Genomic DNA, 247,410 nt, shown 5'->3' with positions numbered 1-247,410 from the left:
TTGACAGCAGTCTCCTTGGTGGTCATGATTTCTCGATTACACGTCCTATAGTGCTAACTAGCTCTCTGTATGTGCCAAGAACTAGGAAATATAGTTAGGAGCTTGAAATAATGATCGTGCCTATAGATTGCAGTGCAAGATTAACAGTGAAAAGGAGTTATATTTTGGTCTGCTTTAGAAGACATTGGTTAAACCACTGGAGTTGTATGGATTAATTTTGCCTTTATCTACTTTTTGGAACTTCAATGTTTTGGTCACCATTCACTTACATTGTGAGGACCTACAGAGCTGAAATATTCTTTTAAAAATCTTAATTTGTGTTCGGCAGAAAAAGAAAGTCATACACCTGGGATTGCATGAGGGTGATTAAAGTAGGAGATGGTTTTCATTTTTGGGTGAACTGTTCCTTTAAATAATTACTGTATTAGGCCCACTTTTATCCTTTTTCTTTATTCTTTGTCAGAAGAGGACATGTGATGAGATGTAATTTGACATTGTTACATTTGGAACAGACCACTGCTATAGACAGATATAAGACAAGATCATTTGAGACAGGCTGTCAATGTGTCTCATATGTTTATGCTGATAGTGGCTGGCTGGGCAAGCTTTGCTCTTACCATATTTATTCAGGTAATGAGTTGAAATATCAACTCAATTCACTTAAGTTTGGGGCTTACTCAGCAATTATTCAAATGTGTTGGACAAAAAATGCAAATTGCCATGTGCACGTCAAATATCCCCAGAAGAGTTTTAATGGATGCATAATTAATGTTAATTATAAAAAAGATAAAAGCCAATGTAGTATAAAGGATCAAAGCCGCTTAAAGGGCAAAAAGTGGAATAGATATTCATCACACCTTGCAGCTTTCAAATAAATACCAGAGTGCTTTCTCTTATTTTGGGACCTACTGCCCAGGCATCACTGAATAAGCAAAATTCACAAATAAGTTACTATTTTGTCATCCCAGTGCATTGTCTGTAATCGCTTTTATAGCAAATAATAACTCTTTAAATAGTTGAACATCTTCAGCAGACAGGTCATTACATCTGTGTCATATGTGCAGGTTAACTTCCTAATAATTTATGAGAAATGACCTAATGTTTCTCTGCTTATTGCCTTATTGTCTCAAGCCTATAACGCTTCAGGCTGTTTTAAATTATTCACTGATAATGTCATCTATTTTTTACTACATGGTTTTTACACACCTCATGTTCCTGAACAGCCTGAACAGGGTTATATTTCCTCATTCTGACCATAAATTGGTCATGCTAAAGAGAGGTTTTTTGTTTTGTTTCTAATATACAGTAATAGCTATTATATTGAGGTAACAGTATTTCTGTTACATTCCTTCTGACCACCAGAGACGTTATTGCAGTAATTGATGAAGGCATTGCCAGCCAGAAAATGAGCATACCAACGAAGTCACGTAGTGACGTAGCTGAGTTGATGGAATCAGAGGCTGGGTGCCTCTGCAGCTCGGCACCCAGCCTCTTTTGTGTTTTGGATTAGGTCATATAGTGTTCATCGCATCGACTCTGTCCTACTAAAAGCTCCTTCCTGATGATGGGTATGATCGCTGCCCATCATGCCTGGGATCCGTGGCCCACACTGTAGCTTGCTGCCTTTGTCTGAGAGATTGTTGCATTTGGCTGATCAGGATAGCAACAGGGAAGCTAATCTTGTAGAACCAGAACTGGTTTAACAGCAGAGACCTCAAAAGTGCCATGCCTCTGTGGTTGCTGGCACACCTCCGGCTAAGAAAGGATCCACTATTAAAGTCGTTTAGATGACCATCTGTTGTCAAAAAATTTTGCTGGCCTTTCTTCAGATATGGCGGAGATGAAGCTACTCCTGCAGTCCTTTCAGCAACTACAGGCTCCACTTAAGATGCTCAATCATGTTTATTAAATGAAGATGATACCACCTCTTTATCCTCCTCATAGCTTCCACCTTTACACTATGTCCATGTGTGCTTCTGATTGATACACAATTTCAGCAGCACCTTGTCTCTGAACCTGCCAGGTTTGATGATCCGCAGGACATGCCAGCTGGATCCAACTAGGGTCTGGAAGCTCACGCCTTTCTTCAGGGACTGTTTCACCTCTGGTGGATGACACATTGACAGTGCTTCAGATGGCAGTGGCTCGTCTTGAACTTGATGAGCACCCTGCCATCCTGTTCAGTCCAATGTGTTGTTTCACAAGTCTCTAACTACAGATACATTTACTTTGCCTGCATGTGGCAGACATTTTTAGAATTTTCAAAATTTAGGTACGGCCAAGAGGGGATCCAAAACTGCATGTACCTTAGCTTCTATAGCTAAGGCGGATTACATTGGGGTGAAAATGTGCCTGAAGGTGAACAGCAGGTTGGCACCTTGGTGGTGTCTCCGGATGAAGCATTGGGAGGGAACATCTGGTGCCATAATGCCCAGTGTGGCCGCACAGATCCTTTTCTCAAGAATGAATACGAGCCTGTTGCCTATATCACTTGTGCCGAAAACATTATCTGCCAACTGATTCTTGCTGCCACTAGCTCTTTAGAGTCTGTTGAAGTGGACTCCTCTGTCCCACAGTTCTTGCAGACAGCCTTGCTGGCCATGGGTCATGTGACAGGAGAACTGAGCTCTCTTACTGCAACGCTTCTAACAGCTCACTGGCAGATATTGCTTGCTCATGCCAGATTACCAAAGGACTTCAAAAAGACCTTGAGGGACCTATCCATCTGTCCTGGACATAATATTGGTCCTAACGTCTCTGAAGTTTTAGAAAAGCATATGAAGCTGTCCACGACCACCCAGCAACTGATACAGGTGCAATGTACCCCAAAATTTAGCTCATCATCGTTACACACCAACCGACCTCACGCAGCAAATATTTATATAGCCCCACTTCCCGCTGTACTCCAGGGGGACCATGTCAGTGTTACTGGAGAGATGTGTGAAAGCTGCCCTATTACCCCTGTGGTCTGAAGGGTGGCGGATTTGGCACTACCTGGATGATAGTTCAAGCTGTGCTCAACACTCCGCGGTTGCTGGATCATGTTGCTCTCAGTGAATAGAAAAAGAGCATTCTTTCTCCAGCACAGTCCATCACATTCATTGGTATGACAATAAATTCTGTCATGATGTGTGCCTCTCTTTCTCAGTCCCAGACAGTGGTCATACTGTCAATTTTGTGAGCCTTCAGTAAGGGGTATTACTGAGACTGATCGAGATGTTGACGGCAGCCACTTCCGTGATTCCCCTAATACCTCCTGCAGGTGTGGACAAACAGCCTTCGGCTGGACCCATCCCATCATCATCATCATCACTGACTGATTGTGGTGTCTCACCAGTGACCAAATGCCCTTTGGCAGTGGACTTCCCTGGACTTTTTGGTAGAGGGCATTTCATTAGGTTTCGTTCCATCCTGTCGGGAGGTGGTAACAACCGATGCATCCCTCACGGATACATCAGCGGGCGTAGTGGTTGGAAGCCCAGTCTATGGAACACATCAACCTTCTGGAGATGCATGCAATTTTTCTGACCTTGATGTATTTCTCTCCAGTGCTTGCGGGCCGCCATGTGCTTTCACGTTGGGTTGTGGAGATTTTAACCTTGGCATACAAGAAGGCTCAATTACTTTTGCCTGAGACAGTCACTTGCCCTCCTCTTCATGGACCGCCTTCAAGGGTGTTTCCCTCATTGACATCTGAGCTGCTGCCATCTGGTCCTCCCCATGCACTTTCGCAAGATTCTGCAACACACTGCTGTTCTCCGGTTATCCCCTGCTTCTGATGAGTCAATTCCTTGTGACATTGTTGGTATGGTCATCCATTACTGTAACACCACCTCTGGCGGTTAGGTGGAATGGAACAGAATGCTGATTACATATGTAACCGTGGTTCTGTAATTTCCGGATGACTGTCAGTGTTCCTGGACTCTCAGAATGCCCAACAATGTTACGAGGCTGGGTGCCAAGCTGCAGAGGCTTATATTTGCTCAGATCATCTTACATCACTACATTACTTTGTTGGTATTATCATTTTTTGACATATCTGGCTGGCGCAGTGATCATCCATTTCTGTCTTTGGTGGTCATCTTGAATTTACAGAACCACGGTTGCATAACCAGCGATCAGTCAATAGAACTGTCACATGGTTATTCATAATTGTTTTAGAACATAAAATATTTTCTTTTATAAAATATTATATTTTTTACATTCTGCAAAATAATGTGATATACTGAGGTACTGTATCATATTTATCATAAATAAAATACATTTTGATAAAACGCAACGCAACACAACATAAAATAAATAATTAGTGCTTGCAATAAATTTAACTATGAATGTTTTCTGAATGTTGTCATTGTTTGGCATACATTCATTCCAATTTTATAAAATTACACTAACAATTAATTTGTGCTGTAAATTACATCTGTATATGTCCTATAGCATTATGTGCGGCCCATCTCACCTTTTATTACTGTACTCGTCTCTCCTGAGGTAAAAAAGTCCCTTCCGCAATTTGAAAGTAAGAGTGTTGAGTCGTTTGCCTTAGGATGTGACCTATTAAGTTCCATTAGGTGCACAGGTCATTGCGACATCTCGTCTGACACACTCAATCATACACACCCTTTCAGCTTCCTTAACCTGCTTTTGACATTATTTATTCATATTCTGTTGTTGTCTTTTTAGTAGCTTAATCCCTACAGATTATGTAATTTATGTAATGTTTATGTTACATAAACATTACATACAACCATTATGTAATGTTTATTAGTTTTTGTCTGTGTAGGGAGGCTTTCAGAGAAGACAAAGAAAATAGATTGTCTTGTTTAATCTGCTAAATCACTGGTTCTAAGGACCAAATTTTACATTGGACATCAAGTGCAAAGCCAACACAATAGTGAAAGTGTTTGCCATACTAAAGTAAACAAAGTTGTTCTTCTAATCAAATGGTAATTGTTTGATATTAATAAATATTGTGCAGATAACATGCTAAATTATTAGCAAGACATGTCAACTGAATAGAAACATTTAGCAGCCAGTTATACACCACACAAAACATGTAGTTTTATTCATGGTTTTCAAGGATGAGTGGGAGTTGATGTCAGTTCCACATCAAGCTCCACATTGGCATCAGTCTAATTTTGTTAGTTTCTTTAACATCAACAACAAAAGATATGGGAAGCACATCGCTTCCATTTTAAATGTTGATAAGCAGAATTATAAAATGTTGCATTTTAAATTTTTTAGCATTAAATGTTTTTAATGTTTTTTTAAGCACTGATTAAGTTGATTACAAGACTAAGTCATTATATCATTTTTGTTTGAAGTGATTCTACTGCACAAGTAAGAATAGGTGAAAGGTCTCCGTCCAGCTTTGATTCTGCAACACCTTCCACCATGGACTGTTAGAATGTGATTCACACTCTCTAGACCTCTGCCACAGTCAGTGAAGGGAGTCAAGGTGAGAAACAGACAACCAGACAAGTGTAGGCCTGATTCTCTCTCTGCCTCGTCTTGCCCTCTGGAAACCACTTCTCTCTCTCTCTCTCTCAACACAATTTCTAATTTCTTCATCGCCACTTCTCTCCCCCAGATCGATCTTGGCATGCTGGTGCAGTCTGACATGGGTAGGGAAGCGAGTGGAGAGCCCTGGCCCTTCTTCTCACCCTCATCATCACAATCCCTCCTCTCCACTGAGCCCTGAGATGTGCCGTGCTGTGGATGCAATCAACAAATTTTACCTTAGATCTTAGCCAATTCAACCGGCTCTATAATCCATGATGTTTTTGGAGTAACCACATGTTTGTAGCACAAAGGTGAGACTTATCAATAGTTGCAAATGGTTTCTGCTCACAACCCTCTGGAAGCATTGCGGTATGAAGTTTCACCTAAACCTCATCATTGTGTATTCTATACACAGAATAAAACATCAAGACCCACAAGAGGAAACAAATTGCCATTCTTAACTGGTTCAATTATTTTGATAGCTAATTTAATTAGACCTATTTATTACTGTAGATGTACGGTATTTATTCATGAATTAAGTTCATGAAGTGCTTGCTACTTTCTAAGTGACAACCACCCTTTGTCTTATGCCACATGTTAAACTGCATGCTTGCTCTTTGATTAAGCTAGCTATTTTATATTCATGACCAAAGCATAAATCACAAACAAGCGTTGTCTTTACATCCGCGGGGATACTAATTTGCCCTAATATGGTACATAATTCTTGTTTAATGTGGGAACTGGGCCTGAACCACACAATTGACTCCCAGAGGAGAAAGACAATATCTTATTTCACTTCCCGAGCTATTCTGTATAATTAGGATGCACCCCTGCATCAGAGCTGGGCCAATGCCCTCAGTGGCAATTAGTATTTATTACACAGTTAATGACCATGACATGTAAAAGTCAGTGAAGTGGTAAATTTAGAGCAGTTAGCACTACTCAGTGGCTTGCTGCAAAATGTTGGGGAGTAGCTATTTGCCAAAGTGTCCTACCTGGTTGTGACTAAATTAATGAAAACATTTGTAGTTAAGTATCTTGCAAATGCACAAAGAACAAATCTAAATCAAAGGGCCTCATTTTATATCTCTTTTGCAATGTATTTCTCTTTGTCCCTCGCTCTTTTCCTAAGAAACTATTTTTCCCCCCATTTAAATGAAATCATCACTTATAGGCTTCTAAATACAAACATTTAAAGTTGCTCTCCATTGAGGGATGGACCTGGGGTCACCTGTTTGGCTCACTAATGAAAGACAGGGGGATTGTCTTGGGAAATATTTTTGAAAACGGTCATTATTTTTGCACATTTGTTCATTGACAACAGTGGAACAGAAATAACACACTTCACTTTTAAACGTTAAAGTGTGCAAATGAGGCATTCCTTTATGCTCTTAATTTTGAATTGGTTACAGCAGGTGTTAAAGAGGTGATGGTTTTTCATTTATTGAAACTGAACCCTCCCTCTTTGTCTTCATTTCTCATTGTAGCTTAACTAATGCACTGTCATCAAGCTCAGAATATACATTTTTTTTCTTTACAATCTACTTAGCAATGATTTATTGATTTTAGCCTCTTCCTTCATACTGAATTAGCATTCCTCCTTGGAATATCACATTTTCTCACCTCATATGTGGGTTTTGTGTGAACTCAATTGGGGATTGACTTTGTGAGTAGATATCCACAGGGTGCTTTTGGTTTTGGGTCCTTTATTGTAAGAACATGATATTTTGCTGGATACCACATTTGACATTTAATATATATATATTGTGAGTGGTGGTGGCGTAGTGGCTAAAGCACAGGGCTGTTAATCAGAAGGTTGCAGGTTCTAACCCCATGGCCACCACCATTGTGTCCTTGAGCAAGGCACTTAACTCCAGGTTGCTCCGGGGTGATTGTCCCTGTAATAGTTGTACTGTAAGTCGCTTTGGATAAAAGCGTCTGCCAAATGCATAAATGTAAATATATATATATATATATATATATATATATTATACAGTATCTCCCAAAAGTGAGTAGGCTACACCCCTCACATTTCTGTAAATATTTGATTATATCTTTTCATGTGGCAACATTGAAGAAATTACACTTTGCTACAATGTAAAGTAGTGAGTGTACAGCTTGTATAACAGTGTAAATTTGCTGTCCCCTCAAAATAACTCAACACACAGCCATTAATGTCTAAACTGCTGGCAACAAAAGTGAGTACACCCCTAAGTGAAAATGTCCAAATTGGGCACTGGGTCGGATGGGGGGTGTTTGGTTTCGGAATGTTCCTACCCTATGACCATTACGCTATTGCGCACTGTCTCCATGGTTACATACCTGGCCCCTTGGGCACATGCCCATAAAACCCATTGGATGATCTGCCTCTGGATTTTAGGGAGCTCTGGATAGTTACTTGGGTGTTTCTGTGTGGTTTCAAGAGTTTTATTGGTGGTTGTCCCCCAAGACTCCTAAATCTATATGATATTCTGGTTTATAGACATGGCGTAGGTCCATCCCTCAATCTAAGGCCATTTTTTTCACTTATTCTATCATCTGCAAGGTAAGGCTGGGCAATATATTGAATATTCACAATACAATTGCTTTAATTTTGCATATAATATAAAATTAAGCAATATTGTCAATATTGCAATGATGTTAGTTTGCCTTCAGTAAGAGCGCATCAGTAGACTACTTTCATGATCCTTCAGGGCTGCACAATTAATCAATATAACACCAAAATGGATATATGAACATATGTGATTTTTAAACTCCAAAAGGCTGCGATTAAAGATGGATTTGCATGGTCTGTGTGTGGTCTGAATAAACCACTGTTCTGTGCATGCGGGGGGCTCATGTTTTTAGTGTTTTCAACTTCCAACATGAGTAATCGCTACAAGTTATTAAACAAATCTACAAATAAGCCACAAAATAACTGAAAATGAGATGACAGTGTTTCACAAGTATCACATTGTAAACTACTTACAGCACTTTCAGTGTCAAAATAAAAGCTCCAGGTGAAGGTGAAGTAATTGAACAGAAAAAAACCCAGAAATGTATTACTTTTCTATAAAACAAATCTAATCCTCAAAATATGAATTCTTATTCAGTATTATATGAATAAACTTGACTGGATCCCACAGTAATAATTTAGTATTGTGCAATATTAAACTGGGTTCCAAAAGGTTTACAAAATAAGTGGAGTAGTTTTGCACACCTTGGTTATTCACAAAAAATGTTTCAGCAAAAATATATGATAATAAAATAATCCTTGTTATTAAGCTGCTATGTATCATATTATTTATATATATATATATATACACAATATAATTACAAAAATGCATATCAATGAAATTTTGTAAAGTATTTTGTATTTTTATTCAGTGTATTTATAATACAATGGCTGTTTGGATGAAATGATTAATCACTTTTGAGCCATTTCAGAGCAAATGCATCATTATTGAGATATATATTGAATAACATCAAAAATATATAGAGAGAATTGTTTTAGCCATATCGCTCAGCCTTACCGCCAGACAAAAAGTCTGATAGCTTATAAAAGCACACCTTTCCTAAACAAGCGTCATGATTTGTGGGATCATTCATGTCCATAGCACAAACCATACAGCAAACCAAAATATAATGCTTAGTGTTTGGGGTTTAGAAAGTACCCTAAGTAAAGCAATAGTCATAGGGATGCTTGTAAATTTACTAACCCTAATCCTTCCAAAACATCTCATGTATTGTTCTTGAAGGCCAAATAATACTTCAGTTTTCTTTTTGCTGCTACGTCTTGCACAGTTTTTCTCAACGCGTGGACAGTCTGCATCCGTGCACATAATCTTCATGTTTCAAAGCAGTCATAGTGCACATATGTTGAACACATTCATTTGGGCTTGCGTTCAAACAAGTATACTTTGAAAGATTAGAACGTGTAACCATGTTAATGATGTAATGAAGCAAGCTTTAGAGACAGATGACCTGCGATCGTGTCACCATACCACTAATTGATATGTGCATGTGTGTCTGGGTGTATTCGCACTCCCTGATATCTGTCGTCCAATATACATGCTGGGCAGGAGATGCTGAAATTCAAGGTATTAAAAACTATTTGTCAGTGTCAGACTACAGACAAACACTAAGACCTGCCCTGCCAAACAGCCAATAAAAATCCAGACAGTGTTACAGTCAGCGACTGACCAAGGAAACATGCTAATGATACTGATACTTGTTTTGTATTTACTCTTTCCCTACTTGTTCTTTTCAATCTCTTTCCCTAGCACACCTTTTTGTGCCATGACTTCCACTTCCTCCAGTTTCTCTGTGTTCTCTTACTCTTTCACCCCCCCAGTCTTGATCTCTATCACTCTGCACTCTGGTTGTATTACAGAGGCCAGATTAGCTCCTGTAGGCTTTGAAGCACCATAAGGTCAGATCTGAGATCGATGTACAGAATGAAAAAGAAACAAAAGAAAACATGCACACAAACTCAAACCTCCTGAACGATCAATGGCTTTTTATATTTACCAGAAGGGGGTCTGATACTGTCAGAAGCATCAGAGCTTTTTTCCAACAATCATCTTTGATAGGCAATGACACATATCCTCGCTCCTCTCTGATCTCAGTCAATTAATTACATTCTTCTTTGCCGCAGCATCACAGGGAGACTGGCTGTTGCTTTGACAATGGCACCATAAATTCAGTTGTGCATCAGTTTTCCTGCAAATAAAAATAAATGAAGAAATACTTGAAATATGAATACTTTATTGAACATGAAAATAATATGCAATATGTGACAATTATAGTAAGATATTTTTAATCGTTTATTTGGAAGTAAAGTCACAACAGAGAAAAGGTTACAATTTGAAACAAATTGAAATATAAGTGTCCTGTGTAATCGTTATAAACTAATATTATAAACCAATGTAGATGAGCATACAGTCATGGGGATCTATCTTGTACCTATAGTGGCTTTAGATCCATTTAAACAGGCAATCTACTAAAAGGAAACATTGGCAAGTGTCTGTACAGTGATTTATTGCTCCAAAAATGCTGTTTTGGCTTACACTTGCTTATAACATTTAGACCATTAGGTCTTCTACAAGCAAATAAACAAATCATCTATCATTTTTCTGCTATAAGGACAATGGAAAGTTACAACAACTTAGGCTATTTTTTTCTTTTTAACAGAAATGCACAAGACAACAGTGGTGCACACTCTTAGAGACACACAATTTGGGAATCTTGAAACTGCAGCAATGTTATAAAATACTCAGAAGTCATGAATATTATCAATATTAGATATTTCACCGTAAAAAAATTAAACGTGTAAACACATCGCGATGTATAGACATGAGTAATATTCGAATCATTAAGCATCACAACCAATATACAGTAAGCTTCAACAACCCTACCAGTAAAGCACATCCAAGCATTATAGCAAGTAAACAACTTTATCAAACAGTTAAATCCATTTTCACTGCGCTGATTTCTTGACTCCTGAAACCTTGACTCTGACTGTACAGTGAACCCCTGTCACACTCGCTTCATGGGCCACAGCCGGACCTCCTTTTTGAGGATACGGACATGACGTAAACTTGTAAGGAATAATTATGTATGGCTGCGATTTCGCGCCAAATCTGTCTCAACAGCTCAAAATTGTCATAAATAAAAATTGTCATTGTAGACTTACCGTAGTGAATCGGAGTAAGACAAGGACAGGGCTTTGAACATGAATATTTTATGTACTCGCTCAATAAACAACTTATGGTAATTGTAACCAAAAAAATCTTACATAATGCAGCTTTAAAGAGCAGTGTTAGGTAAGTTAATCTGAAGGAGTCCACTACAAATTACTTACTACTTCATTAAAATTGTAATCATATTACTGATTACTTCTGTGTGGCATGGTGGCTAAGTGGGTAGAACTGTCACCTCACAGCAAGAGGATCCCGGGTTCAATTGGGCCTTTCTGTGAGGAGTTTGAATGTTCTCCCCGTGTTTATGTAGAATTACTTCACTACTTTTAAGTTAGTTTCTAAAAAAACTTTTTTGTTTCTCCACACAACAAATTCAAAATAATGTCTATATTACCTTCTTGTTCATTGTTGCACACATTTAAGCTGTCACAGAAACGAGAATAGACGTACATATAGACATTTTAACTCATATTTTTTATATAATGTGGCAGGGCAGAGGGTGGGCCTGGTTGTGATTCCGCACACCCGGCCCCTAATCAGGCTAACAAAGCCTCAGAGAGGGATAAAGGCCGACTGGAAGCTGCAGTGTGACAGAGATTTACAGACAGCTGTCCGACACCTTTGTGTGTTTTGTTTCAGTTTTATATTAAACTATTATTTATATTGTCAAGCCGGTTCTCGCCTCCTCCTTTCCATTAATCCTTTTACATATATATTATACATTAATCATATTTTAGAAATGTGTATCCCAAGTTATGCACTTAAAAGGAATTACCTTAATTAAGAGTGAGTAACTTTCAACTGTGATCTGATTACAAGAATTTTAAATGTTGTGTGTTACTCAATGTTTTGACTTAAATGTAATTCCATTAAAGTAACGAATTACTTTGTAATCAGATTACACCCAACACTGTTAAAGACTGATTTAAATAAATCTGATTTCCCTGACATTCATAGAGTCTGTAAAATGTGCACGTAAAACGTATTGCTCTATTTGACAAGATGTTCTTCTAGGCTCTGAGGGACCCTCAGGCTTGTCCCTGAAGGTAGCTATTAGCTTGCAGAGGGAGGTGATGCATATCTAGCCCTATGGGGGAGACAGACCTTTAACACAACATCAAAAGCCACCACTGAACAGGGGCAGAGCTAGGGGGTGGCCAGTGGGGTGGCCACGGCCACCATGGAAATAATTGCGGCCACCCCACTGGCCACCCCGATCGTAATTACGATCTATTATAAAAAAGAAAGACTAAACAGAGCTCAAAGCTCCATGGATATGTTACAATGTCCCAACTAGCTGGCCGTTCTGAAAGTACTAAAGACACTTTTCGGACCAGTATATTCTACCCCGTGCTTGACAAGATGCTGAGTGAGTTAAACAGACGATTCTCAAAACCAAACTGTGAAATTATGATGGGAATCCAAGCTCTGAACCCAACTAGTGCAACATTTTGCCATGAGAAAGAACTTTTTCCATTTGCCTCTATCTACTCATGCAACATAGATGACCTAAGACATGAACTTCACCAAATGAAAAGAATTCTGGAGAGGAAAGTGCAAGCTGGCATACAGAAGCCCACTAGTGTTGTAGATTTGACTGTGCTCATTGAGCCATTTAAAGAGGTATTCCACGAGCTCTTTAGATTGTGCAAAATTGCAGTTGCCATTCCTGTGAGTACAGCTGCATGTGAACGCAGCTTCTCTACTCTCAAACTGGTAAAGAGTTACCTGCGCTCAACCATGCATGATAGACTGAGCAATCTAGGTGTCTTAAGTGTGGAGTCCACAAGAGCCAAGTCTCTGAACCTTGATGAATTTGTGAATTTCTTTGCTTTAAACCACAATAACCGTAGAATCCAACTAATGTAGGTTGTTTGTACTAGTGTAATTTGGAAACAGCTTGTAAGTTTGCTGAGTTTTCATAGTTTGCACTTACATAATTGACATGTACATAATCTTTTTTATTATAGATATTGATTGCTATTTGTTAAATAGGTTTGGTCAGCCTTTTGGCTGTTGTAATTGTGCTAAATAAAAAATAAATAAATAAAGTGATCTTGAACATGATTTTCTGGTCCTGTTTAAACTGTTTTTTTTTTTTCAGCATTGGGAAATATGTATTCTGTTTTCAAAGTGAATTTCCTAAGTTTTATTTGATTAAATAACTTGAGGGTGAGTAAAATTATGACACACAGTTATTTGGTGAACTTTAATAAAAATGTCATTGTAGGCTAGCTATTGTACATTATACATCATTGTGATTTTGGGCACCTACAATACTTTAAAAATTATTTTAAGGTTGGATGAGTGCCATGTTTGTTTGCAAAATTATGTTTTTTGTGCCACCCCAGAGTAAATGCTGGCCCCTGCCCGGCCACCCCTATGAAAAATTCCTGGCTCCGCCACTGCCACTGAAGGAAACTTTAGTTTAAATAGAACTCAGGCATTCCTGTCTGAAAAGAATGTATTTTATCTACATTAAAATAATTTAGTCAAAATTCAGAAGTATGAGTAATTATTCTGAAGCAAATACATTTTGTATCTGCTGCATATTGATCTGTTTCCCTTTTGATTCATTATCAATACGGTTTCATGTTTTATAAAAAAATAAAAATAAATGGTGCAATTTATGCTACAAAGCCATCAGTTTTAATTTTTCTTTTAGTTATTGGTGAAAATTGAAGGAGAGAACTTGACAATACAGAGAGATGAGAAAACATTGGTCAGCAAATGGCATGTGTCATCATCAGGGGTCTTTGGACCTTTTCGTGGCCCCAGGGGACAGCACAGACCCTTGCAGCTAAGGCCATTAGCAATTAGCATAGGTATCTTATGAGTAAAAAAAGGTCCAAAATGACCCTCAGAGTAGGCAAAAGAAGAACAGGAGGAGGCAAGAGTGCGTTTTCTTGTTTCTCCTCCTGCGTGACCATCATTGAGTAAGGTGATCCCAAACACACACACATACGCACTCATTGACACGTGCATTCACTCCCCAGGTTCCCTTACTTATGCTCTTTGGCATGAAAAACTGCCCTGGGAGTCCTTGTTTCATTAGTGTAATTAACTGTGTGTGAGAGAGAGTGAGAAATAAAGAGAGAAAGTAAGAGAGAGAGAGAAGGAGGGGCTTTGAGAGTGTAACCACAAACTTTCTTATATTATGATATTATAAAAAGTGCAGCAAAACCATTTTAGTTTGTTTACTTTTACTTGGTCTTAAGACTATAGCAAATAATGGACAAAAAAATGTAATTATTGGAATGCAATAGAATAATTAGAATAATAGAATAAGATTTTCATAAACATTTTCCTCGTTTTTCACAAATGATGCTTTCTAAGGGAAACATCACTTAAGTATAATGAAGGATTTGAACAAACCTGTATCGTATTAAGGTATTAGATTTCGGTAAGTAACTCAACTTGCAATGTTTGTTCTACAAAATTAATGATATTTTAAATTGTGCATCTTGTTGAAGAGAGTTGTGTTATTACTTTACTAAGCCATTAAACTGAATGGTTTTTTTCCTGGTGGACCATAATACGGACGAAGAAGTCCCATAGATTTACACTGAAGTAGGAACCATACAGTATTTACTGATCATAAAATCCAAGAGATTTTGACTTGGACCTAGCAACTCTCTGGTGACCACCCCCCCAAAAAGATGTCTGTCTCTGTGTCTGTCTGTCTGTCGTGCTTCATGTGGTCTAGATTAACTGGTTTGATTCAAGTTATTATTATTATTTATCATGTCTGAACCAAACTGAATACACAAGGTTATACCAGCAAAATATTTTTTAGCTCCTCAAGGTCAAACCTGCAAGTTTGACCTTGAGGAAACTCATAACTTCTTGGTAACCATATAGCGATGCCCTAGCAGCCACCCACAACACCGTAGTATTATGGCAACGTGTGTTGCACAGGCAAACACTATTAAAATTTTCTTGAAAAAAAGTAAAAATGTACTTTTAACTTATTGTGGGGAAAATAAAAATCGCATTCTTCCCTCATTCTTGTTCTAGTAATTTGTATTAATTACGTTTTATTGTGCCCTTCCTTTACCAGCAGCCTGTGGTGAAAATCTTTATCGCATTATATCGCCTCTCTCTCTCTCCACCCAAACCCCCCCCCTCCCCAGCCTCTCACAGCTCCCATTCAGTCAACAGACTGTAAAGAATAAATAATTAAAAAGTATTGATTATTTTGATGACTTCACAATTCAATTAGGTATTCATTTTGCCCTCCACTGGACCTACCAGGCAACTCAAAGTGGAGCGAAATGGGACGGGCGGAGGGATAGATGGATGGATGTGTGTTGGGGGAGCTTTTGAGCTGGTATTGCCTTAAATGAATGCAGAGTACATGGCTCCCTTATTTAACAGTGTTGGGGGGAGAGGCATTTTCCTCTCCGGACTGAGATAGAGGGGAATATTGATATGTCGCTGAGTTGCTTGTGCATAAGTGCACTGAGAAAAGAGAAAAAAAACTCCAGTGGTGCAATGACAAGGGACATTGTTGCAAAGCATTTGAGGAGTGACCAGCCATGGACGGCTCGGCGAATGACAGCTTAAACTATTCCAATTGATTAACATTTTCATAGATTATCAAGTGTCATATCAAAGTCTCATGCACTCTATCTGATGAACACATTCACAGAGGCCCCACGGCTGCCATGCATTGACTGCCCCAAGGGGGGGGGGGGTCAATTAAGGGCAATTGGCCCTGTGATGGGCCAATCCGCTCCTCCTCGATTTCCTCCTAGGCTTGATCCAAAACAATCACCTGTCCCCAATCTCAGGATTATTTTGCCAGAAACAACTCCATAAATAAAGGGGTGTAAAAACAGAAAAGAAGATTTTTGGCCCTCCCTGTGTGTACTTGTTTGTGTGTCTCGGCATCAGAAAGGGTGGGGAAGGTACTTCTGAAGCGAGAGAGAGAAGGAAAGAGAGAGAGGAGAGAAGGGGAGAGAGAGAGAGAGAGAGAGAGAGAGAGAGTGAGTGGAGGTGACATCTCGAGCAAGTCTCTAGAGGCAATCCCAGGCTTGCCGGCAGTGCTCACTTTATGTATCTGCGTTATCCACACTGGTTTTTGGGCTTTGTGACAAGCATGCACTGACTGATCTCACATCAGACTCTGTAATGCTATAACTGCTCTCTCTGCTTGTGGATTTGAGCTAATTACGATTTTTAGAGCATAGAAACTCATTTCTCTCTATTCTGGAATCACCTTTCTGGTAGGTTTGTTGTTGTTGTTAAAAACTTATTTGTGTTTTACTCATATATATATATATATATATATATATGTGTGTGTGTGTGTGTTATGGCTTTGATTTACATTTCATTACTTTGGGTGCTGGTGAACTTAATTATATGTAGATCGAAAGTAAAAGTGTAGAAAGTTGCACTGATATTTGTTTAAGACATTATGATTCAAACTTAAATCAATAGCACGATATGACAGCTCATTAAATTGCTTTAAAATGAAAAGATCTGATTGGATGAGGACACTCTTTTTTTACTATAGAGAATTATGAGAATCAAAGTTGAATGAAGTGGACCATACTGTAAAAAGTAACATTCAATTGTTCTTAATGAGCTTCTACTTTATCTAACCCTTAAAATGGCTTTTGGTGGTGTAACCATGTATTCAGGTTGATTCAGTAATGTTAAAAAATATTTGTGACTTGTCTAAAACCAGCTGATTTAAATGGCATCACATGAGGCACATTTTTTTGAGGTTAACATTTCAGTGCACTTTTTGGTATTGAACTAAAATTGATTTAAATGGAAAGTTGAAAGACACTATAATTTAAACTTGAATAAAAAGTGTTACCTCATAAATTGCACTTTGAATGACAAGATCAGATTGAGGACATTCTGTGTGAATAATGAGAATTAAATCAAAGTTAAATAATGTGGGCCATTAGATACTTAATGACATTTTTCAATGCTTATTTTTCAGTAATGTGATCTGTCATATGATTTAATGTCATGACAACCAATTTCAGATCAGGTTACATATATTCTCGGTTGCATCTGTATGGTTAAATTCACACTTTTTGTTAATTTAAACAGAATACATTCTTTCATTTAGCAAATGTGGAACATTCAAACATTGATATGTAACAACCAATTTCCGGTTACAAAATCAACATATTTCAATTCTCTTTTCTTTCTTCCTGTAACACTTTTTGTTAATTTAAATAGAATACACTTCTTTCTTTCTTTTTGCTTAACAAATGTGGCATATTCAAACATTCATATGTAACTTGAATATTCTATTTTAATGTTGATGGCTCTTTGGTTATACTCATACAAATGAGTCATTTGTCAAGTGGAACATCTTAAACAAAATTTTCTACATTTGTGCAGTCCACAAGAGCTCTTATCCACTATAGCCAGCACCAGTTTTGGTACAATGAGTAGAGAGAGAGAGAGAGAAAGAGAGAGAATGATAGAAGAGGTGGTGAGTTTCAGAAAGAAAAGGGAGGGAGAGAAAGAGAGAAACAGAGCGAGCACGTGTGTGTGAGGGAACCAGCGCATTCAAGCAAACATTACTACTTTTGCCTTTTTCTCCTTCTCAAAACCCGGTCCTTCCTCTGCTCGCCTCCAGGATCCGATGATCACAGGGCAGCTGAGCAAACCGCTGCTCCCCCTGCGTGCCGATATGGACGCCTGCGAGCTGCGGGATGACGACAAAGCGGCCAGCCCGGACAGCGAGCTCAACGACGAGCCCTTGCTGCAGTCAGCTGACACTGACTCGGACGAGAAGATGATGTATGGTGAGTCCAACATTCATCTTCCTCATTATTGTGAAGTCACACCCAGCACCAGGGTTATGCAATGGGGAACTTAACACCAGCATGTGTGTGTGTTTATGTATGTGAGCACTGTAGAAAGTGCTGGATCAGATCAGACGAAAGTTAGGGTCAAAGTGTAGGTGGAGAGAATACTGGTTATGGGTTCTTGTGGCTGGGATTCTGGGAAGGTGGGTGTCATATGGAGAGAGAGTTTTTGTTTATCACAAATACAATTAAAAGATTCTTGTATCTATTATTAGGTGTTAAATATGTTAGCCAACCTCAAATTATACCTTATATTAATATGTTTTGGTTTAATGAAGTTGTGGATTTCTGACTGTGTTGTACAGTACATCTGTGCGTCAAACTGTAAATCGTAACAGCTCAAAACTCAAATTAAACAGATTTGTTGAAATAACTTCAGCTTAATTTGTTGCTATTTTTACTAGTTGTAATCAAGTATACAATTATGCAATTCCTTGTCCTTTTTACTTTTACGTTTACGAAGTCATTCGGTTTGCACGTTTTTCTTTAAAACAGAGTCACCTACTGTAATTACATTTTACAGTTTAAAGTTTAAAGTCAAAGAGAAGATACTCTTTAAGTTTATGCTGTTGGTACATGTAAATAGATGCATATGTTACCTTTTTATTATGCATTTTACATGATAATATGTTGCATTTGTGGTATAATGCCCTTGCATTGAATTCTAGTGGTAGAAGTGTCCTTATGTTCTGACACTTTTGGGGTGATGCCATGCAGTATATGGGGACCAGTTTTTTGTTGGTGTCATAAAGCAGAAAAATGTGACAGAATCTGGGGCAAATAGGCAATAGGAGACATATAATGTACACACGCACACACACTCGCACACACACTCATCTGTCATACAGGGTGACATTTCTTCACATTTGAGATCTCCTCAGCTTAGGGTGAAGATAAAATGAGAGAAAGCGAAGAGGCCTGAGGGATAGAAATGTGATTGTTGTGAGAAGGGCTCATCTGCCTCATGAGGAGTTCACAGCTGAGCAGGCTGAATTCCTGTAAATTCCTGATGAACAGCAGTATATACCTTGACTCGCTACAACTGGGAAAAAAGGCTTCAACGCCCAAGTGATGAATGCAAAAATGCTAATTCACATTTTTAAATGTGTGATATTTTAATAATTTAATAATAAGAATTTAATAATACTTTATTTCCAGATAATAATATTATTATTATTATTAATAATAATAATATTTTTATTATTAATATTATTATTTAAAAGTAATGCTATTAGAGATTTTCTAATTGTTTATATGAACTATTAAATTGTTAATTTATTAAAAATTATTTTTAACATTAAATATATTCTTTAAATATGATTCATCTGAGTAATGAGCATACTTTATAAAGTTTTGCTTTTATGAACAGACAAAAAGGTATTAAAAGTCTTCAAATTTTAATCAACATCCTTAAATAGTCAGAATTGTTAAAATGTAATGCTCCTTACAGTCAGAATGATTTCTCAGACCTTGTTTAACATAAAAAAGCCTTAAAAAATTCTTCACTCTACTCTTCTGTGGTGTACTGTGTGAAAAAATACAAGTTTTCATCCCTTTGGATTCAATATGCATTGACTATTGCTATGGACATTGCATTTTTTCAATTTGATTGAAGTCTTACAGGTGAAATGCATAAACTACAATTCAGAATCAACCTGTAATTTTGTTTAGATCAAATACCAACTATTGAGTTCATAGACTTGTAACATCATATTAAACCTTTTTTTTTAAGAAAAAAAAACTAAACACATTCACCTTTTTTTGTATATTAGACATGCTCACACATACATTTCATAAGATTTTTTTATAATGTGTTTTCTCCATTATGTACTCTATGAAGACATTTTGCTTATATATATATATATATATATATATATATATATATATATATATATATATATATATATATATATTAAAAATACAATAAATAAATAACTAAATAAATATATATACATATATTATGTGCATAATAGTGAATTCAATACAAGGCTATTTTTTCTTATAGGAGATTTTTTGACTTTTTATTACAGGATAAACACGCATTCAAACATACACACCACAACCCTCAGATTGATATATTTCACTAATTTGTATTAATATTAAAAAGAAAAATATATTTATGGAAATTTCTTTGAAAAGTGTTTTCAAAGATCCACACAATATTTCAAAACAATTTGGAAATAGTACATGCATAAAAAAGGAGCGAATAGCTTCTTAATTTAATTCAATTGTGGTCTTGCACATCCTTGTAAAGTGACTTGAAGTGCTTGGCACCCTGAATGTGGAATGTGCACTAATGTTATATGCATTCATTTGTAATTTCCTGCAATTTATCACATAAATATTTCTAAAGCTTATTAACTGAGTTGGTACTTGGTGAAGGAAGGCAGTCAGGGTTGATTTTGTGCTTCAGGTTTGATATTCAGTAGCTATGATAATAATAGGACTGTCTCTTCCTCTTGTCTGTCTTCATAGTTAGACTGAATGATGGCTGTTGGGAGCTCATGCTCTGCGTGTTAGAACTAACATTATTACATTCATATTAATAGAGTTGGACCTCGTCTGCCACCTACCTGATCATAATCAACTTTTTAAACATTAAAGGACTTTTAAGGTGTACATTAAAACCTGAAGGTTAATTTGTTTGGCGGGTATATTATGCCTAAAAGCTATATGCTTCAACCAAATAAATATATATATGTTATGTGAGGAATATTATCATTCTGTGTATTATTACAGTTCATTTACCATATTTGTGATTGCATTATTTAAAAAATATGTACATCTGTTATAATAGTACTTTCATTTTTAATGATGCAAGCAATATATAACCTTTATGTGTTACGTTAAATAATGGCTCAAATTAACCAACTTACATATTTCATATTCACTGAATTTATCATGTTTTTTTTATTTTTTATTCTTCAATAAATTTGCTTTTGATAAACTGGCTCAGGTATTCCGTTCTCCTTACAGTCCAGTTTCAGCCATCACTGCTGCTCTGCTACATTAGACATTAAAAGAACAGTACCCTATAAAGAGTACTGCTTGGTGTTTTGGGATGAATTATACATCAAACATCAGCTAGCCCCCTTTTGTGCACCAAATGCACATAACTAGAGTTTATGTATGTGTATGTGCGGGGTGCATTGTGGTAGACAGAATTTTTGGTGAGAATGCATTTGGGACTGTGGGCGGGTGAGGTTCAGACTGTCACCATGGTGACGGTGTGTCAACACGGCAGGTCTCTTTGCTGATTTGATTTTGGGAGTTAGGGGGGTTTGGGGGGGCTGTGTCTGATCCCAGTCCGAATCTCTCTGTCAGGCCCTGATCTGTTTCCGCTGTCAGTCTGATGAATTTTTAAGAATATCCTAAGGCAAGAAAAGCCCAGTTACTGTTTTATAATGCCAGTGTTACAATTTGCTTTAATAAGCATCAAACCTGCTTATTTTTCTTATATATTTTGTTTTACAGCTTATTGTCTATCTGTCAGTTTATTCCTTTTGTAAAAATGCACTTTATTGCATGCTTACACAAACACAGGCACATTCTTTTTCAGATCTTTAGGTACTGTACAATAAATAAATACACAAAAATCAAGGCTTTATTTAATCAGTACATTTACATTTTTTAGTTTGCATGTGGTCAGCCCAGCATCAACATTAAAAAAAGATCTCCCTTTCTTTTTAAGGCCACCAAATGGAGTGTCTCTGCTCTTTTCATGCCCCATGAGAGGTGAAGCAGGCTGGGGCCGTGGGTAGTGACAGGGGGCTGCTCCAGGCAGACGGGCATGGTTGAATCTGTCCTTGGGCACTATTGCCCATCAGTGAAATACCTGAGAGGTCATTGTACTTTGGTTACAGAAAGAATTTAGAATGACAGAGAAGAAAGGAAATAGCAGGAAGGAATCAAAAAGAAAAGCACTGATTATGATATCCAATGCTGTTTTTCTTTAATATTTTGAACTTTGGTGCACAAAGGTGTATTGGTGTACACCTTTATATTTTGTTTTATTCATTTTCTCCTACTTTAAATACTAGCCGTCATATTTAAACTTTTGTTTTAAAACAAAGAAGCAAGGACGCAATGTTTTCAATCATGTTTTTATTCATTTCTTTACATACAGAATCAGTGGTACAAGCATGCATACAACCCCCCGCACAAGCCACCCGTATTTACATGATCTACATCTGCATGTAGATCATGTAAATCTCAGTTTTAAGCTTCACATAAAACATTCAGGAGCCATTTCATTTTCATCTCTATAGGACATTTATGCCAAAGTTTTATCTTTTCTTTGCTCTCGACATTCTTTTATTAAATGGTTTTCTGCTGCCCGCAAAGGAGTTTCTGTACGTTTAAAGGTCAGAGATGTGCAATACATATGTCTAGCAACTCAATTGATGATGAACACGGAGGCACTGGACGAGCTTTCGCATCTTAAGTTCAGAAAAAAATTATAAGGGTCCTTTTCAACATTTTCCTTGGTTGATTTCAAGACTGATTGAATTGCGTAGATGTTTTTCAAATGAAAGATTCAGCATAAAAGGCCACACCACCAAAGAATCACGTATGGACAAATGTGCAGTAATTTCCCCACAAACGTGTACGTGTTACGGCCAAGAAAAGAGCGGCCTTGACATTTGCTTTGAAAAGTTGAAAAGCTCCCATCTGTGGAGCTTTTGGGGGGTGGGTGCCGCTCTACAGGAGTATGAAAGGCTGCAGAGAGAGACTAATGATGGACCGCTTTGTGCGGCATGGATAGAACATTCGGTGGGTTTTGTCAATCTGTAGAGAAGATGTTAACTTTACAGATGTTTTAAAGATGCATGTGAGTTTGCTGTGTGGACAATGGTGAGAAATGACTAGATGATTCAACAAATGCTGTCACTTTTTGGTTTGTGTTGGAGCCTAGATTTGCACTAAATGCAACTGAATTACCTCTGAATTAACTGTACCATGATAAAGCTTAATTGTACAAATTTAAAAGGGTGTTGGAGAACATTGTTTTCAGCTGAGGAAAGAAAAGTGATTTATTCTGTTAAAACATTGTGTAATATTTGTACGTGCAGTGCTGTTATACCTTACGCTAAATGCCTTATTTTTCTCAACTCGCACAAGGAGTGTTTGAAATGGTTGTAAAAGGTTTAAGGCCCAGTTGCTCTGATTCAAAATGTGCTTGGAAATACCTTGACTGAATCATCGTGCCTGTTTGGGTGGCATTTTATGATAAAAAGTAATCGATTAGTTATTTACTGCTCAAGTTTGCACAAAAGCCTATGTGTCTGTATGCCTTAAACCCTTTTTGAGTTGTTCAGAACAGGATTATGACTAACCGTAAGGCCAAAGCAAAGCCTCTGACTCCAGAATAACACCTTTCTTCATCTCTCTCCATCTCCTCCTCACTTTCATCTCCTGATGCTTTTTTGACCTCCCCCGCCTTTTAAAAAGCTAAATTTTCCAGGTTTGACTCCATCTATCATGAACAAACATCTCCAACAACCCCCGCCTATTTATTGTCAGGTACATTAGCTGCAAAAGCAGTGGTTAGGAGGGCAGTTTTTTTTTCTGCTATTACTCACAGAATAGGATATGGTTTGTGCATCTCTGTGTGTGTGTGTGTGTGTGTGTGTGTGTGTGTACAGTGGCTGTGTACTCTTTTCTAAGGGACCCGCCTCCTCTCAGGCATCCCAAGACAAGATAATAAGGCACTTTGAGGCACAATCCGGCATTATATTCAGCCACCAAAGCCTCGTCTCTTGTCAGTTTGCATTTTATTCGGGCCTAGGATGTGACGCTTCTATCATCAGCCTGTCAGGAGGAGAGGACCAGAGAAAGACAGGGCCACTCATTTCATACACTTAACGTCCACGCCAAATGACCAGCACTTATACAATTCTGCCGAAATGGAGGACACATTCCAGCCCAGGGTCACCTTCAGCGGAGAGAACGAGAGCAAAAAGGCTTGAAAAGATAAAAGAAATGTGTATTGATTTGTGTAATTGTGTATGTGTTGTGGACAAAAGAAGGGGGAGAAGGTTTATACTGTAACTCAATACACTTTATATCATTCAAGTGGAATGCTTTATATATGCAACATTTTTGATAGCTTTTGACTTCAAAGATGGAAAAGAGATGGGATGTGCTTTGAAATAGTGGTTGACTGATATGGTTTTTTTAGAGCAGGGTGGCCATAATGCCAATTAATATATGCTAAAATTGAATTATTGTGAACAGTATACAAACAACTGCAGATTTTAAAAGAATATTTAGTTTATTTTAATAGTATTTACACAAAATGTACTAAAAAAATACAGTGGGATTCAGAAGTTGGGATTCAAAATCTAATTTAAAACAGGGCGCAATGTGAAAACGTTAGGGTTTTGAAAAATGAATAAATGATTCATTAAATGAATAAAACAATGCGTACGATTCTGAGCTATTTCTAGGTAATCAAATAAGCAAATTGACATCGACCATGTGAACTCCTTTATACAAATGTATATGTCCTTGCTTCCATTGAAACACACTTTATGCTCTTATTGAACATTTTCAAATCATGCTGGAATAATATGGATCATCAGGTTTTGTAAAAACATGGACATACCAAATACTATGAAATTCTGAAAGGTAGCTTTTTATTCAAACTGATAAGTTGATAATATAATTTGTAAATCAGCATTAAATGAGAAAAATGGTAAATAGAACCATTTTTACAATTGGCCTGGCCTTTGACTCCTCTGTATTTAAAAACAGCTGTTGTATTTTGTAACTGACACTAACCATTATGACCACCTCTGTTAATTGGCCAATCAGTACAGTAATCAGCTGAAGCGATAACTCAAATGACCCAAATATTGATAGATTAAGCGTCCTGGCCAATATATTGGTACGTATACCTTTGCTTTGTAAATGTATATTGAGCTGAGAAAACTTGCTTTGACAACCTATTGTCATTCAAAGTGATTCAAACGTAACATCGAACATCTAAAAGTCAACATTGAACTAAAAATGTGTGTTATTTTTAATGGCTAGCCACAAGCAAGACCCTGGTCCTTGTTTCAGCCTCACTCGTTACTCGTACTTACACCCCCTCTAAGGCCCCTAAATAAAAAAATACATGCACATTATGTTTGTGTAATCAGCTTAGCTGAAAATAGGGAGGAGGGGGTTCATTGCTAATACAAAACGGGCCTTGATTTGCCTCGCTCAGGTTAAGTAATAAAGTGACACAGACACAGTCTTTTAAATGAGGCCGGCCCTCTTTAAATAGAGCGCACTAGCCCCGAGTGCCTGTCCTCAGGAGTTAGATCTCATTATAGGGCAGACTCAGGCCTTAGTTGGCTTCTTTGAGCTGGGATCTGCCCCCATCTCCCTAATGCATACCTACCAAGCATGTGTAATCCACTCGCTAATGCGTCTGTACCGCCAGCGGCTACAGATAAGATGCTATTGAAGCAAGGGGAGATGGTGGGAGGGGGGTGGCATAAGGGTTGGGCTGGAGCGGTACAGGGTCTAGAAACATGCTGCTGGTAGGGTCAGCGAGGACAGGGGAAATTAATTGGCACTTCCATCTCAAGATTATAATGGATGGAGGAAGGCATTTTCTGCTCAATAGGACAGAGGACTGTTTTTGAAGATATTTATTTTCACAGGTATCCGCTGATTAAAGTGAATGTTCCTCATGTTGTTCTCTGAGTTCATCTTCAAAGTACCTCAGAGTCAGAGCTTTCATATACATACAGTTCCAGAGACTAGATAAAGGGATAGTTCATCCAAAAATGTATTTTCTGTCATTATTTACTCAACCTCATGTTGATTCTTGAATATTCTGAAAAGGAAGATATTTAGCAAAATGTCCAAGCCGCTCTTTCTGTACAATGAAAGTGCAACATGATCCCATCGAAGTTGACATGTTGATACCGAGTGTTCCGGTACTTTGACATCGACCCCATTCTACCGAATTACTGACAAGTGCCATCTGCCACCACACATTTTTGCCTCAATTCAAATGTGTTTTTTCTTTTTCTGTGGCGTGACCATGTTGTGCGAGCAGCCTCAGAGACTCAGGTTCTGGTCCCATGGACGCTAGGTCATGATTGTGTTCACAGTAAATGTTGAGCACAATATGGAGGTTGAATTTTTGCACTAAAGTTTTCTGCACTGACGATTAGGTTTAGAGTTTGGATTAGGGCGTATAAACATGCGTTCTTGTTTACAGTATTACATACTTTACAACTAAAAATACTACTCAAAACATCCTCGCTGTGGACATTTCACCCAGAAACTGGGGCTCACACATGCCCAGACGAACAACAACAATTCCAGCTTTGGCCACTGGGTTCAGCGGTTTCAAATTTCGGTAAGCAACTTCAGCAATTTTCGGTATCTGATTTCAGCTGAAGAATTTTTGACCTACTTTTGACAAATTCACAGTTCATTCTGGAAAGTGAATGGAGTCCCATGGCTAACCCTAGTCTCCATCTACTTTCATTGTATGGAAAAGAGCAGCTTTGACATTCTGCTAAATATCTCCTTTCGAGTTCCACAATTTGACTATATGGTAAAACATGTTCAATTCAGGTAGTCCAGGTTGAAATGATGTCCTTCCAACAAGTTTTATGGTCTCTATTTCTCTTTTAATTCACAAAGAAAAAAACAAACACGTCCTCTTAAAACAGTAGTTCTATCCTTTTTCTTTTAAAAGGAAACATGGTATTTACAAACAGTGAAGCACAACCCCATCTCCATTGGTGAGGTATTAAAGAAACCCAAACGTGCCCTCACCAACATTTCCCAAACAAACTCTTTGCCCATCGCTCTGTATGTTGCTTCCATTGCGTTGGATAATTGAAGCCGTCAGCTAATCATATGGGTAGAGAGGTTGGTCACTGCTGGATGAAAAATGACAATCTTGTGTTTGTCTGGTGTGAGGCGCAGTGCGTAGCCGGTAACTAGAGTCTGGATGTCCTTCACAAACCCTTTATTATTTATAATGGAGTCTCTTTGAGCACTGACCAGTACTAATGTATAACCCCCCTGTCCTTCTGCCTTATACGCTTCCTTTGAAACCAAAGATTGAGAAGATCCAAGAGTGACTGTGTGTGTACGGCTTGTGTTAATGTGTGTATATAAGGGGACAGTGAAATGCAAGTGTGTCTACACACACACACACACACACACACACACACACACACACACACACATATTGTTCCTCTCATATTTAAGGATGTGGAACAAAAACTGAAGGTGTCGCTCTTCTAATAGGACGCTCTTCAAAGCTACATACTTCTTCCACCACAACCTTCATTTTGTGGTAAGAGAGGCTGGAGGGTGACCTTGCATAGGGAGAGCTGGAGAGAAGTGGTGTTGCAGATTTTCTGCGCTCCTACGTGATTGCTTGAGTTTATGATGATGTCTTTTGATGCTGGCGAGTGACCTGAGAGAGAAAGAAATGACTGAGAGTGATAAGATGAGAGAATGTTGTACAGAACATTGAAATGAAAAGAACATAGTGCTGAAGGAAATGAGGAAATATGACACTGGAAGGAGCTGGAATAGGCAATTGAGGTTTACAATATGGAAATCTTGCTGAACGTAAATATATTTATTTAGATCCCATCTATATCTTTTAAAGGTTCACCTGAAAATGAAAATTCTTTGAAAACATAATGACAAAAATATCTACTCTCTCCAATTTTGTTACAAACTGTATTCTGACTTTTCTTTTCCCATGGAACATAAAATACGATTATTTTTAAGCATCTATTCTCCACACAGTGAAAGTTCAAAGTGGCCATGTCTGTCAAGATGTCTTCTGAAGGTGTACATTAGCTTTGTGGCCTTCAGAAGACTAGGAATACTGAGCTCAAGTTGTGTGGACTACTTTTATGTTTGGGGCTGGGTATCTAGGCAGATTTCCTGATTTGATTCTGATTCACAAGCTCTTGATTTGATTTGATGCTTATTCACTATTTAAAGGGGTCATGACATGGGTTTTTTTATTGTATTATTATGTTCCCTTAGGTGCAATTATAGTATTAATATATTTTTTTTTAAGAAAAACTTTTAAAATCTAGTGATTTATGACCTTTTCCCACCCTGTTTCTCATCCTCTGATTCAAACAGTCTGTTTTGGGGGCGTTTTCCATTTAAGACTTCAGTGTTAACGCCCACTGTTATGATTGGCTAACGTCAGTGCCTATGTATCAATTATTGACGCCCCCAGCCAGAACAATATGCAAGTAAACTAAGTAAAAACACTGTGATTATTCATAATGAATGAAATTGCGCTTTAAAAAGTAGATTAAAGTTTAAAATAGATTACTTACAGTTTGCGTCGTCGTTGTTCCCAGAATAGTCGGCACGGACTTATCTTTGAGCAACAGTTTTCTGGCAAAGCCAGCATCATATTGAGATTTGTTCTCAAAACAGTCATCCTTAAAATGTACAGAACAAACGCTTAAGTTAACACTGCCGTGACTGGGACGTCCGCAAAAAATAAACTGCATCCATTTTTCCCTGACGTCTGGATCTTTCGGCAGCTTATTCAGAGGTTTTGTTTGACCACAGCCAGGAACAGCACATCTGTGTGGCATCGTAATTTTCCTGTGCACAAGTAGTCTCTGTCAGAGCTCGCTGTCCATCGACTGAACACTTGTGAGGCGCACGGCGATACTGAAATGAGCGTAGTTGTCTTGCGCTTAAAGCGTAGTTATCTTGTGCTGGAGGCGGTCATATGCAAACGCTGGTACGTCACTTCTAACCGACACGTCACTTCTAACCATGAATCCAGAACGAGCTGTATTTTGAGCTTGATTAAATAAATGATTCGTTTAGAATGGGGAGGACGTCTTAAAATATTAAACTTGCAGGGCGTTTTAATGATACAAAGACCTCTTATATACCAAAAGATCAAGGCAAATTTGGTTTCTCATGTCATGACCCCTTTAAGTTTTTTTTTAAATTTATTTAGATTTTCTCCCCTTTTCTCCCCAATTTGAAACGGCCAATTCCAAATGTGCTCTAAGTCCTCGAACTTGCGACTCCAGGTGTGGTAGTCAGCGTCTTTACTTGCTGAGCTACCCAGGCCCCCCAATATGTAAGTTTTAAAGTCCACTTTTGCTTACATATGAAAGCAATTTGACGATTTTCATTAGCAATTTCAATGCCATAACAAAATACTAACTAATTTGAGTAAACATAGTTTCATGTTATCAAATCAGTATTCAAGACAAGTCGGTAATGAATTAAGAGCAAAGAAGCAAATAACAAGCAATAGAAAAAAAGAAAGAATAAAGATACAAATTAAGAAAACTTGCTTTTAGCAGCTCTATCTAGTATTCAAGTAAGTATTCAGAAAAATGTAATGAAATGTATCATAAAATACTTGAATTGCAGATCTTGACTGTACGATTGTAATAAATGAATACTTTGTAAAGCTACTAAAGTAATCCATCCAAGAGCAATGAGGGTTGAAATAAGAATATAAAAAGTGATCTTTGCGTTTCTCGTTATTTGTCTAGTTCTCTCACTACTCTCTTTTCTTTTTGGCCTGTTAACAAGATCAATCAGTGGTTGTCTTGTAATCAACATAATAAGCACCCCTGGCATATTCTAAGGATCAATATTGTGAGCATTTTATTTAGGAGTTTGACAGACATGGTCACTATGAACTGTCGTTGTATGAAAAAAAGCTGCATGAATAATGACATTTTTTCCTTAAAGCATTGGCGAATATTTTTGTGGACTTTACATTTGTATTTATAATAGACAGTAGTTTAATTTACTCAATGGCCCTTTTCTCCATTGTATTTGCAGTAGGCTGTGACATGTAGACACATTTGCAATGAGAGAAACTGGGTCTTTGGGGCGGTGGAGACAAGTGTGGCTGTATGGCCCTAGGGTCAGTGGGCGATGTGCTGGGTGTGACATTTGGGCGTCTGGCATGTCCTAACACCATCCTCACAGCTCTCACTGTCACCCCCACAGGCTCCTATAAGCCCCTTCTACATGTTTAAACACACTCTATGGACACTGACAGAAATTATATGTTTACATGTGTAAGAAAGTACAAAAACATGGAAAACTGTCAGTTGCTGAAACATATTGTGAATATTGCAGAGATGTAGACATTTTGAGGGTTATCACTGGTAGGGACATTTCAAAATCATGTAAACTATACAAATGCCCCATGTTTTCATCAACACAGTGAAATAGCCTGTTATAGTTCATAATTCATTCATCTTTTAGAAAGACTATTAATCTATTAAATTATTTGTCCACTACCTTTTGAACAATGAAAGAAAAAAAAGAAAAAAACACACCCAAGCTTTACCTCTTAAAGGGATAGTTCACCCAAAAATGAATGTTTTATTATTTACTCACCCTCATATAGTTCCACACCCTTATGAATTACTTTCCTGTGTGGAACACAAAAGGAGATGTTGAGCAGAATTATAGAGACTGACGGTATGGCAAGCCAATTTAACTTTTAATGCTCCCAGCATTACTTGTTGTATTGCATTTGAACTAGTAATATTTAAATTAGAGAGCTCTAAATTCCAATCACTGAGATCTGTAATGTCTTCTTTACTAGTAAGACTTCCCATTACAGTGCTATCTATTTACATTTTTACTTGTAAGAATGAAATTGCAGACCTTTGTAATTCAATTACAGAGGTCTGTAATTAAACACATATTTATTTCAATTTTGTTATTAGTAGCAATTACATTAGAGACCTCTCTGATCAGAATTCTTTCTAACTGAAATCCTTACTAGGAAAACTTCACTTTTAGAGCTCTGTAATTAAAAATGAACAATGGAAACATATGACAAGTAAAGATTCCATTGTAGAGCTCTCTAATTGGAATTCTTACTAGTAAAGTTCAGTTTGAAAGCTCCCTATTTGAAATTCTTGCTAGAAAACACAAATCAGTTATTGAGCTATGTAGTAGTAATTCTTTCTAGTAAAAATGGAACTATGACGAGTAACTGGGAACATTGACAGATTATTTGGCCTTCCTTTGGAATACAGAATAAGCCACTCTCAAGATGAATGAGCTATTACTTCAACATACAAAGACTTTTACACTGTAAACAAAACTATACTGTACAGGTGCTTCGCAAAAATTTGAATATCATGGAAAAGTATGTTCATTTATGCACTCAATAATTGGTTGGGGCTCCTTTTGCATGAATTACTGCAAATAATTATTACTCAGTGGTCCAAAGTCCTCTTTTCAGATGAAAGTAAAATCTGCATTTCATTTGGAAATCAGGGTCCCAGAGTCTGGAGGAAGAGTGGAGAGGCACCGAATCCAAGTTGCTTGAAGTCCAGTTTGAAGTTTCCACAATCAGTGATGATTTAGGGTGCCATGTCATTTGCTGGTGTTGGTCTACTGTGGTTTCTCAAGTGGAGAGTCAATGCAGCCATCTACCAGGAGATTTTAGAGCACTTCATGCTTCCATCTGCTGACAAGCTTTATGGAGATGCTGATTTCCTTTTCCAGCAGGACTTGGCACCTGCCCACAGTGCCAAAACTACTAGTAACTGGTTTGCTGACCATGGTATTACTGTGTTTGATTGGCCAGCCAACTCGCTTGGCCTGAACCCCATAGAGAATCGATGGGGTATTATCAAGAGGAAAATGAGAGATACCAGACCCAACAATACAGACGAGCTGAAGGCCGCTATCAAAGCAACCTGGGCTTCTGTAACACCTGCAGTGATGCAGTATTTTGTGCAAAAGAAGCGCCGACCAAGTATTGAGTGCATAAATTAACATACTTTTCAGAAGAATTCTATATTCTTATAAATTTTCCACGATATAATTTTTTTTTTAGATGCACCTGTATACTGTACTGTGAAGGATTCTGCTCCGATGAGTTGAAGATATGTACCTGATTTTCTTGCCCCCATTGTGAGTGAATAAATTAATTTCCTTATCTACCAAAAACCAGAGAGCACGTGTTGTATTGCCATATGAGAGCTACACAGAAAGCATATAGAAATAAAGTACAGGACACATTCAAAGAGACACCTCACAGAAATAAGGAGAGACCTTTCTCAGAAGAGGAACAATGTTGGAGGTCAGAAGGTGGAATCCTATTTGCTACAAATATGCTTAAGGTAATTTAGGAAGAGCTCAGCATCAGTGAAAAGCACGGCAACCCTGGCATTTTTAGGCAGGTTTGGCCTCAGATCCTGGCTTTGCAGGTGGGCCTAAAAGGATGAGGAGTCTTGTGGATAGATCTTTGTCTCTTTCAACCCTGCGGTAATCGAGTTGACATTGCCTGAGGATGAGAGAGGAGAGAGGCTCCTTCAACAGATGTGTCCGTTTGTGTGTTAATGTTCCGATCACGCAAAATCAACACCTCATCCTTCTTTTTCCAGGCCTTTTCTTTGCCTTTTTTTCTACGTCATCTCTCACAGATGGGTTCTGTGAGTTTCTATCACTCTTTTTAAAACATAAATGCCCTTTCCTCTGCCCCCTGCTTAAATTCTGCTTTCTTATTTCTGCTCCTTCCTCTACTTTTGTCTTCTTCCCCCTCTGGTGTACCATTGATCCATCATGTGTTTGTATAGTTTATTTTTATTTAAAAAAACAACAACAGCTTTGAAAGAAATTTGTTCTCCAGGCTTTCTGTTTCATCGATAGAGTCTATCTGTCCATGAGGAGGTTTGGAATAAGGAGCTGTATACTGTGATTGGGGGTTTTCATTTTATACAAATGTAGGATGTTTTATGGGAACAGACTTTTAGTGCTACTTATAGACACAAGTTAAATTTAAATTTTGTTGAAACAGTTCTCTACTGGAAATGCACTGAAAAAAGGTAACCTGCACTTGTTTTAAGGATCTCTTTTCTTGATGTTGATGTAACCCATTAAAAATGACTTTTGTTGGTGTAACTTAATTTTTTAAGTTATTTTAGATGTTATAATATGAAGCATATTTTTTAGGTTAACTGACAGAATTATGTTTACAGGTTGGATATATGAAATGTTTTATGTGTTTATCTAGTACATTTTAGAAAATTATTATGCATGTTTCATTGCAGTGCTTACAAGGCAACACTGTATATGCACTTTTTTCAATCTTGCTGCTTAGAGGTGTGTTTAAAACCTTAAAAGGAATACACAATTTAAGCTCAATCGACAGCATTTGTGGCATAATGTTGATTACAACAAATTTCATTTAATTTAAAAAAGCAAAAATCAAGGTTACAGTGAGGCACTTACAATGGAAGTGAATGTGGCCAATTGGTGGGTTTAAATGCAGAAATGTGAAGCTTATATTTTTATAAAAGCACTTACATTGATTCTTCTGTGAAAAATCATGTATAATTTGATCTTTAAAGTACTTTCAATTGTCATTTTTAGTCACTGTAGGGTTTTAGGGTTTGTTGACATTTTGTTAATGTGTTGACAAGTTGTAAAATTTACTGTAACTTTACAATAAAGGTTAATAAGTGATTTTATCATGCTAAAATTATGTTAACACACATATTGTTTATGTCTTGTGGTATTGTGGTAAAAGGGAGTATTTTAACGTAAAACAATTGGTGCAAGTCAACATAAATTTTGGTGGTAATCAATGTTATGCCTTAAATGCTGTCGATTGGGCTTAACCTGTATTGAACCAGTAATATTCATTTAAGCTTACCTAAAACCTTAACACTATTCTTTTGTTTGACATTTTCTTCAGAAAATGCAAATTTAGTTTATTGGTGACTTCTCTGTACCCCCCCCCCCCCCCACCACCACCACCACCACCACCTCTGTGTTTCCTAATGTAACCTTGGTTTTAAAAGCCACATTAACAAAATCAATAACCCAACAATCTGAGCACAATTGGTTGATTATTGACAGGATTTAAATTTGTGTTAAATGTGACCTGTCTGTCATGTGGCCAGGGCTTTAAACTTTAAAAACCATAAGCATTAACTTTTGATTGATTCTGAGGTCAATAAAACATCAGCTGTACCTAAAAATGAAAGTGTGTTCTGTGCCCTAAGCAAAATTATGAATCAAATCATACAGTCTGTGCCAATACAGTTAAATGTGTTTCAAAGAGGTCACTGCATCAGGCTTAATGATTTGTATTTACAGTGGCTTTTCTCGCAGTCATATTTTAGATAGGACTGGAGAAGATCAATACAGCACTAAACATGTCTTTCAGTTGGATTGGTTTGATCAATAGGTAATGCCGATAATATCATGTACTCAATATTGTTACAACTCAACACATTTGTAGCCTGTTTAATTTCACTGTGCATTTTAAAACAGCACAAAAGCAAGTGGCACACTTATCGAGTGCTTTGTAATTCCAAATGGATTTACCACGTGATTGTGAATGAGATGATAAATAGATGAAAGGGCACAGAGCAGACACACACACACACACACACACACACGCAGGGATGTTTAACATCAGGTTTGGTAGAGTAATGCGGGGGTCTTTCGATACTGAATAGCCTCAAAGAGCATCTCTCTCCATCACTAAAGTTATTAAATAATGCATTTCCTTTGAAACAGCCAAAGTGTTAAAGCGCCTCTTTTATGGAAGGAAAAATTGATTCATAAATGTCTGCAGGGGCCAAAGCCAACCCCTAACCAAGCCCTTAACAATGACTGTTTAATTCAGACACGTCGATTTAGTGAGGCTGTCTTGGCAGAAGAGGTGGTGTGTGGAATCGCTCGCCGATGATAACAAAAACATTGGTGTGGGTAATTTAGATGGTGCAATCATTTGCAGAGGGGCGAGCTGCTCCTTTTTGAAATGTAACATAGATGAGATCAATTAATGCCAATTCAGTGCCTAGCAGACCCATCACGTTAGGCCTATTCAATTCTGCTTCACAGTCGCCACTCAAATGATCAATGGGAGGAAGGTGTTTAAGTAATTTGATTTTGTGTGTGATTTGTTTGTTTAACATTTTATTATAGCTTTCATAAATAAGTCATTTTGGTAAAATAAATAATTAAATAGTCAAATATAACATTTGATGATCTTCTCAACATAATGGTATTTCTAACTATTTGAATGTGCAGTTGCCCCGAAAAGTATTTTGACAATTAAGCCACTCTTAAAAATGTATGAATTTTATTGCATTAGATAACAACATATCTTCTGAAATAGTACAGTATGTTTTGGTTTTAAATGGTCAAACAACAGTACTATTCAAAAGGAAGACAAAGTATTTGGACACTTTCTGGTTGTCAAACTTGATCCACATGTCCATAGTTATTGAATGTGATTAACTAAACCTGCTGAGCCACCTGTGTATGTACCTGAATTCATGCTCAAGGGTGTAGCATCCATGGGGGACGTTGGGGACACGTCCCCCGCACTCTTTAAAAAGGTGATTTTTTGTCCCCCGCATTTTTCCAAACAAAACCCATACCAAGTCCAAATGGTGGATTTATATACAGTATTTTTTGCGTTTTGTTTCTTTGGGCTGATTGAGCGACCATCCAGTCAATCACAGGTGAGTTTCATGAGCCGAAACAACCCTTAGGAAATAGGCCGCCAGTCAGTCTAATCAATGCGGATCAGTTCATTTCAACAAAGTTACTTTCAACAATGCTTATTTATCCATGTTTTTAATCTGCATCGATGTTGATGGAAATTAATAATCTAGAGATGAGGAACACACAAATGAGAGTTATTTATTGGCATGTATTTCTTGATTGAAGAATGCACTGCAGAAGCAGAAGCAAGTGCTCCACAAGATGCCCTTTATTTTTGCAGCTAATTTTGCAATAATTTTGCCATGCTTTTATCTTTAAAATGCTACAAAGTATATATATATTTATAAAAATATAAAACACATAATAATATATATACATATACTGTAATATATTAATACGGCAATGTAAATGTTAGGTCAACCAAACATCTGTAGGTGAGGTTTTCTACTCCCTTGCTATCAGTCTGGGTCTCTGCTGTGTATTACCTGCTGTAGATAGAGCCACATTGAGTAGATCACCAATGAGGACACCCTCAGATCAGCAGAGAGAAACATGGCCTCTTTGTATGTGCTAGCACAGTGATTCTCAACTGGTAGAGACTGGACAGCAGAGAATTCAATGCCTAATGCAAAAAATAACATGCGACTAACAATAAAACTGTGCATTAGTTGGATGGCATTATAAATTGGCTTGTCAACTTTTAAAAGAGAAGAGAAAAACCCTTCCCATATCTTTTGTTGTTGACGTCAAAGGTGTGAATTGAACTGTCACTTGGTAGAAAATAGTTGCTTGACATCCCCTCATCTTCAAAAAAAAGGTAAAAATAATAATAAATAAATAAATAAATAACGGAGACCACATTACATACATATTCACTTGCAGCGAGGATAATCATGTTTTGCATTTTGTTTTATGCAGTGAATTATTGACTGCCTTGAAGGTCAAACCATAGAAATTCAAGAGAAATTTGGAAACCTAAAGAAAGTGTCATGTAAATAAATTCTATTTTTAATTTTAAGGACATTTCAGTATGATAAACATTTCTGGTACTGTGTTGGGCCATAAAAACATTGTGCTAGTGCACTGCTCCTGGGAGGATGGGTGACATTTTCAAAATATGCTCAATTATCAATAACTTTATGAATTAGTGAGTGAGTCTGAGTATCTGTAATGGAGCTAAGTGGTTTGATAAGTGGTTTCCTTGGGATACTGAGCACTGCAAATCTGTCAATCATGAGAAGTGTGCGTGATTATTCTTACGGAATTGCACACATTGTCTGCGAGTTCATTAAAACACCCCCAGGTTTTTAAAAGCCAACAATCACTAGTACTAGCAGTTTGGTTGCTTGTGCCTGACATTTAATTTAGTAGAGCGAAGGGATCCATCCCTTGAAAAATTCTCTCCAACTAGCTGCCGCATCAATCTCTGTATAAATACATTAGACATAATATATCCTCAGTGCTCAAAGGTAATCCACTTAAAGCAAAGGCTGTTTAAATAAACAGGTTAAAAGAACAATGGTATTGGGTAATGGGAGTGAATCACTGTTGATAATCCCCCCTCCCTCCACTCCTCCTTTAGTTTTTTAATTTTGTTGCAGGTAGGGAAAAAAAACCTAGATGAGAGACCCGTGCATTTATTCATTATTGATCCCACCTCCTCCCTAACCCCCCATTCAACTAAAACGTGTTAACTTTACTGTTATTTGCAAAAGGATCAAGTGCTCCCCTCTCATCCAATGAAAGGCAGTGGTTCGATAGGCCAGGCTTTGCAGCTGCACTCATAAAGGTATTACATTATTCACAACAGGCCAAGTTACACCAAACGCATCAATGCGTAAATGAAGCGTTATTTATATTTTATATTATCATGTGCTCTGTCATGTGCTGAGTGATTCCTTTGATTAGAAGGGGAATCAGCCTTGTTTTTCATTTTTGATATTGAGCTCACATGATTATGGAGTGTGACACAAGAGATTTTACCTCTAATGTTAATAATTTGATGAACTTTGCGAAGAACGTATCATTGCAGATGCTTATTAGTGTTGTCACTCATCTGAATACAGCAGTAAATCAAATACGAACAGAAAACAAAACACATTATAAAACAAACATTGCATAACCCCTAATCATATAGTTATGCATGATAATGAAACAGCTGGGTCATTTCTCTTTGTTTTGATCTTCCAAGATAAGTGCATTGAGGCCCCGGCATACTTCCTATGACAACGAAGAATGGATGTGACATCATTTAGAACAAAATATGGCCAATGAGAAGGTGTTTTTGAGTTTGTTTCTGTAGTTTTTGTTACAGCTCGCTGGAGTGAACTTTCAGGAAAACTTCTTACCAGCTGCTAAACACCTACTTTGTCCACGTCATCAGTAGGTGTCCTGTAGCTCAACCTACTGGCGGCGGTGTTTTAGTGACATACAATGTGGAGCTGAGTGGGCCGCTCAAAATATAGACATCAGTGTTTTGAAAGTGCCTGGGATGCTCAGTGTTTCTACTTTTGGCAGACATAAATTTACGAATGGCTTAGGCCTACTTATAGAAAGTAGTACGTATTTTGTCATCAAAAAAGTTACAAACTTCAACTTTAAGTACTCTTAAGCGCCCATTCACTCTGTTTTTTTATATGCTTGACTCATGTGCCTTCTGCAGCCGAAAGCTGCTGAATGAAAATGACTGTTAGCACACTCAAGCCTTTACAATAAAAAAAAATGTGGCGCTAATCTACAAACAATTTTACCCATGTACGGTATGCGGCTCAGTGCACCTTTGAGCTGGTCTTCCTTCTGCATGAAGAAGAGGTACTTGTCAAGCAGATCGAAAAAGAAAAAAAAAGATTTCTCTACATGCTGCAGAAGTGATGAAGAGTTTGTTGTTGAGTTGCTCAACGAGAAAGAAAACATTTGAGACACTTCACAAACTATTTCAGTTCACCTATTGTATGAGTTGACTGGCAGTATTATCATTTGTACACAGTGATTAAAACATGTTATCATTTGAAATAAGAGTGATTATATGCCACTGCCATGCATGTATGTTAAGTTCATTTTTTTATTCACTGCGTAATGCACATGTTTAATGACTGTGACTCAACAGATGTTGTCAGTTTGAACTAAACTGACTGTATTTTATTGCAAGTGTAAATACATTTGCTCAAAACATGTTACTAAATAAACGTGACTGCATTTAAATGGCCAAAGATTCTTACAATGCAAGAAATACAACACTTCACCCAACAAACTATCATCAGTCGGGCCCATTATTATACACTAATACTTGCCAACGGCAGCTGTTAACAACTATTAACTATTGCACAGAGGAGACAATTCCACGTTTACGGCATACAAAGGCATTTTGATACAAAAACAAAGAGTTCATTGCATGTCACAGCATATTACTATTTGGTAAATATAAACAAGGTATACAAAGGAAAATATTCTGCGATATATGTTACATTTGAGATTTAAGTGAACTCTAAGTGAAATGCAGCAATATATGAAGACAATCCATGTAAAATCAGACATCTTTTTAAAGGGGATGCAAGGTAGTGATGCAGCAATATAATTTACGTGTTAAGAGAAAACCATCTCTGTTTTTAAGCCATTTGATGCACGAGAAACACGTCTTCAGTGCTTCAGCATTTAATGTTGTGGTCATAACAGCTCTCTGTGCTTTGGCGCAGCTGGTTTTGTGAACTGTAGCAGCTTCTGACATGTGATTCACTGCTTTTTTGGTTTAGGCGTTTCTTCGTGGTGCGGGAAAAAAAAAATTGCTCCGCTTTATTGGTGTGCGATTCTATGCAAACGTTCGTTCCAAGTGTGAAGAGCTCCTTAGGAATCCATTGTCACCGTAAAAAAAGTTAATTGCGGCGATAATGGGTATTCTACCCATTATCTCTCTTTTATACACCCATTTTTGCAGAATCACACATGTCCTAAACAGACGTGACGCCGCTACACGTGATAAAATATATATTTTCCATGCTTATCAGAGTTTTTGTCCTAACCAGCCACGACATTCAACAAGCGACAGGGATTTCTATTTTTGAATTGGTTTCTATTTCTGCGACGTCACGCCAGGCAGCGTAGTCAACAAATGTGTCTAAAATTATTCTTATTGCCGTATATTAAAGCTGGCATCTCACTAGCCGGTTCACAACAACTTGATTTTGGCAGAGGGTGTCACACAACTACCGAATGTTGTTCTTGAGGTCTCGCTCTCTTCAGCCGGAGCTGACACACACACACCCAGGTTCAGAATGGTAGTGGGGAGACGTACTGGTTCAATCTGGCTTTCTCTCTACTTTACTGTCATTGGCAAAATAACAACAGGAGTACCACGTGAACATAAACAATCATAACAGACTGAATAAGGATGTGATTCTTAATGTAACTTTGCCCCGTAAGTGTGCGTGTGATTGTGTATTTATCCCTCTGGGCTTTCCATGGAAAGCATTACAGAGCTTCAGTTAGAAAATTATTTGCATTCAATAAACCATTCTGTCTATATTTGCATTCAATATACTGTTCCGTCTATAATTGCTCTGTTTTGTACATTTTATTGTCAATTATCCATGCGTTGAGCCTGGCATGGACAAGATGTCAGTTTCATCATAAATTACAAAAACAGAGTGTAATTGCAGCATATTATGGCTGGATACAGTGTATTAACGCATTAACTTCATGAATGCACCAGGTAAACATTACAAATTACACATTATCTACTGCATATAGGGTGATGGCCAGAAGTCTGGAATAATGTACAGATTTTGCTTTTATGGAAATAAATTGGTTCTTTTATTCACCAAAGTGTCATTCATTTGATCACAGTATATACTCAGGACATAAATAATGTGAAAAATTAATATTACAGTTTGAAAAAATTTTAAACAACTTCAAAGAGTTCTCATAAAAAAAAAAAATCCACATTCAGCATTGACAGCTTTGCAGATCTTTGGCATTCTAGCTGACAATTTGTATATAATATATTTATATAGACTTTATTTCCCTAGTTCTATCCTTCTCTCAAGCTAAATGTATTCTTGTTTAGCCATACGGAGGCAAACTATCTAATCATGAGTTTCTGGTGTTTAAAAACACATATTCGAATGGCTGATGTTAACTAAACAACGGGGGGTTAATACTTTCCTCAGGTGACCAGTCATCGACAGATATCCTTCATCAAATGTGCTTTGTAGCCTGATTACAAACTCTTATATTAGGATTGATCAGTGAGTATTTGGAAAATTAGGGCTGGGTAGACAGGCCTTTACCCTCCTGTGATCTCTGGAATAATGAGGATATGTTACCATGGTGATTCTCAAAGAAGCCTTTTTCAAAGAAGAACCATTTTAAATCAGCTGCTTTGTTTATCTTTGTCAATAGCTGAATTCCTGTTGTTAAATTTACAAGTACAAAAACAGTGAAAGTTTAGAAACAGTGGAACAAACTCAATACCGGTTACAGCAAAAAATTGATGTAACGACGCAAGTTATTTCAAGTTAGTTTTGTCAGTATAGCTGTTTTAATGTACTCAGTTAAAAATGAGTTAACATGAACTAATAATGAACAATAATTTTACAGCATTTGTTAATCTTAATTAATGTTAATTTCAACATGCAGCCCACTAATATTTTTTTTAAATCAAAAGTTATATTTGTTAAAATGAATGTACATTGAATTAACACAAACTAACAATGAGCAATTGTGTTTTTATTAACTAACATTAACTAAGATTAATAAACGCTTTAAAAAATATATATTGTTTAATGTTTGTTCACGATACCCAATGCATTATCTGATGTTAACGAATGGAACCTTATTATAAATTGTTACCAGTTATGTGAGAAGAGTAAATATGTCATGTTTACTCTTAAACAATTTTAACTATAAAAGAATGTAAAAATGCTACTGTAAAAAAACCTTTGGCTAACGGGTAGTTATTTTAAACAGATAGTTCACCCAAAAATAAAAATTTTTATTTACTAATTTACTCACCTTCATGCCATCCCAGATGTGTATGATTTTCTGTCTTCTGCAGAACACAAATGAAGATTTTTAGAAGAATATTTCAGCTCTGTATGTCCATACAATGAAGTGAATTGTGATCAGACCTCATATCTCCAAATTGACTGGTTAAATAGACTATAAAGTTAGATTAATCATTTATACATAACTGATTTGAATAACATTGTACTTTTAAACCTGACACCAGGCCAACTCTTACAAAGCTATTGAAAGCGTCAACCAACCAGTTTCTTAAAGGGATAGTTCACCCAAAAATGAAAATTCTCTATCCCAGGTGTGTATGACTTTCTTTCTTCACCAGAACACATTTGAAGAAAAATAGAAAAATATCTTAGCTCAGTAGGTCCTTAAAATGCAAGTGAATGGAGATTTCTCATTTGAAGCTCCAAAAATCACAGACAGTCAGCATAAAAGTCATCCATACGACTCTTCTTAAAGTGAAGCGATCACTTTTGGTGTGAAAAAGAAAGATTTAGGTATTTTTTAAACTAAATCATGCTACCGGTCAGGAGGGGTACACGTGTATGACGTCATCACATTGGCATTTCAAACATGTGAGAACTGACGCATGTGTGTCATAGCCATAAGAGCAGCGCTGTTTACAAGTGAGAAGGAGGAACGCTGTACAGTACAGTAGCTTGGTTGGTTTTGGTTTGGATCTGTATTTATTTGTTTCTTTATTCACAATGGTGCATTTGTGTGCTTATCCTGGATGTCTCAACTGAGTAGAGAATGTGAGATTACATCTGTATCATGGCAATGCGAATACATCACACAAGAGACCACTTGGACTCCACCCTCTCCTGAAGTTTACAATCACGTTGGATAAATAAAGTACTTAAATATTTTTATTTTTTGTGCCAAAAGTGATCATATCACTATAGAAAATATAATTTAACAGCTGGAATCGTATGGATGCCATTTATGATAACTGTTTGTAGTTTTTGGAGCTTTAAAAAAACAAAAAATCACCATCCACTTCCATTTTAAGGACCTACTGAGCTAAGAATTTTTTCCATTTATATTCAAATGTGTTCTGGTGAAGAAAAAAAAGTCATACACATCTGGGATATCATTAGGGTGAGAAAAGAATTAGATATTTTTCATTTTTGGGTTAACTATCCCTTTAAGAGCTATTTAATGTTAATAAATATAGTAAAATATACAGTACATTGTCTTCTTAATAATATATTTAGAAAGCAAAGCAATCTCGATGCTCCACAATGAACACCGAACGACTTAAAGGAATGTTCCAGGTTCAATATGATAAGCTCTCTGGACACTATCTGTGACATGCTGTGAATGACCACAAAAAGATAATTTTGACTCATCCCTCAAAAATGGTGTTTACAGTAATGCACAACAGAAGTCTATAGGGCATGGCAATAAAATGGGTTAAATGTAAAAATACCTTTCAAATGTAAAACTACAAGATTAAGACATTATTCACACAGTATTAACATGAGACTAGAGGGATAAAAGCATGTAACTAAACTTAAGTTGTATATCCAATCTTTCATGACTTATCAGTCATGACCCGGTAGCTTTTGCATGATAAGTTCAAGATACCAGTAAGAAATAGAGAAATACCCACCCACAGGAATTACATTGGTAACATTTAACAAGAAGTTCCAAAAGAACACACATTTTGTAATGGAAAATGGAAGTGCTTTATTAATTAAAGCATAAAAAAATACTATAGATTTAAAACCTTCTGTAATGGCTTGCCCCTTAAAAAATGAGGGATGAGTTGCTCTTGTTGGATAACTTGTTAGAATCATTCTGCTTTACAAGATCAAAATAAAGTGGTTTTCTTGATCCGATCTTGCCCACAATTAATTTTGAGAAAGGAGCTTTGACTTTCTTTGATGTGGCTGACATGAGATCTTTGATATTAAAGCAATGTGTAATTTACTCACTAATGCTTTTCATATTTATTTGTTTATTTATTTTAATTTTAAGTTTTAAACACTTATTATATTGAAGAAATCATGTTCAGTTTTTTTGCTTGGCGTTTCTATCAGTCTATACTGTGTGTGTAGTGTACGTGTTGAGGCATGAGGTATCTCATGTCAGCCTTGTGTACTTGTTTGTGTGTGTGTGTTTACTTGTGTATGTTGACAGATCAGCAGAGAGCTCCGGCATGTAAATTGATGTGCGGTTTGAGTCACTGAATTACGGAGACGTTCTGATGTGTGTAACACTGCTGATGTGTGTTTAGCGCTGAATACATGGTGTGCAGGCTCTTTTATTGGTAAAACACTTTACTACTGCAGTTACAGAGCACCATACTGAGGGCTCACTGCCATCACAGCGTGACACGGCCTCTGAGTGTTTGTGCTTGTGATTATGGGAGGGATAAAATGGGAAATAGCTTGCAATGATGTGCAGCTTTTTGGAGAATCGTGGTGGATCTTTTTTTAAAATGACTATATGATTTAAGAATGGACAAATAATTCTCTCTCTCTTTCTCTCACTCTCAGGGGGGAGAGTTGGTTCGGTTCAGTCTGATACAAGCAGCAGCCCCACAGAACATGGTCATGTGGGCCAAACTCACCCTACGTACCCAGTAGGACCACAGGTGAGAAAACACACACGTGTACACACTGTTCACTATTCAACATGACTTTACATCCCAGAATGGAGTTGGGTGGATGAAGGGTTAAAGGTTGAAAAATAAGGGGCAAAATTAATTTCTGTGGTTGAGCAAGTTTTTGCTTTTTGATGAAAGATGAATCACGCACAGTAAGACCAGGAATGTGTGGAAGGTGTATAAGTAAATATGGTCAGTTTTAATTTCATGTTGACTTTAAAGCATCTAAGGCATCATACAGTATGCTGGTATAATCAAAATTCCCATCTCTATGCAAGGCAGTATATTTTATATACCATGAAAACCATAAAATAAAGTCTTTTTTTTTTTATTAAAGAACTACTCATTTCCCCGCCAGAATTTGTTGTAATACAGTTCAGTGTGTCACCTGTTCTTACGAGTTGTTTTTACCCATAGTACATGAAAATGAGATGTTATTTAATTGCTTTAAACAAACGTTGCAATTCTATTATTCTCGGTCTCTGACATTTTTATTTAAACCTTGTTTTTTGCAAACACGCATCCAGGTCTTTGCCCCAGTTAAAAATATTCTGTTTCACTAAGAAATACGTCACATTACACAAGCAAAATGGGTAGAGTTTTATGTTGACTTTGAATAGCATACAATTTAAGTCAACACCCAAAAAATTTTCGGAAAAACAAACAAATATTATTACACCGAACACAAAAGGACATATTCACTGAAAACCATCCAAGTTTTTTTTTTTTTTTTTATTAAATGAGGAGAACAAACAAACTCTTTAAAAAGAAGGAAAATGATGCCTATCCAGCCCAACATGCAGCAGCAATGTCCAGGCCCTTGTCTTCTCTGTTTCCTTGAGCTCTGCTTTAATAGATGAACCCTGTCAGGACAGTCCCACAGAAACAAACACTTTTCAGTCACACTACTCTCTCTCTCTATGCCATGGCCAATTCCCTTGCTTCTGGGTCAATATATTTTGATGGATTCTCACTCTAGAGATGGATATCGTGTGTACTGTCAAGTCAAGTCATTTTTATTTGTATAGCACTACGTTTCAAAGCAGCTTTACAGGAAATAAAAAAAAGTTACTGTAATATCTATAAAGTCTTAGTGATTATTGTGTAGTTTGATTAAATATGATTGTAAATTTTGTATAGAAATTAAATAATTATATAATAATTGTATTTATAACCCCTGTAAGAAAGGGAAGGCAACTGAGGCAAGGAACACAAAACTCATAAGATGTTTGTTAATGGAGAAAAATAACCTTGTGGGAAACCAGGCTCACTGTGGGGGCCAGTTCCCCTCTGGCTAAACAGCATGAATATAATGCCAATATTAATTATTTATGTGCAGTGCAAGTCATGGTTAGTAAATTAAGCGTTAAGGTCCAGTGTTTAAAAAATAAATAAATAAATAATATATATATATATATATATATATATATATATATATATATATATATATATATACACACATAATTTTTCTTTTTACTTAAAGTTTAATGACTAATGTCTTTGAAGTCCATCCTGGATAAACTACAGAAGTTTACACAGATGCATTGTCCTTTGTTAGTTGCCTGATGAAGGCTTTTTTTTGGGCAATTAAATGATAATCTGTGTATTCAATTTTGAGAGTGTAGACCATCAATAGACAAAGTTTATGCAGGCAGATATTAATGAGGTGAATCGCAGTTCAACCTGCAGGTCATTTCAGTGAGGTTCGGTGGTGTCCATGCAGTGGCATATTAAGTATTCTATGTCTTACAGTTGGAGTTGGCATCAGTTGGCACCCTCTGAAGTCTAAAGACTGAAGTGATGTCTGGCTGGCACTGGCTGTAGTTTGTTGTCATCTCTCAGCAAAACGTAGCAGTGGAATCGGAAACCAAGCAGGAACGGAGCTGGATCTGGCTGGCTCTGGTAACCTCAGGATATGAATCCCGAGGTTGAGACATGGAAACAAATAGAATAATATTAGCGTAGATGCCATAATATTTTAAGCAGAGTTATAGATCACGAAGGATATTTCTGGTTCCAGCAGACCTAACTAAAGCAGCATAATTGTGAGATAAAGGTTAAATTATGTGCATGCCAGGCTAAATAGATGAGTCTTTAGTCTAGACTTAAACTGAGTGAGTGTGTCCCCTAACCATGTTAGTGAGACTATTCCATAGTTTAGGAGCCAAGGATGAAAAGGATCTACCTCCTTTTGTGGATCTTGATATTCTTTAGAATTATTAACAAGCCAGAATTTTGTGATCATAATGAACGTGATGGAATATAGCATGTCAGAAGGTCACTTAAGTACTGTGGAGCTAGACCATTCAAAGTTTTGTATGTAGTTAAAATAATTGTTTATTTAATACAAAATTTAAAAGGTAGCCAATGTAACGATGATAAAATGTAGCTAATATAATCATATTTCTTGGTTCTAGTCAGCACTCTGGCAGCTGCATTTTGAACCAATTGAAGTTTATTTATTGGACTTACTGGACATCGTCCCAGTAATGCATTACAATAATCTAGTCTTGAGGTCATGAATGCATGAATTCGTTTTTCAGCATCAGCAGAGAGCATGTGTCATCATTTAGCAATATTTCTCAGGTGGAAGAATGCTGTTCTACAAACATTAGAAATTTTATTTTCAAAGGACAGATTGATATAAAATTTAACACCTAAGTTCTTTGCTGTAGAAGTCGAAGTAAAAGTACATCCATTGGGAGTCAAATACAATTTTTGCTGCTCATTTTTAGAGGTTTTTGGTCCAATAATTAATACCTCTGTTTTGTTGGAATTGAGTAGAAGAACATTTCTGGCCATCCAATTATTTATTTAATTGATAAACTTTGCAATTTGGAGATTTGTGAATTTTCATTGGGTTTAGAAGAAATATAAAGTTGGTATTGTCGGCATAACAGTGGAAACTTATTCCATGATTCCTGATAATATCTCCCAGGGTAAGCATGTATAAGGAGAAAAGCAGTGGTCCTAAAACTGATCCCTGTGGCACTCCATACTCATCTTTTCTTTGAGTTGACAATTCCTCGTTTGCACATACAAAGTGGTAGCGATCTACTAAATAGGACCTAAACCATGCTATTACAAGTCCACTATGCCAACATAATTCTCCAGCCTATTCAAGAGAATATCGTGATCTATCGTATCAAATGCAGCACTAAGATCTAAAAGCACTAGAAGAGAAATGCAGCTGCGATCAGATGATAAGTCATTTGTAACTCTGATAAGTGCAGTCTCTGTACTGTGATGAGGCCTAAATCCTGACTGAAATTCTTAATATATTCCATTTCTCTGTAGAAATGAACATAGTTGGGAGGACACCACATTTCTAGTATTTTCAAAATAAATGGTAGATTTGAAATCAGTCTGTAATTAGTCAATTCTCTTGGACCAAGCTGTGGCTTCTTAATAAGTGGTTTGATAACTGCCATTTTAAAGTTTCTTGGAATATGTCCTAAGGATAGTGAAGAGTTAATAATATTAAGAAGAGGTTCTGAGATTACTGGGAATACCTCTTTTAAGAGCTTATTTGGTATTGGATCTAACATGCATGTTGTGACTTTTTATGTTTTGATACGTTTTGCTAGCTCTTCATGACCTATGACAGCGAAGGATTGAAATTGCTCGTGAGCAAAATGATGAGACACTGTTTTCTGAGGTGATATGACAGTTGATTGCATAGTTCCAATTTTATTTCTGAACATTTCAATTTTATCAGTAAAGAAATTCATGAAGTCATTACTCTTGTGCTGCGACAGAATGTCTGGTTCAATTGATGCTTTATTCCTAACAAATTTAGACACTATCCTTCCAATCACCGCCAAATACCTCTAATTTTGTATTCTTCCATCTGCGCTCCGTTTTCTGAGCTGCTCTCTTGAGAGCATGAGTGTGATAATTTTACCATGGTGAGAGGCTTTTTTTCTTTAATTTTCTTTAATCGAAGGGGGTGATACTATCAATAGTGCTAGAGAAGACTGTATTTTATACTTTCTATTATTACATCAAGTTTTCTAGACATTTTTGGCTAACTGAGAATGAGACAATTCTGGAAGATTATTAGTGAAGCTATCTTTAGTGTTCGAAATAAAAGTTCTACCTGAACAATAGCGTGGTGTAGATTGAGTGACATTAGCTGATCACAATAAACAAGAGAAGAGGTAATGATCTGAGATGTTAGCGCTCTGCTGTAGAATTTCTATGGTATCATCATCAACTTCATAGGACAGAATGAAATCTATCATATGATTATGGTGATGAGTCCTGTCACATTTTGTTTGAATCCACGAGATTTGAGAATATAAAAAAATACTAATCCCAATGTGTCATTTTCATTATCTATGTGAATGTTGAAGTCTCCAGCAATTAAAACTCTAACAACATTAACTACTAGATCTGATAAAAAATGTGCAAATTCACCAAGGAAACATGAGGAAGGCCTGGGTGATCTTTATAATGTAGCAAGTGCAAAAGACAACAGAGATTTTGTATGTATATCTAACAGTGTCATATTAAGCATTATTAGTTCAAAAGACTTAAACTTATATCCTGTTCTCTGAGTAACACCAATAACTTCAGTGTAAATTGTAGCAACACCTCCTCCTCGACCCTTCAGATGTTTATAATAATAACCTGGGAGAGTTGATTCATTATCTGGTTTAAGCCAGGTTTCAGTCAAACAGAATGTATCCAAACTATGATCTGTAATAATTTCATTTACAATTCGTTTTTGGTAGAAAGAGATGTAATGTTAAGTAGCCCTATCTTTATGATGTTTATCTTCAATTGTTTTTTTATTTTTTTATTTTCGTGTTTGACCTTTCTTAACGATTTAGTGAGTGTTTTGTTTTTGGTAGTTCGGGGAACAGACACAGTCTATATATGATATCTAGGTGATACAGCCTCTGTGTTGCAGTTATGTGACCTGTGTGAAGTCTCAAGGCAGCTAGCAGACATTCGGATTAACCACTGTCATTACTGAACTGGATCAGTAAGAGGGCAGTTAGCTCTACATGGGTCCGGCTCTTTGTGGTGCCTCTGGCTTCATTCGTGCACACTGACAGAGGGCTGCTATTTGTCTGATTACTAGTAATCTTTCAGCATTTCCTTCACTGGGCTCCCTCTGTTCTTCCTATTAGAAAGAAGAATGGGGGTTTGGGGAAACGGAAAGATTGTTTAATCCCAAAAGCCATAGCAGGAAGGTACAGCATGCTGCATATCAGTCAAAGGTTCTTGAGAACATATACGTTCAGTATTGGCTTTTATAAAAACTAGTGTTGTGATTGTAAATAATGCCATGTTTTCTTTGAAGTACCTTGAAGTACCATGTAAATAATTTGATATATGAAGATGGTAATCATTCAGCACCTTGGTATTTACACTATATCAAAGTACCATGGTATAACCATCTGACACGATCACTGTCTCATTTTCTCTCTAACTGTAAGACCTTACAAATCCCTTAAATGGTGGTATACTCATTTAAAGGATATTACATTTTCTCCTTAAAGAAGATTTTCTGGCAACTACCTGTATATTTGACAGGGTTCCCATGGTCATGGGAAACCTGGAAATAACAGGGAATTTTTAAATTGTAAAATTTCCAGGCCTGGAATTATAATGGAATATTAAATATTGAAATACAATTTTAAAAAGGCATGGAAAGTCAACAATTCAGTCAGGTTGCTTGCATGTAATTATTAGGTTAGCTACTAAAACTCAAAATATGTCATTGAACCAATGAGATGTTTTTTGTAAACTTTTTTCCATTGGCTCAACATATAATTTCTAAATAAACCATAGTCTGCTACCACAATAGAAAATATTCAATTTACAGAACTTTTATTGAGCCAGTTGAAATATTTGGATGCAACAAGTCACTAGAAATCCTTAAGTTGGAGAGGTCTTTTTTTTTGTTCTGATCTTTTCTTTTTTTTTTTTTTACAATGAGTGGTGATTTTCTTGAATTTAACTTATTCTAGTTTCGCTCATCTGAAAAATATATCACCAGCTTGAAATGCATTCTCTTTTTGTATGCAATCTCTAAAATAATATATAATAATTTATTAAATGGTAAAATTATAATTTCATAAATAAATTAATAATTACAGTAAATAAAAAATGACTGGAAAGTGAAAGAAATGAATTGATCAATAGGTGTGGGAACACGGATTTGAGAGTAGATCGAAGTAACTGTTTCTTGCTCACTGGTGTTTACAAAGAAAATGAATATACAGTAACGGAATAAACTGAATTAAGTAGCTGCATAAAACAAACAGCAAATGCACAATAAGAAAAAAAAAAAGATCTTCTGCAACAATCTTTAAAACCATTAGTGTTTATGACAAATACTGTACACCATAATATCCTTGAAAAGCTTACTTATGTCTATGGAAATGGAAATTTAGGAGAAGTGAGGCTGTGGCGTGACATCAACAACCCAAGGGTATTTTGAGTGTAGAGTTGTTCAGCCATTTTAAAGTGTGTTTTGATCCTGGGGGATCCCATTTCACAGACACGCTGGGGTTCAGATCAGTTTGTTGGCTGCCTTGTCGCTTAGAGAGAAGGCTGATGGGAAAACGGTGTGAGCCATTAGTGAATCTAACATGAAAAGAGAGAGAGAGAGAGAGAGAGAGAGAGAGAGAGAGAGAGAGAGAGAAAAGAATGGGTTTTCATGCTGAGTCAAAGTGTGTATGGCCCTCCCATGATTCCTGACACAGAGGTTCTACTGGTCACAAACCGTTTAACCGTTTCTCCATTTTATGCTGCCAAAACTCAATAGCATGTATTCAATGGCAAAAGGCCATGGAAATTATACAAATTAAAGTTGCCTGCCAACACAGTTGGAATAAGACTGAGGGATTCTGTGATTCTAGATAGAGGATGCTGGGTAAAGAGAATATGATCAAGCACAATGGGATTCTGCAACATTTTTGTGAACTATTCGCATTCTAAAGGCAAGATTCCCAAGGAAAACAAAAAATTTATATGGCATAATTCTTATTTGCCATTTCACTGTGGAAAAAATACTGTAGTAAAATGCAAAATTGTGTAGAAATAGGAAAAACTAATATTAAAAATTAAAAGATATTCAAACATAATTATTTGATATATGTGTTCAAAGTTTTATCTTAATGCATTTATGCAAAAGTTTCTGTCTTTTTATTTTAATTGCATAAGCTGCATCCCTGCCTGTAATTATGAGGTTTCAAACTTGCTGATTCCAAGGACCCCCAAATATGATGATCCCCTTGTGAGGGTACCCCCTCCCTAAAATTTAATGGCAGCTATTTACAGTATTTTCAAGTCTAAAGGCACATTTATACTGTATGAGAAAAATGGAACATAAGTGCGATGTGATAAAGCTAACAATTTCAACAATAGATAAGTCACCAGACATGTGGGTTTCTGAATTGATTTATTCAAAAAGCAAAGGATTCTAGATTTAAAACAGAGAGGCAAACCAGGCAATGACATTCACTTTGAGATAGAGATGAGATGCTGGCAAACAATCTTTTAGTTTGAGCCTCAAAAAGTCCAACAATACACACACTTAAAACAGCAAGATTAAGCATATGTCACACTGCTTTGTCAGAGGAGTCTTTGTTGTCATTCTTTGAGTGGTTAATTGATTTTTTGTTTTTTTGTTCTTTCTTTTTTATGTCAATGTTCAAAGTGAAAGAAATAACAATTGGTATCTTCCAGTACATTCTGTTAAAATGATTGGGGTTTCAGTCTTTCAATGTGACAAATTCCTTTTGTCTGTTTGTTTTTCCACTTTCTGTTGATGAAATCTTTCTTCAGTGGGACACAGTCTGAGACATTTTAAAGAATGTTCACACTGCTCTTTTCCATACAAAGAAAGTGGATGGTGATTTATGCTGCCATGCTCTAAAAAGAACAAATGAAAGAATGAAAGCATTCTAAAAGTAGCATATATTACTTGAAAGCTATATTGCCATACTGTATGTACGCTATATGATAGCTTTGTGCAGGGCTGGACTGGGAAGAGAAATCGGCCCGATTTTACAATACAACTGGCCCAAAAATTATTGAGCGGGGGCTGTGAGGGGTTGGGGTTTGAATGTTGATCGATTTGTGGTCCATTCTGCATAACGCGGCGGCTCATTTTAGCTCAACGCCGCCCATTCGGCACGTTTTGCATCCAACCCTCTGGACCCCTCGGTTCTCCCAATGGCCAGTTCTCCCCTGATCGGCCCCAAAGAGCATCGGCCCGCTGGGAAAATGCCTGGTATGCCAGATCACCAGTCCAGCTCTGGCTTTGTGTAAGAAACAGACCAAATTGAATTAATTTAGTAATTCAAAAGTCATAATCCAATGGTGTTTGGCATCATTGACATCAAACGTGGAGTTTGGACATGCACAAGTGCAGGTGAGATTTGGCAGAGTACACCATTTTCAGTGAACAGTGTGTGACGGTGACAGAATGATAATTTTTGGGTGAACTATTCCAGTTATACAAGGTCCAAATGCAGCAGTCAGATATGGGGGCATAGAAGTGTCAGGTAAGAGTGAAATGTTAGACCCCTGGAGGGTAGAATCTCTACTGGAAAAGCCCTCCTTTGTGAATCCTCCAGTAGATTAGGTTGACTGTACAAGATCAGATCAGCCAAAAGGAACAGCACTAAATGTTAATGTGACTGATGATAATGTAGCCTGTGTGTATAAGAGTGAGTCAGACAGATAGAGAGAGACAAATAGCTGACTGGTAAGAAGGAGGGGAGAAATGTCTGGTAGTTCTCAGAGTTGTATCACAGATGGGTTCTTTGTATAGAGGTGTAAAGCAGTGCTAGGGTGAATTGAAAAGCAAAATGCACTGGTCCCCTACAAGAAAAGCTCTTGAATTGTCAGACTCAACGGTGTGTTCTGTCATCACACAAGAAACACATAGAGCAAATATTGTCCAATGTATCAGTCTCAATATTAAGTGTGGAAGATAAACATTTTAATGTTGAATTTTGGGTCAAATTTACCAAAATGAGCCAATTTAAAGGAAGATTGCACTTGCACTTTGTCATTGTCATTCCACGACATACCTTAAAATAATTTAAAAGTGCTATGAATAATTTTTGTAATTTGTTGTCTGGGACTTACACTGACACATAGGGCTGTGGATTGCAGCATGATTCAAACACAACAGTTTTCTGTTACAGATGCCATTGTAGAAATTAATTATGCGCAGTCAGCCACAATTAATTAAATCCATGAGTGAATGTGTCCAATAACAGGACGGTTACTGAGATTATGTGAGTAGTATTCAGCTGGTCATGTGATCCTAACATGGCAGCCCCCATGTGTGGACCCTCACCATATAGAATAAAACAAGTTTTATAATGTTACTGATTTGACTGGAGTCTTCATCTCATGTGAGTGCTCATGATTTTATATATATATATGTTTCTAAATTATAATTCATTGCTTTAGGAGCAAAACTTTTTAAATGAGGGGAAAAAAAAATTACTGAGTACACCTCTGAAGTTAAAACAAGAAAGTTATGTGGCACTAGCGTCACCAAAATTGCACATAAAAATTACAAATCTTTTTAAAAATCTTGTTTAAAACATGTGTCAAGATCATAGAAATGTAATCTATAGGTCAATGTTGGTTTCATATATATATATAAGTTAAGTTATCGAAGTTAACATGGAATAAACCATAGTTCGTGATAGTCTATAAAACGGCGCTTATGTCACATACCTGTTCCAAGCATTTGATCAATGTAGTACAGCAGTAGAACATGCCCGCATCACACAGATTGAGCTCGGAACTTTGTAACATGATTGCAGCGGCAAGAGAGCTGCCATTTGAACACCTGCCGTGCACTGGCGAGGAGTGGTGTGAGCGTGAAATGAAAGTGTCAGCGCGATTATGTCTGTCAAAACTCCATAAAAAAAAAAAATCATGTCATAACACACTTACAACTACCATATTTTGTGCATTATTTGAGTTGATAATTGAAATAATTGAATTATTTGTATTGTATTCATTTTCTGTTGTTCAACGTAGGGAGGGGGAGGTTTTGTGTGGATGACTGAAAAAATATTTATAATATAAGAATATATTGTCCAATATTTTGACATTTTAAAATATCATACATTTTTGAGGTACAAATATTAAGAAGTTTTTTTTTTTATTATTACTCCATTTGATGTGAACGAAACATGCCTTTTCATAAATATGTCAAATTATCGGATATTAAAAAAACTTCACACGCATTCATGAGGATATAAATGGGGTCTTCTCTGTTTTATGGCTTTCTTTTCACATGAAAACATAATGGCTACATGCATGGTGGGTGCACCACCTGACTTTTATGTGGTGGTTTTTCCAAATATTAATAATATTTTAAAAGAAAAATGTCACTGCCCTTTTTTTTTAAATGCATAGTAATAAAAGAGAATCCAAACTACTTATGCCAATACTACTTCTTCTTCTTCTTCTTCGTCATCTTTTTAATTTTGTTATTTAATGTAATTTTTTTTTTATTTTCTTTAATTTTCTTTGGACTGTAACGGTACACCACTTTTGACTTCGAGCCCCATAAAAAATGTCAAAATGACAGAACTCTGGAATTAAATCAATTACATTAGTAAAGGTGTATTCAAGTATTTGTTTTGTGTGAATGACATTTTTAATTTATTATTTAATTTAATAAAAACTTTTGTAAAAAAGTTGTGTAAATCAAATTGTGTAAAGTCATTGACACAGACAAAAAAAAAACATAGACATCACTGACAATCTACACATCATACATCTACAAAACTGGCTTTAAATGATGTTAATGTTCTCTCTTTCAGTCTCTACTGGTTGCCCAGCAGCTGGCATCGGCTGTTAGTGGAGTGATGTCTGGTGGTGCCCCGGGTCTGAACCAACCCATTCTGATCCCCTTTAATGCTGGTGGGCATCTGGGTGGGCAGCAGGGCCTGGTTCTGTCTCTGCCCACCGCTGCCAACATACAGGGCCTGGTGGCAGCTGCTGCTGCTGGAGGAATCATGACACTCCCCCTTCAGAACCTGCAAGGTAAGAGTCCTAACTCAAACAGTGTGTGAGGATCAAGCCTTTCTTATTGGCTCAGAAATTGGCTCAGAAATTCAAAAAAAAATTCTGTTCATTGGTCAAATGAAAGTTGAGAATGATTAATCAATGTAGTCCGGATGCTCATTCTAGGTCACAAAATGCAGATACTGAGCTAAATGTTTCAGACACAAAAGCCCAAAACCTTTAAGTTCACATTAATGAGAAATATTTCTATTTGTATAGACAGTGTATATACATATATGTATAAGAAGATGTTATGAAATCAGTTAATGATACGCACCACATTCAACATACCACAGTTGTTTTGTGTTTGGGATTCACCAAATTTGTACTATCTAGAAATACCATCACCCCACCCAAACGCATACCTGCACAAAGTGCTCGGAAAGGCCGATGAGAGGAGTATCAAAGTGAAGTAAGCATAGAAACTAGTTCAGCTTCATTACAGGTCAGCATTTTGCACTGGAGCGCAAAAGCACTTTATAGCTCTTTCTACTTTCAGTAGGAGTATTCGCTAGCATCTCGTGTCTTCTCCTCTTTACTTCTATCTTTCCCCTCCCTATTTCCTGTGTCTGCACATCCATACTTCTCCTTGCCTTTAAACTTTAATGCATGAATGTTCTCTTTTGATCATAGTTGTAAATGGTTTTCATTTTAATGTTTAAAACTTTGTCTCTTTTATACCATTAGATTGAGGGGTGGAAAGGGGAAACCGTCAGGCATAAATCTTTGATGAAGTGCCTTCTTTAATGCCTGACTAAAAAATGATAGTTTATAAAATTGAGTGCATGTAAAATAGCACATTTTCCTTTTTTGGGGGGTGGATGTGAGGAGATGAATGGATGGCTAAAATTGTGGGATGGAAAGAAGTCGTCTCTAATGGACACAAGCATACATAAATAACAACACGCATCAGTGTGCGGCTGGGCTTTTAATAAAGACTCACATGGGCAAAATAAATATCTAACAATTCCCTCAGTCATGATAATGTGCCTGTGGGGTTTGCCTCCCTTTTCTGGAACTCTCTAAAATGGCTCCTAGAAAGAGGTTCTACTTTTGACATGTTAATGCTCCATTAATTGTCTGTCTTGAACTTTTAGGATTTTTGCTGGCTGTAGACTTTTCATGCTTGCTCAGCAACAATGTTTGTCCAGTTCTTTTTCATTAAAGACTCACTTTGAAAGGAAATGTTAATGTACAGTGTAATCCAAAAGTCTGAGACCATAGTGAAGATGCATATAATTTTCTATTTTAATTACAAAATACAGTATATTTTAAGCATAACAAAATTTAAATCTGGATTTGAAATATGATCATTATTAATGTGAACAAATATTAATTTCCCAAATATACATTTGATAAATATTAATTTAAACATTTCTTGGTATTTGTTAGTTCCTCCTTTTGCTCTAATGACAGTAAGTTTTTTTTTTAATCCTGATGATCCATGTAATTCCAGAATTAGAACTAGCATCTTGTGTGCAAGTAAATCTGACTTAGTTAACATGGTCAATCTCACAATTATGTTACATTTAAAATTTTATTTTATTGTATTTTTTTTATGAGTGGCCTAGAAATGCAGAATATTTCTTGCTCATTCTACTTCATAACATTTCTGCATTTTATATTCTTTGCAAAATTCTGAAACTGTCTGTGATTTTCTAGGTTAAATTAGATTTTGAATCCCATATATTTAATGGGGTTTCAGACTTTTTGACCAGAATTTATTTCTGAATTACCTTAAGGATTTTTTTCTTTGACTGCTTTGCTCAAATTGTGAATATTCACATTATCTCATATATAAGGTGTAGGGTTGTCACAACACAATAGTTCATCAGTTGTTACCAATACATGTAAAATTATATGATTCTTGATACATATTACGATACCACAAAACAAAAACGTAATATGTTATTGAAAACACTCCTTTAGCTTATTTATCAAAGTTAAATCTATCAATGTAAATTAAAACATTTGAATGTTTTCATGTAGAGTTTCTCAATAAGTGAACAGTTTTAAAAGTTTTTTTAAATAGGACCCTGTGAAATCAGCTTTATTTATTTAGTTATTTTTTTCTAAATTCTGCCCCCAAAAAAATACAATTCTGTTTCCTGTTACATACATGTTTTAATATGTAATAAATATCATTATCAAAATAATGTCTAATCAAATAAATAAACAATACGTTGAATGGAATGATAATAGAACAATTACTTTTTAACATTAAATTAATTTTAAAATTAATTTTTTACCACATTAAGTGCTTCTGTAAAGATCCTCACAGCAATACTAAAACACAAAATTGATTTTATTTTTGCAAGTAAAGTGCTGCACAACAGAGAAATATAAATTATAAATTAAAACATTGATAAAAACTTCTATTCAGTACAACGGCACTCTTGCTTGTGAGTTGTTGCTTTAGAAAAATAATAATTATTATTATTACACTAAATACTTGTACTATACAGTAGTAATATACTTCTGTCATGATTTCTTCAATTCTCTCATCGAGCAATTTTTTGATAAAGCTTTTATTTTGATGCAAAGGCTTTTCCATTCTTTGTGTTTGAGGGTAGTTTCACACCTATGGTTAAGACGTTGGTTATGTGGCCCAATGCTATTATTAAAGTGCAAAATTTTTTGATTTAATTATCTAAATATATAGTCTACAGGCATTGTGCGCTTCACAGTAAATGTGTGCTCTCTTCTGTCATCTACTACAACAAGCACAGCGTGCAATGCTCAAATTAAGTTGATGCTTTTTACTACCGGTACTGCAGAAACACTGGTATCGTTACAACTTTTTTATTTTAGTATCAACTTGGTACCGAAGTACAGGTACTTTTGACATCACTACTAAGACGCAAGTGAAAACAGAAAAGTGCCTTGAAAAAACCCAGTCCAGCTGATTCTGTCTTGACCTTTCAGTTTTAGAATCAGAACCTCAGGCTACTCTTAGGGCATAGTGTCATGGGTGCCATGTGACATTAAGTGATTTGACTGTGTCTGCTGTCCCTACAGCCAGGCACACACTCCCACAATCCTCACAATCCTATCACATCATCCCCCATTGATGGAGAGCTGATGGCACAGCACTTCTCCCAGACAGCCTTAAGGCCTGATTAATCACAACCTAAAGAGAGTTCCTTCTCATGCACCAAAAAGACACATCAGTGTGTTGTAGTATGCTATAATTAACTATAGATCATACTTGGCTCTGTTGAAAGATAAGCTGGTGCAGACAGTCCAGTTTTAATATAAAAGTCACACTAATCAGGAGTTAATGAGGTCTAATAGCTTGTGTCAGGGCTAGACAGAATAAATAAAGAGACCAATTAAGTGGTGTCATAGACCTGGTCTCATTTAATTATATTACCATACCTAAATTTGTGCAAATATATATATATTATATATTACGTATAGCAGCAATTTCAGGGTAATATTAATACTAGAAGCACTAAAAACAATTACTTTTATTGTCTTTCACACAAATCACGAGTACAACAGCATTTTATCAGTTTATAAACACTATTTATAAACAGTATTTTTATGTCTTATGAAGCTATATATATTATACTATAGCGCATGACTTGTAAGACAATACATTTTAATGTTTGCATTAGATAATCATGCTTTTTCAAGTTGCACAGTAGCTCAACTAAAAGAATGTTGCAATGCAAAGTACAGAGTCTAAGAGAGCATGTAAATTGACACGTGAGCCACATATGTCATAGAAGCACCACAAAATTATGTGGTTGCTTCAGAAATGTTTTTTTTTCATTTAACATTTGCTTTTTATGACACTCTCAGCTAGGTTTCTGTTAAAGGTTTCAGGTATGGAGGTAGGTTTTTTTTCATTAGAGCATTAACCTTTAAAATCTGTTTGGGAGAAAATGTAACTTGCTTTTAGCACCTGTGAACATTTTACCTAGGAGCTGATGCGATACGCTAAGGACCCACATAATAAAATTTTGCAAAGGTATCGCCACAGTAACATCCTTTTCATGAGATCAGACTCTACATCAGACTGAATACTGAAATAAACAGACTGCCACAGAGTCACATTGTCACACTTTTGGTCAGAATTAACCAACGGATGGCTAAAAATGGCTTTGTTTTTTGGTCAAATTTGACCGAAGAGTACAGGTGTGATTCTAAAATGAAGAGTGCACAGTGCCATGCAAAGTGGTACACTGGGTCTCAAAACAGCTAGTACAGGAGAAATAAGAACCCAAGTTAGTCTCCATCTGGCTACGGAAGCGATTAAATTGCCAAGAGTGTCCATGTAATGGATATTGGCATTTTTAGAAACACCATGTCCCATGGCAGATTCTTCCAGCTCTGGTCACACTTGCATTTGGTCAACAGTATGGAGAAAATGCTACAGTGCACACAAGCATATACAGTATTTATCAAATCAACCAGCAAGTACACATACAGGTGAAACTCGAAAAATTAGAATATCGTGCAAAAGTTCATTAATTTCAGTAATTCAATTTAAAAGGTGAAACTAATATATTATATAGACTCATTACAAGCAAAGTAAGATATTTCAAGCCTTTATTTGATATAATTTTTATGATTATGGCTTACAGCTTATGAAAACCCCAAATTCAGAATCTCAGAAAATTAGAATATTACATGAAATCAATAAAAAAAGGATTTTAAATACAGAAATGTCGGCCCTCTGAAAAGTATAATCATGCATATGTACTCAGTACTTGGTTTGGGCCCCTTTTGCATTAATTACTGCCTCAATGCGGCGTGGCATGGATGCTATCAGCCTGTGGCACTGCTGAGGTGTTATGGAAGACCAAGATGCTTCAATAGCGGCCTTCAGCTCTTCTGCATTGTTTGGTCTCATGTCTCTCATCTTTCTCTTGGCAATGCCCCATAGATTCTCTATGGGGTTCAGGTCAGGCCAGTTTGCTGGCCAATCAAGCACAGTAATACCATGGTCATTGAACCAGGTTTTGGTACTTTTGGCAGTGTGGGCAGGTGCCAAGTCCTGCTGGAAAATGAAGTCAGCATCTCCATAAAGCTTGTCTGCTGAAGGAAGCATGAAGTGCTCTAAAATGTCCCGGTAGACGACTGCGTTGACTCTGGACTTAATAAAGCACAGTGGACCAACACCAGCCGATGACATGGCTCCCCAAACCAACACAGACTGTGGAAACTTCACACTGGACTTCAAGCATCTTGGATTGTGTGCCTCTCCATTCTTCCTCCAGACTCTGGGACCTTGGTTTCCAAATGAGATGCAAAATTTGCTCTCATCAGAAAAGAGGACTTTGGACCACTGAGCAACAGACCAGTTCTTTTTTTCTTTAGCCCAGGTAAGACGCTTCTGACGTTGTTTGTTGTTCAGGAGCGGGTTGACAAGAGGAATACGACATTTGAAGCCTCAGTCCACTCCTTGTGAAGCTCCCCACACATTTGAATGGCCTTTTCCTGACAATCCTCTCCAGGCTACGGTCATCCCTGCTGCTTGTGCACCTTTTTCTTCCACACTTTTCCCTTCCACTTAACTTTCTATTAATGTGCTTTGATACAGCACTTTGAGAACATCCAACTTCTTTTGCAATTACCTTTTGAGGCTTTCCCTCCTTGTGGAGGGTGTCAATGATGGTTTTCTGCACAACTGTCAGGTCAGCAGTCTTCCCCATGATTGTGAATTCAACTGAACCAGACTGAGAGACCATTTAAAGGCTCAGGAACCCTTTGCAGGTGTTTAGCTGATTAGAGTGTGACACTTTGAGCCTACAATACTGAACCTTTTCACAATATTCTAATTTTCTGAGATTCAGAATTTGGGGTTTTCATAAGCTGTAAGCCATAGTCATCAAAATTATATCAAATAAAGGCTTGAAATATCTTACTTTGCTTGTAATGAGTCTATATAATATATTAGTTTCACCTTTTAAGTTGAATTACTGAAATTAATGAACTTTTGCACGATATTCTAATTTTTCGAGTTTCACCTGTAAACACATCCACAAATTGCCCATTTAATTGAATGCAGCAATTTACGAAAGAACGGTTTTACGTACAGAAATGGGTTGTGCTTATATTTCATTATAAAGTCAATCACCTTTAAGGTAATTAGTCATGTGACTTTTTTATCTCTTATGAAATAAATGTGCAATTTTCTCTCCCAAATGAGGAAACACAAGGACAGCAGCATCGCTCTGACTGTCCATATGAGTATGGACTCTGTATGGACTCTGTGGTGTGGCTGTGCTCTGCCACTGTGCCTCTGCTCTGATGAATGGGTGTCACAGGAATGGGGTAGCTTTGTGAAGTTCGGCACAGTCGTCTAAATAAAAGCCTGTGCTTACATTACCCCATGCTCATTTTAAACCCTGGTGCTGCCGTAGCTTGTTATTTTGTCAGGAAGATTAATGTCTGGACATGTCAAGAAAAGAAAGAGAATTCCCTCTTGAACACTATGTATAGGATTCCAGCCATATTGAATAGAATAAGAATCAGCCTTATTTTTCTTTTTCCATCAGACTGTAAACATGGTGTTGAATAGAATTTGAAAATATAAAAAATAATTCTACTAAAAATTCTTAAGCAGATCCTGGATGCTGATTGATCAATTCAACATCCACCCAAACTAAAATTCCCCAAGTAAAGTAACAGCTATAACCTATAGAGGATCATTATTAAGCCAACAAATTTGGTTTATGTTTTTTTTTCAAAATCTCTAAAACAAAACAAAACATTTTAAAACTATGTCCTCCTACAGCTTTCAATCAACATACACCAAACTTGTTACAGACCTTCAAACTGTTCTGACTCAAGCCTGGTTTATACTTTGGAAGAAGCCAAACCTTTTTTCTCCTGGACAAACAAAAGAACCCTAGGCGAACGAAGATGCCATTTAGACTATGCGCAAGGTCATTTTAACATTTGTTAACTTAGGGTGATGTCACGGTATTTCACAGTTTATCAGTTTACAGCCACAATTAAAGCCCAAAATACATGTTCCCCTTTGTAGGAACTCAAGATGTGTAATCGCATTGGAACACACCCTGAGTTTCACGTGGTCTGATGCCTTTATACAATCATGGCAATTTATTGGCTGATAGCGTTTAAGCGACACCCTTAGGGAGCTATGTCACAGGCTCCATGTTAGATTTTCTGTTTGTCAGTGCACGATCTCATCTGGCCTGTGTTGTAACAACGACTGCAGTTCATCGTCAGTGAAGATTCCCACGACATGTGTATTGCCTGTCTGGGTTTTCGCCACGCAGAGGCCGCGTTGGAGAGTTCGGATTGTTTGACTCATGCGAGGCTGGCACGGATGCCAAGGAGATGGGAGTTGAGCTGCAGGCTGACCTATGGTTCTCTCTGTCAGCCCCCCACCAGGTCAGGCGGTTTTGGCTTTGCACACGCTGGCAGTTTTGCAGGCCTACCAGGCACATTTTATGAGAGATTTAGACAAGGGACATGGACTGGATGCTGAGGCTGTCATAGAGCTGCTCTGAGCTTCTGATTTAGTGCTAAGGGCTACCAAACATATTGCTCCTGCTGTTGGTCTGAATATGGCAGGCCTCGTGGCAGCAGAACGGTATCTGTGGCTTACACTTACAAATATTCTTGACAAGGTCTGTCTAATAAACACCCCTGTGTCAAAATTCGGAATGTTCGGTGATGAAGTCCAGTCGGCGTTGAAAAATTCCATACTGTGAAACAGCGCACTGCTGCGTTCCAGGAGATGCTTCCTCGTTAAGAGAGTAAAAAGCCAGCTGCAGCTCCAGTGTATTCACGTTCGGTATCTTAGCAATGTCCAATCAGAGAGCAGCAAAAGATGTCGGACACAAGCTTTGCACGCCCTCAGAAGAATTTGGGTCCTCGTTCATTCCCGCTATCATGGGCACGTCTGCGTAGACATTTGTATGTTGGACCGGCAGGACACCAGAAGCAAACCTGACAGACTTGCAGTGAAACGAAAGATGAGCCCCCATTCGGTGATAGACATCGGACCGTACAAACATATCTGTGTCATTCCTGTTTGCCCTTCGTACTGTATCGGGTTGAGTTTGCCGTTGTTTACACTTACCCGGCAGCCAGAATATAGTTCAGTGTCCCCCGCAGCTTGAATTCCAAATTCAGCCTCTGTCACCATGACCAAGGGTTATAACAGAATTCATTGTTCATCAAACACAAGTGTACACAAGACACACAGTGAACATACTGTAAGTACCACATGTTGTCCCCCATAAAAATGCTGGGGCCATTGTGGCAAATCAGTTTTCCAAAATAAACATTTCCCCCAATGTTCGTACATTTTCCCCATTCAGAAAACCAGGGAAAAGGTTTATTTTATTATCGTCCCTGCTGCAAAGGCATCTCATGGCGCTCATCCTTTATGCGTGAGTACAATAAAGTCAAAAACATGATCCAATTCCCTTCAACCAGCCTCAGTATTAGTTGAGTGAAGGCTTCCCTCTGCTGTGCTCTTGGTTCTGAGTAGTTGCCAAAAGTAAGCAAAGCATGCCATCTAGTGGTTACAGGTCGTGCTGCAGGCAAAAGCCATGCATTAATCCCTCTGTATGCCTGTCTAATGGCTTGGCAGCAGCTGAAGGGGGATTCAAACTGGGTACTTTGAACAATAAATCATGGTTGCATAATTAAATTCAGGTGAACTCCACCGGTGTTCAATGGGGTTGTTCCGATAGACGTTTCTGTTCGAGATGCCCCGTTTTTGATTTGGGAAATTCATTCTCTCTTAGAAAAAGGGGCAATAGAGGAGATTCCCCCTTCTCTTAAATTCCAAACCAATGAAATCTCAATTCAGAATGCTGACACAGCAGCAAATAATGTCAAAATTGTAGTCGGAGGACTGGTTTGTGACAAAAGATTTGAAGGATGCTTATTTCCATAGTCAGATTGCGCAGAAGGACAGGTGATTTGTCAGATTCGCTTTCGGGGGCAAAGCGTATAAATTTTGTGTCCTTCCGTTCAGACTTGCACTGGCACCACTCATTTTCTCAAAATGCTTGGTTGCGGATTTGATGCCCTTGAGGCTTCAGGGCATCCGCGTTTTGAATTATCTCAGTGATTGGTTGATGATAGCCCATTCGGAGTCTTTGGCTGCCCAACACCGAGATGTCATTCTCAGCCATCTGAGCAATCTAGGGCTGTGTGTAAACCTAGACAAGAGTGCCCTAGACAAGGCAACAGACTGTGTTTCTAGGGGTGGATCTAGATTCGCAGCCAATGCAAGGCACGTCTGCTCCAGCTTGCATTCTGTCATTCCGCAGATGTCTAGTGATGTTCAGAATCGGATGCGTTCTCCCTGTGAGAACATTTCACAGGCTTTTGGGGCTCATGATCGCGACTTCCTCTGTCATTCCCCTGGGCATGTTTTCAGACTCTTCAAAGTGATGCGTGGGTGCTACTGAACTCTGTTACCATGGTAACAGATCCGCCTTTTGATGTTGGGTGTTTCCGTTGGTACACGTGTGTTACCACAAAGTTATAGCTAGCGGAAATATTGCCACATAAACTGTCTGGAGATGTTTCCTCCCAGAGATTCAGTACACCATGTCCTTATCTGGTCGGACAACAGGATGGTGGAAGGATAGCATGGCGCATACTTCTCTTGGCGTGGGACAATGTGCGGTCTCTATAAGCCCTGCATGTTCTGGGCCAGTTGAATTTGGGGGCTTATCTCCTGTCCAGACAGGGCTTGATGCCTGGAGAGTGGACATTACATCCTCAGAATATGGAACAAATCTGGAGAAGGTTCGGCAGAGTGGAATTGGATCTGTCCACTTTGAGTGAAACGTCACACTGTCCCCTCTGGTTTTCCCTTTCGACCCCGGCACCACTGGGCATCTATGCGTTGATGCATCAGCGGCCAACAACACGTCTTTATGCTTTTCCACTAATCAGTCAGCTGCACGCAGTTCTGAAGGATTGGGTTCGGCTTCTGTTAGTGGTGCAGTTCTGGCCATCTCAAGTATGGTTTTCGACTCTGTCTCCTGGAGAAATAGCCTTTGGAGATTCCAGTTAGAACAGACATGTTGTCTCAGGCTCGGGGCAGGATTTGGCACCCCCGCCCAGAATTGTAGAAGTTATGGGTATGGCCCCTCAACTGGGCAGTCTTTTGAATGATGGGTTATCTCCCGCTGTGTTTGATAACATTCTGAATGCTAGAGCTCCATCAACTAGGAAGCTTTAAACGTCCAAGTGGCATATTTTTGCTTGTTGGTATACAGCACGAGGTGAAGATTCAGTTCACTGCCCTGTCGGTATAATGCTGGATTTTTTGTAAGAGTGTTTTTTGTATGTGGGCCAGGGTTGTCCTGGCAACGCATAAACACTCTATGTTGTCACTATAGCAGCTGAGCATAAGGTTATCAATGGATTCTCTGTTAGTAGACATTCTCTTGTCTCTCATTTTATGTGCAGGGTACGCAGGCTTATGCCTTTCGTCCTGTCAGTGTTCCTTTATGGGATTTGTCTGCTGTTTTGGAGGTGCTCCGTTTGAGCCCTTGGTAACAGTCACTGATAAGTTTCTGACTCTTAAAATGGCCCTGCTGGTGGCATTGGCGTTGTTTATGAAGGTTAGTGATTTGCATACCCTGTTGGTTAATCCCTTATGTATGGATATTGCACCAGTGTGTTCAAGGGTGGTGTTAAAGCCTTGCTACATAATTTTGCCACAGACTGTTAATTTCAGGCTTTCTATCATCCCCCATTTGAGTTGGCGGAGCATGAAAGATTGCATATGCTTTGCCCAGTTCGGGGACTACGAGTTTATGTTGACTGTACTAGCCAGTGGTGTAAATCAGAGCAATTTTTTGTGTGCTTTGGTGGCCGCAACAGGGGTGTTTCGGTGTCCAAGCAAAGACTGTCTTATTGGCTAGTTGATGAAATTTAAAGTGCTTACGAAGTGTGCAGATGACCGTCGCCTTCAGGTATTCAAGCTCATTTTACGAGGAGAATAGCATCCATATTGGCTTTGGCTAGAGGTGCATTTTTGGAAGACATTTGTATGGCAGCAGAATGGTCTTCTCTTCTTAAATTTGTTAGATTTTATAATCTGGGGAGGGTTTGACTTCTGCTTCTCAGGTTCTCTCTGTTGGAACAGGAATAAACTCATAATTTCCTGTTTTATTCAGATGCTTTAGCTCGCTTGTGCGCTGCTATATGCTTGCCACACGGTGTAGAGAGTTGGCAGCTACTGTTCGCATGGCGTGAATGTATATCATTCCCAATGTGACTACACAGTTCGAGTTCCTACGAAGGTAAAGTCTCGGTTACATGAAGCATATCCCTGGTTCCCTGAGTGGGAACGAGATGCTGCGTAAACTGTCCATACACTCTAGCAGCTGCATAGGCTTGTACCTTTGCTTGTGACTTGATGGTGCAAAGCAAGCGCCTTTATAGAGCCTTTATATGATGTAGGGGTGTCGCTTAAGTGCCATCAGCCAATAAATTGGCATGATTGTATAAGGGCTGCAGACCACGTGACACGCAGGACGTGTCCCAATGGGACTACGCAGAGTCTCATTTCCACTCAGAGAACCAGGGTTATGCTTCTCGTAACAATACGTTTTTCTCTCAGTGGACCACCGCTTTTAGCGCTGTGCCGCTTCTTTGGTTTAATAAATTTGTCACGGCCCCTTTCAATTTTAAAAACTAAAATCTTTCTCCACTCATTTGTCATGGCCGTGCTGTCTTTGTAGTTTGTGCTGCAAATCATGTAAAAATGTATACTTCCACACTGAGAGACGTGCTTCAAAGTTATCCATTTTAACAACTAGGTAACAACTCCTCAGCTGGCATGCATGATTGTAAATAAAAAACATCACGTCCAAACCACACCCATGAATAGTTTTAATGCTCTTTGATCAGCCGAGTTCTAGAATTAGTGTCAAGTATTAAATTATGTCTATATAAGTTTTCGAGCTATCCGAGCAGGACTGTGCGCAACAGAAAATTATGAACCGAAAACAATCCCATAGACTTACATTGATGGAATGCTCCAACAAGCCAATGGAATGCTTGTTAATTCAAACTCCTACTGTCAAAAAATTTAAATGTAAACAAACACACCTTTGTGCCTTTGTTCTGCCTTTGGTCTCTCTCTCTCTCAATTCAATTCAATTCAGTTCAATTCAATTCAATGGGCTTTATTGGCATGAAAGTTTCAAAAACAATGTTGCCAAAGCATCATATAGAATAAATAAAATAAAAGCAAAAAACATTTTGTCCAATAACTTGGACAGTATATAATATAATTATTAGAAAATACATAAAAAACAATAATATAAATTACTATTATTATTTATTTCACCACATCACATTGTGTGTGTGTGTTTGTCCAGATCTTTCAGTATCCCTCAGGTTGTGGCATGTTGATACATATTGGGCAGCAAGATGTGCCCTGTCTCCTCCTCCTAGGAGTATTTTTAATTTTGAGAGGTCATTTAGGTCTTTAAAGTCTGAAATTAAACTTGTTTAGTTAAACATTCCTTATTTCACTGAATGTTCACTCTCTCTCTCTCTCTCTCTCTCTCTCTCTCTCTCTCTCTCTCTCTCTCCCCCTCTCTCTCATTGATGGTATAGCTTTCTATGTGACAGTCTATCTGTCTGTCTGTCTGTATTGTCTGCATAACCAACTTTTAAAACTAGTTTAAATTTTTTAGACAAGGCTTTATCTAGCCAACATAAAAGTTTGTCTTAAAAACTTTACTTATGTTGTTTTTGTTGCAATGCTATGTTGGATATGATTTAGTGAGTTTGCTTAATAAAATTGGTGTCCTTAATATTATGTTTTTGGAGTACCCATTTTATAAAAGCAATAAGGCACCTGAGCACATAATGCATTGAAAATAAAATGAAATAGTACTGCAAATATGATTCACCAACACCTTTTAGCTGTGACTATGTTCACAATAGACCAAAGCCCTTTTCACCCTTTTGCTTAATTAAATTATAAGAAATATGGTGTTGTATTTATGGTGTTGGTTGTGTATTTTAATACATGGCAAATATTTAATGTGTTTACTTGCCACATTTCTTTATGCCACAAATAACAACATTTGATTGTATTTGAGTTGATATGATTTCGCTCTTTTGAAAATTAAATTGAAAAGTCCCACTGCATTCCTTCTATAGTCTGTCTCATAACATATCAAATTACAGAATCAACTTTTACTTTCATCAAAGTGTCTCTATAAAGTGCGGAATGAAAATAACACCTACGTGGTTGCTCATCAACTCTGAAAAACTCAAAACAGGCCTCTCACGAAAAGCATAAGTGTAACTCTTTTCATGTCTTTTCATGACCCATGTAAAGGCTTTTTGGAAACATCCTTGTAATATGCCAGATTTTCCCTAAAGAGATGTAAGGCAAATGAAAGATCAGTGCTACATTGTCAGCCTACTTTGAGTTAATGCAGAACAAATGTATACTTGGCTTCTTTCATATTCATGCCTGATGGGTGCACATCAGAACCTGCAGTGTAGCGTGTAGGGGGGAGGGTTGTGGGTAAGTCTACGATAGTGTGTGTTCTTCTTGCAGGAAAAATAAAATGGCATTTGGGGATGAGGAGTAATTGCCTGCATCTCTCTGCGCTCGCAGGCTAATGAGGAGCCATGTATGCTTTAATCACAACACTGCTCCTCTGTCTCAATGAAAGAACACTTGTAGTCTCACAGAGATCACACTCCTGTCATACTGGGGCATCACTTTAGACTGAGTACTGACACAGACTGGGAACTTGAAGCTGCTAACTCACTTAGTTTAGCTAAAAGTAGCCTCAAAGAGAAACTTGAAGCCTTTTGGGTGATAAAATCGAACACATAAAAAAGACAATGGAAAGCTCATAATTTGCTCACGACGTGTGTGTAAAGTAACAAGGGATGTTATTCTTGCGTCATTAATAAATATCGCAAGTGAAAGTTAATTTGAGACTTGTAGATAAAGAAAAGTTATTCTGCTTTAGCTAACATTACTTCTCTGGAAATAATAGAAATTATATAAGAAGAAATGTTAACTTTATAAACATTGGTTGTTGAGAGTGAGCTGTCCGTGGTGCTGAACTGAATTGGTTGATTCAGTGATGCTGTGTAGACAGAGAACTCAGAAATCATTAGGCTAAATTATATCCCATTACGAGATCATAAGAGGGAGAGAAAACACAGACAGTGAGATTTAAGTTTTCATGTAATATAAATTGTATGATTTTTTTTTTTGTGCGCTGCCACCTAAAAGAACATTTTGATTTTGACACCAAGAGTAATTACTAAGATTTAAAAGCTTAAATTATTAAAATGTTTGAAGCCAAGAAATACATTTGAGATTTGTTTTACAAACTGTCTGATTTAACCTTGACTGATTTTGTTCAGTCAAAGTACCCTGTAGTATTTTAACCTATAGTTAAAGGAATGTTGCAGGTTCAATGCAAGGTTCAAGTTCTATTGACAGCATCTCTGGCATGCTGTTGATTTCCACTGTCAAAAATAAATCATCAGTTTTTAAATGCAAACAAAAATTTTGTTTACTGTAATGTACGTATAATCGGTCTGTAATGAACACTTGATTAATGGAATAAATGTTAAAACACACACTGTTTCAAAAGTATAGTCTCAAAACGTATATTTAAAAATGACACGTTCATGTGAGAATAGTGTGATAAAATAATTTATTAAAATTTTCGGTGAAAAGTTATATCCAGTAACCCCTGTCATCACCATGTGGAGCCAGTAAACTCTTGCAACACAAAACTCTGAAGGACACTAGAGGACTTTTATAGAGAATAATCCAAACAGAGGTCATACAACAGTAATGCGTAAAATACCAGTTCATCCACTTAGAACACTATTCCCAACACTAAAAGGATTATTCAGACAACTGTAAGCACATTTTGTGCAGAATAATTAATATGAGATATAACAAAAATAACGATCCTCACATTTCTGCTTTTAGACCCTCCAGAATGTCTTGCCCTGCACACTTCCATAGTAAATGCCTTACTGTAACTACAATTTTTCTTTGTTTTTGAAAACTGACGGAAGATGCAAACTTAACGTCTCTGTTAATCGATCATGCTGGAACATTCTTATAATATAAAAATGTATCTGCAAAATCATCCCTTTTCTCCCCTTTATTCCTTGGTTTGGCTGTTCTGTGCTTTCCACGTTGTCCTTTAATGTTTAAAGTTTATGGCAGTTTTAAGATGACTCACAGGGGGAGAGTCGCATTAAATAAATAACAGTGATAAAATTGTTGGAGCATATATTTCAAAGTTAATGTGACTAGCAATGCACTAGCAGCACCTGCACACAGACCTGCAGTGGTAATTTGATTGATTTGTTGTGACAGCAGCCAAATAATTGAGAGTGAGAGGTGGTGTTAGTGTGTGGGTGTGTGTATGTTTGTGTTAATGTGTGTGTGTGTAAGGGGGGTGGGGGGTTACACCACATGTTCTCCAAGGCAATTCAGGAAGAAACAAAGATTCTCATCTCCTGTGCGCTTTGGATATTGTTCAGTTTTCTTTTATTTTCTTCTGACTGTGATGCCGGGTGACTGCATATGACAGTGGGTTAGCTACAAAAATAACACAAATTGTAGTGTACACATAACCACGCAGTGCGGTTGGCCCACACATATCCAGGGACGCAAACAGAAAACACTTCATGCCACAAATGTTAGACATCAACGCACAAGCACAAATACATTTTCCCACAATCAAAAAAAGCATCTGTACATCCACAAAACATTTATTCATGCCATAGTGCTTCATTGGTATTATATACATAATAATACCAACAGTTTCAATTAAAGCCAATTGTGCCAATCTTAAAACCAGTTAAGCGAAATAAACACTTTTTCAATAGGCTTAGACTGCTTATGTTTGGTTGCATTTTAAATGGCATTTTAAATGGTTAGTGAAGGGTTAGGTTCTGTTTTTATGCAGAAACTTACCCTAACTTGTATTACAGATCTGAGTTTTAACAAACTTAAAATGTATTACTGTAAAATAAGTAATTTACATTAGAGTCACTTTTTCAATCTGTAACAGTATAAGCATTTCAGCTTTACACATTCCATTTATTTCAGGTCTATGATTTTGTGGTTTGTTTCTAATTTTTGCCTAAGTGCAAACTTATTGATGAATCAGGAGCATTCGCATACAGGTTCTACACACAGATGGGTGTTTCCTTAAATTCGGGACATTTCATGTGCTAGGGGCTGATTTTGTATTAAAACAAACATATTATACCTTTTTTTCCTTTTGTTATATGAAGGTTATTGCAACTTGGAAACCTATTACCATTCCTTTTAGGTACCTTTTCAAATACCATTTATACAGTATATATGATTTTGTAACACTTTATTTTAGTGTCCTGTTACAGTGTTATTACTCAAGTAAGTACAGCGTACTAAATAATATAATAACATGAAACAACATTTGCTTAATGTGTAATGAATTATGGAACACCATATACTTGCACATTGGAATTATGTATGTGTAATGAACAAGTATTATTGCATATGTGTAACAGGCCAGTCTTGTTAAATACCTATTGTTGTAATAGGAAGATCTTGTTACATATAATAGCATTATAAATTCATTGAAATTACACATTATTACATAGTATTTAGCACACAAAATAAAGTGTATATAGACTGTACAAGTGTACTTCATGTGTAACTATATACTTTAACAAGCTGTGATTACATTTAAATTAACTCTAATTTAGTACACAGCTGAATACATGTAATAGCTTCATAATTACATTGCAATTACACAATATTACATAGAATTAATCATGTAAAATAAAGTGTATATAGACAGTAATTAAGTGTGCTTCATGTGTAAATATATACCTTAACAAGCTGTGTTTAAAGGTGCACTTCGTAATTTTAATGCATGCCGTCTTGGGCATACTTAGGGGCTTGGATGCAGCATTATTCAGAATCAATAGTTTTAAGTTACAGAAGGCATTGTAGGAATTCACTATTCAAAGTCGGTCATGATAAGTTTAATCTACCCCCACAAGCTGACCCTCTCCATGTAGAATAAAACAGGTTTTATATGTTTATAATATGATTGGAGTATTCATCTCATCTCATGTGAGTGCTCATTTATACATATGTTTCAAAATGACAATTCATTTCTTTAGGAGTACAACTATTTTATTGAGAAAAATATTGCTGACTGCACCATTAAGTTTAAATTGGCTCACTAGTACACAGCTGAATACATGAAATGAATTAGATTAGAATGACACAATATTACATAATATATATCTCAATAGATGCTAATACAATATTTAAGTGTACTTACACATCAACCTGCCAGGCATGACATGGACATTAAAGAATGAAATATGCATAAACATATACAAAAATATAAAACCTTTATTATAACATCACATTGACAGCAAAGGTTTCTCATTGACTACAGTGCTGCTGAAAGTTTAATGTTTTTTGCTAAATATGTTCATATTTGTCTGGTCATTTTAATGTAATTATGAAGCTATTACATGTATTCATCTGTGTACAAGTGAGTTAATTTAAACTCAAGAACAGCTTGTTAAGGTATGTAGTTACACATGAAGTACACTTAAGTACAATCTTGATCACATAACTTAGTGTATTTCTTTTTTATGCTGTGTTTCTTCAGATATAATTTCAATAAAAAAAATGTTGACAACCTGACTGATGCCCATACACACTAAAGACCAATGCTGCTTGAATAATTTGTGGAAATCACATGTAGATATGTTAATAATTGTAGTTTCTATACAGTTGTGATTATTTTCACCATGAAAAGCCCACACAAACACCAATGTTTTGTTACAAGATCTGTCTGTTCCACGCATGTAACAAGATCTTCCTATTACACAAATAGGTATGTAACAAGGACTGTTACACACATGTAATAATACATGTCTATTACACCTACATAATTACAATGTGTAAGTACATGCTGTTCCAAAACTGAATTACATATTGTTCCATGTTATTAAATGATTTATTACTCTGTTCTTACATAGGTAATTATACTGTAACAGCGATAACTAAAATAAAGCATTTCCACAGATTTGACGGTTTTAGCTTAGTCCCTGACACAGACTTTCAATAATAAACTATGAATATGCTTTATAAAAATGATAATTATTACATGTTTAAAACTGTTAATTTAAACAAAGAAAAAGGATAAATAATTTCACTATTTATTGGGTTTTCAAAATGTATGACAGTTGGGGATTCTTTCAACCACATCAAACAATTTGGTCCCTAGTAAAGTTCTCCTGTGCTGCATGTAAATACACACCTGGACAGTTTTAGTTGACAAATTATAAAACTAGTGAAAGTGAGAGCAATGTTTTAACAAGACTTGACTTGCTAGAAATCCACAGTACTAAAAGTGCGCAAAGTGAAGAATAGCTAAATATGTAATAACCATGCAAATGTTTTCTTATTCAGTAACGTTTGCATGGTTATCGAATAAGACCCATTGTATCTGGATAGAAATTAGACCGATAAAGAGCTAGGATGGATGTTCTGAAGTTAAGTTTGCATTTATTATTATTATTGTAGCACATTTAAAATGAGCATTATTGCACACTTCCAGGATTATTATTGATCATTTATAATTGATCTTGCTTTGATAAATAGCCGTGGCAACACCAATTCTGTGTGTGAAACTTTAAGGGCACGGAGTGTCCTTCGAGTGTCAGGTAAAATCGAGCTGTTAATGTTTGACATACTGGTTGCGTTTGTCATCTTGAAATGGCTTCACCAGCTGCCTGTCCTGCCACATGCTGTTCTGTCCTCCATGACTGGTGGCATTGTCACTCTGTTTAAACTGTGAAAAGAGGAAACAGAGAGAGAGCAAAGTGGGGGGAGGCGTGGGGTGAAGAAAGATTGGAAAAGACGAGTATAATGGTGATCGGATATGGCTTTGTCTGTTTCGATTGAGAAAGCCACATTGCTTCAGCTGTCCTGTAGTAAAACTGAAGGAGACACACTCTCTATATACTGAGATCTGGGACGTAGAATGGAACACATATACAGTATGGCTATTTCGGAACAGCATTCTACCATACTAGTATTTCTATTCCTGCAGAATGTAGTAGGTATATAGTTCCCAACTGTCCCGTACTAGACATACTGTCTTATAAGCATACTATTGTCATGCTTTTAAATGGCAACATGGTCAAAGACAGGATTTCTTTGGATCTGTTTCATGACTGATATTTAATTGGACATTTTTACAACATTTTGACATATGTGAAGACATTTTAAAATAACGGTTTTAGATGATAAATTGACACCACTCACTAAATTAAACTTGCAGTGTGATGAGATCATGTACAAATGTACACCATTACTGTTTAAAAGGTTTATTATGTAATAACACGGACTGCTACTCTTACTATTAAAAACAAATGTAGGCAGTATATGGTGTATACTGCACAGTATTCAGTTAGTATTCCATTCTGAACATTGCCTACAGTATGCCTCTGTGCCTCTGCCGGGATTTAGCCTCCCTCCACTCATCCATGTTTAAAATATATTTTATGGTAATTGCATCATTCTACAAATAATTGGGAAGTGCCATTAATGTTTTTTAAAAGAGTGAACTGGCAGTTTTCTCTCACGATGGAGAAGTGGTGCAGAGAGGCCTGAAATAACTTAAGCCTCTCAAACTGGCAGTAAATTAAACCTATCATTTAGAGCATATTCTTGCGCCCCCTCTTACCCCTACCCAGCTAGACTAGAGCTCTCTCGAGGTAGGACATCTGAAGCAAAGCCATGTGTAAGTCCAGCACGACACCCATGCTCACTCAGATATGTAATGAAAGGGTAGGTGGGTGTTGGAGTAAGGGATCTACATACATTCTGCACACTACTCAGGACACACTAGACATGGGATAAAATAGCAGAGGCTATAGTAGTAATAATGGAAGGAAGGAAGGAAATATTGTTGAAATGGAAACTATAAGAAACAATTGTAGAGTAGCCTACTTAGCTGTGCTGGTGAGATTATTGCAAGTGTCACAAACATTTCATACAACACTGGGTAAAATAAAAAATAAAAAAAGATTCTCTGAAGAAAATTCGAGGCATACTTGCCTAACGTCACCACCACAATGCAAGGGTATTGTAGGTGGTAGCCAGGGCGTTGCTATGCGGTTGCTAATGTGTTCTGAATGGTTTGTAGCACATTGCTATGTGGTTGCTAGGATGATCTGCGTGGTTGCTTTGGTGTTCTAGGTGTGTTCTAGGTGTGTGCTTATTGGCCAAGTCTAGGGTGACCAGATTCCTGCTTGTGGAAAATGGGACAGCCCTCTCCCAGCGAAAATGAAATTAACACATTCTTACCTAGGCGCAGATCAATGTAGAGGGTGCATTTGCATTTGTAACTGTGCCTTGTACTTTTCGCTGGCGCTTTTTGTGTTCACTTGTCTTTCAAGAGTTTATCATAAAATGCAGAGCAGTCCAGTCCAAACTTAAGATGTACGAAAAGCATTGCCTTCATGACTGTTACACTGAACTGAGATTTTTCCGGTTTCCATGCTGCGTTCATTAATGAGAACACACGCTCCACAGATGTAGATGTACCTGCAGGCAGAAAACAAACACCACGACCTTGGCCAAGACTCAGAAGTTGATGATCTTGCTCTCCAGCTCACAAAAAATATCTGTCCATCTCTCAGACACGGCCGTCTTGTTCATGTTCCACTCAGTGATGCGACGAGTGACAATGTTTTTCATGCAAGCTTACTCATCAAAGAGCATGTTTAATCTTCAATGTTCTTCAATGTTCAATGTTCATGTTCTTCAATCAAACTGAGAGCAGGGATTCTGGAGAAGTGTTCGAGGTTGCTCTGAATGTCTTTCCATTCTGGGATGTCTCTCAGTAGGGCCCGCTCAAGTTTTCCTGTGTTCTCCAATGAGCGGCTCCAGTTTTGGAGGTAATCCACCGATGCTAAATAAAAGTTTCTCACTGCACAAAATAAATCATCCACTCGCATGTCACCAGCTTCAACCAGGGCATCCAACTGCTTTTTAATGTCAGAGGGTGTGAATGATTCCTCCAGCCTGGCCTGCAAGACATTTCTATGTGCAAAGCCACTTCTGTGGCTGAAATGTGGGAATATGTTTGTATGAATGGGAATTGTAAGAAATTTAAGGATTTCAGTTCCTACAAAGGGAATATTTTGGGTTCAATACAAGTTAAGCTTAATTGACAGCATTTGTGGCATAATGTTGATTACTACCTACCTTACTACGTTTTAAAAAGAACAAAAATTGAGGTTACGGTGAGGCACTTACAATGGAAGTGAATGGGATGTCTTGCGGCTATACTTTTTAAAACAGTGAGTACTTGAACATTTATGGATTTACCCCACACACTTCCATTGTAAGTGCCTCAATATAACCCAGATTTTTGCTATATTTAAAGAAAAGGAGGGACTATTCATTTGTGTGGTTAACAACATTATGCCATGCTATCAAATGAGCTTAACTTGTATTGAACCCGGAATATTCCTTCAACAAATCCAATCCCTTAACTATTCCATTACTGATACTTATTTTTGAGGAACAAATATTTGGAAATAAGAAATGCATTTTTTTTATTGAATTTGCTGTTGTCGAGTTCTGGACATGGAAATTGATTAGTGATTTACATGGTCAGTGAGGGGGGCATGAACTGACAAAACATTGCAAATGAACTATAAGAGTCTGAGCAAGCGGAGGAAAGAGAGGGCGAGAATAAGAGATGGTAATCTGGGGGGGACGGTTATTCCTGTCTGGATGAACTGGGTAGCATTTTTTGCATTTATCTGTGTTCTGCATGACTCGTAATGCTAATGGTAATTTCATGGGAGTGAAACGAAATGAAAATGGGGTTATCACACTTCACTGACAATGTGCGATTGTGCTCTGTCACAGGACCATATTTCATTCTTTTGTGAGTGTGTTTGTGTGTTTGTGTGTGCGATGTGTATGTGTGTTTAAAATGAGTTATTGCTCAAACTCCCCAGCAATTTACTGTAAGAACTAGAGGTTTTATTTGAAACTATTAGACTGGCTGAGGGAGAGAGAGAGAGAGAGAGAGAGAGAGAGAGAGAGAGAGAGAGAGAGAGAGAGAGAGAGAGAGAGAGAGAGAGAGAGAGAAAACCAAGATTTGCTCTCAACATATATATATATATATATATATATAAGTTATATTGGAAATGTGAAGTGACATTTCTGGCAAGCAGTCAAATAGTCAATTTCAACATCAGAAAAATAATTCATTTTCACATGATAATCTGAGAGTAGCTTTCTAAATTTTCCTCCACACAAAGTGAAAAATATTATTACCATCATTCATTAGTAACATCACACACAATGTTAAAACAAATTCACACTATAACACAAAATCCAGTTGAAGTTTGATCAAGGCCATGTGAGCAATATTTTAACAAAGACGAAACAAAGCTTTCAATTTTAAAGAAGTTGCCAAAAGTGCCTCTTATTGAAGAATCCCCCATATATGCATTCTTGGGAGTAAATGCCATATTATAGTTGAATTACAGATTGAAATAAAATCAAGGAATGTTCATGCCTTTGACTGGCATGCATCCCTTTAATTGAGTAAAAAAAAATCACAGTTTAAAACGAGATTTTCCCCTTTCTGAAAAGTCTAAAAAAAGGGGTTTAGAGGGATTTTACTCTGGCCACTTACAACGTAATAGAAGAAGCATTTTGTCGATGAAGTACAGTTAAATCTCCAAATGAAAACAAGTGTATTGAATGTCCAGAAGAATCAATAGCAACCAAGCAGCTTATCATTGCCGACTTACAACGGAATCAATATAAAACCTACACAAATCTGGCTTCGTTATTACGACTGTGCCATTCGGTCAATATCTAAAGAATCAACCTATCAATACACATCACACATCTTTTAATACAGGTGCGTACTGTAGCTTGCTTTTCCTCTTTCGTTTGAATCAAATACGGGTGTATAAACTCAGCAAATGTATTATAATAAGGATCACTATCCAAGCTGACAGTTACTGACACATGATAAGTGTTTCATTTGTCATTTCATATCAGATGAAAAGCCTAAATATGAGAGGGTCTACAATTTGACCCTTCGGTCAGGTGAAGGTCTGGATCTCAGATAACACTGGTAGCCCTCCTCCCTTGGAAACACAAGATCCTGTGGTGATTTCTGACGTGGCAGATGGTGCTGAAACCAAGCCTTTATGGGAGCGTCAGGCAGCGGCTAAAAGCTATCTGCGGTTTCTAATTGCTGGCTCAGGCCCTAATTACCTTAATTAATAGATGTGCTTTCTGGGGAAGGGGTTCGGATTCAAGCGTATTCTGTAAGTGTTAAGGGCCCCTAAAAGGCCCCAGAGGAAGGGAGGGGGAGTGTAATGGTCCCTAGGGGCTCCTTGGTTAAAACACAGCAGGCACATCAGGGTTGGATCATGTAGCTGGAAAGTAGACCACAGACACGAGTGAAGAGGGGATATCGTTTTATTAAACTCTTACATCTTTCACAAACAGGGCCAAGTGTTGGGCACTGCTGGAAGAGGAGAGCTGGGTTGGGGGGGGTTGAGAGCGGAACAGACACACTGAATGTGTCATTTTGCCCTCAATAACATGGAAGTTCCTCTCAATCTATAATTAATCTATAAAGAATAATTTTTTCTACTTTCATTGGTTAAGGTTAGGGTTGAGGGGGGAGGTTTAGGGTTAGTACCTAGTAATTACTGTAGTCAATGTAATTATATAGTGCGTAAATGTAGAACAGCACATTAAGTAAAAAGTGCTAACACAATTTTAATGGCACAGCACCAAAAAATGTACATAATATTTTTTTTTTTTAAATGTATCATGGTCATAACATGATATTCTTTGAAGTAAGCATCATAATTCATATGGTAATCATTATATATTGGTATATATCTAAGTACCATGGTATTACCATTTGCTTCACATTACTTTATCACGATACCACCACAGTGTTTTTGTTAGGGGAAGACATAAAATGGTAAAGAATACTACAGTGTTACTGTAATGGTAGTTTGACAAAAATTTGTATTATTATATTTGTTTCGTGGTATATTTTTTTTATGGTTCCCTCACAAAAAGTATAGTATTACCATAAACATATATATATATATATATACATATATATATATATATATATATATATATATATATATATATATGTGTGTGTGTGTGTGTGTGAGAGTGTGTTTGTGTGTGTGTGTGTGTGTGTGTAATGTATTCTGTTAGATTACTCAAGCTCAGTAACGTATTCTAAATACTTTGGATTACTTCTTCAGCACTGGTAGATTTTTTTCACTTGTTTTGACTATAAAAACTCTGTCAGTACAGTAAGACAAAATACACGTGTTAAAAATACATTCTCTGAAAAAACAAAATATCTTATGCAGTGTTGTTTCTAAAACAAGATTAATCAAACTGATCTTGTTTTAAGGATTTTTAGATATTTTTACAGGAAAACAATAAAACATTTATTATCAAGAATAAAATTTTTGCCCTAATATCAAAGATCTTACTAGAAAAAATAAATTATGATCCAACATGAATTTTCTTGATAAAAAAAATATGATCGTGTCTGGTCACATATGGCTAGAAATAGCATTTTAGCTTAGCGTAAAGCTGACAATTTACACAAGGTTTATTTCTATATCTTCTGCTCCAAACTTACTTCTCTGTCTGCTCGTATGAATGTAACACATCATAAGAAAGTGTTTCACCGATGTTCAAATGCACTTTGGATCGCATCATTTCTATGTATAAATGTTTTCCATCTGTAAAGATTAAATATTAAATGAAACAAATGAGAATAAAATGCAAAGTAATCTCTTCAGTAATAAAAATACTTTTTGAATGTAACTGTAACTACCAATTATTTAAATTGTAACTCGTGGAATACAGTTACTTACTTTTTGTATTGTAAATACGTAATCCCATTACATGTATTCCGTTACTCTCCAACCCTGTATGTACACCGATCAGCCACAACATTAAAATCACCTGCCTAATATTGTGTTGGTCCCCCTCATGCTGCCAAAACAGTGCCAACCCGCATCTCATAACAGCATTCTGAGATGATATTCTTCTCACCACAGTTGTACAGAGCGGTTAACTGTGTTACTGTAGACTTTGTCCGTTCAAACCAGTCTGTCCATTCTCCGTTGATCATCAACAAGACATTTCCAGAACTGCAGCTCACTGGATGTTTTTTGTTTTTGGCACCATTCAGAGTAAATTCTAGAAACTGTTGCCTTTGAATATCCCAGGAGATCAGCATTAACAGAAATACTGCCTACACCAACAATCATGTCACGGTCCAAATCACTGAGATAATTTTTTTTCCCCATGCTGATGGTTGATGTGAACATTAACTGAAGCTCCTGACCTGTATCTGCATGATTTTATACACTGCACTGCTATAACATGATTGGCTAATTAGATAATTGCATGGATGATCGTTGGTGCCAGATGAGTATTTCTGTAACTGCTGATCTCCTGGGATTTTCACACATTATTAACATTCACACATTATTAACATACACGAGTAATATTTTGACATTTACATTTTGACATAATATTGACCAAGATTAATAAATGCTGTAAAATAATATATTGTTCATTGTTAGTTCAGTGTTAGTTCATAATGCATTAACTTATGTTACATTAACAGATACCACTTTTAATGTTAAAAATGATATGCATTAACTAATGTTAATGAATAGAACCTTACTGTAAAGTTTTACCAAATATTTATATAGTTATAATGTACTATTTTTATCATATTCTCAGAGAAATTGATGACCTTTCCTGACAAAGTCCCCTAGTGTTGTATCCACGTAATGTGTGAAAGGCCAATGTGAATTACAGCATTTCATCATGATAAATCTCCTTTCTATGAATCCTATGTGTAATATTAGCAATGGTAAGTTCTATTTACTTTCCCTGGCCTGGACAGTGTATGGAAAGAAGAAGAAACAAACTACGTCTATCAGCTAATAGGAAATGTGTTATGCTTCCACATATCTCTGGCCATATTTCTTTCCTCTCCCTCTCTCTTTTTACCCTCTACCTCCATCTTTTTTTTTCAATGTTATGCAAGCTCTTCTTCCCCCCTCCTTCTACCCATCACGGCCCTTGTCTGTGTCCTGTGTTGAGCGAGATGTGCGCGTGTACGTTTGTGCCGCATATATTTGCTCTGATGATGTATTGTCCTGCTGAGGAGTTTCATTTACTGCGGCTGGCCTCTGCTGAACCTGTTGCTAGTCAGTGAGTACGATAAGCGCATAAGTAGCATGCCACTTCATTCATCATATATCGCTCACACCACTCAAATACCACATAGTCCATGCAAGAGAGAAACTACTAAACTGGCAGAAAGGATCGCACTGCTTTTTTCAAAAAGCTGAGGTAGTATTAATCACTGTGTGGAACAAATGTACGAGAGATGTTGTTTTTTCCCCCAACGCATTTTTACAAGGAAATCTACCGTTTTTAACATTGTTGCAAAAGTGTTTGCTAGCTTTCACTTTGTAAAATGGTTCAATGCGTGTCAGGGACTTGAAGCTGTATTGTACGACTCACACAAATTTATACTTATTTGATATAGCTAGATCATTTCTTATTCATATCAGCAGGTGACTGTTCTCCTTTCATTTTCTTGCTGTATTGGGGTTTATTAAAATGCATTAAAAATCACAAGCGGTGTCATGTCACTTACACTTACTTTTCAACAAACAGGCAATGCACAAACTGCTCGTATGACGCTCCTCATCCCTCTATTCGGTACCATGCAACAGTGCTTACATGCTCCACGAGACAAGCAAAAGGTATAATTAAAGAGGTGCAAGGTAGTGCAAGAAGGATTGAGGGCAAATATATTGTTTTTGGTTGTTTCATTCCATTGATATCTCTTTTCTTTTTACCTTGCATTTTGCCTTGTTTTATTAGTTATTTATTTAATTTTTTTTGAAAGGCCAAAGCAAAGCACAATGCAGGCAGTGAACAAAAAATACCCTATGATGTATAAACATTGTCTTTAAATCACTTCATTTCAACAGCACTGCCTGCACAACCCTGTGCTTATCAGCTGCAGGTATATATATAGTAGTAGCATAATTATTTGTAATGCAGGCAGAATGGAAACTTAATCTGAAAAACCTTTACTTTTCTCTTATTTTCTATACTGTTCACCAAACGTTCTGTCATAATTTTTTTTTCCAGACAGCATGCTTGGCAGAATGTTAAGAACTGACAGCCTCAGTCACCATTCATTTTAATTGCATCTTTTTTTCTATGTATTGAAAGTGAAAAGTGACTGAAACTGTCAGTCTCTAACATTCTGCCTAACATATTCTTTTCTGTTCCACTGAAGAAAGAAAGAAAAAATTAGACAGATTTTAAACAAAGTAAGGGTATATTGGTATAATATAATATTATATAATATAAGAGTCAATTATGAGAGATTTTTCATTTTTGGTTAAACTTTCTCTTTAACCCTGTATGGTTGGGATTGCTATCGAAATATGCATTAAATATTAAATATGAAATATGCATTGCTGTAAGATGAGGTGGATGAGGCTTTCAGGCCAATTCAGTGCTTTCTTCACTTTTAAAGTGGCCCCTCAATCTCCCCCCGTGTTTTACTGTCAGTCAAAGAGCACTCTTTCTCCCTGGCGCATCAGGGCCCAACAGTATTGATTTTTCCACCAACTGAAACCACCTCGTGAGCATAAATTTTGCATTAGACACTAAGGGGAAAGAAGGCTGGGGATGGATGAGGGGGTTGCGGAAAGGACCTCAGGAAGCAGGCTTATGGGACAGTGAAGGCAGACAGGTATTGGCAAAAAGAGAAAGAGAGAGTTAGTGGGTGATGTGAGTGTGTTAAGAGTATGCAGTGGTGAGATGTTGTGAGGAACTCATATGCTGACAAAACAGTGAGCTTTGTAAAGATAACTTATGAAAACACTCTTTTGTCAAGGCTGACCATGGTTGTATTTCTTTTCTATTCTACACTGTAAAAAAAAGAAGAAACTTTTTTTTTTACCAAAAAAAAAAAACCACAAACAAAACTGGCTGCTGTGGTTGCCAGAATAATTATGTAAAAATTACAGTAAACATTGTAACATTTGCACAGAACAACCTGTACATTTTACAGTTTAAAACTGTTGTTTTTTTTTTTACAGTATATTTTACAGTGCATTACAGTCATTTATATTATTAAATGATAAACTTAATATATTAACATTCTGAAATTGTAAAAATCTACTTTTGACTTTATAATGTATTGTTATTCACTGTAGTAATTACAGGAAGGCACATGATGACATGATGTTCATCAATAGTGCCCCCCCACACCCCCGCAAGTGTCTCAAACTATAAACTGCCCTGTAATGTTTGAAGAAACAAAATATGAAAGGGATGAGATCTAAGTGCATGCTTTTAATTTAAACTTAACAAAAAACATGAGAACAGAAATAAAGCACTACAGCCATGAATTGATAAGAAATGACAATGAACAGAGGAAAACAAAGGGATTAAATACACAGAGACTAATGAGCAAACAAGGAACATCTGGGACTAATGAACACAAGAGCCAATGAACAAAGAACTACAAAACTCATAATAAAATTTAAGACACGAAGTGAACAATAAACAAACATAGCATGGGTGCCAGGGTAATCCTCACAGAGCCCCCATCTAAGAAGCGGCTCCTGAAGCTCCTTAATACATAAAAACCAAAAATTGTTAATGGGGGCGGAGTTGCAGGAGATGGAGGATCACGGGGTGGAGATGAAGGAGCCTCAGGGAATGGAGTCTCAGCGGTCGGTGCCACAGGAGGTTGAGCCACAGAGGCAGAGTCGCAGGAGGTGGAGGCTCAGGGGGGGAGTCGCAGGAGGTAAAGCCACCAGAGGCTCAGGAGATGGAGCTGCAGGAGGCAAGGGCTCAGAGGTAATGGCAGCAGTGGACTCAGAGGGCTCAGAGGTCAGAGGCTGCCTCCTTTCCGTTGTACCCTGTTACATTGGTGCCGAAGCCCGGGAAGGAGGAGGGATGTGACGTAGTATAGTCCACGCCACTACCGTCCACCCCAAAGGAGCAGCCGTCGCCATCTGCCGGGGACGTAGGAGCTCGGCCACCTGAACGCGAAGGAAGGACCGCGTTCTTCGGCACCAGTGTAAAGGTATTCAATGGAAAGGATGGGCAAGGAGGAGGCGAGATCCGGCTTTTCAATATAAATAATATTTTAATGAGAAACTTAAAAGACAACATAAACACACACGACGGACATGTCCGCTAACGATCTCTCTCTCCCGCACGGCCCTCTGCAGTCAGCCTTTAAACCTCACGGAGGCATAATTAGCCTAAATCCGGCCCCGCCCTCCGCCCTGCCACACCTACATTTACACACTCATTCCAGTGTGATAAACTTCTCCGGTAGAGTGTTGGACTTTGGACTCGGCCCATCCAAACTCACAAGATTACATATGAGACATTGGAACACTATTGGTTAGGTTTAGATTAAAGTTTTAGGTTTAGGAGGTATGTTTTACTCATTAAAACCTAAATCTAATGTTCATCTCAAAAACCTTGTCTGATTACAACACTATTTCACTCGCTTTTGGTGCCCCCACTGGACATTTCACTGGGAAACTGCAATGAAATGTGTAATAAGGCATGTCATTTTCACGTAATCTTCATGAGATCGAGCTGGTAAAATAGCTTGCAAATGCCATTTCATGTTTATTATAAAGTGCACTGAATATATTAACTCTTTGGCAACCAATAATACTTTTTGGAATGTCCCAAATCAAACTGAAGTACATCCATGAGGCTCAATACAAAAAAAAAATAATAAAACCCTCATCTTTAACACCTTATTTTCACTGCAAGACAGCCCAGAATTCCTTTAAATCCCCAGCTGAGACATTAGCTGTAATACACTTCGATCAGACATGAATGTCAGACAGGGGGTTTGTGTTGTGATCCTAACACAATGCTAGAAACACTCAGGACCTCTCAGCTACAGTTTGGACTTTCTGTCATTTAATATAGTCTGATCCCTATCCAAATCACAGTTTGGGAATGGTGTAGTAATGTCTGAGCTCCACTGTAAAGCACCGAAGCTGTGAATGATGTGTGTTTTCTTCCCCCTGTGTGTGTTCAAGGCTTATTATATGGTTTTACATTGATCCTCTTCGGTTTCTTCATATTGTCATCTGGCAAGTGAAATAGAGCAATTACTGGTCATTTTCTTAACCAATCTACCTTACAATTTTTTTGTCATACATAAGAATACACTCAAACAAAAACATCTCTTTCTCTCTCCCTTTTACTTGTTTTACCTCTTCTGGACCCTACCACACAAATTCCTTTTCCCACAGAATTAATTAACTCAGCATTACTCACTTTGCCCATGCAAATGGCCTTTAATTCACTGTGCAGCCTGTGTGCAGTGTGCATGAGTCTATGCTTCTTCATTTGGACCTTAATAGTATTTCAAAAGTGGCTTTCAACATGACAACATGTAGTATATTTGACATCAGTCATTTGCACTGACAGGTCATTAAGAGGACAATAGTGCTCTTCAACCAGTCAATGTTTCTGCTTGATAATTAGGTGCACTATGAATCTACGTAATATAATTTGCTGTGCATTCTCAGTTTTAATGTGTCCATGGACAACCTAGAAATATCAGGCAATTTTAAAACTGTGCCAGGATAATTCTTTAGTGAATACAATTCTATAGTGAATTCAGTTTATTTCTGTTTTCTAATTTGAAACAATTTGTGTGTCTGGAGTTTTAAATAGCTCACAGCTTATCAAAAGGCAAGCAGACTGACACAGATCAAACCCAGACGCACATTTTGTTGTGTTCGTAAGCTAGAGGACCCAGAGAAAAGGGTGTTTCATTGGGACAGACAGACAGACAGTGCACCATATTAATGAGACAGGTGGATTGTCTGCTTCGCCCTGTACACTCACTTTCATACTAGAAACAAAAATATTGCTATGACCCTGTGGTGACCTCAGGGGTGACCTCTGACAATCAGACATGCTGCACTTCACACACACCCACACACATGCACACACATGTACACACATGTACACACATCAAACACATGACAGGTGATTTCTACACTGGGAGTTTGACAGAGGCAAGAGCTTTAAGCCCAGAAAGAAAAACACGCACATGCTCACACAGGGTCACAGAGGTGAGGTGAATGTCTTACTGTTTAACAGAGGGGTCTCTGTGATCTGTTCTGGAGATTTCTCTAACCATCTCCTTTTGCTTGAGTTCAGAAATATCTCAAGAAAACAAAAGAAAGGAGAAATGTGCTAAATTGGAGTGGCTTCAGGGGCAGGGAGGCACAAAACTAGCATCCATACATCAGGCGGGTCACAGAAACTGTCAGGATGGGCCCTGGTTTCATTTGTGAGCTTACTGGTTAGATGGAGAAGAATATCAGGTGTTATTAATTGAGAGAATAACTATGGAGTTGTGTGGGTCTACAAGGTTTGTATGTCTCCTATTTACTTTTGTGTACGAAAAAAAAATTCAATTCACATATTAATACGACTTGAGTGTATTATGACCTTTAAAAGAAAAACAAATAAGAGCATGTAGAATACATTACAAATCTCTCTGTTTGGCTAGATGCAGTGTATTTATTAGGTTACTTACAATATGGTTCATGCAATTTGACTCTTGAGCACAGAAAATCCTGAGAATATTAGAACGTTTTCCTTTGGCGATACCCAATAAGAGTCATGATAGCATTGTTTGTTAATGCATATATACAGTAGATTTGACCTAAGAGTTTTATGAATCATTTTAACCAAAAAAGCATGCTGAATATTTGCAGTGAAATCATTTTATGAGATTAGATTCTATGTAGCAAAGAGGGATGCTGTAAGAGAGTACTTTCATTAAAGGTGCACTGCATTTTTTTTAAATATGGGCTTCATATGGTAACACCTAAATTAACTGGATTGGTACAAGGCCAAAACTATTTAATAATTGCGAAAATAACCTGATGATGTTTACACCAACAAAACTCATTTTAAGGGTTAAATAGCTGGTAACAATTACAGGTTACCATTTTTTATAGTGTAACTTTTCCAAGATTTGCCTTTTTGATATATACATTTAGTACAACATGAGGTGCTTGTTTTTTGTTTTTGCTTTTGCATTCTGCTGCATTCATGTAAATAGGGATTAGGATAAAGTCCCAGACCTTTACCATTAAGCCAGCAAAATATAAAGAAATAATTACTATGAGTGCATCTTTAATAACTACCAATTTCAATACCTTATATTAGACATTACTCTACTATTATTACATTCCACACAGAGGCTCATAAGAGGAGTTTACGCCAGAGACCTAATGATTATAGGCCATCCAAACATGCCACGTCTAATCAGAATTGCTGTTCCGATGTCCATACATTCCATGCATTTTTATCATTGTTGTCCTGTGTCCTTGAATTTTCTTCATTCTATAGACACCTGAAATAAATATTTACTGCTTTCAATAAGTCTTTTTGTATTCCAGTGTATAAACAAGTTTTCAGTGCTAGATTGAATATAACATTACCCAACATTACTATTATTACACGTGTTTCTTAAGGAAGCGAGCGTGTTCTGTTTTTCAGTACAATCAAGATGAAAATACACTCAGGTGAGAGTATGAATGAGATCCAGGCTTATAACCTTGAAACCTTGTTATGTGTTATGCTTCCACTTACAGTGGATCAGATTATCTTTGTTCAAGTGTTGCAAGAGGCTATAGATAGGTGATGTCATGACAGCCTATATATGAATTGTTCCAATTAGTTACCATGGACTTGAGGACTATCACTGTCATGCACACGAATAAAAGGTGTTTAACATCGCTTTTATAAAGGGGACATTAAACATGCACTGTTCCAATACAGCTTCATGCGGATCTCTAAAAGGCCGCATCTGTTCTCCATGTCCTTGATTTATTGAATGTGAGAGTAAAAAATATATTTTAAAAAAAGGAAATATAGCAAATCTACTCTATACATGTGTATACGGGAGAACGAGGCTAGTTGTCACACTTTTTTACTTGCTTTTTAACATTTCCACAATTATTGCGCAGGAAAAAAACTTTAAAAATGCGCTTCTGGATTTAATGTATTCAAGTAAAACTATTATCTAAGATCACTGAATCAATCTGACTATGTTACAGAGAAACATATAAGAAAGAAAAAATAGAAATAAGAAAAAATAGAAATCGCTCCTTAAAGAAACAATAGCAGGTTACCACTTTTTACAGTGCATGGGAAAAGTTGGTACAATGGAGCCAGCCATTAAATAGTCAAAAATAGGCAAATATATATATATATATATATATATATATATATATATATATATATATATATATATATATATATATACATTAAAAAAGAAAATCTTATCCAGAGAACACAATGCAACCTTTCAGTTATAATCATTATATAGTTGATCCCTCCCTTAATGCATGCTAATGTGGTTTTATTGTGTTCAATTATTTACCCAACAGCAAAGAATGTGACATTCACACATACAGTACTCACAACTAACTTTTTTATTTTATGTCTGTTTCACAAAAATATGATAAATAGAATTTTAGTTCCATTTATCATATGGAACACCCCCCTCAGTTCTGGTTTAACAATAAACATGCAGCTGGGGTGGTTCAAAAAAAAAAAAAAAAATAAATAAATAAAAATGTATATATATATATATATATATATATATATATATATATATATATATATATATACTGTATATAAATTTTTTTTTTAAAGATCTACAATAAAAATGCTTCAAGGCCTGCATTGAGTCTGCTCTCCTCTGCACAAGTCAGATTACAGCGAGCATGATAAACTCTCACAACCTGTTTAAAGGAGAATGAAAGGTTAGCGACGTTTTGTAATGGGATGAGTTTATAAAGCAGCCCCTCTCAACCACTGTTTTACCTGCTGCGCTGCCCATATAATAGGACCACATGGGGTTTCTCAACAATTCTCTCTCTCTCTCTCTCTCTCTCTCTTCCTCTCTCTCTGTCAATCCTTATTTCTCTCTTTTTTTTTTCTTTTTCTGTTCTTTTGTTCTCTCTTCTCTGGTCTCACGACTGCTGCAGGAGGACAACCAGCTCCCATCGCTTTTGATCTTGCCCCTGCTTTTGATAATATTTTTGACAGAATTCCTTTTTTTTCATTTTCTTTAACCCTTTTTTCCCTGTCCTCCTCTTTTCTTTTCACTTATTTTCTGCTTGTAGCGGCTCGCTCGGTTTCCTCTTTTGTTGTGCGTGGTCGAGCGCCACATGCGCGCGCCCTGTCAAGACCTACGAGACAACTTGCCCCAACATTTCAAGTGCAAATTGGACTCTTGGAATCTTCCCAGTTGCAGATGATATATATAATTCATGCTGGGGTGTGAGAGAAGTGTCAACGTGTCAGCCGATTGAAGAAATGTAAAAGTGGGCTGTTTACTGGTCGAGAGACACTTGCTTATTTCCCTTCTCCTTTTCTGTGATTCTCTTGCCTCTCCGAGTAAGGGAGAGAGGGCTTGTGGTGGATCAAAAATGTTCCTGTCTGTCCAGCTGTGATGCACGAGTAGCCATACTAATCAAAGGAACGTCAACACCAATGTATTTTCTTAGTTCTTGCCAGGAAAAAATCCCCTGGTTTTAATTATTCATCTGCATCAATTAATTATGGACACTTGCTTGTCTAGCATGCTGTGAACAAACACATGCTTGCCAATGCATTACAAATCTCGCTCTGTAGCTAAGCATTGATCCATTGTTTTGCATTGTTTGCGATGGCTTATAACTCAGTTTTGATTAAATACTCCTGCAAATCAAAATTAATTTTTCCTGATGTAAGCAACTTGCAACAGTACATACTGTTTATTTATTCATTTGAATAATTATTATTATTAGTAGTGGCTCTAAGGCAACTATAGATAATCACTTTTTGATTATAATTATTGCCCATGCTTAGAGCTTAGCTCACTTACAAAAAACGAGAGTTCTGGCAAACAACTGTGGCAGACTTGCCCCAAATTTGCCATTCATTATTTTCACATGCAAATTAGCTTTTTGGCAAACACTTCATTCTTGCTACAGGTCTGTTATAGAAGTGTTTGCCATTATCGGCAAATAGTCTATTGTTGCCAAAGTTTTGCTGCAGGTTCACCACTACCAGTAAAGAGTTGCAATCTTCTGGCAATAATTTGCATCAAATCACGTGCTCACATCCATGTGAAAATAATGGGTAGCACCTTATTTTACAGTACTGTTCTACATTTGCATACTATATAATTACAACAACTACTGTAATTACTAGATATTAACCCTAAACCTCTCTCCAACCCTAATCTTAACCCATATTAAGTACATGTAGTTACCTAAAATTACTCAAGTACACTGTAAGTAAACAGAAAGTACACATACTATAAAATAAAGTGCAACTAAATAATGATTGGCAAATTTGCCAGAAGAATTCAGCTATGAAACTCTGTGTGGAGCCTACTTATAGGTTCTTTGAGCTTGTTTCTATTAGCCGCTCATTGGTCCTTTGACATGTAATCAGGTAGCTAGTCACCTTGCATCTCTCTCTTTGTGTAACATTTACATGGATCAGTTTTGCTGATAAGCTGGTTTCTCTGCAGTGTGCTGCAAGAATTTTTTTTTCTTCCTGAAAATGCTATTTGCTCAGGTGGTTTGCAGTGGTATTTCTTCTATCAGCTTGTATGGTAGGGTCTGCTTTTGGCCATGACACATAGAAGCCCGTCTTAAAGTAAGCCATAGCCAAATCGGGCTGATACACATCACTATCGTAGGTCATTATATTAAATAAATCCATACTAGTCGCAAGTCACTAGTTAAATAAGCTCTGGGCTTTTCATGGTTCAGGTACATATTATGGTTGCATCTGAAACCAAAGGTAGCTGTCTTGCTGCCTCACTGCCCTATCAGTCAGTGACTCAACAGACAGCGTTTGTGTATGAAATTACCTCCAGAAACTGGTTTTGGACAGTCTGCTAAGGCAGCATAACATCACATCGTTACTAGGATCCCAGAAACTGGATGAAGCAGACACTTTAACTTTAGTGGACACCAGATGGCTATAAGTAGTCCAACCGAACTACAATGGTCTAATAATCTAGAACAAAATCAAGAGAGTTTCAGTGATAACCAAGTGTATATTTCATAACTACAATACTAATTTCTAGCTAGAAATGGAATAAAAAAGTGGGAAAAATTTACATTATACACAAATTGTTTATCAACCACCTCTTCGGCTGCTAATTAGTCTTTTCTTCTGCTCAACCGGCATAGATATGCACGCACAGTATTGTGGGATGTCATAGGCTGCAAAGGATACATTTATGCTGCCTTAAAAAATAGATCAGATTAAGGCATCTCAGTAGACATGAATATTTGGACGTGCCTTGATCCCTTCCTACCTCTGTATACAGCCTCTGCATTTTCCTGATTTTGGACGTAACTAATGAGTAAGGTCACTAGTAGTTGAATCCATTTAGCCAAATAGGCTGAGGCACACACAGAAATGTAGTTAATTAGCATTACAGCATTTTGACTAATGGCCAAGGCAAACCTAGCTAGCATACATTGCATATGGCTCTTCAGAGCAGTAGCAGTACACAAGTCTTGGCGATAGATTTTCTTGGTTGGGGGATTGTGCTTTGTGTATGTTCTGTGAGTTTTGTGCAGCTTTCCTGCTTTGTTGGGGGATTGTTTGCAAAGTTTTTGCGCAGCAGCATATTCACACATGCTCGATGCAGCATGTCCTGCATTTTGTCTAATTGTGCAGCAGTAGATCTATTCCTTCAAGACCAATATCATATCAAATGTCATACTAACATTACCATGCTAAATCTTTCCGTTGTCATGACTGAACTCTAGATTTAAACAAACCTCTCTCCCAAAATATTAAACTTGACTGTGTAACTGACAAATAATGATACCTCAAATTGTACTGCTTGTTGCTGTTACTTTTCTGAACAATAAATTGCTTTAAATTTACATTGAAGGAGAGAGCCAAGCCATATTGAGGACCATAATATCATAGACACTTGGGAATGCCCTTGCAACGACCCAGAACACCCTAACAACAAAATAAAAAATGGCAATCACCCACAACACCTGGCTGTGACTTTTGCATGCCAAGCACATCATAAAATCATGGTTATTTGTGAACGTATTTATTAGTAAGAGACCTCCTAACAACCACCCAGAACACCCTATTTTTTTTTTAATCTATTTTAATTTTTTTATTTATTTAATAGTAATCCCCCTCTAAATGGTTTGAGATATGTATGTGATATATCATTGCAGTGCAGTAAACTATAAGGAGAACATCTTGTGGCATTTTACTGTTGTAACTCCAAAATAATGGTTATCATAAAATTGTGTGACATTTTGGGTGTAAGTGCAGTACAGTGAAAAACATGTTTGATGAGCTCACAGTGAAGAGACTTCATTATCAGAACTCAGAGCAGAGATCACATGTTTGTCTGTCACACATCACTCCTGTTTCTACTGAGAAGAACCATATGTCAGAGTGATCCATTCTGATATATTAGCCATTTATTTTCCAATGTTTTCTTTTTAGAAAATATATAGATAATTTGACTTGACTTCTTTGGTATGTGAATCGACCTTCAGTGTGCGCTGAAATGAGGTTGATTCTGATGCGAGCATGTGAAAGGAAGAGGCTTGTTTAATAGTATAACTTGGGTCATCTTGTTCTGTCATGGTGAGTGAAAGCACGTTTTCAACCAAGGTCTTTTCTAACTGAACTTATTTCTTCAAAATCATTGGAGTCTTGAGTCAGAAGGCTGTACGGCTCTACTGTCTATTGCTTTCTTACAAAGAGGAAGTGTTTGACTTCATAGGAATCACAATAAAATGCATCTCGAGTCTTTATGTACCACAAACATAAAGACTTTCACATGTGCATTCAGAGTTTCTATAAAACATAATTGCTGTTCCTTGTATTCAGAGAAAAAATGTAGCAAATAAAGACTTTATGACATTCCTTCTGTAGTGACTTTTTAGTCGACTGTTCTTCTTCGATATTGCTACTGTCACTTTGATTAAAAATGTTGTTAAGTTAGTAGTGTCACTACTTTTACATTTACAATGAGCGGGTTAGAGTGCAAGTTTCTTTCAGTGTCATTTTGTGACATTCTCATACAAATCAAGGTCCTGCCAGGGGTAGAAGCTCCAAAAACAGCTTTTTAAAGAGAGAAGGTGCATTTAAGGAGTGCAGAGAATTACTTCAAATTATGTCTAAGAGTCCGCAAGACTGGAAATGGAGGCAGTTCATTGACTTCAACAGATCAGAACATCTTTTTTTAGTTGGATACTTCTTAACTTTAAAAATGATAAATATGAAATATACACAAAAAAATGTAAAACAATATTATCAGTTAATATAAAATTATAAAATGTATATATATATATTAAGTTTAATGTTTTAATTATTATTAATTATACATAATAATAATAAAACAATACAATAATTGGACATATAATAATTATTTGTATTTTTTAAAATGTCCAATTAATATTATTACAAATTTTTCATGTATCTCTCTCTCTCTCTCTCTCGCTCTCTCTCTCTGTTTCTCTTACCACAGCTACCTCATCCCTTAACTCACAGCTCCAGCATCTTCAACAGCTCCAGCAGCTTCAGCATCACCAGCAACAGCAACAGCATCATCATCACCATCAACAACAACAGCAGCGGGAACGAGAGCATCGTGAGCGAGAACGAGAACAACAACGAGAACGAGAGCAACAGCAACAGCTCTGTGGCCCAACGCATCTCCAGCCACCCAGTCATCATCAGCTCACTCCTCCGATCCAATCACAAGTGACTGGGCCTACGCCAAGCTCCACCTCCACCAATCATAACTCAGCTCAGTCTCCCCAGTCTCCACCCACTCACAGGCAAAACCAATCACCAGCTCGTAGCTTGCCCTCACCTGTCACACCTCCTCTGCCACTACAGGTAAGATTTGTTAAGTAAATAAAATGTTATTTTTGGAGCGAAGTAGACAATATTTTTTTACCATTTTCCTTCAATATACTGTATATACATTATATGAGATACAACTTCCGATTTCATTTTGCCTTGTTCTTACAACAATCCAACCATTTAATGTGTTTGATCTGAAAAAGTAAAAGAATATAAGGGTATACAAAAGCTTTCCCATGATATCAAAATAAATGCCTCATATTCTCAATCTGCCATAGCAAACATCCTTTCTTGCATTGCTCCTCACCCATCTCACCTCTTGTTTGCACAGTAAAAGTGAAGTTATTTGAAGCCATAATAAAAGTTGATGCACAATGGGAGCAGCTCTTCTAGAGTGCTGCATGGCACGGGGGCAGTCGAGACTGATAGACTCAATGTAATGACCCCTAAATATGATGTCGCCTCACTTAAAGAACTCATTCTTCTACATTATTCACAACATGTCTGAATGAATGGAGCTCTGGAGTGAGATGAGGTTAGGATGAATGTTAGAGAATAGGGCAGTAATTCAATTGAATGATTGAATCTGTCTAGGGAAATCTTGGATATTACAAAAATTGTTTCTGGGGGAGGTACCGGTTTGCCAAGCCTGTCCCTGAAAAAGAATGAAAATTGAAAGTTTATTGTTAAAGAGTTTATCTCGGGCATCATGCTAGCGACAGCAATAGACTATTATTGGAAATGAAGAGCTGCAGAATATTGAATTATGAGTAATGACGTTTTCAGTGTAACTTGATTTGAAACAATTTTATGATAATCATTTATTGACATGTTCTGAAAATGTGTAGTGTGTGCAGCGAATGTTGCAGGGAATTTAAGCAGATCTTTTTCAACATATATATTTAAAAAAATGTTTTGGTATAAAAGATTTTACTTTGGGAAGTAGAGTGGTAAATGGTAAATAAAAACTAGAATACTAGTTTTACCAGAATGTTTTAAACACAGAAACTAAACATTATAATGTATAATATGACATCTTTGAATTAGCATACCCCTTGTGTTTTGAATGGCAAACATAGGTGATCCATTCATTTGATTGCGTGGATAATTGCAGCCCCTGTCTGTCTATTTATCTGCTGCTCCTCTTACTCCTCTCGTCTGGCTGTCTCAGTCTTTCACTAATAACATGCCTTCCTCCCTACATGTCCCAGTGGTTTCATTTCAGTTTGAGAAAGGCAAGGGTCGCTTCGCTGTCCGTCCCCGCATTCATCAGCGTCACAGCCCTTATTGCAATGTGCTGGACCATAACCCCACTCCCCCTTCCCTCGTTTAATGGCTGCCATCAGTTTAGCCATTTATTTCACCTTCCATCCCTCCCCGGCCTGTATACTCACCAGCTGGACCTTTTGGGCCCTACACTTAATGGTCTCGAGAGAGCCCAGAACTAGTGGATTCAAAGGGATTCCTTAAGAATGGCCAGACATTCTATATATGTCTTCATTTATAGTTGAAGCTCACCTGATTCGATTTGTCAAGTAATCATCAAGCCCTCCTGATTTGTGATTCAGGTGTGTCAGAGGTAGAATGGAGTAAATTGGAGGAGGGACATCTCCGAAAGCTTGACCTGGACGTCTCATGCATGTTAATGCCAGCATAAGAAGATAGCTGCATTGCCAAGTCTAGATGTTAGTCTGGAAGTCTTAAATGAAAATGGATATGCATATCTGAGCATCTGTCTGACAGTGTGAGTGTGGAAAGCAGGGCGGAGCCGAGCTCCTTCTGGGCAGAGCGAGGCTGGGAATATAAGTGGCGAATGACTTAGACATGAGCGCTACACCGGCCTTGCGTTCCAGCTAGGGGAAAAGGGAGTATTTAAGGAGAAGAGACAGTGGCAGAAGGGAGAGATATGTATGAATCTTGTCTGCATGTTTGAGTGTTTTTATGATTTGATGCAGCTGGCTGAAAAGCACTGCTTGTTTTTGATTCTTTGTACGATGAAAAGTGTATATGTGTTTGTCAAGCCAGTCCCAGCTTCCTCCTTATCTTCTTAAGTGTTACAGTGATGTACTGTATATTTTGTGAAAATGACCATCTGTCTGCATCTACTTATTACATAACTACATTGTGCCAAATAATTAAATAGACATGAAATATAGATTTGATTTAAAATAATTGTATTAGCTTAAATGTAGAGATCACAGAGTGATATGAGAATTAGGAAAGATAACTCGCAATACACGGATTGTAATGAAACAAGTGGAGACCCTAGTTCAGAGCCAAAACTTTACCTGAGAATAAAGTAAATCTGAAAATCATAGACATGATTGGGGGGTGAGCAAGAGACAGACATAGTGGGCATGGCGTGGCATCAAGCCTCAAAGAGGCATTTATTAAAAATAATAATAAACATAAAATGTTCATAAATGGGGAAATGGTTTCCAAATTCGAGAGTGTCCAAAATAAAGGTGAATCTGGAATCCTCATGGTGAAAGGGGGTGTTGTGTAGGATGGGGAGTGTCCAGAGGAGGATCCAGGACATAGACGGGGTCCAGCGGCCACTCACACTCCCCTCATTGGTCTGTGGCGAGTGGGGCAGCGGCTTCCTTGGCAGCCTCTCTTCACAGGGTCGAGGCGTATGCAAGGGGAAAGCGGGCCAGCATCCATTCCCGTCAACCGCAATGCATGCTTCAATCCCCTGGCATCGCTTCTAATTCACGCCTGGGGTGCGGCTCCGGCATGCATCTAATTCGGCTGGAACCCTCCCCGCTCTGCTCCTAGATCTGTGGGGACACCAGTGTATAAGCCGGCTCCCTGAGAAGAGGCATGCTCTATCTTTATTTGGCAGCAGGGACAAGGCTAAACACATGTCAGGTGTGCCTCGTTCCCCACCGCCTAAACAAGGCTTATTAATTATGCGCCTGTTCTCTCTTCTGCCCACTCCCGTTGTGAGCCTGGCTGAAGTACTTCCCACAGAGGCAGGGTGACGATGATGACAGGGAGGGGAGCGGAGGGGAGGGGCAGGTCGTTTCTCCACAAACGTTACTAATGGACAACTGGGATGAGCTACAGGTGCAGTCAATAAGCCGGGGATGGTGAATGTTGACTGGTGTTACAGTGACTGGTGAAATATAATTTTATTTGTGTGTAACGGTAGCCAGCTGGTAGGTAGCTGTGCAGTGTGTATACCTCACTCCCCTGTCCTCAAGAGGCACACTAGAATCTGATGCTTTGGGTTGTAGCCTTTAGCCTCCTCGTTAGCACGCCTGCCTCCCACACCGGTTCGAATCCCGTTTGGAGGGGGTCAAGCAGGACCGGTTAAACATGGATGTGCTGTCATTATTCAAAAATGTCAGATCACTGGATGGTGCAATCGTCCAATCAGAATAGAGTTTTCCAGAGAACCGTGTTATAATTACATTTGTTGTATGTGACATCTTTCTGGTCTTGAGTCCGCTCACAAAGATGATCACAGTGCTAACTTGATATTTAAAGGAATGTTCAGGGTTTAATATGGGTCCAGCTCAATCGACAGCATTTGTGGCATAATGTTAATTACCACAAAAACAAATTTAGACTTGTCCCGCCTTTTCATAAAAAAAAAAAAAAAAAAAAAATATATATATATATATATATATATATATATATATATATATATATATATAAAAATCGATGTTATAGTGAGGCACTCATTAAGGAAGTGAATGAGGACATTTTTTGGAGGGTTTAAACAGAAATGTGAAACTTAAAATGTTATAAAATGTATTAATTAATTATTATATTTGAGATGTAAAGTTGTTTAAATCTTAATTTTTACAGTCGTTTTAGGGTTTGACATTACATCGCCATGGTAACAAAATTGTTGACACCCAAATTTTTGCTTTTTAAAGAAAATGACGGACGAGTCAAAATAAATTTTTGTGGTAATCAATTTTATGAAACGCTGTTGATTGAGATTAACTTGTATTGAACCCGGAATATTCCTCTAAATGATATTTGATGTATAACTTTCACAGTCAAATTAAGTGTTCTTTATTATATTAAAGCAATCTCAGAAAAATTTTTATAATTCTAGTTTTATCCATAGGAAAGAAAAATGGCAAATAAATTCTTATCTCAATATTCTCATTCTCCTAGACAGAAATGAGTTTAACTAAAGAACATGCCAACTACTGTCTCCTAAGACAAGAAAATAACTGAGAACTTTAGGAGAGCTTTTTAAAATTACAGCTTGTTATAAAAAAAAGAGTGGCACCAGAGACAACAGCATCATTACCTAACCCTTCACTGTGTTACTCGAGTGCTATGTGTGAGAGTGAGAAAAATAGAGTGATAAGTGTGCATGTGTGTCAGGAGGGGTTTGAAGTTCCCTCCTTGTAGGGGCCCGCATTTCCATTTAAGCAATTTGATTGCTTATGTGTGTGTAGCAGGGTTTGCAAGCTGTCTCTCCTGTGGGGCTTGAGCCCATAATTAGGCTTATGTCTACGTTTGACTGGGAAAGTTGCAGTATGATACACCAGAGTGCTGTTACTGGCCTTTAGGGACAGCTACTGTGAACACCTAGAGAGAATTTGAGCAATGCACATTTCATGGGTCTGTCATTATTATCCCTTCTGGTCACACAGGTACCACCCTAATCTCTCTATCTCTCTTTCCCCACATTCATTTCTTTTTGGGTGTGATCATTTTGGTAAGGGAGGGCAGACAGATCTATATAGACACCTAAAGGCCCAGATAGAGGCTTTCTGTAGCTGAACTGACAACATGACAACATGTTAGCATCCCACTCTGATAATACCACAGACAGTGTGTCCATTGTACAAAAGCTTAGTGCTTACTCTCTGCACTCTCTCTCTCTCTCTCTCTCTCTCTCTCTCTCTCTCTCTCTCTCTCTCTCTCGTTTTTGCTTGTTGTTTATTTCTTCAAAAATTCAGACAGGATTTTTGGTACTGTAAGTCCAGAGTTCCTGCAGATGAAGATGAATAAAATTTATATTTTTAAAAGGAAGTTAAGTCTGACAAAACTACTCCTACTAGTGGCAGCTGTCATTTTGAAACAAGTAGTAGCTACACTCCAAGTTAATTACAAGTACTTATTACATTAAAGATTTAAGGGTATATCTCTTATCTTTTACACATGATTAAAACAATATTATTTAATACAATAAAATTTTTATTTTAAAATGTATTTTATAATAAAAAAAATACAGCATATTCTTCTTGCTCAAAAACTGGGGATCTCAATTATAGTGAGAGCAATTACTCAACTGGGGAATGAGAATCTAAATACGTAAGGAATTTAATGATTCCGGTTCCATTTCCTCTTGATGGTTCCTTAACAGTTCCATTAACAATTCTTTTAGTGAGGAAGAAATATTTGGAAATAAGAAATGCAATTCTTTTTTCATTTACTACCCTAAGTAGTCTGTTACCAAATTATGAGATTGTTTCATATTTTAACAGTACAGAGTCATGCAAATTATGTGTTAGATTTTTTAAAGTAATGTATTTAATTCATGCATTAATTTTTATAAAATAGCACTTGTGGTGAGCAGGGGACATTGCTAAGCGATGAGGGACAGTTAGGAGAGAATGATCGCAATCAGCCGGGAGAGGGATAAGGTGGAGTCGGAGCCGCAGTTAAAGAGAGAGAAAGTGAAGGGGGAAAAAATGTGCTGAAAATATTAATCTGAAAACACAGCAACATAAACACACAAACACACAGTGTGGCCTCGTGTGTGTGTGTCTCTCTCTCTCTCTCTCTCTCTCTCTCTCTATGGTGTCCCTGGCTCTCCCCTTACCTCCCTCCCGCTGATTAGGCAACTCAGCGCCGGGTGTGCATCCTCACGGCCTGGTCATGCCCTCCTTCTCGTTCAGGCTGGGGCACCACTCTAGTTCACTGGATTTTTTTATTAATTTAATAGACGTTTGAATATTGTCTCAGCTTGCTGAATAGTAATACCTGTTTTACACCACAGTATGTTTTTTGTGTGATGCACTGCTTCAGTTTGGCCAGAGATGGGCCCAACTGTTAACGGATGTAGAAAGGAAGTCCCGACTTACAGTTAAAAGAGCCAAACGCCTTTTAGATACAGACATCACCTGTCAATAAACTCTAGAATGCGCATGCGTATTAGCTCAACAAGCGGGGAATTTTTTTTTTTTTTTTTTGCATAATATGAGGTAAAAAAATCACAATTTATGATTCCCGTATTGTCAGTTTTTATTGCTGATTTGAAATATGTTCTTTGATCATAATCTTGACCAACCGTTTTTGAGATTTTGGTCTTTCTCCATCCAAGTAGAGAGGAGCTGCACTGGCATGACTGGCCTTGCGAGACCATTCCAAAGATTGCCGACAGTGGAATGATTTGCTAGAAAGACTTTAGTTTGGTGTGAAGTGTGCACTATGTGTAAGTTGCTGAATACAATGTTGCAAAAAAAAAAAATGATATGCCATTTTGTCACCCTATATCTCAACTTTAAAAAAAAACTCAAAATAAATTGGCCTTCTTTTGAGATAGATAAGCTATTTTAAATACAGGTTAGCTACTGTCATGCTAGTGAAAACATTTTGTTAAGTAATTAGTGTTGCTACTTGCAAATAACAAATTAGTTAATGAATGCCACAACACTGTAAAAAAATATTGCAATCACAATCCTATAACACTAAAGTTTAAAACCTCTAAAAACCTGTGATTATTTTACCTGTTCTTGGAGAGCAACAGAGAATGGAGAGTGACACATAAGCATTAAAAAAGCAGGGGAGGATAGAGTCTGGGCTGTTGTGACGACAACCAGACGGTGGAGATTATGAAATTTGCCTAAGTGTGTTAATTGGCTGATTAGCGGGGTGGCTGGATTTGCAGGTGCTGATTGATTGGAGCAACGGGGGTTTCTCTACGCTGAGGGGACTCGGGGATTTGAAGAAGGGGAGGGGTAAGGGGCCTCGGTGGGCAAGCCGGTTACACCAGAATTGATCTTAATTAGATCTGAGAGACCTGCCACAGCAGAATGGCCACAGCGATTGAAATAAAAAACAGGAGAAATTACTGATCAAATTAATCATAATGTCAGCCTACAGCTGTAGGTCTGCTGTAATTTGCCACTCCACTGGCTTACATCAGCCTTGAGCAACACACATACATTGATCTGTGGCATAGAGAGAGAGAGAGAGAGAGAGAGAGAGAGAGGCCAGGGCAGACCATCCACACTACAACAGACACAGTCAGACACTTTTTTCACTGTGCCAGGTGCTTGGATATTTCCTATGAAGAAAAGGTGTAAAGGGCTCCGTACCTGCCACTTTGACCAGCTGGTCTTGAACAAGAAACGGCATGACAGGAATGGCTAACGTCCGAGTCCAGGGGGTGGGATAATGATCTCATCAAGTCAGTTTTTCAAAACAACTCCTGTGTCTCAATCAACTCCCTAGCTCCCTATGTCGTGAATCAGTACATCATGAACACTGATTCGGGCACAGGCAAGGGTGTTCATTTACTGAACACTGGGACACTAATTACTCAGTCACCTGCGACAGGATAACGAGCTCACGTTCTCAAGCAGAGCTGTGTTTAATGACACTATCATTCCTTTTTGTTGAAGATATTCAAACATGCAGTGTTATTATAACAGATAAATGCCATAAGTAAAAAAAATTATATATATAAGAGTGTATCTTAAACCTTCATTTAACAATTCAAATATTTACAAGATTGTTTCATGGTAATTATGAATGAAAGACATTAATATCCCTTTTAAAGAGGAAATAAGTCTTGGACTTCATCGTTTACACTGTGCTTGTCTTCTTACAACTTTAGAGACTTAAGAAGACATGACAACCTTTCCAGGAAGGGAACATAGTGAGCAACGATGCTTCCTGGTTTTTATGGTGCATTGTGGGATTTTGTTAGGGAGCAATCATTACAGCACACTGGAATGTTTTTGCGATTGAGATAGCCCTAAAAATGGCTGACTCCCTGATCAGTGCCCTGACTACTGAACCTGGGAGCTGATTGAGATGCACCCAACATGACTCAAGATGCAAAACAAAATTAAATGGTACAAAACTCCCATTATAGATAATCAACGTATCGGTTTACACTTCAAGCTCTTTCAATGTGACATGCATTCAGTTGACATCTGTCTACTGAGATACAGTACCTTCATCTTATCGATTTTTGAAGTTATTATAGATGTATCCTTTGCAACCTATAAAATCCCACAATACTGTGCGCGATGTTCCACAGTGGTTGAGCTGAAGGAAAAAAATGGTGGCTGAAAAGGCGGTTGATTTTTGGTGTATAAATATACGTTTTTATTAACTTTTTCCAACTTTTGATGTCTGTTGAGTTATTGACTGACAGGGCAGCGATGCAACAAGAAAGCTACCTATGTTTCGGATGCAGCAATGGGTTCTGGTCCTGTGGAAATCAAATCAAGTTGTGGCCAAAAATATTGGCACCCTTGGTAAATATGAACAAAGAAATCTGTGAAAATAAATATGCATAATTTATCCTTTTGATCTTTCATAAAAATAAATCACAAAAATCGAATCTTTTATTGAAGTAAAACAATTAAAATGGAGGAAATATCTAATTATTAAATACATATTTTCCTCCAAAAATCATTGGCCATAATTATTGGCACCCTTTTATTCAATACTTTTTGCAACCTCCCTTTGCCAAGACTACAGCTCTGAGTCTTCTCTTATAATGCCTAATGAGGTTAGAGAACACATAACAAGGGATCTGAGACCATTCCTCCATACAGAATCTCTCCAGATCCTTCAAATTCAGAGGACCATGTTGGTGGACTCTCCTCTTCAGTTCACCCCATAGGTGTTCTATGGGGTTAAGGTCAGGGGACTGAGATGGTCATGGCAGAACCTTGATTTTGTGGTCAGTGAACCATATTTGTGTTGATTTTGATGTATGTTTTGGATCATTGTCCTACTGGAAGATCCAACCACAGCCCATTGTAAGCTTTCTGGTAGAGGGAGCCAGGTTTAGATTTTTTATCTGTTGGTATTTGATAGAGTCCATGTATCCAAACAAGATGTCCAGGACCTCTGGCAGAAAAACAGCCCCACAACATTAAAGATCCAGCGCCACATTTAAACATGGGCATTGGGTACTTCTTCATCTCTGTGTGCGCCAAACCCATCTCTGGTGTTTGCTGCCAAAAAGCTTCATCTGACCATAGAACCCGGTCGCATTTGAAGTTTCAGTAGTGTCTGGCAAACTGAAGATGCTTGAGTTTGTTGTTGGATGAGAGCAGAGGCTTTTTTTCTTGAAACCCTCCCAAACAACTTGTGGTGATGTAGGTGATGTCTGATATATTTTATGAGACTTTCTGACCCCAAGACCCAATCAATTTCTGCAATTCTCCAGCTGTGATCCTTTGATCATTTTTGGCCACTTGAACCATCCTCCTCACTGTGTGCGGAGACAATATAGACACGTCCTTTTCCAGGCCAATTCTTAAGATCTCCAGTTGATTGGAACTTGTTAATTATTGCCCTGGTGGTGGAAATGGGCATTTTCAATGCTTTGGCAATTTTCTTTTAGCCACTTCCCATTTTGTGAAGCTCAACAACCTTTTGCTGCACATCAGAACTATATTCTTTAGACTAACCCACTGTGATGATTAAGGGAATTTGGCCTGTGTGTTACCTTATATTTATACCCCTTTGAAATAGGAAGTCATGGCTGAATAATTTCATGTTCCTAGTCACCCAATTGCACTAAAAAATTTAAAATATGAATGGGAATATATTTCAGATATATTTTAATTATAATAATTTCTTGTGGTGCCAGTAATTGTGGCCAACGTGTTTTGGAGAAAATATTTACTTAATAATGAGATATTTCCCCTCTTTCAATTGTTTTTCTTCAAGTAAAGGTTAGATTTTGTGAATATTTTGAATGAATGTTCAAAAGGATAAATTATGCAGATTTTTTTTCACAGCCTTCTTTTGTAACGAATGAAGCTAGGAAGCAAGTTGCAAGTGACAATAAGTTTATTAACAGTCAAAATGTGAAGATTGGGAAAAGTCCGGGGAGACGGTTTAGTGGCGCAGGAACTCCAATGGTCAGATGAATCCGGTGAGAAGCGTGGTGAGGAGTGCTGAACAAACACGATGAATCCACATAACATCCACACGAACACGAACAGGAACAACGAGGGAACAGGACTGGAGCTTAGAGGGATCAACACAACCGGACATCACAAAACAACGATCTGACAAAGAGATGAGAAAGTGGTGAGTATTTAAGGATGACAAAATGGGTTGCAGCTGGTGAAGGGAAGTGATTACAGCTGATTGCTGAACACGTAAATGAGCAGTCATGCCCACACTCATCCACACACACACACACACACACACACACACACACATATGTAAACAACAGAGCACGAGACGAGGAAGAGACAGGATTTATGAACCGTGACAGTACCCCCCAGGGACGCCTCCTGGCGTTCCCAGGCTCCCTTACCTGCCGATTGTAATCATCGATAAGGGAGTGATCCAGAATGTCCCTGGCCGGTACCCAACTTCTCTCCTCCGGACCGTAACCTTCCCAGTCCACCAGGTACTGAAATCCGCGTCCCCTCCGTCTTGAGTCCAGAATGCGATTGACCGAATAAGTAGGTTCCCCATCTACGAGTCACGGCGGGGTAACCGAACCGGGCGGATTAATGCGGAATAAAAACGGGTTTTATTTTGGATACATGAAAGACGGGTGAATTCTCCTGTACGCCGGAGGAAGGTTGAGGCGGACTGCCACCGGACTAACAATCTTGGTGACAGTGAATGGGCCGATGAATTTGGGTGCAAGTTTATTCGATACGGAGCGGAGAGGAATGTTCTTAGTAGAAAGCCACACTTTTTGACCAGCGACGTATACGGGAGGCCTAGACCGGTGGCGATCGGCTTTGGCCTTGGTGCGCGACCCCACTTGGAGTAGAGTCTCACGGGCCCTAGTCCAAGTGCGGTGACACCTCTGGACGAAGGCGTGAGCGGAGGGGACCGCGACCTCGGATTCCAGACTAGGAAAAATTGGTGGCTGGTAACCTACACTACACTCAAACGGAGATAGGCCCATGGATGACACTGGCAACGTGTTGTGGGTGTACTCCACCATAGAGAGTTGTTGACTCCACGAGGAAGGATTTTTGGATACCAAACATTGTAACGTTCTCTCCAAGTCCTGGTTGGCTCGCTCAGATTGACCATTGCTCTGGGGATGAAACCCTGAGGACAAACTGACAGTCGCTCCCAGTAGTTTGCAAAACTCTCGCCAAAATTTTGACACAAATTGGGGTCCTCTGTCAGAAACCACGTCTGTCGGGAGGCCATGTAATCGAAAGACGTGGTCAATGACGATCACCGCTGTCTCCTTGGCTGAGGGTAATTTGGGCAAGGGAATGAAATGAGCCGCCTTCGAGAATCGGTCCACCACGGTTAAAACTACCGTGTACCCCTGGGAGGGTGGGAGGGCAGTAATAAAATCTAGAGCGATATGGGACCAGGGTCTCGAAGGCACCGGCAGCGGTTGAAGTAACCCGTCTGGGGGTCGATTGGAAGTCTTACCAGTGGCACAAACTGAGCACGCCAAGACAAAACTGTGAACGTCGCGAGCCATCTGAGGCCACCAGAATCGTTGCTTGACTAAAAACTTAGTTCGATTAACTCCCGGATGACAAGCCACATTGGAACAATGTCCCCACTGAATAACGCTGGACCGTAACCCCTCCGGCACAAACAAACGATTCGGTGGGCACCGAGCCGGGGGCGTTACCCCTTCTAAGGCCGTCTTGACCTTCGATTTGATCTCCCATGTGAGTGAAGAGATGAATAGAGTCTCTGGTAAAATGCACTCGGGAGTGGACAGGCATTCGGAGCGATCAAAAATACGCGATAAAGAATCGGGTTTGATGTTCTTGGAACCCGGGCGGTACGAGAGAGTAAAATCAAAACGACCGAAAAAAAGAGCCCACCGAGCCTGCCTGGAGTTTAGTCTTTTAGCTGTGCGAATGTATTCCAAGTTCTTGTGATCGGTCCAGATGAATAAGGGTACCCCCGAACCCTCCAACCAGTGGCGCCATTCCTCCAAGGCTAACTTGACTGCCAACAACTCTCTGTTACCAATGTCATAATTACGTTCGGCCGAGGACAAGCGATGAGAAAAAATCGCGCAAGGATGCATCTTATCGTCTGAAGGAGAACGCTGGGATAACACTGCGCCTACCCCCCACCTCTGACGCATCGACCTCTACCACGAACTGACGTGATGGATCAGGGGATATCAGGAAGGGAGCTGAAACAAAGCAGCTTTTTAGTTTGTAGAACACAGCCTCGGCTGCGTCTGACCACCTGAACGTCGTTCTGGGAGAGGTCAAGGCGGTCAGAGGCGTGGCTAGTTGACTGAAATTGCGAATGAAACGCCGGTAGAAATTGGCGAACCCCAGAAACCTCAGTAGAGCCTTACGGGAATCTGGACTTGGCCAATCCACCACAGCCTTGATCTTCTCAGGATCCATGCGCATTCCCTCAACCGACACGATGTACCCTAGGAAAGGAACAGACTGTGCATGAAAAGCGCATTTCTCCGCCTTGACAAAAAGCCCATTCTCTAGGAACCTCTGAAGCACTTGCCGGACGTGCTGCACGTGTTCCTGGAGAGAAGAAGAAAAAATCAATATGTCATCCAGGTAGACATATATGAACTGGTCGACCATGTCTCGCAGCACGTCATTAACAAGTGCCTGGAAGACCGCTGGGGAGTTGGACAGGCCGAACGGCTTGACCAAGTATTCAAAGTGCCCCTTGGGGGTGTTAAAAGCGGTCTTCCATTCATCCCCCTCCCTGATGCGGACCAAATGATAAGCATTGCGTAAATCCAATTTCGTGAAGATAGATGCTCCCTGCAACCTCTCGAAAGCCGAAGACATCAACGACAAAGGATAAGTATTCTTTACCGTGATGCTGTTCAGCCCCCGGTAATCAATACAAGGTCGCAGAGATCCATCCCTCTTCCCCACAAAAAAGAACCCCGCCCCCGCCAGAGAAGAGGAAGGGCGGATGAACCCTGTTGCTAGAGCATCAGAAATATATTTCTCCATAGCCTCCCTCTCTGGAACCGAGAGTGAATATAACTTGCCCTTAGGCGGAGACGTACCTGGCAATAACTCTATGGCACAGTCATAGGGACGATGTGGAGGGAGAGAAGCAGCCCGAGACTTACTGAACACCTCCTTCAGGTCCAGGTACTCCGCGGGCACGTTAGATAAATCCACGGTCTCCTCCTGAAACACAGGGACAGAAACAGACGGACAGGCAGACATTAGACAAGACTTATGACATTGAGTGCTCCACGCAGACACCGACTTCAATTGCCAGTCCACTTTAGGGTTGTGGCGGGTGAGCCAGGGATGACCAAGGACGATGGGGGCGAGAGGAGTGTCCAGGATGTAGAAGGAGATGGTTTCGGTGTGATTGCCTGACGTGATGAGGGTGATGTCTTCAGTGGCTAGTGAAATGGTGGGAAGTTCCTGGCCATTGAGGGCGTGTACAGCAATCTGATGTGTGAGGGACCTGAGGGGAACTTGGTGGTTGCGTGCAAACGTGTAGTCCATGAAGTTACCTTCGCCCCAGAATCCAGGAGTGCTCGACAGTTGTGACGGTGGGTGGACCATTGGAGTCTTACCGGAAGGAGAGTAGATGTCGATGAGGTCTTCTCGTGGAGATACCACCCGATAGTAGCCTCATACTTACTATCGGGCTGGACCTTTTAAAGGACAGTTGTAGCTGAAGTGTCCAGCTCCTCCACAGTACATGCAGAGGCCCTGGGATCTCCGCCTTTCCTTCTCCTCCCGGGAAAGCCGGGCTCGACCCACCTGCATGGGCTCGGGATCGCAGATGGGGCTGACCGCGTCCCCGCCTCCAGAGCGTTGGCCCCCAAGTCCTCCCGAAGGACGGTTGGTCTGTGCTCGCTGTTCCACTCTGGACAGCCTAGCGTCCACTCTTAACGCTAGTGCAACGAGGTCGTTGAGCTTGGTGGGAAGATCCATGGCGTATATCTCACTTTGGACGCGGTCAGACAGCCCATGCAGGAACATGTCCCACTGCGCCTCCTCGTTCCATTGGCTCTCCACCGCTAGCGTCCGGAACTCGATAGAGAAATCCGATACGGATCTCTCTCCCTGACGCAAATCGGCCAGCACTCTGGCTGCTTCTCTACCGGCAGCGGCATGGTCAAAAACTTGCTTCATCTCGGCAGACAGGGCGTGGAACGAGGCGCAGCATTCGTCCTGGTTTTCCCACACCGCTGTTCCCCATAGCGCCGCTCTCCCAGTCAGTAGTGTCAGGACAAAGGCGACCTTGGTTCTCTCATCCTGGAATGTTCTGGGCTGGAGAGAAAAATGCATTGAGCATCGTGTTAAGAAAGCTTGACAAAAATTGGGTTCACCTGAATACGGCTCTGGAACCGGTAGGCAGGGCTCCGAGTGGGAGGGATCCGCTGGTGGTGGTTGGGGAATCAGCAGTGCGGGCGACGCAGTGGGAGCTCGCAGAAGTTGGATTTGCTGGGTGAGTCCGGACACCTGCGCCACTAAAGCCTGAACAGCGCAAGCTGTGTTATTGAGATTCTTCTCTTGGTTCTCCATACGAAGTCTGCTGTTGTTCACGAATTCCTCCAGTCTCTCTGAACTGTTACTCGCTGCTTCCATCTTGGGTCAGATAGTTCTGTAACGAATGAAGCTAGGAAGCAAGTTGCAAATGACAATAAGTTTATTAACAGTCAAAATGTGAAGATTGGGAAAAGTCCGGGGAGACGGTTTAGTGGCGCAGGAACTCCAATGGTCAGATGAATCCGGTGAGAAGCGTGGTGAGGAGTGCTGAACAAACACGACGAATCCACATAACATCCACACGAACACGAACAGGAACAACGAGGGAACAGGACTGGAGCTTAGCGGGATCAACACAACCGGACATCACAAAACAACGATCTGACAAAGAGATGAGAAAGTGGTGAGTATTTAAGGATGACGAAATGGGTTGCAGCTGGTGAAGGGAAGTGATTACAGCTGATCGCTGAACACGTAAACGAGCAGTCATGCCCACACACATCCACACACACACACACACACACATATGTAAACAACAGAGCACGAGACGAGGAAGAGACAGGATTTATGAACCGTGACATCTTTGCTCATATTTACCAAGGGTGCCAATATTTTTGGCCACAACTGTAAGTAATTGCATTAATTTGGAGGTTCCATTTTCCCTATTTTATTACTTTTTACTCCACTGATGGATAGGTTATGAAAATGTGCATTCCTGTTTACTGTATTACATTATTTACATCAGCAAAAATGCTCAATTTACAAGACTCTTTTGGCAAAAAAAAATTACAGCATGTGCCCTATACCTAAAAAAACAAAAAACAAAAACAGCGTCGGACAGTGATTCGGTTTTCGGTTAGCACAGACTGATTTCATCTGAAAAACTTTCGATCTACTGAGGAATTCCCAGCGAGATCAGTCTGTTATAGCATAAAGATGGTGGATTAAATTACTTTGGATGTTAAAATAATATCTCAAACCATTATGGCAGAATATAAAGTACATTCAAATTGTGGTGATTTGTGTTGAAGCACCACACAAACATGCAGTGAAATACATTGCATCTATGCTTGTAATTTTGTGAGGGTCTGTATACACTGTAGTCAAGCCGTTATCTCCTGATGGTTCTCTCTCTCACAGCCTGTCATGCTACTATGTGCTGTGTGTTTAATAACAGCCCTTGACCTTGCCAATATGTCTGCTTCCATGGTTTCAGGGCTGACCGAAAAAAATAAATAAATAATAAATATTATTTATAATAATAATAATATATATATATATATATATATATATATATATATATATATATATATATATATATATATATATATATATATATGTATGTATATGTAGAGAGAGAGAGAGAGAGAGAGAGAGAGAGAAAAACAATGAAGTTGCATGAAGATCTCCTGTCTGGTGTTTGGTCCACCAGGTCTTAGCTGTCTATCTCTCCCTCTCTCTACCTGTCTCTCTCTCTTAGACAGAGTGGGTATATATGGTTCTGCCCTGACTCCCAACCCCGAGTCTTACAGAGTAATTACAGGCTGCTGCCCAGTATTCAGCCAACACCAATTTACTGCCTCACTGTATGGACGACTCATCTCTTTTTCCTCTGGCTATCTTTCTTTAACATATAAATGTCTGTCCAAAAAAGTTCCTCTAAATTAACAGTGACCAAGCACCAAATGTGAGTAAAAATGGGCTTTGGGGAGTTCATAAAATGGATTTACTTGTCAATGGCTGGTAATTTTATAAGGAACTGTAACATTATTGAAAACTGAATTGTAAGAATAATAACCTGACCCTTGCTGATATAAGTTATGTGAGCAACAACATCTTATGACATTTACAGTAAATCAATGCTACCTCAGTAACTTTTAAAAATGAACTCCATAGTACTATAGTCTATAGTGCTTAAGTATCCTCATTATATGCTATTAAAACAGCAGTTGTCATATGTTGTATTTAATTGATGTTGATAAAATATTTTGTATATTGATACGTTTAAATGTTTTTTTATTTTTTACATTTTTGAATATTCATTTAAATGTTGTTCTGTTTCCTTTTTTGTTCTTTTGCACATTGTAGTCATTATAAAAAATATATGTATTAAAAATTATATTCTAAATGATGTGGAATTTTATTCTTAGTCAATGTCATTTCAGTCAGAGTAAATTGACTTAATTGACTAATATTTATATTTTCTACATTTAATTTGTATTAAGGACATTTTAGTCAAAAAACTAAATCTATTACCCAAGCAATAAATTTGCAACATTAAAAAAAATTTGCAAAATAATTTCTATGTGGCTCTTATTACATATAGCAGCAGTTTCCAGGTAAAATAAACACTAGATGTGCTACAACAACAATGACTTGTATTGCCTTTCACATAAATAACAATGACATTTATTACCTTTCACTCAAATCACAAGTAAAAAGTCAAATTATCTTAAACTTAATTTCGCCCTGTTCCTTATTCAATGCTATCTTATGCTTAATGCTGTCTAAACACTTTTAATTTAGCGCTTGACTTGTCATTTAACTTCCGTGATACGTGTAAGGAGCCTAATAATATCATTTTGAAAAATGTCACCTCAGTCACGTAATTTTCACGAGATCAGGCTCAAAAAATAATAATGTTCATTGGCAGATGTTGCAAAATGTCTCTCATTCGCTCACCCTTGTTCTCTTCCTTACATTTTGCTCACCCTCTCAAGACTATTCTCTGCCCCTACATGTCCATCTTTTACCCCCACTTTCCTTTAACTTTAACTTCTCTCCTGCTGTCCCGTCGCTCTAAGACACATCCCTCCTGATGTACTGATGTGAGCCAAGGGTGACTCAGACCCACAAATGCTGCAATTACACAGGCCTCATCTCCTCCCTCCTTTTCTATCTCTCTACTCCTCTTTTCTGCCTCCCTCTCTCTCTCTCTCTCTCTCTCTCTCTCTCTCTCTCCTTTGTCAATTCTCCACCATTCCCCAGCAATCAGCCATCATTACAGTTCGCTTCTGAAACTCCATCCCTGCCAAGGTCAGGCACCCTTCCATCTCACATATGCTTAAAGATAGACACATGTACACACACTCCTGCTTCTTGTTTGCATGTTTTGATAGAAATTAGCTGCAAAGATGTTGCAGATGCCAGATTTGACCTGTTCTCCAATAATTCAACATTATGTGTAACTCTCAGCAGAACAGGCTGCTTAAAGAGTGTTTACTAACTGTGTTTTATTAATTATTCATGCTTAGAAAGATTTGTTTAACACAGCACTTTAACAAGAAGTTCGCTTTTCTTATGGCAAAGAAATATCTCACCTCTGTCCTGTCCCAGTCTCTCCTTATTTCTTCCTCTCTCTCTCTCTCTCTCTCTCTCTCTCTCTCCTCTCTCTCTCTCTCTCTAACTCTCTCTTTCACTCTCACTCTCATTAATTCAGTCCAATAGACAGTCCTTCTTAAGAAGGCAGAAAATTGCCTACTTTATGAAAATACAAATGTGCACTGGTGACTGAAGCAGAAAATAAGACTATTGCCCATCAACAGCAGCACAGCATTCGTATGAATAATTATAAAGCATGTGATGCAGCAAGTGAGGAAAATCTGGGCGATGAAAGCAAAGCAACTTTTTATTTACTCTAAACGAGGGATTATTTTTTTTTTTTTTAGAAAAAATAGACAATGGGCACTAGGGCCTGCAATAAAATGCATAGTAAGAAATTAAAGTTTTGATGTTGACTTTTGATGAAATATAATGGGTCAATATTTGACTTAATACAATTTATATATTTGTATATTTGACTTACAATTAATTAATCTACAATAAATTAAAACTTCTTGTTTGGAGAAAACAATTTCAGAATTTCATTTTAACATAAAGAGTGTAAACATAGATGGAGAGAGCCCGACTAGCTTACATTTCTGATTACCGCAGAAAACTGTAAGATCTTTTAAAGGGGACTTTAAATTCAGTTCTGCGGCCATATTGGGTTTTGGATGCTATATCCAGTCAAGTACAGTTCCTATCTGCTTCGATGGGAAAATACCAAAATCTCCAAAATAGTTTTTCAAAATTATTAAACAAATGTTTTTTTCAGAAATCAATTCTGACAACAATGGCATCATAAATTGTGCATCATTGGCTCAAAGCATGCAAAAATAAATAAATTAATGAATAAATAAAACCCAGATTGGTTCACCAGATGCACATGCAGTAAATTAACAAAAACGGTGATGCCTGTATCAAAAAGGTGATTGGCTCTTATAAATGTAAGTTTTGAGCATTGCTATTCCTCCTATTCATATTTATATGATAGATTTGCCTCAGTGACCCTTATGATGCCTCTGTTGTCTCTCTCCCAGTCTCTCAAACCTAAGGGTGTTCCACAAGGCTCAGTCCTAGGTCCAATCTTATTTTTATTTTTTTATTTTTATTTTTTTTTACATATAGTTGATATTCCTTACATGATTTCTCCTTTTTTTCCTAACTAGTTATCTCTCCACCCCCCACTCCTCCACACACAAGCCCACACATGAACAAACACTGTAGAAATAATAAATGTGCCATGTTAGCACAAGATAATGGCACTGTTGCAGAAAACAGATGTCCAATAACACGCAACACTTGTTAAGTTTCTTGTGACCCCTGTAATCTGCCCAGAGAAACACAAGGAAGAGCCTGATCAATGCTGTATCCGAATGTTTTCCATTCATCACACTACTTTGGGATGATGCTGAGTATGCCCATATGTGTTAAGGTTTGCTTGTGTATATTTGCATGTGTGCTCAAGAGTGTGTGTGTGTGTGTGTGTGTGTGTGTGTGTGTGTGTGTGTGTGTGTGTGTGTGTGTGTGTGAGAGAGAGAGGATATATATAGATGTGTGAGTGTGTGTGTGTTATCGATCAGACCTTTGAACACATCATAGCCACAGAGCCCTTCTCAGTCATCATTAATCTCTGTGCTGTGAGTTCTCAAATGGCAGCTGGCAGCCCCAGCACCAAACCCAACCATTTCTCTTCATTAGCCCCACTCACTCCGAGACGCCATACGGAGGAGTAATCATTTACCATTTTTCTAGTTATGAAACTCACACACAGATGACATTGGGCTTTATTGAATAGAGGCCATCAAAAGATCACCAGCCATTGATTATGCCAATATTAAAGTCATTCAAATGCTGGATTTGTATGTCAAACAACAAGAAGTGAAAAGAGATGGCATTCTGTTCAAATGCCGGAAAGAGGAGAATTTGACATGATGAATTAAAGTAGTTTATTCTTTTTTTCTTTCTTTTTTTTTATTTAAATAGCGACATGCTCTTCCGTACCTTCACTTAGATCATTTTGCATTGGGCATTTTCATTATTTTCATCTTTCTTATTGCAGGAAATTACAGCAAAGATTAAAAATCATATGAAGACTTGGCCTCTAGTGGCCATCAGAAATGCAATATAAACTTTTCACTAAACTATTTAATACGTTTTTTAACAACAGCAGGTCCTACAGGCTTAGTTACACAGTCCCAGAGGGAAACAAAAATCACAAATTAGATTGCATTAATATCACAATTGTGTCTCCAAGACAGCACCGAGAATGAATGGAGAGCATAATGACACTTTTGTCAGATTTTTGTCCTTAGAATTATACTCTTCAGAAGATAATTTCAGAAGATATCTCGACAATGCTCAGTTTTGCAATCAAAGTCCAAATGATTTTCAGTATAAGCTCAAATATTTCTAATCAAATTCTCCCAAGAACAAATGATCTGAGCTAATTTTATAGCCCTATACTCTTTCAGCATGCAATATAGTCTCACTTGTTTCTATTTTAATTCTCGTTCTCAAGTTGAGACTTTAATGAAACATAACTGAGACCTCCATTAAGTCTTGTTAGCTATGAAACCGCAACCTCTGAGCGATAATGTTTTTTCTTAGGGGTTGTTCCCCAGCGCAGTCTTGCATGTGAATTTTCACCTGTCTTTTTATTTCTCAAACTTTGTGGGTATAAAGAAATAACATTGCTGTATGTATAACACTGCTGTCAGCACTTTTGCATGCAACAACATTATCTTTAATCAATCACATTGAGATGTGGCCAAAAACATTTGGGAATTTTCCAACATGACAAATGATCAAACATGGAATTTATAAATAAAATATATATTTATTTACCATCTGGAGGCTACTGTATAGGACTGCCTCTTTGCAGAGAAAGTAGAGTAAAGATGACTGATGGGATAAAATTCCTGTATGGATTTTAAGGGCCACAATTTTGGAAGCACAGGAAAAGGCCTGATTTTATATAATGACACAAAAAGCAATTAATTATGCTTAAAGTTAATGAGTCACATGATTGACTGTTAGTGCTGAACAATCCATCAACCCTTTATAGGTACATTTATCATTAATTTCCTTCTATCTTCCTCCATCATTTGAATTCTGGCCCGTTAAACATGACCCCTTTTGCCCCTTTTTTTCCAACAGTTATGCTTTTTATTAAGTGCAGCATTTTAAACAGCTCTTAAGTGCGTCAGAAGATGTGCCCCTGGTGGTATCTAGAATAGCATTCTACCACACAGCTCTTACAACGCTGTATAAAGTATTGACTCAGTACTGTACAAACACTGTATGCATGAAATTCCCAGATGACCTACTATATTAGCCAAAATTACACAGAATACAACAGAGCATTCCCCCCCTTTATGCCACCACACGGTTTTTAGTGCAATGCATAATGGAAGGGCTGACTCAAGTACTAGGCCTGCTTATCTTCTGCAAGTTTACAGCATTGCATTTCTCTTTATTCCAGTTTTTCTTACTTTAGTTTTACTCTCTCACCTATTCTTCCCTCAAGTCTGTTTTTTTTCTGTTTTGCTCTCAGCTATTTATTTATTTGTCAATGGGAAGGTGAAATGCGGCTCTGTAAGTAGCGACAGTAGTGTGAGGAGTCCAGAGGAGACGGCAGGTGATGGGCTCATGGGCTCCAACAGGGGAGCTGAGGTGTTTGGGACAGTCTAATGGTGTTTTGATGTACCCAGGCAGAGGGGAGCCTCCAGTCAGGAGAACGTGGGATGAAGAGAGAGGACTTGTTTTGAAGGAGGCAGCATAAGGTCTGGATGTGACACTGGGGAGATCGTGAGCATGCTCAGATGTGTCACTTTTGATTATGTCCACTCTCCATAATGGGAAAAAATAGAAAGATAGACAGAATGAGGCAGAAAAGAAGAAAGAGTGACACAGAGGTGTGATTGACAGAGGAATTGCTATGATGCAAAAATAAATTTCAGCATTTCCATTGTTTAATCGAAATTCATGTCAGAGTTGTCCACTTGTGTAGATTTGTCCTTTGTCTCTCCTTCCATTTAACTGACAAAGTAATGCTGAACACTTTAAAAGTAAATTTTCTTAAGCTGCATTTTTGTCTTGCGTTCCAGTAAAGCATTTTAACATGCTTTTAACAAAAATGCATTTACTTAAGAAGCAAAATTGCGTTGCATATTATTATAGTATTAGAAGTAAGTTTTCTTACCCTATTGACATATACTGTGTGTGTGTGTGTGTGTGTGTGTGTATATATATATACTGTATATAAATTATCCTCATAAGATCTGTGTGGATTTTCCATTTCCCATTTTGATTTGTAATTAGTAGCAACTAATAAACAAGCAAGAAAATGAAATATTATACTTTTCACAGTAATTGATGTAGAATATTTTGACAGCAGGACTGAGTTGTGAACTTTTAAGTAACACCAAGCTATAGATGTCAGATTTTTTTTTTCATAAAAGAGTTTATAATGTGTCCAGGAGTGTTGATTATTCTTATGATTATTGATGTGGTCCAAACATCATCTGCAGCCTGAAACTGAACTTTTTGTTGGATGTTTTGAGTGAATGCTCTTGGATTCATAGGAAAGCTATAGGATGCTCCCTTGCTATAGGATGCTGACTTAACCTCCAGTGTGCTCTCTGTCTGCACTGGTCTCAGAACAGTTTGAAATGCACCTTATTTTCATCATAACTCCATATAAAGTCTCTGAAAAAAAATTTTTTTAACTATTGGATGACTACATTTATTCTCAATGTGAAAATTCATAGTAAATAAACAGGAATGCATTTACTAATGTTAATGAATAGAACCATACTGTAGAGTGATAACAAAATAAAAAGTGAAATGACCCACAGATGTGGTATCATTGAAAATTGCCCATTTTCCACATATGTGGACTTCATGTTTATCAGCACATTGAAATGTAACCCTTAAATGACAATGTAGAGTGTTGCGAACAGTATTTAGTCAGTATAAATTCATGACACAAAAATCACAAGTAAAACAGCAGATTATTAGTTCATAAACAGTTACTTTTTCCCATGTTCCTTACACAGTGCTATCTTATGACATTTAAACTCTTTTACTGTATTGCATTACTTGTAAAGTGATACATGATTTTAACGTTTGCATTACATAACCACAAGCTTGTTCAAGTGTGATCAAATTGCATGGTCACTCAACTGCGTTGTTCTTGCAGTGCAAAAGACAAGGATAGATTCCTGAAAAGTAAGTTAGTTGACACGTGAGCCGAAAGTGACATGGCTGCTTCAGCAATGATGTGTAAGTTAATGGTTTAGGGAAGTCGGTTTTGTTGATTAAAAACTTGATAAAACATTAACCTTGAAAATCTCATCCGTTTGGAGGAAAATGTAACTTGTTTGAGCGCCTCACAGTGGACATTTGAACTCGGATCTGTTAAGGCTGTCGCACAACGGATGAGAAGCACCACACCGCGTCACGCTAGGACATGTCTTCAGTCAGACGCATCCGGTGTGTGACCCCCTTTAGTGACCAAGTAACATAATTCTGCAAAGAATGTCTCCACAGTCAGGACATTTTCATGAGATCAGGCTGCAAATTTAGCAAGGTTTACACTTGAAAAATTTTATTCAGCCGGGTAAAAGATATTCAAGATAATTTTATTATCTTACACAATTAATACGTAGATAATAATACATAGCTTTCATAGTGTCATATGGCTATGAAACTATATCATATAGAGTTTTGAATAGTTTTTATAACTTGCCACATTGGCAAGAAAAATATATAAAGAAAAATATAAAATATATTCTAAACAGTCAAAACTCCCAGAATAAGATCAACAGTTAATTTTGAAGCTGAATGACAACAGTTTTTGTGTTTCAATATTTTTACATTCAGAAAATGTATGGGACATAGCATAGGAGGCCTGAAATGTAAAAGTCTGAATGCACCTTGGGCAATCTGGCCATATCTGATTATTGGAGGGGACGTGTCCCCCTCAAAGTACATTGTGGTTATGGCCCTGTGCCTCCACAATCACTTAGCCAGGTGTCAGATAACTTGCACAAAGATTTAGATCTTGGTCTGGATTGAATAGTCATTCGGTCCGGATCCAGACCAGAGTCTGCCTATTGAGTACACCTGTCCTACAGTATCTGAAGAAGATCATATTAATTCTGTTACTGTAACATTAATTTCATACACTCTGTCTATATTCTTATATGAGCCACATATAAGATGGTGGAGTGTTAGCAATAGTCTGTCCATTTGGGTCTGGCTCTTCCTATTGTATTAGCAGTCTGAAAAGAAACTGCGAAAAATGAACTCTTGCTTTTGGTTCGCTTTACTTTGATGTCCAGAAGTCCCTTGCCATAGTAACAGCAAGCCGTTTTTTCCTTTGTTCAAGAGATTACATGGGTTGTTGCTCCATCTGACCCTCTGGTCAAACTGTCATTGCAGGCCTCACAGAAATTAATAGAGTTTAAAATTTACTCACCCACTTTGCAATGGGGTGAAAAACATGTGTGAGAGGTTTTCACACCCTTCATCTTTCTTTCTTTCTTTATTTCTTTCTATAGTTTCACTCTAAAATAATCAACCAATCTGACATGTTGTCAGACCTTCACTCAATTGACAAAATTGTTTCTCATTCTCCCTCAGCTTTAACCTTCACCTCTTCAAGAGGAGAAAGAATTGGTGTTTTACCACATTTACCCAGTGGTTACCTGCTGTTTGTCTGTAAAAAGAATACCAGCTGTTTTAATCCACACACACATGCAATCAACACAAATAGTGGAGCAGTAACATGGTTTCCTACCTCCCCACATGGCTCCAAGTGAAAGCAGCCTGCTGGAAAATCACCTGTTTAGATGACAAACACTGCAATCCCCTGCATTCACCCAGTCTCCTTCCTGCTGCCCCCAAAGTTACAGAGTCTTAATCTGCCACTGTGCTGTTGAGTATTTTATAATGGGCTCAAATATTAATGATCAGCTCCCAAAATAATATGAATAAACCGATAAACAATAGCCGGAGCTGTAGACAATTAGGCCTTCCCCATACAGGTACAGTATATGCCTAAATGTTAAAAAGACAGTATAGGATCAGTGACATTTTAAAAGAAAGCAGCAGGCTATATTGTATTCACAGGAAACCAACCTGTTGCTTCCGAAAGTTCATGTACACTGAAATCAGTCCCATTCAGCCGATTTACTGACAAACGTTATCCTCCATCAGACATTTTGCATCTTTTTCATTGTGGTCACCTTTCCCTCAAGCACTACTGAGAGCGTGTTGTGCAAGCAACCACAGAGACACGGGTTCTGATCCCGTGCAATGCAGGAAGTAATCACATTCACATAAACAATGGTGAGAGTGATTCAGAGGTTGCATTTTTGCTCTAAAATATCATATTTACTCCACTGATGGTCAGGTTTAGGGTTGGGGTTTGGGTTAGGCGGTAGAGGTAATAACATATGCTTTCCTGTTGACTGTCTTACATCATTTACAACTAAAAATAATACTCACTTTTGGCGCCACCCTGTGGACATTTCACCCAGAAACTGTAGCTCACACATGCTGTTCAGGATGCTCGAACAAACAGCAGTGTTTTGAAAGCACCGCAGAGCCACTGTGTTTGAACTTTTTAGGGAAGCCAACAAACAAATGCCTTACTCATGTATCTGTATATTAAGCTGGGATAGAAGAAAGTATTCACCTTTAAGGTACTTGTTCTGAGACTATATTAGACTCACTTCTCAAGCTAACCTAGTAAATCAGCAACATCACATTCAGATGTCAGTGGATCACAAAGAAGATCCTATATACGTAGGTATCAGCTCAGATAATTCACCCATCTTATCATTCCGGGAGAACGCATTTCTTCTACTCCATCAGAGAGAGAGAGAGAGAGCGAGAGAGTGAGAGAGAGTGAAGGAGAGAGAATGTTTGCCCTCTGATAGGGTATAGAGGATTATCTTTGAATTCAATCCCTGCTTGATATTGCTATCCTTGTCCATCTCTCTCTCTCTCTCTCTCTCTCTCTCTCTCTCTCTCTCTCCCTGTATCTCACCCCCGCTCAGAAATACATGTTTTTATTATCTGAAGATGTTAGCTCAAGATGCTGTCTACACAGCCAACTTTCCTACAATCACAAAGCTATTCTCCTTTTCTGTTTAACAGAATAAGCACTCAGAAGTGTCACTCTGGGTTACTATCAAATCACAAGCTGTCTGAAATGTTACTAATGCCACAACAAAGACTAAAGGCTCCTTTATAAAAACTGAGTGCATTAACCCTTGTCATACTGATACATTGTGAACTGTAATTGTTTTTAAGTAGCTTGCAAATGAATGCAAAACAATCATTTGAAAATCTCTTGAAAAATGGTAAAAAAACGAAAGCCTCAAAACACAGAATTGTCCTCAAGTCTCAAAGAGCCTTTACCACTCACAATAGCCACATGCCGAGGTATTATACAGCTAAAATTGTGCCCTTAACGTTTTGGGTCGCTGATATTATCAACTGGCACTTGACTTTTGCAGAAGGACAAAGAAATGGCAGCCACAAAGAGGCGATTTCTGTGATTAGTGATAAAAAGGGATGACTTTCTGTCCGGGGGACGTAGTATCAATCTCAGCCAATTTTAGGCCACCAATATGAAATATGATTTCATAAGACAAATGTGGTGTCATTCTTAATGTGCTTAACCTTTACTGTCAATGAAAAAGTATTGATCGCTCTGTGGTATTTTCTCATCATTTGATTTCAGAGAGCCTGGTAATATATGATGGTGTGATAGGATGAAAGATGAATGGCAGCTGAATGCTCTCACTTTAACAAAGCTGAATGGCCCCCGCTGAGAGATGGAAGGGGTAGGGGGGGCAGACTGGGTGAGACAGGAAACAGAAGACGAATATTGCCTCAGATTTGTTAGATATGGTTACTTCTTTACTTTAAGCAATAGTTTAGCTGACAAGAAAAATCTGTCATCATTTGCACACCCTTATGTAAATCCAAACCTGTATGACTTTCTACCTTGGAACAGATAAAGAGAAATTTTGAAGAATTAACTGATCACTGGTTTCCATCCAATAACGAATAATGAAAGAGGACAAAAGGAATGCAAAAGCACACCTTATATCAAGAAATAAGTCCATGTGACTTGTGTGCTATATATAAGTCTTCTAAATCCATACAAGAGCTTTTTGCAAGAAAAATATATACTTTTACTGACAATCTTCCCCTTCTGTTAGGTTAAGAACCACTGAGACCAGATCATTGAGTTAAACTTGAAAACTGAATCAGTCTGATTCATTTTAAAGATCCAACCCAAAATAATTGATTTGAAAAGAATCAGACATCGCTAGTTCTCTCATGAACTCTCATTAATGCACCACGGAGAGCTAGGGCAGATGTCAAGATTTTCAGTGAACGGCGATTTACTTTTTGATCTGTTCCTCACAGATTTCTATCATAAGGCTTCCGAAAACTTGAAATATAGTGCACAAGTCATATGGACCACTTTAATGGTACTTTAGCATCCTTTCTGAAGCTTAAAATCTCCAGTCCCCATTCATTGTAATTCCATGGAAAAGAACAACCAGTACATTCTTCAAAATTTCTCCTTTTCTGTTCCAAGAAAGAAAGAAAGCCATGCAGGTTTAGAACAACATGCCTGTGAGTAAACAATGACAGAACTTTTCCTTTAAAGCACCATGGCATCACAAATATCATCGCTGTACACGTGTGAACTTTAGTTCAGATAACGTCGTAGTCGTTTTAGGCGTATTTGCATTGCGATTCATAGCTAAGGCAAACTCAGAAGGTGTCAAAAAGAACAGCAATTTGATTTCAGAAATAACCTGCTACCTATATCACTGCTGACTGCCATTAGGATATGCCGTTTTCTTTGACACTTTCTGTCTGCTGTCACCGCGCCTGTTCCCCTGTCTGCACGGAGCGCTGTTTCCATTACTGCCTCATTGTGAGTAATTGGGGAGTCTGTGTGCAGTCCTGCGTGAGCTCTTGATCTACTTAAAGAACCTAATAAGGCCCTGCAACCAAATAAGCACTTCATTCTCCTTGCTCATTAAGGGGTTAGTTTGATTTATTCACCTGTGTGTTTGTATGCTTCTGTATGTGTGTATTTGACACTGGCAGTGCACTCCAAAGCAGAGAAATCGACTGTTGGGGTTAAGAAAAAATGGTTGCCTTCTTTAAATCTAGACTTTATGTACCACTTGAGACTTTGATAGCACAACAGAAATTCAGGGAATTTCAGTTATTAAGGAAAGATGAGCTGGAAAACATTATTTTACTATTACAGCTGCCTCAATTAACTAATCGTGAAGTGTCAATTATAGCAGTCCGTGCAGATCTACTCATATTGCGTTAAACATTTCTATGTACTGTCATTTTTGTATTTAATGTGTGTTTTTTTACCACTGGTTGGCATTGTAAGCAATTACAGAGATTACATTTTCTTTGTATAATTGGTTCTAAATTTGAATTACAGATTTGTATATTTCTAATATAGTTGTTGTTCATTTATTCTATTTAAAGTCAACATAAAATCAAAATGAACCCTATTCATTTTCTTAATATGCTCTTGTTGTGAATGATTAATTGGTGCTATGTTATTCCACTTGTAATCTTACATCAAAATATAATGTCTTATTTTTCATACAGAAGGTATACACAGAAAAAAAGTGGGGTGGAGTTTACTTAAAAAATTAACTGCAACCTAGGAAACATTTTCCACAATTAAACTGTAAATTTAACAGACGATATTTTCAAGGAAAGGCAACACATTTTTGTGGCTTTAAGTAGAAACTTTCAAGTGAAGTTTACATTACAATACTCTGTTTCAAGTAAATTTATCACTCTTTATTTGTACATTTTACTCAAACAAATGTTCTAGTAATCTATGCTGTTTAACGTACTAAACAGACAAAGCTTAACGCATGCTATGTAGTCTAAGATCCAGAGCTGTGCACTTGGTGCGCAAAACCGGATGACAGTAAAAATCAACAGATATTTATTTTTATCATGAATGGGTAATTTTGAGTAGACAATGGACTTCACAAAACAAGTTACCAAACAATGTAAATCATCTTGCAAACAGAGAAACCATAATGATTCAAGCCCGGTGCATGCTGGGAACACCAGCTTTGAAAAGTTAGGTATTTTATATACCTGTGAAATGTACTGAAATTAGCAAATAGAAATGGTGTAACTTCAGAAATGATACATTATTATACATTGTAAATATAAAAATCTGTCATAAATAATATGTACTTATAATCTAGAGCATTCATTTTACATGTTTGAATCGAGAATTTCATGCTTAAATTTATTCAGTGTATAAAGTACTTTATCTTTTCTGCCAAATTTACTTCACAAAATAATTGTTATTATGTCATATAAAGACTTTTTTTCTCGCTTTTCATGAAGTTATCAATTCCCAATAAAATCTAAATCAAGTCTCGCCACCACTTTTTTCATTAAATATCCTGTTTAGAAACATGTCACATTATTTAAGTAAATTGGTTGCAAACACTGTTTATAGTATTAATTCTGCTAATGCACACCATGTGTAGACCTGTATAAATGTACTGATGCACCAATGACTTTTAGGGGGCTTTCACACTAGCACTTTTGGTGCGCACCCCGGTTCGAATGAGAGTTCGGTTCGTTTGGATGATGTGAACGCTGTCTTCCGAACTCGGGTGCGCACCCACGAACCGTACTCGGGTCCGCTTAAAAAGGTGGTCTGGGGTACGGTTCATGTGAACTCCAGTACGGTTCGCTGCTGATATGAACGCAATCGAACCAAACCGCGGAAGTGAACCGCTATTGATGACGTATAATGTGGTCGTCAGTCTCACACGCGTCACTTTCAAAATGAGCGGAAAGGGTTTACTTTCGTGCGTGCGTGCGTGCGTGCGTGCGTGTGTGTGAATACACTTACCTTGACGAAATGCGGGATTGACGCACACGCACTGCAAGCAGAGAGATGATTTCTGCTTGCCTTCGCAAAAATTGTCTTCGGCGGACAGCCCGCTGTCTTTTGAACGATTTCAGTATTTTTGCGGCAGACAGACACAATTGTGTTTCTGTATCTTGATGTTGAAAACAAAACCAAAGGTTAAAAAAAAGAAGAACAAATGTGAACCGAGCAAGTCTATTCATTGAATTTTGACGCGTTTTCATTTCGCGGTTATCAAGCAACACGATTACGCACCAGCTGCAGCTTGATGACGCAAGCGTACCGCGGTTCGGATACAAATATATAATGTGAACACAGTCCATCAGGGGCAGGGGGGAGGGGGGAGCAATCGAACTCTGGTTCAGAACAGGCAATCGAACCAAGTGTGAAAGCCCCCTAAAATACAGCTTTATGTCCTATTGTATGTGGTGTGTGATATATACCAACTGTATTCATTATTTTGAATTCTATATCATTAGTTTTTATTCTGTGTTCACTTCCTCAGCTTAACCCTCTGGCCAGTCAGGCAGCGGTTGCTGCGGCAGCAGCAGCGATGGGTTCAATCGCCGGATCACAAGTGTTTGGTAATGCACTCTCAAGTCTGCAGGGGGTCACTGGGCAGCTGGTCACCAATGCACAAGGACAGGTACATTCATGCATGTCTCATTTTTTTTTTTAGATGAAAGCTCACATGGATTGCAATGCACAAATAAGCTGAAGTCTGCTATTCACTAATCAGTAGACTAGAAAATAAAGGACAGTAAGTAAATGGGTTGATGACAAATTGCCATTTTTACACAACATTTATGTGATGTAACGTTTTTGCTGTTCACTTAAAGGGATACTTCATCCAAAAATGTAATTTGTGGTTGTTTTAATTAGTACAATGTTACCTAGGTGACTAAATAAAAATTTGTCTTTAGTCTTGACCTCCATGCCCTGTGCTTAGCCCAAGATAGGCATTGTGTTTAAATTGGACAATGGCATAGGAGCGCAGGGGATAACACGCTGACCTTGTCATATTTACGGGGCCGACTGCAAAATTGTTCCATCAGTATCCAGAGGCTTGAACGATGAGGCTTGTCAGACCAGGGCCCTATCTAATGAATCATCTTATCGCAGGTGCACACCGCTCCCATATTAAAGGAAAGATTGTATAGCCAATGTGCCCTTTCATGCTACAGATGGCATTATTTACCTTAACCCTTGTCTCATTCCCCTCCTCGCACTGACACTTCCTCTCCTCTAATGTAATGGAATATATTGTTAGAGAAATTGCGTTCTATGGGCCTGTCTATGTAGCTACACTCTTTTAGGAATTCTTCTAACTTTTCGTTTTAGGTGTAATGACTGTTCAGGTAGATGTGATCTCATTAGAATTTATAGGGAGAGTAAAATGTGGTTCTAGTACACATATATCAAAATTATGTTTTGTGTTTCAAGGGATAGTTCACCCAAAAAATTCAAATATTCTAATCATTTACTCACTCTTATGTCATCCCAGATGTGTATGACTTCTTTTCTCCTGCAGAACACAAATGAAGATGTTTAGAAGAATATTTCAGCTCTGTAGTTCCTTACAATTCAAGTGAATGGTGACCAGAACTTTGTAGCTCCAAAAATTCCATAAAGGAAACATAAAGTAATCCATATGACTCCAGTGGTTAAATCCATATCTTCAGAAGCAATATAATAGATGTGGGTGAGAAATAAATCTAAATATAAGTCCTTTTTAATCTAAATCTCCACTTTCACTTTCCATCATTAGACCAAGGTGATGCAGCCAGATATTAATGAGGTGTATTGTAGTTCAACCGGCAGGTCATTTTGTTGAGGTTTGGTGAGGTCCATCCTAAATCTAAAGTTTAGACAATGGCATATGAAGTATCCCATGTCTTATGGTTAGAGTTGGCATCAGTTCATCCCCTGAAGTTCATCGTAATAGACTGAAGTGATGTCTGGCTGGAATCGGCTGTGTTTAGTCATCATCACTCAGAGGCACATAACAGTGGAGTCAGACACCAAGCAGGAATGGAGCTGGATCTGGGGTTGAATCCCAAGGTTGAGACAGGGAAACAATTAGGATAATATTAGCGTAGATGCCATTCAATTTTTTGCAGAGTTATAGATCATGATGAATGATATATTAGGTGTATGACTGGCTTAATGGAGTCTTTAGTCTAGACTTAAACTGAGTGAGTGTGTCTGCATCCCGAACAGTGTTAGGGAGACTATTCCATAGTTTAGGAGCCAAATAGGAAAATGATTCTGGGGATACTTAAAGGACGACATGGGGAAGTAGGTACAATACTCTGCTTGATTGGATGCCACAATATGCCTGCCTCTCCAAACTTCAGCTTCACATTAAATTAACAATAAAGTTCAGACTTCAGATTCTCAATAGACTTTAGATTCACATTAACTCTTCAGATTAACAATAAACATCAGCTTCAGACTCTCCCTGTCATCTGCTGGCGGTGTCACACTTTTATGCCGCTCTCCCATTGCTCACACACATAATTAGACACAGGAGTTATACATAATTTAGCTCAGGTGCAAGCGCCCTTACCGTGCTCTCTCTCTCTCCAGACGGACACTTGACCATGCCCCTGCTGCCACAATGATCTACCTCCTTTTGTGGATTTTGATGTTCTAGGAACTATTAACATGCCAGAATTTTGTGATCGTAATGAACATGACAGAATATAGCATGTCATAAGGACACTTAAATACATCCTCCCAGTAATGCATTACATTAATCTAGTCTTGAGGTCATGAACGCATTAATTAGTTTTTCGGCATCAGCAACAGAGAGCATGTGTCTTAATTTAGCAATATTTCCCAGGTGGAAGAAGGCTGTTCTACAAACATTGAAAATTAGATTTTCAAAGGACAGATTGGTATCAAACATAACGCCAAAGTTCTTTGCTTGTGTTCAGTGTGTATTTTAACATTGATGGATTGTCTCCATTACTTTCATTCTAAGTCCATTACTGGAACCATGATTTATTTTTCTTGTTTTTAAATAGACAAGGGCTGATTCGAATTATAACTTCAGTTGAAATATTGACACGTTACACTAATATTGAATACTTTTTGTGCATTAATGATCGTTGAGTTTAGCCATACAAGTGTAAAGAGTGCAAATTACTACTTTTATTAGTCCCATCTGAATTTTATTTATAAATAAATATGCCATTGTAACAGGTAAGGACAGGCAAGGAGGAGGCGGGAACCAGCTGAATGGTAAACATACACTTTAATGATATAAATTAACTTAAAACAACCTAAAACATAAATGGCAGCACGGCCGTGTGTGTCTCTCTCGAACCGGCATCTCCAGCTGCCCCTTATCTCGCGCTCTCACTGATCAGCTGATTCAGCGCCGGCCGTGCTCCATCAAGGCCCGGCCACGCCCTCCTCCTCGTCACAGGCATTAAAAAGGTCCTTTTTTGGACAAAGTTTCTCCACTATTTACTGACAACTGAGAGTCCAGCAATGAGATTGTGTCTGAGTACTGAACTTGGTCAACTGCGCTAATTTCCGACCAGTATTCTGACGATTATTCGTAAAGATTTGTAGGTCTCTTAAGGTGTACATGTAAAAGGGTTTGCATCTTAGATGCTGTCAATACATTTATTTTGTACATTTTAGTGTCTACAAATACTTATGAATATGAATGATCACAATAAAACTTTCCACAAGAGTTTCAATCAGTTAAATCAGTTCAGTTGGCACAAAATGACATCCAATTGAAATTTAAATTCATGCCAGATTCAGCATATAAAACGTCTTTCATTTTCAAGCAGTGTACTTTTATGTTCAGTATATGATGTTGTCACTCATATCAGAAGACATGTGCGTGTGTATGGTAGATGTTACCTAACCAGCTGGTATGGCCTCGTCTATACTGAAGGTGCCTGCAGGGCTCGACTGGATGTATCGGCATGGCGATGCTGCTGATGGGATGCTCTGTGTGTTTGTAGTGTCGTGGCGGCTGACACTGGCTGACATAATCAGGTCACTGAGACGGTCAAAGCCCAGGGCTACAGGCTCTGCTCCCGACCTTATTACTGACACACATTATTCTGTTTGAGCCTGCTAAAACACTCACCTCCTTTCTAAGTCTGGTCCCTGTCCCTTCTTTTGCTTTTAACATTAAATTGATACTAATACAAGCCCCAGACGTGGCCAGGGGAAGAGCAGATGCTGCCACAGACACAAAAAAAAGAAAAGAAAAAAGGAATGAGGCTGTGTTGATTTAGACTGGAGTAAAAGAAGTGCTCTTTGTTTGGCTTGGTTGTTGATTTAGCTGTTAGGCATTAATGTTAGGCCTGATAGTAGATTACTAAAATAACACAAATGTGGCCGTGTTGCTTTAAGCCACAGTAAGTCTAAAAGTAGAAGTATTTACTCTTAACTGAGTTTGTTTTAGGTGAACTGAAGAGGGAAATATTGAATGTGACTGCCTCTGAGAATTAATGATTTTACATTTTTAAAGTGAATATGACCAAACCTGATATGTTTTGGCTGTATTTTTGATAATTTGACAAATAATTATGCTCTTAAAATGTCTTGTCATGGAAGAGGTGATCAAAAGTATCTCTTAGAGCAAAACAAATAAAAACACATGATCTCATACTGGGTATATTTAAGCATAATGTCGGCAAAAATAAATTTAAACCAGGACAATCATTTCAGTGTTTATCCTACAGTGTGTTCTCAGATGATACTGGTTCTCATAGCAGTGCAGTATTCACCATGATAAACTAAAATTGTCCTCTGCCTTCCACTGCTTAGTTCAGTCATTTATCTTTTAGATGGAAAAGAAGCCCCCCTCCCTTTTTTTCTTTGCTTAGTATCCAATGAGTAAGAAGATCAAAGGTTTTCACTAGAATTACCTTACCAGTTTCTTCTGGGCCAAATGACTGATGGCATGGGTAAAATTCCCAGCTCTCTTAACACTGTCTGGCTTTAAGCCTTCATTCAACCCCCTCCATGTTTCGACTTGGTTTCATTTGTCACCTTCACTCAAGTTTACACTTGTAAAATACCAAGACTGAAAGAAGAAATTATAAATTCAATACACTAATCACAATTTAAAGATGATAGATTTCAAATACCTATACATTTACATTTTTGCCATTTTATCAATGTTATTGTATAATTACAGTATAATTAGAAATGTAATTACACTGTAATTAATAACATATACTCACATATTAGCTAATGGTGTACTGTTATAGAAATAATTTATTTTATTGTAATTGCAAATTATAATATTGCTAAAATATCATCCAATCTATCATCCAATAGTTTTAAATGAATCTTTAGATTTGCTTCTATTTGAAACAATTCAATTCTTACAGTTTAATTAAAACCTGTTAAGCAAATAATAGCTTTGACCAGGATTGCATTAGAAAATGCAGTCTTTGGTCGCCTCTGATCTGTGCTGATTTCACAGCAATAGATGTTATAAGTCTGGAATTCTCTCTCTCAATGTGTGTCCCCATCCTATTCCCTGCCAAACAGCGGGCAGTAGGGCAGAAAATGGGCAGGGATATTGCCTGGTGGCCATGGCTAACGCCGAAGATTGTCCTGGCTGGAGGAAGTGATGACATTCCCTGGGAATCACTGGCAGTATAATCCTAATGAGTTCTGCTCAAAGACGAGAAACAGATTGAAAGAGAGAAAAAGAAAAGGGAGAAAGGGAAGAAAAAACGCTAACGTCTCAGTGCAAAACTCATGTAAAGTACATGTCTCACAACAAACAAAGAAATGTTACAGGAATAATTCACCCAAAAATAAAAGTTTTGTTGCAAACCCATATGACTTTCTTACTCCTGTGGAATGTAAAAGGAGATGTTAGGCAGAATGTTTTGGGTTTACAGCCTCTGTCAGCATTCACTTTTGTTGTTTGGAAGAAAAAAAAGATGCAATGAACATGATTGGTGACTGAGGCTAACCTTCTGCCTAGCTTTTCTTTTCTTTTGTGTTCCATGGAAGAAGGAAAGTCATATGGGTTTGAATGAAACAAGGGTGAGTAAGTGATGATAGATTTTTCATTTTTGGGTGAACAATACCCTACAGAAACAAAATCAGCTAAATAAACAAACATGAAGATAAAACTGTTACTAAGAGATGTTTTACGCAATATATGGACCTTTTCAAATGTAATTTATGGTAACTGTTATCTCCTGCCATTTCACGCAGGTGTTTCTCATGTGGATAAAATACATGATCAGATTTAAGAGCGTAGCACAGGCTCAAGCTGGACTGGTTGACAATGTTTCAGGGAATTGTTTTCATCCAACATCCAACATGATCAAGTCAGCAGTAAAGTCCACATATGTTTGACATGGTTTTACCAAATCAGATGTATTTTTATTTGCTATTTATAAGGATTTATGAGAAACATGTCAACTCTGTCATGTCAGCCACTGATGGAAACTATGTTGAATCTAATTTGTCTTTCTGAGTTTGCCCAGGTCATTTTTTTTTGCGAGCTTAGCAACCTTATTTAAAACAAATTGCACAGACGCTATCAGGGGGTCATGCACCAATTTATTTTTATTTAATTTTTTATAAGGGCACACCAGTGGCAGTCCTGGTTCACTTGGTTCACTGGTTCATCTATGATATATATATATATATATATATATCATATATATATATATATATATATATATATATATATATATATATATATATATATATACAGTATAAAGTATATTATATTTTATATTATTTTATATTTAAAAAAAATTGCCTGTGACCACTGTACATTTTCATTGTACGGAAAAGAGCATTTTTGACAATTTGATAGCTCCTTTTGTGTTCCACATGAAGAAAAAAAAATCATCATGTGAATTTAGGGTGACATGAGGGTGGGTATGATGAAAGTAAGGGCAGTCTGAATAGATAGGACAAACAAAATTTATGAATGGGGATTTCTGCCACAGTGTTGTAGACAAACACCTTTTTTTACCTACTTTAATAGTTCAACAAAATTAATGTACAGAGGTACAGACACTTTTTTTGGATGCTGTGTTCATAACCCACTTGGCGCAGAAATCTGAGGGGTACATAATGCTTCTGAATGTTATTGTAATATGAAGTTTCAGGTTTAAAGACAAAGTCAAAGGCTATGTAAATGGTGCTATTTCGAGCGGCCTGGGACAGTATGTGGCTGTCAGCTCCTGCTTGTGTTTGAGCAGCCACTTAGTCCAATGAGAGTGAATAATTGAGCGAAACAAGTCTTGAGACAAGACGGCATGCAAATGCCACGTCGGGGGACACGAGCGCCACACCGCACAATAAAATATGCTAAGTGGCAGGAGAGAGGGCCGCGGAGAATTGAGAGAGAGTGATAAAGAGCGACGGAGCAAGGGAGGGAAAAAGAGATAAATTATCTGTCGCTTAATGCGAAGCAACGCAACCAAATGAGCCGTGGGGAGGATGAATTACACGTAGTCAGCCCTCCTTTTTTCCGCTGCTCCATTGTCATTATGTCAGAGAGGCAAGCGTAGAGATGTGGGAACATGAGCGGTCAGAGATTTTACAGATGCAGTGCTTGTTAGCGCAGTGAGGGGTCCGCTGGCAGGCATGGGTAAATTATATGCAAAAGATCAATGGTGCTTTTTCAGTCTTGGTGACAAATCAAACATTCATGTTCGTACACCCACACAATGACACACTTAATTGTGAAAAAGCTTACACTCACTGTGTAGAGTAGTATGTGTCTTTTAAATAGAGTTTTGACGTTTTTGCCCTTTTAATTAATTAATTGAATCAAACCTGTATCTCCCACATGAGCCCCAAGAATGGAACCAGTCAGTTTCTCATTGATAAACTCAAGTCCATAATGTGTCTTTTTTTTATATATATATATTTTGGGGTGGGCTTTTTGCCCTTTTACTGATAGACATAAGTACTGTGCTATTGCTTCACCTTGTCTCCTTGTTTTTTCAGTGTGTTATTCTGTTTTGATAAATAAGAGCAATATTAGTAACAAATCAGGTTTTTATGACACCCTGTTATGTGATTCTGTTTCTTCTACATTACTGCATTGTGTGTAAGGGTTCTTAAGTCTTGTGTTTCTACTGACATAGACCTTATTCACTCCATCTTTTTTTGATAGCAATGACAATGAAACCATGAGGGATAGACTTACAGTCTCTTTAATTGACTGTACTGCAGTTTAAAGTGTTTTGGATCAAAACATTGAGAAAATGTCCAAGAACATAATTTGTGGAAAATCTGATGTGATCTAGAAGCTTTATACAGCTTCTATCCCTCACAGCCTCATTATCATTCCCATAAAAAAATCAAAGATGTTTCAAGCCTTTGTGATTGTGTTTTTGTGAGGAGGCATTTGGTCCTTCTTTCCACAGCTGTTGTTCTACATGGCTCATTGAAGCCGTGGCCTTGAGAAGTAAAATACTGCAGCTACACAGGGTTACACCCTTTGATCTGTGTTAACTTGAAGGGCAGGTGCTTCAGGAGACCACAGCAACATGCATGTGTGCTTGTGATTTAGTTGGTGGATGAGTGGTTAACAGGCTATGTTATTAACTCAGCCCTTCCTTGCATTTTAACACACACACACACACACATGCACGCACACAAACACAATTTACCACTGGTCTTATGATAGATAATACAGTCAGTGGTGTGTACCAGCACATATAAAGGTACTTGGAGCCTGACCTTTAGAGAGAAGAGCACATTTTCCTGTGTGTGTGTATGTGTGTGTGTGTGTGTGTGTGTGTGTGTGTGTGTGTGTGTGTGTGTGTGTGCGTGTATTTATCACTTTGTGGGGACCAAATGTCCCCATAAGGATAGTAAAACCAGAAATTTTTGACCTTGTGGGGACATTTTGTCGGTCCCCATGAGGAAAACAGCTTATAAATCATACTAAATTATGTTTTTGAAAATGTAAAAATGCAGAAAGTTTTCTGTGAGGGTTAGGTTTAGGGGTAGGGTTAGGTTTAGGGGATAGAATATAAAGTTTGTACAGTATAAAAACCATTATGTCTATGGAAAGTCCCCATAAAACATGGAAACACAACATGTGTGTGTGTGTGTGTGTGTGTGTGTGTGTGTGTGTGTGTGTGCGCATGCTTGTTTTTGGGTAGACTGTGTATGTCATTCGGGGTTTGTGGTTCAGTGCAAGAATGAATGTATGAGTGTGTGATGTCTTTCAAGCCTATCGTAGAAATAAAAAGGTTATACAGTCTATTATCTCTGCCCAGTACTAAGTAGCCCTCTATCCGATAATCTGAGGGCTTTGATTGTTTGACACTGATGAGGTCTTTGGAGTGTGTGCAGTACTCAATTTTGATGTCTCTTTTGTGTTTGTGCAATACAAAGTTTATTGACTTTAATTATGCATCGTTCGGATGTCCAAACAACCTGCTGCAATTCTCTGTGCAATAATGACATATAATCAATTTTTTATTATATTTAGGGATTTTACTGAAATACATGGATGGAAAACTGTAATATCGGCAGTTAAATAGTTAGATAAAGCAAAATTAATCTTTGAGGTAATGCACATACAATGGAAGTGTACAGGCCGAGATATTGCACTAAGATAAATGTTACAATATACACTTGTATACTGTACACATATTGTATAAATATTAAACAAGAGACTAGTGTGATAAAATTATTTAATAACCTTGACTGTGCAAGGTTATAATCTTTAAACCACTCTCATGGTGTCAAATAACACATGCATTATAAAAATAAAGACAAATATATGATTTTTAAACCCTCAGGAAGGCTTTGCCCCATAGACTTTAACATGATTGTTCAGCCTGGTCTCATGAAATTTACGTGAATATTGCAATGTTTTTGTAAAACTGAAATTACGTGCTTCATTACACGTTTGTCGGCAGTTTTAAATGAGAGTTTAACAAAACAGACATTCTTACCCTTAACCAATACTTAACCCTAACTAGTAGTGTTTTCAAATGCAAATTCAAAAAATATGAAACACACATTAACTGAAGCAACCACGTCATTTTGTGTTGCTTCTATGTCACTTTCACATTCGTGTGTCTTAGCTGTACTGGAACCGCAGTCGTTGAGCTCAAAGTCCAACACTCCATCAGGTGAGCTATAAAGCAATCTAAAAACAGAGGAATAAGTGTTATATGTAGATGGGTCTGTAATACAAGCATTAAAATGTAGCGTTTTTCAAATCATGCATGAAAGTAAAAGTGTTTTGATATCATAACATGGGGGGGGATGGGGTGGTGAGTAACAGAGTGAAAAATCATTTAAAAAAATCAAAATCAGCAATTGTACTCATGATTTGTGTGACAATGATTAAACCACACAGTTGTTGTAGCACCTCTAGTGTGCAGTTCACCAGGAAACTGAAGCAAAACATAGAAAGCGACACGTACAAGTCAGTTTGCAAAAATATAAATAGAGTAACATTCATGTTTTGAGACAAGGTGGAGATTTTTATTAGTCTTACAAACTGAGAGACAAATCAAAATTATTATGTGTTGTTGACCCTTCACTTAGCCATGCATTAAACGTGCTTCTGACCAATCCTGTCTCAGCAACTGTTGCCCTGCTGCCATTACTCTGTCATGTGTTTGCTATTTTCCAATGATAGCCTATGGAAGTAATGTGTGTTTGAGTACTTTAAGCAGAGTTTTATCAAAATAATCAAAGACATTTTAAACACATTGTTGCCGGGTCATTTGTAATAGTGACACGAGTTACCCAGAGAGGATACATGCAGTGCTTTTTCTTTCTTTCTTTCTTTCTTTTAAATAATCATTAAATAAATCTTAAGAAGACCATGTTATGGATTAAGCTGTGTTAACCCTCATTCCCAAATTAACATATAACATCTGCAACAACACCTACATTTGCTCCAAGGTCAATTGAAGCTAATAACTGGACGTTAATTAATTTATGTCTATTGATTCAAGTCATAGTAAAAAGTGTTTCTCTTTTCAATTGACTTTAATAACCACTTGCCTTGATTCTGATTCACAGTCTCTACAGTTTTAATCAAATTACTGTGTAATTTATCCAATTCTTTTACAAAAAACTTCAGATAAATATTCATTAAAATGTCACTTTTCATACTAGCCCACGGGAAAAATGTTATCCATTCCGTTTATGAGAATATTTTGCAAATGCTGCGTCGTTCACGGCAATCTCCATTCATTCCAATGGGGTGTTCTGCAGAGCTTGTCAGCGTGAGCCACCATACAAAGGGGGGCGGAGCTTAGCGAAGGGTTAAAGACTGCATGCAGTAGATACTGTTGATAGAGCTCAACTTGTTTTGAACCCTGAACATTATTTAAAGTTTGTATAAATGGCCCTATATAAAGTATCAATTTTGATGTAAAGATTTTTCTAAGCTTTTAGTGGTTACATTTTTCAAAGACAGTAAAGCAGTCAATATATTTTTTATTACTTTGAAACAATTCAACCTGAATTTTATTGTCTTTATAGATCATTGGTACAATCCCTCTGATGCCAAACTCTGTTGGACCTTCCAGCCAATCAGGGGGTGGCACGCCCTCACTGCAGGTTCAGCCAATCACACCACAGCTGCTGACGAATGCGCAGGGTCAGATTATAGCCACTGTGATTGGCAACCAGATCCTGCCAGTCATCAACACCCAGGGAATTACATTGTCACCTATTAAACCTGGACAGCAGGTAAGCGCTAAGTGCACAGACAATGTTTTGTCATAAAGATTTTAAAAACTATTGTGTGTGTTGATGTGAATTATATTTTATCAGCTGAATACACCAAGTTATTGCAGGTGGAAATCAATAACATTTGATATATTGAATGTGCCACAGGTGTGCATTAAATAAACGTAATAAAACACGTGGTGATGCATGTTTACATAGGAATACAACTGATGAACAGCATGGATGGATACAAAAATGTTTTCAGTGTGAACAGCCCCTAAAACAATTTCTTGGGCCAGAAAGCAACCCCGTAGCAACCACCTAGCAATGCACTTGCAACCATCTAGCAATGCCCCAGAAACCACCTTGCAATGCCCTAGCCTGCCTGTATAATGTATGCCTGCATGCCTGTATAACAATCACATAAAAACACTCAAAATCAGGCAGGCACCACTCTAATTCTTTCAGAATATGTATAAAACATTTCAATAACTCCAGCATAATTTTGCACTTTAACAATTATTTGCATGTTTGCAAAATCAACTATAAAATATAGCATCATTTATGCATAATATAGCCAAAAAACAAGAGTTTTTTGTAGATAAAGCACAACACACTAGATCTCTGTTGAGACTATGTTCACACTTAATCAAGTAAGTGCTCCCAGAAACTGTATGCCAACAGAACCCAATTATAAAGCCTTTCTGATGTGGTAATAAGCAGTGGGGAAGTTTGTGTGTTGGTGTTTGAAAATGATTTGTGACAGAGATGGTGAGACTAAGCCAGATAAAGAGACAGGGCTTTCAATAGATCATTTTTCTCTCCATTAAATACATATCTACTCACACAGACACACAGTATTACTGTACATCAAGGCCTTACCCCTAATATTATGAAGTCTACTATGAAATACAACTGTAATATAAGAGTGAAAGGTAGTAAGAATGAAACAATAGCGCAAAACAGCACAGCTTTTACCAACAAACACATTATTCCATGTCCCACCCTATAATCTACAGCGGTCCACCATAAAAGCATCTATAGGTCAACCTCATTTTTGTTGGATCAACTCTGTGTCATATTTACTGGAACCTTCGATCACACACGTAAACACAGTAATGCATTTGTAATAATGTTTATTGATTTGTCTGCATGTCAAATTGATTCCTGCACATTTTCATGGAGCGATAATTTATGGCTGTCAAACACGGTGGCGGCAGAGCGATCCAGTGAAGCTCCGTAATTCTCCCAGACCTGTCGACAGTTCTGACAGTGTGTGCAGCACTTCTGACATCTCTCACCAGCCAAAGAAAAACACACAGAAGAGAATTAATAGTGCAAGAGAACAGCAGAGAGAAGCCAACCCACTTTTAGACACATGAAATGGTTTCTTTCTGTGAGTGGAGATGCACCGTCTGGATATTGTAAGAGGCGCTCAATGGTGCATAAAACATGAAAATGTATGGTGCCGCAGTCATGCCACATTGCCCATAAAAATGACTCATATTGTAGCCACATGATTTTGATTTCTGGGGTCAGTAAACTAGTATGTTTTCTTTTTACGTGTTAAGGTACCAGTGCTGAGTAGCCAAATGCTGTGGTTTCGTTGTTGTAGTTGAAAGTACTGTGGCTCATAGCCGTATTCGGTGAGAAATTGTGTGGAGTTTAAACACAACCAAATCGCCAATTCTTTCATCTCTAATAAACAGACTTGAGCAGAAATGTGTGCCAAACAACCAGGGCTGGACTGGTAATCTGGCATACCAGGGCAACACTTATAACACCAAAACTGATCTATGTTACTTTTTTCATGAAAGCAAAATACTAAATCTAGAGCTATTAAAATTAATGTGTTAACGCATGCGATTAATTAAAGATTTTCCAAAAAAAAAATTTTTTACGCGATTAACGCATTTACCAATTTGTCATTAGATTCTGAAATTGTATTCAGCACCAGGTAAGTTCTGAACACTGGTTGGAATAGTGTTTTCCCGGCACTGTGTTGCGTTTTGGTCTTTACGGACAATTGGAGTATCATTTACGTGCGCTCTGAGCAAAACCGTATTTATCAAAAATCTTTTCAAAGAAGGAACTAAATGCATTTTGACAGGAAAATTATTATATATGGAGTTAAACTTAAGCTCTTTCTAAATCTCAGATTAATCACGATTGACTATGGAATATTGTACAATTAATTGTGATTCAATATTTTAATCTGCGCAGAGGTCTGCACAGGACTGTTTTTTCTAGTCCGAGTTTCACACTTATTGTTATTATTACTGGTTATTATTTCTAATATACTGCATATATGTAAGCCAAAGCCACTTGTAGTCTTCAGTTAAAAGATTGATGTTATTCACATTGTGTGTTTATTCACAGATGCCGCAGGCCGCTCAGACTCCAAAAGCTCCTCCTGTGTCTCAGCCGAGTCTGCTCCGTATGCCCCACAGTCAAAGCCCCCTCCGGCAGCCCTCCTCCTCCTCCTCAACATCATCATCTTCCTCCTCGGCTCTCAGCGTCGGACAGCTAGTCAGCAGTGAGTGCATCTCTACATGTTAGCAGTGTTAGCCTTGCTAAAACTTGATCCATCTTTACCTAGTGTTGGTGAAGCTACTTTGAAACCGTACTTTCCAAAGCTACAAGCTTCTCAAAATTCAAAGTACTTAAACCACAGTCAAGCTGACTACACGCTATTTCGCTATTTACGAAAATGTAGCTAAAGACATTGAAGCTATGTAAGGGGACAATATCTTTTTAAAGCTAAAGTGAAAAAAATTCTCCTATCCCAATTTAATTTGCAAAGACATCTATGTAAACCATTTGTTGGTTGATTTTATTGAAAACTGTAAACAATGTGTCTCTGGCACTATAAAAAATGGTACTGAACACTTGCTTATTGTGGCAGGTAAAAAAAATGAGGCTATCACAATCTTAAGAAGTGTTCATGTAATATAAGTATTAACAAAATTCTAGCAAAATGACAAAGGGGGCAGTTAACATTTTGTTTCTAGACTTTACTCATAAAAGGTAATTGGATCTTCCCCCAGAAAATCAACTCTCTTTTCATTCTGCTTGTATTTTTTTATTCTGTCATCTAGCTAATGAATGGAAGGTTGAGTTTACAGTGACTTTGGCCTCCAGAAGCACCACATATAAATCACTCCCGCCAGCCTGTCAAAGCCAGGCCAGCCCTTTAAAAACTGTATTATTATTATTATTATTATTATTATTATTATTTGTTCAAAACATATATAATAGCCATTAGCATTCTCTATTCACAGGGTTGGGGAGTAACTTAATACATGTAACGTGATTACGTAATTAAAATACAAAATATAAGTAACTGTATTCCACTACAGTTACAATTTAAATCATTAGTAATTACAGTAGTTACATTCAAAAAGTATTTTGATTTTATTGTCATTTGTCTAATTTAATATTTATTAAATATGCGTAAATTGTCAGCTTTACGCTAGCTAAAATGCTATTTCTAACCATTTTACATGCACATGATACCAGACACAATCATATTTTTTTATCAAGAAAATTCACATTGGATCATAATTTTTTTTTTTTTTTTTAAATCTACCAGTGCTGAAGAAGTAATCCAAAGTATTTAGAATATGTTACTGACTTTGAGTAATCTAACAGAATATATTACAAATTACATTTTACATCATGTATTCTGTAATCTGTAGGACCATATGCATTTGACATTTTACAAATATGTGTTGTACTGCTATTTAATTTAAAAAAAGATAAAAAGCCATAACAATGCCTGATCACACTGTCAGGCATTGTTAAGGCTGAATATGCATGAAAGGATCAGGTCACAGTTGTTCTTTTTGGGTCAGATTCCTTAATATAGTAATATTATTAAAAGGGAATTCATTTTAACTGTTCAGCATTGAACACAAATGACATAAGGCATTTTGACATCTAAAAAGGTACCTGCCGCTTCATTTCCCTGGTACAATTTGTCACAAATCATTATTATAGTTGAAAACACAAAACGTACATTTGCTTGAGTTCGTTCAGAGCAAGTTCACGATCTTAGCTAAATTTCATCATCTGATTTGCATATTAGGAATGACAAGGTGCTGGTTCAATAGATTTTTATTTATATTTGACTGATGGATACTTTTAATAATTCATTCATAATGACTTCAATGAATTATTCAGTCAACCAAACTTTTCTTATGTAAGAAGGATGCAAGGCCACCTGGCAGTGATGTACAACACCCAATCGCATTTTATTAACCAAATTAGACCACAAAATGAAAAATCAAAGTGCTGTCTTGAGACTATTGAACGCTCAAGTGCATTCTTACGTTGACTAAAATTCAAGTAAACAGCAAATGAACCTCTGCATAGCTCTTTTTTAAAGAAATATTTCAACCAAAATGAAAATTCTCTAATTATTTACTCACACGTATGCCATCAAAGATGCGTATGAATTTCTTTAATCTACTGAACTGAAATGAAGATTTTTAGAAGAATTTCTCAGCTCTTTTGGTTCATATAATGAAAGTGAATGGGTGCAAAAATGTGGGAGCTCCAAAAATCACTTAAGTCAGCATAAAAGTTATCTATACGACTCCAGTGGTTAAATCTATGTCTTCAGGAGCGATATGATAGGTGTTGGTGATAAACAGATCACTTGCACATTATTATTTTATGTTTTTGGTGATTCACATTCTTCATGCATACGGCCCCCTACTGGGCAGGGAGAACAATTTCAAGCAAAAAAGGATCAGTTAATAGTTTGAAAATAATACAGGAATTAATGGATGAATTAGGAATTCTTCACAGAGCCATATTGTAAAAAGAAGTTAATTAAAATATTGGAAGATATTGGAAAAAGTGACCCTCAAATTCCTTCATGAAATCTTTTCTTATCTTTTGAGCAGCACTCGAAACACCTGGAATGTCTTAGTTTTAGTACAAGACAAACAGAACTAGGAAAAAGAGTAGCCTTGCATTGTTTTTAATGTGATAAGTGGTGTGAATAGAGTGTATGACCTTTGACCTTTTCTGCTGTTTTATAGATCCTCAGACTGCTGCCAGTGAGGTGGATGGTGTAAACCTGGAGGAGATTCGAGAATTCGCCAAAGCGTTTAAAATTCGTCGGCTGTCTCTGGGTCTGACTCAAACTCAGGTGGGCCAGGCTCTCAGTGCAACTGAAGGCCCCGCCTACAGCCAGTCTGCCATCTGCAGGTATGGAGGTCTAAAAGCTGCCATATAGAGAAGAGAGACATAGTAAAAAATGTATGTAAATACATAGCCTTTACACTGCAAGGCCAAAAGTATGTGGATACACTATTCTAATGAAATTATGTGGCTATTCCAGCTACCGCCATCACTGATGCTCTTGTCTGAATGGGAACAAATCCCTTGAACCATTTTTCAATATCAAGTGGAAAGACTTTCCAAAAGCCTGTTTTAGTAGCAAAGGGAGGACCAACTGCTTATCAATGCCCATCGATTTAAAATGACATTTTCAACAATCAAATTTAGGTGAGGGTTTCAGGTGACCACTTACTTTTGGCCATGTAATGTATATTTTATGATCATTCTCTGACTAGCTAAAGGCAATTTTCTGCTGAGTAATTCCATCATCCAGCATTTGTCGTTTGAGGCATTCAGAGTTGGGTAAGTGGTTTGTAATAGCAGATAATAATGAAACAGAATCTTTCTACGAAGGCCAATATCACCTTACTAGGGGTGTGCCTGAAGCTGAATACCTTATTCTGAAAGGCATGAATAATGTCTTTAAAGTGTATAATGAATTCTTTCGAATAATAGAAAAAATATTTGTTAGACTGATTATTTCATAAGCACAAGGATAAAGCAATATTTTATTTATTGATTTATCCTATTTTTTTTTTACGTTTGTATTTGAATTTGAACAGATACCGATACAGATAATGGTTTTGCTGCACACCCCTGTGCCTTATTTTGACTAATGTTACTGAACAGTCACCATTTAGTCAAAACATGACCATACAAACCTGTACCAGGAAGACAAAATTGTCAGCACTCAGTTCTACATGCCAGTAGTGCCCTATTTCTATTTAACCACTAATAATTTAGTATATTTTACACATTTACAGTATGTTAAATGTATGTCAGATACTTCTGTTTTTCAGTCTCTGCCTGTCTGCACTCTCTCTTGCCCCTTTCTATATGAGAAAATTCAGTTACTTATGTAAAATACATCAGCTGTGGTATTACAAGACGCACTTAAACCACTTAATCATTTCTAAGGGCCATTGCCATGTATCCACATGACATTTAGCTGAAAGGAACTTGACAGACCTTTAATAAAACGTTGAGCTCCACAGTGCAACAACGACATGGATTTGGTCATAGACTAGGCCATTATGTAGCATTACAAATTAAATATTTAACTTCATAAGAGCACAAATTCTGCTACTCATTTTATAGACCTCGGCAGGTACTTGTTTTTATCAAAAATGGGACAAAGATGATATCAGATTGCATTTACAGAACATGTCATGTCTGATCATGCAGATCTTTTCTACTCATAGATATAAAAAAGAACAGGTACATCAAGGATATATCCTCAAACACTAGTAAAAAAAACACTTCAATAGTAAAAATAAAAGCAAAACGAACAATACGCTAAATCAAAAGTTTTATCCATGCAAAGACACTTTATAATAACTTTTATTAACAGATTATTAATGGACTACATTTAGAAGTAAGTTTTGAAATATATAGACTATAAACATCCAAAATGTTTCATGTATCAGTCCACTGTCCCTACAGGATCTTCTCGAAAACTTAAAATAATATATTATTAATATAGCGCCTTTTTTAACCTTAGTGGTAACCAAATCGCTTTACTGTTTATTTGTTCCATTCACCCAATCACGCACACACACTCACACTCATACACCAATGACAGCAGAGCTGCCATGCAAGGCGCTAGCCATTAGGAGCAACTTGGGGTTCAGTGTCTTGCCCAAGGACACTTCGGCATGTTGAGTCATGTGGGCCGGAAATCGAACCGCCAACCCTGCGATTATAATAATAAAACACACACATTTATTTTGTATAGCGCATTTCACAACAGGTGTTGTTTCAAAGCAGCTGTACATTAAAGGGGTCATGACATGGTTTTTTTTATTGTATTATTATGTTCCCTTAGGTGCAATTATAGTATTAATATATTTTTTTTTAAGAAAAACTTTTAAAATCTAGTGATTTATGACCTTTTCCCACCCTGTTTCTCATCCTCTGATTCAAACAGTCTGTTTTGGGGGCGTTTTCCATTTAAGACTTCAGTGTTAACGCTCACTGTTATGATTGGCTAATGTCAGTGCCTATGTATCAATTATTGACGCCCCAGCCAGAACAATATGCAAGTAAACTAAGTAAAAACACTGTGATTATTCATAATGAATGAAATTGCGCTTTAAAAAGTAGTTTAAAGTTTAAAATAGATTACTTACAGTTTGCGTCGTCGTTGTTCCCAGAATAGTCGGCACGGACTTATCTTTGAGCAACAGTTTTCTGGCAAAGCCAGCATCATATTGAGATTTGTTCTCAAAACAGTCATCCTTAAAATGTACAGAACAAACGCTTAAGTTAACACTGCCGTGACTGGGACGTCCGCAAAAAATAAACTGCATCCATTTTTCCCTGACGCCTGGATCTTTCGGCAGCTTATTCAGAGGTTTTGTTTGACCACAGCCAGGAACAGCACATCTGTGTGGCATCGTAATTTTCCTGTGCACAAGTAGTCTCTGTCAGAGCTCGCTGTCCATCGACTGAACACTTGTGAGGCGACGGCGATACTGAAATGAGCGTAGTTGTCTTGGCGCTTAAAGCGTAGTTATCTTGTGCTGGAGGCGGTCATATGCAAACGCTGGTACGTCACTTCTAACCGTCACGTCACTTCTAACCATGAATCCAGAACGAGCTGTATTTTGAGCTTGATTAAATAAATGATTCGTTTAGAATGGGGAGGACGTCTTAAAATATTAAACTTGCAGGACGTTTTAATGATACAAAGACCTCTTATATACCAAAAGATCAAGGCAAATTTGGTTTCTCATGTCATGACCCCTTTAAATTATGCTGTAACGAAAAATGAATGCCAATATAATGCCAATGTAAGTTGTAATATAAGTAATTCCAATATATGTTTAGAACAATTAGTGGTTAAAATTAGTAAACTAAGTAAGTGTTGTGGGTCAGTGTTTAAAAATGTATACATTTTTGAGTCAAACGTTTTATTCTCATCTCACAGAATAAAGAAACGCAGTTATTACAAGAAATAAGTGGTGTTTTTCGAATGGTTTTCTAACACTTAAATTTGACTTGAATAATCAGATTTCTATTCTGGCTAGTGACTGCTTTGTTGACTGTCACTGAAGAACTGAACAAATTATATTAGATTGTTGAAATAAAGCAAATTATATCAGGTTGTTACTTTAACCCATTCAAAACAATACAACATATCCGATTCTTAATACTGATTGTGATAGTAAATTATAAAACATCAGTTTTCAGGCGAACAGTCTGTTCAGTGAGGTTGTACTGTTGTTTAAATTCGTATCAAATGTTTATCTGACAAAACATTGAAAATACTTGTTTACAAAAAAAACAAAAAAAAATGCAAAGTCTATTATACATTGCATACCATGGTAAAGACTGCAAGTCTGTTCCTCAAAGCCTTGTTTTGAGGTCTACTGCAAAATCATGTTTGTCCCAGTCCAACAGTTTGTAAATCACTTTACGGCCTATCGTTCAAATACACTAAATTTGTTTATCTATGTATACTAATTAAAATCTGAATGAGCTATTTGACCATCCAATGCCGACTTTTCTTTGTGTCACAATAAAACTATGTGCCACCTGTCAACAGTTTTCCTGTTTGTTTTTTCTTTTAATTCTGTGGAATTGTCAAAGGCTTATGCCTCGCCTGATGAGACACCTGAGTTTATCTGACACACAGCCGTCAAACGCTTTTTAAAATTTTATCATATCAGCAACGAACAACCGTTAAAGCCTGAAATTGCTCAGTGAAGGGAGAGTAAGGGAATTCCTTATGAAGCTTCAAACAAGTGTGGAAAGTCTTAGAAAATCATGCATGAAATATTAAGCTGCATGCATTATTTAGATATTATAGCATACATTAAAAGCCATTAGTTTCCAAAATAAACAGGATGTTTTTATTCTATGAGCGTTCTTTCATCTCTTCAGAAAGGAAGGGGGATTTCTATGTCATTATTTGTTCATTTGTATGACATTGGACATGACAGTGTGCAGAGTGTTTTAGCCTTTAAAGGCAGACTTCACATGCTTTAGTTTAGTTAACATCAGCAGAGACAAGAGGGGAAAGAGGTGAACGAGTTTTGCTCACGAGTGTGTGAGCTCTTGGGGCCCTTATTGTCTTTGCTCAGTGAAACTCGGCCTGACAGATGTCTCTATCTTGTCCGATCTCATAGTTCACTCTGGGAAAAAGCCTTATTGGTTCGTCTGAACAATCACAAAGGTGAATCGTCAAGCTGATCAGAGGCAAGGGACGTTATTAAATCTAGAACAATTCAGTATGACTGATGTAAAGTTTTTTGTTTAGTTTTTTTGTTGCCATCAATACAATGAAAACTTGAATAAAAAGTATTCTCCTTATTCTCTTTATCTAGAGTAATACCAAAAGTGTGGTCCAGAAGTCTGAGCCCACTTCTCTATTTAGCATTTTTCTGATTTAATACAAAGCATTTCATTACAAATTATAGGATCAGCATGACAATATGAGTGAAAAGTTCTCGAAATGGCATGGACTCCTCAAGTTTGTGCAAAACCTGATGATCTATGTTATTCTAGCATGACCACAATACAGTCTCAGTCTTTTGGACCCAACTGTACATTTAAACTTAACTGCTCAATCCATCTTGGAGGATTTACATAGAGTGTAAATCTTATTATTATAATGATTTGCTGCATCATTTGTTGAAACCTGTTAAATACACTATCCTTGTTCTCAGTGCGACAAATTGAATTTTCCTCCTTTTACACAGCACGGTACACATCGACTCTCTCTTAGAGCCTTCTTTAGCATGCAACGCTGCTCATGGACGCTTATACAATGTCATATCATCACATAATTGTGAGATGGAAATCGCTTTTCCTCTTTTAAGCCGTGTGGATTTACAACATTAATCCACACTAAAACACTGGATTCCCATCAATGATTCATGCTCAGGCTGGTAAGCTGCCATCTATAATTTGCACAACAAATTAGGCAGAAGAGCTGCTTAACATGACTGTATATATATATTTAATCATACTTACTTTCCTACTGCTTCTGTATTCACCAGTAGGTTGTATTCACTTCCATGTAACTGCTCCTAACCAGACATATTTTGAAACATTAGGAAAGACACATTGTATGGGAGAGCAGGGATAATTGTAACAATTTTTTATTTTTGTTCTTTCATTGGGAACAGTTTTATCCTTAACCTTTGAAATATTGCCTCAAACATCTGTGACATTGCTATTGAGCAGTCATTGGTTGTGCTAAATAAATGTATAACTTAACAACAATAGAGGTAGACTGAGGCCGATGTTACATTCATAACACTCAATATTCAGTATTCAATACTTCAAGATTTTAGCTAATACAAGTGTAAAACATAACACTATTGTGCTGTTCATAATTCACTGTGAGTAATGCAATCCGCTTATTACTTCATAAATATGTCCATAGACGTGGATGCAAGACCCATAGAGCCCCATTAAAACCATACTTCAATGGAGTCTGTAGCAGATTCCTGTTCCATTCAAGTCAATGGCGCAAAAGATCCTTGTTCATTGGATGAGAGGCTCTAAAAATGTAATTTTTGGTCCTGCCCAAACGCTTTGCATCTCTGGGGGGTCTAAGGGAGCTTTATGAGCACTATTTGCATTGAAGCATCTGAGTGCCTTTTGGACATTTGGGATTTCAATCAGTGTATTTTTGTCCCGCCTGGAAGCCTGGCTTGTCTATATGATGGTTGCTTGTGCTCTCAAATGGAGTAACTTCGCAACATGTGGCCAATAATTGAAATGTTGATTTACATGATCGACAGCATTTAAAATGTAAAAGCATTGCTGTTGAGCATAGAGTGCTTGGTGGCTGAGAGATATAGTACATGTACATTTAAATGCAATCTGATTGTATTTAAATGTCTCAGTATTACAACCATTACTCCCCTACTTTCTTTCAAATCATTATTTTTGAACTTCCTATGTACAACATTTTGTATTAAAATAATGGATTAAAAAAATTGAAACAGTCAAACAATATTTTGTCCAACTATGATAAGGAGTTCCAATAAATGTAATTTTTCTTGATTCTTTTTCCTAGTCCACCTACATTAGCATCATTATATGCCCTCCTGTGTCTTTTCCTGTCTAACCTGAAACAAAAATGTTTTGGCTTGTTTCGGGTCTGGTTGGAGAAAATAGGATCTAAAATTAACAAATGCAATAGTACGAATGAATAAATAAATCATCATCTCAATATGACTTGGCTCTGGTATTCCTGCTCAGCTGCATTTAACAGGCTGCTGTCACTCATCTTTGTGCTGAAAAACGTCCCTCATGCATTAGAGGACCTTGGAGAACAAGGGCCTTTTACCCCCGCTTCAGGCATCTTTTCAAATGCCAGTTAAGATTCCATCAAAGGCCTCCACACAGGAGCCTGTCCAAAAGTTCAGGACCAAAAGAGACTGTGTTGTTTCAGAGAGCAGTAGTTCACCTCTCAGCTGGGCTTTCTCTGTCTGTTAGAGAGATGTCCATGTGTTGGAATGAAGTGCAGGTCAGGGAACCCATTAAAGCATGTGTGAGACACAGCTGTATTCAGTGGAGTCAGTGGAGCCAAAAGCTTTGTTTATGGATGTTTTATAACTGTACTCTGCAGCTGGTGTGGTAAACACAGGCTTTAAGGGTTCCCAGCAGTGCTGTTTCAGGACCAAGATTTTACATTGGACATCAAGTGAAAACCCAAAACAGTGCTGAATTTGTTAATTGTACAAAAGTAGTGATGGACCGATATAAAATTACAAAAACATATTGTAAGTTTCAGAACTTCATACTTTCTTCTCACTGCAAAAAGAGCATTTGTTGAAACAATTTTGCCAAAACGACTCGTTCTCTACACTGTGGGAGACATTTGCATCTGACCACCTCCACAGTAACACATCAATGCCTACTTTAACTTTAATCACTGCTGAAGCTCCGCCCAGTTGTGGTAAGCAGTGAGATGTTAATGAGAGAATAAGTCAGTCAAGAGCAGAAAGCCAATCATAACATTGGGCATTTACTGTCAAGTCTTAAAGGAGAAGCAGCATCAAAACCAAGCATTTCTAACAGAGAGTTATTTTTTACAAATATATGACTTTTAATAAAAAACACATTACTAATATTATATGTGAACGTGAAATTGTGACCAACTTTACTTCTTTATTGTGACGTAAATTCGAGTGAAACTCTGAAACTGTAGGGTGAGTATTTTAGTTTATCCATTGGTTTTTGATTGGATTGTGAAAATGTGGGCATTGCATAGCGGAACAGAGGCAGATCTAAATGTGAGTTTGCAGTGGACACACACACCCCTACAACCGTGCTGCTCGATTCAGAGCCGGTTACTGTGAAATTGAGCAGTGATCTCAACACATTTATGATCAAACTGACAACATAAACGCACAAGTACATCACAGTCTTTGGTTACAAAGATGCTGTAGCCGTTGAAAAACAAGTGAGTAAAAGATAACTTTATTTTAACATTTTGAATAACATTACACTAAAAAAAAACACTTTCTCATGCTGTGCATCCCAAGAAAACTACTTTCAAAAATATAACTAAATTCCAGAGGCATCCAAAGTGTTGTATTCATTAGTGATCACCTCAGTCACTAATGTCACAGGCGTGAAATGTCTCGAACACAACTGCGAATGCGCCATTATTCCTCCTCATTCGAAATATAAAGTCAAGACAGCTGACCCGTAACCAAAGAAGTTTGGGTTAAGGAATGATAGTTTTGGAGGAAAACAACTGAATATACACCTTGCCATCTTCACCAACATGCGAGTGACACTTCGTTCAACTCAATAAGAAAGGTGCAGGGTTTAAGTGGACTGAATGATTGGAGAAGGCCTGCATACATCACGAGAGAGAAGTCTGTCGTTTCACCGCAAGATTAAAGATTACGAGGTCAAAAAAAATAAAAACATATACATGGATGAATCATTCACAATAATATCAATAACATGCATTTAGAAAATAGACAGGATGAATTTTCATTTCATGCTGACTTTAAGTGGCGACCCAACAGAGTAACATGATTGTTTATTGACCAAAGTAGCATTCAACTGATCACAAGGTATAGTCAGGACATTAATAACGTGAAAAATGACTATTACAATTTTTTGTTTAATTCAGAACTTCTCAAAAAAATCCTGTAAAAAAAAGTGCAGCAATAACAGCTTTGCAGATCCTTGGCATTCCAGATGTCTGTTTGTCCAGATACTCAGGTGACATTTCACCCCACGATTCCTGTAGCACTTGTTGGGCACTTCTCACTCACCTTACAGTCTAGCTGATCCCACAAAAGCTCAATGGGGTTAAGATCCATAACACTCTTTTCCAATTATCTGTTGTCCAGGGGTGTAAAGTAACAATTTACAAATAATCACGTTACTGTAATTAGGTACATTTAACTACTTTTTAAGTAGTTTAAAATTTTTATACTTTTACTTGAGTATATTTTAAGTGCTGTAACTGTACTTTTACTTCCCTATTTTCCCACCATCTTTGTTCGTTACTTCCCTGTCCTGATTTTATTTGTATCTATCAACATGATTGGCTAGTGAGAGTCTCGTGACTCACGTCAAATCAAATCACATTTAAAAAAAAAAAACCTTGAATGGCAGCTGCAGATCTGGTGCCAACTGTTATGGATGTGGAGAAAGCCTCAAGCATACTGAACTTCTCGGCTGCACCTGGAAGGGCTTTTCACAGTGAAAAAGGCCAATTGCATGATCATGTCATGTGAGTTTAACTTGCTCAAGCCAGATATCAGCATTAATCCTGCCTCTAATTTGAAGAAACATATCGAGGTCAATTTCATATTTCTGCTTACTAGATTCTGTGTGTCTATAACGTAGCCTGTAATTCAACTATCTATCACTGAGATTATAGAGCTGCTGTGACAGATTAATGCAATGTTATCAATAGGGCTGGGCAATAAAATGATCTAGATGTTTATCAGAAACAAGAGAGATGTTCTCGATTAAACTTTTGCGTAGTTATCTATATTTAGCCTATGTTTTACATCTAGAATAGGGGTGTTCATTACATAAATCGTGATAGCAAGAGCACCACTGGTTGGTTGATCTAGATGAAATATAAAAGATTGACTTTTTATTTCCTGACATCTGTAGCTGCATGTTTTTTGATTGACAGGTAGCTAATGTTTGAGTGCTAATGCGGTTACATGCCTAAATGATCAAATACACTTTATAATTCCACCATTGCCCATCTTGATGAGGGTTTAATGTAAACGCAGTCATTTATATCTAAAGTGAATTTAAATAGTGGTACAAAAAGCGTATTTGCATTAAAATGTTGGACTTGAATTGTACATGTAACCAAATTGAGCACTGTCTCATAGGCTATGTCATATAAAGGCTATTAATCAAACAACATTAACAAGGAAATTAGAAAACTTGAGTTTTAATAATACTGACCCCTGATGTAGAGAGTGTGTTAATTGGTATAATAAATTACCAGGAAAGTAGAGATGAAAAAATTATTTATAACTTTATACAACAGAACATTTCACCAGTCACACACTTCAGAAAATTGCACACCATGCATTAGAATGAGAACTATTTCTGGGCTTAAAAGATACAAGAACTAAATCAATGTTGAACATTGTATCTCAGAAGGAGGACAATGTGGCCCCCCTATGTGCTACTTAAAGAAATAATTCACGCAGAAAAGAAAATTCTCTTATCATTTACTCACCCTCATGCCATCTCTCTATGACTTTCTTTCCTCAGAACACAAATTAGATTTTTGGATGAATATTTCAGCTCTGTGGTCCATTCAGTACAAGTGAAGGGGTGCCAAAATGTTGACGCTCCAAAAAAAGCACATAAAAGCAGCATAAAAGTAATACATACAACTCCAGTGGTTTAATTCATGACTTCAGAAGTGAAATGACAGGTGTGGGTGACAAACAGATCAATATATATTTTTTTTAGTCCATTTTTGCTAGAAATTCTTCTCTCTGCCCAGCAGGTGGCGATATACATGAAGAATGTGAATCACGAAAAACACACGAAGAAAGTGAAATTTAAAGTGGAGATTGACTGAGCAGGGAGGAGAATTAGTAAAAAAGGAATTAAATATTGATCTGTTTCTCACCACAGCTATCATATCGCTTCTGAAGACATGGATTAAACCACTGGAGGCACATGGATAGAGACTTTTATGCTGATTTATGTGATTTTTGGAGCTTCAATATTTTTATTTAATTTATACTTTCATTGAATGGACCAAAAGAGCTGAGATATTCTTCTAAAAATCTTTTTTTGTGTTCTGCAGAAGAAAGTCATACACATCCAGGATGACATGAGGGTGAGTAAATGATGAGAGAATTTTCATTTTTGGGTGAAATTGCAGTTAGGGTAGTTTATTTTGTCTTTGAAGACTGTAGTGTTTTTTAGCAGTTTCAAGCATTGTATAGCCTTCATTCCTCAAAACAATTATTGACTGATGAGTTTCAAGAGAAAGCTGTTTCTTTTTTGCCATTTTTGACCTAATAGTCACATTAAGACATGCCAGTCTATTGCATACTGTGGCAACTCAAAAACAATCATAAGACAATGTTAAGTTTCATTTAATGAACAAAATAGCTTTCAGCTGTGTTTGATATAATGACAAGTGATTTTCTAGTATTAAATTAGCACATTTACATGATTTCTCAAGGATAAGGTGTTGGGAGTGACGTCTGCTGGAAATGGGGCCTGTCTAGATTTGAGCAAAAATTACTTTTTTTAAATAATGATGTAGCTGTTTTTTACATCAGTAATGTCCTGAGTATACTTTGTGATCAGTTGAATGACACTTTGGTGAAGTAAAGTAACAATTTGCTTGTGAAACAGCAAAATCTGTACATTATTCCAAACTTTTGGCCGCCAGTTTATATCGGCCGATATTTGACCCAGATTTTACATTGGGCATCAAGTGGTGACCCAACACAGTATCCAAATTATTTATTACAGAGAAGTAGTGATAGACCCATATATCGGCCAACCCAAAAAATTTTGGCCATTTATTTAGATATTTAGATTTCAACATTCAAATGGTAATAAGCAGTTCTGTTTGAATTTTTGTGAATTTTGAGTAAATACTTTGTATACTAAAGTGTTGATTTAATTTCAGCAAGCTTGTCTGGTGTCATTAAATTGTATTATGTGAACAGTATCTCCATTATATTGGCACACGGCCACCCTGTACTCTAGATATTGATATCGGTATGTGCTATTAAAAAAACGTAAAACTGTCAACCACTACACAAAAGTAACAAAAATGTCCTTAATTACAAAATAAAATCATGAAATCATGACTGTGTAAGACCCAACAATATACAAAATTATTAACATGACATGGTGGCGATATACCTCTATCACCACCAGAGGCAGATTAAAGGGGTCAGGGGACCCTGGGCTGCTCTTTGTGTTAGCCACCCCCCAATAAATGGTCCTCACGCAAATAGTAAAGTGAACTGGCATATACACACATTGTTACTTCTGAAATAGCATATTGAATGCTAAAAATGACAGTGGTTTACCTCCCTGGAGACTATAAACTGGCACACATATTCAAAAGTCATGGTGAAAATGTATTAGCATTAAACATTTAATGAGCATCAGTTGCATAAGGAAAAGAGAAAAGTTGAAGAAGTGTAATAAAATGTGTGTTTATTTGAGTGAATAATTTAAGCCATTTTAGAATTAATAATGCTATACATTTTTATTGCATGCTCTTGTTATCCATTTGGAAAATATGTATTCAAATCACTCACAAAAAAAAAAGAATTCCCAGTATTTTCTAATACCATATGTGGATTTGATTATAAAGATCAGCTAGAGACGAACAATGCAAGGCCAATAAATGACATTTATTCTTTATGATAGCAGTCAGCAGCTTGCTTGTTTTGCACCAGCCTATGGAAGAGTCCTCTTGGTTCAATGCAGCTTGGGAACAGAGAGTCAAAAAATGGACACACATACGATTATTTGTTGTATTGCTCACTGGATTGTACAATGTAACTCTTTGGCCTTACATTAATTATGTTTCTTAGCAAGCAACTGCTCAAGGAACATTGAAGTGATGCAGTAGAGGCCATTAAGATCTCTGTCTCACTGGCAACTTGAACCAAGGGTCCCCTCATGGGAAACTGGGTCAGACAGGAAACCCCTAGCCCAGTCAGGGCACATGAGTAAGCTTGTTCTCTCTCAATTCTCCCCCAGACACACCATCCTGAGAAGCCACTTTTTTCTACCACAGGAAGCCCAAGAGAACACTATAGCTAGCAGTCTGACAGGTAAACTGAACCCTGGCCTTTTATATCCTGCCAGGTTCGAGAAGTTGGACATCACCCCAAAAAGCGCCCAGAAGATTAAGCCCGTGCTGGAGCGCTGGATGGCCGAGGCGGAAGCCCGCCATCGCTCCGGTATGCAGAACCTGACCGAGTTTATCGGCACAGAGCCCACCAAGAAGCGCAAACGCCGGACCTCTTTCACGCCGCAGGCCCTGGAAATCCTCAACAGCCACTTTGAGAAGAATACTCATCCCTCCGGTCAGGAAATGACGGAAATTGCGGAAAAACTAAACTATGATCGTGAGGTGGTGCGTGTCTGGTTCTGCAATAAGAGACAAGCGTTGAAAAACACCATAAAACGACTGAAGCAACCGGAGCTTGGGCCTGTCGCAGCTATGGACCCTCTGATTGATAACATGGAAGAGCATCCTTAACTTGACACCATATCTAAGTGATGACACAAATACAGAACAATGGAGAAACTTCTGATGTTGTGGTCTGAAAGACCTGGACGATTAGTTTCCAAAGTACCATCAACTGGATAGACTGTCGACAAAGGCGAAAATTAGCTGACTATTTTCAGTGTTATCATCACAAGTGAGAAACAAATGCAAACACCAAAAAAGTCATAAAAAAAGTTTCTGAATTGTATGAGAATGAAAAGTATAGAGGACTGATGCATAAGCAGCTTGTGAAAGGAAAGAGTTCTCTTAAATTGGAATTAAGAACACGGATCATAATTCAATCAAGGATGTAAGGCAGAAACTACTTACCAAAGTTTGTTGCATCAGATTCCTGAGGTTTTTTTGTTTCTATGTTTGTTTGTTTTTTTCATTGTGAATGTGTTTTTACATTTTTACTGGGGAAAAAATGTAAAAACAGAAAAAGATTTGTGTGGTGGTGTAGGTTGGTGTGACATTTAATCTTTGTCTTATTTTATCACTTAGGTTTTCATGTAAATATTTATTGTACTCTTTCACCAAATTGAGATCTCAAGTTTCAAAAATATCTTTGAAATTTTTATTTCATTCAAAGATTGTTTGTTTTTTCATTGTTACATGTCTGCTTTCCAGATAAGACCATTGTCTATTGCTGTGTCATAAAGCATTCATTTAAAAAGACTGCACTTGGGAGGAATGGGTTATTGGACAAACATCTATATTTTGCAAGGAGATTCTCAGTGAACATAGATATCCACATTTGTTGCAGCAGTCTTCAAAAACAATTTTATGGTATTGCCAAAGCCTCCTAGCCAAAGAACACAATTTTTTGGCCCAAGGACCTGTGTCATACCTTGGCCTGAACATTCTCAAACCATTTTTGTTCTTTCATGTGCCCAAAGTTTCATTACTTGTCACTCTATATGTAATGTATTTAACATTTTGAATTAATTCAGATAAATTACTCAATTTAAAAACTGATCACTTGAGTTATGCAAGGAATCTTTTGTCTTTTGACTGTGTTTTATGTTTGTTTTTGGTGCTTATGATATTTGTTTATTTTTAATCACTTTTCTTTGTGCTAAACTCAATTTTGTCAGTTGGGAAAACTTTCTTTAGATTAAAGAAAAAAATCATTTGGACGTGTTAGAAAATGATCCAGTTGACTGAATTTAATGAATCTATTGTCCCGGCAATCTGCATACTAGTGACACTGAGCCCATCATTTGGTTAATTTTACAGTATTTTTAAGAACTTATTATAATTTTTTTACTCTTAAAATATAATTTAAGTATTTAGCTCTCCTGTAACATTAATGATTTTATATAGATCTTTTGGCTGTAAACGTATAGCATTTAAATACTGTGCATAGGAACTTTACAAATAAACAAAAAGGGACTCGCTCAAGGAAATTCAATACATTAACAGCTGTGTGGATATTCCTTCCTATTAAGTACTGACACTGCAGGCTAATGTTTTATTGGTTTGTAATGGCCATCAACATTGAACCGTAAATAATGTAAAGATCAAGTAAAATCTTTTCAGATATATATTTCTATAGTACATCAGAATGAAGACTTGCTATAACTGTAGTTACAAAGAAATGCTGGTTTTGACCAGTCAAAATCTATAGATGTAACTGAAATTTGGATTAACATCTTGATTTATCTACCGTCTAATTACAGCATCTCAAATTGTATCTCAGATCACATCCACCCTAGTCGTACATTTTCATGAATTCAGAAGTGTGGTTGCAGAGAGAGTACATCTTAAGGTATACAGGCTTACGAAACAAAGCTGTTACCAAAAATTAAAGGCAGATGCTATTTACACCGGGGTTTAAAATTAAAGCCAAGAGACGAGAATCTAAGTTCTGCCTCTTTCAATGCTGGACCAAAGCTCAATAGTTATATGCACATTGTACAGAGAAATGGCTAAAATGTTGCTGACAATCTTGAAATATGTTACGGTTTGAAGAAAACTGATTAAATGGAGTATATCATTAAAGTTACCTCAGCACTGTCCTGGTAAGTTGTGAGCAATGTCATAACATGATACAGTATCTTTTATTTGTTTTTCCAGGTTAACAATGAAATTAAAAGGGACTTATGTATATGTTCGTAAGTAGTTTTTAATGACCATGCATAGATTGATTATCACCTGTTTTTTTTATTGTTTTTTATGATGTGCTTTCCAGGGTCACATGTACAGTATATGGCATTCTAGACATTGTTACATGATGTACTTGTCTTTCTTTTCTTTCTTTTCTTTCTTTCTTTCTTTCTTTCTTTCTTTCTTTCTTTCTTTCTTATTGTTTGGTTTCTACACTGCATATTTTGTTTGTTTCTCTCTCTCTCTTTGTAAGGTACGTGTTTGAGTTTTATTGGCTGGAATTGCCCTGTATGAATTGGGAACAAAGGAAACTTCAGCTTCAATTGTTTTTGAAAGATGATGGAAAACCTTTTGAGATTTATTGAAGAACACACACTGTAATACATACAGTCCATATATAAACACACACACAAAGTCGAGTTTGAAACGTTAACGTTGTACTCTCAAGACCTCGAAACCAAAGCTGATTAACCTGCTAAGAATGCTTTAAATTTTATAGACTGAAAACTGTATGTATTATATAGAGCAATATCTGTTCTTTCAGTAAAGCTGCACTTTGTGTATTTCTTAACAGCTTCAAGTCTGTCACATTAATTTGTACCATAATAATTAATAATAAACAATTGTTTGACATGAAACACAATGACGGCATTACTTTCTGAATAATAACAGTACTTTCCACAGCAGAACAGGCAGAAAAACAAAGAGAGAGTCTTTAAAATGTGTAAATTCAGATGTCAATATAATTGAGTCTATTTTTAAAGATTAGCAAAGCTAAATTGTAGAAAAGACTACTTATATCATGATATCACTTATATTCTGTGTGATGTTTTCAGTAATCCATCACCCATAATTTGTACACAATTCATAGTGCAGGCAAAATGTCAACTTTCTTTAAATATTAAACACATTAAAAACAATACAAGTATACACAATTATACAAATAAAAATATCACAATAATAATAATATAATGTTCATAGCCATTGTGATGAAGAAATAGCCATGTAGTGTTTTCTGTGTGCAATTGTTTAGCAAAGGCAACTTTTTGAATGATTTCACATTCACTTATTTTACAGTGTACAATCCTCCATCAAATCATGCCCCTGATCTTTTCTCTGAATATCCACCACCGTAACAGATCAGTATAAATGCCACACATTTAGCCTTTTAAAGACATATTAAAGACACTGTTTTAACCGCATGTTAAACCCACTTTATTTCCCAGTGATTTCTCTCCCTCTGAACAATATCTGTCTTTCATCCTCTCCTGTAATATGATGTCTTTTCATGTAAACACTGATTTAAAGTGAAGAGTCGCACAGAAAATGCTTTTTTCTCCAGACCCAAACAAGCTTTCAATACAGAATTCACACCTAAAACCAAAGTGACGGCCCACGGGCTTCCAGGGTCAGCAGCAATTCATTTAGATTTCCATAGGGTCAATAGAGAGGAATCCATGCCAGGGTTATTTCACATCAATATTTCATTTCTTTGCTACAACAGATAACAATAATGAGCCATCTGTAAGAGAGAGAGAGAGAGAGATTCTCTGAGAGAGAGCACATTCTTGGCTGAAAGCCTTTAAACTCTGAAGTTCTCTTGTCCATGAAGCCTTTGAAAGCCTGACTGGCAGGCAAATTGAAATAAATAAATAACTAAAGCGGTAAATAAATAAATATTAATCGTAAAGCACACACAACATAAATGATTAATATTAGGCTGAGAACTGATGTTGAAGATGTTTGCGCTGTCCTTTTCCTCCCATCATACTCTTCCTTTCAAAAGTACCAGATATATTTTTAAGTTGTAGGATAAAAGTTGTCTTATTTGATATTCTTTTGTTTTGTCTTTCCATTTCATCATATTTTCCATTAGCTCTGTAATGAACGTGCAGAGACGTGCTATTTTTGCAACCTTTGTCTTCGCCGTTCAGGCGCCTTTCAAAAACTTTGCCGAGCGGGGAAGACATGGAGAGTATACAAAAGCTTCATTTTTGAAGCAATTATAAGGATTTCTTCTGACAAAAAAGTCAGTTTTGTAGTTGAGTTTGGGTAATTGGCAACTGGGGCAATGGGAGAAAGTGTAGTACATGTATTTGTCAATTATATCACTATATACAGTTGCGATGCATGCTGACCAAAACACTGTGGTTCCCCTTTGCTGCCTGATCTCATTATTATTCATAGCTATTTGTCTGTAACATTTAAACGTACATTTTTTGCACCTTTGGACAGACGCTGAAATGTACAATATAGTTATATTGACAACACCTAAATCTTATATGTTGTTACATATTAATAGCTTTAGAAATGTTAAATATTTATGAATAATTAATATGACATTTATAGCATTTTTCGGATTTGCATTTATGCTAATTAACCCCACCCCACCCCACTCCACCCCAACACCTGAACCTTACATCTTTTCAACAATAAAAAATATTTCACTGGTAGGCAGATAAATGTACTATGACAATAATTTGACTATACTATTATATAGATACGTTTGAGCCGCTAATCTTATCCCAGTTTTTAATATCTGCCTAGGAGACAAAGACCACTATATACAGACTTAAATCTATCTGTTCCTCACAGAGCTGTAATATGTCTTCTACAAAATTGGATGATAGCTCAATAATAAAATGGTTTACTTTTATGATTGTATTATGGTGCTTTAGTGGTGTATTTTACAGTCATGTTCTTGAGCCGTAACATATTATTGTCATTAATAAATGATTAAACGTTTAGCATACAGTTTTTTGGGTTTTGTTTGATTTAACATTTTAAAGTTTAGTCATGGTTAAAGTGATGGAGTCCTTTAAGATAAGTCAGACATGACTCCAGAAATCACACCGAACAGAAAGAAACCGCTACAGTGTCAAATTAAGGAAATGCATCAACTGCGTTAAAACATTTGATGGCACTGAATGTTGAATCAATATACTTGATTATAAGTACAATACATTTAACCGATTAATCCCATTAATTAAATACTAATAGATTCAATAATGTTTCGTAAATGTTTGTACATCTATAAAGTTGTTAATATATTCAATAATTATATTTTATATGCTGTAAATACGTAAATATTGTACATTTCTGTGTTTTTGCACACATAAGCAAATGTGCGTTAGCTAGAACATCACTTTGCCTAAAATACCTAATAGCTAAAAGACTTTCTGACAAGTTCCTAGAAAAAAGCTCCTATTTTGGTTTGACATAATTCCAGTTCAGTGTTGGTATGTTACTCAAAAACAAAAAAGTCATTCAAAACAAAATTACTAATTACTTCTCTAAAAGAGTAATCAGATTACTGATTTTACTGATTTCTTAATAAAATGTTTTTATTACATTACTAATTACTTCACACATAAGCTTCTATTCCGCTCAACAAATATAAATGAATGCCTATTTTCCTTCTTGTTCATTGACTTGTTAAAGGGTACGTCCTGTCACAAAATGAAAACAGATTAGCTTATTAACGCAATTCATGTTTTACACGTTTTCTACATATGTTAAGGAATTTGTGTAGCCCAATTAATGTACTTAAAAGTAATTATCTTTAAGACTCAATAACTGATATGTGATTACAAGAATTTGAGATGTAATGCGCTACACTACTTTTTGTATTCAAAAGTAATTAGATCAGTTATGTATTACTTTTTACTGCAATTAGATTACACCCAACACCGGTCCTGTTGTTCTAAAATGGATATTTGATTTTTTTTTAAATAGCCTTTATGATGAAGAGGGGTATGAAAATGGTGAAGACAAAACGTTGAAATCAAATATGCCGGAAACGTTGATACAACAAATCTTCTGGTTCTCACTGCATATTGTGACCAAATATCATGATGTCTTATCACAAAAACCAATGAGGTTTGGTGTTATGAACACAGCCGCCATATTTGGTTTTAGAGCCTCATTTGATTCGATTTGACAGTGAAGAACGACTTGTGTTCATGGTTGCTTTTCATTTGGCTTTTTGTTGTATTTGTTTAGACCAGAGTGACTACTCACTATTCACTTTCATTATATAGCATTCAGTATAAACCCTGTGAAGATTTTTGATAATGTCTACTTTTGTGTTGCAAAGAATAAACAATGTCATCTGGTTTTTGAGTGACATTATGGTGAGTAAATAATGACAGAAATTTCATTTTTGAGTGAACTATTCCTTTAAGTGCAAATACCAACTTAAAGCCTCCTGCAATGGCTTTTATTGTCAAAACATTTTATAAAACAATATGTTGCTGTGCGTTTTATGATTTGTAAGTACTGCAGCACAAGATGGCTTAAATGAATTCACCAGTGCTTGTTTTTTCATTATGCTTGTCCAGATTAAGGCTTTCTTATCCATTATGAAAAACAGAAGCGCATCCTGGTTGTGCAGCAACTGCTCTTAACAGCAGAAGTCTTGATATTGCAGCATATCTGGATCGATTTGCTCAGGCCAGTAAAAGCAATAATTATCCTCACGCTAGACTTCAAGCTGCTTTTCAAAAGCAGAATCCGCACAGATTCACCGTTTGATTCAATGGAACATGTTTCTGTTCAACTTCCAAGTGTCAGAAATTGCCCTGAGAGAGAAAGACAGAATTGTGAAGGCAATAGAGGAGAAAACGTGAAATGTCAGCTGCTCAAATGAATTACTGTTCAATATCAGTCAGGACACTATGAAAAGGCAAGTGAGAGAATATTTGACTGTGTACGTGTGCGTTTACGTGATACAGCTGGTTTTAAATTGCTCTTTTTGTTTTTCCATCAGCGAGGCGGTGCTTTCTCAGCTTATCTCCTCTGCAGTGGACGTGTGGGTGGACGATGTTTTAGGAAAATGAACTGTCGCCGCATGCCTCAAATGCGTCTACCGTACCTTAAACTCTACACAACATGCATACTTGCTCTCTTGCTCTCTTGCCCGTCTTCTTCCTTTGCATCACACACATACACACACTCCAACGCACATACACACATATATAGCCACTCAGCCGTCTCTGGTGTTTGTGCACACCTTGTTGCCTCCGGAGGGGCAATTACCGATGCTCACAGCCTGTCTAAGGTGTCTCTGGCTCCCATCCCAATCCTCTCCCTCTGTCCATCTCCCCTCTCCATTATCATTGGGGTAAATAATGCCTCTGCGTCTGATGCTGATGGAGATGTGACTGGGACAACCAATCCAATTGTCCTCCGCTCCATTTATCTTTAGCAGCTAAAACAGCATTTTAGCGTTCATTTCTATTGAGTGCTGCTGGAGAAGTTTGAGGGGAGGGAAGGTAGTTGCAGAATGCAGTTACGTTTAAAATCCTAAAACCTGGGAGATAATTAGCATTTTCAAGCAATGGGTGTCCTTTAGGACTATTTAATGTTTTTTTTTAAATTTCATTAATTTTTTTCAAAATGACATGAAACATAAATTTAAAGCTGAAATGTGTAACTTTTTCAGTGTAAAAATTTGTGATGAGGAGGAGGGCGTGGCCAGGCTGTGAGGATGCACGACTGGCGCTGAATTGTCCTAATCAGCCGGGTGGGGGATAAAGACGAGCCGGAGGTCCAGTTCGAGATTGAGAGAGAGACACACACACACACAGCCGCTCTGTGTGTGTCTGTGCATTTACGTTTGTTTAAGTTGACTTAAAGTTGTCACTAAAGTTATGTTGACTGTTCTGTCATTTCCCACCTCCTCCTTGCCCATACTTGAACCCCGTTACATTGGTGCCGAAACCCAGAAAGGAGGAGGGATGCGCTGTCGTGGAGTCCTCGCTCTGCTGTACGCCGGGAGCCAGAGGAACTGCTGCAGTCCGCCAGAAAGTGGAGGAGCCATTACCATCCACCAGGGGTTGGAGGACTCGCTACCATCCACCAAGGGAGGAGCATCTGTCGTCCACCAGGGGGTGGAGGAGTGGCTGAGGACTAGGTGATGGTGTGTCCGGGGACTGGCAAGCAAGTTTTTCTCTCTCTCCCATCTCTCTCTCTATCTCTCCCCCTCGCTCTTTCCCTCTACCTCAACTCATCTCTCACAGGGCTCCAGAGAGTTGGGGAAGACCTGTCGGCAGAAGGACGGCTGGAAGGGGTACGTCAAGCTGGAGGTTTCCCCAGCATGAATCGGGTGGTGGAGGAGTGTGACGAGAAGGAGGTTATGGTCGGGCCGTGAGGACGCACCCCCGACGCTGAATTGTCCTAATCAGCCAGGAGGGGGATAAAGACGAGCTGGAGGAGCCAGTTAGAGAGAGAGAGAGAGACACACTCGGCCGCTGTGTATGTGTGTGTCTGTCTGTGCGTTTCTGTTTGTTTAATTTGACTTATGTTACTAAAATGATGTTGATTGTTCTGCCGGTTCTCGCCTCCTCCTTGCCCATCTTTGAATTCTGTTACAAAATACTTTCTCTTTCTCTAATATGCAAAGACAACTATAAGTAATCCATTTGTCGGTACATTTTCTAAAAAACTGAGAGCAGAAACTACACACTTCAGCTTTAACACAGTCATACCTCAAACGTAAATTTTGAATCTGCTGTGTTTTAATAATGTATGTTGCTAAGTTGCTACATGGTCTACACCAGTTGTCCCACCAATTACATGTAATTTGTCAAGCATGTATGTGAGTTTATGAAATCGATGGAACCCATCGCAAATTAGCCTTTTGACTGAACACAGACAGACCATGACTGAACATCGCTACAGTCCACATTATCTCTTTCACAGCCAATTGAAATATGCTGGAAAATGTAACAAAAAATAGCTTTGCTAGTTGGTGTTAGCACACTATTATTAATGCATAACAGAGTTTTGTGTTTCAATATTATGAGTCAAAGCATTGGCTCTTTCATAGCAGTATGTCAAAGGGATGCAGAAGTCCATTTAAAGCAAAGGGGTTGCTGGGGCAATGTCCTTTTAACCACTTAAAAATATACTGTGAAATGTTGCATTTGAATGAATGGATGATGGATTTACAGTATTTGACTCATTAAAACATGACACTGTATGAATTAATTATTAATTTAATTAATTAATTTAAAACATGACACTATGAATTAATTATTAATTTAATTGAAGTTATGGTGCTTCCATTTGGACACATATACACACAAACACACACAAAACTTGATTTTTATGAATTTGGTGAGTGAAAGAGAACTTTGAGTTGAGAGCAACAGCACTTCAATGCAACGCAATGTAGAATAGCTACTATTCTAGCGTGCTCTGCAACTTAAAATAGCTATTTGACATATACAGAACAATGAAAATGTTTGAACACTCTATATAAATAGCTTTGTTAATTATTAATGATACATTTGGTTAAAAATATGCTCCTAAGTTAAGGTTTCTACAAACTTTAGTTGAGACGATTATGAAGCTGTCTGATTCAAACTTTTGGAATCATTAAGATGTTTTTTTTTCCTCTAAAGTAATTAATGCCTCTGTTCACCAAAATTTAAAAACCAGCCATTAGCAATGTTGAGAATTATTATTACTGTTTAAATGATCTGTTTTTATTTTTAATCATTGAAATTAAATTTGTGCCTATGATGGCAAAGCCCTATTTTCAGCGTTTTTTCACCAGTAAAATAATACAAAGTCATTCTTGAGAAATCATCCAACTGTGCTAATTTGATACAACAACAAAAAATGGTTGTGATATTTAATGAAGTTTGGACTTGTCGATACAGTCTTTTTTCCAACTGCTGAAGTAAACTTTACACTTTCAAGACAAACTCTGGTTTGGAAAATGTCAAAAAAGTAACAAATTTATCTCTCTAAAAAACAAACAAACAAAAAAAAACATCAGTCTATGTTTTTTTTTTTTTTTTTTTTTAGATGAAGGCTATTCTATGCAGTGTATAGTTTGAGAAACAGACTCCTCACAGATCCTAAACTGGCAGTTTCAATGACCAGTTTCAAAGAAAAATCCACAGGCACTGGCAAATAATAAGAAAAATAATGGTTAAAAGAACTTAGAGATTGGGTCTTAAATTATTAGAAATGATTATTATGGATGGATGAGTCCAAGTGTTAGGTGTTGAGCTGATGTTTGAAGAGTCTGATCATATGGTCTGTGAAAAGTGTCCTACAAACCAATTACATCTTTGGGAAGTGCTGCAGTGCTGGGAAGTGCTTTAGGAAGTGCTGCAGAAAGCATGAGATTACAAAACAATTTTCTTAAGGCGTGAAGAAAAAGGTTCTCTCCATTTTAAGAAGAAAAAAGTCCTAGTTTCCCTTATAACACTTTAGAGGAAGCAAAACTCATGTATATATTCTTATGCAAGTTAAAATGAGACTGCATTAGCTATATTGTTAGTTGTTTCTCCCTGATATTTGTATGATATGCTTAACTACCCACATCATTTTTTGTTCTTGTCTTGGCACCATTTAGGATTTTCGATGACAGCTTGTATTCCTCTTTTCTTTGAGAGACAATAACACTGTTAAAATTAGTCCCAGACCCTCTGCCATGGAGACAGGTTGAGGGTAGAGGCTTTGGAAGTCCCTTCAGGAGGGTCCACTCCACTTATTAGTGGACAGCCGCACCCAGAACATTCAGAGTCTCCTGTCTGCCCTCTCCAGGCCCTGATGAAACCCCTTTCACCCACTCAGGAAAAGAAAATGGTTGCAGGGGGTGGAGGAAATCTTAGAGGTGCATTGCGCAGATAGTCCTGGATGTCAACAGGCCCATAATGATACCTGATAGCACCTAGAAAACACTCCTGTCTCCTTTCCTCTCTCTCTCTCTATTTCCTGATTTTCTCCCTTCTCTTAATTGCCCTCTTTTCCTAGAGCCCTTCTTGGTTCTACACACGTTAGACGTAGTGCACTTGAAAGCATAATTAGAGGTAAAACAGAGACCGTATCTCCCCATCATCCTTACACATACCTATGGCTAAGTCCTTTGTTTTTAAAGCTCTCTCCTCAAAATTCGCCTTTCTTCCCTCACTTTTTGAAAAGCTGCTCAGAGAAAGAGGGAGGGAGGAAGAGGGAGAAAGAGGGTGAAAAGTGGGGGCGAGAGAGAAAGAGAAAACGCTAGAGAGTTCCCTCTGCGAGTCGCCAAGGTGCTCTCTAGTCCATTGTGCATTGTGCTGTCAGGTTAAATTAGGGAGTACAGGCTCTGTGAGTGTAAAAAAATCAATAGTTGATGGAAGATTGCTCTCCGGAAAATCTGTTTTGATTCCAGGATTAATTCTTGACCAAAGGCTCCGCTGAAATGACATGCCATTAGGGCTGAAAATGAACACATTCAGCAGTGGAAATTGGATGGAAATGTGTCAGGTGATTGCCCCGGCTGCTTGTTTTGCTCTCCTGGAGAGCGAGAGAGGAAAGGAGAGTGCTGTGCCGGAGGAAGGTGTGGCGGCAGAAAGCCTCAGATCCGCAGGCCCCTCGGAATCCATTTTCAGAGCTTCGCCGAGGCCCTCCGGAGTATTCTCTGGGCCATTGTTGTCCGGCTCCTGCAAATGCATTCTGTGCAAGGTGAAATGCATTTGTCCACTGGCTATGTCTCTCCTGTGTGTTCCCTTAAAGCACCAGATGAAGAATAGCCCATCTTAAAATAAAGCAGGGACCTCTTTTCTTTGTCTCTTGCGGTGCCGAGGAAAGAAAGGGTAAATGCAATATTGATGAGAGTAATATGTTTGTCGTCACTCGTAATGTATTTCCAGCACCTGAGTACAAGAAACAAAAAAAACAAGACCTTGCTCGCTAAGATAACATTCTTTAAAAAAGCATTGTGAAGTGCAAGAGCTTGGAAAATAAAAATAAATCAATAGAAAGTTTGTGTAGTACGTTTTCACAAAACAACTTAAACGTGCAAAAGTGTAACTAAAAAGCACAAGATTAAAACACATTCCAAAACCTACTGTGCAATAACATGCAGATACAAAATATGCAAATTTCCAAATGTTAAATAAAAATTTCAGTAAATTTAGAGTCAATTCTTTGCTTGATTAATGAACTAGAATCCTTAATTTTAGGCTATGTTTACATGAATCTGGATACATTTGGAAATGTCCTTTTAGTGTCAAAACGCTCTCCGTCTGCACAAGCGTTTTCAAGTGTTTTCCAAATGTTGCTCGTCCACACTGAAACGTATGAAAATGCTTAAATCATGTCACTATGCATGCAGAAAATCCCTGTTTGCATGTACGGTCTAAAACGCAATTGTCCTCGTGTTCCGTCGCCAGACACCAATTGCGAGTAAACTTCCCTTCGCCTTTGAAGGAACAATGTGATGGTTGTACAAAGTAACATTTATATTTTAACAACGCTATTAAAGTGAGCATCAAGTACAACACCACTGCTATAACACAGGCCGCCATCTTGATTGTTTTGGTTGGATAGATCACATGACTGCATCACATGACAACAAATACATCATCATTTTCAGATATATACGTTTTCACAGTCCACACTACAACATGAAAATGGCATTTTCAAATTTATCCACTTTGGAGTGCGTTTTCAAAAAGCTCAGTTTTCGCAGAGAAAAACGTTGTCTCGGTGTGGACGGAAGCCCAAAACGGAGAAAAAAGATGCGTTTTCAAACAAAAACGTATTAGTGAGGACAAGGCCTTAATTAATCATTTATTTTTACGTTATACTGTTGCTTTGTTTAAAAAATGTCAAAATGTAAATGTGGTTCAAGACTTTTGGACCCCAATATACATAATTGTGTTAGTATACATTCAAAATGAAAGTCTTAGGTAAGCTAAAACTTGCTTCGCTGTTCAACTTTTCCATTGAGTCTGAGCAGTTACACCACTGTATTGGTAGTTTTTCAATTACATTTCACCATGGATTCCTGAGGGTTCTGAGCACCTGTGATGAATTTGGATTTTCCACACTGATATCAGCACTGAAAGAGCTAACAGTGCTAAAACCCTAAATGGGTACATTTCTACCCACTGGGCAATAAAGGATGATTCTCTTTTCATAAAACTCTCACCTGCTGTGCCACTTCAATGTCTGGACCAACACACAAGATATAAAATTGGGCCCATTAGGACACATCATTTATAACCAGGATCAAGCACTACTCACCGCCATACAGGACATCTCTAAGGATTTCAAATGGCTCGGTTTGAGTTGCATACCTGAAAATGATTTCTGTGTAGAATAACAGTGAAGATAAATGCGAGGTTTTAATTAGCATACTTGTGAAGGTCATCTGTTGAGGGGGGATTCGTTCACATCAGATTACAATCCTCTATGTTTTTATAGGTTCATATTTTTAATTACACCAGCCAAATTAATTAGACTCCTTATAAACCAAGGCACAATTTGATGAATAAAGCTTTGTTTCTTAAGTTAAGTTGACACTTGTGTATTCATGTATTGATCTTACCAGGCTTTTGGTAATCTGAAAATTGTTCCATCTTTTAATTCTAATCAGCCCAGAGTAAAATCCAAGAGTAAAGAAATCACTGACAGCACCTTGAATTTTCAGAGGAGAGTTTTCCTTAAATATTATTACAGGATATTGACAGTATTATTGACATTGTCGATGGAAATGAGCATTCGCTTTAGTCTTATACGTTTTTATGAATCTTTAATAATAAAACTAATGAGAATCCTTTTAAATTTCGCTTTGGACAATTTGTATTTAGTAAATTTACATTTACATTTACATTTATTCATTTGGCAGACGCTTTTATCCAAAGCGACTTACAAAAGAGGAAGAACATCAGCGAATCATCTTAGGGAGACAGTGGTACAAAAAGTGCCATATTACAAAGTTTCACTATCATCATAATAGTATACAAAACAGATTTAAGTGCAACAAGAAATATAAATATTTTTTTTAGAAATGTAACTATACCAGTAAAATTATATTAATGCTGTACAAATAGCACTCCTCAACGGCGATTCATAACTTGACTCGGTGAATGATCATTTAGTGAAAACGACGATAGAAGGCACCGTTTAATGTGAATATAGTGACATCTTGTGGACATAGACTGCAACTACAAACAAAATGAACTACTGCAAGAAAATTACATTTAAAGGGATAGTTCACCCAAATATGAAAATTCTCTCATCATTTACTCTCATAAATTTTTCCCAGGTGTATATGACTTTCTTTCTTCACCAGAACACGTGTAGTAGCAAAAAATATTTATAAAGTAGCAGTATTTATAATGTATTCTTATCCTGTCCCAGGTAAAAAATTACCCTAAGACAATAGAAGGGGTTTAAGATGTACTTGTTGTACTATTTGTAAAATAACTAGCTAATATGTTAATAAAATGTACATACACACACACGGCCAAAAGTTTGCACAGATTTTACTCTTATGGAAAATAATAAATAATAATAGAATACTTTTATTCGCCAAAGTGGCATTCAAATAATCACAATGTATAGTCAGGTCATTAATAACTTAAAAGAAAAATCCTCCACATGCAGCAATGACAGCTTTGCAGATCTTTGACATTCTGTCAGTTTGTCCAGATACTCATGTGACATTTCACCCCACACTTCCTGTAGCACTTGCCATAGATGTGGTTGTCTTGTCGGACACTTCTCACGCACCCTACTGTCTAGCTGATACCACAAAGGCTCAATGAGGTTAAGGTCCAAAACACTCTTTTCCAATTATCTGTTGTCCAATGTCTGGGTTTCTTTGTCCACTCAAAACTTTTCTTTTTGTTTTTCTGTTTTAAAAGTGTTTTTTTCTTTGCAATTTTTCCCATAAGGCCTGAGAGTCTTCTCTTTACTGTTGTACATGAAACTGGTGTTGGGCGGGTAGAATTCAATGAAGCTGTCAGCTGAGGACATGTGATGCATCTATTTCTCAAACTAGAGTCTCTGATGTAATTATCCTCTTGTTTAGTTGCACATCTGGCCTTCCACATCTCTTTCTGTCCTTGTTAGAGCCAGTTAGGGTAGTTTATTTTGTCTTTGAAGACTGTAGTGTACACCTTTGTATGAAATCTTCTTTTTTTTTGGGCAACTTTAAGCATTGTATAACCTTCATTCCTCAAAACAATGATTAACTGATGAGTTTCTAGAGAAAGCTGTTTCTTTTATGCCATTTTTGACCTAACATTGACCTTAAGACATGCCAGACTATTGCATACTGTGGCAACTCAAATACAATCATAAGACAATGTTAAGCTTAATTTACCGAACCAAATAGCTTTCAGCTGTGTTTGATATAATGGCAAGTGATTTTCTAGTACCCAAGGATAAGGTGTTGGAGTGATGGTTGCTGGATATAGGGCCTGTCTATATTTGATCAAAAATGACTTTTTCCAAATAGTGATGGTGCTGTTTTTTACATCAGTAATGTCCTGAGTATACTTGGTGATCAGTTGAATGACACTTTGGTGAATTAAATTACCAATCTACTTCCCAAACAGCAAAATCTGTACATTATTCCAAACTTTTGGAATATATCTATTTCTCAGTGGAGGACCAGAATACTACATCAAAGTTAATTAGATCAACTAAAGTACTGAAAAAAATCTGAATACATTTAAATAATAAATAATTATAATATTATATTTTCATAAAACATACTTTTATTATTAACCTTTGATTACACAAAAATTATTTGCTTAAATAATTCATTTAAGCGTTTAAGCAATTTTAACATAACAAAATTCCTTCTAGTTATTTTTCAGATGTTGAAATGTTAATACACACATTTAATTATTGCCATATATATGAATTTTACTGCTATGGTATTGTTATTAATACAATATAATATATTATGTTATTCATTCTGTAGTTCATGTATTGCAAACAGAGAATGAAATCAATTGAAAACATGCAGTGAGTATGATTTTGCTGATGCGCTCAGAAGCGACCAGAAGAAGAAAACACTTTTTTAATTTCTTGTCTATAGGTTTTTTTTTTTAATTATTATTATTGATGCTCAAAACAGTAAATATGTAATAATAGTCAACAGCAAAATACATACAAAAAAAGCTAAAAAAAAAAACTCAACTAAAAGCTGGGGGTGGGACATAACATTCATTGAACATGTTGACAAAATATGAAAATTACATGACGCTGAGAAAAAAAAGAAAAGAATTGCAAACAGATAATGTTTTTAAGGCTTTTTTGTTCTCAGGCAATTTAACTGAAATTAGGTATTTTTCAAGTTCTTTCATAAAAACAGGAAAGAGAGGGTTACCATTTACATATTTAGATATATGAATGTGGAACTTGGCGAGTGACAAGATTACATAAAATTGACCTTTTTAGATTGATCATAATCAACAAAGCCTAGTACCACATCCTTCCAATACAACACATTGATTATAAATGTAATTCCTAATAAATCCTAAATCATTTTGCAAGAACATTTTAGTTAAGGGACAATACCAAAAAAGATGAACTACAGTTTTGTCAGAGTTGACACAGAAAGAGCAATTTGAGGAAAGATCCTTTTTGAACTTTTTTAAGTATAGTGGTTTGCAGGTATAATGAACGAACTGATCTATTATTATTTTTGTAGGGTGAAGCAAAACACAATTTACCAACAGTAGTATAAACCAAACTCAAAGAGACTGGAAATAGAGATTGAGCATCTCTCAATAAAACAAGAACACCTGATGGGACTGAACCACTAATCTATATCAGTGGACTGAACCATAACTTTCTCTTTGGGAGAAACAGGAAACTGAAAATGATCTAGAAATTCCTTATATGAAAACAACAACCCTTGAGAATTAATTAATTGACAAAATATTTTTATCAAACCAATTCTGAAAAAAATAATGATATATTCTTATATAAAATATTACAGTTATTCCAAATTAAAAACAAATTATGGGGTGAAAAATTGTGCTTGACTATCAATTGTTTATGAAAAGCAGACAATGTTGCTGGTACTTTTTCAATTTTGTAGTTACATAACAAAAGAAAATCAAGGCCACCAAACTGAGAAAAAATATAATTAGGAATAAAGTTCCATAAAGACCCTGGGTTCTTTCTAAACCGTTTCAACCAGATCATTTTAAATGCAATTAAATCCAAAAATTAAAGAGTATCCGGTCAATAACTTTACCAAACTTTGGCTCCAAATGAACAGATTGAGCAGCATGAATAAGCCTTGAGAGGCCTTCAGCCTTTGTAAGAAGTACCTACCTCTCAAAGAGAGATCTCTTTGTAGCCACTGGTAAATTCTCTTCTGAATTTTATCTGAAAGGGGTTGAAAATTTTAAATAGATCTTTCTTTTTGGTCCTTCACTATATGAACTCCTAAATAACAAACTTTTTCTTTCACAGGAATATCATGAATAAAGGGGTCATTGCATGGAATTGATTCTATAGGTCATTGCCGTTTTTATGGACAAAAGCTCACATTTTTGAATTTTTAAATGCTTGCCCGAGGCTGTGGAGAAAAACTTTAAAATTAGTTACAAATATATTGCCAAAGGGATCTGAATAGTATCCATAAGAAAGAGTGTATTGTCATCAGCAAGTTGACTAATGATCACCTCTCCTTCAGCAACAGCTACTCCTTTCAGATTGCTAGTTTTTATGTGAGTACAAAGAAGCTGAGCAGCGAGAAGGAAAAGGTAAGGTGAAATGGGGCAGCCCATGCTCAAAACACAGAACTACTGAACTACTCGAACTACAGAAGAAATCCAAACTTTTCAAGACACTGACAAATACATTTATGCTCCAAAGAGTCGAAAGCTTTATGAAAATAAAAATAAAAAGAAGAAAACCATCATCAGAAACTAGGCTAGAATAATCGAAAACAACAAAACACATTAGTACGCATTCTGATGACGTCATGTGGATGTGAGTTTGGGGGTTATGGGTCCTGTCAAAGGCCAAAACAATCAGCTGTTATTCATTGGACACCTTTTACGTGTAGTTTACACTCAGTGGAAATTATTATAAGGGCTTGTGGATTGGAAACATAGTGTCGTGGGTAAAATCAGTGGCATCTGGATTGGCATATCCATGTAAAAGGTTAAAAGAGGAGAGTATGGAAGAAATAAAAGGTCTAAGTGGTGAAAGGGTGATATGGTGTGGGGATTTTAATGGCCATAATACTTTATGGGGTGGAACAACGACAGACACAAATGGTCAGGTTATTGAAGACTTGATGGAAAGGAAAAATTGAGTTTGCTTAAATGATGGAAACTCCACATGAATGGATGTGAATTCAGGAAGGGAATCAGTAATAGATCTAACAATTGTTACATATACATTAGGAGGGATAATACATTGGGAGGTATCAAAGAAATGTACAGTTGGAAGTGATCATTTTCCCATAATAAGCACAATTGTAAATAATGAGATCAGGAGGGGAAAATGAGGAAATACAGGAAAATGGAAGTTTGAGATAGCTAACTGGGGCAAATATAAAATAGTGAGTGAGGATGGAAGGAATGAAAATGATCAAGATTAATGAAGGCAAAAATATGGAAAGGATAAATATAGAAATATAGAATAGCTAATAATTACTTTAGATAAATAGCTTGAATAAGCTTTTGGGTAAATAGCTTTAATTATCAGCAACTTTTTCTGTACAGTGGTAGGAACATATGACATGTTAATGTCCCATCACAAAACATGGCAAATCAATCAAATATTTATTTTGAGAAACTAAGTGTTTGAGTATTTTTAAACATCAGTTCAAATATAATTGACAATATTATAAAAGTTTATTATGACATAATCCTTTTTAATCCATATTTCTACTACTATATATTCCATTGTAACCCCTTTCTCCAAAATTCTATAAGGCATTCCCTCTTTTAAATACATGACACACCCTCCACCTTTACATTCCACCCTATCGCTTCTCACACTTATATATCCTTTTAAAAAAAAATCTAATCTAGAATTCAGCCATGACTCTTGAATGCATATTATGTATGGCTTTTCTTTCATTTGGTTTATGTAACCTTTAAATTCTTGACCATTGGCACAAAGACTTCTGGCATTCCATTGTAAGATGATTAACATAAACAATACTATCCAACCCAAGTCTCCTGACTTGACTGAGATTCTGTATTAAGACTTTCCCTTATCTGACATGCACTGTTAACTGTGGGATGATATATAGACAGGTGTGTGCCTTTCCAAATTATGTCCAATCAACTGAATTTACCACAGGTGGATGCATCTGAGCTCAATTTTGAGTGTCATGGCAAAGGGTCTGAATACTTATGTACATGTGATTTCTTTCGTTTTTTATTTTTATCAAATTTGTACAACCGAAGTAGTTGTACTCGGAACCGTCATATCCTGCCGGAGATAGGAGGCTCGGATGAGGAGCCTACCCCTGTGCAGGACAGGACTCAACCTTTGGCAGTGGGGTGGTGGAGGTTGCATGACATTGAAACAACAATGTGATAGATTGTGAGTAGATTATAAAGCAACGGCTTACATGTGATTGGCTGGGAATTACCCAAATAATGGTGCTATGATGTACAGCTGCTAGTCGTCCCGTAAGAACTACGCTGTGTTTACATATATATATTACCTTAATGTGTTTGAATTATTTTTATTTTTTATTAATGATTAAGTTGTTTATACTGGCATGTATTCAAGGTGCAAGTAAAGTGTTTGAATACTTTTTACTTGATGGTTACACTGCATTAAAGTCATTAATTAAAAAAAAATGTTTTGGGAAAATGCTATAAAGGTTTTAAAAAAATTATTAAACTAAATTGAACATAAAGATTACATTTCTAGAACTTGACACGTGTCTTAAGTTCAATTTTTTTAATATTTCTTATTTTTAACACCTCGGACAACCTTATTTGTCAATGACCCTAAAAGCAATTGCAAAAATATTGTATAAAATAGAACATAGATCTGAGAAAATATCTAGCATCATTTGTTTGCAGATGCCAGGTTTGATATTTTGTTATCTAACGCAATGCCATTTGTACAGTTTTGTGTGTGGCTTAATGTCCAATTACTTCTTGGGGCCACTGTACCTGACCCCAATGCTAAACTTCTTTCTTGTTTTTACAGGACATTCCTCCTGATCTATCTGACTATAATCACAAACATAATGTGCTCTTTTTGCAGTGCTGTGCGGTGCTGGTGTCAGGCTCAGCTGCCTGGAAGCCCAGGTTTAGCATCTGTCACAGATCTTCTCCAGAGAGTGGAAACACATGAAGACAGACTGGTGGAGGCCATGAGAAAACCCCAGGAAAGGCCCCCACCCAGTGTGACTGAGATGGTGGATGATATGGACGACCTAAATGTCGATCAAAGAGATCGGGGTGGAGAATCTGGCTGCTGCAACAAGAATGCGGGCTGTTGTGGGAGACATGGAGTGAATGAGTGCTATAGTAACATAAAAGACTCATTGAGGTGTTCTTTCTCTACAGGAGAGAGTTTTGAACAACTGCTGAAGAGCTGCTTGGATTTAGTAACAGAACTGGGGCTGTCTGAAGAGCTAAAACTTCACAATCAGCAACTCACAGACACATGAAGTGGATCCAGGCCTGTCTGTGGTGATCATTGCAGCAGAATATGGGCGTCTGATTAACATCCTGTGTGGGCAGGAAGCAGGCTACAAGCAAATTCTTGGAAAGAAAATAGACTGTTCATTAGTTGACCTAAATAGATAGCAAACATGCTATGTTTTGTGATGGGACATTAACGTCATATGTTCCTACCACTGTACATAAAAATGTGTTGATAATTAAACCCAAAAGCTTACTTCAAGCTATTTATCTTAAGTAATTATTTGCTATTTAGTAAACACTACATATCGAAAGTTAAAAAGTCATACCGTTTTAAAAGTTATTTTGGTTTGGAGAATAATACAGATACACACTAATACTTAAAAAGTGTTACTTTTAATGTCTAGTACATTTTATTTGTATATCGCTTTTCACAATACACTGGTTTAAAGCAGCTTTACGAAAAGAATTGTGCCTTAATTCCCCCAGTGTCCAAGCCAAAAGTGACCATGGAAAGGAAAAAAAAATCTACATGTTTAGGTAATGCAGGGAAGAAAAACCATGGGAACAACCAGCCTCAACTGGGGGAGCCTATGCTCTTCTGGTTATTTTCGTAATGTGTTTTCATTGTTGTGATGAATTTAGCTCAGCAAATTTCACCAAATTTATGAATAAACACTTCTTTTACTGCAATTTTAGATGTGCACTCTGTAATTTGTTTTTTATATGTTGTCTTGGACTTATGGTGTGTTGACATGATGTTTTGGAATTACTGTAATTACGAGATGGCAACTCTTAGATGCTACTCTAGTTTATCACTACATTTATTCACTGTTTGTACAAAATGTTTTAAGGGGTCATGGCAAACCTTTTTTATTATTTGAATATGTTCTTTGAGGTTCACTTATGAACGTTTTTTACAATCAAATAATTGTAAAACATAATTTTCCGACCTCATTCTCACCCTCTGTCAGAAACTTGACAGAAAAGGCCCACTTTTATGATGGGCTCTCTGCTCTTGACTGACCTGTTCTCTCCTTGCCATCTCACTGTTACTGGGCGGGGCTACAGAAGTATAAGGTAAAGTAGGCACTGATCTGTTGTTCTGGAAGGGTCAGATGCAAATGTCTTATCACAGTGTGACATCACAATATGGAGGAAGTAGAGAAAGTTGTTTTGGCAACTTGGTTTCTTTAAATGCTGTTTTTGCAGTGAGGAGTTTTGAGTTGTGAAACCTGTATGTTTTTATAGTACATTAAACTCGTATTTTTCAAAATATCAAGGAAAATTGAATTCCTCATGTCATGACATCTTTAAGAAAAATAAAATGCTACAGGCGTCAACGGCATAATCAAATGGCATATCAAACAGAAATATGGTTTACTACCTTTAACTTTTGAGGCTGCTGCCATATTGGTTCTTTTAACATGATGTCACGACTGTCAAGTCAGAGCTTTCATAGAATTCCGAGTTTACAACCTCTATGAGTTTTACGAAGACGTGAATGCTTTTTTTCTAGTCAAAATCTCACAATTTCAATAATTCCGACATGGTGTGAACACACCATTACACTGACACCTAGGGGTGTGGATGAAGCATCATTCAAACACAGTAGTTTTTATTTACCGATGCCATTGCAAAAATTCACTATTCACAGTCAGCCATGATTAATTTAATGCATGAGTGAGAATGGTTAATAACAGAGCAGTTACAGAGATTAAGCCAGTTATTCGGCTAGTCATGTGATCCGAACATGGCTGCCCCCACTAGGGGACCCTCACCATGTAGAATAAAACAACTTTTATAAGTTTACTGATATGACTGGAGTCTACATCTGATTTTATGTGTATGTTTCAAAATGACAATTAATTTCTTTAAAGTAAAACTGAAAAAATGAAAAATCACTGAGTGTCCCTTTAAAAATGTAATCCGTTAGAGCAATCCTCTCCTGACTTATTTTAGTCAGGCTGTGTTTATGCAACTCCAAGGTAGTTGTGTACAGCGTGTGCAAGAGATGTGAAGACCTTTAGAATCAGATTTCACTACATTCTTTGAATATGAAGCCATACACACCCCTCTTTTTTAGAACGATTAAAAGAATAAATCACAGATGTTCCCATTATTGATAGTATCTTCATTTTGGTTCATTTTAGTGTTAGAACTATATTATCAGTCCAAGTAACCGTGAAGTTAACATTGTTATGCGAGATATTCATAGACGGAAAGTGAAACTACATCCTGTCATGAATAGCTTCCTGAGGACGAAAATGGTGATCCGTCTTGACAAGCAAAGGGGGAATTCTCCACATTTAGGTAGGGATGATGACATTTAAGCATTTTAACGTTAATACCACATGCACAAACTTTATTGATAACATATCGATTTGTCTGTCAGATTCATGAGGTGATGTTTACGGTTGTTCTTGGTCTCTTATTAAGTAGGCTAACGTAGAGCGTGGAAGTCTTAATACATTCGGCTTTGAAGAATTTACATTTTACTCTGTGTTTTGGAAAGAGAACGATACGTTGAATTTACTTCAACACAGGCAAGAGTGCTTCAACAGTATCGGCGGTAAACAATGCATCATTCTGTGCTGTGCACACTTGTGCCATGCGCCGTAAAACAACCTCAGTCACCATTTGCGTAATTCTGGTCTAATACACAAAACCTGATAAAAAAAAAGAGAATTATCTATGAAACATGGCACGTTAAAACTAAACTAAACTTATAGCAAAAACGTCTCCTTGAAACTGCTTGCATCGTTTGAATATCAGTAGTAACTTCAATCACCGGTTTATCTGGTCTTTGAAATGTTTTAAATGGCACTAAAGGGTTTAAAAAGTAGGCGAATGTTGTTCATCTAGAAATATCTAAATAGCCTATGTGTAAAGTGCACAATTATTTAGGCTAATGTCACTCGAGACTGCAGCAGGTCTGAGCACGATGCACAATATCAGTTCCCTTTCGAGAGGTCTCTCCTATTGCGTAAGTAGCTTACACTATGGGAAAACTCCGTTTCTCGAGAAATATTGAAGTCTTTATGTAAAACGCATTGCAGCTGCACAGCAGACAGCAATGAGCGAGGCAGCTCGGTCATTGGCTGTGCTGCGGCAACTTGCTCGAACCAATGACGGGGCGACTCTGAACGCGCGACCAATGAACACGCTCTTCGCGCCCGCGTGCTCAGAGCCAGCCAAGATTAGCATGGCTAAGGCTATATATTAGGCGCCCCGTCATGAGAGTTCTTTAGATTTAATCTCCTTCAGCAAAGACCTTCTCTTCGCTGGATCCTCCGGATTGTTGGAGTCTTTCGCCCGCCGTCGAAAAGCCTACAGCAGGACCGCTAAGTGGACGGCGGCGCCTTCAGCCGCTTTCGAAGCCTTCTGCTACGCCATCCGCCGCGATCGCTATATCCTTTACTGCAAGCTCGCCTCTGCAACGCTTTTTGATTGAGTAAAGAGTAATTTTTCAAGGCGTTGTTGCAAACGCCTTCAGCCTGCGCCTCGTGCAGAGGCCCTCTTCCTGACGGGGATCGTCACATCATTTGCACTCGCTGCCTGGGACCTGACCACGCAGAAGCTGCTCTCACTCGAGGTGGATGCCCGAATGTGACTCCCTGGGCCTCACCGAGCTGCGCGCTCGCTTTGCCGCCTTCGCTGCGAACGAGCCTGCTACCACCGTGCTGCCGTCCCCTCTGTTCGAGCCGCGCATGAAAAAGCACGCTCACGGAGGCCGCCAGAGCACGCGGACTTCAGTGACGTCACGCCGGGCCAGTCCCCGCGTGCTTCACCACTACCCGAGAACTCCCCGCCGCCAGTCCATTTCAACGCAGGCGGACCAGCACCCCTCCAACAGAGCGGTGGGTCTCGTCTCGTTCGGCGCATCAGGGGACGACGGTGAAAAGGATGACAGCATTTCCATTGACGCTGCATCCGACGACTGGCTGGGCTCGGCCTTCACCAGAGCACGCGGACTTCAGTGACGTCACGCCGGGCCAGTCCCCGCGTGCTTCACCACTACTCGAGAACTCCCTGCCGCCAGTCCATTTCAACGCAGGCGGACCAGCACCCCTCCTACAGAGCGGTGGGTCTCCTCTCGTTCGGCGCGTCAGGGGACGACGGTGAAAAGGATGACAGCCTTTCCATTGACGCTGCATCTGACGACTGGCCGGGCTCGGCCTTCGACCCTGCGCTGTCGACATTAGCGGACACGAGCACGGGCACCAGCATGGACTCAGAGATCATCCGCATCCTGTCTAAAACGGTAAGAGAGTTCACTGAACGCTTCACTGAAGCTCGGAAGGATTCGCAGGCTATGCGTCACTTCCTGCCCAAGCGCTCCAGCTCGTCACAGAGCCGCCAGAGACCGCAGCAGCAGCGAGCCAGGGCGGCGCCTCCCATCTCCAAAACGTGTAAAACATTACCCAGTTCCCTTACAGGCGGCTGGAAATGTCTGTATAGCAGTCAATGGGCCAGTTACATAACTCGCTCACCTGCAATCAAACGCCGTTTTAACGGCAACACACAGAAATCACATTTTCTGCCTGTTTCACTAAGGGGTCACGTGTCCACACTAAAGTGCGCATTCCCACATATCAATACTGTCCAAACAGTGCCAAATACTTCCCCAGCTCGAGCTGGATGCCCCATAAATGTAGATCGTGTGCCTATTGTCATGTATGCACCACTACACACAAGCACTGTTCCCACAGTTATACACACTTCCCCAGTAAAAGCGGGAAATACTATAAAGGTTTGAGCGTGCCTGCTGTGATGCATGCACCCCTACACACAAACACTGTATGCATGGCCAAAAACCCGCCATGAGCGGAGGCTTTATGAAAGTGGCTGCGTGCCTACTACAGTATATGCACCCCCACCCATAAGCACTGCCCATACAGTTCCAGACAGTTCTCTAGCTCATGCCACGAGCATCACAGATGCGACGCGCGAGCCAAGAAACTCCCGCTAAGAGCGGGAAGCTTTATGAAAGTGGCGCGTGCCTATTACAATGTATGCACCCCCACCGTAAACACTGTCTATATAGTTTTCAAACATTTCTCCAGCTCATGCTGCGAGCATTACAGAAATAGCGCGCGTGCCTGTGATTTCACACGCACCCCTGCACTCGGCACTCAACACAGCTGCTCAGCGCGCGCCCGCACCTCTGAGAGCTGTAATCTCAGTGTTAGCACATTTTCTGCCTGTGTCACTAAGGGGTCACGTGTCCACACTAAAGTGCGCATTCCCACATGTCAATACTGTCCAAACAGTGCCGAATACTTCCCCAGCTCAGCTGGACGCTCCATAAATGTAGATCATGTGCCTATTGTCATGTATGCACCACTACACACAAGCACTGTTCCCACAGTTATAAACACTTCCCCAGTAAAAGCGGAAATACTATAAAAGTAGCGCGTGCCTGCTGCCATGCATGCACCCCTACACACAAACACTGTATGCATAGCCAAAAAAACCCCCGCCATGAGTGGAAGACTTTATGAAAGTGGCGCAGTGCCTACTACAGTATATGCACCCCCACCCATAAGCTGCCCATACAGTTTCAAACAGTTCTCTGTCTCATGCCGCAAACATCACAGATGTGATGCGCGAGCCAAGAGACTCCCGCTAAGAGCGGAAGCTTTATGAATGTGGCGCGCGTGCCTATTACGATGTATGCACCCCCACCGAAAACTCTGTCCATACAGTTTCAAGCATTTCTCCGACTCATGCTGCAAGCATTTCGGCGATAGCCGCGTGCCTGTACTCTCACACGCACCCCTGCACTCGGCACTCAACACGGCTGCTCAGCGCGCACCTGCGCCTCTGAGAGCTGTAAACTCAGTGTTAGCACAAGGCAATTTGTCGGTGGGGCCCATACGTCACTGCGACACGCCCCAGCCAGCATTCAGCCCATATCTGTGCGAGCAAAAGCCTGGGAAAAAATCCCGACATGCCGAAATGGGTTTTGAACATAATAAAACACGGTTATTCACTTCAATTCGCTCGCAGACCACCCCGCTTTTCAGCGGTGGTCGAGACGAAAGTGAGGAAAGATGTGTCACATGTTCTACGCACCGAGGTGCTCAAACTGATAGAGAAGGGCTATAGAAACTGTTCCTCCCTCTATGAGCGAGGCGGGTTTTACAGCCACTATTTTCTCGTCCGAAAAGGACGGTGGCCTCCGCCCATCCTAGATCTCAGACATCTGAACAAAGCTTTAATGATTCGGCTCGTTCAGAATGTTAACAACCAAACATATCCTCGCGCAAGTTCAGCCCGGGATTGGTTTCTATCAGTGGATTTGAAAGACGCTTACTTTCACATTCGATAGCGCCTCATCACAGGCCTTTTCTGAGATTCAGCTTGAGGGACAGTCATACCAGTACACAGTACTACCATTCGGCCTATCATTGGCCCCCTGTACATTCACCGAAATGTATGGACGCGGCACTTTCCCCTGAGACAGCGGGAGTGCGAATACTGAATTACCTCGACGATTGGCTAATCATAGCACAATCAGAGGGTCAGTTAACGACGCACAGATCTTGGATTATCAGCCATCTAGAATGCCTGGGTCTGACAATCAATTTTGCAAAGAGCGTGCTATCCCCAGCCAGAATATCTCTTTTCTGGGAATAGTGCTAGACTCAGTGCAGATGACAGCGCGCCTCTCATCAGAGTGCGCGCTCTCTATTCGACGCCTTGCAACATCATTCAGAACGGGTGCACACGCCCCCGTCAAACGATTTCAAAGAATGCTCGGTCTCATGGCCTCGGCATTGGCGGTACTCCAGCTAGGATTGTTGCACATGCGTCCTCTCCAGCGCTGGCTCAAGAGCCGTGTCCCCACTCACGCTGCGGGCGCTCGGGCCACTTTTTGATCAGAGCGAATCACGGCTGTATAAAAGCCCTGACGCCCTGGAAAGCCGTCAACTGGTATCAAACCGGCGTGAGTCTGGGCGTAAATACGCGGAGAAAAATGATCATGACAGATGCCTCCAAAATAGGATGGGGGCCCTTTACGAGGGCAGGCCTGTCTCCGGCTTTTGGTCAAACCCGAAAAGCCTACATATAAACTGTCTGGAAATGAAAGCGGTCACCTTGGCTCTCAGAGCCCTGCTTCCGTACCTGAAAATCGAACACGCCCTGGTCCGAACGGACAACATGACGGTAGTTTCAGTATATAAATCGCCAGGGTGGACTCAGGTCGAGCTCCCTGCACTCTATGGCCAGGAGCTCATCTTATGGTCACAACACCACCTGCGCCGCTGAGAGCAGCGCATGTGCCAGGCTCCTGAACCAGGGAGCGGACATGCTGTCCAGAGACAAGGTTCTCCCAGGAGAATGGTCTCTCCACCCCTGACGGTTCAGTGGTTATGGCAAACCTTTGGCGAGGCAGAGGTCGACCTCTTCGCCTCCAGAGAAAACGCAGACTGCCCCTTTTCTTCTCAAAGAGCACGGACACGCTCGCCCAAGTCTGGCCGAGCCGCCCCTTGTATGCTTTTCCCCCGATCGCGATGCTACCTCAGGTCATCAGTCGGATCAGGGAAGTGAAATGTGCAGTGCTCCTGGTAGCCCCACTCTGGAACAACCAGACGTGGTTTCCAGAACTGATGCATATGATGCAATCTGCCCCATGGCCGATTCCGTTGAGGCTAGACCTCCTCAGGCAGGCCAACGGGATGATTCTTCATCCCTGCCCCGATCTGTGGGCCCTCCATGCATGGCCCCTCAACGGGTTCCCGAGAACCTCCCCAGTGGAGTTTTGAGAACCATCACTGAGGCGCGAGCCCTCTACAAGCGCTTATATGCCCAAAAGTGGAAAGTGTTCAGTGACTGGTGTGATACCAAGAGCTTGAACCCCAAATCGTCGCGAGATACCAAGTGTACTCACCTTTTGCAAGAGCTGCTGGAGGCGGGCCGCACACCCTCCACGCTCAAAGTCTATGTGGCTGCCATAGCGGCGTCACACAATCCTGATAAAGGACGCTCATTAGGAAAAACGACCTAATCATTCGCTTTCCTAAGAGGCTTAGGAGGATGAACCCTCCTCGCCCCTCTCGGTGCCGATCTGGGACCTGGCCACGGTCCTGGACGCACTCAAGAGTGCCCCGCTCGAACCTCTCCGAACCGTGCACCTTAAACAGCTGTCGCCAAAACTGCGCTCTTGCTGGCGCCGCCTCAGTCAAGAGAGTGGGCGACCTGCACGCGCTGTCATTAAGCACTGCTTGCCTGGAATTTGGACCTAACGACTGCAGAGTTGTCCTTAGGCCAAAGCACGGGTATATTCCTAAAGTGCTCTCCACACCCTTCAGAGTACAGGTGATATCTCTGGCAGCCTATCGTCCCCAGCAGACCTAAAGCGACGCTTAATTTACTCTGCCCGGTCAGGGCGCCAGAATATATTTGGAACGCTCTGCCCTGTTCAGACAGACGGAACAATTATTCAGTATGCTTTGGTGGCCGCACTAAAGGTCTCGCAGTCTCAAAGCAAAGAATATCGTGCTGGATAGTGGATGCTATAGCTTAGCTTATGAAGCCAAGGGCCTTCAATGCCCCTTAGGCGTCAGAGCTCACTCTATGAGGAGCATGGCCTCCTCGTGGGCATGGTCGAGTGGGATACCCATTGAAGATATTTGTGCGTGGCGGGCTGGGCCTCGCTCGACATTTATCAGGTTTTATAACCTACAGGTCCCCTCATTGCATTCCAACATTCTATCAGCCTGACTGTAGAATGGACTGGAGAATGTATATGCTGAGCATTATCTCCTCCCTTATAAGGTCTGTCTCTGACTGACTTAGAGGATTTTTTATGCATATCAGTATATAAAAAAAAAAAAAAAAAAATGCATTCCAACATTCTATCAGCCTGACTGTAGAATGGACTGGAGTATGTATATGCTAAGCATTATCTCCTCCCTTATAAGGTCCGTCTCTGACCGACTTAGAGGATTTTTTATGCATATCAGTACATATAAAAATGCATTCCAACATTCTATTAGCCTGACTGTAGAATGGACTGGAGTATGTATATGCTGAGAATTATCTCCTCCCTTACAAGGTCCGTCTCTGACTGACTTAGAGGATTTTTTATGCATATCAGTACATAGAAAACTCAGTACATAAGATATGTGCTTGTGTTTGTACTATGAGCGCCCCACCATGGACCACCTTGGAAGGGCTCTATACTATCCCATTATGTAGCTGGTCGCTGGTCGGCTCGTGGAATAATCACTTTGCTTTAAGGCTCAGGCATCTGCCTCTGGCTTTATAGAGCTAAGTCAGCACGCACGGCGTTTTACATGGTGTTCCCATAGCGTAAGCTACTTACGCTAATAGGAGAGACCTCTCGATAGGGAACGACTCGGTTACTAACGTAACCTCGGTTCCCTGAGAGGAGGGAACGAGTATTGCGTAAGCTGCCGTGCTTGTGCTTGGTCAGTTCGCTTCAGTCGATTGAACCTAAAGAACTCTCATGACGGGCTCTAATATATAGCCTTAGCCATGCTAATCTTGGCTGGCTCTGAGCTGGCGTGCCATTGGTCGCGTTCAGAGTCGCCCGTCATTGGTTCGAAAGCAAGTTGCCGCAGCACAGCCAATGACCGAGCTGCCTCGCGCATTGCTGTCTGCTGTGCAGCTGCAATGCGTTTTACATAAAGACTTCAATATTTCTCGAGAAACTGAGTTTTCCCATAGCGTTACTTACGCAATACTCGTTCCCTCCTCTCAGGGAACCGAGGTTACGTTAGTAACCGAGTCGTTATAACGTAACGGAATTATTAATATCTTCTGACATTGATTGTGTCTTATTTTTTACATAATGATGTAATCTTCTCATTTATTTGCTCTTAGTTGGGGGTATATTAATGTATGAAAAAAAAAATAATAGTAATTACATTAAATACAAATACAAAACTTTACTATATTGCGTAACAATAGTTTGTGCCAGTGGCATTGGAGTTATTGTTAATATTGTAAAACCTCATTAAATCAGTATGACTTCAGACAAATTCTTGCGTAAAAAAAAAAGTAGAAAATTATCTGGACGCAGCGCAACAGGTGTCTCGAGACGCGTTTTAAAGGTTGACGTTTGACAGGGCGTTGCTCCTGCATGAGCGAGGCACCACGTATAGAAATACAATTGAAAACAATGTAGACTGACGCAAAAACGGGAGTTACCACAGTTTCAGATAATAGCAATAACTGTAGTAACATTCGTTTTTTTCTGGAAACTATGGTTCCATGGTACTTTTTAAAGAAGTCAACCAACCAACATAATTCTCCCCTGAATGTTGAATTCTTTTTGCTGAGCTCTATTTTCTCATGAAGAAATGTTACATGTAATATTCATGAGGAGTTTTGTGTTTGTTTTTTTTTATCAACAGATGTGAACAGATGACCAGTTATTCAATACAGTTTACTGTCAGCTCCTGCGGCAGACTCATACAAATAATCTTTTTTTTAAACACAGGATCTAATTGAGGAAATGATATTCATATACTACTAGCTTTCTGGAAGTAGAAACAGCTTGCTCTAGGGATTTGGACATACTTCATTTTGAACTTAAACACAGAAAAGTGGATTTCCTGGGAGGTACTCTATCCTGTGGCACAATGTGGAGCAACTGTTGTGGACAAAAAAGCCTATGTTACCACACAGAGGATGAGACTAACGGTTTACTACACAACGCTGAATCAAAGACACCAATCAAGGCCGGAACAGAAGCCGGCGTCAGTGCAACCTCAGAAGAGGAGGAAAGGTAACTTATTTATCTTATTTATTTGGTTCATTTGAACTGTAACAAACTTCCATGTTGTTATACACATTTGTAACTTATTATTGTTTCCCTGAAGTTCACTTTAAATGTTAGTGAAGGTTTATTGCATACGTTAAATATAGTAAATTGCAGTACATTGTACATCAAATTACATATACTCTATGATCCATTTAACAGCTGCCTTTAAAGGAATAGTTCACCAAAAATAAAAAATTCTCTCGTCATTTACTCATCCTCATGCCATCCCAGATGTGTATGACTTTCCTTCTTCTGCTGAATGCAAACAAAGATTTCTAGAAGAATATATCAGTTCTGTAGGTCCTTACAATGCAAGCGAATGGTGACTATATTTTTAAAGCTCCAAAAATCACATAAAAGCAGCATAAAAGTAATCCTTAAGACTCCAGTGGTTAAATCCATGTCTTCAGAAGTGAGATGATAGGTTTGGGTGAGAAACATATCCATATTTAAGTCCTTTTTAGTTTCAATCTTTAACTACTGGAGTTGTATTGACCTAAAAAGCTGAGATCTTCTAAAAATCTTCATTTATGTTCTGCAGACGAAAGAAAGTGTTACACATCTGGGGTGGCATGAGGGTAAATGATGAGAGAAATTTCATTTTTGTGTGAACTATCCCTTTAACATAAATGTACTTCAAATGTCTCAACAGGCATAAAGAAGAAACAAAATCAGGGCTGGATGTAGTGGTTGTAACCAAGCAGCCAACTCTAAAAGTTCACAAAGCACAGAGTTCTTACACGACAACAATATCAATGTTACACACAGAAGCCTCTGTTGCTGCTGATGTTAATCCCAATGTCCCACATAAAATGATATTGGCACCAGAAGAGATGGCCATCCTAACTATAGAAACGACAGAGGCATCAATAGAGGTTGGCAGCTCAGCTATAGAAATGACAGAAACAAAGAATGAAGTCGTACAAGAGATTGAAAACATTACCGCCGAAGTCTCAGAGGTTCCTCAAGACACAACTGAAGCACTTGTGAAGGCTGTTGCCTCACTAGCTAAAGAAGACCTCAGGGGTCAGCATGACTCGCTTGAAAAAGTAGACAACACAGAAGTGCCGACAGATGATGCAGGTGTTCCTGCAACAAGTTCAGACTCCACAGTTGCACCTGTTGAGAAGGTAGCTGTTGAGGAAACACCTGTTAAGGAGGCACCTGTTGTTCTGGTAGATTCCGAGAAGAACTCCTCTGAGCCAAAAACACTTGTGGAGATCTCTGATGAAAAGGAAATTATCCAAACTGAGGAACTGAAAGACACCATTGATGTGAAACATGAAGAGGCTGGCCCAGTTCTTAATGACACAGGGGATATTTTAGTGATTGAGAACAGCAGCACAGAACCTGACTGGTGTATTTTAGGTCATTCAGATGTGTTGGATGATTTTGAGAAAAGTGTTACTGACGTGACCGCAGAAGTAGAGCTCACTAAGGAGGCAATAACTGAAGTGGAAGAGAAACTTTTAGGGGATATCCATTCTGAGATGTCTGAATTGAAGCAAGAAAACTCTGAAGTCTCTGAATCTCATGAACATTCATCCTCCCTAGTAGTGGATATTACAAATGGATTCTCTTCTGGCTTTGAGAATGGTGTAGTGAAGGACTCTAGCAATCTAAAAAGTGATAATGAATTTATTGCTGATGTCACCGTTGTGAAAGGGGTTCCTCAAAAAGAAGATACAGTCCAGAAACCTAGTGAGAAGCTCTTAGATGTTGAGATTGAGGAACAACTGTCATCTGAAAACTCTACACATATTCACAGGTAATTAAAAAAATGTAAGAAATTGGTTAACATAGTTAACAAAGAAATTATTGACATTAATTATGGCTTTCTGAAATACTTGATTCTGATTGGTCAATCAGTGCTTATTGCATGGCCGGATAATGCACAGTCTGCTGGGCATTATTACAAAATAAACCCATTGAGGGTGATACAAAACCCCTCCATTTCATATTGGGGTCATGATAACTCACATAACTATGCATTGAAGTGGGGGCAAAAAATATTGATGAAAAATGTAATGAATGAATGAATTAATGAATATTGATGAAAGATTTAGAAACAGCAAACCCCACGAGGTGCCCATTATTGTTTTATTTCACCTCTAGAGGCTGCTCTAAGTTGCTCTACCTTTAGAATCCTCCAACAGCGGCGTCAGAGGAACATGGAGGAATAAAAAAAAAAAACAATCAGCACAAATGAATCAGTAAAACCGATATATTGTTCTGCCTCTATCATGTAGTGTAATTCAGCAGTAGCGCAAACCCTCTGCTGAATCTACACTACTGAATAAATGTGTGACCAATGTAGCTCGATTCCCGAACAAATTACTCTTATCAGCCAGATCTTTTTAGGGAATGAAAAACAAATACATCAGGAATCGGAACCAGAATTATGAAATTCCTTACGATTCCAATCCCATATTCATTATCTTTGAATTTCTTCAGAAAAAAAAATTGTTTGATTACTTGTTTGGTTGCAAAATATTATTTACTAAAAATTCTGCAGGATCTGGGGGCCAAATGTTTTCATTTTGGGAAGATATTTTCCTACAGATCTGGAATTGGTTGTCATCATCTTCATGGTATATGTGCAGGTGTGGATAAGACTCTTTTTTTTTTTTTTCTGTTACTAGCACTGTTAAAAAGGACATATCTGAAGTCAAAGATTTTGTGACAGACAGGAATGAAAAGGTTACAGATCATGTGCAGGAGGCTACAGAACCCAATCAAAATGGCCTTGACTCCACATGTGCCTCTGTGCCCTCAAGTCCCATTGAGAAAACCAGACCCACTGAGTCAATGAGGTTAGTACTTCCTGCTGTCCATCATCCTCACCACTAGGTGTGATTTGGAGTCGACTCAAAAAGAGTCGATTCCTCAACTCTGACTCGTCCTAGAATCAGAGACTCTGATAAAGGAATCGATTCTTTTGTTCCACTCTGTAACTTTATGAACAGGACGTTGTGAGTTGCTCAAGATAACGAATTGCCGTTCTTAAGAACCAATCACATCCTCTACAAACACAAACAAATAAATTGAATGAAATCCACAAATATATGTTGTGTTTTGTGTGTATTTCACAAAAATAAAATTAATTCACAAATAAATAAAATGAGATTTGCAAAAAAAAAAAGATTTACAAATAAATGGTTTAACTCACAAACACAATACTGCCCAGCATTCATTTGTGAATTGTGTACATTTATTTGAGGATAGCTTCCTGTGCATTTGTGGATCGCAGCATACATTTGTGGATTCTGAAACATTTCTAGTTGCAAGATGTTCACACAAATCCACAAATAGGTGGACTCCACCCACTGTCTTCTCAAGCCAATCAGTTAACGTCTATGTTACCCTGACCAATCCTAGCACGCTCTACCTTAAACCAATCGCGTTTTGTTTTATAATCAAGGTGGGATCAAGCTCTTTTTTCAAATTGGTCTCTTGACAAGTAAAGAACTTCATAACTTTAAAAGAATCAGATGCAATCAGTGGAATAAATCACACTGCGACTTAAGGTTTGTATAATTTTCTCTAGTTTCTAAACATGTTAAATATTGAAAGTTGCAAAAAGCTTATTTTTAATTGTGAAAGTCCCGATAATAAGCTTTCTAGCTAGGTGTGTTGTTTGGTGTTTCAGGGATCAGTTATCAAAGTCTGCTATTTTAATCTTAACTAAGTTTCTAGACTGAAACTCCTGGCTACACGATGGGAAATATATGTTTGTGTCGTCAGAACCTTGATTCATTTCTTGCATGCCAGATCCAAACACTCCAGAAGAACGGCTATGTCAGACATCTTTTTTTAGTAATATTGTAATGTCTTTAAATGAAAGTCCAATAAAACGACTAAATAATTAACACTGTGATCTTTTGGCAACTTGGATTTCCTCACTCCTCAAAAAAATCTGTCATTTTATCACCCTCATGTTGCTCAAACCCACATGATTTAGTGAATATGAGGATACATTGAAATGTTGATGCTGCTGCTTTTCCCATCCAATGAAAGTGAGGTCAGTCCCTAACATTATTCCTGAAATCACGTTTTCTGTTCAACAGAAGAAAGCCATGCAGGTTTGGAACAACATGAAGAAGAGTACATGACGTTTGACGTTTACATGGCATATCTATTCAGTATATTGTTTTATTCACCATTATCAAGGAATTTTAGGTAAATCATTTTTAGGGAGCATAACTATTTTGAAAAGATTACTCAAACCAAGTCTGTGGCTAAATAGATTTATTTATTTTGGTGACGGATTATAAATTGTCATGCATTTTCTACAAAAGAGCATTTGGGTATATTTCATATGCACAGATAAACACTGGTGAATTGGACAAAACAGCTGGAGCTCTTTGTCATTTTTGTCATCTTGAGATTGTTGTACATAAAAGTTCTCTTTGCCACTGCATGGTGTCATGTCAGTTGTCTGGGACGGATACCTCTAGTCAGGTCTAGTATCCTCACAACTCTTTGGTCCTCCTGTACCTTACAGCCCCATATACTTCCTGAGTAGATAAGTGGAATACACATTGTTTACAGAGTTAACATAAGTATTCCTTGTGAGTAACATTGGACTGGTCTGCCGTAACACATAAAAGTGCTAAAAATATCAAATATAATGCCTTTAATAAAGCACATTTTGTTCAATATATTTATTTTAAAGACATCAACATAAATAATGTCTAAGAATCAAGGTTCTGACAACAAACATATAATTCCCATCATGTAGCCAGGAGTTTCAGTCTAGAAACGTAGCTAAGATTAAAATAGCAGACTCTGATAACTGATTCCTGGAACACCAAACAACACACCTAGCTAGAAAGCTTATTATCAGGATGTTCACAATTAAAATTAAGCTATTTGCATCTTTCAACTTTGCATCTGCTTCTTTTAAAGTTTTAAGATCTTTATTTGTCAAGAGACGAAGTAGAAAAGAGAGCTTGATCCCGCCCTGATTCTAAAACAAAATGTGACTGGTTGAAGGTAGACCATGTTAGGATTGGTCAGAGTAATATGGCTGTTATCTGATTTGCTTGAGAAGACAGTGGGTGGAGTCCACCTCTTTGTGGATTTGCGTGAACATCTTGCAGCTAGAAATTTTTCAGAATCAGGGACCGAACAAATGCACTGGAAGCGATCCCAAATAAATGTGCACAATTCCCAAGTGAATGTTGGGCAGTATTGAGTTATTTTTTTATTTGTATGTTTTTTGTAATTATTTGCAAATCTCATTTAATTTATTTGTGAATTCATGTTATTTTTGTGAAATGCAATGAAACGTATTTGTGGATTTCATTCAATTTATTTGTGAACCAATTTTTTATTTGTAAATCTCTTTCCATTTTTATGTTAATATGAAACAAAAATAACCTGATAGGACACCTAGGTTCATCATATGCATTTGAGTGAGAGATAATGTGCATGCATGCAAAAGAGAGAGAGGGTGTGACAGATGTTAAAACCTTCGTAAGTTTGTGTAGATTTACATCAATGCAGGCGATGGTGGTTGGAGAAGGGGATTCTCTAAATTTTTCTGGTTTCTTTATGACAATGAAATGATTTCTGACCCAGCCTGTTTCTTGCATTTTTCCCTCTTTAAATTGGATATAAGCAGCAACTAGGGATTGACATTGTTACCAGTAATTTTAAGGTAAAGTTATGCAATGTCTCATATTGGAACAGTGCTAAAAGTGCAGGAGTTTATGTGTTCATGCCACACATGTGATTAAAGACTGCAATCTTCATAGGAGCATCGTCAGAACATGTGGAATAGGAAACACTATTAACTTACAGGTAAGCTAATGATATTTTATCAAAGCGATAACCACACCAATATATCTTAATTAAACAATCGGACGCAAACAGTGGAGAGAGTGAGCTGACTCCTCAGCAAGATCTCGTGCTCTTCGCTTTTAAATTTATTAAATATAAATATTAAAAATACGTACATCACTTAAAGCGTGATTACGTCACTCAAGGCCAGCTAGAAGGCCTCGACTGGGACTTATCCTAAAGATCACACCAACCAAGAACAAATAAATCAATCTGATTGGCTGATTAATCTGACAATCTGTTTTAAGTTGCTCATTCATTTGCACTGTTGAGGGATTCTGTGGAAATTCTGAAGGCCTGAGGGGGTGGAGCTCAGACTCACGCGCCGCTTCAGCACTCGGGCATGTGATTTGTGAAACAGTTGTCACACTTTGCTTGTAAGCTTTAAAGAATAATATCTGACTGGATAAACTTTTTGTTTTTCTCTTTGTTTGTAGAATACAAAGGCAAAAAGGTGATTGAGAATGAAATGATGAAAAATATTTATTTATTTGGCATTTTAGGCCAGAAGAGAAGGCTTTGCTGGCCCTGAGTATTTACCACTGACTTGTAATTATATTATAATGATAAATTGGCAAAAAGGGAGGCAAAAGACGAGGTTTAGTGTAACTATATTGTGTCAGCGTTAGTTACAATGGCCAGATTGTTGTTGGAGTCACCATCAACTTAAACTTTAAATCACTTGCGCTTGTAAATTAGTTGTTTTCATGCCATTGTCTGCTTCCTGTGAATAATGCCATTTAAACTCTAATGTATTCTTACTGTGTTTACATGGTGTGTGAGGCCTAAAAATTATTTAAAAAAATGTGTTTAATGTTTTTATAATTCCTCAAGACAATTGCTGCCCGAACAGCATTCCTTTCACTCGGATTATATATGATTGAGGGAGAATATGGTTGCCTTTGGCCTACATGTAGACTGAATATTTATTCTATTTAGATGCCGGCCTTGAGGTTTCTTTCTTTAATCTTGTTTAATTTCACATTCAAATTCGGGACATGCCTGAATACAATAAAAAAATAAAACCTAATATGTGATTTGCTTTTCAAGTTATACATATAAATAAATTCATGAAATGCATACAGCATTATATATATATATTACACAGTTGAAGTCAGAAATTAACATTCACTTAGTTTGAAGTCATTTAAACTCATTTTTTAACCACTCCACAGATTTCATATTAGCAAACTATAGTTTTGGCATCAAATACATTTAGGATATCTACTTTGTGCATGACATGAGTCATTTTTCCAACAATTGTTTACAGACAGACTGTTTCACTTTTAATTGACAATATCACAGTTCCAGTGGGTCAGAAGTTTACATACACTAAGTTAACTTTGCATTTAAGCAGCTTGGAAAATTCCAGAAATGTATGTCAAGCCTTTAGACAATTAGCCAATTAGCTTCTGATAGGCTAATTGTCTAATTGGAGTCAATTGGAGATGTACCTGTGGATGTAGTTTAAGGCCTACTTTCAAACTCCGTGTCTCTTTGCTTGACATCATGGGAAAATCTAAAGAAATCAGTCAAGACCTCCACAAGACTGGTTCATCCTAAGGAGCAATTTCCAAATGCCTGAAAGTCCAACGCTAAATTCCGCTGAAAAGGGGCATTTATCTGCGACATGCTCACCTGCATTATCATCATTTCACATTAAATATATAACATGGCACACATTCACCTTTAGCAAATACAGGTTTGTTTATTGATGAAAACAATTAAATGAATAGTGCAGAACCAATAGCGCAACCCAAATATCTTATTCTAAATAGAATTGACCAAGTAAAATTTACTTAACATATTAAAAAAGTCAGGACATTGTTGAAAATAATTAATAGGTAAATGTGCAGAAAAGTTGCTTGTATGTCACAACATGCAGTCATGCATTAGCCATTGATCTAATATGACCACTGTTTTGTAAATAACGTTAACCGATAACATTTTACAATGTTAGAAAAAAAATAGGTCTGTGATGTACCCTACAATAAACCTAATGTATTCTAAACATGATTTAACCTGTTAAAGCAGCCAGCACCTCATTGAAAATATCCTTCTTAATCAGGAGAAACAGTCATTTTCTAGGCTACTTACTCAAAAGCATAAATGTTTTGATGATCAAAATGAACACGTCAACATGGGCTCACCTGAGGCGGCTATCCTGCACTTGAGAAAGCTTGATTGGCGGGGCGCTTATTAGCACGCATAGATTTAAAGAATACTCAATTGTGAAAACATCCGATTTATAAGCCATTTGCTTCCCGCACCACCATCGAAGTGATTTCATAGCTTCTTAACTTTGCTGTGTTTGCTTGAGTAGCAAGAGGACATTTATCTGCACGCACTGCAAGTGAGAGAGGCAAGCATGCGCAGCCTGAGGTGAAATGCAACTTTGTTTCTGCTCCAGATATCCTATTTTTTTTCAATAATGTTTGTATTATTGATTAGATTTAAAATGCGTATCATTAATATGACACTAATTTAAGTGCAGCCTCTATAAACTTTAAAGCCAAATGTAAAGGTGTAAAAATGTTGAACAGTTTAATGAGGAAAAATATTAACCGACTAGTAATTCCAGTGTCAACTAGCAGCATCAGAACCATTTAGTTCACTAGTCACGCACATCTCTAAAGCAAACAGGTAGACAAGTATCTATATCCACAGTAAAATGAGTCCTATATCGACACAATCTGAAAAGCTGCTCAGCAAGTAGGAAGCCACTGCTCCAAAACAGCAAAAAAAAAAAAAAAAAAAACCTACATAGGGACAAAGATCTTACTTTTTGGAGAAATGTCCTCTGGTCTGATGAAACAAATATTTAACTGTTTGGCCATAATGACCATCATTATATTTGGAGGAAAAAGGCTGAGGGTGAGAACACCATCCCAACCATGAAGCATGGGGGTGACAGCATCATGTTGTGGGGGTGCTTTGCTGCAGGAGGTACTGGTGCACTTCTCAAAATAGATGGCATCATGAGGATGGAAAATTGTGTAGATATATTGAAGCGACATCTCAAGACATCAGTCAGGAAGTTAAAGCTCTTTGCAAATTGGTCTTTCACATGGACAATGACCCCAAGCATACCTCCAAAGTTGTGACAAAATGGCTTCTGGACAACAAAGTCAAGGTATTGGAGTGGCCATCACAAAGCCCTGATCTCAGTCCGATAGAAAATTTGTGGGCAGATCTGAAAAAGCATGTGCGAGTAAGGAGGCCTCAAACCTGACTCCGTTACACCAGTTCTGTCTGGAGGAATGGGCCAAAATTCCAGTAACTTATTGTCAGACGCTTGTGGAAGGCTACCCAAAACATTTGACCCAAGTTAGACAATTTAAAGGCAATGCTACCAAAGTGTATGTACACTTCTTACCCACTGGGAATGTGAAGTAGTAAATAAAAGCTGAAATAAATAATTCTATCTACTATTATTGTGACATTTCAAATTCTTAAAATAAAGTAAAAATCCTAACTGACCTAAGACAGTCAATGTTTTCTATGATTAAATGTCAGGAATTCTGAAAAAAAAAAAATTCTAAGGTGCGTTTAAATGTATTTGGCTGAGATGTACTTATGTAAACATCTGACTTCAAGTGTAAGTGTGTGTGTGTGTGTATATATATATCACACACTGGCGGCCAAAAGTTTGGAATAATGTACAGATTTTGCTCTTATGGAAAGAAATTGGCACTTTTAATGGCATTCAACTGGTCACAATGTGTCAGTCATATACAATATAGTTTGGACATTAATAATGTGAATAATTACTATTACAATCTGAAAAAATAACTTCAACTACTTCAAAGAGTTCTCATCAAAATAATCCTCCACGTGCAGCAATGACAGCATTGCAGAACCTTGGCATTCTAACTGTCAGTTTGTCCAGATGCTCAGGTGACATTTCACTTCCTGTAGCACTTGCCATAGATGTGGTTGTCTTGTTGGGCACTTCTCACTCACCTTACAGTCTAGCTGTTCCCACAAAAGCTCAATGGGGTTAAGATCCATTACACTCTTTGCCATTTATCTGTTGTCCAATGTCTGTGTTAGGCCTGCACCACTGAGTCTTCTCTTTACTGTTGTACATGAAACTGGTGTTGGGTGGGTAGAATTCAATGAAGCTGTCAGCTGAGGACATGTGAGGCGTCTATTTCTCAAACTAGAGACTCGGATGTACTTATCCTCTTGTTTAGTTGTACATCTGGCCTTCCACATCTCTTTCTGTCCCTGTTAGAGACAGTTGTCCTTTGTCGTTGTCATGTTTTTATTATTATTATTGTTTATTTTTCAAATTAATAAAGGTAAATAAAAATAAGCCAGAATGGCATGGGCTGTAGAGCTTGAGAGATCAAAATATTTAATTTTCTTTCATGAGTGATCTTGAGGAATTCAGTGAGAACTATAATTTGTGGGTACAAGCATTTGATGTGTTTAAAATTAAACATTTTATTAATTAATTAAAAAAACTTCCAAAACACTCTCCCATTCACAGTGATTCAGATGCTGCTGAAGACACCGTAGAGGTCAAAGATAATGTTATTGCGCTGACTGAGATGATATCACTGGAGGAAGTCATAAAAGATGCTGCAGAAACTGAACCTCAACAAACAGAAGAGAATAAGGAAAAGCAGGAAGAGAAAATTCTTGTTGCCCAGGAAAATGAAGGAAAGGAAGACACAGAAAGCTCTGAGACCCAAAAAGGAGAGGTCCTTTTCAGCAGTCATAAAGTAGAGGTGGAGCTGATACCTATAAGGGAGACAGACAGGAGTGTGGAAGAAGATCCGAAGGTGGATGATGAGTATGTTTCACTCTTTCATTCAGTTGTTCCAGTAATATTGTTGGTTTGGAAGGCATGGAAGTGGACTAATTGCCAACCGTATAACAGATATTTACACAAGATGCTTTAGAAGCTATTGTTAATTGGGCAAATTAAAAAGACAATTGGTGTAAATGCAGACAGTGACAGATTTAATCAATAAAGTACGAGAGCCTGTGCTAATTTGGTAATATAGTCATTGCTAAAGGCCTTTGCTAGGCATGCGACTCTTTCAGTTGTGGCTGAATTCACAATGTAGAACATATAAATTAATTTAATATATAAATGAAATTCTTTTCTGCATAAAATGTTAAGGAGTCAGACTTTCATAGACCTTATTCACGCTAGTGCCATCTTTGTTTTTTAATGGGAATGAAAATGAGGCTGTGAGGGATAGATTTATCATCTATTCAATGGGCTGTACTGCAATTTAAAGTGTTTTTGGATCTTTCCGTGGACAAATCATTGATAAAATATCTGTCCAAGGACAGTCAGTATACAAAGAACTCCAGACAACAGGAGTTGTGGAAAATCAGATGTAATCTTGTAGCTTTATACGGCTTCATACTATTCGTGCCACTGAGTCTATCCCTTACTGCCTTGTTTTCATTCCCATTAAAAATCAAAGATGGCGCTAGAGAGAATAATATCTATTGCAATGTTATTTAAAGTAAAGTCATACTATTTTAAAATGCCATACTTCTGCTTGAAAATATAGTCTCTGATATGTAAGCCAAGGTAAATAGTTGGCCTCTGTGGATGCTGAGTAGTGATAAACAACCCAGATAGCATAAGTAGGTTATATATCAAAGATATCTGTTTTAAGAGCATTTCACCTGGAAAGCATCACATTCTAATTGACATCTGATAAACATCTTAAAGTTTATTTACATACATTCTAAATCATAAATGTCTTAAAGATATCTGCTGAATGTCCATTAGACATCCAAGAGGAAACATCTTATTGATGTTTTGCAGATACGCAAAAACTCTAATGCTTTCCAGATGAAAACCCACACATCAAATAGACTTTTGAGTAATGTACATGTGCTGTCTTCATCAGTAGATAGAGATGATCAGGTGTTTCGTGCCATAGCTGTGACTATACTGTATAGTGTAGTTACAGCTTAGAGTACTGCTGGAACACCAATCAGCTTCCAGAACCAGAAAAATCAATTTTATAATAGTCAACATGGGACTTCCTTATATGTGAACAACTGATCTAAAAAGAAACTGAAGGACTTGCCCTACATCATGAGTCATTATCATCTGGAAATGATCCAGTATGTACAGATACTTTTATGTAATAATTTGCCAACTAGACTTTGCATGACTGCTGGTCATAATGAACATTGTACAACATTCTCCTTTATTTCACAGGAGTGCAGACCTGTATCTGGGAGCTGAGGAGATTGAAATGAGGGCCAGTGAAGACAAGCCATCAAAGCCGTTACTGGAGCTCACAAGTATTATTACATACATTTGTTCACTGTTTGTCTCTGCCATACAATTCCTTTGTACATTGTTCCAATGTACGCTTGCATTCATCAGCCACTGACACCAGAGCCGTACAATTAAAGACCCTATGAAATCTCTTGACAGGCATAGTTTTCTTTCCTATGTGATGTATATCCTATTGAAACGGAAGGTTTGTGGGGCCATTTTTTGTGGGGTTATTTAGATTATGCCACAGCCTTGAATCAGGCACTTTGTATTGGGGGAGGGACATTCTCATTCTAGGGAGCATTTGACAAAAATCTGATTATTGCAAGATGAATCATCACTTTTATTTTTTTCCTTTTTTTGTTTTTGAGAATATCTAATTTCCCAAAAAAATATACAATCTTGAGTAGAATTTGTAGAAACAATAATTAATTTCTGAATGATCTATGTGCTTAGTGCATATATCATCATTTATCTCAGCTATAATTTGATCAGTATTTTGTTTTTTACAGAGTTGGTGAACGAGAATTTTCCCAGTTTTTTCACCAAATTCATACATCCTACTCTGTGTTTTATTAATAAGTTTTTCGGTGTGTTTGGTTGATAGGAGGTTGAACTCGGTTTGAAGAACTAGTCATCCTTTAAATAAATCATTAGATGGGGCAGTGGCAATTGTTGTATCTAGCCATAAAATATCTTTCATTAATTGTTTGAGCCTTGCATTGTGACACCTTGAGTCTTGCAATATACAATATAATTTGTCCCCCAAGGCATGCCTTCATTGATTCACACACTATTGAGGGGAACATATCTCGGGTCTGGTTATGTTAGAGAAAGGAAGTAATTTCAGTTTAAATAAAATTAACAAAATGTTTGTCGAGGAGTAATAGCGAATTAAGACGCTAAGGACAGTAATTGGCGTGAGTGGTTGGTATACATAGAGTCATCAATAATGGGCCGTGGTCTTAAATAACTAATGCCTGGTACTCGCACTTGCTCATCAGTGGAAGAAGCTTCTTATCTCAAAAAAGTAATATATGCGCGAGTATGAACAGGAGAGAAAAAACAATAACTTCTAGATGTAGGATTCTGGAAAAGCTACACGTCTGATATCCCATTTGTATTAAGAAATACCTGGATTGCAAGAGCTGATTTTAGGTAACGGTTTTAGGTGAGCAATGGTCTAAGATCTGTGATGCACAGTTCATATCCCCACTAAGAATAAGACGGTGTTCATATCTGGGAGCTGGGCAATAAGTTTGTGAAAAATTAACTTTTTTTTCCATTGTGGCGCATAAACATTAGCCAGGATTATTGTTGAGTGTAAAGCAGTTCAATGGAAAGGAGGCGGCAAGAACCGGCTTGTCAATATAAATAATATTTTAATTATAAACTTAAACAAAAGACAACAACACACACATGACGGACATGTCCGTAAACAATCTCACTCTCCCACACCATCCTCTGTAGTCGGCCTTTATCCCTCTCGGAGGCTTGATTAGCCTGATAAGGGACCGGGTGTGTAGAATCACGACCCGGCCCCGCCCTCCGCCCTGCCACAGTGTGTTATATAGCCTACCTATTACAATTATGTAATGCCCTGATGAGTCCGTTTCTACCTTTGACATAACGAATGGGATATTCTTATTTATAAGGATTGCTGCCCCTCTGGACTTGGTGTGAAAATTAGAATGGTATACTTGGCCTACCCATCCTCCCCTAATTCGGAAATGATCAAAAGTTCACAGATGTGTTTCCTGAAGAAATGCTATCCCTACATTAAGTGTTTTCAGATGTGAAAGAACCTTCTTACGTTTAATAGGATGATTTAGTGACTTAACATTCCAGCTTACAAAGGTTACATCGCAGCTGGATGAACCTCTTGAAGAGCTTGTTAACCATGGTCTTGATTTAAGAGGAAAAATAACTTAAGGCGTGTTGAGATTTAACAGTTTTGAGTTTGCTATAGCACTGACAAGACCCCTTAGTGAAAACAATAAAAAAAGAAAGAAAGAAAAAAATCACGTAAACCCGGTACAGTAAGTTCCCAACCCTCATTACCTATTAGGACAAGGTGACTCCCGAACCCCTCGCAACAGTGTATACACATTTAAGTGCTTGTAGGAGGATACATTAGCCCTCATAGACAATGCCCCACTGTATATGGAACATAACATTGTGTAAGGCACATTGACCAGATAATTGGTATATCTAAAAAATGTAAACCCAAAGGCATATAGTCTTGCATACAAAAACTAAACGTCCCATCAAGGGGAGAGAGGGAAGAAAAAACAAAACACATCTTGTAATAACTCAATCAGACAAAACACCCCCAGATCAGTAGTAATTTACTGAGTACTTACTGAGGAGATAAATGTCAAGAATAAACTGGCAATCTACCATTTCCTTAATGTTAATGTGAGTAAATTTAAATGAAAGGGAAGGGAGAATATCTTCCTTCCTCTAACACGGTTAACTGCCTTATAAGCAGCGGTCTTAATGTTAGTACTATCCTGATGCAAAGGTCAAATAAGAAGAATGACAGAGGGGTGAAATACTCAATTTCATCATTATTATCACTTTTAGCATAAAGATGTCCTAAACCTAATATAAAAATACATGTAAATAAAAATAAAGTGCAGCCAAATAGCCTAATAAATGCTCTCTATTCATGCTATATTCATAGCAGAGGACAGCATTAACATGGTTACAGAGTAAGATTAAGTCACCCTTACTTAGGTCATGGTCAGTCTATTTACGATTTCCTGAAGAATTTGTTTTTTTTCATAAACCATGACATCGTCTTGGCTTTGAAACCGTCTCTCAGTCCCATTGTATGTGATACAGAATTGTGCTGGATAGGAGAGGCCATAACGGATGCCGTCTCGGCCCCAGAGTAGTCGCTTAACGTCACTGAATGCAGACCTGGCTTGTGCCACACTCTGGTGTAATCCGGGAATATTGAAATGGAGGTTCCTTTAAACTGAAGAGGGCCAAACTCCCTGGCATGGCGAAGGACCTCTACACTGTCTTGATAATAGTGTACTTGCGCAACAATGACACATGGTTTACCATCTGGTTTCCTTGCTTGGAGACCCCTGTGTGATCTATCAATCTTGATGTCTTTGTCCATCTTCAAAACTTCTTTCAGTGGTTTGGAAACTACTGTTGGATTACTTGAGCCAGGGGTCTCTGGTACGTTCAATATCTGGATGTTAGAGCGCCTCATCCTTCCCTCCATGTCAAGGATTTTTTCCCATAGGCTTATTATCTTGGTCTTGAGTTGTCCTACCTTAGTTTGCAGCAAAGTCACATCATCTGAGCATGTTGATAATCCGTGTTCCCTATTGGATATGGTTGTTTTCATCATGTCTGTTTTAACTCTATGCAGTTCAGATTTATCCACCTCGAATTCCTCAGCTCACACAGTCTTAAGCTCTGACCAAAGCAGGGCAACGATATCCTCTTTCAGCGAAGCAAGTATTTTGACTTTCAATTCTGCTGCCTCCATTTGTTTGTCTGGTTTGGGGAAGGGGGTGTCACCATCACTCCTAGTAGGTGAAGCATTCGAGCTCTCGGCTGTAGGCCCAGTAGTAGCAGTTCCTCCCGTGAATTTATACTTTCACAAATTATTCGCCATTGGTGCACAAATATCAAAACTAAATTTGAAAAAACAAAAAACAAACTTAAAACAATAATTTGTAAACGTTTGTGGCTATAGGGTGCCTAAAGAATTAATTTAAACAGAATTTCAGCAGAGCATGTCGAAACCACAACCTACTCCAACCTGCTCTCTAGCGCCCCCCACAGAATAGCTAAATTTTTAATACGCACTTCTGCTAAAAGTTGATTTTGATATGTTTTACGTGTACACTACCATTTCAAGCATGTAAACAATAACAAAGGAATTTGAACGCAACTATTACAGTGTTTTTCAAGTCACACATCCTGTGTTTAAGTAAAAAAGATAATACCAAAATTCTGCTGTGGTCATTTTTCAGGGGAGGGGTGGTATTGTGAAGTGACCTATTCTAAGAACTTGTTTACTCAGATAATAAGGAACTATACGTTCCACCTTACTTAAGCACATCCAATATAAACCTGACACAACTGTAAGGGGGTTGGAAGACACCAAATCTTCAAAGGGGTTCAAAGCTAATAGGCATGGACTGAAAGTCACAAATTTCTATTTTATTTAATGGGTCTTTAAACGATCTTTCAGAAATGTTTTGGAGATAATCAAATCGCTCTCTTTAATTGGGAAAAAGTAATAACAATTGCACAATTGTTTAACTCCCAGTCATTCTCAAAGGTGTAATTGTGACTTACTAATTAACTCTGGGCATCAGCTGAATGATTTTTGAAAAGACACTTTTTTTTCTGCTTCTGTATCAGTGTCAGCTTTTTCTTCTCGTCTAGTTCCTGGTGTCGAGACCAGATGTAGCTTAGCACAAGCTGTGGATATACTGGCCTACAGTGAGCGAGAATGGAAGGGCAATACAGCCAAAAGTGCTCTGGTCAGAAAGGTGAGAGGAAATCTAATTGTATGGTTTTGATTATAACAAATGAAGCATTGCAGGCAATGCATGTTTGAAAAGAAAACTTTCTTTACAATAAATGCTGTATGTATGGTTTGATCTGTTGCAATGACATTCATACATTTTTAAAGTCGGCATGAAATGAAATTCACCCTGTCTATTTTCTAAATGCATGTTATTGATCTTATTGTGAACGATTCATCCATGTATGTTTTATTTCATTTTTTTTTACCTCGTAATCTTTAATCAAAATGTATTAAAAAAATCTTCTGTTGAAACGACAGACTTCTCTCTCGTGATGCATGCAGGACTTCTCCAATCATTTAGTCTGCTTAAACCCTGCCCCTTTCTTAAAAATACTACAAGTCAAGTCAAGTGGTTTTTATTGTCGTTCAACCATATACAGTTAGTACAGTACACAGCGAAATGAGACAACGTTCCTCCAGGACTATGGTGCTACATAAAACAACATAGGACAAACACAGAACCACATGAGACTACACAGACTAAATAACCTTTCTACATAAAGTGCATGTGCAAAAAGTACGGAACAGTACAATAAATTACTAAATGGAACAGGACAATAGGCACAGTGAGAGACGCCGACCAGTACACATTTGTAATCGATTAGTGCAAAAAACACTCCGCCTGGTACGCGCCTGGGATGTTTGCGTAAACAAGATTAAGCGTGTTCGCCCCTCTCGTTGCAAATTCCACATACTGATGGAATTTAGTGAGCACTGTCTTGAGATTCGCATAGTTGAAATCTTCGGCGACAGTAAACAGTCCGTCAGGGTAAGTGTTCTGCAGTTCGCTAATAGCCCCATACAGTTCACAGAGCGCTTCCTTAACATTAGCGCTGGGGGGAATGTAAACTCTGGGTATTATGACTGGTGAATTCCTGTTGTAAATAAAAAGGTCTGCATCTAACAGTCACAAGCTCTAACAGCAATGAACAGTAGCTGGAGACTAGCATAGAGTTCTTGCACCATTGATGTAAACACACAAGCCACCACCATGAGCCTTACCACACATTGCTGCATTTCTGTCGGCACGAAACGAGGCGAGCCCGTCTAGCTGAATGCCGGCATCCGGAACTCTGTCGCAGAGCTACGTCTCCTTTGAAATCAAAGACGCAGCAGTCTCTAAACTCACACTGCATAGTCTGCTGGAGTCGGATGTAGTCCAGTTTATTGTCCAAGGAGCGAACATTTGAGTGCAGGATAGACGGGAGAGCCGGCCGGCTAGGGTTTGTTTTTAACCCTAGCATGGACCCCTGCCCTCTTGCTGTGCTTCTGCTTCCTCGCACACCGCTTACGATGTCCTTTCCCCGGTTCCCCGGACGCCGAGGCCTGGTCTCCGCAGCATGGTTGTTGCACAAATCTTATATTTTAGTAGTGTGTGGCGATGGTAAACACGAACACTGGTTGCTCTGATGTCCATTTGCCGTAAAAGTCGGGTTAACTAACAAAAATAGCACCATTTTGGATCCGGAGCGGCCACTGCGTGCTACAGCGCCACCATCTTGGAACCTTGCATAGAGTTGAACGAAGTGTCAACCGCATGTTGGTGAAGATGGCAAGATTTTTTCCGGCTGTTTTCCTTCCAAACTATCATTCCTTAACCCAAACTTCTTTGGTTACGGGTCAGCTATCTTGAATTTACATTTCGAATGAGGAGGAATATTGGCGAATTCGCAGTTGTGTTCGAGACATTTCATGCCTGAATTGCTGAGGTGATCACTAATGAATACAATGCTTTGGATGCCTCTGGAGTTTATTTATATTTTTGTCACAATACAGCAGTAAAGTTGCTGGCAACTTCCGTTTCATTCTGACTTCAAGTGTGGCTTAAGTGTCCTAATACTTTGTGGGGCCACTTTACTGAAAGATGAACAGTCTGTGCTTGTTTCCCTAATGTGTCTGCTTCAGGGCTACAATGAGATGTCTCGTAGCTTCAGCTCTCTGAGGCAAGTAAGAGGAGATAACTACTGTGCCCTACGAGCAACACTGTACCAGGTGCTGGTGACCAGCACAAAAATGCCCACCTGGCTGCAGGATGAAGGCTTTCTATTGGTGAGGATATCTCTGTACTCTTATAGACCTTTGTCAGGGTAGACACCATATGTAATCTGACGCTTACTAAAATTAGCCCGTAAGGGATAGCAGGGAAACACATACTTGTGTTTACCTTTTATATTGATTGTTCAGCAGATAAAACATTGAAAATATGTCTTCCCAAAAAAGTCCAATGGACATAAACTTATCAGTTGTAAAAATTAGATGGAATCCACTGGACTATCACTTAGACTTTGAAGCCATTTTTCTCAGTTTCAGTGTTGGCTTAGTTCCTGCGTTTTGGCATGGCAGGGCAGTGTTCTTCTATCTCTCACCCTTTTTTTTTCATTTGCTTCAAATTATTTATTGTGCACCTTGACTAAGGTCTTTTAACTATTGCTTATTGGTCATTTTCATAGTTGCCAGAGATGATTGAGGCTCGTGAGCATCTGATTGGTGAATGGGTGTTTCCCCTAGAATGCAACCGGGGAAGTGAAAAGCAGGATTCTGTAGAAAGGATGAAAAATTATCTGGAGCTCCTTAAGAAGAAGGTGAATTTCGCTTTTCCATTCTTTATTAAAAATGTCATATTGAAGAACAACCATTTAGTGTTTGTCTACTAGATAATATAAATATAAAAGTACACAATATAATTATCTAATATAACCTATATTTCATAGAAGACATTATCACTCGTCTCTCTGTAATACTTGATTCTGATTGGTTAATCACAGCATTCTATATTACCATACTTTTGTATGATAATCTCTAAAATGTATTATTTGACTTCTAATTGATGGTTGTCCCAGTCCACTTTTTTCTACATTTTTGTGCTAGTTTCCTGTCTCTTGTATCACTTGGCTTTCTCACAATCAAAATCAATATTTCATGTCTGTTCATTTAAAAAAGCAAAGGTGTACTTATTGCATTAATTAAAATTCAATTTCCAAAGCACTTTATATGTTTAATGTGAGAGAATTAGATGATCACAGTAATTTCTTAAATGAATCATTTTCTTTTACTGCATCTGTATGTGTGTGTACATTCAGTGGCAGGCAGCAGCAGCAGCTGAGATACCAGAAGAGAAGCAGAGTGTTTGTGAGCACGTGTTTCAGGGTGGTGAGGAAGAGTATGGTCTTTTAGAAGCACTCAAGTTTCTGATGCTGGCCAAAGCCATTGAGCTTCATCACAATATGGTGTCAGATCAAGAAGTGCCTGTGTTCTGCTGGCTCCTTTTTGCCCGTGACACATCCGAAAACCCCCAAACCCTCCTGACCAATCACCTGAGCCAGATTGGCTTCACCGGAGGAGTAGAACAGGTGAGTAATAAGACTCTGACAAGTTCCATTGGCTTTAATTTAAGTACAGAATGGACAAACATGAAGCGTATAAACAACTATTTAAAGGAATATTTTGGGTTACGCTTAATCAGCAGATGCATTTGTTGCATAATGTTGATTTCCACACAAATGTATTGTAACTTTTCCCACCTTTTCTTAGAAAAAGCTAATTTCTGTCTTTAAGCCCTCCAAAAATTGGCTACATTCACTTCCATTGTTTGTTATTCCTTTAATACCGTATAAAATATTTGATCTTTTACCTGTAACAATACAAAATTACCAATTGTAATGAAATCAAGCCACATAAAATGAGTAGTTTGACATAATTGAACCGAATTAATGCACCAAGTCACACAGTTCATACAAGAATTTTAATCATTTAGTTTCATGGCAACCACAAAAAGCACACAGTAATGCTAATTAATAATTTTAACTTTTATTGTGTTTATAATTTAAAAATAGTGTCTTTTTATCATATTGCTGTTGTCAGCGTTGTATACAAGCCAAGACTGTGCTTTACAGAGATTTTATTACAGAAAATGGGCACTCCTTTTTGGATATTAACTACTGTTAACAACACCTCAAGTATGATGAAATCATTGACAAACACCCTCTCATGGCTTATTGCTTTAATATATCACACCAAAATACAAAAAGTTAAATGTATGTTTTCTTTGTGCATTGTAGGTAGAGATGTTTCTATTGGGCTATGCCTTACAGCACACCATTCAAGTCTTCCGTCTGTACATGACAGACACAGAGGAGTTTGTCACACATTACCCAGATGACCACAAGCAGGAGTGGCCTTGCGTGTGCATTGTGACAGAGGACGATCGCCATTACAACGTTCCGGTCAGGAGGACCGTTCAACACCAGCAAAGAGCCGATATCATGATGCCCTGATAACACAGACCTCAGAGAACAAATCTGACCAACAAAAGTGACATGATGTTTTGTTGTTCGATGGTCTGTTGGTCATTCAATGAATGAAAATGCTTAGTGATGGGAATGTAAATCATCTGCTGATATAATTTTGCAAGCAGAAGTGCTCAGGTTTTTTTCCCCCAAATTAATCACAGCGCTAACACACTGCCTGTCAGAAAATGTTGTGATGAGTAACATAGGTGCAGACAGGAAACAAAGTATTTTGCACTGTTGAATACAAGTTGAAAGTTGATAATTTTCTTTGTTGATGTGAAAGAATACTAAGTTTACAACAATAAGTTTAGAAAATATTGATTGAAATGAATGTTAGTTCATTCTGAGTGTAGAGAGGGAATTCACATTGTCTGCTGAAGTCCATTTGATGCAGATTCAATCAAATTAATATGGTTTCAAAATATAAAACATGCCTGAAAAATGCCATTGGCAGTGGTTGTGGCTTTTTTAGCCAACGTTGAGACTGTCAGATATCTTGGGTAATTTTTAAACATTGCTACATTTGAATGGCAAATGTTTATTTAAATGGTCTTCATTTTATATTGCTTTTGTAACCTTAGCGGTTTTCAAAGCACTTTACTCTGTGACTCATTCACCTATTCACACACACACTCACACACCAGTGATGGCAGTGATGCCATGCAAGGTGTTAACCTGCTATTGGGAGCAACTTGGGTTTCAGTGTCTTGCCCAAGGACACTCCGGCTTGTGGAGTCATGTGGTCCAGGAATTGAACCGCTAACCCTGCGATTAGTGGCCGACCCACTCTACCACCTGAGACACAGCCGCCCCATTTTTATTTTTTGTATTACATTTTTTGGGAAACAAACGAGCATGTTGATATGCACAATGTGATCATCGTATTTTCCATTATCAGATAAGGTCATAAATAATTAAAGAAAAAAAAAACAACACTGGTACATTACCACGATTTCGCATTGCATGTAAACACATTTTCTGGCATTCTTACCATTTTATTTACATTTATGCATTTGGCAGACGCTTTTATCCAAAGCGACTTACAGAGCCCTTATTACAGGGACAATCCCCCTGGAGCAACCTGGAGTTAAGTGCCTTGCTCAAGAACACCAGCGACATTCTGATTACCAGATTACCAGTTATGTGCTTAGACCACTACACCACCACCACTCCATTTAATTTGCGCAAGGGCTGTGTGCATGCCTGTTTTTGTGTTGACATCAAAAGTGGAGATTAACCTGATGATTTCAAATCCCATGTAAACAAACTTTTTCTTGCATTGTCAGATTTTTTTGAACGAGCTGATTTTTGGTAGTTGTCAGCATATTTGTGTGCATGTAAACATGCTCATTTTGATAGAATCTTATTGCCATGACAGTTTTCCTCTGTAGTAGTTGTACTGCTTTTTAAAAAGTATAATTTGAAATGTAATATTGAAGTCTTAAAATTAAAGCACTATTAGCAAGAGTAGTTAGATGTTTAAAGTAAGAATAACTTATTCTAAAGTGTTGGCATTCATTCACATGAGTTATTTTACATTTATGTTATGTTGCTACGGAGCAGGAAGAGGACGGGGCAGGAATATATTTTCTGACATAGTTTTGTGTGTCCTCGCAATAAGTTTTGCATTCTATTGCAATAGTTTGCATTCCCTTGCAATAGTTTTGCGTTCCCTCGCAGTTTTTTTTGCATTCCCTTCCATAGGATCTCGAGCTGTGTAATCGCATTGGGACATACCCTGAAGCCCTTATACAATCATGCCAATTTATTGGAGGAGCTGTGTCACAGGCTCCATAAAGTCGCTCTGACATGTTTTGAGGCCTAGCTTAGTGGACATTTTCTGGCGAACAAAGCAGGCGAAAGAGTTACCATGCATGTCGTGAGCCGTCGCCATTCAAAAATACTGTATAAGAGAATTAGTCGTTGGAAGGTAAGGAACAAATTGGCCTATTTGTCCGTTATTGTCTTTTTCTGCGAGAATGGACATGAATAAGGCAATTGAGGAGAGGCCTCTGCCATTCTCTCTCTCCCCTTCCCCATTCGAAGCGAACTGCTCGCAGCGGAAGGGATCATTCATGGGCCGGTGAGCCCGGCTGCTGAACGAGGGGGCTGGAATAAGAGCATATTCCCCAACGGAGTGATGGTGAACCAATGCGCTGTGTTTCATCTGTGCCATTATTCTTTTGGATTCTATCAGGAGATCAAGGTATTTTAACTTGTTTCTTTTATATTTCACCTGTTTGTGGACCACGTGGGTGTTCTGGTGAGACAAGAGATGCACACTGCTATCTCTGCTCAATTTTTCAGTGGCTGCATGGATGTTGCTCTTTTCAGTCGGCTGTTGGATCTACACACAATGGTTTTGCAGTCCAACCAAGCGCATTATGTTAAGGAATACTTTGAGCTTATATCAGCTCCATTTGAATTTCCCTCATGTTTTCCCCCAGCCACTCGTGCTGGGTAAAGAGGTGGTCAAGGCGATGCTTTTATTTGCCAGTGTGTTTTGCGCTATCCTGTCACTAGACTTTATTCCCCCATTATATGCTGGAATCAGTTTAGTGTCCAACCCTATTTTCAGTACACCAATTTAGCTCAGTTTCCCCTGTAAATTATGCCGGAGAAAAGAACATTGAATATTTTCAGCTTGAGTTTAGCCTCTGTCTTCTTGACCAAGGGTCTACATGCGATCCTGACGGGCTTGCTGTGTAACAAAGGATGAGCCCACATTCAGTGAATTAAATTGGACCATATAAATAGTTTCTCACCTGTTTGCCCTTTCGTCAGTATCAGAATGAGTTCACCGTTATATATGCCTCGAACGTCCCACAACCAGAAAATGGTTCAGATTTCCCCAACAACTTGCTGGGGAGCGAACATAAAAGTAAAAATCAGCCTCTGGCTCTATGACCAAAGTTTTCGAGACATGCTAACAGAATTCGATGTTCATCGGGCACAAATGTACACAAAACACAGTGAGCATGAGCACCATACGTTGTCCCCCCATAAAGCATGCTGTGTTGTTTCGAACCAGTTTTATCAAGTAAACATTCCCTCCAATTTTCATATGCTTTTACCCGTTAAAATACCAGGAAAAGGTTTATTCTGTCAGCATACTTACTGTAGATACATTTCAGGGTGCTCATCATTTATGCCTAAATACAATGAAGGCAAAAACATTATCAAATTCCCTTCATCCAGCCACAGTATTGGAGAAGCGAAGGCTTCCCTCCGCTGTGCCGCTGGTTCTGGGGCAGTTGCCAAAAGTAAGCCAAGCACACCATCAAGTGCTTAAAGGTCGTGCTGCAGGCAAGAGCCATGCATTAATCCCTTTGTCTGCCTGTCTGTTGGCTTGGCAGAAGCTGTAGGAGAGTGGACATTGCATACTCATGTTATAGAACAAATCTGGAGAAGATTCAGCAGAGCGGAAGCATACCGGTTTGCTTCGAGCGAGAAGTCACACTGTCCCCTCTGGTTTTCCCTTTCGCCCCTGGCACTGCTGGGCATCGATGCGTTGGCGCATCAGTGGCCAACAACACATCTTTACGCATTTCCACCAATCAGTCTGCTGCACGCAGTTCTCCAGATAGATCAGGAGGATCGGGTTTGGCTTCTGTTAGTGGTGCCGTTTTGGCCATCTCTAGTATGGTTTTCGACTCTGATCTCTCTCCTGGAGAAAGTGCCTTAGGAGATTCCAGTCAGAACAGACATGTTGTCTCTGGTTCGGGGTAGCATTTGGGACCCCCAGCCAGATTTGTGGAAGTTATGGATATGGCCCTTCAATGGGACGCTCTTTTGAATGATGGGTTATCCCCTGGCGCACTTTTGAATGATGAGTTATCCCCTGCTGTGGATAATACCATTCTGAGCTATAGCTACATCATCAAGTAAGCTTTATTCGTTCAAGTGGCGTATTTTTGCTTCTTAGTGTACAGCACGAGGAGAAAATACAGTTCACTGCTCTGTTGGCACAGTGCTGGATTTTTTGCAAGAGCGTTTTGGGGCCGGGGTTGCCCCAACAGCACTTAAAGTCTATGTTGCCGCTATAGCGGCTGAGCATGCGCTTATCAGTAGAGTCTCTGTCGGTAGACTTTATTCCCCCATTATATGCTGGAATCAGTTTAGTGTCCAACCCTTTTTTCAGTACACCACTTTAGCTCAGTTTCCCCTGTAAATTATGCCGGCGAAACGAGCGTTGAATATTTTCAGCTTGAGTTTAGCCTCTGTATTCTTGACCAAGGGTCTCGGGGCATGCGTAATATAACTCAATATATGATAAAAAAAATAGGTCTACATGCGATCCTGACGGGCTTGCTGTGTAACCAAGGATGAGCACGGGGTACCGTTTTATGCACGGGGTACTAAACTAAACTTTTAATTCCCTCTGTTTTATTCAGACGCTTTAACTTGCTTGTGCGCTGATGCTTGCCACACGGTTGGCAGCTAATGTTCGCATGGCGTGAACGTATATTGTTCCCAATGTGATTGCGCAGCTCGAGTACCTTCGAAAGGGAACTTCTCGGTTATGTGAAGTTTTATATTCTCTTTTAAAATATTTCCATTTACAGTCCTATTCACAGCTCATAAGAAAAAAAAAATAAGAGGAAAATGGCTATATAACATTTATAAATTTAACTTCAAAAGTTTTTTGAAATTTATTATTTTAATCAAACTTAATCAAAATTGTTAAATTTTTTCCTATCAACCCATTCTTTCATACTTTTTATCTGAATTGTTATACAATTTTTTTTTTTGCTTCAATACCTTTTGTATTTGCAGTAAAAACATAACCACAAAATTATAATTTTTATTACCATTGTTTTAATTTTTCTGTATTATTTCTGATTTTACTACAAATATCAAGGTTAAAATATTGTTACTGTATTAAAATCATGGTAAATTTATTGCGAGGGCAAGTAAAACTATTTAAGAAAACAAAATCCCACCAGGTCCCCTAAGGGGCTCCATACATGGCAGACACTGAAAGCGACTTCATAAATCATTAAATCATGTTAACAGGCAGCTGGTGATACGCACTGCTAGCTGAACTAGGCCTCAGATGCAAAGAATAGTTTAAAATATTTTTAAATCTTAAAATGTTGCTCAAAATAGAATTAAGCAACAACTACAAGCCAGAACAAATGCACAGTATGGCCATTTTTCTGCATAGTCTTGCTCCAAACCTTTTAATATTTTTGACTGACAGGCTAACATTGACTAACTTGCATTTCCAAACATTCAGAAAAAGTTATACAGTATTGGTTATGTGCAATGGTCATTTTTCAAGACCCGACAGATCATGAGATTTTTTGAGGAAATATGAATAAAGATTATTCTATGACTCACTGTATTAAAATACAGTTTTATTTTTTATTAGGAAAAACATTTATTGTGCATTTCAACATTTAAACAGGTTAATGCTTTCATGGTGTATTCCTAAAAGCATGATTATGTGCTTATATATTGTATTTTAGTAAGGCCACAAGCACCCAACAACAGTTAAAACAGGACATACTTCACAAAATAACATTACATTTACTAAAATAATGGCAAAAATGATAAATGGCTTAGATCTTCCACTGGAAAAGGACATTGAAAATAAATTATATAATGTGGTCCCAAAAGAAGTTGGAAAAAGAAACAGATGCTATATGGCTAATACTGTATCAGAAATCATGTGTCACAGAGAATTTGTTCACAAAACCTCAAAATAAACAGTCCATACAAAAGAGTATGACCCTCAGGCTTAAATGTCTACATACTTTAGTGACATAAATACATGCAAAGAAGCCTAAATAAAATTTGACAAGATCAATATAGTGTACAAAAATATCAAAAAATCATTTGGCACACAAACAAAATGTCTAGTCGATACCCCAATCAGAAAAATAAATTCCTCTAGAACATAAAAATATACTACCAAGTTTAAATATTTATTGTGCGCTTCAAAGAAAGGAAATCTGGCAGTATCTAATTCAAAGTTTAGCAGATAACACTTCTGTCAATAAAAAGTTTTTAAGCCTGCTCTTAATAAATTCCAAGAGGGGGAGTTCTCTCTCCTGGACAGGGCCGTTGCCCCAGGGCCTGTGATGAGGGATGGGATAAAAATGTGGCCAGCATTGGTCTGTTTTGGCAAAAATGTTCAGTGGCTGCAGATCAGGATCTAAGGAAGACTTTTGTGTAAATATGCCTCAGTGCAAAAAGATTTCATAAGTGCAGAAGTGTGTTGGAGACATGCAAATCCAGTATTTGACTGATCTTCTCATTCTGTCCCATCCTGGGGTCTGTCGATTTGACATTTCCATTGGAATTTGTGGTAAGGGATTGTTTGAAATGTAGAAATATTTTATAGTAATCTATCAAATGGACTAAAAAAAAAAATCACACAACATACTCTTAATTATCATTGATCCAATCAGGACATTGCACTGCTCCAGATATCCACCCCTTTACCCTCTGAATAAATATATCATCCATCCTCACGGTGATTTTTCTCATCCTCAAATTCCTTCATTTTCATTGATCTCTCTTTCTACCCTCTCAATATCATCCTCTTCAATGCCATCTAACTGGGTCCTGGAGGTGACCTCATTCATTGGGGAAGAGTTGTCTTCCTCCACAACCATCTCTGTTTCTGGGGTTTTCGGCTGAAAAATAAGCATCACATTAAAATAATCAAAATACAAAAATAGAACACATTATATTATATTGGACAGGTAAGATACCATCATGTCACATTAGTATTTTATGTATTTAAACCTCTAAGGCAAATAAGGCAAAAATATTTCCAGTTAATCATGACATGAGTTAGACTAGGTGATGCATGTAGTTTTTTTATTTTATATATATATGTATTGATTTGAAAAACAGTATTACACAAACAGAACATACACACACTGAATCAATTTAAAAAAACTGCATGTCCCTGCCCCTCAACATCTCCCCCATCCAACATCTTTAAAAAAAAAAAAAAAAAATCGAATACAACAAATATATACCAAAACAAAATGTCTCTCTCCACAGCCCGTCACTGAGCACCCTCCAAAAAGGCCAAAAACCTGCCCCATTTCTTGTCAAATGCAACCGAACTGCCAAGCCGTCTATACGACATCTCTTCAAATGACGCTACCTTGCCCAATTCGGTGCACCAGTCATATAAATGAAAGTTACTCATCGAGTTCCATCCCCTCAGGATTATCCGTCTCCCGATCATCATGCCGGTGAGGATCCACCACTTTACAAACCCATCGGCTATATCAATAACCACCCCATCACCCAACACACAAACTCTGGGAAAGAACAGAACTTGAGTGCCCAGGACCTTGCAAACAAATTACTGGACTCTCAACCAAAACTCCTGAATCCTCGAACAAGACCAGAAAACATGTGTTAAATCTCTATCCTCCAACTGGCGCCACCAACAGGTGGGTGTGTCTTTTAAACAAAGCCTATACAATCTAGAGGGTGTGAAATATAATTGATGCAAAATCTTAAAATTGCATCAGACACACCCTTGCATCTCTAAATGTAGACTAGATGTTTTTTAGAATCCTAGTCCACACTCCCTCCTCCAATACCAAGATTAAATCTTTCTCCCATAATCTCTTGAGAGAAGTTGAAGTTCCATCCCCCAGACTGAATTAGCAGTGAGTAATACATTGATGCCTCATGACCTTTTCCAAAAGCATTAATCACCACTTCCATAGTATCTGCCGCTTTAGGAAGCTTTATGTAGCTTATTGAAATTTAATCTGGGAGGTTTCCCCATTACAAATGAAGGACTTTGCTATGCTATCAAAAGATTATCATAAGAGAGGGGGACATCTACAGGGAGATATTGTAGCAGATAGTTGAATTTTGGAATACAATTAATTTTAATAACATTAACCTTCCCAATCATCGATAAATGTAATGAAGCCCACCTGTCCACATCCCTCAAAAAACTTTTAATTAAGGGGTCAAAATTAACTCTAAATCACACAATTTTGCTGGGAATAAAATGCCCAAATACTTTCTGCCCTGTTTAAGCCACTGTAAAGTGCCCGGCTGAAAAGCCATAACTGGGCATATGCTGTCAGAGCCAAAGCTTCGGATTTAGACCAATTGACTGTATCCTGAGAACTCAGAAAATGAATTAATTATTCTGTGGAGACAAGGCATAGATGGTTCCAGGGCAAGACAGAACAATAATGGGGAAAGAATGCAACCCTGCTGGGTGCCCCTGTACAGAGTAAAATAATCTGAAATTAATCAATTTATTTGTACCGCCACTACCACGTCTTTATAAAGTAAAATCCAATAAAAGTATTCCCGAACCCATATATTTCCAAAATCCTGAATGATAATCCCATTCTACCATATCAAACACCTTTTCGGCATCAAGTGAGATCGGAGTCTGATCATTTGCCACTGACCACATGATATCGATGAAATGCCTAATGCTACCAGAAGAGCTGCAGCCCCAAATGAACCTCACGTGATCTGTATGTATAAGAGATGTCATAACTTTAATTAATTGGTTAGCCAAAATTTTTGCCAAATTTTAATTACCTCGTCAATCTCCTCCAAGATTATCTCAGAATTGTTTCGCTCAGTTGACAGTTTAGGGAGATCTAATGGTTCCACAAATTGTCTAATATCTTCATCAGTAGATGAAGACGTGGAACTATAAAGATCAAAATAAAATTCCTTAAAAGCATCATGAATATCAATGGCTGAGGTAAAAATTTCAAACCAGCAGATGTCACTGAGGGAATGGTAGAAAAAGCCTCTCTCTGCTTTATATAGCCAGCAAAAAGCTTCCCTGCTTTGTCCCCCGACTTGAAGTATGACTCTCCTGCCCTGAATAACCAAAACTTCACTTTCCGTGACAAAATAGTATTATATCTGTATTTCAATCGGGTCAATTCTCTGAGGCCATCAGACGAAATTCAGCAGTTCAGTTCTGTCTATGTACTTTTAATATTCTCTTCCAACTCCACAAGTTCTTGTGCTGTGGATATTTTGATGAATGAGGCATACTGTATGATCCAACCCCTAAGAACTCTCTTAACTGCCTCCCAAGCCACGCCCACAGAGGATACTGATGACCAGTTGGTCTCCATATAAACATTGATTTCAGCCTTTAACATTTGTTGGTGCTTTAATGTATCCCTTTTTCAAAATCCTGATTTCCAACTAGGATTTCTTTTTCTCCATAAATGCCCACCCCTCTAAATTCAACAGGGTGTGATCTGAGACTAAGATGTTTCCAATTAAGCAATCGACAACAGATGAAATAAGGGACTTAAATATTTTTTTTTATTTAATGTACTGTTGAAAAAAATGTATAGTCTCTACCAGATGGGTTCAAAAGTCTCCAAAAAGTCTCCTGTGAAGCGTCAATGTTGCTATAGGGGGCTTACAAACTTTTGCTTCACTATGATGGACTGAGTCCATCAAAAAATGTAGGTTTCCCAATATTATGTCACGAGGGGTGCCAGTGGCTGCAAGATCAATAAAAAAGCCCTGATCATCAGCATTAGGTGTGTAAATATTAGCCAAAAATCAACATTTGCCCCTGAATTTCTGCTAAAACAATAATGATTCTTCCTAATATATCTTTAATCTGTTTGAGACATTTGAATTTTAGATGCTTACTTATCAATGTAATGACTCCCCTGCTCTGAGCAAGCACTAAAGAAAAAATGTCCACCCCATATCTTCCCAAATTTCTCAGCTTCCTGTGGGGAAAGATGCATTTCTTGAAGAAACACTATATCATATCTCTTACATTTAACAAAATAAATAACCTTCCTTCTTTTTATGGGGTGCTCCAACCCATTCAAGTGTAGAGAGATAATCAACTCATATTAACATTTGACATTATGTCATGTTAGGAAAAATATATTGTGTCTCAAAAATAACATTTATAAAGACCACATTCCCCATTAGTGCAACAATTAAACCCTGAACTTCCCCACGAAACAAACAAACAGAATAAAAAACATGCGCATTAACCCTGTGCATGACAACGCCAAACCGGCATCCATCCCTCGAAACTCAAACAGTTCATGTCCATGCCTACAAGAGCCTCTGTAACAACCTTGACTGAAGACTGGCTTCTATAAACATTTTGTGAGACAGAAATACTTAACAGAAAATAATCTATAAAACAAACTCCAGCCAATAGGCAGAATAAACAAAGAATGTGTAGATTAATTCACAAAACTGTAATAATTCTGCAGAACCTAGGTTGGGACTCACCTGTTTTCGGTACACATAACAGGCAGCCACTGCGACCATGGTGGACTCCCCCACAAATCCTGCCAATAAAGATCCCACTCCCAGTGTGGCACCATGCACCCTGCACAACAAAAACATCACCAAAATCAAATGCAATTTCAACACATGCATAGATCACCAAGTCAATCTAAAGCACCAGGATAACATAAACCAGCTGCACAAGATTAATGACAAAGTCAAAATGCCTAGTTGTAGTGCAGTGATGTTGTGATCAACAGAACATATTAAAGTAACAGTCTCTATTTATAGTGATGAACTTACTGTTCCAGCAGCTTGCATGGAGCTCTGAGTCATTATTCATTCAAAAACAGCAGACAGGGAATCTAATCTGCTTATTTTTAGATGCACTAAAATTTCAGAGGCAGCATGGCAGCAAATTAGTTCCCAGATCTCAGACTGAGCAGAAAAGCACACTGAACAATCTGTAAGCACAAGGTAATTTGAATATGATGCATTTTGTTGCTGCAGTTTACCAGATGTGTGTGTACTAATGCTGTACATATTACAATTTTATCTATCTTATGGGGTTTCTGATTAACAGGTTCTACGAAATGTGAATTACTTTGCATCTACATGAAAAGACCAACATTATTCACTCAAATGTTGTCCTAACTAACCTAACAGTGTTGTCTGAATCAACAATTTCATATTGAAAAATGTTGCCAATTTGCAAGTCTGGTTTATTTAAATAGTACTCAAATATAGATAATTTTTTTCCCGCACCAAAAGCTATCGTATCGCTTTATAATGCTACGTTCACACCGGACGCGAATAGCGCGTCAAATTCGCGCCTACCGCGTCTAGTTATACGCTTGACCACTTTGAATCCATTCCTGCGTCAAGAGCGAAATTGACGCGCGTAAAAAACGAAAGTTTGAAGCGAAATTCGCGTCAAACGCGTGAATGCACAAAATGCACCATTCGTGCGTAACGCGCCAGACGCTCAATTCGCGCCGCAGGAATTTTTTACGCGCGTAACGCGTCTTTGCATTGACTTAACATTGAAATCACTCGCGCCTGACGCGCTATTCGCGTCCGGTGTGAACGCAGCATAAGACATTAATTTAACTTGTTGGGTTGTATGGATGACGTTTATGCTGACTGTCTGTGATTTTTGGAGCTTGAAAAGTCGGATCACCATCCACTTGCCTTTTAAGGACCTACTGAGCAGAGATATTTTTCTATTTTATTTCAAATGTTTTCTGGTGAAGAAAGAAAGTCAAACACACCTGGGATATCATGATGGTGAGTAAATGAGAAAATATTTTTTTTTGGGTGAACTAACCCTTTAACTTGCAAGATATACTGTACATCTATTCAGAGGCAAATAATACAGTTAACTGCATGTAAAAGTAATTGAAATGGTAACAAAATGAAAGCTCTCATATTGTGATTGATAGATGGTTCAACAAGAAATTAGTATGTCTCTCAACAAGAATTTTAGCATTTGGTGAACAAACAAATTCACATTCTGTTCTGTTGAAAATTTTTAAGTTTTTGAGAGATAAAAAAAGCAGAATTAAAACATTCAAAATAAAAACGAAATATTCTATTACATTTTAGCACCTTCCTTGTTGATTCTAATGAAAGAAGACAGGAAATACAGGTACTGATCTCATAGAAGCATGAGGCAGGTGACAGCGCTCTTTAAAATGTTGCGGTGTGTATACCAACCCCATGTAAGGCAGCACCAGAAGGCTTGTGACGAGAACAATTATACGCAGTACAGAACTGGGTGCCAGCACAAACGTTTTCTTCAACGTCATTAACCAGCCCGTCAGATGAGCTCGAACAGTCACTGCATAACACACAGATAAAACAAAGATGACATGGCTGTAATGACATGCATCCATACAGTAAAATGGATAGTCAACATTAAAAATATTGATGGGCATTTCAATGTGTAAATCAAGTCATAAAATAAGCACAATGGTGAAAAAAAACTGGTACCTGGCAGAGGGAAGAAGGAAAAGATTCTCAGAGGAATGATGCAGAGTTGTGCAAAGTCCATGTCCACCCCGATGATGTCTACGAGTATTCGCTCCGAAACATAAGGGGTCCAGAATATAATGAAACAAAGCTGGCAAAAAAGACAAAACAACATAACTAATAAGCCAGACAACATTGCTAAAATAGGAGCACAATGACATCATGCATCATCATGTCAAAAAAATGGATCTAATAAATGAATAAATACTAGGTCATATGTAAATTTTTATTTACCACTCATGTCTTGTGCAATTTTTTTCATTCTTTTCATGACAAGTTTACGGAAACCTTGGATGTGCGCATATGTTTTGTCTATTTCTTGTTTATGAGAGTCTTCCCATTCCAGCAAGAGCATATTCTGAAACTGACTCAAGCCATGTCTGCTCAACGCCCTGCCTACGGGGCATTCCTCCAATTGGCACAGCCGTCAAGTCTGGCACAGGTATGACACACAAGTTAACAATGAAAGACCTCTACATTTGTTCAAGTTAACCTTCAAATAGTCCTGGCCACAAACACCCTGTTTGTAAAAGCCATGCAGATGCCAGTCTTTAAAAGATGAAGTGTAAACTTTTTTGGATGTTAAAATACATTCCACAATCACAGCTTAATATTCCAAGACAACTATAAGCATGCCATTTGTAAGTTGATTACACCAAAGTGTGTACACTGTGCAACTGTGGCGCTATCAGAACATTGCTCTGTTCGCTTTGAACATTCTGACCAGCCCAACATAGCAACATTGGCTCAACCATTTGCATGAGTTTGTGAAATATATACTGTATCATCTCTGTTTGGTCAATGGAAGACGGGGAAGTGTTCATGAAACCTGTCTGAAAACTTGTATGATGGGACAAGCACATAAATGCATGCTCAACCTGGGCTATAAAGACAAACTACCAAGTTTATGTGTTTGTAGCTTTTACATCAAAGAGTATTTTTGTTGCCAAGTTAGAATGATATATTTATTCTAATTTATGGGAATACCAACTTTGAAAAACTTTCTGGGGTAAATACTTCTGGCAGCATTTTTCCTTGACCTCAAACATTTCATGACCACAAAATAAATAAATAAAATAAAACCCACCTTATGCAATTTGTTATTGTATGTTGCTGGGTTAGCCTAAATCAAAGATATTCCAACTATGCCAGCTTATTTATTATTTTTTCTTTGTAATCACTTTGAGACAAGAACCAGCAGCCAAAGATCTTCAGGCTGTTTTAGAGATGCCTCAACTGGAGGTGCAGGTGTTATATCCTCTTTCAGAAATATGGGTGTGCCTGAATCTGCCTGCCTACATGTGCTCTTAATGCCCAATTGATTTTACCTTCCATTACATAATTACACAACATGCATCTACATGTCATGCAATTCCAGACAAAAAAAACTAGAAAGCTTTTGGTCAGTTTTCTGCATGGCAACAGCATTGCTTATATACATTACATTTCACAGGCAACAGGCCTTTTTTATTTCACACGACTCGGCATGTTGGAATTGCTCAACACCTGTTACATAAACTTATTTTGATGACAAATACACTAGAAAGCCAACTTGTGTAATGCACAAGATCCTTTTTTTATTCATGAGCAGCATCCCTTAAACAAAATCTTAACCATATGTGCAACATATGTGACCAATTGTAAGCAATTTTCTGAGACAGACCGTAGGACTTGCATAATAACATCAATTATGGCTCCTTTTGGCCTGATGGTATTTGTATGCAGGCCCTGTGGTAAGATCAGCATAAAACAACACATCACGAATAGGTTTGTGGCAATGTAGGAACTGAAGTCGGTGCTTCTTTAACATATGGCATGTTAAACATGCAAGTTTGATTCAAGTGTAGGACAGGACCCATTTGTTAATTTGGAACCTGTGATTTGGTCAGCCCGACAATCCTTGGTATGTTTTACCAAAACAAATATCCTCTGGCTAACTACAGAATTATGTAGGGCTAAATGCACTTTTTTCAGTGTGCCTGTAGAGTGACATACTATTCTTCATTGTATTCATGCCTTTAGACAAGATTTTTCAAATTCATATACTGTATAATATATAATAAAGAGCACCTATTATGGTTTTTAAAATATTACCTTTCATGTAGTGCATTATATAGCTGTTTGTGAATGTAAAAAAGTCTAAAAAGTTAAAAAAAATCTAGTTATTGACTCCCAAAAGAACGAACCGAATCTGAACACCTGAAACAAGTCGTTGGTAATTTTAGACAAACCTAAGTAATTAGGTAACAAAAAACCCGCCTCTGGTCATAATTTGCTGCTTGCAAACAGCTTTGACCCACCCTCAAACACTAAACTAAGCGGTAGACCAATCACAACAGACTGGGTCATCTGACCAATCAGAGCAGAGTAGGCACTCTGAAAGGAGGAGTTTAGAATGAATACTTTAGTACGGATCATTGAACGAGTCGTTTTGACACTGGGAAAAAAAGGTAATACTGTAATTTAAATTATGAGCAAATAAGTGTTTTTTGACCTTGGATGCATGTAAATCGATTGTATGAGACCTTTAAAACTAAATTAGGCATGTTTAAATACCACAATAGGTGCATGCTGTTTGACTTCATGGAATATTTGTTATTTTAATATTTGTTGTTATGTGTCACACTGCAAGCCTATCTAAGTAAACTGCAAAAAAAAATCTAAATTATTCAAAATTGTGAAAAAAAAAGCATGCATTGTCTGCTAAAAAAAGAAATGTAAAATAAATGGTGACCAGTTACAGCACATAAAATATACACTTTCCTGGATACATGCAATTTAACCAAAAAAATCTGTTGGAAAAAAATGCTTAAAAGTTAATAGAATTTTTATTTGTCAAAACCACTCATTTTTAAATCAAATCTATATAGATGTTTGATTAAAAAGTCTTACCGCGAAGGAGAGAATCAAGCAGCAGAGAGTGAATCTCTTGATGTGAGATTTGGTGACCGGCAGACCACCAACTAATTTATTTGAAGGGATGTTCTGTTAAAAATTAGGACAGATTCAGTTAAAGGGATAGTACACCCCAAAAAAAAATTTAATTCTCTCATAATTTACTCATCCTTATGCCATCCCACATGTGTATGACTTTCATTCTTCAGCTGAACACAAATGGAAATTTTTAGAAGACTATCTCAGCTCTGTTAGTCCATTCAATGCAAGTGAATGGTGGCCAGAACTTTGAAGCTCCAAAAAGCACATAAAAGCATAATAGAATAATCGATATGACTCCAGTGGTTGAATCTATTTCTTCTAAAGCAATATGACAGGTGTGTGTGTGTGTGTGTGTGTGTGTGTGTGTGTGTGTGTGTGTGTGTGTGTGTGTGAAACAGATCACTATTAAATTTTTTTATTGAAAAAATTTATCACTATTTTTATTATAAAATCTCCACTTTCACTCTCACTTCCATATGCTTATTTAGTTTTTTGATGATTTGCATTCATCATGCATATTGCTACCTACATGTTGGGGCTGACCAAAGGTGGAGATGTTTAGTAAAAAAGTACTTAAATATTGATCTGTTTCTCATCCACACCTATCATATTGCTTCTGAAGACAGATTTAACACCTGGAGTCATATGGATTACATGTGTGCTGGCTTTAGTGGTTTTTGGAGCTTCAATGTATTGTTCACCATTCACTTGCATTGAATGGACCAACAGAGCTGAAATATTCTTCTAAAAATAATTTGTGTTCTGCAGACAAAAGAAAGTCATACGCATCTGGGATGACATGAGAGAATTTTCATTATTGGGTGAACTATCCTATTTTATCTGTAAACCACAATGATTTAAACAATGTGAGCAAACAGGTTTTAAATGCAAAGTTAAACTATCATGCTTGTGTGGAAAAATCTCATGTAATGTTCAATCCATGTTTGAGAACTTGCTTCTCTGATATAAATCTATCAAACTACAGTATCTTAAACAATACTGGTGTTGTTTGTCACAGCCCAAATACCTTTCTGTCATCATCACCCTTCAAAAACAAGCTGCTGTTCCTATTCTCTACTTGAACATTGTGTACTAGTAATTATAAAAGCTGCACTTAAAGTTACAAAACAAGTTCTCCCTAACCAACACCATTCACTCACGCCAATGCAGCCGCAATTAAAACATAATGGCTTTCTTTGCCACAGAGAGGTGACCCTGGTTATGTCTGTAATCAAAATCTGGCAAACCCAAACATGTTTAGGCTGTGGGGTAAAATTTCCCAAACCCCTGGCGCTTTGCTGAATGTTTGTCTGACTATTTGTGTTTGGGTGTTGACTACAGAACTTTCCAGAGCCTCGGGAAATACCAAAACATGTTGCTGTGATATGGTTTTAAAAAATTAAGGTAAGAAAAGTCTTCAATAAAAAGCTTTTCCAAACACTAAAAGACAGTGATCTAAGCTAAAAACAAAATATGAGTGGTCCTCAACAGGTTTTGCTGCCTAGCTATTAAAAATTATTCTTGGATGAATTGCTAAGTAAAGTAGCCACGTTTCATTTCTGACCTGTTTGAATAGTCCAAGAAAAAACAAAAATATACCTACCTTATCAAAAGCTGGATAGACAGCTCGCAGTTCTGTTAACCAGCCATAGGGCATGTGACCCACAGGATATGTGGCAGTGAGGACTGCTACTGCCTAACAGAGACACACAGTTCAGTTAGGACAGACTGCCTTGTGTTACGGATGACTGTATAGCAGCACTCAACACTACTCACTTCAGTTGATGCAGTGCTGCCTTTAAGGTCCCGTGAGACGAACAGGTTGACGATGGGCCTGCTGATGCGCTGAGTTGCCAAAATGAGTGCAAGCGGCCACCAGAAACTGAGCATCTTCCTTACAGTGGCATCACCCTGGACATGACCACAACTAAATGGCATATAGGATACTGAAAACAAGCTCTTTTAAAACTTGCTAGAAAATACATTTTATTAAATCAACCTAAGGTCCAAGCTGTTTAGATGGTTGACCAGCTGAACAACCAGCTATTTAGGACATAGCTGAGCTGGTAGATTATCTATGTCAAGCAGGTTAGAAATAGTGGATGACCTTGGACCATCAACAGGTACCATGTTCCAAAACTAGCTTAACTACCTTGAGATGGTAAGACCTGGTTTTTTTTTTTGTTTTCCCAGCAGGGAAGTCATATTGAATAAAACCTGCACATAATGTGTACATATTTATACCTGTGTTTATATCTATAGTTTGCTTTGTGATCTTTTTCTGATATTAGATTATGGAGTACAATTGCTAGATGAACATACCCCCTGATCGGGACTACTTGATTCAGGGATGTTGTCATGGATTTTGTGGTAGTAGCCCAGTCCAACGATGGTGAAACGCACCAGAGCGCCCATGTACAGAGAGAGAATGGGAATAAGAAGAGGCTCTAAACATTCCAAGTTACTTTGGAGAAGGATTGCCACAAATATTATCTGCAGGAAAAGAGACATCAATTAAACAGTTTTATTTGTGTGTGTGTGTGTGTGTGTGTGTGAGTGTGTTCAATGAATTAAAAATAGGAATATGCTGTATTTGTAGGTGTTATCCACCTATACATAACAAGAGCTCTTTGCTACATAAAACAAGAGTTCAAAATGCCTTTTTATCTTAGTTTTTAAAAATTACTAGATAAGAACAAAATACAGCAAACATACATAATGTGGCAAAGAATATATATATATATATTTATTGGGGATGTCATGCGTTAATTTCGTGCTTTTAATTATATACAAAATTAAACGTCTTTAAAAAATTACCCAATTAATCAATTAACGCAAGCACAGATTCTCCTGTTCAATCTGTATTATATATTTAGAATAGGCCCAACATATTATATTTATAAATGTAATTAATTTTTTTTAAAAATGTAATCGATTGACAGCCCTAATGTATATGTGTGTAATATATATATATATATATATATACACACACACACACACACACACACACACACACACACATACTACCGGTCAAAAGTTTAGAAACACACTCATTCTTTATTTTACTTACATTTTAGAATAATTTTTAAGTCATCAAAACTATGGAATAACATAAATGAAACTATGGGAGTTATGTTGTGACTAAACAAAATCCAAAATAAATCAAAACTGGGTTATATTTTAGCATCTTCACCCTTGGCCTAGAATTTGCAGAAATGTAATATTGACATTTACTCAACCAACTTCTTGAGGTATCACCCTGAGATGCTTTTTAGACAGTATTGAAGGAGTTCCCATCTATATTGAGCACTTATCGGCTGCTTTCTTTATTATTTGGTCCAAATCATCAATTTCAAAAACTTTTTTTTATTACATTTTTGTTTTATAATGAAATAAATTAATAGGGTGGCACAATTATATTTTTGTCTACAAAACTAATTTCAAACATTTAAGCATACACCTTCAGATCAAAAGATTTTTAAGATCATGAGAAACATTTCAGGCAAGTGTTTCAAAACATTTGACCGGTAGTGTATATACTGTACATATACATATTATATATACAGTTGAAGTCAGAAGTTTACATACACTTTGGTTAAAAATGAGTTTTAATGACATCAACCTCTCCACAGATTTCATATTACCAAACTATAGTTTTGGCAAGTATTTTAGGATATCTACTTTGTGCATGACATGAGTAATTTTTCCAACAATTGTTTACAGACAGATTCACTTTTAATTGACAATATCACAATTCCAGTGGGTCAGAAGTTTACATACACTAAGTTAACTTTGCATTTAAGCAGCTTGGAAAATTCCAGAAATGTATGTCAAGCCTTTAGGCAATTAGCTTCTGATAGGCTAATTGGAGTCAATTGGAGATGTACCTGTGGATGTATTTTAAGGTCTACCTTCAAACTCTTTGCTTGACATCATGGATCAAAAGAAATCAGCCAAGACCTCAGAAAAAAATGTGTGGACCTCCACAAGTCTGCTGGTCCGCTCAGGAAGGAGACATATTCTGTCTCCTGGAGATGAACGTAGATTGGTTCAAAAAGTGCAAATCAATCCGAGAACAACAGCAAAGGACCTTGTGAAGTTACTGGAGGAAACAGGTAGACAAGTATCTAGATCCACAGTAAAATGTGCCCTATATCATCATAAACTGAAAGGCAGTTCAGCAAGGAAAAAGCCACTGCACATAGGGACAAAGATCTTTTTGGAGAAATGTCCTCTGGTCTGATGAAACAAATATTTAACTGTTTGGCCATAATGACTGTCGTTATGTTTGGAGGAAAAGGGGTGAGGCTTGCAAGCCAAAGAACACCATCCCAACTGTGAAGCATGGGGTGGCAGCATCATGTTGTGGGGGTGCTTTGCTGCAGGAGGGACTGGTGCACTTCACAAAATAGATGACATCATGAGGAAGGAAAATTATGTGGATATGACATTTTTGACCCAAGTTAAACAATTTAAAGGCAATGCAACAAATTGTATGTGAACTTCTGACCCACTGGAAATGTGATGAAAGAAATAAAATCTGAAATAAATAATTCTATCTACTATTATTCTGACATTTCACATTCTTGAAATAAAGTAGTGATCCTAACTGACTTAAGACAAGGAATGTTTTCTACGATTAAATGTCAGGCATTGTGAAAAACTGAGTTTAAATATATTTGGCTAAGGTGTATGTAAACTTCTGTCTTGAACTGTGTATATATATATATAAATACAGATTTAACAGCAAGAATCTTGCTATTGTTACCTGTGCAACAACATCAGAGATGGAGGCAGAGCCCACCAGCAGGCTGTACTTGTGCTTTAGAAGGATGCCTGCATGAATCCATGCCTTTAGAATAAAATACAATCAAAACAAATGTAAAAAGAAAGAAATAACAAACAAGTATATAACAAAAGCCTTCTTCTACTAAAGAGATGCTAAGAATAGCATATACAAGTCACACTTTTTAGTAGTATGTATAATGTACACAGACAGACCGACAGAGAGATAGGTATTAAAATTAAGAGAATACATTATGTTGTACTCAATTAGACCATCAGAAGATTACGCTGTGCCATTAGATGTTTGAATTTCAGGTCAGATATTTTTATGCTGTGGCATTCACTTCCCTCAACCACTCCAGGTTATTAATAGAGGTTCACACTCACCATTGCATCTAATATTGGAAATACTGCAAGGTACAGGAAGGCCTTCCTCGTCTTATTTCCGACTGATTCATCCACATGGTGAAGCTTATTTATGATGTAGTAACCCAGATCTGTGTAAGCTGGAAAAAATATGGCAATTTAAACAAAATAAAGAATCACAATATTATAATATTTGGGAATCATAAGTCCCAAATCTGTAATTGTTTGGAATATCAAGTTTCTCTACTAAATTGGGCATGAGACATAAAGCCAGACCTACCTATGAGTATGTGGAAGACAATGGCAATGATCCCTGCCACGACCATGCAGAGGACAGCTTTGGCTCTCTCCCTCTTGCTGTTGACAAGCACGAGACCCACACTCTTGAAGTCGCTCATGGGTCCAGTGAAGAACTTCATAAGCGAGTATGCCAGACCATAGCTGGCCAACATCTCAACTCGATCCTCTTTTACAGATGCTATTCCTCTGTTCAGAGCCTGACACAAACATGAGGAAAAGGAATTTATTCAAGAAAAAGTTGACACTGACTGAAAAAATGCATGTCTATAGCACAAATGCAAGTTATTAACCGGTTTAATAGGTCTACTTACCCAACCCTAATCAAATAACTCCCTAACCCAAAGTATGTGCAATAGTAAAAGTGATGCCTGCCTCAGTAAGCACCATTAAATCTACATTTAGCAAACCAGGTGTGACTCAAAAGTCCCTGTTCAAAGGAAACAGTTGACAAAATGCCTATAAATGTGCATTTAATAAAGCTTCTAAAATCTAACGATAACATTTTATTTTACATTTTGAAATTTCACATCCTGATATGAGATCTTACTTGTACAGTACCAACCTATCAAGTGGTTTATACAACCTCTCTAACTGATGATGTTCCTCTTTAGCATCCCCTTAGAAAATACCACAGTGAACTGTACATTTAATATATTTGTATCAATTAACTTGAACATGCAAGCAAAGTCACTGTTGCTAATACAGCAGCACACATCTGCACAGACATGCGCACAACTGGTAAGTCAATTAACAGATTTCCAACTGTGACAAAAGATTTATTTAGATTTCTGCATTAAGCAAATGCTTTAAAATAAATGAGTGCATTTAAGGGATAAACTACATATTATCAGTCTATGCACTCCCGGTGACTTGGGACCCATAAACTTGGTACTGCTAAAAGTGTGCCCTACCAAAGAGCTACTGGAAAGAAAAGACAAAACAGTGTAGCCCAGACTATGTAGCATGAATCCAGTTTCCCTTCTATCCATATTCGTACAGCTGTCTATAACAGTAAGAACAAGAGAGACAATTGGAGACAATAAAACATCTGCTATATATAAATGAACAAGGTAGTTACATAAAACTAATCCTTACCCCTCTCTACCACGCACGCACACGCACACATACTAGACTGTCACTGTCCTAGGCACATGCTTGAATGTGAAGAGAAACAAATGCATTAGGGCTAGTTCTATTAGCTTCATACACAAATCAGTGTTCCAAGGATTAAAGCAGAGAGAAACGAGACATGGGCTGAAATTATGTCTCTGCCAAGAGATTAAGGTGCATCAAAAAGTAACTGACAAGCAAACTTGTTTGAGCAATCTTTCAGCAATACATTTTAGAGAATGTTTACAGTCTCTCTTGACACCACACTTCTCCAATATGCCAAAGCTCTCATAACAAATAGCAGAAAAATATATACACTGGCCCAGTTGCCCGGGCACTGATGCCAACAAAGTTATTATGGAGAGAGTGTAAAAGCATCTAGTTGAGGCATATAAGACGTAATCAACAAAAAACTTCACTCAAGCTCCTGCACATAACTCCGGACTGTTTACTCCAGTGTAATGACATTGCACAAACACAGTTTCTGACATCCATGGACCTGGTAGTATCACCAACTAATTGCACTGCAGGTTGTACTATGTGTGTGTGTGTGTGGTATGTTTTTTTAATGCACTTTATATCTTTTGTTGCGGCGGTTTTGTTTTTGCTTATCTGCTGAGGGTTACATACAATATGTTTATCTATTTAAAAAGGGCCCTTGTCCAAAAGATATGTTGGCCCTTATTAAATGAGGATAAATCTACTGTACCTGGAATCTAATCTTTCTCATCAGGGCTGTGCATTTCACTTTGACTCAGTAACCAGATCTTAACATGAAAACCTGTATATTCAGTGCACTTTTTCATTTTAAAAGTATGTCATCATATACAATAAGCTTTTATTTTTTTTGGCAGAAACCATAGTTTTAATGCAGTTACTACAGTAATATGGTGTTAATATAGTAACCATGTTTTAATTTCGAGGTTACTATAATTTTACTACAAAATACCATGGTGATACTATGGTTACTGTAGTAAACAATGATTATTTTTGTATGGTAAGGTTAGGGTTAGGTTTTAGGGGTAGGGGTTGGTGTAGAGCAGGGGTGGCCAACTCCAGTACTGGAGAGCCACTGACCTGAAGATTTTAGCTCCAACCCTAATCTAACATGATTTATCTAGGATAACTTAAAACAATTAAGGGACGGTGTGTTTGATTAGGGTTGAGCCAAACTCTGCAGGACAGTGGCTCTTCAGGACCGGAGTTGGCCACCCCTGGTGTAGAGTGTCTGGAGGACTATAAATAAAAACAAACTTGCTGTACTTATGCCTCCATATTGTTAGTTAGTATTTAATTTGCAAAAAGTATATTCCACGATTTGCACTGGGGTGCAAATAGCATCTAACATTATTTACACTTAATGCAAAGAAGATGCCCTTGGTTGCGATTTACACTTAGTACAATTAGCCTCTGGCTTACATGTATGCAACCTTTATGTGCTTTTTTTTAGCTTCAAAGTTCTGGCCACAGTTCACTTCCATTGTATGTAACTACAGAGCTGAAATATTCTTCTAAAAATCATTGTGTTTGGCAAAAGATAGAAAGTCATACACATCTGGGCTGGCATGAGGGTGAGTAAATGATGAGAGAATTTTCTTTTTTGGGTGAACTATCCCTTTAAGAGATGATCTTTGAGAACTGACTTCCCATTCTGGGAAATTCAATGATTAATTAAAAGTAAATGGTTATCCTTAAAGTGGTTGAATAAAAATCTAACTCGAAGAACATGCCGTTTGTATGGCATCGCTCGAAATAAAAAGGATTGATGGATACAGTGCAACTTCAAATTGTAATGATTAGTCCTAAAATACTTTTTGGTCATTTAACTGATACTTTTATAAGCAACTTACATACACCTGGGTAGTTTACATGAAATTTCAAATGTCCTGCCGTGTAACATGTTATACCAACATTTTATCGTTTATGTTAAAATATTTACGCATGAAGCTTTTCTGACTTATTAATTAATATAACAAGGAATATTTGTAGCTAAGCTTCAGAATTCATGTTACACATTAGGACTATTTAAAGAATTATAAAAAAAAGACCTCAAAGATTATTAATAAGGTAAAAAGCTTAAAAGAAATGGTGACCAGTTTCAGCACCTGAAATATACACGGACCCTTTTATATTTCTAAATTGTTTATAAATGTTAACCCAAAGATTTTATGTTGAAAAGTTAATATCCATATTTTAATTTTTTTTTTATTTTGTCAACAACACACTTATTGCAGGGACAGTCCATCTGGAGTAGCCAGGAATTTGAACCTATAACCTTTCAATTGCATAGTCTTTAGGAGGTGATATTAATTATTAATGACAAATAATTCATTTCTATACAGTATGTTACCACTCTGCCAGCAGTGGAGAAACCTGATTCTCTTCTTGCCTCTAAACACAAGTCCAATCACTGTTTTTACACACATTTCACCATTTTCCAGCATTTCGTGCACCTGGCAAGGCAAAATATTAGTCAAGAGTTAAAATGTATAATATCATCATTTCTTACCTGTTCTCCAAAGTCAATAGCTATATTAGTAATGGCAAGTGGCACCAGGAATCGAATGAGAGGCCAGTAGGCAGTGCGTGATAGACAGTCCATCGTGGAGATATTATTATTTTAATGCATTCATCCGCGTCGAGATCTCCACCGAAGAGTAGCGGTGCAACACCAGTCTGTGCTGTTTCCAGCTGTCTGAAGTCAAACTGGAAAAACAGAAGACATTCTCAGCTGTACTGTCATTCCCAGCGCTTCCGTGCAGGAGGAGACATAAGAAGCTCACCCAAACATTTCACTATGAAATCACCCTGCCATTCACCCGTAAATGAAGTCTCAGAGTCACGAAAGTCTGCTGTATGACATTTTTGCATTTTGGTATTAGACTGTATAAATATCAGGCCGAAGGACAGTCTGTTGCATGCGCGCATGTTTGAGATATTTATTCGCGTGAGAACACACGTGCTGTCACAGCGCCAATCCGTTCTCCAGCTGTTTACGTCACTCTTCATGATTTAAATAATCAGGATGGTACAAAAAATAAATCAAAGAGTTAGCAATGTATATTAGTATGTGTGCTAGCAAAACATAATTTAAATGGCATGTCATAGGAAATGTGTAATAAGTTGTAATGCAAAATAGCAAGTCTATTTTTGTATTCTGCTGACCTCTACTGGATGTAAGTGGGCATTACACTCAGTTGAAACTAGTAAATTACATGCATGTCAAAGTTTATTTGTCAAATGTACAACAGCACAACAACAACAGTACTTATTGACACTGAAAGGCGTTCACAATTTCCACATTTTGTTATGTTACAGCCTTATTCCAAAATTGATTAAATTAATTATTTTCCTCAAAATTCTACAAACCATACCCCATAATGACAACGTGAAAGAAGTTTGTTTGAAATCTTTGCAAATTTATTACAAATAAAAAAACGAAAAAAAAAAAAAAAACAGATACACATAAGTATTCACAGCCTTTGCCATGACACTCAAATTTGAGCTCAGGTGCATCCTGTTTCCACTGATCATCCTTGAGATGTTTCTACAACTTGATTGGAGTTCACCTGTGGTAAATTCAGTTGCTTGGACATGATTTGGAAAGGCACACACCTGTCTATATAAGGTCCCACAGGTAACAGTGCATGTCAGAGCACAAACCAAGCCATGAATTGTCTGTAGACCTCCAAGACAGGATTGTATCGAGGCACTGATCTGGGGAAGGGTACAGAAAAATGTCTGCAGCATTGAAGGTCCCAATGAGCACAGTGGCCTCCATCATCCATAAATGGAAGAAGTTTGGAACCACCAGGACTCGTCCTAGAGCTGACCACCCGGCCAAACTGAGCGATCGGGGGAGAAGGGCCTTAGTCAGGGAGGTGACCAAGAACCCGATGATCACTCTGACAGAGCTCCAGCATTTCTCTGTGGAGAGAAGAGAACCTTCCAGAAGAACAACAATCTCTGCAGCACTCCACCAGTGGCCAGACGGAAGCTACTCCTCAGTAAAAGGCACATGACAGCCCGCTTGGTGCTTGCCAAAAGGCACCTGAAGGACTCTCAGACCATGAGAAACAAAATTATCTTGTCTGATGAAACGAAGATTGAACTTTTTAGCCTGAATTATCTTATCACCTGGCCAACACCATCCCTACAGTAAAGCATGGTGGTGGCAGAATCATGCTGTGGGGATGTTTTTCAGCGGCAGGTACTTGGAGAGTAGTCAGTATCGCGGGAAAGATGAATGCAGCAATGTTCAGTGACATCCTTGATGAAAACCTGCTCCAGAGTGCTCTGGACCTCAGACTGGGGCGAATGTTCATCTTCCAACAGGACATCGACCCTAAGCACACAGCCAAGATAACAAAGAAGTGGCTACGGGACAACTCTGTGAATGTCCTTGAGTGGCCCAGCCAGAGCACAGACTTGAACCCGATTGAACATCTCTATGGAGTGGTGGTGGTGTAGTGGGCTAAATCACATTGCTGGTAATCAGAAGGTTACCAGTTCAATCCCCACAGCCACCACCATTGTGTCCTTGAGCAAGACACTTAACTCCAGGTTGCTCCGGGGGGATTGTCCCTGTAATAAATGCACTGTAAGTCACTTTGGATAAAAGCGTCTGCCAAATGCATAAATGTAAATGTTAAATCTCTGGAGATATCTGAAAATGGCTGTGCACCGACGCTCTTCATCCAACCTGATGGAGCTTGAGAAGCTTTGCATCCTGCAAAGAAGAATGTGAGAAACTGCCCAAAAATAATGTGCCAAGCTTGTAGCATTATACTCAAAAAGACTTGAGGCTGTAATTGGTGCCAAAGGTGCTTCAACAAAGTATTTAATTTTAAATAAATCTGCAAAGATTTCAAACAAACTTCTTTCACGTTGTCATTATGGGGAATTGTTTGAAGAATTGAGGAAAATAATGAATTTAATCAATTTTGGAATAAGGCTGTAACATAACAAAATGTGGAAAAACTGAAGCAATGTGAATACTTTCCGGATGTACTGTATATATTTCATCATTCAATATCGGTGAGATTCCATACTTTTTGTCAACATGAGTTAACCATCTCTCAGATTAGTTTCTCAAAATCATAGCATTTCACATCCACTGTGATTTTAAAAGTCAAATCTCAGAGAATTTTTTTTTTTTATCCTGAATAATTTCGTCAGCTCCACTAATAGGCAAATTTAGGAGAGATCCTAAAACGGTCATGTTCACCCAAATTAATGGATAAAAAAAGTGTTTATACAAATTCCAAATATTCCCTTTTAGACTTAAAAGGCCCACTATAACATTTATCAAACAAAAAAGGCAGAACCGCTGAAACAACCCAAATTTCTAAATTCTATTTTGTTTTTTCTGTCTGTGGATTTGTTCTTGTAATGGTAATCTGTAGACCAGCGTACACATTTGCTAGCATAATGACCATTTTTCCTTTTAAATATGATTGGAAATGGGCGAGCAAAATGACACCTTTTCTTTTCCATAGTCAGAATATTTGGTTTTAAGAACCACAGTAATGGTCAATTTAAGTGGGCCCTGGGAACAATTATGACACAGCTCAATTGGCAGTCTAGTTTGTAGGTAACTAAAAAAAAAAAAAAAAAAAAAAACAGTAAAACTAAATATATTGTATTTGTTTGTTTTTAAGAATTTCCTTTGTTGGAACTTTTAGATCTTTGTTGTCAGGCATTGTCTGGATTTTAATTGCATGTATGGTAAAAGTAGTAAATTTAAGATAATTTCCATTTGTGTGGACGTGAATCACATTGGTTAAACTTGCTCTTTAAAAATGTATTATTCTTTATATTTTTTATATTATTCTACACAAACAGGCCTATAATAAATAGTTCAAAAACGGACATTATTTTATTAATAGGACCTCATTTATTCTTTCTGAAAGCAGCTGATCAACGTAATAATTACTGTATTAAACAGCAGAGGGCGCCACATACCACTACATCATAAATACCGTCCTGTTTTTGGGGTCATAGAAATCCTTTGAAGTCCTCCCTTGTATCCAATGATCACTCCTTAATTACTCTAGTTTCTGTTCATTCTGTTTGCAGAGCTTCGACTATAATTCAGATTAAAACAGGGTAAAATATATATATATATTTTTACCAGTTTATGTTGCACCTGGATGCGCTAATGAATAATGTAAAATATGAAGAAGTTCATGCAATTAAAGTAAAATCTGGCCACGTTGATATTTATTTCCTCCCTCAGACCACGAAACATTCGTCTAAACCAATTTATATCACCAGGAATAAATTGAGTGGACGTTTAAATCGAAAAGCACTGAAATGCTGGGCTATAACTCAGGTTCAGTAACATTAATTTGTTTCATTTATTTGTTATTATTTTTTTTAGAAGTGAAATCTTCTGCCATGACAATTTTTTTTCCTTTTCCACCATATGCATTAATGGGCACTGACAGCTCTGATTTTGAAAAACACCCATACTGCCATTTATAATAATAATAATAATAATAATAATAATAATAATAATAATAATAATACATTAATTAATCATAATTCCCCATGCATGCGGTATGAAAAAGAAAGAAACCGTCAATGTCGCGAATTTACTTTTTATGATTTACTTTATTTACTCCCGTATGCGCTAATTCACCACTGATTTTTCCATTAATGTTAACACACTCTTCTGTTTGTGCTTCTTGTTTTATTTATCTGCAACAGATTTCAAGCATTTGCTTAAAAAACTGTTTAAAACTGCCATATGACAATATCTAGATTAGGCTACTAGGCATGTCTGCATGTTAATTAAATCAAGTGTCAGTTGATGACTTACATTTAAATAGATCTCTTTTGGTTTTATTTTATAATAACATCATATCTGACCAATGTATTCTCCATGCGTCTTAAACCCCCTTCTGTTTCCAGTACCCATGCTGTCACTACTTGACCATAAAACGCTCCACCGCTCCAATGACGTCAAAGAACTATTTTAGCCCCGCCCATTCGGCTTCCACTGAGCTTTTGATCCCTCCGCAAGAAAATAGTCCCACATTTATCGAATTCCGATATTAATTATAAAGATTCTGATGATTCAGAAAATGGCAAGTGTCTTTTCACAGAAGTATTTGAGTATTTATAATATATTCGCGAGCCAAATGGAGTGATTCAATCAACAAACATCGTTTGGCGGGAAAATATTACTGGGGGAGTCATACGTCAGTGGGCGCTGCTTAGCTCGCTGGAGCTACAGAACTTATTCATCCTGCCACTGACAAACGCGCGATCAGTCTGCTCAGCATCCGAGGGGCGGACGGGTGCGTCGCGTGAATTACAGTTTACATCACTTTGTATTTGACCGCGACTCAGAATCCACTTATGCTGCAAGAGATCGGAGTAAACTGTTGGATTTTACTTTTTGTTCCTATTTTTTTCGCATCTTTTCATTGCGTTGAGTCTCTCACTCAACCGTTCTGAACTGCATTTGTTTACACACGGTAAGCATCCAGCATGTTGTCTATGCTTTTGCATGTTGTAGATATAAAACGCAGCGTGCATTCGTGGTCATTTGAGTGAAAATATGGAAGACTTGACGTTTTTTGTAAGTTTGCATGCACACAGTCTTCGAATGTTTTGGTTAGTCTCTGTTCAGTCAGAGAATGCACTAGAAGCAGGGATGCGTTGAAATGGTTTGGTATGAACACACCGGCATTTAGGTTTAGTCGCTCCCATTTTTACACATGTTGTCACTAGTTGGCAGCTTGAGTTGTCAGGTCTGCCTCTATGACAGTGTTATAGGTGCTCCGTAAAATGATTTCAGCTCTTTTTCACGAAACGCATGTTATGGATAACATTAACATATATATATACACTGTGTAATGAGGTTAGGTAATGCATTGGGTTTACAGTGTTTAGTTTAACGCTGTATGACATCCTATATATATATATATATATATATATATATATATATATATATATATATATTTTTTTTTATTATTATTTTGTTGTCTTCACTAGTGTCAATATGTCAGTGTTAAGTAGAACGACGCATGGCATTCGTTATAATAATAATAATTTTATTATTATTATTATTTCCTCACTAGGGTCAAAATGCCGGCGAGTTTGGCGTATAAAAACTATGATTACGACTACGACTCCATTCAGCCCTATTTTTACTTCGACAACGACGACGAGGATTTCTACCAGCAGCAGCAGGGACAGACTCAGCCTCCTGCGCCCAGCGAGGACATATGGAAGAAATTCGAGTTGCTGCCCACACCGCCTCTCTCGCCCAGCCGAAGACAGTCGCTCTCCACCGCCGACCAGCTGGAGATGGTCAGCGAGTTCCTCGGAGACGACGTGGTCAACCAGAGCTTCATCTGCGACGCGGACTACTCCCAATCCTTCATCAAGTCCATCATCATACAGGATTGCATGTGGAGTGGCTTTTCCGCCGCTGCCAAGTTGGAGAAAGTGGTTTCTGAGAGACTGGCATCCCTGCACGCTGCGAGGAAGGAGTTGATAGCAGATAGTACGGATAGCAGCTCGAATCGACTCAATGCAAGTTATTTGCAGGATCTGAGCACTTCTGCATCAGAATGCATCGATCCATCGGTGGTCTTCCCTTATCCTCTTACTGAATCTCCCAAAGCCAGCAAGGTTGCACCAACACCGCCCATGCTGTTATTGGACACTCCACCAAACAGCTCCAGCAGCAGTGGGAGTGATTCAGGTATGTTATGAACTAATTTGCATGATTTAAGACCTACTTTATGAAATGCATGACCTTGGTTGTGTATTTAGTTAGTTACTGCATGCACAAGTGGTTTAGGCATGCCCACAAAATATAAATCCTTATCATTTACCAGACCCTAAATTGCTACCTATGACCATTACTGTGCTGGTCACAGGACTTTGTCCTCTTCAGGGCACAGATTGTAAGAGTGACATTTTTTGCAATGGACGATCACTGTAAGTGGTAGTTGCGTAAGCTCTCTCCACCCCACTGGTTGACCCCCAGCCACTAGAAGGTGTTAATTTAATATTCTTTTTTTTTAAATTCATTTTAATCCTTACAATTTTTTTCAAATACATTTTTTAATTGGTTCATATACATTTTTTCTTTAAAACGTATATGTAAAACACTTTGAATTGCCATTGTGCATGAAATATACTATTCAAATGAACATGACTTGCCTAGATGAGTCAGAACTGTAGGAAAGGCTGCAATGTTCAAATATCAGCTGAGGAAAGTGGGCGGGGTCTGGAATGCAGAGAATGCACTCCCCAACTCCACCCTATGTGGAAAGCTACTTGCCAAATTTCATTATATTCCCACAGATCTGTAATTTGGAGATTTAAATGGTCTTTAATTTAATCCATTTCTTTTCAATTTGATTAGAAGATGAAGATGAAGAAGAGGAGGAAGATGAAGAAGAGGAGGAAAACGAAGAAGAGGAGGAAGAAATCGATGTGGTGACCGTGGAAAAGCGACACAAAAGGAGTGAGACCGAGGTTTCGGAATCGAGGTACCCAAGTCCGCTGGTGTTAAAGCGCTGTCACGTCTCCACCCACCAGCACAACTATGCTGCCCATCCCTCCACGCGACACGACCAGCCCGCAGTCAAGAGGCTTCGATTGGAGTCCAGCACAGTTGTCAGCAGCAGCAACAGGCACGGGAAGCAACGCAAGTGCACAAGTCCCCGAACATCAGATTCGGAGGACAACGATAAACGCAGGACTCACAATGTGTTGGAGCGTCAGCGCAGAAACGAACTCAAACTCAGCTTTTTCGCACTACGGGATGAGATCCCGGAGGTTGCAAATAACGAGAAAGCCGCCAAAGTGGTGATCCTAAAGAAAGCAACAGAGTGCATCTACAGCATGCAGGTGGATGAACAGAGGCTGCTGTCCATCAAAGAACAGCTGAGGCGAAAGAGTGAACAGTTAAAACACAGGCTGCAACAGCTGCGGAGTTCACATTAATGCTTCTGTCGCAAAGTGAAAAGACTTTAAGAAATGTTTCCTTTGCCCCTGCTTTTATATGCAAGTTAAAGACTGTTGCTGTGTATAGTTGTGATGTTGCATGTTCAATGCATTTTTTTTTTTTTTCTTTTGAATATTGTCACAGTTAAACATTTTAAGTGGTTAAATAAATAATTTGTATTTAAGTCATTTATTTTTTATTAATAAAATGAGAAAATATGGGGCTGCACAAACCCTAAAGTAAATTTTTTTTTTTTTGTACGTTTTTGTATATAATGAATTAATATTTCCTAAGAAAGGTATTTTTGGATCTGTATCAGCTACATGTTCTCATCAACCATATTCTGTTTCTCGATATGGTTTTTTCCACGTTTTCACGATTCTTAATCATAAATGCATTTCTTTTTGAGGTTGAGTCTGGTCTCTTTGTTTTGATCTATTTGCAATGAACTTACAACACACATGACATAAAAGATGACATGCACAAGGTCCCACTATACAGCTTTTTACTTGGCTTAGTTCTCAATTACATTTAAATGAGACATTTACCTCTTAGCCTGATCTCATACTCTGTTCAACCATGTTTGCAATGTCAAATGTTACTCCTTTCAGGGATATTCACCAAAGTCATAAAGGCCAGCTTAGTTTTCACCTGTCTAAAATGCATCTGTTACTGCATAAGCTCACAATTAAGTCAGCATTGTGCACAAAAGCTTACGCAAGATAACATTACTTCTTGCATTACTGATTATGTAGTACACCGATTAACTCTTGAATTTGGCATTCAAATAAACATCAGTGCGCAAAAATGAGAGAAATACAAAGTTTATTTGATAAGCGCTGCTTGAAAACCCAGCAAAGGGAGAAGCAAGAGGAGCCAATTGCAGGTGATTCATCATAAAGTGAGCTGTTCACAGTGCAGAGATGGTGACTCACATGCCACAGTCCTCAATCTGGGTTCAAATGGCTCTTGAAGCATCTGTCATGGATGTGGCAAATCTCTACTAATGCACGTCTGAGCTGTTTGTTTACTGAGCTGCAAAACCACTCAGAAATCAGTGCAGCAACCAAATCTGCAGGTATGATTGTGGATCTGATCTGACTTCTCAACTCTACAACGATTTTAAAGCCTATAATGATGTTGCAGTATTTCTAGTTGATATCTGTGTAAATTCAAACGAGAGGCACATCCCAGCTTCCGTAGACGACAATTCCTGCATTCTTCAATGACGAAGCATGGCTTTGCACGCGGGCTTGAAACGCTCAATGCTGAGATCGATACGAATGCAACGATCTGATACAAGAAATGGGATTAAACTGCGTTTGCATGGACCTGTTTCCATACTATGCCGACTGGCCAATTACTGTGATTTGTCCCCGACGCCTCTGTGTTCGGACGCTATGACGTCACCGACAGTATCAGACTGTATGCAGCGCGTGCAGCGCACCGCGTGCTCCGAGCACATGGAAAAGGGCTCGAGACGAAGTGCCCAAAGAATAACTCTACACCTGAAATGGAATACCTGTAACAAAAGAATAACATCTGAAGCAAAAGAGGTAGGTGTTTAAATATATTCCACTACAGTGCATTATAACAAACTGCGCTTGTGTGTAAAAAGTACAAATATGTTTATCTCATTATTGATGCATAGAATTGATGCATAGAATTGATGCTTTGACAGTAGGACATGTGTGCATGCTATAAGATGGATATATATTCTAACCTTACGGTTTTATAAACCCTATTCACATTATGCAACAAGAACTGAATTTTTCATGAGCCATGCAATGAGTTTAACGTATGTTACACTCTAAGAATAGAGAGAAATAGTGATTAATGTATTATAATTTCATTATGAAAATTAAAAAAATATATATAAAAAGGTAAAGCTATTATTCTTGTACCAAAAATAATTTTCATGCTTGATGATTAGCTGAGATTACAGTCCAGTATGTATAATGTTTGCTTTATTATAGATTGTTAGACTTACTCTTGTACCAAATAGATGTAAGAATACGTTGATTGCTACAATTCACAAATGCCGCAATTTAATAAATTGACCATGTGCTCTTTTGAAAAGAGCTGCATGTTTTTGGCCATAATGAATTTCCTTTTGTCTATATGTCTTTTGCAAAAAAATACACCCTAACTCTTCTATACAAAAGGTGTATGCCGCAGTAAAATATTCTTCCTATAGGAACTTCATAGGCTGCATTGATTTAACTACTATTTATGGTCCCTAAATTTTCCCTTGATAATGCATTTTACAGTATCTGAGATTCGAGAATAAGTTGAGAAACATTCTGCAATGATAGACTTTGATTTCACATATGACATGAACAAGGCATGCTTCTCTAGCACAAGTCGTAGATTAGTATTAGTTATGTCTGCTTCTGAAAAGAAATAAAACTGCATGCATCTATTTCCAATACTGTATGTGATCAGAAATTAGCAAATTAGCTTCTGCGTACACATGCATTCTGTGCAGTTTTGGTGTGTGAAATTGCTAAATCTTTGTATGGAAAAGAAAACCTCAGCTCTCAAATCTCTCTTGGCATTGACACAACATGCATGGGACAATTCCTCCGGCTGACTAACAGGTGTATGTTGTCTGTTTAGGTGTGGTACCTCTAGTCTGCACAGATTTTTGTTTGTACAGCTCAGACTGGTTCTGCACATTTTAGACTGTTTATAAAATCACTATTTTTTTTACATTACAACACTAGCTATTGCATGCAGGAGGAATTCTATGTGTTTCTACACTTTATGCTCTGAGTGTTGGTTTCACAATTATTTTATTAAAGCAAAAGTATTTGGGGGTTGCTTAGTAAGAAAAAGACATTGTTTTCCTGGCCCATCCTTCTCCAGGGTCACATGTTTCCTCATGGCAATGGCAACACATGTCAGACTGAGTGAAGCAGACCACACTCTAATACAAAGTCAAGGTCTCTCCAGCCTTCGGGGTAAATCTGAGACAGAGGTATATCAATTTTGGGTCAGGGCACCTCAGATGTTGGACTGCAATTGTAAAGCTATTGTATATTAATAATGGCCACCCCACTAATGGAACCGGTAAGCTTTAATATATATTATATGCAATAGATAATGCTATCTATTCCCTGGTTGGCATGGACCTTTAATAGACTCCAACACGTCATCACAGAATCATGTTGGCTATGTTGTGACCTGCTGCATTTGGCACACTTCGAGCACATTGGTGCGTTGTTTGAATACCTTCTTGTCTGCATGTCTATGTTAAACTGTGTTGACTTTTTGTAGCGGATTAAAAATTACAGAGCATTGTTAGCCGATTTAGTATTGCTAATACTTTGAACTAATCCCTAACTTTAAAGTATTACATTTTGATGTGTAACTCGTACTTAAAACTGTGGCTTGTTGAGTAGAAGTGTGCTATTACCTTTTAGTGCAATCAGACTTGCGATTTTTGCTGGCAGACCATAAAATGGATGTAAGGCACAGTTAACATCCACACGTATGTGTGTGTGTATATATATATATATATATATATATTTTTTTTTTTTTTACTATTTTGGGATATTGCATAAAAAATGCTGAATGGAAACACTAAGATGCAAATAAAGTTTCCAAAATGTGCACAATAAACTTCTGCTTGTCATCAAAATTATTTGCTACTATTATCTACCACCCAGAACTGTCTGACAAGCTTTGGCTTCCAGACATGAGGCATCTGCCACTGAATGCATTTTGTCTAAACTTCAGGTATTTCATTTCTGCTTTGTGCCAATTTCCCTAGAGGTGATGATTTTGTTCTTTTAAACATATTTGATGGCAACGCTGCTTTATTTGCATAAATTAAGTTGAAAACTTGACTATTGACAAAGGAACCTGAGTCATATTTAGGCTTCCCAATATAATTAGCCTCTTTTTCACTATTGGGCCAAAGGGTTCTCATTGTGAAACCACGAGGTTCCATGCCGATCCGGGCCAGTTGTCACACTGTGGTGCTTCAAAATTAGAAATGCACGTGGTGGCGACAGTGTAAAAGGTCAATATTGGAGCAAGAGCACTGTGGAGGATGATCACATATTCCTGTTTGTAGGACTGCTTTTTCTGCTGGTTTTTACTCTGCTAAAACACAGGAAAGACACGTGTCACAAAAAGAAAAGGTGAGAGATTTACCATAGTTTGCTGAGGTTGTTTTTGCCACCGGACACAAACACACAGGAAGGTGAACGTTTCCAGATGAGCTAAAAAGGACATTTACTGAGTAATACAATGATATATTATATGAGTTTTAAAGCGCTAGCCAGCTTAATCTACCTCCATAATGAAAAAGACATGTAGAAAAATTATGTACTATACTAGTTAAACAAAATAAATAAATCATGAAGTTATACTGAACATTCACAAATTTGTATTAACTTAAATTAATTTCACCAAAATATTAGCTTACAAAAATTAACAATTTAATTTGATGGAATTATGTTATGAAATTGAAATTCATAAATCTTTAAAATTGTCAAAAGTTCACTTGGCATTGGCAAATTGATGATCACGTACGAAAACCATTCCACCGGTGCGGTTGAGCAAGTGGAAATGCTACTCAAACCATTCCTCACCATGCATAGAACTGTTCGGCCCGAAGTGCGAAAGTGCTTATAGAGACCTGGGCATGGGCTCTTTTGATTTGAGCCTGTAGCATCCACCTAGCAACCACTCCAGAACACCCTAGCAACCTCATAGCAGCACCCTGGCAACCACCCATAACTCCCTAGCTTTATGGTGGCAGTCTATCACATTTCCCAGTGAAAATATATTTTGATCTACATTTGTGTACCACACTTAAAAAAAAAAAACAAACTTCTGATCTTTACTGAGACCCCAGTTTCAGGGAAAATAAGTCTATTAAACAATGTTCTGTGTAAAATGTTTGGCATTTGTGCTGTCTGAGAGTGGTTAGCTGCACTGTCTCCAAGAACTGTTGAACTGCAGTTTAAATAAATTAAATCCATCAGCTGGGTTATAGGCTGTGAGAGAGGGTGGAACAGGCTCCTTTGGCAACACAGAGGCAGGCCTGTTTTCATTCTTTGAACAGTTTTTCATGTGTTATGTAATCTCTCCCCCCATTTTACACTGGAGGTCCCCACTGCAGCAGAGATCTGAGCACACTGCACAACTCTGACTTTGTCTTCTCTGTCTACTTTAACTTATCCCCCTAATACTGGTCCCTATTAGAGGTCGACAGATTAATCGGTCGGCCGATTTTTTTTTGCATTTTTAACATAATCGGCATCGGCCAATATCCAAGTATATCAAGCCGATTATTAGGCAGGCGTATCTGTGGGCAGCCTAGTGTTGTTGTGGAACACGTGTTCGACGCACGCTGCCCCTACAGTCATTCTTGACTGTAGGGGCAGAGTGAGCAGACCTCATCCAGTGCATAAGGAAGGAGCTAATGTAGAAAACAGTAAGGATTAAATTTGTATAACTTCTTTATATTTAATTAAAAACTTTTGATATGTTACTGCCAACTTCAAGAAAAAACGCGACGTTCAGCTACTTTGGATAATGATAGCGTAGTTGAAGTTGCATTATCACAGCAGAAGGGTTGCTATCATGTCACAATAAGCAAGCAAGAATTTTGCAATTACAGACAGTGAATCTGAGACTTTTATTTGTTCTGTTTGTGTGTCTTATATTTGAGAGGGTTGTCACTCAATGCAGATAAATAATTAATAAAAAAGATACCAAAACACTATAGGCTATTGAAGGACTGGCTTTGGTAAGCTCGGATGTTATCGGTTCTGCTGTCGGTACTGGAGAAATTAAGAAAATAAATTTATTATTGCTATAAAGAGAAAGTTATTTTATCTTGCCAGCCATTTCTATGTATAATAATATGAAACCATTCGTCTGTGATGCAATTTAGCTATTCGCAGTCAGAGAGAGAGAGAGAGAGAGAGAGAGAGAGAGAGAGAGAGAGAGATCTCTCACGCGGTGCCAAAACGAGCCCTGCTTAATGAGTGACAGAACTAAACATTCAAACGTAGCCTGGTTTAGATCTGTGATATTAGTCTGATTTTATTTTAGATTTCGCCTTCCAAAGATTAAAAAAAATATATTTATACATAAGCCGCATTCTGTCTAGCACAACTTCCTTCCCTTCACTGCGGTGCACTGACATTTCTCCCTAAAACTCAAACTTAACATCAGAATCAGCACGATCAGTGATTGTTGTAAAATGCTACTGTTGCTAAATTGCGGGGTGCGTTTAATAATAAAGAGCGCAAGAGATACCGTTCCCAAGGCAGCGCGCGCTCCGAAACACACCGCAAAGAGACAAGCAAACTATAGGCTACTTTGGTTTCATGTGCGCGTCTAAACGATCAAATATACACAAAAATATGTCAAAACGACCGGCTTGGAGATTCACTTAAACACAGTTTATGTCTTAAATGGATGTAGTTATGGAAATAGTTGGGAGAAAATATGCTGCATCAGGAGCCTATTAGACTCGGTCTTAAAGGGGAAGCTGTCTATTAAACATGTGACGATTGAGCCATTACTGCGAATCAAACAACAAAAGGCAAAGAGAAAATCACTTACAGCTCTTGAATGAATAACTTCTGCATTAATGAGCATTAATCTATCTATGATAAACTATACAGTGTTATTTTACAATTGATTACTGTTCAGGTGTGGTCTAAAAAGAAATCTAATAATATTAGTAGACCTTCCTGAACTTAAATCACTGTCCCTATATATATATTACACAAAGATAAACGATATATATATATATATATATATATATATATATATATATATATATATATATATATATATATAACAAAAAGACCCGTTAAGAATACCGTTAAAGTACCGGATCGATAAGCAGTATCGGTAAGAGTAGTAATACCATTAAAACCATAACGATACCATCCCTAGTTATGCCTGTGCTTCTCTTGGATGCTCTGAATATTGGATTATGTGTCTGGATTGCCCCTTAATTAAAGCTGCATTTGGATCTCAACGTTCGTGTCTCGGAGCAGTTCGTAACACCTGCTTTGTTTATTTAATATATTTGTTATACATTATTTATACAATATGTTTTTACATTATACATTTTTAATTTAAGTGTACAAGTGCAGATTGGTCAAGTGTTCAATAAATGTATTTGTTGAGACATTTTGTCTATCTTAAGTAATTATTTGTGTTACATTTTATTTTTCAAATAAAAGGTTCAAATAAGAGGTTAAAAACAAGCACATATCGGCCAAAATAAATCGGCAGCATTAACTCTTTCCCCGCCAAACACGGAATTTTCCGTGTTTTATGAAAAAACGCTTCCCAGCCAAACCGTGTTTTAGGTGTTATATGGTAAGGAAGACCCCTGCGCATGTTTTGAAAGAGTACGCAACTCTTTGATCAAAGAAACAGACTGCGATCGTCTCAAACATGAAGAAGTGGAGTATGAGAAGCTCAAAATATCAGACATAAACATGCCTTTTTCTCAGCTTTTTGTCTGAAATGTTGTTTTTTGACAAAACCTACCTCTGTTCAAGTCGCAATAAAAAAAGAACAAATGAAGATAAAATAAAATCCTAAAAGCAGAGGCCCAGATCTTTATTTTGATATATAGCATCTTCATATATTCATGGAAAAAAATATTCTGCGGGCCATTAAAATTTAGCGAAAATCGTCAAAAACCCTGCCGGTGGCTGGCAACTTTTTTTAAAAACGCTGGCGGGGAAAGAGTTAATTGTCCATCGGCCAACAAGGATTTCAAAAGATCGGCATCGGCCTGAAAAAAAACCAATATCGGTCGACCTCTAGTCCCTATAAACCACTGCTTCACTTCCTGCTGACATCACTGTCCACCCTGCCTATAACCATATTACCACACTCTGTCTGCTCTTGGTCATCTGTCACATTCTGATCTCCCATCCTCTTTTGTTTCTCTTCCCCTATCTCCTTCAAATTGCATCCACATTTCCCACAAAAATGAAAATTCTGTCATTTCTTAAGTAACTCCCTTTGTGTTCCACAGAAGAAAGTCAAATGAGTTTCAAAAAATATAAGGATGAGTAAATTATATTTTAAATTTGGGTAAGCTATTTCTTTAAGTTGTTGTCATGCTCCTTTCTCACTATCTCTCTTTGTCAATGCTCTCTCCTTTTCCTTAATATTTCCATTAGGGATGCACCGATCCGCTACCTGGATCGCTATCGGCTCTAATACTGAAGCTTTTAGATGGATCGGGTATCGGTCCGTTGAGCCCGATCCAAATCCGATACTGTGTGTTAGTCATGTTCGTTACCGTCAAGCTCAAAACATAACCTAAAATAACCATAAAAACACAATTAAAGTACTTCATATGACTTGTGCATTTTATTCAAAGCCACATGAAGACGTGCGATAACTCTGTGAATCACAAAAGGCTGTGTTTAATAAGTAAATATATAAAATGCACGACGCAGCTCCGCACTGGAATACCGTCAGTGAATGCCGCTGCTCTGTTTACGCACTCACGGCCATTTTTAGCCTTCACGCGGTACGCAATATTTGAGCGCTACTCAAGAACATCTCTGATGTAGATGCTCAATAGTTTGGTTCACTTATAATATGCATTTAGAACGGCACTGGAGGTGTGTTTGACCAGAATTTGAATAAGAAGCAAATTAAACTGTGAACTTACCTACAAACAGACACACAGGATTTCCTGGAGAGTTCAGAATGCCAAAATAAAAGCATGAGGGTTTAAAAGTTAAAGGTGCACGATTGCGATATATTAATATTATAATATATTATTATTTGTTTACAAATTATAATAATATTTAAGTTGAATGGGTTCCAAAAATAACTGTGTGAATGAAAAGTGAGCCGATATCTTACAACTAAATTGAACAAAACAACAAATGCCGCCTTCTCTACTTATGACTTGTACAGGAATTACTGTTAATTTTGCTGCTATGTTATCCAGTATACTAGTTAATAATAGTGTTTCTTAATTTATGTTGAAATAATGTTTAGTTAAGTTTGTGTTTCTTTACATATTAAAGAGCACACTCAATTATTTCCACACAATAATGTAAATATATTCTAAACTGATTATGCAAACAAACAACACTCTATCGGTGCATCCCTAATTTCCATCAGACAGCAGAGACAGTGGTGGCTGTCTTTTGCCTGGCTCTGGTGACCCTATGCTGTCAACCTGTAAAGCAACTTTCTGCTTTCTCTCTGTTGAGTTATAAGTGTGAGAGCTGACAGTCAATGTCCATTCTAGGCATAAAGAAAAACACTGGAAAAGTAGGCCCTACAGATTTACACACTTTTTATCAGACATGTTCAGACCACCAAAGATTAGGAGCTTGGCTGGAAGGATGCTCAGGGGAGTGCCAGGCACCTCTGTGAATATTTAAGTAGACCTCCCCAAGACAAACATGCAAATGCATACGTACTAGAAAGCACACCTCTCTGTTTTCTTTGACAGATTTTGAGGAAATACTGTTTCTTTTTTTC

At 37.9% G+C, this 247,410-nt stretch overlaps 4 protein-coding genes and 1 long non-coding RNA gene across 7 annotated transcripts; 4 read left to right on the top strand and 1 right to left on the bottom strand.

Annotated features, from left to right (window-relative positions):
* The first annotated feature begins 17,742 nt into the window (after positions 1-17,742).
* Positions 17,743-154,913, top strand: LOC127635292 (POU domain, class 6, transcription factor 2-like). The gene is made up of 9 exons (XM_052115208.1): positions 17,743-17,956; positions 44,014-44,111; positions 54,941-55,163; positions 93,911-94,284; positions 124,682-124,822; positions 135,664-135,873; positions 138,232-138,388; positions 140,901-141,069; positions 153,409-154,913. The coding sequence occupies exons 1-9, from the start codon at positions 17,794-17,796 to the stop codon at positions 153,911-153,913; spliced, it is 2,040 nt and encodes a 679-aa protein (XP_051971168.1). The 5' UTR covers positions 17,743-17,793; the 3' UTR covers positions 153,914-154,913.
* A 21,603-nt stretch (positions 154,914-176,516) lies between these two features.
* LOC127634761 (uncharacterized) lies at positions 176,517-210,769 on the top strand. 2 transcript variants are annotated; one of them, XM_052114436.1, is made up of 11 exons: positions 176,517-176,721; positions 184,883-185,170; positions 185,859-186,974; positions 187,849-188,019; positions 195,546-195,851; positions 197,250-197,335; positions 201,732-201,838; positions 203,782-203,925; positions 204,327-204,458; positions 204,957-205,226; positions 205,935-210,769. In XM_052114436.1, exons 2-11 carry the CDS (start codon positions 185,025-185,027, stop codon positions 206,148-206,150), a joined length of 2,694 nt encoding a protein of 897 aa, XP_051970396.1. In that variant the 5' UTR covers positions 176,517-176,721; positions 184,883-185,024; the 3' UTR covers positions 206,151-210,769. The 2 variants fall into 2 exon arrangements, with proteins under 2 accessions (XP_051970396.1, XP_051970395.1); XM_052114435.1 differs by having other exon boundaries at positions 184,797-185,170.
* Positions 210,770-211,484: 715 nt separating this feature from the next.
* LOC127635138 (progressive ankylosis protein homolog B-like) lies at positions 211,485-230,870 on the bottom strand. Its single transcript, XM_052114934.1, has 13 exons — positions 230,717-230,870; positions 230,443-230,639; positions 226,804-227,020; positions 226,545-226,663; positions 226,141-226,224; positions 223,695-223,865; positions 223,149-223,283; positions 222,976-223,068; positions 221,328-221,420; positions 218,397-218,526; positions 218,121-218,244; positions 216,408-216,507; positions 211,485-212,809 (listed from the first exon to the last, which is right to left on the bottom strand). The coding sequence occupies exons 2-13, from the start codon at positions 230,533-230,535 to the stop codon at positions 212,663-212,665; spliced, it is 1,506 nt and encodes a 501-aa protein (XP_051970894.1). The 5' UTR covers positions 230,536-230,639; positions 230,717-230,870; the 3' UTR covers positions 211,485-212,662.
* On the top strand, positions 216,713-223,799 carry LOC127635139 (uncharacterized). 2 transcript variants are annotated; one of them, XR_007969441.1, is made up of 4 exons: positions 216,713-216,881; positions 217,658-217,691; positions 218,782-218,877; positions 223,664-223,799. It is a non-coding gene; the product is annotated as an uncharacterized LOC127635139 (long non-coding RNA). The 2 variants fall into 2 exon arrangements; XR_007969440.1 differs by lacking the exon at positions 223,664-223,799 and having other exon boundaries at positions 218,782-220,106.
* Positions 230,871-235,207: 4,337 nt separating the features above from the next.
* On the top strand, positions 235,208-238,327 carry LOC127635068 (transcriptional regulator Myc-2). Its single transcript, XM_052114836.1, has 3 exons — positions 235,208-235,417; positions 236,024-236,652; positions 237,322-238,327. The coding sequence occupies exons 2-3, from the start codon at positions 236,031-236,033 to the stop codon at positions 237,903-237,905; spliced, it is 1,206 nt and encodes a 401-aa protein (XP_051970796.1). The 5' UTR covers positions 235,208-235,417; positions 236,024-236,030; the 3' UTR covers positions 237,906-238,327.
* Positions 238,328-247,410: the final 9,083 nt, after the last annotated feature.

Source organism: Xyrauchen texanus, chromosome 42 (assembly GCF_025860055.1).
Source record: "Xyrauchen texanus isolate HMW12.3.18 chromosome 42, RBS_HiC_50CHRs, whole genome shotgun sequence".
Classification (NCBI taxonomy): domain Eukaryota; kingdom Metazoa; phylum Chordata; class Actinopteri; order Cypriniformes; family Catostomidae; genus Xyrauchen; species Xyrauchen texanus.
This window is presented reverse-complemented; position numbering and strand designations above follow the sequence as displayed.

What these genes read in the sequence shown, in the direction of transcription:
- LOC127635292 (XM_052115208.1), top strand. Translation starts at nt 17,794, where the DNA reads ATGATCACAGGGCAGCTGAGCAAACCGCTGCTCCCCCTGCGTGCCGAT. An exon ending in GGACGAGAAGATGATGTATG is followed by an intron (nt 17,957 to 44,013) that starts GTGAGTCCAACA and finishes TCTCACTCTCAG; the next exon opens with GGGGGAGAGTTGGTTCGGTT. An exon ending in CTATTAAACCTGGACAGCAG is followed by an intron (nt 135,874 to 138,231) that starts GTAAGCGCTAAG and finishes GTTTATTCACAG; the next exon opens with ATGCCGCAGGCCGCTCAGAC.
- LOC127634761 (XM_052114436.1), top strand. Translation starts at nt 185,025, where the DNA reads ATGTGGAGCAACTGTTGTGGACAAAAAAGCCTATGTTACCACACAGAG. An exon ending in GCCGTTACTGGAGCTCACAA is followed by an intron (nt 197,336 to 201,731) that starts GTATTATTACAT and finishes CTTCTCGTCTAG; the next exon opens with TTCCTGGTGTCGAGACCAGA. An exon ending in TGGAGCTCCTTAAGAAGAAG is followed by an intron (nt 204,459 to 204,956) that starts GTGAATTTCGCT and finishes GTGTACATTCAG; the next exon opens with TGGCAGGCAGCAGCAGCAGC.
- LOC127635138 (XM_052114934.1), bottom strand. Translation starts at nt 230,535, where the DNA reads ATGGACTGTCTATCACGCACTGCCTACTGGCCTCTCATTCGATTCCTG. An exon ending in CAAGTAGTCCCGATCAGGGG is followed by an intron (nt 223,284 to 223,694) that starts GTATGTTCATCT and finishes GGTCATGTCCAG; the next exon opens with GGTGATGCCACTGTAAGGAA. An exon ending in TCTATCCAGCTTTTGATAAG is followed by an intron (nt 221,421 to 222,975) that starts GTAGGTATATTT and finishes AATTTTTAACAG; the next exon opens with AACATCCCTTCAAATAAATT.
- LOC127635068 (XM_052114836.1), top strand. Translation starts at nt 236,031, where the DNA reads ATGCCGGCGAGTTTGGCGTATAAAAACTATGATTACGACTACGACTCC. An exon ending in CAGCAGTGGGAGTGATTCAG is followed by an intron (nt 236,653 to 237,321) that starts GTATGTTATGAA and finishes CAATTTGATTAG; the next exon opens with AAGATGAAGATGAAGAAGAG.